This window comes from Scyliorhinus torazame, chromosome 14 (genome assembly GCF_047496885.1).
Source record: "Scyliorhinus torazame isolate Kashiwa2021f chromosome 14, sScyTor2.1, whole genome shotgun sequence".
Lineage (NCBI taxonomy): Eukaryota > Metazoa > Chordata > Chondrichthyes > Carcharhiniformes > Scyliorhinidae > Scyliorhinus > Scyliorhinus torazame.
In genome coordinates, this window is record NC_092720.1 from 180,348,422 (window position 1) to 180,636,779 (window position 288,358).

Here is a 288,358-nt window from a genome sequence, read left to right on the forward strand (position 1 = left end):
CCCGCCAGCTCAGAGCAGGTTAGAAAGACGCCGGCGGGACTCAATTTTTTCTAATGGCCGCTCGGCCAATTCGGACCGGAGAATCAGCAGGTGGCGGCATAGAGCGGTCCGAGACCAGTGCCGTGTCAACCACAACGGCGCCAATTGCGCCGATTCTCCACTCTGCAGAGAATCGCCTGCCGGCATCGGGGCAGTGTGGCATGGTCGCGGGGATTCTCCGGCCTGACCCAGGGCTGGGAGAATCCCGCCCTAAATGTTTGTGGCGGGGGTAGCAATGCACCTCGCTGCTTTATCCTTGATGGTGTCGAGCTTGTTGAGTTTTGTTGGAGCTGCACTCATCCAGGAAAGCGGAGAGCATTCCATTAAATCCTGATTTGTTTGTTGTAGATAGTGGACAGGGTTTGGGGTTCAGTCAGTGAGTTACTCGCCATCGGACTCCAAGCATTTGACTTGCTCTGATAGCCACAGTATCAATATGGCTAGTCCAGTTCAGTTTTTTAACAATGGTAGAGATGTTGATTGTGGGACTTTCAGCGATGGTAATTGAACGTCGAGGGGGCAATGGTTGGATGCTCCCTTAACGGAGATGTTCATTTCCTGTCACTTGTGTGGTGCAAATGAAATACTGACTTTATAAACAAAAGCCTAAAAGTTGTGGGACACCTGGTGGAGCGTGAGGCAATGGAAAGTAATTTAGAGCTGAAAAAGTAAGATACGAAAGGGAGCAGAAAGGGTTCTCAGAGAGAAGATAGAGCTGGTGACATACTGAAGAGAAGGAGCAGAGAAAGCAAATAGACAAAGATAGAGACAAGTGATCAGAATGGATCGCAGAAGAAACTGAAACAGAGGAAGAAAGCAGAAACATGAGAAGTAGTGTGGACATTACGACACAGACAAGAGATCAGGTAAAACATAAAAATCCAGTGAGAGATGAAAGGAGCAAGTGGGAGGGAGGAAAGTAGTGAGAGATAAAGGGAGTGATAGAGAAAGAGAGAGGGGGACAGAGATAGAGAAGAGAGAGAGACAGAGAGGGAGAGAGAGATAAAGAGAGAGAGAGAATACATTAATCAAACATTCCAGGAAATCGAATGTGGGTGATACTTGGGAAAGTACTGGAACTTGCACCAGGGTTCCAGGTACTCAGATTGACAAACAATATAAAGTCACAATTTAATTTAACAAGGTAATAAAAATTCAAGCAAGAAACAGGTTCAATTCAAAATGAAAGCATTAGAAAATCAGAGGAGTTTATTAAACATATGTAGAAAGATAATTGCAATGTGCGGCTTATTATTCCCATGTTAGAAAGCACAGATTTCCACAAATATAAAACGATGTGGAACCTTTTACTGGGACCGGAGAATTCCGTGGGCAGATATATTAGAGGCCTTTCAAATTGTGAATGACTTTTAAATGTTATATTAAACGGATATAGTAATCAGTTTTATCTTAATTAATGCATTGTGCACATTTCTGGTTCCGATGTTACACATAATATTTTACCTGGATCAATTTCAGGGCAGAAAAATTCTAACCAAATGGATAGAAGAAACTGGTTGAGATCTTTTCATGAGAAAAGGGATGGCTGAGGGCAGAACTACGGAAGGCTGTAGAGTAATGAGCGGGATTGATAGGATCGACATAGAGAAGATATTTCCAGCTGGTTCAGACTCCAACATTAGGGATTATCAGTAGAGAATCGTCATTAATAAATCCAAGAAGGCATTCAGGATAAATGTCTTCAATCAGAAAATTCGAAAGGACAACTTCAAGGAAATGGCACATACTTCATGAAGAGGAAGGTCGGTAAAGACATGAAGCAGAAAGTATAATAACTTTGTTGTGATCAGATTTCATTAAAAACGATGGAAGCCGTCTTGTGTGTAGCAGAATTGCAGGCACAAACCGAATAGATTGTTTCTGTCGTTCAGATTCACTGCTGTTCTTTGGGTGTTGAATATTAATAATTCACCAATTAACAATAAATTATTTTTTAGAAAACTGCATATATTCATGTGTATTATTAGATTGAAGGAGTGCAGTCTTCGCTTCATTGATGAACAGTTTGATAAGGTTAGTAGACTGATCTCTGTTTTATGAAAACAGATATCTATGTTCTTCATTAATATGTGTCTTCCATCAATGTGATTCACCTCACCGAGCTAACAGAGATTAATGTTAGTTGCAGAACTCGAGACTCTGAATCCTATATATTTCCTAATCTGTCAAATATTGATCACTTCTGGAAGTAGGGGTGGCGGCACGGTGGCTCAGTGCTGTTGGGGCACACGGTTGTCAGCACTACTTCCTCACAGCGCCACAGACCCGAGTTAAAATCCGACCTTGGGTGATTGTCCGCGTGGAGTTTGCACATTCTCCCGGTATTTTGCTTTTATCCGGGTGCTCCAGTTTCCTTTCACAGTCCAAAGATGTGCACGTGAGATGGACTGTCCGTACTTAATTGCCCCTTCGTATCCAAAAGATTAGATGAGTTTACTGGATTACCGGTGCAGACTAAGTGGGCCGAAGGGCTTCCACTGTTGCAATACTATGATTCCGTGATTGTATAACATTGGTTCAACATCCAGCCCCAATAACAGATAGATCAGAAAAAAGACAAATTTCACCAAAAGCTTGTCAGGATGGTGCTGAGGGAAGGGAGAATTGGTGGTTAAAATGTTTACAAAAACTACACTAAGAGTAAGGCAGTAGCCAAAGAATTTGAATACAGTAAGAGTGCTGTTCAGCTGTTCATCTGTCAGGAGATAACGTTGTCGCTGTTTAATGGGAAAAGGAGCAATATTAATCATTTATTGCCTCGGCCACGAACGCAAATTGCAGCAGTGCGATGCGCTATCCACAAGATGCACCGCAGCAACTCAACAATGCTCTTTCAATAGCATCATCAAAACCCCTGACCTCAGGTTGACACATATTTAATGGCCACAGTCACTTACCAGGAACACCGATGACTGCAAGAACTGTGTAATATATTTTCTGGACACTCAGAAAAGATTCCATACTTTTCTGCGCAAAGTGTTCTGTCTCTTTGTGCTGCAGATAACCGCTCCCAATTAAACGCTGAGGTGACACAGAACCTTTAATTTATACACTGTGGGATGTCAATGGGGACATTGAGGTTACAACATCGTTCAACTCTGTTTCTTTAGTTTAAGTATAGAATAAACATACAGATGACGTCATCAGAATTAACTCCCTGTTGTGACGTTTAGTCCCGAGATTACATTGGTAAGGAATTAACACTGAACAATTTTGCTCATATGAACGAACTAATGAAAATTGGGAGTTGCGTGTGTTGACCATTTAATCACCATGGGGTCCACCTCTATATCTCACGCTGTTTTAGTGAGTTCACTTTGCTGTGTCCATTCAGCAGTTACATTCCAGTTTTGATCAGTTTCCTTAGGGCTGCTCCATTGCACTTTGGGATGTGTCTGCCCTCTTAAACTCTGGGAGTTCAGTTAAATAATTCAAGTGGTGATCACGGGAGGACTCCCTCAGCCGCCGGACTCCGTTGCTCATCGAGAGCGAGCAGGCTGGGTTAAGCAATGGTTGCAATTAGGGTAACAGTGTTAGGAGGCGATTTAATGTTATTCGGGTCTTTCAAAAATCGGCGATGGATAGGTTCGTGATCTCCTTGTATGCAGAGAAAGATTTTGGCCCGGTGGAATTCTTTATCGAAATACTTTGAAGAGGATTGGTTTGGCATGGGGATGATGCAAATGGTTACAGCTGCGTCATCAACGTTCGCTGCCGGCAATGGATGTGAATGGCTGTAGGTCTGAGCATTATGATTTGTATTGAGGGATTAGACATGGTGCCTGTTATCCGCATTATTATTTGCAATAGCCATTGAATCCCTGGCAGAGGCAATCAGACCCTTTGGCTTTGGGCTTCCAGAGTTGAGAGAAGCAGCATACGGCCCTGCTGTACCCGGACGATGCGTTGCAGTCGTGTTTGACCCAGATGTTTCTGTCCCCACTGTTATTGACTTGGTGTATTGATTCAGCCTTTTCTCGGGCTACAAAACGTATTTTACAAAGCCACTGGGTGGACTCAAAGGGACACTTCATTGCTTACCTAATTTTCCATTCAAGGAGTCCCTTTCAGCTTTTACATATATGGGTAAAGTGGTGGCAGCCTCCTTTGAACATATGTGTAGGGGGGCCTTATTTTCGTTAATTGCATATATTAGGTGCGACCTGCTCCTTCGGTCACCCTGACCGACTTTGTGGCGAAGCAACGTCGCATTGATTCAGATGAATGTGTTGTCTAATGTATTGTATCATTTACAGATGCGGCCCATCTTGTTTTCTGCGATGGTCCTGAAGGAAATTATCTTAGTTCTTTTATATGGAAAAAGAGAAAACCTCGTTTAAAGCTAGCCAACCTGCAGCTTCCCACTTCAAATGTGGGATTAGGGCTTCCGAATATTAAATTCTATTCATTCGCCTCGAGTTTTAGATTCATCAGGGATGTGATCAGAGAGGGCCTCTCTTTCATTTGACTCGAAATTGAAGCAGACCAGTCTCTCTACTCCTTGCAATCTGTTGTTTTACAGGGATTTCAAAGGTGCGTCTGTCACATGTGAGAATCCTACAATTATTAACACTCTTCGAGTGTGGAGGATGGCCCGCCAGCTGGAAAGGGGATCAAAATTAACTTCTGCTCGCTGTCCTACTCAGGACAACCTTGATTCCCCGTCAGGTCTTATGGGTCATGGATTCGATATCTGGAGAGATAGAGAAAGCTGTAGACTTGGAGAATCGAAGAGGGCTCCTTCCTTCTCATCTCATGAGCAGCTAAGCCAACAGATTGAAATCCGAGGCACTCCTTTATTGAAAAACATCTGCAGCTTAGAGACTTTATTCTGGATAAGACAACTATGCATCTTGATGCGTTACTCTCCACAGTGGAAATTGACATCTTGATGTGTGCGGAACCGAAGCTGTTGAGCATCATGTTTTATGCGACATTGTTTTCTCGTGCCTGTGTGAGTATAACTGAAACATTGCAGTTTTGGGGAGAAAGAACGTTGCAGTCGCTGTTGATGAGGAGACCGGGGGTAATATACGGATAGATACCAATACATTTCATTCTGTAATAAAACGAAGGAGACTCAGTTCACAATATTACACCGTCTGCACATCACACCGGGTCTGAGACACATGTATGTTCCTGCTATGTCCTGGATGTGCCTAATGTGCCAAGGAGTAGAGGGTGGCTGCATAGACTGAATATGTGGTCCTGGGTCAACATTGGATCCTGCTCGTCGGATGTACGTAAAGAACATGAGACGAGATTCTGTATGGTCTTAGAATTTGATTATTTATTCATAATTTTGGAGCTTCCAGGTAGAATTACAAACATGAATGAAAAAAGGCTGTTCGTTATCCTAACCTTTACGGAACGGAATGCCCTTTGCTCCTGTATTGGGGATAAGTAGCAAATAATTCAAATTCAGTATAAAATTGTTATGCAATGTATCCCTATGGGTTTCCTAACTTGCATAATCCGTTCTACATGTCACGAATTCCGAAAAATAAGCGACCCCCCTTCTGAAATTTGCATGTTCCGCTTCGTCTGACTTGCTTCGGCAAGGTTGCCATAAGTTGTGCAGCACCATTTTTTTTCCAATTAAGGGACAAGTTAGCGAGGCCAAACCGCCCACCGTACACATTGTGTTGTGGGGGTGAGAGCCACGCAGAGAATGTACAAACTCCACGTGGACAGTGACGCAGGGCCGGGATGGAACCCGGGTCGTCAGCACGGCGAGGCAGCGGTGCTAACCACTACGCCACCGTGCCGTCCTACGTAGTATCGTTTTGACTTAGCTGGTGCGCATCACATTACCATGTTTACACGACCTTATCCTCTTCTCCTGTCTTCTCCAGTTTATTTGTTATTTTATAATATGGTTAGAGGTACTAAGTTTAAGTACAAACTGTGTTGGTGTTGGACTACCTTTTACTGTATCCATGTATGCAGAAGATTTATACTGCGCCAGTTTTGAAGGTTTGTTGCGTTACTTCCAAAAATGAAAAAAAAACCTCTCATAAAAAAAATATGCAAACAAAAACACGTGAGTGTCGCAGTTGTTGATAAAGAAATGATTATAGCTATGTAATGTTAGAGAGCGCATCAAGCAACATCTTGTGGCTTGAACTGAAGAATAGGAAATGTGAGACTCACACTGCTAGGAGAGAACGTTCAGAGTCCCTGAGGCAGGTTGAAGCACAAATCTGTACGTAATTGTGAGAATTGCAAAAGCAAAGGGACACTCACTGTGGTGGGTTCTGGGACCCTAATACTAGCTGGGATGGAGCTACAGTGCACATCGTATAATTGACACAATCGTTGAAATGTACGGAGGAGAATAATTTTCAGCTTGTACCGAACAAGCGCAACAGGAGATGGCAACTGTTCTGAGCTCAGTTTTCGTGAACAAAGCTGGGCATTTGCTGGGCTGACATTGGTGAGCGGATGGAATCCACGGCAAGTGGTCTCAAAATATGCGGAGGGGCAGAATGTAAAGTTTGATTTTCTTGGGTTGTTTATTGGACAGGAAACTGTTTCTCGTGGTTTTTCCACGGGGCTCAGTACTGCATCCATTGCCTTTGGTGATAATTTTTATTATTTCCTGGGATATGGAAGTCGGTGACCAGTTGAGCATTTATTTCCCATCCTTAATTCCCCTTCTGAGGTTCGTATTGAGCTGATTTCCTGACCCGCTGCAGCCTGTGTGATGTAGATACACCCACAATGCTGTTGTGCGGTGTGGGGTGGGGGGGGGGGGGGGAGGGGAGGGTGTTCCAGGATTTTGACCCAGATGCAGCGAAGGAACCATGATATATGTCCAAGTCAGGAAGGCGAGTGACTTGGAATGGAACTTGCAGGTGGTAGTGTTCGCATTCGACTGCAGTCCTGCTACCAGCTATGATGTGGAGATGCCTGCGTTGGTCTGGGGAGAGTACAGTAAGAAGTCTTACAACACCAGGTTAAAGTCCACCAGGTTTGTTTCAAATCACTAGCTTTCGGAGCACTGGTCCTTCCTCAGGTGAAACTGCTTCACCCGAGGAAGGAGCAGTGCTCCGAACGCCAGTAATTTGAATCAAACCTGTTGGACTTTAATCTGGTGTTGTAAGACTACTTACACTGCTTCTCGCTGTTAGAGGTCACGGGTTTGGAATATGCTGTCGGAGGAACCTTGGTGAGTTGCTAAAATGCATTTTGTGGATGCTGTTGAGCTTCAGTGGTGTGGGAGCGATATTCATCCAGACTGGTGGTGAGTATTCCATCAGAATCATGATTTATGCATTGTCGATAGGTTATGTCGAATCAGGAGGGGAGTTCGTCTCTGCAGAATTCCCAGATTCGAACCTGGTCTTGTAGCCACAGCAATTTTGTGATTGCTCCTGTTCAGGTTTTGATCAATGCCAATCCCTAGAATTTTAATAATGAGGGTTTCAGCCATAGTAATCTAATTGAATGTCAAGGAACGATGATTAGAATCTTTCTTGTTGGAGATGGTCATTGCCTGGCACTTGTGTGATGTACATATTAATTGCCACTTAGCAGCACAAATCGGAATGTTGACTAAGTCTTGCCTCACACGGGGGCAGACTGTTCCAATCATATATCAGTGAAAAGGACATGAGTTTGAGGTTTGTGGTCACAAAATGTGAAGATGATTCTCAAATTGGGCGGGTGAGTGACAGAGAAAAAGAGATATTTAGACTGCAGGTAGATAGCAATAGACTTGTCATGTGGATGGGACAGTGGTAAAGGGACTTAAATAGGCTTGTTCTTGTGCTGTACTTCTTTGTTCTTTGTAATATGTAAATTGATGAGGTGATCAATTTGGGGAGAGCTAAAACAAGCAATACATGTTTAGATGCTGTGTGCAATTTTGCTCATCCAAATATAGGACGGATATACCTGCCACGTGACGGTCGAAGAGAGATTGAAGAAGCTCTCCCTGGACTGGATGGTTTTAGTTCGGAGGAACGATTAAATAGGCTAGTCTTGTTTTTTTTGTCAACACAGTAGAATGAGTTAAGACACAATTGAAGTACACAAAATTAGTAGTTGAAAGTGCCTCAAAATTAGCGAGCATAGTTGTCGGGTAAAACGAGAGTTGTGGGCTAAATATATTCACAGCGAGTGCGGGATATTTGGACCCCACTGCCGGAAAACGTTGTCGAGGCAGAGACCCTCGTCACATTTCAAAATGTACTTGAATATGCACTTGAAGTCCCATAGGCTAAAAGGATATGGACGATGATCTGGAAAATGGGATTAGGTTGGATAGCTTTTAGAGAGATAGACCACAAGACATCAAGAACAGAAGAAATAGGAAAGGGAGTAATCCGTTCGGCCCTTAAGCCTGCTCTGCCATGGAATCATGGCTGAATCGACATTCCTCATGTCCAATTTCATGTCCTTTCCCCCTCACGCTTAATTCCCTTGACTGATCAATAATCAATATCAGCTTTAGATATACACCAGAGTTCTGCCCCCACTGTTCTCTGTGTCAAGGAGTACCAAAGGCTCACAGCCCTCTCAGAGAAGAAAATCCTCCTCATCTCATTCTTACATTGGCACCCCTTTATTCTGCGACTATGCCATCTGGTCCCAGTCACTCCCATAGGGGCAACATCCTCTCAGTATTTATCCTGTCAAGCCGCTTAAGAATCCTGTAATTTTCAATGAGATCACCTCTCATTCTTCTAAATGCGATTAAGTCCAGTCCCAACATGTTTAACGATTGCTTCTAAAATAATGCCGCCACACCGGGGATCATCCTTGTGAACCTTCTCTGAATGGCCTCTTGTGAAATGATATCTTTCCTTAAACAAGGGGATCGATACTTCTCACAATACTCCAGATAGTGTTCTCACCAGTACCTTGCACAGTTGCGGCAAAACCTCCAGACGATTATACCCTCTTGAAATAAAAGCCGACATTCCATTAGATTTCCTGATTAGATGCTGCACTTGTGTGCTAACTTTCTGTGTTTCGCACAGAAATATCCTCCCAATCCCTTTCTGTTGCAGATTTCTACATTTTTCTCTGTTTTAATATCGCCCGTTCTTTTGTTCTCCCATCCAAATTAACAACATCGCATTTTTTCACATTTATTCCATTTGCCAACGTTTTTCCCACTTACAAAAACTATCAATATATTTTTGGAAACTATTTGTATCCCTGTCCCAACTTGCCTTTCCACCCATCGTTGTGTAATCTACATGTTTGCCAGCAGTACATTCGCTTCCTTCCTCCAAGGCAGTAATATTGTAAGTAGTTGTGGTCCCAACTCTGATCCCTGTGGAACTCCACTTGTTACGCAAAGAACAGAGTACAGTACACAGAAACAGGCACTTCCGCTCGGAAAGTCTGCGCCGACCATGATGCCCGTCTAAGCTAAAACCTTCTGCACTTCCAGGGTCTGTATCCCTGTATTCCCCTTCTATTCATGTATTTGACAAGATGCCTCTTAAATGTGGCTCTCGTGTCTGCTTCCACCACCTCCCCTGGCAGCGCATTCCAGGCACTCACCAACCATAGTGTAAATAACATACATCGCATATCCCCTCTAAACTTGTCCCGCATCTTAAACCAAGTCCCCTCGTAATTGTATTTTCCACTCTGGGAAAACGCATCTGACCTTCCACTATGACCCTGCCACTCATAATGTTGTAAAACTCTCTCAGGTCGCTCCTCAACCCCTGTCGTTCCTGTGCAAACAATCCGGGTTTATCTAACCTCTCCTCACAGCTAAAACGTAGCCAATGGGGGGGGGGGGGGGGGGGGAGGTTAAAGGCCTTTTCCCCAGAATTCTGAAAATTAATATTTCGCTTCTTTAATCACTCAAAGGTCTATTCGTGAATATTTTAACCTACAATATGGCGCTGTGAGCAGGGTGTCATGGAACTGAGCAGTCGTTCGAGCCAGTGAACGGGGTGTGTAGTCAAACTTTGACCACCCAGAAATTAGAGACACTCGGCAAGACGATTGATCAGGGACATGGCACCGGAAGAATCACAATAATAGACAGACTGCGTGAGCAAGATAAGTGATCTAACTGATTTACCTTTAATGTGATACTGCCGCGTTAAGAATTAACGAATGCGATTGTTTACAGGTGCGAGAGGTGATTGATGGAGGTATGTTAAAGAACGATGTTATGAGGCCCTGATCAGGTAAACAGTCATCGGAGCGAAAAGGGGCATTTGTGGAACCCGTCCCCGGAGGCAAGAGTTACACGTCCCGACCTTCTCGGGAACGGAGGAGGGCGCTGCCGGAACTCTGAGAAACTGGCCCTGAGTACGTGAGTACTGTAAGAAGTCCGTGTATTCTCGGTGGGAAAGAATAGGGGGACTGTCCAGATATAAACATTCTCCAATCACACAGGAACGGTAGGTAAATTAATGGCGGCGAAAGAAGTTAAAAGGGCTCCCCGATAAACTCTTGTATGACAGACCGACAGTCGTTAATTAAAAAGATGCAGGAGGACGGCTGGGACGTATCACATACTTTGCAACTCCAGAGAGATTGGCTGACAAAACAAATTAAAGACAAGATCAAGAAAACAGGGGTACTTTGGGTACGTCAATTGGCGGGACTAATAGAACAAGTAAATGGAGTAACACAAAAGAAGACAGAACTAGAAACAAGAGTGAAATATCAAACAAAAATCATCAAGGAATTAGAGTATAAATTGCATGAGTAGGGAAGAATGGGGCCGTGTCCGGACACGACCTCCCTGCCCCATTATGATAGGATAGAAACAACTGCCCCTCTTAGTGAGGAGACTGAGGAGACGGCCCATGTGGCACCCGTGAGCCGAGGGGGTACCTTGGCAAACCCGACCGCCAGTGACAAACCATTCACCCCGGGGGAAAGACAACAGATAAGACCGGCCTGGGAAACCTTCAGCCCGGAAGCCATGATGTAAGCTTTTAGACGGAACTCAATGCCGTCTGGGTGGCCACCAACTGCACTTAAGAGACATTCACCAACTAGTCAGGGCAGCAAGGTGGAGAAACCATGTAGCTATGTAATAAAAGGGGCCATCTGGAAGCTGCCTGTTTCAGCAAACATGGCACGCCGCCTAGTGGCCAAAATACTTTATCCGCTGCAGAGTATAAGGAATGGACAGAATGGAAGGAAAGCCAGAGCTGATGCCCTGTGGCTCCCATTAAAAACAAAAGAAAAGGGAGGATTCATGTGTCCGCACTAATGGGGGGGGAGGGGGGGGAGGGGCGACATTGTGAAATGCTGGTGGACACAGGAGCATCGGTCTCCGTTACAAACCTCGCCCTCCCTATCACCAATAAATCAGTATTTTTACAGGGAATTGAAGGCACCAGCATGGCCACTTACTTGAGTACCACGCAGGTTGTAGAAATTGACAACATTTGCATACCTATGACATTTTATGTGTGTAGAAATAACGAAGGCACGATTTTGGGGGGCATCGATATCATGAGGGAGGATGAAACTATAATTGATTGTAAGAGAGGAAAATTGACCTGGCCAAAGCCGGATGGTAGTAAGGGAAGGTATTGACAGACGGCCAATAACAGTGGCACTGTCGGATTGTCCACCATCTCCACCAGGGAATGGAGCAAAGAACTGGGCGGATACGAGGCCGTTTGCGGGTCAGTAAGCAATGTTTGGGCAAAAAAACAAATTAGACACCGGAAAAGCCAGCATTGACCCTATTAAGATTCCCGGGCCAGAACATAAACCACACCGCCAATACCCGATCAAGACAGAAGCTAAAAAGGCGGTTGTGGATAGAGTAGAAGGATTAGTAGAAAGGGTTATCCTGAGGGAAACCACCAGCACTACTAGATAAGGCTGCTCTAGAACCAGTGGAGTGGGGCCCAGAACAGGAGGAAGCGTAAACCCAATTAAAGTGTGGGTTAATGTCGGCCCCAGGATTGGGTTTACCAGGCATGAGTAAAGACATCCACATACACTGCAACAATGAGGATTGATCCTATACAGCAGTGGTCACACAGGACCATGGAGATAGGAGAAGGCCCGTCGCCTATTACCCACTGGTAGTCACTGGACTCCACGCGGTGCATCACTGCACTGGGTGGCACCGCCAGAGCTGTGAGAGTTAGTGAACCAATAGTTATGACAGGAAACATTATACTACACACGAAACATACCCTGGTAGAAATGTTGAACACCGGAAAGCTGTGATCCGTCTTGAATATGAGGCGGGCCAAGTGGGAGGCGGTCCTCATCCCTCCAAGTAAGTCAGTAACCAGTGTTAGGGACACGGGGCAGAACCCAGCCGAGGGAATATTAGGAACAGGGGAACCCCACAATTGTGGGGATGTAGACATGAGTTTAGAGGAAGACAGAATTAAGGATACTTCTCTGGACACAGCGGAAGAAACGTTCTATGTAGATGGGTCACGTAAGTATGTCAATGGGCGGCCCAGAACGGGGTGGGCGATAGTGAATGGAGCATTGGAGACAGTGGAATCAGGACGAATTGATGGAGGCCTGTCGGCCCAAGTGGCAGAACTAGTGGCGCTCACCAAAGCGCTAGAGTTATCAGAGGCCAAGACAGTGAACATTTATACAGACAGTAGGTACGCTTTTGGAGTCGTACATGGCTACATGACTGCTTGGGGTAGGAGGGGATTTATTACAACAGGAGGTAATCGTTTAAAACACCTGTTGAGAATAGAAGCCCTCTTCATTTATCATAGAATTTACAGTGCAGAAGGAGGCCATTCGGCCCATCGAGTCTGCACCGGCTCTTGGAAAGAGCACCCTACCCAAGGTCAACACCGCCACCCTAACCCCATAACCCAGCAACCCCACCCAACACTAAGGGCAATTTTGGACACTAAGGGCAATTTATCACGGCCAATCCACCTAACCCGCACATCTTTGGACTGTGGGAGGAAACCGGAGCACCCGGAGGAAACCCACGCGCACACGGGGAGGATGTGCAGACTCCGCACAGACAGTGACCCAAGCCGGAATCGAACCTGGGACCCTGGAGCTGTGAAGCAGTTGTGCTATCCACAAGGCTACCGTGCTGCCCCTCTTAGACGCTAGTAACAAACCCCAACAGGTAGCAGTGATTAGAATTAAGGCATATCAGAGGGAACCAGACCAGAACTGCTTGGACTGGATAAATCACCAGGGGAATCAAGCCGCAGACCTAGCGGCGCAAAAGGTGTTAGAAAGAATGAGGTTGAGGAAGCACCGATAGCCTGTGTGGACCACATGGCGAAAGAGATCAGTACTAAAGAACACCATGAGGGCACCCCAATGGAGAAAGAGGTCTGTGGGAAAAGCAAGGCGCGAAGAAGGGTAGTGGTGGAGTTTGGCGAAAGGGTAATCGGGTAATGGCCCCCAAATGTATTCAACATACATTATTGGAGCTCCACCACGGGCTTGTCACTCAGGCAGGGAAGCCATGATAAGGAGCCTGGGAACGGTGTGGTGGTGGAAAGGAATGGGGCGAGATGTTGCACAATACTGTCATCGGTGCGTCACCTGTGCCCAACATAATCCGGGAAGACCCATGAAAGTCAGAATGGGACACCAACCCAGACCACGCGGACCGTGGGAACACTTGCAGATAGATTTTACAGGTCCCATGCCACCATCACATGGCAAAGCATACTGCCTAGTGATTATCGCTCAATTCACCCGATGGGTGGAGGCTTTCCCTCCGCAGAATTGTACCAACTTGAGAGTCTCCAGAGTCTTAGCTGAATAAGTAATTCCCCGATGGGGAGTGCCTATTCAAATAGACTCAGACCAGGGTACCCATTTTACTGGAAGTGTTATACGAATGGTGTGTCGATTAATGGGAATAAAGCAGAAATTCTACATTCCCTTCCATACCCAAAGCTCGGGAATGGTGGAGCGGATGAATCGAACTCTTAAAAATGCGCTATCAAAGGCACTACAGACGTCAGGAAAACGTGGACCGAAGTATTGCCTATTATCTTAATGAAACTACGGGCCACAGGAAAGCGAACCACAGGCTTAAGCCCTTGTGAACTAATGACAGGAAGAGCAATGCAATTAACAGAAGACATCATAACAGCGGGGCCGATATGGGCCCCCTAAAATGGGCAACACGGTAGCATTGTGGATAGCACAATTGCTTCACAGCTCCAGGGTCCCAGGTTCGATTCCGGCTTGGGTCGCTGTCTGTGCGGAGTTACCACATCCTCCCCGTGTGTGCGTGGGTTTCCTCCGGGTGCTCCGGTTTCCTCCCACAGCCCAAAGATGTGCAGGTTAGGTGGGTTGGCCATGATAAATTGCCCTCAATGTCCAAAATTACCTTTAGTGTTGGGGTTACTGGGTTATGGGGACAGGGTGGAGGTGTTGGCCTTGGGTAGGGTGCTCTTTCCAAGAGCCGGTGCAGACTCGATGGGCCGAATGGCCATTTTCTGCACTGTAAATTCTATGAAAAGACAGGTTAAAACGGGACTGGGGGCATTCTGGCTATGTTTGCCGATGATACAAAGATAGGTGGAGGGGCAGGTAGTATGGAGGAGGTGGGGAGGCTGCAGAAAGATTTAGACAGTTGAGGAGAGTGGTCCAAGAAATTGCTGATGAAATTCAACGTGGGCAAGTGCGAGGTCTTGCACTTTGGAAAAAAGAATAGAGGCATGGACTATTTTCTAAACGGTGACAAAATTCATAATGCTGAAGTGCAAAGAGACTTGGGAGTCCTAGTCCAGGATTCTCTAAAGGTAAACTTGCAGGTTGAGTCTGTAATTAAGAAAGCAAATGCAATGTTGTCATTCATCTCAAGAGGCTTGGAATATAAAAGCAGGGATGTACTTCTGAAGCTTTATAAAGCATTAGTTAGGCCCCATTTAGAATACTGTTAGGCCCCACACCTCAGGAAGGACATACTGGCACTGGAGCGGGTCCAGCGGAGATTCACACGGATGATCCCAGGAATGGTAGGCCTAACATACGATGAACGACTGAGGATCCTGGGATTATATTCATTGGAGTTTAGGAGGTTGAGGGGAGATCTAATAGAAACTTACAAGATAATGAATGGCTTAGATAGGGTGGATGTAGGGAAGTTGTGTCCATTAGCAGGGGAGACTAGGACCCGGGGCACAGCCTTAGAATAAAAGGGAGTCACTTTAGAACAGAGATGAGGAGAAATTTCTTCAGCCAGAGAGTGGTGGGTCTGTGGAATTCATTGCCACAGAGGGCGGTGGAGGCCAGGACGTTGAGTTGTTGATAAATTCTTGATTTCTCGAGGAATTAAGGGCTATGGAGAGAGAGCGGGTAAATGTAGTTGATATCAGCCATGATTGAATGGTGGAGTGGACTCGATGGGCCGAATGGCCTTACTTCCGGTCCTATGTCTTATGGTCTTATGGTACGTTCTGGACATGAGTACACAACTCAAAACGATGCGACAGAACGTTGGTGACAATCAGGAAAATGAGGACTGGGCACAAGAGCTTGCAATGGCGGCTTATTCGCGTTAATATGCATTGTCACGGGTGCAAGGGTGATGGGATTGGAAGACAATCTTTTTGATAAAACTAATATATGATTGTAAGGAAAGCAGTCTGTGTGTTACTCGTTGGCCAAGTCTGTACAGGCCTTGTTTGTGGCCACCCCGAGTTGGATCCCCCTCCAACTAAACACTGCAGTCACGAGAGATAGACTCTGCGTGGGACAGACAGGCAGCTATAGTAGGAGCATACAAGGAAGATGTGCGGAACTAGTAAACTCAACGCATCCCACTTGCCGGGGAATACAGGGCATTGGAGGGAAAAGATGTTCAGAGAAGACGGAGTATCCCCTATGTTTTACGGGGCAGGGATGGGGAACATGGATCATGCATCACTAATAATATTTGCTGTTATGCGTTTGGTTTTTGCTGTCTTATAATAATAGTAAAGCTATGTTGAGCTAAGCTAATGGGAGAGACTCTACCCGTCACACCCGAGCAGAACAGAACAGAACAGAACGGAGCGGTACGCAGTGACACAACTAACTAGGCACCGGAGAAAAGCACTGGGAAGGCTGATGTGGTAAAACAGGACAAGACAGTGGGGTTTATTAAAGTCGTAAAGGAAAGCCCAAGGGAAGCGAAGGAGGTGCTAACGATTGAACAACCTGTTCAAGAAGTAATTGCTAAGAAGGTGCCAGATGTCTTTAAAGAATTTACTTGTGTGGTAAAGTTTACTCATGTGCATCAGGAGGAGCAGGTAAAGAAGTCACAATTTTAGGAGATACATGGGCTAGTCAATCTTTAATGGTAAGAGATGAGGAATTATGTAGTTTGGGAAGAATGGTGCCAGAAAAGCTGGTGATATGTGGATTTCAGGATGAGAGGAGTAGCGTTCCATTATATAAGGTAAGGTTGGAAAATCCAGTGAAGAGTGGTGAAGTGGTAGTAGGAGTAATAGATAAACTGTATTCTTGGACAAGATAGTTTATCTTGGGTAATGATACAGCTGGATCGCAGGTGGGTGTGATGCCTATTGTGGTTGATAAGCGAGTGGAAAATCAGTCAACTGAATTGTTGAAGGACGAATATCCTGGGATGTTTCCGGATTGTGTAGTCACAAGATCGCAAAGTCACAGGTTAAGGCAAGACGAGAACTCAAAGAATGAAGATGAAGTTGAAGTGCAATTATCAGAATCGATTTTTAATCAGATGGTTGAAAAAGTACACGAACAGGTGGAGGATGAGGCAGATATTTTTAGTTCAGGAAAATTGGCGGAGTTACAGTAGAAAAATGTAGAAATAAAATGGATGTATCAGAAAGCATATACGGAAGAGCAATCTGAGAGTATACCAGAGTGTTATTACTGTAAAAGTGATGTCTTGATGAGAAAATGGAGACCTGTACATATGCAGGCGGATGAAAAGTGGTCAGAAGTTCATCAAGTCGTATTGCCGGTAGGGTACAGAAAGGAGGTGTTGCGAGTTGCACATGAGGTACCAGTGGGAGGTCATTTGGGAATAAGGAAAACTCATGCTAAAATCCAAAAACATTTTTATTGGCCTGGACTTAAATAAAGATGTAGTTAAATTTTGTCAAGCTTGTCACACATGCCAAGTGATAGGGAAACCTCAAGCAGTGATAAATCCAGCGCCTTTAATTCCCATTCCAGCATTTTTAAAACAAAATATATATTTTATTCAAATTTTTTGGCCAAACAAAACAATACAAAGGTTTTTCTTTTTACAACAGTAAAACAGTATAAATAACAGTGGCCGTTTTTAACAAATAAATAAATAATATATAAACTAAATGGCAACTGCCATATCAAAAATAATAACTCTCCAAAAATAAAATTCAACAATCCAATATGCATAGCCTATTACAAATATCTATACAAAAACACCCCTGAGGACCCACCCGGACCCTCCCCCCCCCTCCCCCCTTCCCCCCCTGGGTTGCTGCTGTTACCTTCCCATTTCCTTTATCGTTCTGCGATGTAGTCAATGAACGGTTGCCACCACCTGGTGAACCCTTGAGCCGAACCCCTTAGTGCGAACTTTAACCGTTCTAGTTTTATAAACCCTGCCATGTCATTTATCCAGGTCTCCACGCCCGGGAGTTTGGCTTCCTTCCACATAAGCACTATCCTTCGCCGGGCTACTAGGGACGCAAAGGCCAAGACATCAGCCTCTTTCGCCTCCTGCACTCCTGGCTCTTCTGCAATCCCGAATATAGCCAACCCCCAGCCTGGCTCGACCCGGACCCCCACCACCTTAGAAAGCACCTTTGCCACCCCCACCCAGAACCCCTGCAGTGCCGGGCATGACCAAAACATGTGGGTGTGGTTCGCTAGGCTTCTCGAGCATCTCCCACACCTATCCTCTACCCTGAAAAATTTACTGAGCCGTGCTCCGGTCATATGCGCCCTGTGTAAAACCTTGAATTGTATCAGGCTTAGCCTGGCGCACGAGGACGACGAGTTTACCCTACGTAGGGCATCAGCCCACAGCCCCCCCTCAATCTCTTCCCCTAGCTCTTCATCCCATTTCCCCTTCAGCTCATCCACCATGATATCCCCCTCGTCCCTCATTTCCCTGGAGAGATCCGACACCCTACCATCCCCCACCCATGTCCCTGAGATCACTCTATCCTGAACCTCCTGCGTCGGGAGCTGCGGGAATTCCCTCACCTGTTGCCTCGCAAAAGCCCTCAGTTGCATGTACCGAAATGCATTCCCTTGGGGCAACCCATATTTTTCCGTCAGTGCTCCCAGACTCGCAAACGTCCCGTCTACGAACAGATCTCTCAGTTGCACAATCCCAGCTCTCTGCCATGCTCCAAATCCCCCACCTATTTTCCCCGGGACAAACCTATGGTTATTTCTTATCGGGGACCGCACCGAGGCTCCCGTCCTTCCCCTATGTCGCCTCCACTGCCCCCAATTTTTTAGTGTTGCCACCACCACTGGACATGTGGTGTATTTCTTCGGGGAGAACGGCAACGGCGCCGTCACCATTGCTTGTAGGCTGGTTCCCTTGCAGGACGCCATCTCCAATCTCTTCCACGCCGCTCCCACCCCTTCTCCCATCCACTTACACACCATTGAGATATTGGCGGCCCAGTAGTATTCACTTAGGCTCGGTAGTGCCAGCCCTCCCTATCCCTGCTACGCTGCAAGAACCCCCTCCTCACTCTCGGGGTCTTCCCGGCCCACACAAAACTCATGACACTTTTCTCAATTCTCTTGACAAAAGCCTTCGTAACCATCACCGGAAGGCACTGAAACACAAAGAGGAATCTCGGGAGGACTACCATTTTGACCACCTGCACCCTACCCACCAGTGACAGGGGCACCATGTCCCATCTCTTAAAATCCTCCTCCATCTGTTCCACCAATCTTGTTAAATTAAGCCGGTGTAAAGTTCCCCAACTCCTGGCTATCTGAATCCCTAAGTACCGGAAATCTCTTGTTACCTTCCTCAGTGGTAAATCATCTACTCCCCTGCTCTTCTTACCCGGATGCACCACAAACAACTCACTCTTACCCATATTCAATTTGAACCCCGAAAATTCCCCAAACCCCCTGAGTGTCTGCATTATCTCAGGCATCCCCTCCACTGGGTCCGCAACATACAGCAATAAATCATCTGCATACAAGGGTACCCGTTGTTCTTCTCCTCCCCTGAGCTCTCCCCTCCACTTCCTGGAGCCCCTCAGTGCTATGGCCAGGGGCTCAATCGCCAATGCAAACAGTAACGGAGACAGGGGCCAATCCTGCCTCGTCCCTCTATGAAGACGGATGTAATCAGACCTCTGTCTGTTCGTGACCAAGCTCGCCACCGGGACCCAATACAGCCCCTGTACCCATCCGATATACCCTTCTCCAAAATCAAATCTCCTCAGCACCTCCCACAGATAATCCCACTCCACTCTGTCGAATGCTTTCTCGGCGTCCATCACCACCTCTATCTCCGCTTCCCCCTCTGGTGGGGGCATCATCATTACCCCTAGCAACCTCCGTATGTTCGTGTTCAGCTGTCTCCCCTTAACAAAACCAGTTTGATCCTCGTGGACCACCCCCGGGACACAGTCCTCTATCCTCGTCGCCATCACCTTAGCCAGGAGCTTAGCATCTACATTTAAAAGGGAAATGGGCCTGTAGGACCCACACTGCAGCGGGTCTTTTTCCTTCTTCAAAAGGAGCGATATCGTTGCCTCCAACATAGTCGGGGGCAGCTGCCCCCTTTCCTTAGCCTCATTAAAGGTTCTCGTCAAAAGCGGGGCCAGTAAGTCCATATACATCCTATAAAATTCCACCGGGAATCCGTCCGGTCCCGGGGCCTTCCCTGCCTGCATGCTCCGAATCCCTTTTACCAACTCCTCCATCTCAATCTGTGCTCCCAGTCCCGCCCTCTCCTGCTCCTCCACCTTAGGGAATTCCAGCTGATCCAGGAAACACATCATTCCCTCCTTCCCTTCCAGGGGCTGAGCCTTATATAACCTCTCATAAAATGCCTTGAACACCCCGTTCACTCTCTCCGCTCCCTGTTCCATCTCTCCCTCCTCATCTATCACCCCACCTATCTCCCTCGCCGCTCCCCTCTTCCTCAATTGGTGGGCCAGTAGCCGACTCGTCTTCTCTCCATACTCATACTGTACACACTGTGCCCTCCTCCACTGTGCCGCTGCCTTACCCGTGGTCAGTAGGTCAAATTCTACATGTAGCCTTTGTACATTCCCTCCTCCGGTGCCTCCGCATATTGCCTGTCCACCCTCAAAAGTTCTTTCAGCAATCGCTCCCTTTCTTTACCCTCTTGCTTCCCTTTATGTGCCCTTATGGATATCAGTTCCCCTCTAAGCACCGCCTTCAACCCCTCCCAGACCACTCCCACCTGAACCTCTCCATTGTCATTGAGCTCCAAGTACCTTTCGATGCACCCCCCACCCTTAAACATACCCCCTCATCCGCCAATAGGCCCATATCCATTCTCCAGAGTGGGTGCTGTTCTTTTTCCTCTCCTGCCTCCAGGTCTACCCAATGTGGAGCGTGGTCCGAAATAGCTATGGCCGTATATTCCGTCCCTGTCACCTTCGGGATCAGCGCCCTTCCCAAGACCAAAAAGTCCATCCGTGAGTATACTTTGTGGACATGGGAGAAAAATGAGAACTCCTTACTCCTAGGCCTACTAAATCTCCAGGGATCTACCCCTCCCATCTGCTCCATGAAGTCCTTGAGCACCCTAACCGCTGCCGGCCTCCTCCCGGTCCTGGACCTCGATCTGTCCAGCCCTGGATCAAGCACCGTATTGAATTCTCCCCCATTACCAACTTTCCTGCCTCCAGGTCCGGGATACGTCCCAACATACGCCTCATAAAATTTGCATCATCCCAGTTCGGGGTATATACGTCCACCAGAACCACCGCCTCCCCTTGCAATCTGCCACTCACCATCACATATCTACCCCCACTATCCGCCACTATGGTCTTTGCCTCAAACAGTACCTGTTTCCTCACTAAGATAGCCACCCCCCTGTTTTTCGCATCCAAACCCGAATGAAACACCTGCCCCACCCATCCTTTACGTAGTCTGACCTGGTCTATCAGTTTCAGATGCGTCTCCTGCAACATAACCACATCTACCTTTACTTTCTTTAGGTCTGCGAGTACCCGTGCCCTTTTAATCAGCCCGTTCAGCCCTCTCACGTTCCACGTGATCAGCTGGGTTGGGGGTGCTTTTTACCCCCCGCTTGTCGACTAGCCATCCCCTTTTTTAACCCAGCTCCTCACCCCGTTCCCATGTACCCGTGTATCTCCCCGACGGCGCCCTACCGCCTCGACCACCCCACCCCGTAACAGCTCCCCCTTCTCCTTAGCAGCAGCAACCCAGTTTACCCTCCCTCCCCCTCCTCCGCTAGATCCCTTTCTAGCGTAGGTGCACCCCCCATGTTGCTCCCAGAAGTCAGCGAACTCTTGCTGACCTCGGCTTCCCCCTTGTCCTCGGCCCCCACTGTGCGAGACCCCCTCCTTCCTGCGTCCCTGTTCCCGCCAGAATTACCATAGCACGGGAACAAAGCCCGCGTTTCCCACTCGGCCCACCCCTAATGACCTGCGCCCACAGTTCCTCATACTCCCCCCCCCCCAACATGGGGAAGAGAGAAAAGTTACACGATCACAGGATTAACAAATTGAAAAATCATCCCCCCCCCCCTTTTTTTTCCTCACCCCACATAATCACCCCACCACTTTGTCCCAAAAGTTCTTTCTCTTGCCAGACTATTCCAGCTTCTCGTCCACAATGAATGTCCACGCCTCTTCTGCCGTCTCAAAGTAGTGGCGCTTCCCTTGGTGTGTGACCCACAATCCCGCCAGTTGTAACATTCCAAACTGGATCTTCTTTTTGTGAAGCACTGCCTTAGCCCGATTAAAACTTGCCCTCCTTCTCGCCACCTCCGCACTCCAATCCTGGTATACGCGGATCACCGCGTTCTCCCACCTACAGCTCTGAGTTTTCTTCGCCCATCTGAGGACCGTCTCTCTGTCATTATAGCGGAGAAACCTCACCACTATAGCTGGAGGTATTTCTCCAGCCCTCGGTCTTCGCGCCAAAACTCGATAAGCTCCCTCCACCTCCAAAGGGCCCGTCGGGGCCTCCGATCCCATTAGCGAGTGAAGCATCGTGCTCACATATGTCCCGACGCCTGCCCCTTCTGCGCCTTCAGGAAGACCCAGAACCCTTAAATTCTTCCTCCTCGAATTATTAGAACATAGAACATAGAACAATACAGCACGGTACAGGCCCTTCGGCCCACGATGTTGCACCGAAACAAAAGCCATCTAACCTACACTATACCATTATCATCCATATGTTTATCCAATAAACTTTTAAATGCCCTCAATATTCTCCAGTACTTCCAGCCTTTCCACACACCTTTTGTGCTGTGCCTCGTGCATCTGTCTTCAACACCAGGCCCTGTATTTCGTCTTCATTTTCAGCAGCCTTTGCCTTCGTGACCCGAAGCGCCTGCTCTTGGATCTTCTGCTCCTCCTTTATCCCTTCAATCGCCTGTACTATCGGGGCCAATAGCTCCCTCTTCAACTCCTTTTTCAGTTCTTCCACACAGCGCCGCAGGAAACCTTGTTGGTCCGGGCCCCATAACAAACGGCCACCTTCCGACGCCATCTTCCTTTGAGCTTGCCTTCCTTGCCGCTGCTCCAGAGGATCCTCTGCAATCTGGCCGCTCTCCTCTCCCTTCTCCATGCGTGTCCGGGGAGGATTCCCTTCTGGATTACCGCACAGTGTTTTTGGCCGTTTAAATTGCCGTTGGGGCTCCTATTAAGAGCCCAAAAGTCAGTTCCACTGGGAGCTGCTGAAACGTGCGACTTAGCTGGTCATCGCCGCACCCGGATGTTCCCCATTCCAGCATTAGAGGAACCTTTTACTCGGGTCCTAATTGGACCTAGTAGGACCGCTTCCTAAAACCAAAAGTAGTAATCAATATCTTTTGACTATAATGGATGTGTCCACTAGGTTTCCAGAGGCCATTCCAGTGTGTAATATTACAGCTAAAAAGTGCTGTTCCGGTGGGTTTAAAGTAGAATGGCGGGGGTGAGAATGTAATCAGGGCGACAGAGAAGGGTGAAAAAAAGAGTAGAAACGAAAGATAGAAAGGTAAGAAACAAAAGTGGAAGGCAGAACAAACAAGGGTGACAAACAATTGGGGACTCAATGCAAAATAAATCTAAGATGACCAACAAGGTTAGAAAGTCAAGTCTTTGCGTCTTAATGTGCCGAGAATAAACAGTAAAGTCGAGGAATTAACCGCACGAATAGATGGAAACGACTATAATATAATTGCGATTACACAGACATGGCTGGAAGGTTCTCAATGATAGGAACTGAACATTCTTCATTTAGGAAAGGCAGACAACTAGGGTAAGGAAGTGGAGTAGCATTATTAATTAAGGTGCAATATCAATGCAATGGTGAGGAAGGATTTCAGCTCGGAAAGTTGTGATGAGAAATCTGTATGGGTGTAGATAAGTAAGATCAATTGGCGGAAAACATTGCTGTGTGTCAATAGACCCCGCACAGGTGGAGATATAAGGGGGACTGTTACACATGACAGCAGAGATGCATGCAATAACGGTGCATCTGTAATCATGGGTGACTTTAATTTCCATATAGGTTGGATAGACCAAACTAGTGATGCGATGGTGGCGGTGGTCTTTTTGAAACGAGCATGTGATTTCTTTTCGACCAATATGTGGATGCACCAACCCAGCAGCAGAGTATTCTAGACTGGGTACTGTGCAATAAGACATTGCTAATTAACATTCTTGTTACGCGGGGTCCCGTGGGAAAGAGCAACCTTACATCATAGAAATCTTCATTACGATGGTGTTACGATACCTGGGGCTAGTACACGGTTAATTCCAGCCCCCCTCGTCCTGGAGTGACAGTAAAAGTGAATTAAACAATAATTCTTTAAAAAGTACTCGAAGTCTTTGGCCCTTGCCTGCCCAATAATTGCAGTCACCAGGTTTGTAAGTTTAAAACAGAATGGCTGTTTATTTACAGGAATATGATGAAATACACAGCAGATACAATTGGTTAAATATTAGTAAGCACCTCACTCCTACTTGCCTCCCCAACCTCCACACACATAGACTCACACACCAGGCAACACAGATCTCAGTGGGTTGATAAGGTCGGGGGAGGAAGAGAAGTAGAGAAGAGTCTATGCTTCAGATGATTATTCCTAGCTTGCATTCTTCACAGTAAGATTGTAAATTGCAGTCATTGTGTTGCAGCCCATACTAATTTTCAAGCAGTTTATTTTTTAACGCACTGTACTGACAACTTTCCTGCAGAGGCAGGGACTTTGTTTCATCAGACCTTACTTTCAGTTCCTGATTTGACTTTAGGCCTCAGTAGAGTAGAAAGGATAGTACTCCCAGGCAGCAGCCTTCTGGAGAAAAATAGTCCATTCACATCAGCTATTCTGAGCTGAGTTAGCAGATTCTGCACTTTGCCTGCATATGTTTCTTCTGTAAACAGATTCATCCAGGCTTTCTGCCACCTCAGAACCACAGACCTTCTCGAGAAAAACTGAGAGATGATCGTGTGGATTTTCTCTCTAAGCCCCTAGGAGTCAAACTGAAACCAGATTGAAAATCTATGACTGTAAAAACATTCCAGTGGGATCAGATCCAATCACCACATGCTACAGGGCAGAGCACAGCCTTTTGGGCCAATTCATTGGGTATCAGTCAATTAAATGAATCCGAAACCCAGCAGTCTCTGCATTTGGTGCCAGTCTGTCTACAAAACTAATCCAAAGTAGCACAGGTTTCTGTTTGAATTAAAGCACAGACCACTGTTTTCTGCTGCTTGAACTAAAGATACAAGATGAAAGATACTAGCTGCGTTAAAGACACATGTGCATAAATTATTCATGGATCAAAAATGTACCGGCAAACATGAAAGGAAGAAGAAATAAGGGAATAAAAAAAGAATAAAGAGGAAGGACCCTTACATTGGAGAACGAAGTAGCTGCATCCGAAACTCGGGTCGTGAATCTGAATCAAGGGAACTAGGAAGGTAGAAGGTGTGAATTGGCAAGGATAGACTGGGCATCCTTAGTAACGGGACGGACGTGGGTAGGTATTGGTTCATATTTAAAGAAAGTGTGCATGAAGCCTTCAGGTTTTATAGATTGCAGAGAATCCCTACACTGCACAAAGAGGCCATTTGTCCCTTCGTGTCTGCAGCAACCCTCTGAAAGTCCAACTTGTCTAGGCTTACTACTCCACGCTATCTCTGCAGCCCCTATCCCCGCCTATCCTGCACATCTTTAGGCTCCAAGGAGCAATTGAGTATGACCAATCCACCTAACGTGCACATATTTGGACCACGGGAGGGAACCGGAGCACCTGGAGGTAACCGATGCAGACACAGGGAACACACACCGAACAGACTATCAGTGAAAGCATGAATCGAACTCGGTTCCCTGGTGCTGTGAGGCAGAAGTGGTAACCACATGTGCCACTTTTACACAAGTTAAGGGAGCAAGAAAACGTATCGAATATGCAGTCCAATGTGACTAAATGTGAAGTTATCCACTTCGGAGTGAAAAACTGGAGGTAAAATTATTATTTAAACGATTATTTAAACGAAAGATGTGCATGTTAGGTGGATTGGCCATGATAAATTGCCCTTTGTGTCCAGAATTGCCCTTAGTGTTGGGTGGAGTTACTGGGTTATGGGGATAGGGTGAAGGTGGTAACCTTGTGTGGGGTGCTCTTCCCAAGAGCCGGTACAGACTCGATGGCCCGAATGGCCTCTTTCTGCACTGAAAATTCTATGATCTATGATATGTTGAATGTTGATGTACAAAGGCATCTGGCAGTCCTTGTACATCTGCCAATGAAAGTGTACATGCAGGTGCAGCACCAAATTAGGAAAGTTAATAGCATGTTGGCCTTCATTGCAAGAGGATTTGAGTTCAGAATTAGGATGACTTACCAAAGATATGTAGGGCCATGGTGTGAAACACCTGGAGTATTGCATCCAATTTTGATTTCCTTCCTAAGAAAGGATATACTTGCAATAGAGGGAGTACAGCGAAGGATCTCTATGCTCATACCGGGACTATTCTAAGAGAAGCGATTGGAACAACTGGACCTGTATTTATTAGAATTTAGATGGGTGAAATGAGATCTGATTCAAATGTATAATTTTTTAAATCAGTCCCAGACAGGCTAAATGCAAGGAGGATGTTTTGTCTGGTTGGGAAATCGAGAACCAGGAGACAACGTCTCAGGTTACAGGGTAGACCATTCAGAACGAGGATGCAGAAACATTTTTTCACTCAGGGGGTGGTATACCTATGGAAAATGCTACCACAGAAGGCTGTGGGGGCAATGTTGGGTTTAACAGTGGCACTGCTGCCTCACGACGCTGAGGACCCAGGTATGATCACGACCCCCGGGTCTGTCTGTGTGGAGTTTCCACATTCTCCATGTGTCTGCATGGGACTCGCCTCCACAACCCAACGATGTTCTGGATTGACTGGATTGGCCACGCAAAAATGTCTGTTAATTGGAATTTTGGGGGGCAGAACCTACTCAGTTAAAGGTAGGGAGTTGGGGAGAGTTATATAACAAAGGGATCTGGGAATGCAGGTTCATAGCACCTTGAAGGTGGAATCGCAGGTGGCAGGCTGGTGAAAAAGGCATTCGGCATGCTAGGTTTCATTGGTCAGAACATTGAATACAGATGTTGGAGTGTCTTGTTGAAGTTGTACAAGACATTGGTAAGACAACATTTGGAATTATGTGTACATTTCTAATCACCCTATTATAGAAAGAATATTATTAAACTAGAAAGAGTGCAGGAAATATTTACTAGGATGCTATCGGGACTTGATGGTTTGTGTTATAAGGAGAGGCTGGATAGACTGGGGCTTTTCCCCTGGAGCTTAGGAAGCATAGAATTCTATAATATATTGAGGAGCATAGATTTTCTTTTTAATTCACAGTACCTAATTATATTTTTTCCAATTAAGGAGCAATTTAGCATGGGCAATCCACCTAACCTGCCCATCTTTGGATTGTGGAGCTGAAACCCACGCAGACATAGGGAGAATGTACAAACTCCACACGGACAGTGACCCAGGGCTGGGTTTGAACCTGTGAACTCGGTGCCGTGAGCCTGTAGTGCAAACCACAGCGCCACCGTACTGCCCTAGAGGTAATAGGTTTAAGGTGAGAGGAGAGATACAAAAGGGTCTAGAGGATCAATTCTTTTGCACACAGAGGTGAGTGTCTGCAACGAGCTGCCAGAGACTGTAGTAGAGGCGGGTATAATTCTGTCTCTTAAAAAGCATTTCGGCAGTTCTATGGATAAGGTGGGTAAAGGGGCATATGGGCCAAATGTGGAAAATTGAGACCAGCTTAGTGGTAAAAACAGGGCAGAATGGACAGGTTGGGTCAAAGGGCCTGTTTACATGCTGTAAACCGCTATGACTATGACTCTAAGTCGCTAAATGCATTCAATAAAGAGAGAGAAATTTTGTTTAAATTTTAATTACGACAATGAGTATGGGGAGAATGAGGGATTATAGAACTGAGATCGATGATCCGCCACGGTCATATTGAATGGCGGAGTTGGCTCGAATGGCCTGCTCCTGCTCCTAATTGCTACATCTCATTTGGCGGATAGTAACATAGTGGTTAGCACAGTTGCTTCACAGCGCCAGGGTCCCAGGTTCGATTCCCAGCTTGGTCACTTTCTGTACAGAGTCTGCACATTCTCCCCGTGAATGCCTGGATTTCCTCCGGGTGCTCCTGATTCCTACCACAAGTCCCGAAAGACATGCTGTGATGTAATTTGGACATTCTCAATTCTCCCTCTGTGTACCCGAACAGGCGCCGGAATGTGGCGACTAGGGACTTTGCACAGTAACTACATTGCTGTGTTAATGTAAGCCTACTTGTGACAATAAACATTATTATTATCAATGCCTATTTTTGGCACCCGAGTGATCGGTGGCACTCCTTTCAATTGCTCGGCTGGTGATCAATGAATTGGCCAAAAGGTATGTTCTACCCAGTAACAGGGGCTAATTATGTTCTTCTCGAGTGGGGTGACTTTCAGAGAACCAAGGGATGGGCAGTTGGCTCCCAGACGAACAGAGGAAATAAACTGCTCTCACTCTCGTGTGCCTTCTGTAGAAAATCTGCATAGTTGTGCAGAGAATCTGAATGAATCTGGAGGTGTAGATGGAGTCAATGGATGGGAGGCAGGTTCGTGTGATCAACTGGGCTGTGTTCACGACTCACTGAAGTTTCTTGCAGTCTTGGGCTGAGCACTTCCCATACCAGGCTGTGATGAAACCAGATAAGATGCTATGGTGCATCTGTAAAAGTTGGTAAGAGTTAATGTGGACATGCCAAATTTAGTTTCCTGAGCAAGTGGAGTGCCTAGAGTGAATCGAGAGTGAACAATGTAACAGAAACCCAGGTATTGCAGTCACAAGAAAAGAAGTTGAACAATTGGAAGGTGAGCACTCATTCAGGTAGTCTGTGTGCGAATGCCCTTTCCAGACTTTGTGAGACTTGAACTTTGAAACTGACTCATTGAAACCCCACCTGAGGGAGAAAGAGCTTCAACAAGATTTTATGATGTGCCGTAACCACTGACGTCTGGATGGATTGTTGAGGAACCGTCGCATTTTCTTCATCGCAACAGCCTTTGATTCTGCAATGTGATGTCTTCGACCACAGTTTCACAGTTTGCCAGTTAATTCCAAATGTTTTAGTTCAGAATGTTTATGTATAAGGTACATATTGCAAATTGCTTTATGTTTCAGACTATGCGTGGTCAAGTTTATTTTGTTTCTTTTAAGCACAGTATCTTGTTGCTCTGTTGTCTTGTTAGGTTACCACATTTGTTAGGTTACCAGGGACGTGATAGATTGATTGATTGATATTTATTGTCACATGCACGTGTCTGATGCCTCCTCCATCGTCTATTCTCTTCTATATTTGTTGTAATCAACCTCGAGAACCCCTCTATCCCTTTTTATCTCTGGTGTTTCATCCGCCTCCCTAAGTTAATCAATTTCTCCAACTACCATGCACCTTCCTATCTATGTAACATCCTCCAGGACCTGCACACCGTTGCCCACCTATGTGCCTCTTTCAGCTTTTTTCTTCTTCGTTAATTGAATAATCGTTGCAGCCGGATATTTCACTGCGTTCTTGAGCTGCTCCCTGAAATTGGACTGAGTCACCCCATAAATAAATGTATTTGTGCAGCAATTTAAACTCACCAGCATAAGTGCAACTTCGGAAAATATATAAAGAGCATCATTGTAATGTTCGGGGTGAATTCCTATTATATTGTAAAAGGTGAACTCAATAACATATGCAAGCCACAAAACAATGAATGTTCCCGAGATGGTGAAGAGCAAAATCATAGACTTCCTTCTGCTGTCCATCTCTGGGTCAGTGCGATTGCTCCCCTTGCTCTGACCCCTCAGTCCCTTCCTGACTTGACTGGTCACTAAAATATATCTCACTGTCAAAGTGTTGAGCAACAGAATTAGTGCATATGGCAGCAGTGGGGTTAAAACTTTATCAAACCAGTCAAATCCCACCCATGCAGGATCAGTACAATAGGTCGGTCTTTCATTACAGAACCAAGGGACATTGTTTCTTACCTCTGCAGGTTCAAATGTAAAGTAGAAGGGTATGTCCTTTAAACAAATCAAAATACCTGTTGTTACCAGAGCCACAGCCGCAGTGGTTTCGGTGCAATATTTAATTTTAAACTTCTGCCAACAAATGGCCACAAATCGATCAAAGGAGAAAATGACGGTGAACCAAACAGACCATTCCGTTGTTGCATAACACAGAACAATGATAACACTACAAACAGGGGTGATATCCAAGAAAGAGCCTTGGAAATGATATGATTTGATGCGCCACAATATTACCCCAAAGATAATGAACATTAGATCTGCTGTTGCCATTGCCAACAGGTAAAGCGTGGTGCATTTGGAGAGGCCGCATTTTCCTTGTGAAAGGATCACAATCGCCACGAGATTGACTGTTAGGAGAAAATGGAAAAAATGGCTTGAAATTTTTGTTCAAGCATGTCATCTGTCATCTGACAAGACACAGGATAAACTTCAAATCTCACATCACCAAATAAAACAATCCCAAAGGTGACCACATTCTTGGTTCAACCATTGATAGTGTGTAATTCTTTAAAACTTTATTATGAGAGACAGGAAGAGTAGCTTATTTCCTCTGAGCGTCCAGCGCCTATTTGTTTGTTCATTTACGGGATATGGGCGGTGCTAGTTAGGCCAACAATTATTTCCCATCCCTTGATTCACTCCTGAAGCGGTGGTGAGTTGCCTCTTTGAAGTGCTGCAGTCCCTGAGGTGTAAGTACACCCTGTGGTGTTAGGCAGGGAGTTTCAGAATTTTGACCCAGTGACAGTGAAGGAGCTGCAATTATTTCCAAGTCAGGTTGGTGAGTGACTTGGAGGGAACCTCCAGGTGGTGAGGTTCTCAGGTATCTGCTGCTCTTGCCCTTCCAAATGGGAGTGGTCGTGGGACTGGAGAGTGGAAGGTGCCCAAGGCTCCTTGACGAGTTCCTACGGTGCATTTTGTAACAGCACACATGGCTGCCAATCTTCTTCAGCGGTGGAGAGATTAAGCGCTGGATTGTCCCATCCTGGGCAGAGTGTCCACGCCGTCGTAAACGCCATCGCATTTTCCGACAGCATGAATGCGCAGCAGCCAGGAGTAATTCTGGCCACTACAGGAAGCTAGTGGGATCCTCGCATGTACAGTGGCACCGACGCAAACATGCGCATGTGCAGTGCCCGCATTCAACGCGCCGGCCCCGAAGCAACATGGCGCTGGGCTACAGTGGCCAGCACGTAGGAAAGGTGGCCCCCAGCCAGACAGGGTGGCCCGTTGATCGGTGGGCCCCAATGGCGGGCCAGGCCACATCAGAGGTCCCCCCTGGGGTCAGACCCCCCTTTCCCCCACAGGCCGCCACCCGACCCTTCAACGCCGAGGTCCCGCCAGCTCAGAGCAGGTTAGAAAGACGCCGGTGGGACTCAATTTTTTCTAATGGCCGCTCGGCCAATACGGACCGGAGAATCAGCGGGTGGCGGCATAGAGCGGTCCGAGACCGGTGCCGTGTCAACCACATTGGCGCCAATTGCGCCGATTCTCCACTCTGCAGAGAATCGCCTGCCGGCATCGGGGCGGCGTGGCATGGTCGCGGGGATTCTCCGGCCTGACCCAGGGCTGGGAGAATCCCGCCCTAAATGTTTCTGGCGGGGGTAGCAATGCACCTCGCTGCTTTATCCTGGACGGTGTTGCGCTTGTTGAGTGCTGTTGGAGCTGCACTCATCCAGGAAAGCGGAGAGCATTCCATTAAATCCTGATTTGTTTGTTGTAGATAGTGGACAGGGTTTGGGGTTCATTCAGTGAGTTACTCGCCGTCGGACTCCAAGCATTTGACTTCCTCTGATAGCCACAGTATCAATATGGCTAGTCCAGTTCAGTTTTTTAACAATGGTAGAGATGTTGATTGTGGGACTTTCAGCGATGGTAATGCCATTGAACGTCGAGGGGGCAATGGTTGGATGCTCCCTTATCGGAGATGTTCATTTCCTGTCACTTGTGTGGTGCAAATGAAATACTGACTTTATAAACAAAAGCCTAAAAGTTGTGGGACACCTGGTGGAGCGTGAGGCAATGGAAAGTAATTTAGAGCTGAAAAAGTAAGATACGAAAGGGAGCAGAAAGGGTTCTCAGAGAGAAGGTAGAGCTGGTGACATACTGAAGAGAAGGAGCAGAGAAAGCAAATAGACAAAGGTAGAGACAAGTGATCAGAATGGACGGCAGAAGAAACTGAAACAGAGGAAGAAAGCAGAAACATGAGAAGTAGTGTGGACATTACGGCACAGACAAGACATCATGGTAAAACATAAAAATCCAGTGAGAGATGAAAGGAGCAGATGAAAGGAGCAAGTGGGAGGGAGGAAAGTAGTGAGAGATAAAGGGAGTGTTAGAGAAAGAGAGGGGGGGGGCCGAGATAGAGAAGAGAGGGAGACAGAGAGAGAGATAAAGAGAGAGAGAGAATACATTAATCAAACATTCCAGGAAATCGAATGTGGGTGATACTTGGGAAAGTACTGGAACTTGCACCAGGGTTCCAGGTACTCATATTGACAAACAATATAAAGTCACAATGTAATTTAACAAGGTAATAAAAATTCAAGCAAGAAACAGATTCAATTCAAAATGAAAGCATTAGAAAATCAGAGGAGTTTATTAAACATATGTAGAAAGATAATTGCAATGTGCGGCTTATTATTCTCATGTTAGAAAGCACAGATTTCCACAAATATAAGATGATGTGGAACTTTTTACAGGGACCAGAGAATTCTGTGGGCAGATATAATAGAGGCCTTTCAAATTGTGAATGAGTTTTAAATGTTATATTAAACGGATATAGTAATCAGTTTTATCTTAATTAATGCATTGTGCACATTTCTGGTCCCGATGTTACACATAATATTTTACCTGGATCAATTTCAGGGCAGAAAAATTCTAACCAAATGGACAGAGAAACTGGTTGAGATCTTTTCATGAGAAAAGGGATGGCTGAGGGCAGGACAACAGAAGGCTGTAGAGAAATGAGCGGGACTGATAGGATCGACATAGAGAAGATATTTCCAGCTGGTTCAGACTCCAACATTAGGGATTATCAGTAGAGAATCGTCATTAATAAATCCAAGAAGGCATTCAGGATAAATGCCTTCAATCAGAAAATTCGAAAGGACAACTTCAAGGAAATGGCACATACTTCATGAAGAGGAAGTTCGGTAAAGACATGAAGCAGAAAGTATAATAACTTTATTGTGATCAGATTTCATTAAAAACGATGGAAGCCGGCTTGTGTGTAGCAGAATTGCAGGCACAAACCGAATAGATTGTTTCTGTCCTTCAGATTCACTGCTGTTCTTTGGGTGTTGAATATTAATAATTCACCAATTAACAATAAATTATTTTTTAGAAAACTGCATATGTTCATGTGCATTATTAGATTTAAGGAATGCAGTCTTCACTTCATTGATGAACAGTTTGATAAGGTTAGTAGACTGATCTCTGTTTTATGAAAACAGATATCTATGTTCTTCATTAATATGTGTCTTCCCTCAATGTGATTCACCTCACCGAGCTAACAGAGATTAATGTTAGTTGCAGAACTCGAGACTCTGAATCCGATATAATTCCGAATCTGTCAAATATTGATCACTTCTGGAAGCTGGGGTGGCGTCACGGTGGATCAGTGTTGTTGCGGCACACGGTTGTCAGCACTACTGCCTCACAGCGCCACAGACCCGAGTTAAAATCCGGCCTTGGGTGATTGTCCGCGTGGAGTTTGCACATTCTCCCGGTATTTTGCTTTTATCCGGGTGCTCCGGTTTCCTTTCACAGTCCAAAGATGTGCATGTGAGATGGACTGTCCGTACTAAATTGCCCCTTCGTATCCAAAAGATTAGATGAGGTTACTGGATTACCGGTGCAGACTAAGTGGGCCGAAGGGCTTCCACTGTTGCGATACTATGATTCCATGATTGTATAACATTGGTTCAACATCCAGCCCCAATAACAGATAGATCGCAAAAAAGACAAATTTCACCAAAAGCTTGTCAGGATGGTGCTGAGGGAAGGGAGAATTGGTGGTTAAAATGTTTACAAAAACTACACTAAGAGTAAGGCAGTAGCCAAAGAATTTGAATACAGTAAGAGTGCTGTTCAGCTGTTCATCTATCAGGAGATAACGTTGTCGCTGTTCAATGGGAAAAGGAGCAATATTAATCATTTCTTGCCTCGGACACGAACGCAAATTGCAGCAGTGCGATGCGCTATCCACAAGATGCACCGAGGCAACTCAACAATGCTCTTTCAATAGCATCATCAAAACCCCTGACCTCAGGTTGACACATATTTAATGGCCACAGTCACTTACCAGGAACACCGATGACTGCAAGAACTGTGTAATATATTTTCTGGACACTCCGAAAAGATTCCATACTTTTCTGCGCAAAGTGTTCTGTCTCTTTGTGCTGCAGATAACCGCTCCCAATTAAACGCTGAGGTGACACAGAACCTTTAATTTATACACTGTGGGATGTCAATGGGGACATTGAGGTTACAACATCGTTCAACTCTGTTTCTTTAGTTTAAGTATAGAATAAACATACAGATGACGTCATCAGAATTAACTCCCTGTTGTGACGTTTAGTCCCGAGATTACATTGGAAAGGAATTAACACTGAACAATTTTGCTCATATGATCGAACTAATGAAAATTGGGAGTTGCGTGTGTTGATCATTTAATCACCATGAGGTCCACCTCTATATCTCACGCTGTTTTAGTGAGTTCACTTTGCTGTGTCCATTCAGCAATTACATTCCAGTTTTGATCAGTTTCCTTAGGGCTGCTCCATTGCACTTTGGGATGTGTCTGCCCTCTTAAACTCTGGGAGTTCAGTTAAATAATTCAAGTGGTGATCACGGGAGGACTCCCTCAGCCGCCGGACTCCGTTGCTCATCGAGAGCGAGCAGGCTGGGTTAAGCAATGGTTGCAATTAGGGTAACAGTGTCAGGAGGCGATTTAATGTTATTCGGGTCTTTCAAAAATCGGCGATGGATAGGTTCGTGATCTCCTTGTATGCAGAGAAAGATTTTGGCCCGGTGGAATTCTTTATCGAAATACTTTGAAGAGGATTGGTTTGGAATGGGGATGATGCAAATGGTTACAGCTGCGTCATCAACGTTCGCTGCCGTCAATGGTTGTGAGTGGCTGTAGGTCTGAGCATTATGATTTGTATTGAGGGATTAGACATGGTGCCTGTTATCCGCATTATTATTTGCAATAGCCATTGAATCCCTGGCAGAGGCAATCAGACCCTTTGGCTTTTGGCTTCCAGAGTTGAGGGAAGCAGCATACGGCCCTGCTGTACCCGGACGATGCGTTGCAGTCGTGTTTGACCCAGATGTTTCTGTCCCCACTGTTATTGACTTGGTGTATTGATTCAGCCTTTTCTCGGGCTACAAAACGTATTTTACAAAGCCACTGGGTGGACTCAAAGGGACACTTCATTGCGTACCTAATTTTCCATTCAAGGAGTCCCTTTCAGCTTTTACATATATGGGTAAAGTGGTGGCAGCCTCCATTGAACATATGTGTAGGGGGGCCTTATTTTCGTTAATTGCACATATTAGTTGCGACCTGCTCCTTCGGTCACCCTGACCGACTTTGTGGCGAAGCAACGTCGCATTGATTCAGATGAATGTGTTGTCTAATGTATTGTATCATTTACAGATGCGGCCCATCTTGTTTTCTGCGATGGTCCTGAAGGAAATTATCTTAGTTCTTTTATATGGAAAAAGAGAAAACCTCGTTTAAAGCTAGCCAAACTGCAGCTTCCCACTTCAAATGTGGGATTAGGGCTTCCGAATATTAAAATCTATTCATTCGCCTCGAGTTTTAGATTCATCAGGGATGTGATCAGAGAGGGCCTCTCTTTCATTTGACTCGAAATTGAAGCAGACCAGTCTCTCTACTCCTTGCAATCTGTTGTTTTGCAGGGATTTCAAAGGTGCGACTGTCACATGTGAGAATCCGACAATTATTAACACTCTTCGAGTGTGGAGGATGGCCCGCCAGCTGGAAAGGGGATCAAAATTAACTTCTGCTCGCTGTCCTACTCAGGACAACCTGGATTCCCCGTCAGGTCTTATGGGTCATGGATTCGATATCTGGAGAGATAGAGAAAGCTGTAGACGTGGAGAATCGAAGAGGGCTCCTTCCTTCTCATCTTATGAGCAGCTAAGCCAACAGATTGAAATCCGAGGCACTCCTTTATTGAAAAACATCTGCAGCTTAGAGACTTTATTCTGGATAAGACAACTATGCATCTTGATGCGTTACTCTCCACAGTGGAAATTGACATCTTGATGTGTGCGGAACCGAAGCTGTTGAGCATCATGTTTTATGCGACATTGTTTTCTCGTGCCTGTGTGAGTATAACTGAAACATTGCAGTTTTGTGGAGAAAGAACGTTGCAGTCGCTGTTGATGAGGGGACCCGGGGTAATATACGGATAGATACCAATACATTTCATTCTGTAATAAAACGAAGGAGACTCAGTTCACAATATTACACCGTCTGCACATCACACCGGGTCTGAGACACATGTATGTTCCTGCTATGTCCTGGATGTGCCTAATGTGCCAAGGAGTAGAGGGTGGCTGCATAGACTGTATATGTGGTCCTGGGTCAACATTGGATCCTGCTCGTCGGATGTACGTAAAGAACATGAGACGAGATTCTGTATGGTCTTAGAATTTGATTATTTATTCCTAATTTTGGAGGTTCCAGGTAGAATTACTGACATGAATGAAAAAAGGCTGTTCGTTATCCTAACCTTTACGGAACGGAATGCCCTTTGCTCCTGTATTGGCGATAAGTAGCAAATAATTCAAATTCAGTAAAAAATTATTCTGCAATGTATCCCTATGGAGTTCCTAACTTGCATAATCCGTTCTACATGTCACGAATTCCGAAAAATAAGCGACCCCCCTTCTGAAATTTGCATGTTCCGCTTCGTCTGACTTGCTTCGGCAAGGTTGCCATAAGTTGTGCAGCACCGTTTTTTTCCAATTAAGGCACAAGTTAGCGAGGCCAAACCGCCCACCGTACACATTGTGTTGTGGGGGTGAGAGCCACGCAGAGAATGTACAAACTCCACGTGGACAGTGACGCAGGGCCGGGATGGAACCCGGGTCGTCAGCACGGCGAGGCAGCGGTGCTAACCACTACGCCACCGTGCCGTCCTACGTAGTATCGTTTTGACTTAGCTGGTGCGCATCACATTACCATGTTTACACGACCTTATCCTCTTCTCCTGTCTTCTCCAGTTTATTTGTTATTTTATAATATGGTTAGAGGTACTAAGTTTAAGTACAAACTGTGTTGGTGTTGGACTATCTTTTACTGTATCCATGTATGCAGAAGATTTATACTGCGCCAGTTTTGAAGGTTTGTTGCGTTACTTCCAAAAATGAAAAAAAAAACCTCTCATAAAAAAAATGCAAACAAAAACACGTGAGTGTCGCAGTTGTTGATAAAGAACTGATTATAGCTATGTAATGTTAGAGAGCGCATCAAGCAACATCTTGTGGCTTGAACTGAAGAATAGGAAATGTGAGACTCACACTGCTAGGAGAGAACGTTCAGAGTCCCTGAGGCAGATAGAAGCGCAAATCTGTACGTAATTGTGAGAATTGCAAAAGCAAAGGGACACTCACTGTGGTGGGTTCTGGGACCCTAATACTAGCTGGGATGGAGCTACAGTGCACATCGTATAATTGACACAATCGTTGAAATGTACGGAGGAGAATAATTTTCAGCTTGTACCGAACAAGCGCAACAGGAGATGGAAACTGTTCTGAGCTCAGTTTTCGTGAACAAAGCTGGCCATTTGCTGGGCTGACATTGGTGAGCGGATGGAATCCACGGCAAGTGGTCTCAAAATATGCGGAGGGGCAGAATGTAAAGTTTGATTTTCTTGGGTTGTTTATTGGACAGGAAACTGTTTCTCGTGGTTTTTGCACGGGGCTCAGTACTGCATCCATTGCTTTTGGTGATAATTTTTATTATTTCCTGGGATATGGAAGTCGGTGACCAGTTGAGCATTTATTTCCCATCCTAAATTCCCCTTCTGAGGTTCGTATTGAGCTGGTTTCCTGACCCGCTGCAGCCTGTGTGATGTAGATACACCCACAATGCTGTTGTGCGGAGTGGGGGGGAGGGGAGGGTGTTCCAGGATTTTGACCCAGATGCAGCGAAGGAACCATGATATATGTCCAAGTCAGGGTGGCGAGTGACTTGGAAGGGAACTTGCAGGTGGTAGTGTTTGCATTCGACTGCAGTCCTGCTACCAGCTATGATGTGGAGATGCCTGCGTTGGTCTGGGGAGAGTACAGTAAGAAGTCTTACAACACCAGGTTAAAGTCCACCAGGTTTGTTTCAAATCACTAGCTTTCGGAGCACTGGTCCTTCCTCAGGTGAAACTGCTTCACCCGAGGAAGGAGCAGTGCTCCGAACGCCAGTAATTTGAATCAAACCTGTTGGACTTTAATCTGGTGTTGTAAGACTACTTACACTGCTTCTCGCTGTTAGAGGTCACGGGTTTGGAATATGCTGTCGGAGGAACCTTGGTGAGTTGCTAAAATGCATTTTGTGGATATTGTTGAGCTTCAGTGGTGTGGGAGCGATATTCATCCAGACTGGTGGTGAGTATTCCATCAGAATCATGATTTATGCATTGTCGATAGGTTATGTCGAATCAGGAGGGGAGTTAGTCTCTGCAGAATTCCCAGATTCGAACCTGCTCTTGTAGCCACAGCAATTTTGTGATTGCTTCTGTTCAGTTTTTGATCAATGCCAATCCCTAGAATTTTAATAATGAAGGTTTCAGCCATAGTAATCTAATTGAATGTCAAGGAACGATGATTAGAACCTTTCTTGTTGGAGATGGTCATTGCCTGGCACTTGTGTGATGTACATATTAATTGCGACTTAGCAGCACAAATCGGAATGTTGACTAAGTCTTGCCTCACACGGGGGCAGACTGTTCCAATCATATATCAATGAAAAGGACATGAGTTTGAGGTTTGTGGTCACAAAATGTGAAGATGATTCTCAAATTGGGCGGGTGAGTGACAGAGAAAAAGAGATATTTAGACTGCAGGTAGATAGCAATAGACTTGTCATGTGGATGGGACAGTGGTAAAGGGACTTAAATAGGCTTGTTCTTGTGCTGTACTTCTTTGTTCTTTGTAATATGTAAATTGATGAGGTGATCAATTTGGGGAGAGCTAAAACAAGCAATACATGGTATTGCTCGGAAGGTCTGCGCCGACCATGATGCCCGTCTAAGCTAAAACCTTCTGCACTTCCAGGGACTGTATCCCTGTATTCCCCTTCTATTCATGTATTTGACAAGATGCCTCTTAAATGTGGCTCTCGTGTCTGCTTCCACCACCTTCCCTGGCAGCGCATTCCAGGCACTCACCAACCATAGTGTAAATAACATACATCGCATATCCCCTCTAAACTTGCTCCCGCACCTTAAACCAGGTCCCCTCGTAATTGTATTTTCCACTCTGGGAAAACGCATCTGACCTTCCACTATGACCCTGCCACTCATAATGTTGTAAAACTCTCTCAGGTCGCTCCTCAACCTCTGCCGTTCCTGTGCAAACAATCCGGGTTTATCTAACCTCTCCTCACAGCTAAAACGTAGCCAATGGGGGGGGGGGGGGGGGGGGGTTAAAGGCCTTTTCCCCAGAATTCTGAAAATTAATATTTCGCTTCTTTACTCACTCAAAGGTCTATCCGTGAATATTTTAACCTACAATATGGCGCTGTGAGCAGGGTGTCAGGGAACTGAGCAGTCGTTCGAGCCAGTGAACGGGGTGAGTTGTCAAACTTTGACCACCCAGAAATTAGAGACACTCGGCAAGATGAATTATCAGGGACGTGGCACCGGAAGAATCACAATAATAGACAGACTGCATGAGCAAGATAAGTGATCTAACTGGTTTATCTTTAATGTGATACTGCCGCGTTCAGAATTAACGAATGAGATTGTTTACAGGTGCGAGAGGTGATTGATGGAGGCATGTTAAAGAACGATGTTATGAGGCCCTGATCAGGTAAACAGGCATCGGAGCGAAAAGGGGCATTTGTGGAACCCGTCAGCGGAGGCAAGAGTTACATGTCCCGACCTTCTCGGGAACGGAGGAGGGCGCTGCCGGACCTCTGAGAAAACTGGCCCTGAGTACGTGACTACCGTAAGAAGTCCGTGTATTCTCGGTGGGAAAGAATAGGGGGACTGTCCAGATATAAACATTCTCCAATCACACAGGGACGGTAGGTAAATTAATGGCACCGAAAGAAGTTAAAAGGGGGTCCCCGGGCTCCCCGATAAACTCTTGTATGACAGACCGACAGTCGTTAATTAAAAAAGATGCAGGAGGACGGCTGGGACGTATCACATACTTTGCAACTCCAGAGAGATTGGCTGACAAAACAAATTAAAGACAAGATCAAGAAAACAGGGGTACTTTGGGTACGTCAATTGGCGGGACTAATAGAACAAGTAAATGGAGTAACACAAAATTAGACAGAACTAGAAACAAGAGTGAAATATCAAACAAAAATCATCAAGGAATTAGAGTATAAATTGCATGAGCAGGGAAGAATGGGGCCGTGTCCGGACACGACCTCCCTGCCCCATTATGATAGGATAGAAACAACTGTCCCTCTTAGTGAGGAGACTGAGGAGACGGTCCATGTGGCACCCGTGAGCCGAGGGGGTACCTTGGCAAACCCGACCGCCAGTGACAAACCATTCACTCCGGGGGAAAGACAACAGATAAGACCGGCCATGGAAACCTTCAGCCCCGAAGCCATGATGTAAGCTTTTGGACGGAACGCAATGCCGTCTGGGTGGCCACCAACTGCACTTAAGTGACATTCACCAACTAGTCAGGGCAACAAGGTGGAGAAACCATGTAGCTATGTAATAAAAGGGGCCATCTGGAAGCTGCCTGTTTCAGCAAACATGGCACGCCGCCTAGTGGCCAAAATACCTTATCCGCTGCAGAGTATAAGGAATGGACAGAATGGAAGGAAAGCCAGAGCTGATGCCCTGTGGCTCCCATTAAAAACAAAAGAAAAGGGAGGATTTATGTGTCTGCAATAATGGGGGGGCCGACAATGTGAAATGCTGGTGGACACAGGAGCACCGGTCTCCGTTACAAACCTCGCCCTCCCTATCACCAATAAATCAATATTTTTACAGGGAATTGAAGGCACCAGCATGGCCACTTACTTGAGTACCACGCAGGTTGTAGAAATTGACAACATTTGCATACCTATGACATTTTATATGTGTAGAAATAACGAAGGCACGATTTTGGGGGGCATCGATATCATGAGGGAGGATGAAACTATAATTGATTGTAAGAGAGGAAAATTGACCTGGCCAAAGGCGGATGGTAGTAAGGGAAGGTATTGACAGACGGCCAATAACACTGGCACTGTCGGGTAGTCCACCATCACCACCAGGGAATGGAGCAAAGAACTGGGCGGATACGAGGCCGTTTGCGGGTCAGTAAGCAATGTTTGGGCAAAAAAACAAATTAGACACCGGAAAAGCCAGCATTGACCCTATTAAGATTCCCGGGCCAGAACATAAACCACACCGCCAATACCCGATCAAGACAGAAGCTAAAAAGGCGGTTGTGGATAGAGTAGAAGGATTAGTAGAAAGGGTTATCCTGAGGGAAACCACCAGCACTACTAGATAAGGCTGCTCTAGAACCAGTTCCTCCAGAACAGGAGGAAGCGTAAACCCAATTAAAGTGTGAGTTAATGTCGGCCCCAGGATTGGGTTTACCAGACATGAGTAAAGACTTCCACATACACTGCAACAATGAGGATTGGTCCTATACAGCAGTGGTCACACAGGACCATGGATATAGGAGAAGGCCCGTCGCCTATTACCCACTGGTAGTCACTGGACTCCACGCGGTGCATTGCTGCACTGGATTGCACGGCCTGGACTGTGAGAGTTAGTGAACCAATAGTTATGACAGGAAACATTATACTACACACGAAACATACCCTGGTAGAAATGTTGAACACCGGAAAGCTGAGATCCGTCTCGAATATGAGGCGGGCCAAGTGGGAGGCGGTCCTCACCCCTCCAAGTAAGTCAGTAACCAGTGTTAGGGACACGGGGGAGAACCCAGCCGAGGGAATATTAGGAACAGGGGAACCCCACAATTGTGGGGATGTAGACATGAGTTTAGAGGAAGACAGAATTAAGGATACTTATCTGGCAACAGCGGAAGAAACGTTCTATGTAGATGGGTCACGTAAGTATGTCAATGGGCGGCCCCGAACGGGGTGGGCGATAGTGAATGGAGCATTGGAGACAGTGGAATCAGGACGAATTGATGGAGGCCTGTCGGCCCAAGTGGCAGAACTAGTGGCGCTCACCAAAGTGCTAGAGTTATCAGAGACCAAGACAGTGAACATTTATACAGACAGTAGGTACGCTTTTGGAGTCGTACATGGCTACATGACTGCTTGGGGTAGGAGGGGATTTATTACAACAGGAGGTAATCCTTTAAAACATCTGTTGAGAATAGAATCCCTCTTAGATGCTGGTAACAAACCCCAATAGGTAGCAGTGATTAGAATTAAGGCATATCAGAGGGAACCGGACCAGAACTGCTTGGACTGGATAAATCACCAGGGGAATCAAGCCGCAGACCTAGCGGCGCAAAAGGTGTTAGAAAGAATGAGGTTGAGGAAGCACCGATAGCCCGTGTGGACCACACTGAGAAAGAGATCAGTACTAAAGAACACCATGAGGGCACCCCAACGGAGAAAGAGGTATGTGGGAAAAGCAAGGCGCGAAGAAGGGTAATGATGGGGATTGGCGAAAGGGTAATCGGGTAATGGCCCCCAAATGTATTCAACATACATTATTGGAGCTCCACCACGGGCTTGGACACTCGGGCAGGGAAGCCATGATAAGGAGCCTGGGAACGGTGTGGTGGTGGAAAGGAATGGGGCGAGATGTTGCACAATACTGTCATCGGTGCGTCACCTGTGCCCAACATAATCCGGGAAGACCCATTAAAGTCAGAATGGGACACCAACCCAGACCACGTGGACCGTGGGAACACTTGCAGATAGATTTTACAGGTCCCATGCCACCATCACACGGCAAAGCACACTGCCTAGTGATTATCGCTCAATTCACCCGATGGGTGGAGGCTTTCCCTCCGCAGAATTGTACTGCCTTGAGAGTCTCCAGAGTCTTTGCTGAATAAGTAATTCCTCCGCTTCCCATTGAATGGGAGTGCCTATTCAAATAGACTCAGACCAGGGTACCCATTTTACTGGAAGTGTTATACGAATGGTGTGTCGATTAATGGGAATAAAGCAGAAATTCTACATTCCCTTCCATACCCAAAGCTCGGGAATGGTGGAGGGGATGAATTGAACTCTTAAAAATGCGCTATCAAAGGCACTACAGACGTCAGGAAAAACGTGGACCGAAGTATTGCCTATTATCTTAATGAAACTACGGACCACAGGAAAGCGAACCACAGGCTTAACCCCTTATGAACTAATGACAGGAAGAGCAATGCAATTAACAGAAGACATCATAACAGCGGGGCCGGTATGGGCCTCCCTAAAATGGGCAACACGGTAGCAGTGTGGTTAGCACAATTGCTTCACAGCTCCAGGGTCCCAGGTTCGATTCCGGCTTGGGTCACTGTCTGTGCGGAGTTTCCACATCCTCCCCGTGTGTGCGTGGGTTTCCTCCGGGTGCTCTGGTTTCCTCCCACAGTCCAAAGATGTGCAGGTTAGGTGGGTTGGCCATGATAAATTGCCCTTAATGTCCAAAATTGCCCTTAGTGTTGGGTTATGGGGACAGGGTGGAGGTGTTGACCTTGGGTAGGGTGCTCTTTCCAAGAGGCGGTGCAGACTCGATGGGCCGAAATGCCATTTTCTGCACTGTAAATTCTATGATTCTATGAAAAGACAGGTTAAAACGTGACTGGGGGCATTCTGGCTAAGTTTGCCGATGATACAAAGATAGGTGGAGGGGCAGGTAGCATGGAGGAGGTGGGGAGGCTGCAGAAAGATTTAGACAGTTTAGGAGAGTGGTCCAAGAAATGGCTGATAAAATTCAACGTGGGCAAGTGCGAGGTCTTGCACTTTGGAAAAAAGAATAGAGGCATGGACTATTTTCTAAACGGTGACAAAATTCATAATGCTGAAGTGCAAAGACACTTGGGAGTCCTAGTCCAGGATTCTCTACAGGTAAATTTGCAGGTTGAGTCCGTAATTAAGAAAGCAAATGCAATGTTGTCATTCATCTCAAGAGGCTTGCAATATAAAAGCAGGGATGTACTTCTGAAGCTTTATAAAGCATTAATTAGGCCCCATTTAGAATACTGTGAGCAATTCTGGGCCCCACACCTCAGGAAGGACATACTGGCACTGGAGCGGGTCCAGCGGAGATTCACACGGATGATCCCAGGAATAGTAGACCTAACATACGATGAACCTCTGAGGATCCTGGGATTATATTCATTGGAGTTTAGGACGTTGAGGGGAGATCTAATAGAAACTTACAAGATAATGAATGGCTTAGGTAGGGTGGATGTAGGGAAGTTGTTTCCATTAGCAGGGGAGACTAGGACCCGGGGGCACAGCCTTAGAATAAAAGGGAGTCACTTTAGAACAGAGATGAGGAGAAATTTCTTCAGCCAGAGAGTGGTGGGTCTGTGGAATTCATTGCCACAGAGGGCGGTGGAGGCCAGGACGTTGAGTGTCTTTAAGACAGAAGTTGATAAATTCTTGATTTCTCGAGGAATTAAGGGCTATGGAGAGAGAGCGGATAAATGGAGTTGAAATCAGCCATGATTGAATGGTGGAGTGGACTCGATGGGCCGAATGGCCTTACTTCCGCTCCTATGTCTTATGGTCTTATGGTACGTTCTGGAAATGAGTACACAACTCAAAACGATGCGACACAACGTTCGTGACAATCAGGAAAATGAGGACTGGGCACAAGAGCTTGCAATGGCGGCTTATTCGCGTTAATATGTATTGTCACGGGTACAAGGGTGATGGGATTGGAAGACAATCTTTTTGATAAAACTCATATATGATTGTAAGGAAAGCAGTCTGTGTGCTACCCGTTGGCCAAGTCTGTACAGGCCTTGTTTGTGGCCACCCCGAGTTGGATCCCCCTCCAACTAAACACTGCAGTCACGAGAGATAGACTCTGCGTGGGACAGACAGGCAGCTATAGTAGGAGCATACAAGGAAGATGTGCGGAACTAGTAAACTCAACGCATCCCACTTGCCGGGGAATACAGGGCATTGGAGGGACAAGATGTTCAGAGAAGACGGAGTATCCCCTATGTTTTACGGGGCAGGGATGGAGAACATGGATCATGCATCACTAATAATATTTGCTGTTATGCGTTTGGTTTTTGCTGTCTTATAATAATAGTAAAGCTATGTTGTGCTAAGCTAATGGGAGAGACTCTACCCGTCACACCCGAGCAGAACAAGGACTTTGACGATGAATTACCACAGCAATGAGACCCCTCCGACGTGCCTGACCCCCGTATCAACGACCATGATGTGCCAGACCGGGAAATCTCGAGATGGACGTGAAGAGCCCAACTGGAGATATGGTCAGCTTGGGACATCGGGATGTCCAAGGGCGAGCAGGGGGGTCAGAAGAGGTAGAATTTCGAATGGACTACAGAAGATGCCGCCTGATATAAAATGGACTCTGTCAATGTTCTTGACCCTATGTTATTATCAGTGTCTGCTGCTGAAGTAAAGCTTTGTGCAAAACAAGTGATCCACAAGCTGCATCCGGAGAGACAATTAGCCGTTGGCAATTTTGTCCAATATCGGTATTCATAGCGACTGCTAACTGACAAGGGCCCCAAATTAAGGAACTAGCAAGCAATGAGGATGGACTTGTTCAACGTGGCTGTATGTAACCGTTATCTATGTAATGAATCCATTGGGTAAGGCAAACTGCCAATAAGAGGCTATAGGAGATAACTTGTAGCCATTTATGGCATTGAAGATCCATGTTATGAATTTGTGACGAGAACAGAATTGATTGAGTATATGTAAATGTGAATGCAAACGAATTCCGCTCTCGTTCTGTATATTAACATAGTGCGACCTCAGCTCAGGCGAGAAAGGGTCCTGCAGACCATGGGGGTCAAAGGCCATTCTCCCAGAATCCTGAAAACGTAATAAATTGCTTCCTTACTCACTCAAAGGCCTATCGTGAATATTTTCACCTACAGTGGCCCCGTTTAGTACTGCGGACCCTGCCTCCACATGTCCCCTCCCCCCTACCCCATATCAGCTCCCTGGCCCCATTGGTGGCCTGGCGCCTGTCCCTGCTGCCAAGGATACCATCAAATGGCACTGCCCATGCAGCAGTGTGCTCCTCAACCCCGTCTGGCATCCCACTGTGGGGGCTGCTGTGGGCGATTGGGTGGGCCGCGTGCCGGCACGTGGCACCGGTTGGGATGGGAGAGGTTATGGTGGAGGGTGGGTTGCGGGGGTAGTGAGGTGTGGGCACCCATATGACCAGTGGCACCCTGCATAACCAGGGGCCAGGGGTCAGTAGGGTGCGCAGCAAGATATCTGCATTGCAGGCCGTGACAATGGCGATCTGTGCTTGGACACCATCCCAGTCCCCTGGGGGAGTCACTCCGACCACATGGCTTGCCTCCCCGTCACTCCTCCCCCCGGCCCTCACAGAGGGCCCCTCCCCCACCAGCCAGCCCGGCCAATGTCGGGACCGGCAGCCCCTGGTCGCACCTCTGCATGTCCTACCTCCTCTCTCTTCCTCATCCGCCAAGGCACCAATGTATCGATTTTTAATAGCGCAAGTGAACCTTACCGTTAGGAATTCCTCCCAGGGGAGGTGGGAAATCGAAGAGGCCCCGGAGAGTACCGGGTCAGGTTCGCTGGTGATATTCTAAAGGCATTTACAGTATGTGCGGAGCGGAACGCAGTGACGCAACTATCGAGGCACCGGAGAAAAGCACTGGGAAGACTGATGTGGTAAAACAGGACAAGACAGTGGGGTTTATTAAAGTCGTAAAGGAAAGCCCAAGGGAAGCGAAGGAGGTGCTAACGATTGAACAGCCTGTTCAAGAAGTAATTGCTAAGAAGGTGCCAGATGTCTTTAAAGAATTTACTTGTGTGGTAAAGTTTACTCATGTGCATCAGGAGGAGCAGGTAAAGAAGTCACAATTTTAGGAGATACATGGGCTAGTCAATCTTTAATGGTAAGAGATGAGGAATTATGTAGTTTGGGAAGAATGGTGCCAGAAAAGCTGGTGATATGTGGATTTCAGGATGAGAGGAGTAGCGTTCCATTATATTAGGTAAGGTTGGAAAATCCAGTGAAGAGTGGTGAAGTGGTAGGAGGAGTAATAGATAAACTGTATTCTTGGACAAGATAGTTTATCTTGGGTAATGATACAGCTGGATCGCAGGTGGGTGTGATGCCTATTGTGGTTGATAAGCGAGTGGAAAATCAGTCAACTGAATTGTTGAAGGACGAATATCCTGGGATGTTTCCGGATTGTGTAGTCACAAGATCGCAAAGTCACAGGTTAAGGCAAGACGAGAACTCAAAGAGTGAAGATGTAGTTGAAGTGCAATTATCAGAAACGATTTTTGATCAGATGGTTGAAAAAGAACACGAACAGGTGGAGGATGAGGCAGATATTTTTAGTTCAGGAAAATTGGCGGAGTTACAATAGAAAAATGTAGAAATAAAATGGATATATCAGAAAGCATATACGGAAGAGCAATCTGAGAGTATACCAGAGTGTTATCACTGTAAAAGTGATGTCTTGATGAGAAAATGGAGACCTGTACATATGCAGGCGGATGAAAAGTGGTCAGAAGTTCATCAAGTCGTATTGCCGGTAGGGTACAGAAAGGAGGTGTTGCGAGTTGCACATGAGGTATCAGTTGGAGGTCATTTGGGAATAAGGAAAACTCATGCTAAAATCCAGAAACAATTTTATTGGCCTGGACTTACATAAAGATGTAGTTAAATTTTGTCAATCATGTCACACATGCCAAGTGATAGGGAAACCTGAAGCAGTGATAAATCCGGCGCCTTTAATACCCATTCCAGCATTTAAAAAAACAAAATATATATTTTATTCAAATTTTTTGGCCTAACAAAACAATACAAAGGTTTTTCTTTTTACAACAGTAAAACAGTATAAATAACAGTGGCCGTTTTTAACAAATAAATAAATAATATATAAACTAAATGGCAACTGCCATATCAAAAATAATAACTCTCCAAAAATAAAATCCAACAATCCAATATGCATAGCCTATTACAAATATCTATACAAAAACACCCTTGAGGACCCACCCGGGCCCTCTCCCCCCCCTCCCCCCTGGGTTGCTGCTGTTACCTTCCCATTTCCTTTATCGTTCTGCGAGGTAGTCAATGAACGGTTGCCACCACCTGATGAACCCTTGAGCCGAACCCCTTAGTGCGAACTTTAACCGTTCTAGTTTTATAAACCCTGCCATGTCATTTATCCAGGTCTCCACGCCCGGGAGTTTGGCTTCCTTCCACATAAGCAATATCCTTCGCCGGGCTACTAGGGACGCAAAGGCCAAGACATCAGCCTCTTTCGCCTCCTGCACTCCTGGCTCTTCTGCAACCCCGAATATAGCCAACCCCCAGCCTGGTTCGACCCGGACCCCCACCACCTTCGGAAGCACCTTTGCCACCCCCACCCAGAACCCCTGCAGTGCCGGGCATGACCAAAACATGTGGGTGTGGTTCGCTGGGCTTCTCGAGCATCTCCCACACCTATCCTCTACCCTGAAAAATTTACTGAGCCGTGCCCCGGTCATATGCACCCTGTGTAAAACCTTGAATTGTATCAGGCTTAGCCTGGCGCACGGGGACGACGAGTTTACCCTACGTAGGGCATCAGCCCACAGCCCCTCCTCAATCTCTTCCCCCAGCTCTTCTTCCCATTTCCCCATCAGCTCATCCAGCATGATCTCCCCCTCGTCCCTCATTTCCCTGTATGTATCCGACACCCTACTATCCCCCACCCATGTCCCTGAGATCACTCTATCCTGAACCTCCTGCATCGGGAGCTGCGGGAATTCCCTCACCTGTTGCCTCGCAAAAGCCCTCAGTTGCATGTACCGAAATGCATTCCCTTGGGGCAACCCATATTTTTCCGTCGGCGCTCCCAGACTCGCAAACGTCCCGTCTATGAACAGAACTCTCAGTTGCACAATCCCAGCACTCTGCCATGCTCCAAATCCCCCATCTATTTTCCCCTGGACAAAGCTATGGTTATTTCTTATCGGGGACCGCACCGAGGCTCCCGTCCTTCCCCTATGTCGTCTCCACTGCCCCCAAATTTTTACTGTTGCCACCACCACTGGACTTGTGGTGTATTTCTTCGGGGAGAATGGCAACGGCGCTGCCCCCATTGCTTGTAGGCTGGTTCCCTTGCAGGACGCCATCTCCAATCTCTTCCACGCCGCTCCCTCCCCTTCTCCCATCCACTTACACACCATTGAGATATTGGCGGCCCAGTAGTATTCACTTAGGCTCGGTAGTGCCAGCTCCCCCTATCCCTGCTACGCTGCAAGAACCCCCTCCTCACTCTCGGGGTCTTCCCGGCCCACACAAAACTCATGACACTTTTCTCAATTCTCTTGAAAAAAGCCTTTGTAACCATCACCGGAAGGCACTGAAACACAAAGAGGAATCTCGGGAGGACTACCATTTTGACCGCCTGCACCCTACCCACCAGTGACAGGGGCACCATGTCCCATCTCTTAAAATCCTCCTCCATCTGTTCCACCAATCTTGTTAAATTAAGCCGGTGTAAAGTTCCCCAACTCCTGGCTATCTGAATCCCTAAGTACCGGAAATCGCTTGTTACCTTCCTCAGTGGTAAATCATCTATCCCCTGCTCTGCTCCCCCGGATGCACCACAAACAACTCACTCTTACCCATATTCAATTTGTACCCCGATAAATTCCCCAAACTCCCTGAGTGTCTGCATTATCTCAGGCATCCCCTCCACTGGGTCCGCAACATACAGCAATAAATCATCTGCATAAAAGGATACCCGGTGTTCTTCTCCTCCCCTGAGCTCTCCCCTCCACTTCCTGGAGCCCCTCAGTGCTATGGCCAGGGGCTCAATCGCCAAAGCAAACGGTAACGGAGACAGGGGACACCACTGCCTCGTTCCTCTATGAAGACGGAAGTAATCAGACCTCTGTCTGTTTGTGACCACGCTCGCCACCGGGGCCCAATACAGCAGCTGTACCCATCCGATATACCCTTCTCCAAAACCAAATCTCCTCAGCACCTCCCACAGATAATTCCACTCCACTCTGTCGAATGCTTTCTCGGCGTCCATCGCCACCACTATCTCCGCCTCCCCCTCTGGTGGGGGCATCAACATTACCCCTAGCAACCTCCGTATGTTCGTTTTCAGCTGTCTCCCCTTAACAAACCCAGTTTGATCCTCGTGGACCACCCCCGGGACACAGTCCTCTATCCTCGTCGCTATCACCTTGGCCAGGAGCTTAGCATCTACATTTAAAAGGGAAATGGGCCTGTAGGACCCACACTGCAGCGGGTCTTTTTCCTTCTTCAAAAGGAGCGATATCGTTGCCTCCGACATAGTCGGGGGCAGCTGCCCCCTTTCCCTAGCCTCATTAAAGGTTCTCGTCAAAAGCGGGGCCATATATAGGAAGTCCATATACTTCCTATAAAATTCCACCGGGAATCTGTCCGGTCCCGGGGCCTTCCCCGCCTGCATGCTCCCAATCCCTTTTACCAACTCCTCCATCTCAATCTGTGCTCCCAGTCCCGCCCTCTCCTGCTCCTCCACCTTAGGGAATTCCAGCTGATCCAAGAAACACATCATTCCCTCCTTCCCTTCCAGGGGCTGAGCCTTATATAACCTCTCATAAAATGCCTTGAACAACCCGTTCACTCTCTCCGCTTCCCGTTCCATTTCTCCCTCCTCATCTATCACCCCACCTATCTCCCTCGCCGCTCCCCTCCTCCTCCTTTGGTGGGCCAGTAGCCGACTCGCCTTCTCTCCATACTCATACTGTACACACTGTGCCCTCCTCCACTGTGCCGCTGCCTTACCCGTGGTCAGCAGGTCAAATTCTACATGTAGCCTTTGTCTTTCCCTGTACAATCCCTCCTCCGGTGCCTCTGCATATTGCCTGTCCACCCTCAAAAGTTCTTTCAGCAATCGCTCCCTTTCTTTACCCTCTTGCTTCCCTTTATGTGCCCTTATCCATGGGTACGGGAGCAATAGGTCAGAAGGTGAGAGCATTGAGGGAGAACTAGGGAATAGGGACAGTGTGGCTCTGAGGCAGAGCAGACGGGGAAAAGTTGCTGAACACAGCGGGTCTGGTGGCCTGAAGTGCATATGTTTTAATGCAAGGAGCATTACGGGTAAGGCAGATGAACTTAGAGCTTGGATTACTACTTGGAACTATGATGTTATTGCCATTACAGAGACCTGGTTGAGGGAAGGGCAGGATTGGCAGCTAAACGTTCCAGGATTTAGATGTTTCAGGCGGGATAGAGGGGGATGTAAAAGGGGAGGCGGAGTTGCGCTACTTGTTCGGGAGAATATCACAGCTATACTGCGAGAGGACACCTCAGAGGGCAGTGAGGCTATATGGGTAGAGATCAGGAATAAGAAGGGTGCAGTCACAATGTTGGGGGTATACTACAGGCCTCCCAACAGCCAGCGGGAGATAGAGGAGCAGATAGGTAGACAGATTTTGGAAAAGAGTAAAAACAACAGGGTTGTGGTGATGGGAGACTTCAACTTCCCCAATATTGACTGGGACTCACTTAGTGCCAGGGGCTTAGACGGGGCAGAGTTTGTAAGGAGCATCCAGGAGGGCTTCTTAAAACAATATGTAAACAGTCCAACTAGGGAAGGGGCGGTACTGGACCTGGTATTGGGGAATGAGCCCGGCCAGGTGGTAGATGTTTCAGTAGGGGAGCATTTCGGTAACAGTGACCACAATTCAGTAAGTTTTAAAGTACTGGTGGACAAGGATAAGAGTGGTCCGAGGATGAATGTGCTAAATTGGGGGAAGGCTAATTATGACAATATTAGGCGGGAACTGAAGAACATAGATTGGGGGCGGATGTTTGAGGGCAAATCAACATCTGACATGTGGGAGGCTTTCAAGTGGCAGTTGAAGGGAATACAGGACAGGCATGTTCCTGTGAGGAAGAAAGATAAATACGGCAATTTTCGGGAACATTGGATGACGAGTGATATTGTAGGCCTCGTCAAAAAGAAAAAGGAGGCATTTGTCAGGGCTAAAAGGCTGGGAACAGACGAAGCATGTGTGGCATATAAGGAAAGTAGGAAGGAACTTAATCAAGGAGTCAGGAGGGCTAGAAGGGGTCATGAAAAGTCATTGGCAAATAGGGTTAAGGAAAATCCCAAGGCTTTTTACACTTACATAAAAAGCAAGAGGGTAGCCAGGGAAAGGGTTGGCCCACTGAAGGATAGGCAAGGGAATCTATGTGTGGAGCCAGAGGAAATGGGCGAGGTACTAAATGAATACTTTGCATCAGTATTCACCAAAGAGAAGGAATTGGTAGATGTTGAGTCTGGAGAAGGGGGTGTAGATAGCCTGGGTCACATTGTGATCCAAAAAGACGAGGTGTTGGGTGTCTTAAAAAATATTAAGGTAGATAAGTCCCCAGGGCCTGATGGGATCTACCCCAGAATACTGAAGGAGGCTGGAGAGGAAATTGCTGAGGCCTTGACAGAAATCTTTGGATCCTCGCTGTCTTCAGGGGATGTCCCGGAGGACTGGAGAATAGCCAATGTTGTTCCTCTGTTTAAGAAGGGTAGCAAGGATAATCCCGGGAACTACAGGCCGGTGAGCCTTACTTCAGTGGTGGGGAAATTACTGGAGAGAATTCTTCGAGACAGGATCTACTCCCATTTGGAAGCAAATGGACGTATTAGTGAGAGGCAGCACGGTTTTGTGAAGGGGAGGTCGTGTCTCACTAACTTGATAGAGTTTTTCGAGGAGGTCACTAAGATGATTGATGCAGGTAGGGCAGTGGATGTTGTCTACATGGACTTCAGTAAGGCCTTTGACAAGGTCCCTCATGGTAGACTAGTACAAAAGGTGAAGTCACACGGGATCAGGGGTGAGCTGGCAAGGTGGATTCAGAACTGGCTAGGCCATAGAAGGCAGAGGGTAGCAATGGAGGGATGCTTTTCTAATTGGAGGGCTGTGACCAGTGGTGTTCCACAGGGATCAGTGCTGGGACCTTTGCTGTTTGTAGTATATATAAATGATTTGGAGGAAAATGTAACTGGTCTGATTAGTAAGTTTGCAGACGACACAAAGGTTGGTGGAATTGCGGATAGCGATGAGGACTGTCTGAGGATACAGCAGGATTTAGGTTGTCTGGAGACTTGGGCGGAGAGATGGCAGATGGAGTTTAATCCGGACAAATGTGAGGTAATGCATTTTGGAAGGGCTAATGCAGGTAGGGAATATACAGTGAATGGTAGAACCCTCAAGAGTATTGAAAGTCAAAGAGATCTAGGAGTACAGGTCCACAGGTCATTGAAAGGGGCAACACAGGTGGAGAAGGTAGTCAAGAAGGCATACGGCATGCTTGCCTTCATTGGACGGGGCATTGAGTATAAGAATTGGCAAGTCATGTTGCAGCTGTATAGAACCTTAGTTAGGCCACACTTGGAGTATAGTGTTCAATTCTGGTCGCCACACTACCAGAAGGATGTGGAGGCTTTAGAGAGGGTGCAGAAGAGATTTACCAGAATGTTGCCTGGTATGGAGGGCATAAGCTATGAGGAGCGATTGAATAAACTCGGTTTGTTCTCTCTGGAACGAAGGAGGTTGAGGGCCGACCTGATAGAGGTCTACAAAATTATGAGGGGCATAGACAGAGTGGATAGTCAGAGGCTTTTCCCCAGGGTAGAGGGGTCAATTACTAGGGGGCATAGGTTTAAGGTGAGAGGGGCAAGGTTTAGAGTAGATGTACGAGGCAAGTTTTTTACGCAGAGGGTAGTGGGTGCCTGGAACTCGCTACCGGAGGAGGTAGTGGAAGCAGGGACGATAGGGACATTTAAGGGGCATCTTGACAAATATATGAATAGGATGGGAATAGAAGGATACGGACCCAGGAAGTGTAGAAGATTGTAGTTTAGTCGGGCAGTATGGTCGGCGCGGGCTTGGAGGGCCGAAGGGCCTGTTCCTGTGCTGTACATTTCTTTGTTCTTTGTTCTTTGTTATGGATATCAGTTCCCCTCTAACCGCCGCCTTCAACGCCTCCCAGACCACTCCCACCTGAACCTCTCCATTGTCATTGAGCTCCAAATACCTTTCGATGCATCCCCTCACCCTTAAACATACCCCCTCATCCACCAATAGTCCCATATCCATTCTTCAGAGTGGGTGCTGTTCTTTTTCCTCTCCTGCCTCCAGGTCTACCCAATGTGGAGCGTGGTCCGAAATAGCTATGGCCGTATATTCCGTCCCTGCCACCTTCGGGATCAGCGCCCTTCCCAAGACAAAAAAGTCTATCCGTGAGTATACTTTGTGGACATGGGAGAAAAATGAGAACTCCTTACTCTTAGGCCTACTAAATCTCCAGGGATCTACCCCTCCCATCTGCTCCATGAAGTCCTTGAGCACCCTGGCCGCTGCCGGCCTCCTCCCGGTCCTGGACCTCAATCTGTCCAGCCCTGGATCAAGCACCGTATTGAATTCTCCCCCCATTACCAACTTTCCCGCCTCCAGGTCCGGGATACGTCCCAACATACGCCTCATTAAATGTGCATCATCCCAGTTCGGGGCATATACGTCCACCGCCTCCCTTGCAATCTGCCACTCACCATCACATATCTACCCCCGCTATCCGCCACTATGGTCTTTGTCTCAAACAGTACCCGTTTCCCCACTAAGATAGCCACCCCCCTGTTTTTCGCATCCAAACCCGAATGAAACACCTGCCCCACCCATCCTTTACGTAGTCTGACCTGGTCTATCAGTTTCAGATGCGTCTCCTGCAACATAACCACATCTACCTTTAGTTTCTTTAGGTGTGCGAGTACCCGTGCACTTTTAATCAGCCCGTTCAGCCCTCCCACGTTCCACGTGATCAGACGGGTTGGGGGGCTCTTTACACCCCCCCCCCCCCCCCTTATCGACTAGCCATCCCCTTTTTTAACCCAGCTCCTCACCCGGTTCCCACGTACCCGTGTATCCCCCCGACGGCGCCCTCCCGCCTCGACCACCCCACCCCGTAACAGCTCCCCCTTCTCCTTAGCAGCAGCAACCCAGTTAACCCCCCCCCCTCTCCCCCCCTCCGCTCGATCCCTTTCTAGCGTAGTTGCACCCCCCATGTTGCTCCCAGAAGTCAGCGAACTCTGGCTGACCTCGGCTTCCCCCCTTGTCCTCGGCCCCCACTGTGCGTGACCCCCTCCTTCCTGCGTCCCTGTTCCCACCAGAATTACCATAGCGCGGGAACAAAGCCTGTGTTTCCCACTCGGCCCCACCCCTAATGACCGGCGCCCACAGTTCCTCATACTCCCCCCCCCCCAAAATGGGGAAGAGAGAAAAGTTACAAGATCGCAGGATTAACAAATTGAAAAATCATCCCCCCCCCCCCCCCCCTTTTTTTCCTCACCCCACCTAATCACCCCACCACTTTGTCCCAAAAGTTCTTTCTCTGGCCAGGCTATTCCAGCTTCTCGTCCACAATGAATGTCCACGCCTCTTCTGCCGTCTCAAAGTAGTGGCGCTTCCCTTGGTGTGTGACCCACAATCCCTCCAGTTGTAACATTCCAAACTGGATCTTCTTTTTGTGAAGCACCGCCTTAGCCCGATTAAAACTTGCCCTCCTTCTCGCCACCTCCGCACTCCAATCCTGGTATACGCGGATCACCGCGTTCTCCCACCTACAGCTCTGAGTTTTCTTCGCCCATCTGAGGACCGTCTCTCTGTCATTATAGCGGAGAAACCTCACCACTATAGCTCGAGGTATTTCTCCAGCCCTTGGTCTTTGCGCCAAAACTCGATAAGCTCCCTCCACCTCCAAAGGGCCCGTCGGGGCCTCCGATCCCATTAGCGAGTGAAGCATCGTGCTCACATATGTCCCGACGCCTGCCCCTTCTGCGCCTTCGGGAAGACCCAGAACCCTTAAATTCTTCCTCCTCGAATTATTCTCCAGTACTTCCAACCTTTCCACACGCCTTTTGTGCTGTGCCTCGTGCATCTCTGTCTTCACAACCAGTCCTGTATTTCGTCTTCATTTTCAGCAGCCTTTGCCTTCACGACCCGAAGCTCCTGCTCTTGGGTCTTCTGCTCCTCCTTTAGCCCTTCAATTGCCTGTAATATCGGGGCCAATAGCTCCCTCTTCAACTCCTTTTTCAGTTCTTCCACACAGCGCCGCAGGAACTCTTGTTGGTCCGGGCCCCATAACAAACGGCCACCTTCCGACGCCATCTTGCTTTGAGCTTGCCTTCCTTGCCGCTGCTCCAGAGGATCCTCTGCAATCCGGCCGCTATCCTCTCCCTTATCCATGCGTCTCCGGGGGGATTCCCTTCTGGATTACCGCACAGTGTTTTTGGCCGTTTAAATTGCCGTTGGGGCTCCTATTAAGAGCCCAAAAGTCAGTTCCACTGGGAGCTGCTGAAACGTGCGACTTAGCTGGTCATCGCCGCACCCGGAAGTCCCCCATTCCAGCATTTGAGGAACCTTTTACTCGGGTCCTAATTGGACCTAGTAGGACCGCTTCCTAAAACCAAAAGTGGTAATCAATATCTTTTGACTATAATGGATGTGTCCACTAGGTTTCCAGAGGCCATTCCAGTATGTAATATTACAGCTAAAAAGTGCTGTTCTGGTGGGTTTAAAGAAGAATGGCGGGGGTGAGAATGTAATCAGGGCGACAGAGAAGGGTGAAAAAAAGAGTAGAAACGAAAGATAGAAAGGTAAGAAACAAAAGTGGAAGGCAGAACAAACAAGGGTGACAAACAATTGGGGACTCAATGCAAAATAAATCTAAGATGACCAACAAGGTTAGAAACTCAAGTCTTTGCGCCGAGAATAAACAGTAAAGTCGAGGAATTAACCGCACAAATAGATGGAAACGACTATAATATAATTGCGATTACACAGACATGGCTGGAAGGTTCTCAATGATAGGAACTGAACATTCTTCATTTAGGAAAGGCAGACAACTAGGGTAAGGAAGTGGAGTAGCATTATTAATTAAGGTGCAATATCAATGCAATGGTGAGGAAGGATTTCAGCTCGGAAAGTTGTGATGAGAAATCCGTATGGGTGTAGATAAGTAAGATCAATTGGCGGAAAATATTGCTGTGTGTCAATAGACCCCGCACAGGTGGAGATATAAGGGGGACTGTTACACATGACAGCAGAGATGCATGCAATAACGGTGCATCTGTAATCATGGGTGACTTTAATTTCCATATAGGTTGGATAGACCAAACTAGTGATGCGATGGTGGCGGTGGTCTTTTTGAAACGAGCATGTGATTTCTTTTTGACCAATATGTGGATGCACCAACCCAGCAGCAGAGTATTCTAGACTGGGTACTGTGCAATAAGACATTGCTAATTAACATTCTTGTTACGCGGGGTCCCGTGGGAAAGAGCAACCATTACATCATAGAAATCTTCATTACGATGGTGTTACGATACCTGGGGCTAGTACACGGTTAATTCCAGTCCCCCTCGTCCTGGAGTGACAATAAAAGTGAATTAAACAATAATTCTTTAAAAAGTTCTCGAAGTCTTTGGCCCTTGCCTGCCCAATAATTGCAATCACCAGGTTTGTAAGTTTAAAACAGAATGGCTGTTTATTTACAGGAATATGATGAAATACACAGCAGATACAATTGGTTAAATATTAGTAAGCACCTCACTCCTACTTGCCTCCCCAACCTCCACACACATAGACTCACACACCAGACAACACATCACAGTGGGGTGATAAGGTCGGGGGAGGAAGAGAAGTAGAGAAGAGTCCATGCTTCAGATGATTATTCCTAGCTTGCATTCTTCACAGTAAGATTGTAAATTGCAGTCATTGTGTTGCAGCCCATACTAATTTTCAAGCAGTTTATTTTTTAACGCACTGTACTGACAACTTTCCTGGAGAGGCAGGGACTTTGTTTCATCAGACCTTACTTTCAGTTCCTGATTTGACTTTAGGCCTCAGTAGAGTAGAAAGGATAGTACTCCCAGGCAGCAGCCTTCTGGAGAAAAATAGTCCATTCACATCAGCTATTCTGAGCAGAGTTAGCAGATTCTGCACTTTGCCTGCACATGTTTCTTCTGTAAACAGATTCACCCAGGCTTTCTGCCACCTCAGAACCACAGACCTTCTGGAGAAAAACTGAGAGATGATAGTGTGCATTTTCTCTCTCAGCTCCTAGGAGTCAAAGTGAAACCAGATTGAAAATCTATGAGTGTAAAAACATTCCAGTGGGATCAGATCCAATCACCACAAGCTACTGGGCAGAGCACAGCCTTTTGGGCCAATTCATTGGGCATCAGTCAAATAAATGAAACCGAGACCCACCAGTCTCTGTAATTGGTGCCAGTCTGTCTGCAAAACGAATCCAAAGTAGCACAGGTTTCTGCTTGAATTAAAGCACAGACCACTGTTTTCTGCTGCTTGAACTGAAGATACAAGCTGCGTTAAAGACACATGGGCATAAATTATTCATGGTCCAAAAATGTGCCGGCAAAGATGAAAGGAAGAAGAAATAAGGGAATTAACAGGGAATAAAGAAGAAGGACCCTTACATTGGAGAACGAAGTAGCTGCATCCGAAACTCGGGTCGTGAATCTGAATCAAGGGAACTAGAACGGTAAAAGGTGTGAATTGGCAAGGATAGACTGGGGATCCTTACTAACGGGACGGACGGGGTAGGTATTGGTTCATATTTAAAGAAAGTGTGCATAAAGCCTTCAGATTTTATCGATTGCAAAGAATCCCTACACTGCACAAAGAGGCCATTTGGCCCTTCGTGTCTGCAGCAACCATCTGAAAGTCCACCTTATCTATGCTTACTACTCCACGCTATCTCTGCAGCCCATATCCCCACCTATCCTACACATCTTTAGGCTCCAAGGAGCAATTGAGTATGACCAATCCACCTAACCTGCACATATTTGGACTGCGGGAGGAAACTGGAGCACCTGGGGGTAACCCACGCAGACACAGGGAACACACACCGAACAGACTATCAGTGAAAGCATGAATCGAACTCGGTTCCCTGGTGCAGTGAAGCAGAAGTGGTAACCACTGTGCCACTTTTAGACAAGTTAAGGGAGCAAGAAAACGTATCGAATATGCAGTCCAATGTGACTAAATGTGAAGTTATCCACTTCGGAGTGAAAAACTGGAAGTAAGATTATTATTTAAACGATGATATGTTGAATGTTGATGTACAAAGGCATCTGGCAGTCCTTGTACACCTGCCAATGAAAGTGTAGATGCAGGTGCAGCACCTAATTAGGAAGGTTAATAGCATGTTGGCCTTCATTGCAAGAGGATTTGAGTTCAGAATTAGGATGACTTACCAAAGATATGTAGGGCCTTGGTGTGAAACACCTGGAGTATTGCATGCAATTTTGATTTCCTTCCTAAGAAAGGATATACTTGCCATAGAGGGAGTACAGCGAAGGATCTCTAGGCTGATACCGGGACTACTCTAAGAGGAGCGATTGGAACAACTGGACTTGTATTTATTAGAGTTTAGATGGGTAAAATGAGATCTGATTGAAACGTATAAATTTTTTATCAGTGTTAGACAGACTAAATGCAAGGATGATGTTTTGTCTGGTTGGGGAATCTAGAACCAGGAGACAAAGTCTCAGGTTACAGGGTAGGCCATTCAGGACGAGGATGCAGAAACATTTCTTCACTCAGGGGGTGGTATACCTATGGAAAATGCTACCACAGAAGGCTGTGGGGGCCATGTTGGGTGGAACAGTGGTACTGCTGCCTCACGACGCTGAGGACCCAGGTGTGATCACGACCCCGGGGACTGTCTGTGTGGTGTTTCCACATTCTCCATGTGTCTGTATGGGACTCACCTCCACAACCCAACGAGGTTCTGGATTGACTGGATTGGCCACGCAAAATTGCCTCTTAATTGGAATTGTTTGGGGGGCAGGAACTACTCAGTTAAAGGTAGGGAGTTGGGGACAGTTATATAACAAAGAGATCTGGGAATGCAGGTTCATAGCACCTTGAAGGTGGAATCGCAGGTGGCAGGGTGGTGAAAAAGGCATTCGGCATGCTCGGTTTCATTGGTCAGAACATTGAATACAGAAGTTGGAGTGTCTTGTTGAAGTTGTACAAGACATTGGTAAGACAACATTTGGAATACTGTGGACATTTCTAATCACCCTATTATAGAAAGGATATTATGAAACTAGAAAGAGTGCAGGAAATATTTACTAGAATGCTATCGGGACTTGATGGTTTGTGTTATAAGGAGAGGCTGGATAGTCTGGGGCTTTTCCCCCTGGAGATTAGGAAGCTTAGATATCATGTTATGCAATTCTATAATATATTGAGGAGCATAGATTTTCTTTTTAATTCACAGTACCTAATTATATTTTTTCCAATTAAGGGGCAATTTAGCATGGCCAATCCACCTAGCAGGGACATCTTTGGGTTGTGGAGCTGAAACCCACGCAGAGATGGGGAGAATGTACAAACTCTATATGGACAGTGACCCAGGGCTGGGTTCGAACCTGTGACCTCGGTGCCGTGAGGCAGTAGTGCAAACCACAGCACCACCGTACTGCCCTAGAGGTAACAGGTTTAAGGTGAGAGGAGAGATACAAACGGTCTAGAGGATCAATTCTTTTGCACACAGAGGTGAGTGTCTGCAACGTGCTGCCAGAGACCGTAATAGAGGCGGGTATAATTATGTCTCTTAAAAAGCATTTAGGCAGTTCTATGGATAAGGTGGGTAAAGAGGCATATGGGCCAAATGTGGGAACTTAGGACCAGCTTAGTGGTAAAAACTGGACAGAATGGACAGGTTGGGCCAAAGGGCCTGTTTACATGCTGTAAACATCTATGACTATGTCTCTAAGTCGCAAAATGCATTCAACAAAGAGAGAGAAATTTTGTTTGAATTTTAATTACGACAATGAGTATGGGGAGAATGTGGGATTATAGAACTGGGATCGAGTATATGCCATGGTCATACTGAATGGCAGAGTAGGCTCGAATGGCCTGCTGCTGCTCATAATTTCTACGTGTCGTTTGGTGGAATGGTAACATAGTGGTTAGCACAGTTGCTTCACAGCGCCAGGATCCCAGTTTCGATTCCCCGCTTGGTCACTTTCTGTACGGAGTCTGCACATTCTACCCGTGTCTGCCTAGATTTCCTCGGGGTGCTCCTGATTCCTACCACAAGTCCCGAAAGACATGCTGTGATGTAATTTGGACATTCTGAATTCTCCCTCTGTGTACCCGAACAGGTGCCTGAATGTGGCGACTAGGGACTTTACACTGTAACTACATTGCTGTGTTAATGTAAGCCTACTTGTGACAATAAAGATTATTATTATCAATGCCTATTTTTGGCACCCGAGTGATCGGTGACACTCCTTTCAATTGCTCGGCTGGTGATCAATGAATTGACCAAAAGGTATGTTCTATCCAGTAACAGGGGCTAATTATGTTCCTCTCGAGTGGGGTGATTTTCAGAGAACCAAGGGATGGGCAGTTGGGTCCCAGACGAACAGAGGAACGACACTGCTCTCACTCTCGTGTGCCTTCTGTAGAAAATCTGCATAGTTGTGCAGAGAATCTGGATGAATCTGGAGGTGTAGATGGAGTCAATGGATGGGAGGCAGGTTCGTGTGATGGACTGGGCTGTGTTCACGACACACTGAAGTTTCTTGCAGTCTTGGGCTGAGCACTTCCCATACCAGGCTGTGATGAAACCAGATAAGATGCTATGGTGCATCTGTAAAAGTTGGTAAGAGTTCATGTGGACATGCCAAATTTCTTTCGTTTCCTGAGCAAGCGGAGTGCCGAGAGTAAATCAAGAGTGAATCTAGTGTAAACACCGTTACAGATTCCCAGGTATTGCAGTCACAAGAAAAGAATTTGAAACATTGGAAGGTGAGCACTCATTCCGGTAGTATGTGTGCGAATGACCTTTCCAGGCTTTCTGAGGCTTGAACTTTGAAACTGACTCATTGAAATCCCACCTGAGGGAGAAAGAGCTTCAACAAGATTTTATGACGTATCGTGGTCACTGACGTCTGGATGGATTGTTGAGGAACCGTCGCATTTTCCTCATTGCAACAGCCTTTGATTCTGCAATGTGATGTCTTCGACCACAGTTTCACAGTTTGCCAGTTAATTCCTAATGTTTTAGTTCAGAATGTTTATGTATAAGGTACATATTGCAAATTGCTTTATGTTTCAGGCTATCTTGTTGCTCTGTTGTCTTGTTAGGTTACCACATTTGTTAGGTTACCAGGGACGTGATAGATTGATTGATTGATTGATATTTATTGTCACATGCACGTGTCTGATGCCTCCTTCATCGTCTATTCTCTTCCATATTTTTTGTAATCAACCTCGAGAACCCCTCTATCCCTATTTATCTCTGGTGTTTCATCCGCCTCCCTAAGTTAATCAATTTCTCCAACTACCATGCCCCTTCCTATCTATGTAACGTCCTCCAGGACCTGCACACCGTTGCCCACCTATGGGCCTCTTTCAGTTTTTTTTTAGTTAATTGAATAATCGTTGCAGCCGGATATTTCACTGTGTTCTTGAGCTGCTCCCTGAAATTGGACTGAGTCACCCCATAAATAAATGCATTTGTGCAGCAATTTAAACTCACCAGCATACGTGCAACTTCGGAAAATATATAAAAAGCACCATTGTAATTTTCGGGGTGAATTCCTATTATATTGTAAAAGGTGAACTCTATAACATATGCAAGCCACAAAACAATGAATGTTCCCGAGATGGTGAAGAGCAAAATCATAGACTTCCTTCTGCTGACAATCTCTGGGTCAGTGCGATTGCCCCCCTTGCTCTGACCCCTCAGCCCCTTCCTGACTTCACTGGTCACTAAAATATATCTGACTGTCAAAGTGTTGAGCAACAGAACTAGTGCATATGGCAGCAGTGGGGTTAAAACTTTATCAAACCAGTCAAATCCCACCCATGCAGGATCAGTATAATAGATCGGTCTTTCATTACAGAACCAAGGGACATTGTTTCTTACCTCTGCAGGTTCAAATGTAAAGTAGAAGGGTATGTTCTTGAAACAAATCAAAATACCTGTTGTTACCAGAACCACAGCCGCAGTGGTTTCGGTGCAATATTTAATTCTAAGCTTCTGCCAACAAATGGCCACAAATCGATCAAAGGAAAAATGACGGTGAACCAAACAGACCAGTCCGTTGCTGCATAACACAGAACAATGATAACACTACAAACAGGGGTGATATCCAAGAAAGAGACTGGGAAATAATATGAATTGATGGGCCACAATATTACCCCAAAGATAATGAGCATTAGATCTGCTGTTGCCATTGCCAACAGGTAAAGCGTGGTGCATTTGGAGAGGCCGCATTTTCCTTGTGAAAGGATCACAATCGCCACGAGATTGACTGTTAGGAGAAAATGGAAAAAATGGCTTGACATTTTTGTTCAAGCATGTCATCTGTCAAGACACAGGATAAACTTCAAAGCTCACATCACCAAATAAAACAATCCAAAATGTGACCACTTTCTTGGTTCAACCATTGATAGTGTGTAATTCTTTAAAACTTCATTATGAGAGCCAGGAAGAGTAGCTTATTTCCTCTGAGCGTCCAGCGCCTATTTGTTTGTTCATTTACGGTGTTTGGGCGGCGCTAGTTAGGCCAACAAATATTTCCCATCCCTTGATTCTCTTCTGAAGCGGTGGTGAGTTGCCTTCTTGAAGTGCTGCAGTCCCTGAGGTGTAAGTACACCCAGTGGTGTTAGGCAGGGAGTTTCAGAATTTTGACCCAGAGACAGTGAAGGAGCTGCAATATATTTCCAAGTCAGGGTGGTGAGTGACTTGGAGGGGAACCTCCAGGTGGTGAGGTTCTCAGGTATCTGCTGCTCTTGCCCTTCCAAATGGGAGTGGTTGTGGGATTGGAGAGTGGAAGATGCCCAAGGATCCTTGACGAGTTCCCACGGTGCATTTTGTAATAGCACACATGGCTGCCAATCTTCTTCGGTGGTGGAGAGATTAAGGGCGGGGTTGTCCCATCCCGGGCAGAGAGTCCACGCCGTCGTAAACATCATCGCATTTTATGATGGCATGAATGCGCAGCAGCCAGGAGTAATTCTGGCCACCACAGGGGGCGAGTGGGATCCTTGCATGCGCAGTGGCACCGACGCAAACTTGCGCATGCGCAGTGCGCGCATTCAACACGCCGGCCCCGAAGCACATGGCGCTGGGCTACAGGGGCCGGCATGTAGGAAAGATGGCCCCCAGCCAGACAGGGCAGCCCGTTGATCGGTGGGCCCCAATGGCGGGCCAGGCCACATTGGAGGTCCCCCCTGGGGTCAGACCCCCCTTTCCCCCACAGGCCGTCTCCCGACCCTTCAACGCCGAGGTCCCGCCAGCTCAGAGCAGGTTAGAAAGACGCCGGCGGGACTCAATTTTTTCTAATGGCCGCTCGGCCAATTCGGACCGGAGAATCAGCAGGTGGCGGCATAGAGCGGTCCGAGACCAGTGCCGTGTCAACCACAACGGCGCCAATTGCGCCGATTCTCCACTCTGCAGAGAATCGCCTGCCGGCATCGGGGCAGTGTGGCATGGTCGCGGGGATTCTCCGGCCTGACCCAGGGCTGGGAGAATCCCGCCCTAAATGTTTGTGGCGGGGGTAGCAATGCACCTCGCTGCTTTATCCTTGATGGTGTCGAGCTTGTTGAGTTTTGTTGGAGCTGCACTCATCCAGGAAAGCGGAGAGCATTCCATTAAATCCTGATTTGTTTGTTGTAGATAGTGGACAGGGTTTGGGGTTCAGTCAGTGAGTTACTCGCCATCGGACTCCAAGCATTTGACTTGCTCTGATAGCCACAGTATCAATATGGCTAGTCCAGTTCAGTTTTTTAACAATGGTAGAGATGTTGATTGTGGGACTTTCAGCGATGGTAATTGAACGTCGAGGGGGCAATGGTTGGATGTTCATTTCCTGTCACTTGTGTGGTGCAAATGAAATACTGACTTTATAAACAAAAGCCTAAAAGTTGTGGGACACCTGGTGGAGCGTGAGGCAATGGAAAGTAATTTAGAGCTGAAAAAGTAAGATACGAAAGGGAGCAGAAAGGGTTCTCAGAGAGAAGATAGAGCTGGTGACATACTGAAGAGAAGGAGCAGAGAAAGCAAATAGACAAAGATAGAGACAAGTGATCAGAATGGATCGCAGAAGAAACTGAAACAGAGGAAGAAAGCAGAAACATGAGAAGTAGTGTGGACATTACGACACAGACAAGAGATCAGGTAAAACATAAAAATCCAGTGAGAGATGAAAGGAGCAAGTGGGAGGGAGGAAAGTAGTGAGAGATAAAGGGAGTGATAGAGAAAGAGAGAGGGGGACAGAGATAGAGAAGAGAGAGAGACAGAGAGGGAGAGAGAGATAAAGAGAGAGAGAGAATACATTAATCAAACATTCCAGGAAATCGAATGTGGGTGATACTTGGGAAAGTACTGGAACTTGCACCAGGGTTCCAGGTACTCAGATTGACAAACAATATAAAGTCACAATGTAATTTAACAAGGTAATAAAAATTCAAGCAAGAAACAGGTTCAATTCAAAATGAAAGCATTAGAAAATCAGAGGAGTTTATTAAACATATGTAGAAAGATAATTGCAATGTGCGGCTTATTATTCCCATGTTAGAAAGCACAGATTTCCACAAATATAAAACGATGTGGAACCTTTTACTGGGACCAGAGAATTCCGTGGGCAGATATATTAGAGGCCTTTGAAATTGTGAATGACTTTTAAATGTTATATTAAACGGATATAGTAATCAGTTTTATCTTAATTAATGCACTGTGCACATTTCTGGTTCCGATGTTACACATAATATTTTACCTGGATCAATTTCAGGGCAGAAAAATTCTAACCAAATGGATAGAAGAAACTGGTTGAGATCTTTTCATGAGAAAAGGGATGGCTGAGGGCAGAACTACGGAAGGCTGTAGAGTAATGAGCGGGATTGATAGGATCGACATAGAGAAGATATTTCCAGCTGGTTCAGACTCCAACATTAGGGATTATCAGTAGAGAATCGTCATTAATAAATCCAAGAAGGCATTCAGGATAAATTTCTTCAATCAGAAAATTCGAAAGGACAACTTCAAGGAAATGGCACATACTTCATGAAGAGGAAGGTCGGTAAAGACATGAAGCAGAAAGTATAATAACTTTGTTGTGATCAGATTTCATTAAAAACGATGGAAGCCGGCTTGTGTGTAGCAGAATTGCAGGCACAAACCGAATAGATTGTTTCTGTCGTTCAGATTCACTGCTGTTCTTTGGGTGTTGAATATTAATAATTCACCAATTAACAATAAATTATTTTTTAGAAAACTGCATATATTCATGTGTATTATTAGATTGAAGGAGTGCAGTCTTCGCTTCATTGATGAACAGTTTGATAAGGTTAGTAGACTGATCTCTGTTTTATGAAAACAGATATCTATGTTCTTCATTAATATGTGTCTTCCATCAATGTGATTCACCTCACCGAGCTAACAGAGATTAATGTTAGTTGCAGAACTCGAGACTCTGAATCCTATATATTTCCTAATCTGTCAAATATTGATCACTTCTGGAAGTAGGGGTGGCGGCACGGTGGCTCAGTGCTGTTGGGGCACACGGTTGTCAGCACTACTTCCTCACAGCGCCACATACCGGAGTTAAAATCCGACCTTGGGTGATTGTCCGCGTGGAGTTTGCACATTCTCCCGGTATTTTGCTTTTATCCGGGTGCTCCGGTTTCCTTTCACAGTCCAAAGATGTGCATGTGAGATGGACTGTCCGTACTTAATTGCCCCTTCGTATCCAAAAGATTAGATGAGTTTACTGGATTACCGGTGCAGACTAAGTGGGCCGAAGGGCTTCCACTGTTGCGATACTATGATTCCGTGATTGTATAACATTGGTTCAACATCCAGCCCCAATAACAGATAGATCGGAAAAAAGGACAAATTTCACCAAAAGCTTGTCAGGATGGTGCTGAGGGAAGGGAGAATTGGTGGTTAAAATGTTTACAAAAACTACACTAAGAGTAAGGCAGTAGCCAAAGAATTTGAATACAGTAAGAGTGCTGTTCAGCTGTTCATCTGTCAGGAGATAACGTTGTCGCTGTTTAATGGGAAAAGGAGCAATATTAATCATTTATTGCCTCGGCCACGAACGCAAATTGCAGCAGTGCGATGCGCTATCCACAAGATGCACCGCAGCAACTCAACAATGCTCTTTCAATAGCATCATCAAAACCCCTGACCTCAGGTTGACACATATTTAATGGCCACAGTCACTTACCAGGAACACCGATGACTGCAAGAACTGTGTAATATATTTTCTGGACACTCAGAAAAGATTCCATACTTTTCTGCGCAAAGTGTTCTGTCTCTTTGTGCTGCAGATAACCGCTCCCAATTAAACGCTGAGGTGACACAGAACCTTTAATTTATACACTGTGGGATGTCAATGGGGACATTGAGGTTACAACATCGTTCAACTCTGTTTCTTTAGTTTAAGTATAGAATAAACATACAGATGACGTCATCAGAATTAACTCCCTGTTGTGACGTTTAGTCCCGAGATTACATTGGTAAGGAATTAACACTGAACAATTTTGCTCATATGAACGAACTAATGAAAATTGGGAGTTGCGTGTGTTGACCATTTAATCACCATGGGGTCCACCTCTATATCTCACGCTGTTTTAGTGAGTTCACTTTGCTGTGTCCATTCAGCAGTTACATTCCAGTTTTGATCAGTTTCCTTAGGGCTGCTCCATTGCACTTTGGGATGTGTCTGCCCTCTTAAACTCTGGGAGTTCAGTTAAATAATTCAAGTGATGATCACGGGAGGACTCCCTCAGCCGCCGGACTCCGTTACTCATCGAGAGCGAGCAGGCTGGGTTAAGCAATGGTTGCAATTAGGGTAACAGTGTCAGGAGGCGATTTAATGTTATTCGGGTCTTTCAAAAATCGGCGATGGATAGGTTCGTGATCTCCTTGTATGCAGAGAAAGATTTTGGCCCGGTGGAATTCTTTATCGAAATACTTTGAAGAGGATTGGTTTGGCATGGGGATGATGCAAATGGTTACAGCTGCGTCATCAACGTTCGCTGCCGGCAATGGATGTGAGTGGCTGTAGGTCTGAGCATTATGATTTGTATTGAGGGATTAGACATGGTGCCTGTTATCCGCATTATTATTTGCAATAGCCATTGAATCCCTGGCAGAGGCAATCAGACCCTTTGGCTTTGGGCTTCCAGAGTTGAGGGAAGCAGCATACGGCCCTGCTGTACCCGGACGATGCGTTGCAGTCGTGTTTGACCCAGATGTTTCTGTCCCCACTGTTATTGACTTGGTGTATTGATTCAGCCTTTTCTCGGGCTACAAAACGTATTTTACAAAGCCACTGGGTGGACTCAAAGGGACACTTCATTGCTTACCTAATTTTCCATTCAAGGAGTCCCTTTCAGCTTTTACATATATGGGTAAAGTGGTGGCAGCCTCCTTTGAACATATGTGTAGGGGGGCCTTATTTTCGTTAATTGCACATATTAGGTGCGACCTGCTCCTTCGGTCACCCTGACCGACTTTGTGGCGAAGCAACGTCGCATTGATTCAGATGAATGTGTTGTCTAATGTATTGTATCATTTACAGATGCGGCCCATCTTGTTTTCTGCGATGGTCCTGAAGGAAATTATCTTAGTTCTTTTATATGGAAAAAGAGAAAACCTCGTTTAAAGCTAGCCAACCTGCAGCTTCCCACTTCAAATGTGGGATTAGGGCTTCCGAATATTAAAATCTATTCATTCGCCTCGAGTTTTAGATTCATCAGGGATGTGATCAGAGAGGGCCTCTCTTTCATTTGACTCGAAATTGAAGCAGACCAGTCTCTCTACTCCTTGCAATCTGTTGTTTTACAGGGATTTCAAAGGTGCGTCTGTCACATGTGAGAATCCTACAATTATTAACACTCTTCGAGTGTGGAGGATGGCCCGCCAGCTGGAAAGGGGATCAAAATTAACTTCTGCTCGCTGTCCTACTCAGGACAACCTTGATTCCCCGTCAGGTCTTATGGGTCATGGATTCGATATCTGGAGAGATAGAGAAAGCTGTAGACTTGGAGAATCGAAGAGGGCTCCTTCCTTCTCATCTCATGAGCAGCTAAGCCAACAGATTGGAATCCGAGGCACTCCTTTATTGAAAAACATCTGCAGTTTAGAGACTTTATTCTGGATAAGACAACTATGCATCTTGATGCGTTACTCTCCACAGTGGAAATTGACATCTTGATGTGTGCGGAACCGAAGCTGTTGAGCATCATGTTTTATGCGACATTGTTTTCTCGTGCCTGTGTGAGTATAACTGAAACATTGCAGTTTTGGGGAGAAAGAACGTTGCAGTCGCTGTTGATGAGGAGACCGGGGGTAATATACGGATAGATACCAATACATTTCATTCTGTAATAAAACGAAGGAGACTCAGTTCACAATATTACACCGTCTGCACATCACACCGGGTCTGAGACACATGTATGTTCCTGCTATGTCCTGGATGTGCCTAATGTGCCAAGGAGTAGAGGGTGGCTGCATAGACTGAATATGTGGTCCTGGGTCAACATTGGATCCTGCTCGTCGGATGTACGTAAAGAACATGAGACGAGATTCTGTATGGTCTTAGAATTTGATTATTTATTCATAATTTTGGAGCTTCCAGGTAGAATTACAAACATGAATGAAAAAAGGCTGTTCGTTATCCTAACCTTTACGGAACGGAATGCCCTTTGCTCCTGTATTGGGGATAAGTAGCAAATAATTCAAATTCAGTATAAAATTGTCATGCAATGTATCCCTATGGGTTTCCTAACTTGCATAATCCGTTCTACATGTCACGAATTCCGAAAAATAAGCGACCCCCCTTCTGAAATTTGCATGTTCCGCTTCGTCTGACTTGCTTCGGCAAGGTTGCCATAAGTTGTGCAGCACCATTTTTTTTCCAATTAAGGGACAAGTTAGCGAGGCCAAACCGCCCACCGTACACATTGTGTTGTGGGGGTGAGAGCCACGCAGAGAATGTACAAACTCCACGTGGACAGTGACGCAGGGCCGGGATGGAACCCGGGTCGTCAGCACGGCGAGGCAGCGGTGCTAACCACTACGCCACCGTGCCGTCCTACGTAGTATCGTTTTGACTTAGCTGGTGCGCATCACATTACCATGTTTACACGACCTTATCCTCTTCTCCTGTCTTCTCCAGTTTATTTGTTATTTTATAATATGGTTAGAGGTACTAAGTTTAAGTACAAACTGTGTTGGTGTTGGACTACCTTTTACTGTATCCATGTATGCAGAAGATTTATACTGCGCCAGTTTTGAAGGTTTGTTGCGTTACTTCCAAAAATGAAAAAAAAACCTCTCATAAAAAAAATATGCAAACAAAAACACGTGAGTGTCGCAGTTGTTGATAAAGAAATGATTATAGCTATGTAATGTCAGAGAGCGCATCAAGCAACATCTTGTGGCTTGAACTGAAGAATAGGAAATGTGAGACTCACACTGCTAGGAGAGAACGTTCAGAGTCCCTGAGGCAGGTTGAAGCACAAATCTGTACGTAATTGTGAGAATTGCAAAAGCAAAGGGACACTCACTGTGGTGGGTTCTGGGACCCTAATACTAGCTGGGATGGAGCTACAGTGCACATCGTATAATTGACACAATCGTTGAAATGTACGGAGGAGAATAATTTTCAGCTTGTACCGAACAAGCGCAACAGGAGATGGCAACTGTTCTGAGCTCAGTTTTCGTGAACAAAGCTGGGCATTTGCTGGGCTGACATTGGTGAGCGGATGGAATCCACGGCAAGTGGTCTCAAAATATGCGGAGGGGCAGAATGTAAAGTTTGATTTTCTTGGGTTGTTTATTGGACAGGAAACTGTTTCTCGTGGTTTTTCCACGGGGCTCAGTACTGCATCCATTGCTTTTGGTGATAATTTTTATTATTTCCTGGGATATGGAAGTCGGTGACCAGTTGAGCATTTATTTCCCATCCTTAATTCCCCTTCTGAGGTTCGTATTGAGCTGATTTCCTGACCCGCTGCAGCCTGTGTGATGTAGATACACCCACAATGCTGTTGTGCGGTGTGGGGGGGGGGGGGGGGGGGAGGGAGGGGAGGGTGTTCCAGGATTTTGACCCAGATGCAGCGAAGGAACCATGATATATGTCCAAGTCAGGAAGGCGAGTGACTTGGAAGGGAACTTGCAGGTGGTAGTGTTCGCATTCGACTGCAGTCCTGCTACCAGCTATGATGTGGAGATGCCTGCGTTGGTCTGGGGAGAGTACAGTAAGAAGTCTTACAACACCAGGTTAAAGTGCACCAGGTTTGTTTCAAATCACTAGCTTTCGGAGCACTGGTCCTTCCTCAGGTGAAACTGCTTCACCCGAGGAAGGAGCAGTGCTCCGAACGCCAGTAATTTGAATCAAACCAGTTGGACTTTAATCTGGTGTTGTAAGACTACTTACACTGCTTCTCGCTGTTAGAGGTCACGGGTTTGGAATATGCTGTCGGAGGAACCTTGGTGAGTTGCTAAAATGCATTTTGTGGATGTTGTTGAGCTTCAGTGGTGTGGGAGCGATATTCATCCAGACTGGTGGTGAGTATTCCATCAGAATCATGATTTATGCATTGTCGATAGGTTATGTCGAATCAGGAGGGAAGTTAGTCTCTGCAGAATTCCCAGATTCGAACCTGCTCTTGTAGCCACAGCAATTTTGTGATTGCTCCTGTTCAGTTTTTGATCAATGCCAATCCCTAGAATTTTAATAATGAGGGTTTCAGCCATAGTAATCTAATTGAATGTAAAGGAACGATGATTAGAACCTTTCTTGTTGGAGATGGTCATTGCCTGGCACTTGTGTGATGTACATATTAATTGCCACTTAGCAGCACAAATCGGAATGTTGACTAAGTCTTGCCTCACACGGGGGCAGACTGTTCCAATCATATATCAATGAAAAGGACATGAGTTTGAGGTTTGTGGTCACAAAATGTGAAGATGATTCTCAAATTGGGCGGGTGAGTGACAGAGAAAAAGAGATATTTAGACTGCAGGTAGATAGCAATAGACTTGTCATGTGGATGGGACAGTGGTAAAGGGACTTAAATAGGCTTGTTCTTGTGCTGTACTTCTTTGTTCTTTGTAATATGTAAATTGATGAGGTGATCAATTTGGGGAGAGCTAAAACAAGCAATACATGGTTAGATGCTGTGTGCAATTTTGCTCATCCAAATATAGGACGGATATACCTGCCCCGTGACGGTCGAAGAGAGATTGAAGAAGCTCTCCCTGGAGTGGATGGTTTTAGTTCGGAGGAAAGATTAAATAGGCTAGTGATATTTTTTTTGTCAACACAGTAGAATGAATTGAGACACAATTGAAGTACACAAAATTAGTAGTTGAAAGGGCCTCAAAATTAGCGAGCATAGTTGTCGGGTAAAACGAGAGCTGTGGGCTAAATATATTCACAGAGCGTGGGGGATATTTGCACCCCACTGCCGGAAAGCGTCGTAGAGGCAGAGACCCTCGTCACATTTCAAAATGTACTTGAATATGCACTTGAAGTCCCATAGGCTAAAAGGATATGGACGATGATCTGGAAAATGGGATTAGGTTGGATAGCTTTTAGAGAGATCGACCATAAGACATCAAGAACAGAAGAAATAGGAAAGGGAGTAATCCGTTCGGCCCCTTAAGCCTGCTCTGCCATGGAATCATGGCTGAATTGACATTCCTCATGTCCAATTTCCTGTCCTTTCCCCCTCACGCTTAATTCCCTTTACTGATCAATAATCAATATCAGCTTTAGATATACAGCAGAGTTCTGCCCCCACTATTCTCTGTGTCAAGGAGTACCAAAGGCTCACAGCCCTCTCAGAGAAGAAACTCCTCCTCATCTCAATCTTACATTGGCACCCTTTATTCTGCGACTATGCCATCTGGTCCCAGTCACTGCCATAGGGGTAACATCCTCTCAGTATTTATCCTGTCAAGCCGCTTAAGAATCCTGTAATTTTCAATGAGATCACCTCTCATTCTTCTAAATGCGATTAAGTCAAGTCCCAACATGTTTAACGTTTGCTTCTAAAATAATGCCGCCACACCGGGGATCATCCTTGTGAACCTTCTCTGAACGGCCTCTTGTGAAATGATATCTTTCCTTAAACAAGGGGATGGATACTACTCACAATACTCCAGATAGTGTTCTCACCAGTACCTTGCACAGTTGCAGCAAAACCTCCAGACGATTATACCCTCTTGAAATAAAGGCCGACATTCCATTAGATTTCCTGATTAGATGCTGCACTTGTGTGCTAACTTTCTGTGTTTCGCACAGAAATATCCTCCCAATCCCTTTCTGTTGCAGATTTCTACATTTTTTCTGTTTAAATATCGCCCGTTCTTTTGTTCTCCCATTCAAATTAACAACATCGCATTTTTTCACATTCATTCCATTTGCCAACGTTTTTCCCACTTACAAAAACTATCAATATATTTTTGGAAACTATTTGTATCCCTGTCCCAACTTGCCTTTCCACCCATCGTTGTGTAATCTACATGTTTGCCAGCAGTACATTCGCTTCCTTCCTCCAAGGCAGTAATATTGTAAGTAGTTGTGGTCCCAACTCTGAACCCTGTGGAACTCCACTTGTTACGCAAAGAACAGAGTACAGTACACAGAAACAGGCACTTCCGCTCGGAAGGTCTGCGCCGACCATGATGCCCGTCTAAGCTAAAACCTTCTGCACTTCCAGGGACTGTATCCCTGTATTCCCCTTCTATCCATGTATTTGACAAGATGCCTCTTAAATGTGGCTCTCGTGTCTGCTTCCACCACCTCCCCTGGCAGCGCATTCCAGGCACTCACCAACCATAGTGTAAATAACATACATCGCATATCCCCTCTAAACTTGCTCCCGCACCTTAAACCAAGCCCCCTCGTAATTGTATTTTCCACTCTGGGAAAACGCATCTGACCTTCCACTATGACCCTGCCACTCATAATGTTGTAAAACTCTCTCAGGTCGCTCCTCAACCTCTGCCGTTCCTGTGCAAACAATCCGGGTTTATCTAACCTCTCCTCACAGCTAAAACGTAGCCAATGGGGGGTTAAAGGCCTTTTCCCCAGAATTCTGAAAATTAATATTTCGCTTCATTACTCACTCAAAGGTCTATTCGTGAATATTTTAACCTACAATATGGCGCTGTGAGCAGGGTGTCAGGGAACTGAGCAGTCGTTCGAGCCAGTGAACGGGGTGAGTTGTCAAACTTTGACCACCCAGAAATTAGAGACACTCGGCAAGATGAATTACCAGGGACGTGGCACCGGAAGAATCACAATAGTAGAAAAACTGCGTGAGCAAGATAAGTGATCTAACTGGTTTACCTTTAATGTGATACTGCCGCGTTAAGAATTAACGAATGAGATTGTTTACAGGTGCGAGAGGGGATTGATGGAGGTATGTTAAAGAACGATGTTATGAGGCCCTGATCAGGTAAACAGGCATCGGAGCGAAAAGGGGCATTTGTGGAACCCGTCCGCGGAGGCAAGAGTTACACGTCCCGACCTGTTCGGGAACGGAGGAGGGCGCTGCCGGACCTCTGAGAAACTGGCCCTGAGTACGTGACTACCGTAAGAAGTCCGTGTATTCTCGGTGGGAAAGAATAGGGGGACTGTCCAGATATAAACATTCTCCAATCACACAGGGACGGTAGGTAAATTAATGGCACCGAAAGAAGTTATTAGGGGGTCCCCGTGCTCCCCGATAAACTCTTGTATGACAGACCGACAGTCGTTAATTAAAAAGATGCAGGAGGACGGCTGGGACGTATCACATACTTTGCAACTCCAGAGAGATTGGCTGACAAAACAAATTAAAGACAAGATCAAGAAAACAGGGGTACTTTGGGTACGTCAATTGGCGGGACTAATAGAACAAGTAAATGGAGTAACACAAAATTAGACAGAACTAGAAACAAGAGTGAAATATCAAACAAAAATCATCAAGGAATTAGAGTATAAATTGCATGAGTAGGGAAGAATGGGGCCGTGTCCGGACACGACCTCCCTGCCCCATTATGATAGGATAGAAACAACTGCCCCTCTTAGTGAGGAGACTGAGGAGACGGTCCATGTGGCACCCGTGAGCCGAGGGGGTACCTTGGCAAACCCGACCGCCAGTGACAAACCATTCACCCCGGGGGAAAGACAACAGATAAGACCGGCCAGGGAAACCTTCAGCCCCGAAGCCATGATGTAAGCTTTTGGACGGAACTCAATGCCGTCTGGGTGGCCACCAACTGCACTTAAGAGACATTCACCAACTAGTCAGGGCAGCAAGGTGGAGAAACCATGTAGCTATGTAATAAAAGGGGCCATCTGGAAGCTGCCTGTTTCAGCAAACATGGCACGCCGCCTAGTGGCCAAAATACCTTATCCGCTGCAGAGTATAAGGAATGGACAGAATGGAAGGAAAGCCAGAGCTGATGCCCTGTGGCTCCCATTAAAAACAAAAGAAAAGGGAGGATTTATGTGTCTGCAATAATGGGGGGGCCGACAATGTGAAATGCTGGTGGACACAGGAGCACCGGTCTCCGTTACAAACCTCGCCCTCCCTATCACCAATAAATCTATATTTTTACAGGGAATTGAAGGCACCAGCATGGCCACTTACTTGAGTACCACGCAGGTTGTAGAAATTGACAACATTTGCATACCTATGACATTTTATATGTGTAGAAATAACGAAGGCACGATTTTGGGGGGCATCGATATCATGAGGGAGGATGAAACTATAATTGATTGTAAGAGAGGAAAATTGACCTGGCCAAAGCCGGATGGTAGTAAGGGAAGGTATTGACAGACGGCCAATAACAGTGGCACTGTCGGGTAGTCCACCATCACCACCAGGGAATGGAGCAAAGAACTGGGCGGATACGAGGCCGTTTGCGGGTCAGTAAGCAATGTTTGGGCAAAAAAACAAATTAGACACCGGAAAAGCCAGCATTGACCCTATTAAGATTCCCGGGCCAGAACATAAACCACACCGCCAATACCCGATCAAGACAGAAGCTAAAAAGGCGGTTGTGGATAGAGTAGAAGGATTAGTAGAAAGGGTTATCCTGAGGGAAACCACCAGCACTACTAGATAAGGCTGCTCTAGAACCAGTTCCTCCAGAACAGGAGGAAGCGTAAACCCAATTAAAGTGTGAGTTAATGTCGGCCCCTGGATTGGGTTTACCAGACATGAGTAAAGACTTCCACATACACTGCAACAATGAGGATTGGTCCTATACAGCAGTGGTCACACAGGACCATGGAGATAGGAGAAGGCCCGTCGCCTATTACCCACTGGTAGTCACTGGACTCCACGCGGTGCATTGCTGCACTGGATTGCACGGCCTGGACTGTGAGAGTTAGTGAACCAATAGTTATGACAGGAAACATTATACTACACACGAAACATACCCTGGTAGAAATGTTGAACACCGGAAAGCTGAGATCCGTCTCGAATATGAGGCGGGCCAAGTGGGAGGCGGTCCCCACCCCTCCAAGTAAGTCAGTAACCAGTGTTAGGGACACGGGGGAGAACCCAGCCGAGGGAATATTAGGAACAGGGGAACCCCACAATTGTGGGGATGTAGACATGAGTTTAGAGGAAGACAGAATTAAGGATACTTCTCTGGCAACAGCGGAAAAAACGTTCTATGTAGATGGGTCACGTAAGTATGTCAATGGGCGGCCCCGAACGGGGTGGGCGATAGTGAATGGAGCATTGGAGACAGTGGAATCAGGATGAATTGATGGAAGCCTGTCGGCCCAAGTGGCGGAACTAGTGGCGCTCACCAAAGTGCTAGATTTATCAGAGACCAAGACAGTGAACATTTATACAGACAGTAGGTACGCTTTTGGAGTCGGACATGGCTACGTGACTGCTTGGGGTAGGAGGGGATTTATTACAACAGGAGGTAATCCTTTAAAACATCTGTTGAGAATAGAATCCCTCTTAGATGCTAGTAACAAACCCCAACAGGTAGCAGTGATTAGAATTAAGGCATATCAGAGGGAACCGGACCAGAACTGCTTGGACTGGATAAATCACCAGGGGAATCAAGCCGCAGACCTAGCGGCGCAAAAGGTGTTAGAAAGAATGAGGTTGAGGAAGCACCGATAGCCCGTGTGGACCACACTGAGAAAGAGATCAGTACTAAAGAAAACCATGAGGGCACCCCAACGGAGAAAGAGGTATGTGGGAAAAGCAAGGCGCGAAGAAGGGTAATGATGGAGTTTGGCGAAAGGGTAATCGGGTAATGGCCCCCAAATGTATTCAACATACATTATTGGAGCTCCACCACGGGCTTGGACACTCAGGCAGGGAAGCCATGATAAGGAGCCTGGGAACGGTGTGGTTGTGGAAAGGAATGGGGCGAGATGTTGCACAATACTGTCATCGGTGCGTCACCTGTGCCCAACATAATCCGGGAAGACCCAGTAAAGTCAGAATGGGACACCAACCCAGACCACGTGGACCGTGGGAACACTTGCAGATAGATTTTACAGGTCCCATGCCACCATCACACGGCAAAGCACACTGCCTAGTGATTATCGCTCAATTCACCCGATGGGTGGAGGCTTTCCCTCCGCAGAATTGTACTGCCTTGAGAGTCTCCAGAGTCTTAGCTGAATAAGTAATTCCCCGATGGGAGTGCCTATTCAAATAGACTCAGACCAGGGTACCCATTTTACTGGAAGTGTTATACGAATGGTGTGTCGATTAATGGGAATAAAGCAGAAATTGTACATTCCCTTCCATACCCAAAGCTCGGGAATGGTGGACGGGATGAATTGATCTCTTAAAAATGCGCTATCAAAGGCACTACAGACGTCAGGAAAAACGTGGACCGAAGTATTGCCTATTATCTTAATGAAACTACGGGCCACAGGAAAGCGAACCACAGGCTTAACCCCTTCTGAACTAATGACAGTAAGAGCAATGCAATTAACAGAAGACATCATAACAGCGGGGCCGGTATGGGCCCCCTAAAATGGTCAACACGGTAGCACTGTGGCTAGCACAATTGCTTCACAGCTCCAGGGTCCCAGGTTCGATTCCGGCTTGGGTCACTGTCTGTGCGGAGTTTCCACATCCTCCCCGTGTGTGCGTGGGTTTCCTCCGGGTGCTCCGGTTTCCTCCCACAGTCCAAAGATGTGCAGGTTAGGTGGGTTGGCCATGATAAATTGCCCTTAATGTCCAAAATTGCCCTTAGTGTTGGGTTATGGGGACAGGGTGGAGGTGTTGACCTTGGGTAGGGTGCGCTTTCCAAGAGCCGGTGCAGACTCGATGGGCCGAAATGCCATTTTCTGCACTGTAAATTCTATGATTCTTTGAAAAGACAGGTTAAAACGGGACTGGGGGCATTCTGGCTAAGTTTGCCGATGATACAAAGATAGGTGGAGGGGCAGGTAGCATGGAGGAGGTGGGGAGGCTGCAGAAAGATTTAGACAGTTTAGGAGAGTGGTCCAAGAAATGGCTGATGAAATTCAACGTGGGCAAGTGCGAGGTCTTGTACTTTGGAAAAATGAATAGAGGCATGGACTATTTTCTAAACGGTGACAAAATTCATAATGCTGAAGTGCAAAGAGACTTGGGAGTCCTAGTCCAGGATTCTCTACAGGTAAATTTGCAGGTTGAGTCCGTAATTAAGAAAGCAAATGCAATGTTGTCATTCATCTTAAGAGGCTTGCAATATAAAAGCAGGGATGTACTTCTGAAGCTTTATAAAGCATTAATTAGGCCCCATTTAGAATACTGTGAGCAATTTTGGGCCCCACACCTCAGGAAGGACATACTGGCACTGGAGCGGGCCCAGCGGAGATTCACACGGATGATCCCAGGAATAGTAGACCTAACATACGATGAACCTCTGAGGATCCTGGGATTATATTCATTGGAGTTTAGGAGGTTGAGGGGAGATCTAATAGAAACTTACAAGATAATGAATGGCTTAGATAGGGTGGATGTAGGGAAGTTGTTTCCATTAGCAGGGGAGACTAGGACCCGGGATCACAGCCTTAGAATAAAAGGGAGTCACTTTAGAACAGAGATGAGGAGAAATTTCTTCAGCCAGAGAGTGGTGGGTCTGTGGAATTCATTGCCACAGAGGGCGGTGGAGGGCAGGACGTTGAGTGTCTTTAAGACAGAAGTTGATAAATTCTTGATTTCTCGAGGAATTAAGGGCTATGGAGAGAGAGCGGATAAATGGAGTTGAAATCAGCCATGATTGAATGGTGGAGTGGACTCGATGGGCCGAATGGCCTTACTTCCGCTCCTATGTCTTATGGTCTTATGGTACGTTCTGGACATGAGTACACAACTCAAAACGATGCGACAGAACGTTGGTGACAATCAGGAAAATGAGGACTGGGCACAAGAGCTTGCAATGGCGGCTTATTCGCGTTAATATGTATTGTCACGGGTGCAAGGGTGATGGGATTGGAAGACAATCTTTTTGATAAAACTCATATATGATTGTAAGGAAAGCAGTCTGTGTGTTACCCGTTGGCCAAGTCTGTACAGGCCTTGTTTGTGGCCTGCGTCCGGAGAGACAATTAGCCGTTGGCAATTTTGTCCAATATCGGTATTCATAGCGACTGCTAACTGACAAGGGCCCCAAATTAAGGAACTAGCAAGCAATGAGGATGGACTTGTTCAACGTGGCTGTATGTAACCGTTATCTATGTAATGAATCCATTGGGTAAGGCAAACTGCCAATTAGAGGCTATAGGAGATAACTTGTAGCCATTTATGGCATTGAAGATCCATGTTATGAATTTGTGACGAGAACAGAATTGATTGAGTATATGTAAATGTGAATGCAAACGAATTCCGCTCTCCTTCTGTATATTAACATAGTGCGACCTCAGCTCAGGCGAGAAAGGGTCCTGCAGACCATGGGGGTCAAAGGCCATTCTCCCAGAATCCTGAAAACGTAATAAATTGCTTCCTTACTCACTCAAAGGCCTATCGTGAATATTTTCACCTACAGTGGCCCCGTTTAGTACTGCGGACCCTGTCTCCACATGTCCCCTCCCCCCTACCCCATATCAGCTCCCTGGCCCCATTGGTGGCCTGGCGCCTGTCCCTGCTGCCAAGGATACCATCAAATGGCACTGCCCATGCAGCAGTGTGCTCCTCAACCCCGTCTGGCATCCTACTGTGGGGGTGCTGTGGGCGATTGGGTGGGCCGCGTGCTGGCACGTGGCACCGGTTGGGATGGGAGAGGTTATGGTGGAGGGTGGGTTGCGGGCGTAGTGAGGTGTGGGCACCCATATGACCAGTGGCACCCTGCATAACCAGGGGCCAGGGGTCAGTAGGGTGCGCAGCAAGATATCTGCATTGCAGGCCGTGACAATGGCGATCTGTGCTTGGACACCATCACAGTCCCCTGGGGGAGTCACTCCGACCACATGGCTTGCCTCCCCGTCACTCCTCCCCCCGGCCCTCACAGAGGGCCCCTCCCCCACCAGCCAGCCCGGCCAATGTCGGGACCGGCAGCCCCTGGTCGCACCTCTGCATGTCCTACCTCCTCTCTCTTCCTCATCCGCCAAGGCACCAATGTATCGATTTTTAATAGCGCAAGTGAACCTTACCGTTAGGAATTCCTCCCGGGAGGTGGGAAATCGAAGAGGCCCCGGAGAGTACCGGGTCAGGTTCGCTGGTGATATTCTAAAGGCGTTTACAGTATGTGCGGAGCGGAACGCAGTGACGCAACTATCGAGGCACCGGAGAAAAGCACTGGGAAGACTGATGTGGTAAAACAGGACAAGACAGTGGGGTTTATTAAAGTCGTAAAGGAAAGCCCAAGGGAAGCGAAGGAGGTGCTAACGATTGAACAGCCTGTTCAAGAAGTAATTGCTAAGAAGGTGCCAGATGTCTTTAAAGAATTTACTTGTGTGGTAAAGTTTACTCATGTGCATCAGGAGGAGCAGGTAAAGAAGTCACAATTTTAGGAGATACATGGGCTAGTCAATCTTTAATGGTAAGAGATGAGGAATTATGTAGTTTGGGAAGAATGGTGCCAGAAAAGCTGGTGATATGTGGATTTCAGGATGAGAGGAGTAGCGTTCCATTATATAAGGTAAGGTTGGAAAATTCGGTGAAGAGTGGTGAAGTGGTAGTAGGAGTAATAGATAAACTGTATTCTTGGACAAGATAGTTTATCTTGGGTAATGATACAGCTGGATCGCAGGTGGGTGTGATGCCTATTGTGGTTGATAAGCGAGTGGAAAATCAGTCAACTGAATTGTTGAAGGACGAATATCCTGGGATGTTTCCGGATTGTGTAGTCGCAAGATCGCAAAGTCACAGGTTAAGGCAAGACGAGAACTCAAAGAGTGAAGATGTAGTTGAAGTGCAATTATCAGAAACGATTTTTGATCAGATGGTTGAAAAAGAACACGAACAGGTGGAGGATGAGGCAGATATTTTTAGTTCAGGAAAATTGGCGGAGTTACAATAGAAAAATGTAGAAATAAAATGGATATATCAGAAAGCATATACGGAAGAGCAATCTGAGAGTATACCAGAGTGTTATTACTGTAAAAGTGATGTCTTGATGAGAAAATGGAGACCTGTACATATGCAGGCGGATGAAAAGTGGTCAGAAGTTCATCAAGTCGTATTGCCGGTAGGGTACAGAAAGGAGGTGTTGCGAGTTGCACATGAGGTATCAGTTGGAGGTCATTTGGGAATAAGGAAAACTCATGCTAAAATCCAGAAACATTTTTATTGGCCTGGACTTACATAAAGATGTAGTTAAATTTTGTCAATCATGTCACACATGCCAAGTGATAGGGAAACCTGAAGCAGTGATAAATCCGGCGCCTTTAATACCCATTCCAGCATTTAAAAAAACAAAATATATATTTTATTCAAATTTTTTGGCCTAACAAAACAATACAAAGGTTTTTCTTTTTACAACAGTAAAACAGTATAAATAACAGTGGCCGTTTTTAACAAATAAATAAATAATATATAAACTAAATGGCAACTGCCATATCAAAAATAATAACTCTCCAAAAATAAAATCCAACAATCCAATATGCATAGCCTATTACAAATATCTATACAAAAACACCCCTGAGGACCCACCCGGACCCTCCCCCCCTCCCCCCTGGGTTGCTGCTGTTACCTTCCCATTTCCTTTATCGTTCTGCGAGGTAGTCAATGAACGGTTGCCACCACCTGATGAACCCTTGAGCCGAACCCCTTAGTGCGAACTTTAACCGTTCTAGTTTTATAAACCCTGCCATGTCATTTATCCAGGTCTCCACGCCCGGGAGTTTGGCTTCCTTCCACATAAGCAATATCCTTCGCCGGGCTACTAGGGATGCAAAGGCCAAGACATCAGCCTCTTTCGCCTCCTGCACTCCTGGCTCTTCTGCAACCCCGAATATAGCCAACCCCCAGCCTGGTTCGACCCGGACCCCCACCACCTTCGAAAGCACCTTTGCCACCCCCACCCAGAACCCCTGCAGTGCCGGGCATGACCAAAACATGTGGGTGTGGTTCGCTGGGCTTCTCGAGCATCTCCCACACCTCTCCTCCACCCTGAAAAATTTACTGAGCCGTGCTCCGGTCATATGCACCCTGTGTAAAACCTTGAATTGTATCAGGCTTAGCCTGGCGCACGGGGACGACGAGTTTACCCTACGTAGGGCATCAGCCCACAGCCCCTCCTCAATCTCTTCCCCCAGCTCTTCTTCCCATTTCCCCATCAGCTCATCCAGCATGATCTCCCCCTCGTCCCTCATTTCGCTGTATATATCCGACTCCCTACCATCCCCCACCCATGTCCCTGAGATCACTCTATCCTGAACCTCCTGCGTCGGGAGCTGCGGGAATTCCCTCACCTGTTGCCTCGCAAAAGCGCTCAGTTGCATGTACCGAAATGCATTCCCTTGGGGCAACCCATATTTTTCCGTCGGCGCTCCCAGACTCGCAAACGTCCCGTCTATGAACAGAACTCTCAGTTGCACAATCCCAGCACTCTGCCATGCTCCAAATCCCCCATCCATTTTCCCCTGGACAAAGCTATGGTTATTTCTTATCGGGGACCGCACCGAGGCTCCCGTCCTTCTCCTATGTCGTCTCCACTGCCCCCAAATTTTTAGTGTTGCCACCACCACTGGACTTGTGGTGTATTTCTTCGGGGAGAATGGCAACGGCGCCGCCCCCATTGCTTGTAGGCTGGTTCCCTTGCAGGACGCCATCTCCAATCTCTTCCACGCCGCTCCCTCCCCTTCTCCCATCCACTTACACACCATTGAGATATTGGCGGCCCAGTAGTATTCACTTAGGCTCGGTAGTGCCAGCTCCCCCTATCCCTGCTACGCTGCAAGAACCCCCTCCTCACTCTCGGGGTCTTCCCGGCCCACACAAAACTCATGACACTTTTCTCAATTCTCTTGAAAAAAGCCTTTGTAACCATCACCGGAAGGCACTGAAACACAAAGAGGAATCTCGGGAGGACTACCATTTTGACCGCCTGCACCCTACCCACCAGTGACAGGGGCACCATGTCCCATCTCTTAAAATCCTCCTCCACCTGTTCCACCAATCTTGTTAAATTAAGCCGGTGTAAAGTTCCCCAACTCCTGGCTATCTGAATCCCTAAGTACCGGAAATCTCTTGTTACCTTCCTCAGTGGTAAATCATCTATCCCCTGCTCTGCTCCCCCGGATGCTCCACAAACAACTCACTCTTACCCATATTCAATTTGTACCCCGATAAATTCCCCAAACTCCCTGAGTGTCTGCATTATCTCAGGCATCCCCTCCACTGGGTCCGCAACATACAGCAATAAATCATCTGCATAAAAGGATACCCGGTGTTCTTCTCCTCCCCTGAGCTCTCCCCTCCACTTCCTGGAGCCCCTCAGTGCTATGGCCAGGGGCTCAATCGCCAATGCAAACGGTAACGGAGACAGGGGACACCACTGCCTCGTTCCTCTATGAAGACGGAAGTAATCAGACCTCTGTCTGTTTGTGACCACGCTCGCCACCGGGGCCCAATACAGCAGCTGTACCCATCCGATATACCTTCTCCAAAACCAAATCTCCTCAGCACCTCCCACAGATAATTCCACTCCACTCTGTCGAATGCTTTCTCGGCGTCCATCGCCACCACTATCTCCGCCTCCCCCTCTGGTGGGGGCATCAACATTACCCCTAGCAACCTCCGTATGTTCGTTTTCAGCTGTCTCCCCTTAACAAACCCAGTTTGATCCTCGTGGACCACCCCCGGGACACAGTCCTCTATCCTCGTCGCTATCACCTTGGCCAGGAGCTTAGCATCTACATTTAAAATGGAAATGGGCCTGTAGGACCCACACTGCAGCGGGTCTTTTTCCTTCTTCAAAAGGAGCGATATCGTTGCCTCCGACACACTGCAGCTGCCCCCTTTCCCTAGCCTCATTAAAGGTTCTCGTCAAAAGCGGGGCCATATATAGGAAGTCCATATACTTCCTATAAAATTCCACCGGGAATCTGTCCGGTCCCGGGGCCTTCCCCGCCTGCATGCTCCCAATCCCTTTTACCAACTCCTCCATCTCAATCTGTGCTCCCAGTCCCGCCCTCTCCTGCTCCTCCACCTTGGGGAATTCCAGCTGATCCAAGAAACACATCATTCCCTCCTTCCCTTCCAGGGGCTGAGCCTTATATAACCTCTCATAAAATGCCTTTAAATGCCTTTAAATGCCTTCACTCTCTCAGCTTCCCGTTCCATTTCTCCCTCCTCATCTATCACCCCACCTATCTCCCTCGCCGCTCCCCTCCTCCTCAATTGGTGGGCCAGTAGCCGACTCGCCTTCTCTCCATACTCATACTGTACACACTGTGCCCTCCTCCACTGTGCCGCTGCCTTACCCGTGGTCAGCAGGTCAAATTCTACATGTAGCCTTTGTCTTTCCCTGTACAATCCCTCCTCCGGTGCCTTCGCATATTGCCTGTCCACCCTCAAAAGTTCTTTCAGCAATCGCTCCCTTTCTTTACCCTCTTGCTTCCCTTTATGTGCCCTTATGGATATCAGTTCCCCTCTAACCGCCGCCTTCAACGCCTCCCAGACCACTCCCACCTGAACCTCTCCATTGTCATTGAGCTCCAAGTACCTTTCGATGCATCCCCTCACCCTTAAACATACCCCCTCATCCACCAATAGGCCCATATCCATTCTCCAGAGTGGGTGCTGTTCTTTTTCCTCTCCTGCCTCCAGGCCTACCCAATGTGGAGCGTGGTCCGAAATAGCTATGGCCGTATATTCCGTCCCTGCCACCTTCGGGATCAGCGCCCTTCCCAAGACAAAAAAGTCTATCCGTGAGTATACTTTGTGGACATGGGAGAAAAATGAGAACTCCTTACTCTTAGGCCTACTAAATCTCCAGGGATCTACCCCTCCCATCTGCTCCATGAAGTCCTTGAGCACCCTGGCCGCTGCCGGCCTCCTCCCGGTCCTGGACCTCAATCTGTCCAGCCCTGGATCAAGCACCGTATTGAATTCTCCCCCCATTACCAACTTTCCCGCCTCCAGGTCCGGGATACGTCCCAACATACGCCTCATTAAATGTGCATCATCCCAGTTCGGGGCATATACGTCCACCGCCTCCCTTGCAATCTGCCACTCACCATCACATATCTACCCCCGCTATCCGCCACTATGGTCTTTGTCTCAAACAGTACCCGTTTCCCCACTAAGATAGCCACCCCCCTGTTTTTCGCATCCAAACTTGAATGAAACACCTGCCCCACCCATCCTTTACGTAGTCTGACCTGGTCTATCAGTTTCAGATGCGTCTCCTGCAACATAACCACATCTACCTTTAGTTTCTTTAGGTGTGCGAGTACCCGTGCACTTTTAATCAGCCCGTTGAGCCCTCCCACGTTCCACGTGATCAGCCGGGTTGGGGGGCTCTTTACCCCACCCCCCCTTATCGACTAGCCATCCCCTTTTTTAACCCAGCTCCTCACCCGGTTCCCACGTACCCGTGTATCCCCCCGACGGCGCCCTCCCGCCTCGACCACCCCACCCCGTAACAGCTCCCCCTTCTCCTTTGCAGCAGCAACCCAGTTAACCCCCCCCTCTCCCCCCCTCCGCTCGATCCCTTTCTAGCGTAGTTGCACCCCCCCATGTTGCTCCCAGAAGTCAGCGAACTCTGGTAGACCTCGGCTTCCCCCCTTGTCCTCGGCCCCCACTGTGCGTGACCCCCTCCTTCCTGCATCCCTGTTCCCACCAGAATTACCATAGCGCGGGAACAAAGCCTGCGTTTCCCACTCGGCCGCACCCCTAATGACCGGCGCCCACAGTTCCTCATACTCCCCCCCCCCCCAACGTGGGGAAGAGAGAAAAGTTACAAGATCGCAGGATTAACAAATTGAAAAATCATCCCCCCCCCCCCCCTTTTTTTCCTCACCCATCATAATCACCCCACCTCTTTGTCCCAAAAGTTCTTTCTCTCACCAGACTATTCCAGCTTCTCGTCCACAATGAATGTCCACGCCTCTTCTGCCGTCTCAAAGTAGTGGCGCTTCCCTTGGTGTGTGACCCACAATCTCGCCGGTTGTAACATTCCAAACTGGATCTTCTTTTTGTGAAGCACCGCCTTAGCCCGATTAAAACTTGCCCTCCTTCTCGCCACCTCCGCACTCCAATCCTGGTATATGCGGATCACCGCGTTCTCCCACCTACAGCTCCGAGTTTTCTTCGCCCATCTGAGGACCGTCTCTCTGTCATTATAGCGGAGAAACCTCACCACTATAGCTCGAGGTATTTCTCCAGCCCTTGGTCTTCGCGCCAAAACTCGATAAGCTCCCTCCACCTCCAAAGGGCCCGTCGGGGCCTCCGATCCCATTAGCGAGTGAAGCATCGTGCTCACATATGTCCCGACGCCTGCCCCTTCTGCGCCTTCGGGAAGACCCAGAACCCTTAAATTCTTCCTCCTCGAATTATTCTCCAGTACTTCCAACCTTTCCACACACCTTTTGTGCTGTGCCTCGTGCATCTCTGTCTTCACAACCAGGCCCTGTATTTCGTCTTCATTTTCAGCAGCCTTTGCCTTCACGACCCGAAGCTCCTGCTCTTGGGTCTTCTGCTCCTCCTTTAGCCCTTCAATTGCCTGTAATATCGGGGCCAATAGCTCCCTCTTCAACTCCTTTTTCAGTTCTTCCACACAGCGCCGCAGGAACTCTTGTTGGTCCGGGCCCCATAACAAACGGCCACCTTCCGACGCCATCTTGCTTTGAGCTTGCCTTCCTTGCCGCTGCTCCAGAGGATCCTCTGCAATCCGGCCGCTATCCTCTCCCTTATCCATGCGTCTCCGGGGGGATTCCCTTCTGGATTACCGCACAGTGTTTTTGGCCGTTTAAATTGCCGTTGGGGCTCCTATTAAGAGCCCAAAAGTCAGTTCCACTGGGAGCTGCTGAAACGTGCGACTTAGCTGGTCATCGCCGCACCCGGAAGTCCCCCATTCCAGCATTTGAGGAACCTTTTACTCGGGTCCTAATTGGACCTAGTAGGACCGCTTCCTAAAACCAAAAGTGGTAATCAATATCTTTTGACGAGAATGGATGTGTCCACCAGGTTTCCAGAGGCCATTCCAGTATGTAATATTACAGCTAAAAAGTGCTGTTCCGGTGGGTTTAAAGAAGAATGGCGGGGGTGAGAATGTAATCAGGGCGACAGAGAAGGGTGAAAAAAAGAGTAGACACGAAAGATAGAAAGGTAAGAAACAAAAGTGGAAGGCAGAACAAACAAGGGTGACAAACAATTGGGGACTCAATGCAAAATAAATCTAAGATGACCAACAAGGTTAGAAACTCAAGTCTTTGCGCCGAGAATAAACAGTAAAGTCGAGGAATTAACCGCACAAATAGATGGAAACGACTATAATATAATTGCGATTACACAGGCATGGCTGGAAGGTTCTCAATGATAGGAACTGAACATTCTTCATTAAGGAAAGGCAGACAACTAGGGTAAGGAAGTGGAGTAGCATTATTAATTAAGGTGCAATATCAATGCAATGGTGAGGAAGGATTTCAGCTCGGAAAGTTGTGATGAGAAATCCGTATGGGTGTAGATAAGTAAGATCAATTGGCGGAAAATATTGCTGTGTGTCAATAGACCCCGCACAGGTGGAGATATAAGGGGGACTGTTACACATGACAGCAGAGATGCATGCAATAACGGTGCATCTGTAATCATGGGTGACTTTAATTTCCATATAGGTTGGATAGACCAAACTAGTGATGCGATGGTGGCGGTGGTCTTTTTGAAACGAGCATGTGATTTCTTTTCGACCAATATGTGGATGCACCAACCCAGCAGCAGAGTATTCTAGACTGGGTACTGTGCAATAAGACATTGCTAATTAACATTCTTGTTACGCGGGGTCCCGTGGGAAAGAGCAACCATTACATCATAGAAATCTTCATTACGATGGTGTTACGATACCTGGGGCTAGTACACGGTTAATTCCAGCCCCCCTCGTCCTGGAGTGACAATAAAAGTGAATTAAACAATAATTCTTTAAAAAGTTCTCGAAGTCTTTGGCCCTTGCCTGCCCAATAATTGCAGTCACCAGGTTTGTAAGTTTAAAACAGAATGGCTGTTTATTTACAGGAATATGATGAAATACACAGCAGATACAATTGGTTAAATATTAGTAAGCACCTCACTCCTACTTGCCTCCCCAACCTCCACACACATAGACTCACACACCAGACAACACATCACAGTGGGGTGATAAGGTCGGGGGAGGAAGAGAAGTAGAGAAGAGTCTATGCTTCAGATGATTATTCCTAGCTTGCATTCTTCACAGTAAGATTGTAAATTGCAGTCATTGTGTTGCAGCCCATACTAATTTTCAAGCAGTTTATTTTTTAACGCACTGTACTGACAACTTTCCTGGAGAGGCAGGGACTTTGTTTCATCAGACCTTACTTTCAGTTCCTGATTTGACTTTAGGCCTCAGTAGAGTAGAAAGGATAGTACTCCCAGGCAGCAGCCTTCTGGAGAAAAATAGTCCATTCACATCAGCTATTCTGAGCAGAGTTAGCAGATTCTGCACTTTGCCTGCACATGTTTCTTCTGTAAACAGATTCACCCAGGCTTTCTGCCACCTCAGAACCACAGACCTTCTGGAGAAAAACTGAGAGATGATAGTGTGCATTTTCTCTCTCAGCTCCTAGGAGTCAAAGTGAAACCAGATTGAAAATCTATGAGTGTAAAAACATTCCAGTGGGATCAGATCCAATCACCACAAGCTACTGGGCAGAGCACAGCCTTTTGGGCCAATTCATTGGGCATCAGTCAAATAAATGAAACCGAGACCCACCAGTCTCTGTAATTGGTGCCAGTCTGTCTGCAAAACGAATCCAAAGTAGCACAGGTTTCTGCTTGAATTAAAGCACAGACCACTGTTTTCTGCTGCTTGAACTAAAGATACAAGCTGCGTTAAAGACACATGGGCATAAATTATTCATGGTCCAAAAATGTGCCGGCAAAGATGAAAGGAAGAAGAAATAAGGGAATAAACAGGGAATAAAGAAGAAGGACCCTTACATTGGAGAACGAAGTAGCTGCATCCGAAACTCGGGTCGTGAATCTGAATCAAGGGAACTAGAACGGTAAAAGGTGTGAATTGGCAAGGATAGACTGGGGATCCTTACTAACGGGACGGACGGGGTAGGTATTGGTTCATATTTAAAGAAAGTGTGCACAAAGCCTTCAGATTTTATCGATTGCAAAGAATCCCTACACTGCACAAAGAGGCCATTTGGCCCTTCGTGTCTGCAGCAACCCTCTGAAAGTCCACCTTATCTAGGCTTACTACTCCACGCTATCTCTGCAGCCCATATCCCCACCTATCCTACACATCTTTAGGCTCCAAGGAGCAATTGAGTATGACCAATCCACCTAACCTGCACATATTTCGACTGCGGGAGGAAACTGGAGCACCTGGGGGTAACCCACGCAGACACAGGGAACACACACCGAACAGACTATCAGTGAAAGCATGAATCGAACTCGGTTCCCTGGTGCAGTGAAGCAGAAGTGGTAACCACTCTGCCACTTTTAGACAAGTTAAGGGAGCAAGAAAACGTATCGAATATGCAGTCCAATGTGACTAAATGTGAAGTTATCCACTTCGGAGTGAAAAACTGGAAGTAAGATTATTATTTAAACGATGATATGTTGAATGTTGATGTACAAAGGCATCTGGCAGTCCTTGTACACCTGCCAATGAAAGTGTAGATGCAGGTGCAGCACCTAATTAGGAAGGTTAATAGCATGTTGGCCTTCATTGCAAGAGGATTTGAGTTCAGAATTAGGATGACTTACCAAAGATATGTAGGGCCTTGGTGTGAAACACCTGGAGTATTGCATGCAATTTTGATTTCCTTCCTAAGAAAGGATATACTTGCCATAGAGGGAGTACAGCGAAGGATCTCTAGGCTGATACCGGGACTACTCTAAGAGGAGCGATTGGAACAACTGGACCTGTATTTATTCGAGTTTAGTTGGGTAAAATGAAATCTGATTGAAACGTATAAATTTTTTATCAGTGTTAGACAGACTAAATGCAAGGAGGATGTTTTGTCTGGTTGGGGAATCTAGAACCAGGAGACAAAGTCTCAGGTTACAGGGTAGGCCATTCAGGACGAGGATGCAGAAACATTTCTTCACTCAGGGGGTGGTATACCTATGGAAAATGCTACCACAGAAGGCTGTGGGGGCCATGTTGGGTGGAACAGTGGTACTGCTGCCTCACGACGCTGAGGACCCAGGTGTGATCACGACCCCGGGGACTGTCTGTGTGGTGTTTCCACATTCTCCATGTGTCTGTATGGGACTCACCTCCACAACCCAACGAGGTTCTGGATTGACTGGAATGGCCACGCAAAATTGCCTCTTAATTGGAATTGTTTGGGGGGGCAGGAACTACTCAGTTAAAGGTAGGGAGTTGGGGACAGTTATATAACAAAGAGATCTGGGAATGCAGGTTCATAGCACCTTGAAGGTGGAATCGCAGGTGGCAGGGTGGTGAAAAAGGCATTCGGCATGCTCGGTTTCATTGGTCAGAACATTGAATACAGAAGTTGGAGTGTCTTGTTGAAGTTGTACAAGACATTGGTAAGACAACATTTGGAATACTGTGGACATTTCTAATCACCCTATTATAGAAAGGATATTATGAAACTAGAAAGAGTGCAGGAAATATTTACTAGAATGCTATCGGGACTTGATGGTTTGTGTTATAAGGAGAGGCTGGATAGTCTGGGGCTTTTCCCCCTGGAGATTAGGAAGCTTAGATATCATGTTATGGAATTCTATAATATATTGAGGAGCATAGATTTTCTTTTTAATTCACAGTACCTAATTATATTTTTTCCAATTAAGGGGCAATTTAGCATGGCCAATCCACCTAGCAGGGACATCTTTGGGTTGTGGAGCTGAAACCCACGCAGAGATGGGGAGAATGTACAAACTCTATACGGACAGTGACCCAGGGCTGGGTTCGAACCTGTGACCTCGGTGCCGTGAGGCAGTAGTGCAAACCACAGCACCACCGTGCTGCCCTAGAGGTAACAGGTTTAAGGTGAGAGGAGAGATACAAACGGTCTAGAGGATCAATTATTTTGCACACAGAGGTGAGTGTCTGCAACGTGCTGCCAGAGACCGTAGTAGAGGCGGGTATAATTATGTCTCTTAAAAAGCATTTAGGCAGTTCTATGGATAAGGTGGGTAAAGAGGCATATGGGCCAAATGTGGGAACTTAGGACCAGCTTAGTGGTAAAAACTGGACAGAATGGACAGGTTGGGCCAAAAGGCCTGTTTACATGCTGTACACATCTATGACTATGTCTCTAAGTCGCAAAATGCATTCAACAAAGAGAGAGAAATTTTGTTTGAATTTTAATTACGACAATGAGTATGGGGAGAATGTGGGATTATAGAACTGGGATCGAGTATATGCCACGGTCATACTGAATGGCAGAGTAGGCTCGAATGGCCTGCTGCTGCTCATAATTTCCTCGTGTCGTTTGGTGGAATGGTAACATAGTGGTTAGCACAGTTGCTTCACAGCGCCAGGGTCCCAGGTTCGATTCCCCGCTTGGTCACTTTCTGTACGGAGTCTGCACATTCTACCCGTGTCTGCCTAGATTTCCTCGGGGTGCTCCTGATTCCTACCACAAGTCCCGAAAGACATGCTGTGATGTAATTTGGACATTCTGAATTCTCCCTCTGTGTACCCGAACAGGTGCCTGAATGTGGCGACTAGGGACTTTACACTGTAACTACATTGCTGTGTTAATGTAAGCCTACTTGTGACAATAAAGATTATTATTATCAATGCCTATTTTTGGCACCCGAGTGATCGGTGACACTCCTTTCAATTGCTCGGCTGGTGATCAATGAATTGGCCAAAAGGTATGTTCTATCCAGTAACAGGGGCTAATTATGTTCCTCTCGAGTGGGGTGATTTTCAGAGAACCAAGGGATGGGCAGTTGGGTCCCAGACGAACAGAGGAACGACACTGCTCTCACTCTCGTGTGCCTTCTGTAGAAAATCTGCATAGTTGTGCAGAGAATCTGGATGCATCTGGAGGTGTAGATGGAGTCAATGGATGGGAGGCAGGTTCGTGCATTGGACTGGGCTGTGTTCACGACACACTGAAGTTTCTTGCAGTCTTGGGCTGAGCACTTCCCATACCAGGCTGTGATGAAACCAGATAAGATGCTATGGTGCATCTGTAAAAGTTGGTAAGAGTTCATGTGGACATGCCAAATTTCTTTAGTTTCCTGAGCAAGCGGAGTGCCGAGAGTAAATCAAGAGTGAATCTAGTGTAAACACCGTTACAGATTCCCAGGGATTGCAGTCACAAGAAAAGAATTTGAAACATTGGAAGGTGAGCACTCATTCCGGTAGTATGTGTGCGAATGACCTTTCCAGGCTTTCTGAGGCTTGAACTTTGAAACTGACTCATTGAAATCCCACCTGAGGGAGAAAGAGCTTCAACAAGATTTTATGACGTGTCGTGGTCACTGATGTCTGGATGGATTGTTGAGGAACCGTCGCATTTTCTTCATCGCAACAGCCTTTGATTCTGCAATGTGATGTCTTCGACCACAGTTTCACAGTTTGTCAATTAATTCCTAATGTTTTAGTTCAGAATGTTTATGTATAAGGTACATATTGCAAATTGCTTTATGTTTCAGACTATCTTGTTGCTCTGTTGTCCTGTAAGGTTACCACATTTGTTAGGTTACCAGGGACGTGATAGATTGATTGATTGATTGATTGATATTTATTGTCACATGCACGTGTCTGATGCCTCCTTCATCGTCTATTCTCTTCCATATTTTTTGTAATCAACCTCGAGAACCCCTCTATCCCTTTTTATCTCTGGTGTTTCATCCGCCTCCCTAAGTTAATCAATTTCTCCAACTACCATGCCCCTTCCTATCTATGTCACGTCCTCCAGGACCTGCACACCGTTGCCCACCTATGGGCCTCTTTCAGTTTTTTTTTAGTTAATTGAATAATCGTTGCAGCCGGATATTTCACTGTGTTCTTGAGCTGCTCCCTGAAATTGGACTGAGTCACCCCATAAATAAATGCATTTGTGCAGCAATTTAAACTCACCAGCATACGTGCAACTTCGGAAAATATATAAAAAGCATCATTGTAATGTTCGGGGTGAATTCCTATTATATTGTAAAAGGTGAACTCTATAACATATGCAAGCCACAAAACAATGAATGTTCCCGAGATGGTGAAGAGCAAAATCATAGACTTCCTTCTGCTGTCCATCTCTGGGTCAGTGCGATTGCCCCCCTTGCTCTGACCCCTCAGTCCCTTCCTGACTTGACTGGTCACTAAAATATATCTGACTGTCAAAGTGTTGAGCAACAGAACTAGTGCATATGGCAGCAGTGGGGTTAAAACTTTATCAAACCAGTCAAATCCCACCCATGCAGGATCAGTATAATAGATCGGTCTTTCATTACAGAACCAAGGGACATTGTTTCTTACCTCTGCAGGTTCAAATGTAAAGTAGAAGGGTATGTTCTTTAAACAAATCAAAATACCTGTTGTTACCAGAACCACAGCCGCAGTGGTTTCGGTGCAATATTTAATTCTAAGCTTCTGCCAACAAATGGCCACAAATCGATCAAAGGAGAAAATGACGGTGAACCAAACAGACCAATCCGTTGCTGCATAACACAGAACAATGATAACACTACAAACAGGGGTGATATCCAAGAAAGAGCCTGGGAAATAATATGACTTGATGGGCCACAATATTACACCAAAGATAATGAGCATTAGATCTGCTGTTGCCATTGCCAACAGGTAAAGCGTGGTGCATTTGGAGAGGCCGCATTTTCCTTGTGAAAGGATCACAATCGCCACGAGATTGACTGTGAGGAGAAAATGGAAAAAATGGCTTGAAATTTTTGTTCAAGCATGTCATCTGTCAAGACACAGGATAAACTTCAAATCTTACATCACCAAATAAAACAATCCAAAATGTGACCACTTTCTTGGTTCAACCATTGATAGTGTGTAATTCTTTAAAACTTCATTATGAGAGCCAGGAAGAGTAGCTTATTTCCTCTGAGCGTCCAGCGCCTATTTGTTTGTTCATTTACGGTGTTTGGGCGGCGCTAGTTAGGCCAACAAATATTTCCCATCCCTTGATTCCCTCCTGAAGCGGTGGTGAGTTGCCTTCTTGAAGTGCTGCAGTCCCTGAGGTGTAAGTACACCCAGTGGTGTTAGGCAGGGAGTTTCAGAATTTTGACCCAGTGACAGTGAAGGAGCTGCAATATATTTCCAAGTCAGGGTGGTGAGTGACTTGGAGGGGAACCTCCAGGTGGGGAGGTTCTCAGGTATCTGCTGCTCTTGCCCTTCCAAATGGGAGTGGTTGTGGGATTGGAGAGTGGAAGATGCCTAAGGATCCTTGACGAGTTCCCACGGTGCATTTTGTAACAGCACACATGGCTGCCAATCTTCTTCGGTGGTGGAGAGATTAAGGGCGGGATTGTCCCATCCCGGGCAGAGAGTCCACGCCGTCGTAAACACCATCGCATTTTATGACGGCATGAATGCGCAGCAGCCAGGAGTAATTCTGGCCACCACAGGGGGCGAGTGGGATACTCGCATGCGCAGTGGCACCGACGCAAACATGCGCATGTGCAGTGCCCGCATTCAACGCGCCGGCCCCGAAGCACATGGCGCTGGGCTACAGGGGCCGGCATGTAGGAAAGATGGCCCCCAGCCAGACAGGGCAGCACGTTGATCGGTGGGCCCCAATGGCGGGCCAGGCCACATTGGAGGCCCCCCCTGGGGTCAGACCCCCCTTTCCCCCACAGGCCGTCACCCGACCCTTCAACGCCGAGGTCCCGCCAGCTCAGAGCAGGTTGGAAAGACGCCGGTGGGACTCAATTTTTTCTAATGGCCGCTCGGCCAATTCGGACCGGAGAATCAGCGGGTGGCGGCATAGAGCGGTCCGAGACCAGCGCCGTGGCAACCACATCGGCGCCGATTCTCCACTCTGCAGAGAATCGCCTGCCAGCATTGGGGCGGCGTGGCATGGTCGCGGGGATTCTCCGGCCTGACCCAGGGCTGGGAGAATCCCGCCCTAAATGTTTGTGGCGGGGGTAGCAATGCACCTCGCTGCTTTATCCTGGACTGGTGTCGAGCTTGTTGAGTTTTGTTGGAGCTGCACTCATCCAGGAAAGCGGAGAGCATTCCATTAAATCCTGATTTGTTTGTTGTAGATAGTGGACAGGGTTTGGGGTTCAGTCAGTGAGTTACTCGCCGTCGGACTCCAAGCATTTGACTTGCTCTGATAGCCACAGTATCAATATGGCTAGTCCAGTTCAGTTTTTTAACAATGGTAGAGATGTTGATTGTGGGACTTTCAGCGATGGTAATGCCATTGAACGTCGAGGGGGCAATGGTTGGATGGTCCCTTAACGGAGATGTTCATTTCCTGTCACTTGTGTGGTGCAAATGAAATACTGACTTTATAAACAAAAGCCTAAAAGTTGTGGGACACCTGGTGGAGCGTGAGGCAATGGAAAGTAATTTAGTGCTGAAAAAGTAAGATACGAAAGGGAGCAGAAAGGGTTCTCAGAGAGAAGATAGAGCTGGTGACATACTGAAGAGAAGGAGCAGAGAAAGCAAATAGACAAAGGTAGAGACAAGTGATCAGAATGGACGGCAGAAGAAACTGAAACAGAGGAAGAAAGCAGAAACATGAGAAGTAGTGTGGACATTACGACACAGACAAGAGATCAGGTAAAACATAAAAATCCAGTGAGAGATGAATGGAGCAAGTGGGAGGGAGGAAAGTAGTGAGAGATAAAGGGAGTGATAGAGAAAGAGAGAGGGGGACAGAGATAGAGAAGAGAGAGAGTCAGAGAGGGAGAGAGAGATAAAGAGAGAGAGAGAATACATTAATCAAACATTCCAGGAAATCGAATGTGGGTGATACTTGGGAAAGTACTGGAACTTGCACCAGGGTTCCAGGTACACAGATTGAAAAACAATATAAAGTCACAATGTAATTTAACAAGGTAATAAAAATTCAAGCAAGAAAAAGGTTCAATTCAAAATGAAAGCATTAGAAAATCAGAGGAGTTTATTAAACATATGTAGAAAGATAATTGCAATGTGCGGCTTATTATTCCCATGTTAGAAAGCACAGATTTCCACAAATATAAGATGATGTGGAACGTTTTACAGGGACCAGAGAATTCTGTGGGCAGATATAATAGAGGCCTTTCAAATTGTGAATGAGTTTTAAATGTTATATTAAACGGATATAGTAATCAGTTTTATCTTAATTAATGCATTGTGCACATTTCTGGTCCCGATGTTACACATAATATTTTACCTGGATCAATTTCAGGGAAGAAAAATTCTAACCAAATGGATAGAGAAACTGGTTGAGATCTTTTCATGAGAAAAGGGATGGCTGAGGGCAGAACTACAGAAGGCTGTAGAGAAATGAGCGGGATTGATAGGATCGACATAGAGAAGATATTTCCAGCTGGTTCAGACTCCAACGTTCGGGATTAGCAGTGGAGAATCGTCATTAATAAATCCAAGAAGGCATTCAGGATAAATGTCTTCCATCAGAAAATTCGAAAGGACAACTTCAAGGAAATGGCACATACTTCATGAAGAGGAAGGTCGGTAAAGACATGAAGCAGAAAGTATAATAACTTTATTGTGATCAGATTTCATTAAAATGTATGCAAGCCGGCTTGTGTGTAGCAGAATTGCAGGCACAAACCGAATAGATTGTTTCTGTCCTTCAGATTCACTGCTGTTCTTTGGGTGTTGAATATTAATAATTCACCAATTAACAATAAATTATTTTTTAGAAAACTGCATATATTCATGTGTATTATTAGATTAAAGGAGTGCAGTCTGCGCTTCATTGATGAACAGTTTGATAACGTTAGTAGACTGATCTCTGTTTTATGAAAACAGATATCTATGTTCTTCATTAATATGTGTCTTCCCTCAATGTGATTCACCTCACCGAGCTCACAGAGATTAGTGTTAGTTGCAGAACTCGAGACTCTGAATCCGATATAATTCCAAATCTTTCAAATATTGATCACTTCTGGAAGTAGGGGTGGCGGCACGGTGGCTCAGTGCTGTTGGGGCACACTACTTCCTCACAGCGCCACAGACCCGAGTTAAAATCCGGCCTTGGGTGATTGTCCGCATGGAGTTTGCACATTCTTCCCGGTATTTTGCTTTTATCCGGGTGCTCCGGTTTCCTTTCACAGTCCAAAGATGTGCATGTGAGATGGACTGTCCGTACTAAATTGCCCCTTCGTATCCAAAAGATTAGATTAGGTTATTGGATTACCGGTGCAGACTAAGTGGGCCGAAGGGCTTCCACTGTTGCGATACTATGATTCGATGATTGTATAACATTGGTTCAACATCCAGCCCCAATAACAGATAGATCGCAAAAAAGACAAATTTCACCAAAAGCTTGTCATGATGGTGCTGAGGGAAGGGAGAATTGGTGGTTAAAATGTTTACAAAAACTACACTAAGTGTAAGGCAGTAGCCAAAGAATTTGAATACAGTAAGAGTGCTGTTCAGCTGTTCATCTATCAGGAGATAACGTTGTCGCTGTTCAATGGGAAAAGGAGCAATATTAATCATTTATTGCCTCGGCCACGAACGCAAATTGCAGCAGTGCGGTGCGCTATCCACAAGATGCACCGCAGCAACTCAACAATGCTCTTTCAATAGCATCATCAAAACCCCTGACCTCAGGTTGACACATATTTAATGGCCACAGTCACTTACCAGGAACACCGATGACTGCAAGAACTGTGTAATATATTTTCTGGACACTCCGAAAAGATTCCATACTTTTCTGCGCAAAGTGTTCTGTCTCTTTGTGCTGCAGATAACCGCTCCCAATTAAACGCTGAGGTGACACAGAACCTTTAATTTATACACTGTGGTATGTCAATGGGGACATTGAGGTTACAACATCGTTCAACTCTGTTTCTTTAGCTTAAGTATAGAATAAACATACAGATGACGTCATCAGAATTAACTCCCTGTTGTGTCGTTTAGTCCCGAGATTACATTGGAAAGGAATTAACACTGAACAATTTTGCTCATATGATCGAACTAATGAAAATTGGGAGTTGCGTATGTTGATCATTTAATCACCATGGGGTCCACCTCTATATCTCACGCTGTTTTAGTGAGTTCACCTTGCTGTGTCCATTCAGCAATTACATTCCAGTTTTGATCAGTTTCCTTAGGGCTGCTCCATTGCACTTTGGGATGTGTCTGCCCTCTTAAACTCTGGGAGTTCAGTTAAATAATTCAAGTGGTGATCACGGGAGGACTCCCTCAGCCGCCGGACTCCGTTGCTCATCGAGAGCGAGCAGGCTGGGTTAAGCAAGGGTTGCAATTAGGGTAACAGTGTCAGGAGGCGATTTAATGTTATTCGGGTCTTTCAAAAATCGGCGATGGATAGGTTCGTGATCTCCTTGTATGCAGAGAAAGATTTTGGCCCGGTGGAATTCTTTATCGAAATACTTTGAAGAGGATTGGTTTGGCATGGGGATGATGCAAATGGTTACAGCTGCGTCATCAACGTTCGCTGCCGGCAATGGTTGTGAGTGGCTGTAGGTCTGAGCATTATGATTTGTATTGAGGGATTAGACATGGTGCCTGTTATCCGCATTATTATTTGCAATAGCCATTGAATCCCTGGCAGAGGCAATCAGACCCTTTGGCTTTGGGCTTCCAGAGTTGAGGGAAGCAGCATACGGCCCTGCTGTACCCGGACGATGCGTTGCAGTCGTGTTTGACCCAGATGTTTCTGTCCCCACTGTGATTGACTTGGTGTATTCATTCAGCCTTTTCTCGGGCTACAAAACGTATTTTACAAAGCCACTGGGTGGACTCAAAGGGACACTTCATTGCTTACCTAATTTTCCATTCAAGGAGTCCCTTTCAGCTTTTACATATATGGGTAAAGTGGTGGCAGCCTCCTTTGAACATATGTGTAGGGGGGCCTTATTTTCGTTAATTGCACATATTAGGTGCGACCTGCTCCTTCGGTCACCCTGACCGACTTTGTGGCGAAGCAACGTCGCATTGATTCAGATGAATGTGTTGTCTAATGTATTGTATCATTTACAGATGCGGCCCATCTTGTTTTCTGCGATGGTCCTGAAGGAAATTATCTTAGTTCTTTTATATGGAAAAAGAGAAAACCTCGTTTAAAGCTAGCCAAACTGCAGCTTCCCACTTCAAATGTGGGATTAGGGCTTCCGAATATTAAAATCTATTCATTCGCCTCGAGTTTTAGATTTATCAGGGATGTGATCAGAGAGGGCCTCTCTTTCATTTGACTCGAAATTGAAGCAGACCAGTCTCTCTACTCCTTGCAATCTGTTGTTTTACAGGGATTTCAAAGGTGCGTCTGTCACATGTGAGAATCCTACAATTATTAACACTCTTCGAGTGTGGAGGATGGCCCGCCAGCTGGAAAGGGGATCAAAATTAACTTCTGCTCGCTGTCCTACTCAGGACAACCTGGATTCCCCGTCAGGTCTTATGGGTCATGGATTCGATATCTGGAGAGATAGAGAAAGCTGTAGACTTGGAGAATCGAAGAGGGCTCCTTCCTTCTCATCTTATGAGCAGCTAAGCCAACAGATTGAAATCCGAGGCACTCCTTTATTGAAAAACATCTGCAGCTTAGAGACTTTATTCTGGATAAGACAACTATGCATCTTGATGCGTTACTCTCCACAGTGGAAATTGACATCTTGATGTGTGCGGAACCGAAGCTGTTGAGCATCATGTTTTATGCGACATTGTTTTCTCGTGCCTGTGTGAGTATAACTGAAACATTGCAGTTTTGGGGAGGAAGAACGTTGCAGTCGCTGTTGATGAGGAGACCGGGGGTAATATACGGATAGATACCAATACATTTCATTCTGTAATAAAACGAAGGAGACTCAGTTCACAATATTACACCGTCTGCACATCACACCGGGTCGGAGACACATGTATGTTCCTGCTATGTCCTGGATGTGCCTAATGTGCCAAGGAGTAGAGGGTGGCTGCATAGACTGTTTATGTGGTCCTGGGTCAACATTGGATCCTGCTCGTCGGATGTACGTAAAGAACATGAGACGAGATTCTGTATGGTCTTAGAATTTGATTATTTATTCCTAATTTTGGAGCTTCCAGGTAGAATTACTGACATGAATGAAAAAAGGCTGTTCGTTATCCTAACCTTTACGGAACGGAATGCCCTTTGCTCCTGTATTGGCGATAAGTAGCAAATAATTCAAATTCAGTATAACATTGTTATGCAATGTATCCCTATGGGTTTCCTAACTTGCATAATCCGTTCTACATGTCACGAATTCCGAAAAATAAGCGACCCCCCTTCTGAAATGTGCATGTTCCGCTTCGTCTGACTTGCTTCGGCAAGGTTGCCATAAGTTGTGCAGCACCATTTCTTTTCCAATTAAGGGACAAGTTAGCGAGGCCAAACCGCCCACCGTACACATTGTGTTGTGGGGGTGAGAGCCACGCAGAGAATGTACAAACTCCACGTGGACAGTGACGCAGGGCCGGGATGGAACCCGGGTCGTCAGCACGGCGAGGCAGCGGTGCTAACCACTACGCCACCGTGCCGTCCTACGTAGTATCGTTTTGACTTAGCTGGTGAGCATCACATTACCATGTTTACACGACCTTATCCTCTTCTCCTGTCTTCTCCAGTTTATTTGTTATTTTATAATATGGTTAGAGGTACTAAGTTTAAGTACAAACTGTGTTGGTGTTGGACTACCTTTTACTGTATCCATGTATGCAGAAGATTTATACTGCGCCAGTTTTGAAGGTTTGTTGCGTTACTTCCAAAAATGAAAAAAAAACTCTCATAAAAAAAATATGCAAACAAAAACACGTGAGTGTCGCAGTTGTTGATAAAGAAATGATCATAGCTATGTAATGTTAGAGAGCGCATCAAGCAACATCTTGTGGCTTGAACTGAAGAATAGGAAATGTGAGACTCACACTGCTAGGAGTAGAACATTCAGAGTCCCTGAGGCAGATAGAAGCGCAAATCTGTACGTAATTGTGAGAATTGCAAAAGCAAAGGGACACTCACTGTGATGGGTACTGGGACCCTAATACTAGCTGGGATGGAGCTACAGTGCACATCGTATAATTGACACAATCGTTGAAATGTACGGAGGAGAATAATTTTCAGCTTGTACCGAACAATCGCAACAAGAGATGGAAACTGTTCTGAGCTCAGTCTTCGTGAACAAAGCTGGGCATGTCCTGGGCTGACATTGGTGAGCGGATGGAATCCACGGCAAGTGGTCTCAAAATATGCGGAGGGGCAGAATGTAAAGTTTGATTTTCTTGGGTTGTTTATTGGACAGGAAACTGTTTCTCGTGGTTTTTCCACGGGGCTCAGTACTGCATCCTTTGCTTTTGGTGATAATTTTTATTATTTCATGGGATATGGAAGTCGGTGACCAGTTGAGCATTTATTTCCCATCCTTAATTCCCCTTCTGAGGTTCGTATTGAGCTGAATTCCTGATCCGCTGCAGCCTGCGTGATGTACATACACCCACAATGCTGTTGTGCGGAGTGGGGGGGGGGGGGGGGAGGGGGGGGGGGGTGGAGGGTGTTCCAGGATTTTGACCCAGATGCAGCGAAGGAACCATGATATATGTCCAAGTCAGGATGGCGAGTGACTTGGAAGGGAACTTGCAGGTGGTAGTGTTTGCATTCGACTGCAGTCCTGCTACCAGCTATGATGTGGACATGCCTGCGTTGGTCTGGGGAGAGCACAGTAAGAAGTCTTACAACACCAGGTTAAAGTCCACCAGGTTTGTTTCAAATCACGAGCTTTCGGAGCACTGGTCCTTCCTCAGGTGAAACTGCTTCACCCGAGGAAGGAGCAGTGCTCCGAACGCCAGTAATTTGAATCAAACCTGTTGGACTTTAAACTGGTTTTGTAAGACTACTTACACTGCTTCTCGCTGTTAGAGGTCACGGGTTTGGAATATGCTGTCGGAGGAACCTTGGTGAGTTGCTAAAATGCATTTTGTGGATGTTGTTGAGCTTCAGTGGTGTGGGAGCGATATTCATCCAGACTGGTGGTGAGTATTCCATCACAATCATGATTTATGCATTGTCGATAGGTTATGTCGAATCAGGAGGGGAGTTAGTCTCTGCAGAATTCCCAGATTCGAACCTGCTCTTGTAGCCACAGCAATTTTGTGATTGCTCCTGTTCAGTTTTTGATCAATGCCAATCCCTAGAATTTTAATAATGAGGGTTTCAGCCGTAGTAATCTAATTGAATGTCAAGGAACGATGATTCGAATCTTTCTTGTTGGAGATGGTCATTGACTGGCACTTGTGTGATGTACATATTAATTGCCACTTAGCAGCACAAATCGGAATGTTGACTAAGTCTTGCCTCACACGGGGGCAGACTGTTCCAATCATATATCAATGAAAAGGACATGAGTTTGAGGTTTGCGGTCACAAAATGTGAAGATGATTCTCAAATTGGGCGGGTGAGTGACAGAGAAAAAGAGATATTTAGACTGTAGGTAGATAGCAATAGACTTGTCATGTGGATGGGACAGTGGTAAAGGGACTTAAATAGGCTTGTTCTTGTGCTGTACTTCTTTGTTCTTTGTAATATGTAAATTGATGAGGTGATCAATTTGGGGAGAGCTGAAACAAGCAATACATGGTTAGATGCTCGGAAGGTCTGCGCCGACCATGATGCCCGTCTAAGCTAAAACCTTCTGCACTGCAAGTCCCCTCGTAATTGTATTTTCCACTCTGGGAAAACGCATCTGACCTTCCACTATGACCCTGCCACTCATAATGTTGTAAAACTCTCTCAGGTCGCTCCTCAACCTCTGCCGTTCCTGTGCAAACAATCCGGGTTTATCTAACCTCTCCTCACAGCTCAAACGTAGCCAATGTGGTGGTGGGGGGGTTAAAGGCCTTTTCCCCAGAATTCTGAAAATTAATATTTCGCTTCTTTACTCACTCAAAGGTCTATTCGTGAATATTTTAACCTACAATATGGCGCTGTGAGCGGGGTGTCAGGGAACTGAGCAGTCGTTCGAGCCAGTGAACGGGGTGAGTTGTCAAACTTTGACCACCCAGAAATTAGAGACACTCGGCAAGATGAATTATCAGGGACGTGGCACCGGAAGAATCACAATAATAGACAGACTGCGTGAGCAAGATAAGTGATCTAACTGGTTTACCTTTAATGTGATACTGCCGCGTTAAGAATTAACGAATGAGATTGTTTACAGGTGCGAGAGGTGATTGATGGAGGTATGTTAAAGAACGATGTTATGAGGCCCTGATCAGGTAAACAGGCATCGGAACGAAAAGGGGCATTTGTGGAACCCGTCCGCGGAGGCAAGAGTTACACGTCCCGACCTTCTCTGGAACGGAGGAGGGCGCTGCCGGACCTCTGAGAAACTGGCCCTGAGTACGTGACTACCGTAAGAAGTCCGTGTATTCTCGGTGGGAAAGAATAGGGGGACTGTCCAGATATAAACATTCTCCAATCACACAGGGACGGTAGGTAAATTAATGGCACCGAAAGAAGTTAAACGGGGGTCCCCGGGCTCCCCGATAAACTCTTGTATGACAGACCGACAGTCGTTAATTAAAAAGATGCAGGAGGACGGCTGGGACGTATCACATACTTTGCAACTCCAGAGAGATTGGCTGACAAAACAAATTAAAGACAAGATCAAGAAAACAGGGGTACTTTGGGTACGTCAATTGGAGGGACTAATAGAACAAGTAAATGGAGTAACACAAAATTAGACAGAACTAGAAACAAGAGTGAAATATCAAACAAAAATAATCAAGGAATTAGAGTATAAATTGCATGAGTAGGGAAGAATGGGGCCGTGTCCGGACACGACCTCCCTGCCCCATTATGATAGGATAGAAACAACTGCCCCTCTTAGTGAGGAGACTGAGGAGACGGTCCATGTGGCACCCGTGAGCCGAGGGGGTACCTTGGCAAACCCGACCGCCAGTGACAAACCATTCACCCCGGGGGAAAGACAACAGATAGACCGGCCTGGGAAACCTTCAGCCCCGAAGCCATGATGTAAGCTTTTGGACGGAACTCAATGCCGTCTGGGTGGCCACCAACTGCACTTAAGAGACATTCACCAACTAGTCAGGGCAACAAGGTGGAGAAACCATGTAGCTATGTAATAAAAGGGGCCATCTGGAAGCTGCCTGTTTCAGCAAACATGGCACGCCGCCTAGTGGCCAAAATACCTTATACGCTGCAGAGTAGAAGGAATGGACAGAATGGAAGGAAAGCCAGAGCTGATGCCCTGTGGCTCCCATTAAAAACAAAAGAAAAGGGAGGATTTATGTGTCTGCAATAATGGGGGGGCCGACAATGTGAAATGCTGGTGGACACAGGAGCACCGGTCTCCATTACAAACCTCGCCCTCCCTATCACCAATAAATCAATATTTTTACAGGGAATTGAAGGCACCAGCATGGCCACTTACTTGAGTACCACGCAGGTTGTAGAAATTGACAACATTTGCATACCTATGACATTTTATGTGTGTAGAAATAACGAAGGCACGATTTTGGGGGGCATCGATATCATGAGGGAGGATGAAACTATAATTGATTGTAAAGAGAGGAAAATTGACCTGGCCAAAGCCGGATGGTAGTAAGGGAAGGTATTGACAGACGGCCAATAACACTGGCACTGTCGGGTAGTCCACCATCACCACCAGGGAATGGAGCAAAGAACTGGGCGGATACGGGGCCGTTTGCGGGTCAGTAAGCAATGTTTGGGCAAAAAAACAAATTAGACACCGGAAAAGCCAGCATTGACCCTATTAAGATTCCCGGGCCAGAACATAAACCACACCGCCAATACCCGATCAAGACAGAAGCTAAAAAGGCGGTTGTGGATAGAGTAGAAGGATTAGTAGAAAGGGTTATCCTGAGGGAAACCACCAGCACTACTAGATAAGGCTGCTCTAGAACCAGTGGAGTGGGGCCCAGAACAGGAGGAAGCGTAAATCCAATTAAAGTGTGAGTTAATGTCGGCCCCAGGATTGGGTTTACCAGACATGAGTAAAGACTTCCACATACACTGCAACAATGAGGATTGGTCCTATACAGCAGTGGTCACACAGGACCATGGAGATAGGAGAAGGCCCGTCGCCTATTACCCACTGGTAGTCACTGGACTCCACACGGTGCATTGCTGCACTGGATTGCACGGCCTGGGCTGTGAGAGTTAGTGAACCAATAGTTATGACAGGAAACATTATACTACACACGAAACATACCCTGGTAGAAATGTTGAACACCGGAAAGCTGAGATCCGTCTCGAATATGAGGCGGGCCAAGTGGGAGGCGGTCCTCATCCCTCCAAGTAAGTCAGTAACCAGTGTTAGGGACACGTGGAAGAACCCAGCCGAGGGAATATTAGGAACAGGGGAACCCCACAATTGTGGGGATGTCGACATGAGTTCAGAGGAAGACAGAATTTAGGATACTTCTCTGGCAACAGCGGAAGAAACGTTCTATGTAGATGGGTCACGTAAGTATGTCAATGGGCGGCCCCGAACGGGGTGGGCGATAGTGAATGGAGCATTGGAGACAGTGGAATCAGGACGAATTGATGGAGGCCTGTCGGACCAAGTGGCAGAACTAGTGGCGCTCACCAAAGTGCTAGAGTTATCAGAGACCAAGACAGTGAACATATATACAGACAGTAGGTACCCTTTTGGAGTCGTACATGGCTACATGACTGTTTGGGGTAGGAGGGGATTTATTACAACAGCAGGTAATCCTTTAAAACATCTGTTGAGAATAGACTCCCTCTTAGATGCTAGTAACAAACCCCAACAGGTAGCAGTGATTAGAATTAAGGCAGATCAGAGGGAACCGGACCAGAACTGCTTGGACTGGATAAACCACCAGGGGAATCAAGCCGCAGACCTAGCGGCGCAAAAGGTGTTAGAAAGAATGAGGTTGAGGAAGCACCGATAGCCCGTGTGGCCCACACTGAGAAAGCGATCAGTACTAAAGAGCACCATGAGGGCACCCCAACGGAGAAAGAGGTATGTGGGAAAAGCAAGGCGCGAAGAAGGGTAATGATGGGGATTGGCGAAAGGGTAATCGGGTAATGGCCCCCAAATGTATTCAACATACATTATTGGAGCTCCACCACGGGCTTGGACACTCAGGCAGGGAAGCCATGATAAGCAGCCTGGGAACGGTGTGGTGGTGGAAAGGAATGGGGCGAGATGTTGCACAATACTGTTATCGGTGCGTCACCTGTGCCCAACATAATCCGGGAAGACCCATTAAAGTCAGAATGGGACACCAACCCAGACCACGTGGACCGTGGGAACACTTGCAGATAGATTTTACAGGTCCCATGCCACCATCACACGGCAAAGCACACTGCCTAGTGATTATCGCTCAATTCACCCGATGGGTGGAGGCTTTCCCTCTGCAGAATTGTACTGCCTTGAGAGTCTCCAGAGTCTTAGCTGAATCAGTAATTCCCCGAAGGGAGTGCCTATTCAAATAGACTCAGACCAGGGTACCCATTTTACTGGAAGTGTTATACGAATGGTGTGTCGATTAATGGGAATAAAGCAGAAATTGTACATTCCCTTCCACACCCAAAGCTCGGGAATGGTGGAGGGGATGAATTTAACTCTTAAAAATGCGCTATCAAAGGCACTACAGACGTCAGGAAAAACGTGGACCGAAGTATTGCCTATTATCTTAATGAAACTACGGGCCACAGGAAAGCGAACCACAGGCTTAACCCCTTCTGAACTAATGACAGTAAGAGCAATGCAATTAACAGAAGACATCATAACAGCGGGGCCGGTATGGGCCCCCTAAAATGGGCAACACGGCAGCATTGTGGCTAGCACAATTGCTTCACAGCTCCAGGGTCCCAGGTTCGATTCCGGCTTGGGTCACTGTCTGTGCGGAGTTTCCACATCCTCCCCGTGTGTGCGTGGGTTTCCTCCGGGTGCTCCGGTTTCCTCCCACAGTCCAAAGATGTGCAGGTTAGGTGGGTTGGCCATGATAAATTGGCCTTAATGTCCAAAATTGCCCTTAGTGTTGGGTTATGGGGACAGGGTGGAGGTCTTGACCTTGGGTAGGGTGCACTTTCCAAGAGCCGGTGCAGACTCGATGGGCCGAAATGCCATTTTCTGCACTGTAAATTCTATGATTCTATGAAAAGACAGGTTAAAACGGGACTGGGGGCATTCTGGCTAAGTTTTCCGATGAAACAAAGATAGGTGGAGGGGCAGGTAGCATGGAGGAGGTGGGGAGGCTGCAGAAAGATTTAGACAGTTTAGGAGAGTGCTCCAAGAAATGGCTGATGAAATGCAACGTGGGCAAGTGCGAGGTCGTGCACTTTGGAAAAAAGAATAGAGGCATGGACTATTTTCTAAACGGTGACAAAATTCATAATGCTGAAGTGCAAAGAGACTTGGGAGTCCTAGTCCAGGATTCTCTACAGGTAAATTTGCAGGTTGAGTCCGTAATTAAGAAAGCAAATGCAATGTTGTCATTCATCTCAAGAGGCTTGCAATATAAAAGCAGGGATGTACTTCTGAAGCTTTATAAAGCATTAATTAGGCCCCATTTAGAATACTGTGAGCAATTTTGGGCCCCACACCTCAGGAAGGACATACTGGCACTGGAGTGGGTCCAGCGGAGATTCACACGGATGATCCCAGGAATAGTAGACCTAACATACGATGAACCTCTGAGGACCTGGGATTATATTCATTGGAGTTTAGGACGTTGAGGGGAGATCTAATAGAAACTTACAAGATAATGAATGGCTTAGATAGGGTGGATGTAGGGAAGTTGTTTCCATTAGCAGGGGAGACTAGGACCCGGGGGGCACAGCCTTAGAATAAAAGGGAGTCACTTTAGAACAGAGATGAGGAGAAATTTCTTCAGCCAGAGAGTGGTGGGTCTGTGGAATTCATTGCCACAGAGGGCGGTGGAGGCCAGGACGTTGAGTGTCTTTAAGACAGAAGTTGATAAATTCTTGATTTCTCGAGGAATTAAGGGCTATGGAGAGAGAGCGGATAAATGGAGTTGAAATCAGCCATGATTGAATGGTGGAGTGGAGTCGATGGGCCGAATGGCCTTACTTCCGGTCCTATGTCTTATGGTCTTATGGTACGTTCTGGACATGAGTACACAACTCAAAACGATGCGACAGAACGTTCGTGACAATCAGGAAAATGAGGACTGGGCACAAGAGCTTGCAATGGCGGCTTATTCGCGTTAATGTGTATTGTCACGGGTGCAAGGGTGATGGGATTGGAAGACAATCTTTTTGATAAAACTCATATATGATTGTAAGGAAAGCAGTCTGTGTGTTACCCGTTGGCCAAGTCTGTACAGGCCTTGTTTGTGGCCACCCCGAGTTGGATCCCCCTCCAACTAAACACTGCAGTCACGAGAGATAGACTCTGCGTGGGACAGACAGGCAGCTATAGTAGGAGCATACAAGGAAGATGTGCGGAACTAGTAAACTCAACGCATCCCACTTGCCGAGAAATACAGGGCATTGGAGGGACAAGATGTTCAGAGAAGACGGAGTATCCCCTATGTTTTACGGGGCAGGGATGGAGAACATGGATCATGCATCACTAATAATAGTTGTTATGCGTTTGCTTTTTGCTGTCTTATAATAATAGTAAAGCTATGTTGTGCTAAGCAAATGGGAGAGACTCTACCCGTCACACCCGAGCAGAACAAGGACTTTGACGATGAATTACCACTGCAAAGAGACCCCTCCGACGTGCCTGACCCCCGTATCAACGACCATGATGTGCCAGACCGGGAAATATCGAGATGGATGTGAAGAGCCCAACTGGAGATATGGTCAGCTTGGGACATCGGGATGTCCAAGGGCGAGCAGGGGGGTCAGAAGAGGTAGAATTTCGAATGGACTACAGAAAATGCCGCCTGATATAAAATGGACTCTGTCAATGTTCTTGACCCTATGTTATTATCAGTGTCTGCTGCTGAAGTAAAGCTTTGTGCAAAACAAGTGATCCACAAGCTGCGTCCGGAGAGACAATTCGCCGTTGGCAATCTTGCCCAATATCGGTATTCATAGCGACTGCTAACTGACTAGGGCCCCAAATTAAGGAACTAGCAAGCAATGAGGATGGACTTGTTCAACGTGGCTGTATGTAACCGTTATCTATGTAATGAATCCATTGGGTAAGGCAAACTGCCAATTAGAGGCTATAGGAGATAACTTGTAGCCATTTATGGCATTGAAGATCCATGTAATGAATTTGTGACGAGAACAGAATTGATTGAGTATATGGAAATGTGAATTCAAACGAATTCCGCTCTCCTTCTGTATATTAACATAGTGCGACCTCAGCTCAGGCGAGAAGGGGTCCTGCAGACCATGGGGGTCAAAGGCCATTCTCCCAGAATCCTGAAAACGTAATAAATTGCTTCCTTACTCACTCAAAGGCCTATCGTGAATATTTTCACCTACAGTGGCCCCGTTTAGTACTGCGGACCCTGCCTCCACATGTCCCCTCCCCCCTCCCCCATATCAGCTCCCTGGCCCCATTGGTGGCCTGGCGCCTGTCCCTGCTGCCAAGGATACCATCAACTGGCACTTCCCATGCAGCAGTGTGCTCCTCAACCCCGTCTGGCATCCCACTGTGGGGGCTGCTGTGGGCGATTGGGTGGGCCGTGTGCTGGCACGTGGCACCGGTTGGGATGGGAGAGGTTATGGTGGAGGGTGGGTTGCGGGGGTAGTGAGGTGTGGGCACCCATATGACCAGTGGCACCCTGCATAAACAGGGGCCAGGAGTCAGTAGGGTGCGCAGCAAGATATCTGCATTGCAGGCCGTGACAATGGCGATCTGTGCTTGGACACCATCCCAGTCCCCTGGGGGAGTCACTCCGACCACATGGCTTGCCTCCCCGTCACTCCTCCCCCCGGCCCTCACAGAGGGCCCCTCCCCCACCAGCCAGCCCGGCCAATGTCGGGACCGGCAGCCCCTGGTCGCACCTCTGCATGTCCTACCTCCTCTCTCTTCCTCATCCGCCAAGGCACCAATGTATCGATTTTTAATAGCGCAAGTGAACCTTACCGTTAGAAATTCCTCCCAGGGGAGCTGGGAAATCGAAGAGGCCCCGGAGAGTACCGGGTCAGGTTCGCTGGTGATATTCTAAAGGCGTTTACAGTATATGCGGAGCGGAACGCAGTGACGCAACTACCGAGGCATCGGAGAAAAGCACTGGGAAGGCTGATGTGGTAAAACAGGACAAGACAGTGGGGTTTATTAAAGTCGTAAAGGAAAGCCCAAGGGAAGCGAAGGAGGTGCTAACGATTGAACAGCCTGTTCAAGAAGTAATTGCTAAGAAGGTGCCAGATGTCTTTAAAGAATTTACTTGTGTGGTAAAGTTTACTCATGTGCATCAGGAGGAGCAGGTAAAGAAGTCACAATTTTAGGAGATACATGGGCTAGTCAATCTTTAATGGTAAGAGATGAGGAATTATGTAGCTTGGGAAGAATGGTGCCAGAAAAGCTGGTGATATGTGGATTTCAGGATGAGAGGAGTAGCGTTCCATTATATAAGGTAAGGTTGGAAAATCCAGTGAAGAGTGGTGAAGTGGTAGAAGGAGTAATAGATAAACTGTATTCTTGGACAAGATAGTTTATCTTGGGTAATGATACAGCTGGATCGCAGGTGGGTGTGATGCCTATTGTGGTTGATAAGCGAGTGGAAAATCAGTCAACTGAATTGTTGAAGGACGAATATCCTGGGATGTTTCCGGATTGTGTAGTCGCAAGATCGCAAAGTCACAGGTTAAGGCAAGACGAGAACTCAAAGAGTGAAGATGTAGTTGAAGTGCAATTATCAGAAACGATTTTTGATCAGATGGTTGAAAAAGAACACGAACAGGTGGAGGATGAGGCAGATATTTTTAGTTCAGGAAAATTGGCGGATTTACAATAGAAAAATGTAGAAATAAAATGGATATATCAGAAAGCATATACGGAAGAGCAATCTGAGAGTATACCAGAGTGTTATTACTGTAAAAGTGATGTCTTGATGAGAAAATGGAGACCTGTACATATGCAGGCGGATGAAAAGTGGTCAGAAGTTCATCAAGTCGTATTGCCGGTAGGGTACAGAAAGGAGGTGTTGCGAGTTGCACATGAGGTACCAGTTGGAGGTCATTTGGGAATCAGGAAAACTCATGCTAAAATCCAGAAACATTTTTATTGGCCTGGACTTACATAAAGATGTAGTTAAATTTTGTCAATCATGTCACACATGCCAAGTGATAGGGAAACCTCAAGCAGTGATAAATCCGGCGCCTTTACTACCCATTCCAGCATTTAAAAAAACAAAATATATATTTTATTCAAATTTTTTGGCCTAACAAAACAGTACAAAGGTTTTTCTTTTTACAACAGTAAAACAGTATAAATAACAGTGGCCGTTTTTAACAAATAAATAAATCATATATAAACTAAATGGCAACTGCCATATCAAAAATAATAACTCTCCAAAAATAAAATCCAACAATCCAATATGCATAGCCTATTACAAATATCTATACAAAAACACCCTTGAGGACCCACCCGGGCCCTCTCCCCCCTCCCCTCACCCCTGGGTTGCTGCTGTTACCTTCCCATTTCCTTTATCGTTCTGCGAGGTAGTCAATGAACGGTTGCCACCACCTGATGAACCCTTGAGCCGAACCCCTTAGCGCAAACTTTAACCGTCCTAGTTTTATAAACCCTGCCATGTCATTTATCCAGGTCTCCACGCCCGGGAGTTTGGCTTCCTTCCACATAAGCAATATCCTTCGCCGGGCTACTAGGGATGCAAAGGCCAAGACATCAGCCTCTTTCGCCTCCTGCACTCCTGGCTCTTCTGCAACCCCGAATATAGCCAACCCCCAGCCTGGTTCGACACGGACCCCCACCACCTTCGAAAGCACCTTTGCCACCCCCACCCAGAACCCCTGCAGTGCCGGGCATGACCAAAACATGTAGGTGTGGTTCGCTGGGCTTCTCGAGCATCTCCCACACCTATTCTCTACCCTGAAAAATTTACTGAGCCGTGCCCCGGTCATATGCACCCTGTGTAAAACCTTGAATTGTATCAGGCTTAGCCTGGCGCACGGGGACGACGAGTTTACCCTACGTAGGGCATCAGCCCACAGCCCCTCCTCAATCTCTTCCCCCAGCTCTTCTTCCCATTTCCCCATCAGCTCATCCAGCATGATCTCCCCCTCGTCCCTCATTTCCCTGTATATATCCGACACCCTACCATCCCCCACCCATGTCCCTGAGATCACTCTATCCTGAACCTCCTGCGTCGGGAGCTGCGGGAATTCCCTCACCTGTTGCCTCGCAAAAGCCCTCAGTTGCATGTACCGAAATGCATTCCCTTGGGGCAACCCATATTTTTCCGTCGGCGCTCCCAGACTCGCAAACGTCCCGTCTATGAACAGAACTCTCAGTTGCACAATCCCAGCACTCTGCCATGCTCCAAATCCACCATCTATTTTCCCCTGGACAAAGCTATGGTTATTTCTTATCGGGGACCGCACCGAGGCTCCCGTCCTTCCCCTATGTCGTCTCCACTGCCCCCAAATTTTTACTGTTGCCACCACCACTGGACTTGTGGTGTATTTCTTCGGGGAGAATGGCAACGGCGCCGCCCCCATTGCTTGTAGGCTGGTTCCCTTGCAGGACGCCATCTCCAATCTCTTCCACGCCGCTTCCTCCCCTTCTCCCATCCACTTTACACACCATTGAGATATTGGCGGCCCAGTAGTATTCACTTAGGCTCGGTAGTGCCAGCTCCCCCTATCCCTGCTACGCTGCAAGAACCCCCTCCTCACTCTCGGGGTCTTCCCGGCCCACACAAAACTCATGACACTTTTCTCAATTCTCTTGAAAAAAGCCTTTGTAACCATCACCGGAAGGCACTGAAACACAAAGAGGAATCTCGGGAGGACTACCATTTTGACCGCCTGTACCCTACCCACCAGTAACAGGGGCACCACGTCCCATCTCTTAAAATCCTCCTCCATCTGTTCCACCAATCTTGTTAAATGAAGCCGGTGTAAAGTTCCCCAACTCCTGGCTATTTGAATCCCTAAGTACCGGAAATCTCTTGTTACCTTCCTCAGTGGTAAATCATCTATTCCCCTGCTCTGCTCCCCCGGATGCACCACAAACAACTCACTCTTACCCATATTCAATTTGTACCCGATAAATTCCCCAAACTCCCTGAGTGTCTGCATTATCTCAGGCATCCCCTCCACTGGGTCCGCAACATACAGCAATAAATCATCTGCATAAAAGGATACCTGGTGTTCTTCTCCTCCCCTGAGCTCTCCCCTCCACTTCCTGGAGCCCCTCAGTGCTATGGCCAGGGGCTCAATCGCCAATGCAAACGGTAACGGAGACAGGGGACACCACTGCCTCGTTCCTCAATGAAGACGGAAGTAATCAGACCTCTGTCTGTTTGTGACCACGCTCGCCACCGGGGCCCAATACAGCAGCTGTACCCATCCGATATACCCTTCTCCAAAACCAAATCTCCTCAGCACCTCCCACAGATAATCCCACTCCACTCTGTCGAATGCTTTCTTGGCGTCCATCGCCACCACTATCTCCGCCTCCCCCTCTGGTGGGGGCATCAACATTACCCCTAGCAACCTCCGTATGTTCGTGTTCAGCTGTCTCCCCTTAACAAACCCAGTTTGATCCTCGTGGACCACCCCCGGGACACAATCCTCTATCCTCGTCGCTATCACCTTGGCCAGGAGCTTAGCATCTACATTTAAAAGGGAAATGGGCCTGTAGGACCCACACTGCAGCGGGTCTTTTTCCTTCTTCAAAAGGAGCGATATCGTTGCCTCCGACATAGTCGGGGGCAGCTGCCCCCTTTCCCTAGCCTCATTAAAGGTTCTCGTCAAAAGCGGGGCCATATATAGGAAGTCCATATACTTCCTATAAAATTCCACCGGGAATCTGTCCGGTCCCGGGGCCTTCCCCGCCTGCATACTCCCAATCCCTTTTACCAACTCCTCCATCTCAATCTGTGCTCCCAGTCCCGCCCTCTCCTGCTCCTCCACCTTAGGGAATTCCAGCTGATCCAAGAAACACATCATTCCCTCCTTCCCTTCCAGGGGCTGAGCCTTATATAACCTCTCATAAAATGCCTTGAACACCCCGTTCACTCTCTCCGCTTCCCGTTCCATTTCTCCCTCCTCATCTATCGCCCCACCTATCTCCCGCGCCGCTCCCCTCCTCCTCAATTGGTGGGCCAGTAGCCGACTCGCCTTCTCTCCATACTCATACTGTACACACTGTGCCCTCCTCCACTGTGCCGCGGCCTTACCCGTGGTCAGCAGGTCAAATTCTACATGTAGCCTTTGTCTTTCCCTGTACAGTCCCTCCTCCGGTGCCTCCGCATATTGCCTGTCCACCCTCAAAAGTTCTTTCAGCAATCGCTCCCTTTCTTTACCCTCTTGCTTCCCTTTATGTGCGCTTATGGATATCAGTTCCCCTCTAACCACCGCCTTCAACGCCTCCCAGACCACTCCCACCTGAACCTCTCCATTGTCATTGAGCTCCAAGTACCTTTCGATGCACCCCCTCACCCTTAAACATACCCCCTCATCCTCCAATAGGCCCATATCCATTCTCCAGAGTGGGTGCTGTTCTTTTTCCTCTCCTGCCTCCAGGTCTACCCAATGTGGAGCGTGGTCCGAAATAGCTATGGCCGTATATTCTGTCCCTGCCACCTTCGGGATCAGCGCCCTTCCCAAGACAAAAAAGTCTATCCGTGAGTATACTTTGTGGACATGGGAGAAAAATGAGAACTACTTACTCTTAGGCCTACTAAATCTCCAGGGATCTACCCCTCCCATCTGCTCCAAGAAGTCCTTGAGCACCCTGGCCGCTGCCGGCCTCCTCCCGGTCCTGGACCTCGATCTGTCCAGCCCTGGATCAAGCACCGTATTGAATTCTCCCCCCATTACCAACTTTCCCGCCTCCAGGTCCGGGATACGTCCCAACATACGCCTCATTAAATTTGCATCATCCCAGTTCGGGGCATATACGTCCACCGCCTCCCCTTGCAATCTGCCACTCACCATCACATATCTACCCCCACTATCCGCCACTATGGTCTTTGTCTCAAACAGTACCCGTTTCCCCACTAAGATAGCCACCCCCCTGTTTTTCGCATCCAAACCCGAATGAAACACCTGCCCCACCCATCCTTTACGTAGTCTGACCTGGTCTATCAGTTTCAGATGCGTCTCCTGCAACATAACCACATCTACCTTTAGTTTCTTTAGGTGTGCGAGTACCCGTGCCCTTTTAATCAGCCCGTTCAGCCCTCCCACGTTCCACGTGATCAGCCGGGTTGGGGGGCTCTTTACCCCACCCCCCCTTGTCGACTAGCCATCCCCTTTTTTAACCCAGCTCCTCACCCGGTTCCCACGTACCCGTGTATCCCCCGACGGCGCCCTCCCGCCTCGACCACCCCACCCCGTAACAGCTCCCCCTTCTCCTTAGCAGCAGCAACCCAGTTAACCCCCCCCTCTCCCCCCCCTCCGCTAGATCCCTTTCTAGCGTAGTTGCACCCCCTATGTTGCTCCCAGAAGTCAGCGAACTCTGGCTGACCTCGGCTTCCCCCCTTGTCCTCGGCCCCCACTGTGCGTGACCCCCTCCTTCCTGCGTCCCTGTTCCCACCAGAATTACCATAGCGCGGGAACAAAGCCTGCGTTTCCCACTCGGCCCCACCCATAATGACCGACGCCCACAGTTCCTCATACTGCCCCCCCCCCCAACATGGGGAAGAGAGAAAAGTTACAAGATCGCAGGATTAACAAATTGAAAAATCATCCCCCCCCCCCCCCCTTTTTTCCTCACCCATCATAATCACCCCACCACTTTGTCCCAAAAGTTCTTTCTCTCGCCAGACTATTCCAGCTTCTCGTCCACAATGAATGTCCACGCCTCTTCTGCCGTCTCAAAGGAGTGGCGCTTCCCTTGGTGTGTGACCCACAATCTCGCCGGTTGTAACATTCCAAACTGGATCTTCTTTTTGTGAAGCACCGCCTTATCCCGATTAAAACTTGCCCTCCTTCTCGCCACCTCCGCACTCCAATCCTGGTATATGCGGATCACCGCGTTCTCCCACTTACAGCTCCGAGTTTTCTTCGCCCATCTGAGGACTGTCTCTCTGTCATTATAGCGGAGAAACCTCACCACTATAGCTCGAGGTATTTCTCCAGCCCTTGGTCTTCGCGCCAAAACTCGATAAGCTCCCTCCACCTCCAAAGGGCCCGTCGGGGCCTCCTATCCCATTAGCGAGTGAAGCATCGTGCTCACATATGTCCCGATGCCTGCCCCTTCTGCGCCTTCGGGAAGACCCAGAACCCTTAAATTCTTCCTCCTCGAATTATTCTCCAGTACTTCCAAACTTTCCACACACCTTTTGTGCTGTGCCTCGTGCATCTCTGGCTTCACCACCAGGCCCTGTATTTCGTCTTCATTTTCAGCAGCCTTTGCCTTCACGACCCGAAGCTCCTGCTCTTGGGTCTTCTGCTCCTCCTTTAGCCCTTCAATTGCCTGTAATATCGGGGCCAATAGCTCCCTCTTCAACTCCTTTTTCAGTTCTTCCACACAGCGCCGCAGGAACTCTTGTTGGTCCGGGCCCCATAACAAACGGCCACCTTCCGACGCCATCTTGCTTTGAGCTTGCCTTCCTTGCCGCTGCTCCAGAGGATCCTCTGCAATCCGGCCGCTATCCTCTCCCTTATCCATGCGTCTCCGGGGGGATTCCCTTCTGGATTACCGCACAGTGTTTTTGGCCGTTTAAATTGCCGTTGGGGCTCCTATTAAGAGCCCAAAAGTCAGTTCCACTGGGAGCTGCTGAAACGTGCGACTTAGCTGGTCATCGCCGCACCCGGAAGTCCCCCATTCCAGCATTTGAGGAACCTTTTACTCGGGTCCTAATTGGACCTAGTAGGACCGCTTCCTAAAACCAAAAGTGGAAATCAATATCTTTTGACTATAATGGATGTGTCCACTAGGTTTACAGAGGCCATTCCAGTATGTAATATTACAGCTAAAAAGTGCTGTTCCGGTGGGTTTAAAGAAGAATGGCCGGGGTGAGAATGTAATCAGGGCGACAGAGAAGGGTGAAAAAAAGAGTAGACACGAAAGATAGAAAGGTAAGAAACAAAAGTGGAAGGCAGAACAAACAAGGGTGACAAACAATTGGGGACTCAATGCAAAATAAATCTAAGATGACCAACAAGGTTAGAAACTCAAGTCTTTGCGCCGAGAATAAACAGTAAAGTCGAGGAATTAACCGCACAAATAGATGGAAACGACTATAATATAATTGCGATTACACAGGCATGGCTGGAAGGTTCTCAATGATAGGAACTGAACATTCTTCATTTAGGAAAGGCAGACAACTAGGGTAAGGAAGTGGAGTAGCATTATTAATTAAGGTGCAATATCAATGCAATGGTGAGGAAGGATTTCAGCTCGGAAAGTTGTGATGAGAAATCCGTGTGGGTGTTATTAAGTAAGATCAATTGGCGGAAAATATTGCTGTGTGTCAATAGACCCCGCACAGGTGGAGATATAAGGGGGACTGTTACACATGACAGCAGAGATGCATGCAATAACGGTGCATCTGTAATCATGGGTGACTTTAATTTCCATATAGGTTGGATAGACCAAACTAGTGATGCGATGGTGGCGGTGGTCTTTTTGAAACGAGCATGTGATTTCTTTTCGACCAATATGTGGATGCACCAACCCAGCAGCAGAGTATTCTAGACTGGGTACTGTGCAATAAGACATTGCTAATTAACATTCTTGTTACGCGGGGTCCCGTGGGAAAGAGCAACCATTACATCATAGAAATCTTCATTACGATGGTGTTACGATACCTGGGGCTAGTACACGGTTAATTCCAGCCCCCCTCGTCCTGGAGTGACAATAAAAGTGAATTAAACAATAATTCTTTAAAAAGTTCTCGAAGTCTTTGGCCCTTGCCTGCCCAATAATTGCAGTCACCAGGTTTGTAAGTTTAAAACAGAATGGCTGTTTATTTACAGGAATATGATGAAATACGCAGCAGATACAATTGGTTAAATATTAGTAAGCACCTCACTCCTACTTGCCTCCCCAACCTCCACACACATAGACTCACACACCAGACAACACATCACAGTGGGGTGATAAGGTCGGGGGAGGAAGAGAAGTAGAGATGAGTCTATGCTTCAGATGATTATTCCTAGCTTGCATTCTTCACAGTAAGATTGTAAATTGCAGTCATTGTGTTGCAGCCCATACTAATTTTCAAGCAGTTTATTTTTTAACGCACTGTACTGACAACTTTCCTGGAGAGGCAGGGACTTTGTTTCATCAGACCTTACTTTCAGTTCCTGATTTGACTTTCGGCCTCAGTAGAGTAGAAAGGATAGTACTCCCAGGCAGCAGCCTTCTGGAGAAAAATGGTCCATTTACATCAGCTATTCTGAGCAGAGTTAGCAGATTCTGCACTTTGCCTGCACATGTTTCTTCTGTAAACAGATTCACCCAGGCTTTCTGCCACCTCAGAACCACAGACCCTCTGGAGAAAAACTGAGAGATGATAGTGTGCATTTTCTCTCGAAGCTCCTAGGAGTCAAAGTGAAACCAGATTGAAAATCTATGACTGTAAAAACATTCCAGTGGGATCAGATCCAATCACCACAAGCTACTGGGCAGAGCACAGCCTTTAGGGCCAATTCATTGGGCATCAGTCAAATAAATGAAACCGAGACCCACCAGTCTCTGTAATTGGTGCCAGTCTGTCTGCAAAACGAATCCAAAGTAGCACAGGTTTCTGCTTGAATTAAAGCACAGACCACTGTTTTCTGCTGCTTGAACTAAAGATACAAGCTGCGTTAAAGACACATGTGCATAAATTATTCATGGCTCAAAAATGTACCGGCAAAGATGAAAGGAAGAAGAAATAAGGGAATAAACAGGGAATAAAGAGGAAGGACCCTTACATTGGAGAACGAAGTAGCTGCATCCGAAACTCGGGTCGTTAATCTGAATCAAGGGAACTAGAACGGTAAAAGGTGTGAATTGGCAAGGATAGACTGGGGATCCTTACTAACGGGATGGACGGGGTAGGTATTGGTTCATATTTAAAGAAAGTGTGCATAAAGCCTTCAAGTTTTATCGATTGCAAAGAATCCCTACACTGCACAAAGAGGCCATTTGGCCCTTCGTGTCTGCAGCAACCCTCTGAAAGTCCACCTTATCTAGGCTTACTACTCCACGCTATCTCTGCAGCCCATATCCCCACCTATCCTGCACATCTTTAGGCTCCAAGGAGCAATTGACTATGACCAATCCACCTAACCTGCACATATTTGGACTGCGGGAGGAAACTGGAGCACCTGATGGTAACCCACGCAGACACAGGGAACACACACCGAACAGACTATCAGTGAAAGCATGAATCGAACTCGGTTCCCTGGTGCAGTGAAGCAGAAGTGGTAACCACTGTGCCACTTTTAGACAAGTTAAGGGAGCAAGAAAACGTATCGAATATGCAGTCCAATGTGACTAAATGTGAAGTTATCCACTTCGGAGTGAAAAACTGGAAGTAAGATTATTATTTAAACGATGATATGTTGAATGTTGATGTACAAAGGCATCTGGCAGTCCTTGTACACCTGCCAATGAAAGTGTAGATGCAGGTGCAGCACCTAATTAGGAAGGTTAATAGCATGTTGGCCTTCATTGCAAGAGGATTTGAGTTCAGAATTAGGGTGACTTACCAAAGATATGTAGGGCCTTGGTGTGAAACACCTGGAGTATTGCATGCAATTTTGATTTCCTTCCTAAGAAAGGATATACTTGCCATAGAGGGAGTACAGCGAAGGATCTCTAGGCTGATACCGGGACTACTCTAAGAGGAGCGATTGGAACAACTGGACCTGTATTTATTAGAGTTTAGATGGGTAAAATGAGATCTGATTGAAACGTATAAATTTTTTATCAGTGTTAGACAGACTAAATGCAAGGATGATGTTTTGTCTGGTTGGGGAATCTAGAACCAGGAGACAAAGTCTCAGGTTACAGGGTAGGCCATTCAGGACGAGGATGCAGAAACATTTCTTCACTCAGGGGGTGGTATACCTATGGAAAATGCTACCACAGAAGGCTGTGGGGGCCATGTTGGGTGGAACAGTGGTACTGCTGCCTCACGACGCTGAGGACCCAGGTGTGATCACGACCCCCGGGGACTGTTTGTGTGGTGTTTCCACATTCTCCATGTGTCTGTATGGGACTCACCTCCACAACCCAACGAGGTTCTGGATTGACTGGATTGGCCACGCAAAATTGCCTCTTAATTGGAATTGTTTGGGGGGCAGGAACTACTCAGTTAAAGGTAGGGAGTTGGGGACAGTTATATAACAAAGAGATCTGGGAATGCAGGTTCATAGCACCTTGAAGGTGGAATCGCAGGTGGCAGGGTGGTGAAAAAGGCATTCGGCATGCTCGGTTTCATTGGTCAGAACATTGACTACAGAAGTTGGAGTGCCTTGTTGAAGTTGTACAAGACATTGGTAAGACAACATTTGGAATACTGTGGACATTTCTAATCACCCTATTATAGAAAGGATATTATGAAACTAGAAAGAGTGCAGGAAATATTTACTAGAATGCTATCGGGAATTGATGGTTTGTGTTATAAGGAGAGGCTGGATAGTCTGGGGCTTTTCCCCCTGGAGATTAGGAACCTTAGATATCATGTTCTGGAATTCTATAATATATTGAGGAGCATAGATTTTGTTTTTATTTCACAGTACCTAATTATATTTTTTCCAATTAAGGGGCAATTTAGCATGGCCAATCCACCGAGCAGGCACATCTTTTTGTTGTGGAGCTGAAACCCACGCAGACATGGGGAGAATGTACAAACTCTATACGGACAGTGACCCAGGGCTGGGTTCGAACCTGTGACCTCGGTGCCGTGAGGCAGTAGTGCAAACCACAGCACCACCGTGCTGCCCTAGAGGTAATAGGTTTAAGGTGAGAGGAGAGATACAAACGGTCTAGAGGATCAATTCTTTTGCACACAGAGGTGAGTGTCTGCAACGTGCTGCCAGAGACCGTAGTAGAGGCGGGTATAATTATGTCTCTTAAAAAGCATTTCGGCAGTTCTATGGATAAGGTGGGTAAAGAGGCATATGGGCCAAATGTGGGAATTTAGGACCAGATTAGTGGTAAAAACTGGACAGAATGGACAGGTTGGGCCAAAGGGCCTGTTTACATGCTGTACACATCTATGACTATGTCTCTAAGTCGCAAAATGCATTCAACAAAGAGAGAGAAATTTTGTTTGAATTTTAATTACGACAATGAGTATGGGGAGAATGTGGGATTATAGAACTGGGATCGAGTATATGCCACGGTCATACTGAATGGCAGAGTAGGCTCGAATGGCCTGCTGCTGCTCATAATTTCTACGTGTCGTTTGGTGGAATGGTACCATAGTGGTTAGCACAGTTGCTTCACAGCGCCAGGGTCCCAGGTTCGATTCCCCGCTTGGTCACTTTCTGTACGGAGTCTGCACATTCTACCCGTGTCTGCCTAGATTTCCTCGGGGTGCTCCTGATTCCTACCACAAGTCCCGAAAGACATGCTGTGATGTAATTTGGACATTCTGAATTCTCCCTCTGTGTACCCGAACAGGTGCCTGAATGTGGCGACTAGGGACTTTACACTGTAACTACATTGCTGTGTTAATGTAAGCCTACTTGTGACAATAAAGATTATTATTATCAATGCCTATTTTTGGCACCCGAGTGATCGGTGACACTCCTTTCAATTGCTCGGCTGGTGATCAATGAATTGGCCAAAAGGTATGTTCTATCCAGTAACAGGGGCTAATTATGTTCCTCTCGAGTGGGGTGATTTTCAAAGAACCAAGGGATGGGCAGTTGGGTCCCAGACGAACAGAGGAACGACACTGCTCTCACTCTCGTGTGCCTTCTGTAGAAAATCTGCATAGTTGTGCAGAGAATCTGGATGAATCTGGAGGTGTAGATGGAGTCAATGGATGGGAGGCAGGTTCGTGCGATGGACTGGGCTGTGTTCACGACACACTGAAGTTTCTTGCAGTCTTGGGCTGAGCACTTCCCATACCAGGCTGTGATGAAACCAGATAAGATGCTATGGTGCATCTGTAAAAGTTGGTAAGAGTTCATGTGGACATGCCAAATTTCTTTCGTTTCCTGAGCAAGCGGAGTGCCGAGAGTAAATCAAGAGTGAATCTAGTGTAAACACCGTTACAGATTCCCAGGTATTGCAGTCACAAGAAAAGAATTTGAAACATTGGAAGGTGAGCACTCATTCCGGTAGTATGTGTGCGAATGACCTTTCCAGGCTTTCTGAGGCTTGAACTTTGAAACTGACTCATTGAAATCCCACCTGAGGGAGAAAGAGCTTCAACAAGATTTTATGACGTATCGTGGTCACTGACGTCTGGATGGATTGTTGAGGAACCGTCGCATTTTCCTCATCGCAACAGCCTTTGATTCTGCAATGTGATGTCTTCGACCACAGTTTCACAGTTTGCCAGTTAATTCAGAATGTTTTAGTTCAGAATGTTTATGTATAAGGTACATATTGCAAATTGCTTTATGTTTCAGGCTATCTTGTTGCTCTGTTGTCTTGTTAGGTTACCACATTTGTTAGGTTACCAGGGACGTGATAGATTGATTGATTGATTGATATTTATTGTCACATGCACGTGTCTGATGCCTCCTTCATCGTCTATTCTCTTCCATATTTTTTGTAATCAACCTCGAGAACCACTCTATCCCTATTTATCTCTGGTGTTTCATCCGCCTCCCTAAGTTAATCAATTTCTCCAACTACCATGCCCCTTCCTATCTATGTCACGTCCTCCAGGACCTGCACACCGTTGCCCACCTATGGGCCTCTTTCAGTTTTTTTTTAGTTAATTGAATAATCGTTGCAGCCGGATATTTCACTGTGTTCTTGAGCTGCTCCCTGAAATTGGACTGAGTCACCCCATAAATAAATGCATTTGTGCAGCAATTTAAACTCACCAGCATACGTGCAACTTCGGAAAATATATAAAAAGCATCATTGTAATGTTCGGGGTGAATTCCTATTATATTGTAAAAGGTGAAAGTATAACATATGCAAGCCACAAAACAATGAATGTTCCCGAGATGGTGAAGAGCAAAATCATAGACTTCCTTCTGCTGTCCATCTCTGGGTCAGTGCGATTGCCCCCCTTGCTCTGACCCCTCAGTCCCTTCCTGACTTGACTGGTCACTAAAATATATCTGACTGTCAAAGTGTTGAGCAACAGAACTAGTGCATATGGCAGCAGTGGGGTTAAAACTTTATCAAACCAGTCAAATCCCACCCATGCGGGATCAGTATAATAGATCGGTCTTTCATTACAGAACCAAGGGACATTGTTTCTTACCTCTGCAGGTTCAAATGTAAAGTAGAAGGGTATGTTCTTTAAACAAATCAAAATACCTGTTGTTACCAGAACCACAGCCGCAGTGGTTTCGGTGCAATATTTAATTCTAAGCTTCTGCCAACAAATGGCCACAAATCGATCAAAGGAGAAAATGACGGTGAACCAAACAGACCAGTCCGTTGCTGCATAACACAGAACAATGATAACACTACAAACAGGGGTGATATCCAAGAAAGAGACTGGGAAATAATATGAATTGATGGGCCACAATATTACCCCAAAGATAATGAGCATTAGATCTGCTGTTGCCATTGCCAACAGGTAAAGCGTGGTGCATTTGGAGAGGCCGCATTTTCCTTGTGAAAGGATCACAATCGCCACGAGATTGACTGTTAGGAGAAAATGGAAAAAATGGCTTGACATTTTTGTTCAAGCATGTCATCTGTCAAGACACAGGATAAACTTCAAATCTCACATCACCAAATAAAACAATCCAAAATGTGACCACATTCTTGGTTCAACCATTGATAGTGTATAATTCTTTAAAACTTCATTATGAGAGCCAGGAAGAGTAGCTTATTTCCTCTGAGCGTCCAGCGCCTATTTGTTTGTTCATTTACGGTGTTTGGGCGGCGCTAGTTAGGCCAACAAATATTTCCCATCCCTTGATTGTCTTCTGAAGCGGTGGTGAGTTGCCTTCTTGAAGTGCTGCAGTCCCTGAGGTGTAAGTACACCCAGTGGTGTTAGGCAGGGAGTTTCAGAATTTTGACCCAGAGACAGTGAAGGAGCTGCAATATATTTCCAAGTCAGGGTGGTGAGTGACTTGGAGGGGAACCTCCAGGTGGTGAGGTTCTCAGGTATCTGCTGCTCTTGCCCTTCCAAATGGGAGTGGTTGTGGGATTGGAGAGTGGAAGATGCCCAAGGATCCTTGACGAGTTCCCACGGTGCATTTTGTAATAGCACACATGGCTGCCAATCTTCTTCGGTGGTGGAGAGATTAAGGGCGGGATTGTCCCATCCCGGGCAGAGAGTCCACGCCGTCGTAAACACCATCGCATTTTATGACGGCATGAATGCGCAGCAGCCAGGAGTAATTCTGGCCACCACAGGGGGCGAGTGGGATCCTTGCATGCGCAGTGGCACCGACGCAAACTTGCGCATGCGCAGTGCGCGCATTCAACGCGCCGGCCCCGAAGCACATGGCGCTGGGCTACAGGGGCCGGCATGTAGGAAAGGTGGCCCCCAGCCAGACAGGGCAGCCCGTTGATCGGTGGGCCCCAATGGCGGGCCAGGCCACATTGGAGGTCCCCCCTGGGGTCAGACCCCCCTTTCCCCCACAGGCCGTCACCCGACCCTTCAACGCCGAGGTCCCGCCAGCTCACAGCAGGTTAGAAAGACGCCGGTGGGACTCAATTTTTTCTAATGGCTGCTCGGCCAATTCGGACCGGAGAATCAGCGGGTGGCGGAATAGAGCGGCCCGAGACCAGCGCCGTGTCAACCACAACGGCGCCAATTGCGCCGATTCTCCACTCTGCAGAGAATCGCCTGCCGGCATCGGGGCAGCGTGGCATGGTCGCGGGGATTCTCCGGCCTGACCCAGGGCTGGGAGAATCCCGCCCTAAATGTTTGTGGCGGGGGTAGCAATGCACCTCGCTGCTTTATCCTTGATGGTGTCGAGCTTGTTGAGTTTTGTTGGAGCTGCACTCATCCAGGAAAGCGGAGAGCATTCCATTAAATCCTGATTTGTTTGTTGTAGATAGTGGACAGGGTTTGGGGTTCAGTCAGTGAGTTACTCGCCGTCGGATTCCAAGCATTTGACTTGCTCTGATAGCCACAGTATCAATATGGCTAGTCCAGTTCAGTTTTTTAACAATGGTAGAGATGTTGATTGTGGGACTTTCAGCGATGGTAATTGAACGTCGAGGGGGCAATGGTTGGGTGCTCCCTTATCGGAGATGTTCATTTCCTGTCACTTGTGTGGTGCAAATGAAATACTGACTTTATAAACAAAAGCCTAAAAGTTGTGGGACACCTGGTGGAGCGTGAGGTAATGGAAAGTAATTTAGAGCTGAAAAAGTAAGATACGAAAGGGAGCAGAAAGAGTTCTCAGAGAGAAGATAGAGCTGGTGACATACTGAAGAGAAGGAGCAGAGAAAGCAAATAGACAAAGATAGAGACAAGTGATCAGAATGGATGGCAGAAGAAACTGAAACAGAGGAAGAAAGCAGAAACATGAGAAGTAGTGTGGACATTACGACACAGACAAGAGATCAGGTAAAACATAAAAATCCAGTGAGAGATGAAAGGAGCAAGTGGGAGGGAGGAAAGTAGTGAGAGATAAAGGGAGTGATAGAGAAAGAGAGAGGGGGACAGAGATAGAGAAGAGAGAGAGACAGAGAGGGAGAGAGAGATAAAGAGAGAGAGAGAATACATTAATCAAACATTCCAGGAAATCGAATGTGGGTGATACTTGGGAAAGTACTGGAACTTGCACCAGGGTTCCAGGTACACAGATTGAAAAACAAAATAAAGTCACAATGTAATTTAACAAGGTAATAAAAATTCAAGCAAGAAACAGGTTCAATTCAAAATGAAAGCATTAGAAAATCAGAGGAGTTTATTAAACATATGTAGAAAGATAATTGCAATGTGCGGCTTATTATTCCCATGTTAGAAAGCACAGATTTCCACAAATATAAAACGATGTGGAACCTTTTACTGGGACCAGAGAATTCTGTGGGCAGATATATTAGAGGCCTTTCAAATTGTGAATGACTTTTAAATGTTATATTAAACGGATATAGTAATCAGTTTTATCTTAATTAATGCATTGTGCACATTTCTGGTTCCGATGTTACACATAATATTTTACCTGGATCAATTTCAGGGCAGAAAAATTCGAACCAAATGGATAGAAGAAACTGGTTGAGATCTTTTCATGAGAAAAGGGAAGGCTGAGGGCAGAACTACGGAAGGCTGTAGAGTGATGAGCGGGATTGATAGGATCGACAGAGAGAAGATATTTCCAGCTGGTTCAGACTCCAACATTAGGGATTATCAGTAGAGAATCGTCATTAATAAATCCAAGAAGGCATTCAGGATAAATGTCTTCAATCAGAAAATTCGAAAGGACAACTTCAAGGAAATGGCACATACTTCATGAAGAGGAAGGTCGGTAAAGACATGAAGCAGAAAGTATAATAACTTTGTTGTGATCAGATTTCATTAAAAAGGATGGAAGCCGGCTTGTGTGTAGCAGAATTGCAGGCACAAACCGAATAGATTGTTTCTGTCGTTCAGATTCACTGCTGTTCTTTGGGTGTTGAATATTAATAATTCACCAATTAACAATAAATTATTTTTTTAGAAAACTGCATATATTCATGTGTATTATTAGATTGAAGGAGTGCAGTCTTCACTTCATTGATGAACAGTTTGATAAGGTTAGTAGACTGATCTCTGTTTTATGAAAACAGATATCTATGTTCTTCATTAATATGTGTCTTCCATCAATGTGATTCACCTCACCGAGCTAACAGAGATTAATGTTAGTTGCAGAACTCGAGACTCTGAATCCTATATAATTCCTAATCTGTCAAATATTGATCACTTCTGGAAGTAGGGGTGGCGGCACGGTGGCTCAGTGCTGTTGGGGCACACGGTTGTCAGCACTACTTCCTCACAGCGCCACAGACCCGAGTTAAAATCCGACCTTGGGTGATTGTCCGCGTGGAGTTTGCACATTCTCCCGGTATTTTGCTTTTATCCGGGTGCTCCAGTTTCCTTTCACAGTCCAAAGATGTGCACGTGAGATGGACTGTCCGTACGTAATTGCCCCTTCGTATCCAAAAGATTAGATGAGTTTACTGGATTACCGGTGCAGACTAAGTGGGCAGAAGGGCTTCCACTGTTGCGATACTATGATTCCGTGATTGTATAACATTGGTTCAACATCCAGCCCCAATAACAGATAGATCGGAAAAAAGACAAATTTCACGAAAAGCTTGTCAGGATGGTGCTGAGGGAAGGGAGAATTGGTGGTTAAAATGTTTACAAAAACTACACTAAGAGTAAGGCAGTAGCCAAAGAATTTGAATACAGTAAGAGTGCTGTTCAGCTGTTCATCTGTCAGGAGATAACGTTGTCGCTGTTTAATGGGAAAAGGAGCAATATTAATCATTTATTGCCTCGGCCACGAACGCAAATTGCAGCAGTGCGATGCGCTATCCACAAGATGCACCGCAGCAACTCAACAATGCTCTTTCAATAGCATCATCAAAACCCCTGACCTCAGGTTGACACATATTTAATGGCCACAGTCACTTACCAGGAACACCGATGACTGCAAGAACTGTGTAATATATTTTCTGGACACTCAGAAAAGATTCCATACTTTTCTGCGCAAAGTGTTCTGTCTCTTTGTGCTGCAGATAACCGCTCCCAATTAAACGCTGAGGTGACACAGAACCTTTAATTTATACACTGTGGGACGTCAATGGGGACATTGAGGTTACAACATCGTTCAACTCTGTTTCTTTAGTTTAAGTATAGAATAAACATACAGATGACGTCATCAGAATTAACTCCCTGTTGTGACGTTTAGTCCCGAGATTACATTGGAAAGGAATTAACACTGAACAATTTTGCTCATATGAACGAACTAATGAAAATTGGGAGTTGCGTGTGTTGACCATTTAATCAACATGGGGTCCACCTCTATATCTCACGCTGTTTTAGTGAGTTCACTTTGCTGTGTCCATTCAGCAATTACATTCCAGTTTTGATCAGTTTCCTTAGGGCTGCTCCATTGCACTTTGGGATGTGTCTGCCCTCTTAAACTCTGGGAGTTCAGTTAAATAATTCAAGTGGTGATCACGGGAGGACTCCCTCAGCCGCCGGACTCCGTTGCTCATCGAGAGCGAGCAGGCTGGGTTAAGCAATGGTTGCAATTAGGGTAACAGTGTCAGGAGGCGATTTAATGTTATTCGGGTCTTTCAAAAATCGGCGATGGATAGGTTCGCGATCTCCTTGTCGGCAGAGAAAGATTTTGGCCCGGTGGAATTCTTTATCGAAATACTTTGAAGAGGATTGGTTTGGCATGGGGATGATGCAAATGGTTAAAGCTGCGTCATCAACGTTCGCTGCCGGCAATGGATGTGAGTGGCTGTAGGTCTGAGCATTATGATTTGTATTGAGGGATTAGACATGGTGCCTGTTATCCGCATTATTATTTGCAATAGCCATTGAATCCCTGGCAGAGGCAATCAGACCCTTTGGCTTTGGGCTTCCAGAGTTGAGGGAAGCAGCATACGGCCCTGCTGTACCCGGACGATGCGTTGCAGTCGTGTTTGACCCAGATGTTTCTGTCCCCACTTTTATTGACTTGGTGTATTGATTCAGCCTTTTCTCGGGCTACAAAACGTATTTTACAAAGCAACTGGGTGGACTCAAAGGGACACTTCATTGCTTACCTAATTTTCCATTCAAGGAGTCCCTTTCAGCTTTTACATATATGGGTAAAGTGGTGGCAGCCTCCTTTGAACATATGTGTGGGGGGGCTTATTTTCGTTAACTGCACATATTAGGTGCGACCTGCTCCTTCGGTCACCCTGACCGACTTTGTGGTGAAGCAACGTCGCATTGATTCAGATGAATGTGTTGTCTAATGTATTGTATCATTTACAGATGCGGCCCATCTTGTTTTCTGCGATGGTCCTGAAGGAAATTATCTTAGTTCTTTTATATGGAAAAAGAGAAAACCTCGTTTAAAGCGAGCCAAACTGCAGCTTCCCACTTCAAATGTGGGATTAGGGCTTCCGAATATTAAAATCTGTTCATTCGCCTCGAGTTTTAGATTCATCAGGGATGTGATCAGAGAGGGCCTCTCTTTCATTTGACTCGAAATTGAAGCAGGCCAGTCTCTCTACTCCTTGCAATCTGTTGTTTTACAGGGATTTCAAAGGTGCGTCTGTCACATGTGAGAATCCTACAATTATTAGCACTCTTCGAGTGTGGAGGATGGCCCGCCAGCTGGAAAGGGGATCAAAATTAACTTCTGCTCGCTGTCCTACTCAGGACAACCTGGATTCCCCGTCAGGTCTTATGGGCCATGGATTCGATATCTGGAGAGATAGAGAAAGCTGTAGACTTGGAGAATCGAAGAGGGCCCCTTCCTTCTCATCTTATGAGCAGCTAAGCCAACAGATTGAAATCCGAGGCACTCCTTTATTGAAAAACATCTGCAGCTTAGAGACTTTATTCTGGATAAGACAACTATGCATCTTGATGCGTTACTCTCCACAGTGGAAATTGACATCTTGATGTGTGCGGAACCGAAGCTGTTGAGCATCATGTTTTATGCGACATTGTTTTCTCGTGCCTGTGTGAGTATAACTGAAACATTGCAGTTTTGGGGAGAAAGAACGTTGCAGTCGCTGTTGATGAGGAGACCGGGGGTAATATACGGATAGATACCAATACATTTCATTCTGTAATAAAACGAAGGAGACTCAGTTCACAATATTACACCGTCTGCACATCACACCGGGTCTGAGACACATGTATGTTCCTGCTATGTCCTGGATGTGCCTCATGTGCCAAGGAGTAGAGGGTGGCTGCATAGACTGAATATGTGGTCCTGGGTCAACATTGGATCCTGCTCGTCCGATGTACGTAAAGAACATGAGACGAGATTCTGTATGGTCTTAGAATTTGATTATTTATTCATAATTTTGGAGCTTCCAGGTAGAATTACTGACATGAATGAAAAAAGGCTGTTTGTTATCCTAACCTTTACGGAACGGAATGCCCTTTGCTCCTGTATTGGCGATAAGTAGCAAATAATTCAAATTCAGTATAAAATTGTTATGCAATGTATCCCTATGGGTTTCCTAACTTGCATAATCCGTTCTACATGTCACGAATTCCGAAAAATAAGCGACCCCCCTTCTGAAATTTGCATGTTCCGCTTCGTCTGACTTGCTTCGGCAATGTTGCCATAAGTTGTGCAGCACCATTTTTTTTCCAATTAAGGGACAAGTTAGCGAGGCCAAACCGCCCACCGTACACATTGTGTTGTGGGGGTGAGAGCCACGCAGAGAATGTACAAACTCCACGTGGACAGTGACGCAGGGCCGGGATGGAACCCGGGTCGTCTGCACGGCGAGGCAGCGGTGCGAACCACTACGCCACCGTGCCGTCCTACGTAGTATCGTTTTGACTTAGCTAGTGCGCATCACATTACCATGTTTACACGACCTTATCCTCTTCTCCTGTCTTCTCCAGTTTATTTGTTATTTTATAATATGGTTAGAGGTACTAAGTTTAAGTACAAACTGTGTTGGTGTTGGACTATGTTTTACCGTATCCATGTATGCAGAAGATTTATACTGCGCCAGTTTTGAAGGTTTGTTGCGTTACTTCCAAAAATGAAAAAAAAACCTCTCATGAAGAAAAATGCAAACAAAAACACGTGAGTGTCGCAGTTGTTGATAAAGAAATGATTATAGCTATGTAATGTTAGAGAGCGCATCAAGCAACATCTTGTGGCTTGAACTGAAGAATAGGAAATGTGAGACTCACACTGCTAGGAGAGAACGTTCAGAGTCCCTGAGGCAGATAGAAGCGCAAATCTGTACGTAATTGTGAGAATTGCAAAAGCAAAGGGACATTCACTGTGATGGGTTCTGGGACCCTAATACTAGCTGGGATGGAGCTACAGTGCACATCGTATAATTGACACAATCGTTGAAATGTACGGAGGAGAATAATTTTCAGCTTGTACCGAACAAGCGCAACAGGAGATGGAAACTGTTCTCAGCTCAGTCTTCGTGAACAAAGCTGGGCATTTGCTGGGCTGACATTGGTGAGCGGATGGAATCCACGGCAAGTGGTCTCAAAATATGCGGAGGGGCAGAATGTAAAGTTTGATTGTCTTGGGTTGTTTATTGGACAGGAAACTGTTTCTCGTGGTTTTTCCACGGGGCTCAGTACTGCATCCATTGCTTTTGGTGATAATTTTTATTATTTCATGGGATATGGAAGTCGGTGACCAGTTGAGCATTTATTTCCCATCCTTAATTCCCCTTCTGAGGTTCGCATTGAGCTGGTTTCCTGACCCGCTGCAGCCTGTGTGATGTACATACACCCACAATGCTGTTGTGCGGAGTGTGGGGTGGGGGGGGGGGAGGGGAGAGGGGGTGTTCCAGGATTTTGACCCAGATGCAGCGAAGGAACCATGATATATGTCCAAGTCAGGATGGCGAGTGACTTGGTAGGGAACTTGCAGGTGGTAGTGTTCGCATTCGACTGCAGTCCTGCTTCCAGCTATGATGTGGAGATGCCTGCGTTGGTCTGGGGAGAGCACAGTAAGACGTCTTACAACACCAGGTTAAAGTCCACCAGGTTTATTTCAAATCACTAGCTTACGGAGCACTGGTCCTTCCTCAGGTGAAACTGCTTCACCCGAGGAAGGAGCAGTGCTCCGACCGCTAGTAATTTGAATCAAACCTGTTGGACTTTAATCTGGCGTTGTAAGACTACTTACACTGCTTCTCGCTGTTAGAGGTCACGGGTTTGGAATATGCTGTCGGAGGAACCTTGGTGAGTTGCTAAAATGCATTTTGTGGATGTTGTTGAGCTTCAGTGGTGTGGGAGCGATATTCATCCAGACTGGTGGTGAGTATTCCATCACAATCGTGATATATGCCTTTTCGATAGGTTATGTCGAGTGAGGAGGGGAGTTAGTCTCTGCAGAATTCCTTGATTCGAACCTGGTCTTGTAGCCACAGCAATTTTGTGATTGCTCCTGTTCAGGTTTTGATCAATGCCAATCCCTAGAATTTTAATAATGAGGGTTTCAGCCATAGTAATCTAATTGAATGTCAAGGAACGATGATTAGAATCTTTCTTGTTGGAGATGGTCATTGCCTGGCACTTGTGTGATGTACATATTAATTGCCACTTAGCAGCACAAATCGGAATGTTGACTAAGTCTTGCCTCACCCGGGGGCAGACTGTTCCAATCATATATCAGTGAAAAGGCCATGAGTTTGAGGTTTGTGGTCACAAAATGTGAAGATGATTCTCAAATTGGGCGGGTGAGTGACAGAGAAAAAGAGATATTTAGACTGCAGGTAGATAGCAATAGACTTGTCATGTGGATGGGACAGTGGTAAAGGGACTTAAATAGGCTTGTTCTTGTGCTGTACTTCTTTGTTCTTTGTAATATGTAAATTGATGAGGTGATCAATTTGGGGAGAGCTAAAACAAGCAATACAAGGTTAGATGCTGTGTGCAATTTTGCTCATCCAAATATAGGACGGATATACCTGCCACGTGACGGTCGAAGAGAGATTGAAGAAGCTCTCCCTGGAGTGGATGGTTTTAGTTCGGAGGAACGATTAAATAGGCTAGTCTTGTTTTTTTTGTCAACACAGTAGAATGAGTTAAGACACAATTGAAGTACACAAAATTAGTAGTTGAAAGTGCCTCAAAATTAGCGAGCATAGTTGTCGGGTAAAACGAGAGTTGCGGGCTAAATATATTTACAGCGAGTGCGGGATATTTGGACCCCACTGCCGGAAAACGTTGTCGAGGCAGAGACCCTCGTCACATTTCAAAATGTACTTGAATATGCACTTGAAGTCCCATAGGCTAAAAGGATATGGACGATGATCTGGAAAATGGGATTAGGTTGGATAGCTTTTAGAGAGATAGACCACAAGACATCAAGAACAGAAGAAATAGGAATGGGAGTAATCCGTTCGGCCCCTGAAGCCTGCTCTGCCATGGAATCATGGCTGAATCGACATTCCTCATGTCCAATTTCCTGTCCTTTCCCCCTCACGCTTAATTCCCTTGACTGATCAATAATCAATATCAGCTTTAGATATACACCAGAGTTCTGCCCCCACTGTTCTCTGTGTCAAGGAGTACCAAAGGCTCACAGCCCTCTCAGAGAAGAAACTCCTCCTCATCTCATTCTTACATTGGCACCCCTTTATTCTGCGACTATGCCATCTGGTCCCAGTCACTCCCATAGGGGCAACATCCTCTCAGTATTTATCCTGTCAAGCCGCTTAAGAATCCTGTAATTTTCAATGAGATCGCCTCTCATTCTTCTAAATGCGATTAAGTCCAGTCCCAACATGTTTAACGATTGCTTCTAAAATAATGCCGCCACACCGGGGATCATCCTTGTGAACCTTCTCTGAACGGCCTCTTGTGAAATGATATCTTTCCTTAAACAAGGGGATCGATACTTCTCACAATACTCCAGATAGTGTTCTCACCAGTACCTTGCACAGTTGCAGCAAAACCTCCAGACGATTATACCCTCTTGAAATAACAGCCGACATTCCATTAGATTTCCTGATTAGATGCTGCACTTGTGTGCTAACTTTCTGTGTTTCGCACAGAAATATCCTCCCAATCCCTTTCTGTTGCAGATTTCTACATTTTTTCTCTGTTTAAATATCGCCCGTTCTTTTGTTCTCCCATTCAAATTAACAACATCGCATTTTTTCACATTCATTCCATTTGCCAACGTTTATCCCACTTACAAAAACTATCAATATATTTTTGGAAACTATTTGTATCCCTGTCCCAACTTGCCTTTCCACCCATCGTTCTGTAATCTACATGTTTGCCAGCAGTACATTCGCTTCCTTCCTCCAAGGCAGTAATATTGTAAGTAGTTGTGGTCCCAACTCTGATCCCTGTGGAACTCCACTTGTTACGCAAAGAACAGAGTACAGTACACAGAAACAGGCTCTTCCGCTCGGAAAGTCTGCGCCGACCATGATGCCCGTCTAAGCTAAAACCTTCTGCACTTCCAGGGTCTGTATCCCTGTATTCCCCTTCTATTCATGTATTTGACAAGATGCCTCTTAAATGTGGCTCTCGTGTCTGCTTCCACCACCTCCCCTGGCAGCGCATTCCAGGCACTCACCAACCATAGTGTAAATAACATACATCGCATATCCCCTCTAAACTTGCTCCCGCACCTTAAACCAAGTCCCCTCGTAATTGTATTTTCCACTCTGGGAAAACGCATCTGACCTTCCACTATGACCCTGCCACTCATAATGTTGTAAAACTCTCTCAGGTCGCTCCTCAACCCCTGTCGTTCCTGTGCAAACAATCCGGGTTTATCTAACCTCTCCTCACAGCTAAAACGTAGCCAATGGCGGGGGTGGGGGGGGGGGGAGGTTAAAGGCCTTTTCCCCAGAATTCTGAAAATTAGTATTTCGCTTCTTTAATCACTCAAAGGTCTATTCGTGAATATTTTAACCTACAATATGGCGCTGTGAGCAGGGTGTCATGGAACTGAGCAGTCGTTCGAGCCAGTGAACGGGGTGTGTAGTCAAACTTTGACCACCCAGAAATTAGAGACACTCGGCAAGATGAATTATCAGGGACGTGGCACCGGAAGAATCACAATAATAGACAGACTGCGTGAGCAAGATAAGTGATCTAACTGATTTACCTTTAATGTGATACTGTCGCGTTAAGAATTAACGAATGCGATTGTTTACAGGTGCGAGAGGTGATTGATGGAGGTATGTTAAAGAACGATGTTATGAGGCCCTGATCAGGGAAACAGGCATCGGAGCGAAAAGGGGCATTTGTAGAACCCGTCCGCGGAGGCAAGAGTTACACGTCCCGACCTTCTCGGGAACGGAGGAGGGCGCTGCCGGAACTCTGAGAAACTGGCCCTGAGTACGTGAGTACTGTAAGAAGTCCGTGTATTCTCGGTGGGAAAGAATAGGGGGACTGTCCAGATATAAACATTCTCCAATCACACAGGAACGGTAGGTAAATTAATGGCGGCGAAAGAAGTTAAAAGGGCTCCCCGATAAACTCTTGTATGACAGACCGACAGTCGTTAATTAAAAAGATGCAGGAGGACGGCTGGGACGTATCACATACTTTGCAACTCCAGAGAGATTGGCTGACAAAACAAATTAAAGACAAGATCAAGAAAACAGGGGTACTTTGGGTACGTCAATTGGCGGGACTAATAGAACAAGTAAATGGAGTAACACAAAAGAAGACAGAACTAGAAACGAGAGTGAAATATCAAACAAACATACTCATGGAATTAGAGTATAAATTGCATGAGGGGGGAAGAATGGGGCCGTGTCCGGACACGACCTCCCTGCCCCATTATGATAGGATAGAAACAACTGCCCCTCTTAGTGAGGAGACTGAGGAGACGGTCCATGTGGCACCCGTCAGCCGAGGGGGTACCTTGGCAAACTCGACCGCCAGTGACAAACCATTCACCCCGGGGGAAAGACAACAGATAAGACCGGCCTGGGAAACCTTCAGCCCCGAAGCCATGATGTAAGCTTTTAGACGGTACTCAATGCCGTCTGGGTGGCCACCAACTGCACTTAAGAGTCATTCACCAACTAGTCAGGGCAGCAAGGTGGAGAAACCATGTAGCTATGTAATAAAAGGGGCCATCTGGAAGCTGCCTGTTTCAGCAAACATGGCACGCCGCCTAGTGGCTAAAATACTTTATCCGCTGCAGAGTATAAGGAATGGACAGAATGGAAGGAAAGCCAGAGCTGATGCCCTGTGGCTCCCATTAAAAACAAAAGAAAAGGGTGGATTTATGTGTCCGCACTAATGGGGGGGGGGGGGGGGGGGGAGGGGCGACATTGTGAAATGCTGGTGGACACAGGAGCATCGGTCTCCGTTACAAACCTCGCCCTCCCTATCACCAATAAATCAGTATTTTTACAGGGAATTGAAGGCACCAGCATGGCCACTTACTTGAGTACCACGCAGGTTGTAGAAATTGACAACATTTGCAAACCTATGACATTTTATGTGTGTAGAAATAACGAAGGCACGATTTTGGGGGGCATCGATATCATGAGGGAGGATGAAACTATAATTGATTGTAAGAGAGGAAAATTGACCTGGCCAAAGCCGGATGGTAGTAATGGAAGGTATTGACAGACGGCCAATAACAGTGGCACTGTCGGATTGTCCACCATCTCCACCAGGGAATGGAGCAAAGAACTGGGCGGATACGAGGCCGTTTGCGGGTCAGTAAGCAATGTTTGGGCAAAAAAACAAATTAGACACCGGAAAAGCCAGCATTGACCCTATTAAGATTCCCGGGCCAGAACATAAACCACACCGCCAATACCCGATCAAGACAGAAGCTAAAAAGGCGGTTGTGGATAGAGTAGAAGGATTAGCAGAAAGGGTTATCCTGAGGGAAACCACCAGCACTACTAGATAAGGCTGCTCTAGAACCAGTGGAGTGGGGCCCAGAACAGGAGGAAGCGTAAACCCAATTAAAGTGTGAGTTAATGTCGGCCCCAGGATTGGGTTTACCAGACATGAGTAAAGACTTCCACATACACTGCAACAATGAGGATTGGTTCTATACAGCAGTGGTCACACAGGACCATGGAGATAGGAGAAGGCCCGTCGCCTATTACCCACTGGTAGTCACTGGACTCCACGCGGTGCATCACTGCACTGGATTGTACTGCCAGGGCTGTGAGAGTTAGTGAACCAATAGTTATGACAGGAAACATTATACTACACACGAAACATACCCTGGTAGAAATGTTGAACACCGGAAAGCTGAGATCCGTCTTGAATATGAGGCGGGCCAAGTGGGAGGCAGTCCTCATCCCTCCAAGTAAGTCAGTAACCAGTGTTAGGGACACGGGGCAGAACCCAGCCGAGGGAATATTAGGAACAGGGGAACCCCACAATTGTGGGGATGTAGACATGAGTTTAAAGGAAGACAGAATTAAGGATACTTCTCTGGACACAGCGGAAGAAACGTTCTATGTAGATGGGTCACATAAGTATGTCAATGGGCGGCCCCGAACGGGGTGGGCGATAGTGAATGGAGCATTGGAGACAGTGGAATCAGGACGAATTGATGGAGGCCTGTCGGCCCAAGTGGCAGAACTAGTGGCGCTCACCAAAGCGCTAGAGTTATCAGAGACCAAGACAGTGAACATTTATACAGACAGTAGGTACGCTTTTGGAGTCGTACATGGCTATATGACTGCTTGGGGTAGGAGGGGATTTATTACAACAGGAGGTAATCCTTTAAAACATCTGTTGAGAATAGAAACCCTCTTAGATGCTAGTAACAAACCCCAACAGGTAGCAGTGATTAGAATTAAGGCATATCAGAGGGAACCGGACCAGAACTGCTTGGACTGGATAAATCACCAGGTGAATCAAGCCGCAGACCGAGCGGCGCAAAAGGTGTTAGAAAGAATGAGGTTGAGGAAGCACCGATAGCCCGTGTGGACCACATGGCGAAAGAGATCAGTACTAAAGAACACCATGAGGGCACCCCAATGGAGAAAGAGGACTGTGGGAAAAGCAAGGCGCGAAGAAGGGTAGTGGTGGAGTTTGGCGAAAGGGTAATCGGGTAATGGCCCCCAAATGTATTCAACATACATTATTGGAGCTCCACCATGGGCTTCTCACTCAGGCAGGGAAGCCATGATAAGGAGCCTGGGAACGGTGTGGTGGTGGAAAGGAATGGGGCGAGATGTTGCACAATACTGTCATCGGTGCGTCACCTGTGCCCAACATAATCCGGGAAGACCCATTAAAGTCAGAATGGGACACCAACCCAGACCACGTGGACCGTGGGAACACTTGCAGATAGATTTTACAGGTCCCATGCCACCATCACACGGCAAAGCACACTGCCTAGTGAATATCGCTCAATTCACCCGATGGGTGGAGGCTTTCCCTCCGCAGAATTGTACTGCCTTGAGAGTCTCCAGAGTCTTAGCTGAATAAGTAATTCCCCGATGGGAGTGCATTTTCAAATAGACTCAGACCAGGGTACCCATTTTACTGGAAGTGTTATACGAATGGTGTGTCGATTAATGGGAATAATGCAGAAATTCTACATTCCCTTCCATACCCAAAGCTCGGGAATGGTGGAGCGGATGACTCGAACTCTTAAAAATGCGCTATCAATGGCACTACAGACGTCAGGAAAAACGTGGACCGAAGTATTGCCTATTATCTTAATGAAACTACGGGCCACAGGAAAGCGAACCACAGGCTTAACCCCTTATGAACTAATGACAGGAAGAGCAATGCAATTAACAGAAGACATCATAACAGCGGGGCCGATATGGGCCCCCTAAAATGGGCAACACGGTAGCATTGTGGATAGCACAATTGCTTCACAGCTCCAGGGTCCCAGGTTCGATTCCGGCTTGGGTCGCTGTCTGTGCGGAGTTTCCACATCCTCCCCGTGTGTGCGTGGGTTTCCTCCGGGTGCTCCGGTTTCCTCCCACAGTCCAAAGATGTGCAGGTTAGGTGGGTTGGCCATGATAAATTGCCCTTAATATCCAAAATTACCTTTAGTGTTGGGGTTACTGGGTTATGGGGACAGGGTGGAGGTGTTGGCCTTGGGTAGGGTGCTCTTTCCAAGAGCCGGTGCAGACTCGATGGGCCGAATGGCCATTTTCTGCACTGTAAATTCTATGAAAAGACAGGTTAAAACGGGACTGGGGGCATTCTGGCTATGTTTGCCGATGATACAAAGATAGGTGGAGGGGCAGGTAGTATGGAGGAGGTGGGGAGGCTGCAGAAAGATTTAGACAGTTTAGGAGAGTGGTCCAAAAAATTGCTGATGAAATTCAACGTGGGCAAGTGCGAGGTCTTGCACTTTGGAAAAAAGAATAGAGGCATGGACTATTTTCTAAACGGTGACAAAATTCATAATGCTGAAGTGCAAAGGGACTTGGGAGTCCTAGTCCAGGATTCTCTAAAGGTAAACTTGCAGGTTGAGTCTGTAACTAAGAAAGCAAATGCAATGTTGTCATTCATCTCAAGAGGCTTGGAATATAAAAGCAGGGATGTACTTCTGAAGCTTTATAAAGCATTAGTTTGGCCCCATTTAGAATACTGTTAGGCCCCACACCTCAGGAAGGACATACTGGCACTGGAGCGGGTCCAGCGGAGATTCACACGGATGATCCCAGGAATGGTAGGCCTAACATACGATGAACGACTGAGGATCCTGGGATTATATTCATTGGAGTTTAGGAGGTTGATGGGAGATCTAATAGAAACTTACAAGATAATGAATGGCTTAGATAGGGTGGATGTAGGGAAGTTGTGTCCATTAGCAGGGGAGACTAGTACCCGGGGCACAGCCTTAGAATAAAAGGGAGTCACTTTAGAACAGAGATGAGGAGAAATTTCTTCAGCCAGAGAGTGGTGGGTCTGTGGAATTCATTGCCACAGAGGGCGGTGGAGGCCAGGACGTTGAGTGTCTTTAAGACAGAAGTTGATAAATTCTTGATTTATCGAGGAATTAAGGGCTATGGAGAGAGAGCGGGTAAATGGAGTTGAAATCAGCCATGATTGAATGGTGGAGTGGACTCGATGGGCCGAATGGCCTTACTTCCGGTCCTATGTCTCATGGTCTTGTGGTACGTTCTGGACATGAGTACACAACTCAAAACGATGCGACAGAACGTTGGTGACAATCAGGAAAATGAGGACTGGGCACAAGAGCTTGCAATGGCGGCTTATTCGCGTTAATATGTATTGTCACGGGTGCAAGGGTGATGGGATTGGAAGACAATCTTTTTGATAAAACTAATATATGATTGTAAGGAAAGCAGTCTGTGTGTTACTCGTTGGCCAAGTCTGTACAGGCCTTGTTTGTGGCCACCCCGAGTTGGATCCCCCTCCAACTAAACACTGCAGTCACGAGAGATAGACTCTGCGTGGGACAGACAGGCAGCTCTCGTAGGAGCATACAAGGAAGATGTGTGGAACTAATAAATTCAACGCATCCCACTTGCCGGGGAATACAGGGCATTGGAGGGAAAAGATGTTCAGAGAAGACGGAGTATCCCCTATGTTTTACGGGGCAGGGATGGGGAACATGGATCATGCATCACTAATAATATTTGCTGTTATGCGTTTGGTTTTTGCTGTCTTATAATAATAGTAAAGCTATGTTGTGCTAAGCTAATGGGAGAGACTCTACCCGTCACACCCGAGCAGAACAGAACAGAACAGAACGGAGCGGAACGCAGTGACGCAACTAACTAGGCACCGGAGAAAAGCACTGGGAAGGCTGATGTGGTAAAACAGGACAAGACAGTGGGGTTTATTAAAGTCGTAAAGGAAAGCCCAAGGGAAGCGAAGGAGGTGCTAACGATTGAACAACCTGTTCAAGAAGTAATTGCTAAGAAGGTGCCAGATGTCTTTAAAGAATTTACTTGTGTGGTAAAGTTTACTCATGTGCATCAGGAGGAGCAGCTAAAGAAGTCACAATTTTTGGAGATACATGGGCTAGTCAATCTTTAATGGTAAGAGATGAGGAATTATGTAGTTTGGGAAGAATGGTGCCAGAAAAGCTGGTGATATGTGGATTTCAGGATGAGAGGAGTAGCGTTCCATTATATAAGGTAAGGTTGGAAAATCCAGTGAAGAGTGGTGAAGTGGTAGTAGGAGTAATAGATAAACTGTATTCTTGGACAAGATAGTTTATCTTGGGTAATGATACAGCAGGTGGGTGTGATGCCTATTGTGGTTGATAAGCGAGTGGAAAATCAGTCAACTGAATTGTTGAAGGACGAATATCCTGGGATGTTTCCGGATTGTGTAGTCACAAGATCGCAAAGTCACAGGTTAAGGCAAGACGAGAACTCAAAGAATGAAGATGAAGTTGAAGTGCAATTATCAGAATCGATTTTTAATCAGATGGTTGAAAAAGTACACGAACAGGTGGAGGATGAGGCAGAAATTTTTAGTTCAGGAAAATTGGCGGAGTTACAATAGAAAAATGTAGAAATAAAATGGATGTATCAGAAAGCATATACGGAAGAGCAATCTGAGAGTATACCAGAGTGTTATTACTGTAAAAGTGATGTCTTGATGAGAAAATGGAGACCTGTACATATGCAGGCGGATGAAAAGTGGTCAGAAGTTCATCAAGTCGTATTGCCGGTAGGGTACAGAAAGGAGGTGTTGCGAGTTGCACATGAGGTACCAGTGGGAGGTCATTTGGGAATAAGGAAAACTAAAATCCAAATACATTTTTATTGGCCTGGACTTAAATAAAGATGTAGTTAAATTTTGTCAAGCTTGTCACACATGCTAAGTGATAGGGAAACCTCAAGCAGTGATAAATCCAGCGCCTTTAATTCCCATTCCAGCATTTTTAAAACAATATATATATTTTATTCAAATTTTTTGGCCAAACAAAACAATACAAAGGTTTTTCTTTTTACAACAGTAAAACAGTATAAATAACAGTGGCCGTTTTTAACAAATAAATAAATAATATATAAACTAAATGGCAACTGCCATATCAAAAATAATAACTCTCCAAAAATAAAATTCAACAATCCAATATGCATAGCCTATTACAAATATCTATAGAAAAACACCCCTGAGGACCCACCCGGACCCTCCCCCCTCCCCCTCCCCCCCCTGGGTTGCTGCTATTACCTTCCCATTTCATTTATCGTTCTGCGATGTCGTCAATGAACGGTTGCCACCACCTGGTGAACCCTCGAGCCGGACCCCTTAGTGCGAACTTTAACCGTTCTAGTTTTATAAATCCTGCCATGTCATTTATCCAGGTCTCCACGCACGGGGGTTTGGCTTCCTTCCACATAAGCAATATCCTTCGCCGGGCTACTAGGGACGCAAAGGCCAAGACATCAGCCTCTTTTGCCTCCTGCACTCCTGGCTCTTCTGCAACCCCGAATATAGCCAACCCCCAGCCTGGCTCGACCCGGACCCCCACCACCTTCGAAAGCACATTTGCCACCCCCACCCAGAACCCCTGCAGTGCCGGGCATGACCAAAACATGTGGGTGTGGTTCGCTGGGCTTCTCTAGCATCTCCCACACCTATTCTCTACCCTGAAAAATTTACTGAGCCGTGCTCCGGTCATATGCGCCCTGTGTAAAACCTTGAATTGTATCAGGCTTAGCCTGGCGCACGAGGACGATGGGTTTACCCTATGTAGGGCATCAGCCCACAGCCCCTCCTCAATCTCTTCCCCCAGCTCTTCTTCCCATTTCCCCTTCAGCTCATCCACCATGATATCCCCCTCGTCTCTCATTTCCCTGTATAGATCCGACACCCTACCATCCCCCACCCATGTCCCTGAGATCACTCTATCCTGAACCTCCTGCGTCGGGAGCTGCGGGAATTCCCTCACCTGTTGCCTCGCAAAAGCCCTCAGTTGCATGTACCGAAATGCATTCCCTTGGGGCAACCCATATTTTTCCGTCAGTGCTCCCAGACTCGCAAACGTCCCGTCTACGAACAGATCTCTCAGTTGCACAATCCCAGCTCTCTGCCATGCTCCAAATCCCCCATCTATTTTCCCCGGGACAAACCTATGGTTATTTCTTATCGGGGACCGCACCGAGGCTCCTGTCCTTCCCCTATGTCGCCTCCACTGCCCCCAAATTTTTAGTGTTGCCACCACCACTGGACTTGTGGTGTATTTCTTCGGGGAGAACGGCAACGGCGCCGTCACCATTGCTTGTAGGCTGGTTCCCTTGCAGGACGCCATCTCCAATCTCTTCCACGCCGCTCCCACCCCTTCTCCCATCCACTTACACACCATTGAGATATTGGCGGCCCAGTAGTATTCACTTCGGCTCGGTAGTGCCAGCCCTCCCTATCCCTGCTACGCTGCAAGAACCCCCTCCTCACTCTCGGGGTCTTCCCGGCCCACACAAAACTCATGACACTTTTCACAATTCTCTTGACAAAAGCCTTCGTAACCATCACTGGAAGGCACTGAAACACAAAGAGGAATCTCGGGAGGACTACCATTTTGTCCGCCTGCACCCTACCCACCAGTGACAGGGGCACCATGTCCCATCTCTTAAAATCCTCCTCCATCTGTTCCACCAATCTTGTTAAATTAAGCCGGTGTAAAGTTCCCCAACTCCTGGCTATCTGAATCCCTAAGTACCGGAAATCTCTTGTTACCTTCCTCAGTGGTAAATCATCTACTCCCCTGCTCTTCTTACCCGGATGCACCACAAACAACTCACTCTTACCCATATTCAATTTGAACCCCGAAAATTCCCCAAACCCCCTGAGTGTCTGCATTATCTCAGGCATCCCCTCCACTGGGTCCGCAACATACAGCAATAAATCATCTGCATAAAAGGATACCCGTTGTTCTTCTCCTCCCCTGAGCTCTCCCCTCCACTTCCTGGGGCCCCTCAGTGCTATGGCCAGGGGCTCAATCGCCAATGCAAACAATAACGGAGACAGGGGTCAATCCTGCCTCGTCCCTCTATGAAGACGGATGTAATCAGACCTCTGTCTGTTCGTGACCACGCTCGCCACCGGGACCCAATACAGCCCCTGTACCCATCCGATATACCCTTCTCCAAAATCAAATCTCCTCAGCACCTCCCACAGATAATCCCACTCCACTCTGTCGAATGCTTTCTCGGCGTCCATCACCACCTCTATCTCCGCTTCCCCCTCTGGTGGGGGCATCATCATTACCCCGAGCAACCTCCGTATGTTCGTGTTCAGCTGTCTCCCCTGAACAAAACCAGTTTGATCCTCGTGGACCACCCCCGGGACACAGTCCTCTATCCTCGTCGCCATCACCTTGGCCAGGAGCTTAACATCTACATTTAAAAGGGAAATGGGCCTGGAGGACCCACACTGCAGCGGGTCTTTTTCCTTCTTCAAAAGGAGCGATATCGTTGCCTCCAACATAGTCGGGGACAGCTGCCCCCTTTCCTTAGCCTCATTAAAGGTTCTCGTCAAAAGCGGGGCTAGTAAGTCCATATACATACTATAAAATTCCACCGGGAATCTGTCCGGTCCCGGGGCCTTCCCTGCCTGCATGCTCCGAATCCCTTTTACCAACTCCTCCATCTCAATCTGTGCTCCCAGTCCCGCCCTCTCCTGCTCCTCCACCTGAGGGAATTCCAGCTGATCCAGGAAACACATCATTCCCTCCTTCCCTTCCGGGGGCTGAGCCTTATATAACCTCTCATAAAATGCCTTGAACACCCCGTTCACTCTCTCCGCTCCCTGTTCCATCTCTCCCTCCTCATCTATCACCCCACCTATCTCCCTCGCCGCTCCCCTCTTCCTCAATTGGTGGGCCAGTAGCCGACTCGCCTTCTCTCCATACTCATACTGTACACCCTGTGCCCTCCTCCACTGTGCCGCTGCCTTAACCGTGGTCAGTAGGTCAAATTCTACATGTAGCCTTTGTCTTTCCCTGTACATTCCCTCCTCCGGTGCCTCCGCATATTGCCTGTCCACCCTCAAAAGTTCTTTCAGCAATCGCTCCCTTTCTTTACCCTCTTGCTTCCCTTTATGTGCCCTTATGGATATCAGTTCCCCTCTAAGCACCGCCTTCAACCCCTCCCAGACCACTTCCACCTGAACCTCTCCATTGTCATTGAGCTCCAAGTACCTTTCGATGCACCCCCTCACCCTTAAACATACCCCCTCATCCGCCAATAGGCCCATATCCATTCTCCAGAGTGGGTGCTGTTCTTTTTCCTCTCCTGCCTCCAGGTCTACCCAATGTGGAGCGTGGTCCGAAATAGCTATGGCCGTATATTCCGTCCCTGTCACCTTCGGGATCAGCGCCCTTCCCAAGACAAAAAAGTCCATCCGTGAGTATACTTTGTGGACATGGGAGAAAAATGAGAACTCCTTACTCCTAGGCCTACTAAATCTCCAGGGATCTACCCCTCCCATCTGCTCCATGAAGTCCTTGAGCACCCTGACCGCTGCCGGCCTCCTCCCGGTCCTGGACCTCGATCTGTCCAGCCCTGGATCAAGCACCGTATTGAATTCTCCCCCCATTACCAACTTTCCTGCCTCCAGGTCCGGGATACGTCCCAACATACGCCTCATAAAACTTGCATCATCCCAGTTCGGGGTATATACGTCCACCAGAACCATCGCCTCCCCTTGCAATCTGCCACTCACCATCACATATCTACCCCCACTATCCGCCACTATGGTCTTTGCCTCAAACAGTACCCGTTTCCCCACTAAGATAGCCACCCCCCTGTTTTTCGCATCCAAACCCGAATGAAACACCTGCCCCACCCATCCTTTACGTAGTCTGACCTGGTCTATCAGTTTCAGATGCGTCTCCTGCAACATAACCACATCTACCTTTACTTTCTTTAGGTCTGCGAGTACCCGTGCCCTTTTAATCAGCCCGTTCAGCCCTCTCACGTTCCACGTGATCAGCTGGGTTGGGGGTGCTCTTTACCCCCCGCTTGTCGACTAGCCATCCCTTTTTTTAACCCAGCTCCTCACCCCGTTCCCATGTACCCGTGTATCTCCCCGACGGCGCCCTACCGCCTCGACCACCCCACCCCGTAACAGCTCCCCCTTCTCCTTAGCAGCAGCAACCCAGTTAACCCCCCCTCCCCCTCCTCCGCTAGATCCCTTTCTAGCGTAGGTGCACCCATGTTGCTCCCAGAAGTCAGCGAACTCTGGCTGACCTCGGCTTCCCCCTTGTCCTCGGCCCCCACTGTGCGAGACCCCCTCCTTCCTGCGTCCCTGTTCCCACCAGAATTACCATAGCGCGGGAACAAAGCCCGCGTTTCCCACTCCGCCCCACCCCTAATGACCTGCGCCCACAGTTCCTCATACTCCCCCCCCCCCAACATGGGGAAGAGAGAAAAGTTACACGATCGCAGGATTAACAAATTGAAAAATCATCCCCCCCTCCCCCCTTTTTTTCCTCACCCCACATAATCACCCCACCACTTTGTCCCAAAAGTTCTTTCTCTCGCCAGACTATTCCAGCTTCTCGTCCACAATGAATGCCCACGCCTCTTCTGCCGTCTCAAAGTAGTGGCGCTTCCCTTGGTGTGTGACCCACAATCCCGCCGGTTCTAACATTCCAAACTGGATCTTCTTTTTTTGAAGCACCGCCTTAGCCCGATTAAAACTTGCCCTCCTTCTCGCCACCTCCGCACTCCAATCCTGGTATACGCGGATCACCGCGTTCTCCCACCTACAGCTCTGAGTTTTCTTCGCCCATCTGAGGACCGTCTCTCTGTCATTATAGCGGAGAAACATCACCACTATAGCTCGAGGTATTTCTCCAGCCCTCGGTCTTCGCGCCAAAACTCGATAAGCTCCCTCCACCTCCAAAGGGCCCGTCGGGGCCTCCGATCCCATTAGCGAGTGAAGCATCGTGCTCACATATGTCCCGACGCCTGCCCCTTCTGCGCCTTCAGGAAGACCCAGAACCCTTAAATTCTTCCTCCTCGAATTATTAGAACATAGAACAATACAGCACAGTACAGGCCCTTCGGCCCACGATGTTGCACCGAAACAAAAGCCATCTAACCTACACTATACCATTATCATCCATATGTTTATCCAATAAACTTTTAAATGCCCTCAATATTCTCCAGTACTTCCAGCCTTTCCACACACCTTTTGTGCTGTGCCTCGTGCATCTGTCTTCAACACCAGGCCCTGTATTTCGTCTTCATTTTCAGCAGCCTTTGCCTTCGCGACCCGAAGCGCCTGCTCTTGGATCTTCTGCTCCTCCTTTAGCCCTTCAATCGCCTGTGCTATCGGGGCCAATAGCTCCCTCTTCAACTCCTTTTTCAGTTCTTCCACACAGCGCCGCAGGAAACCTTGTTGGTCCGGGCCCCATAACAAACGGCCACCTTCCGACGCCATCTTCCTTTGAGCTTGCCTTCCTTGCCGCTGCTCCAGAGGATCCTCTGCAATCCGGCCGCTCTCCTCTCCCTTCTCCATGCGTGTCCGGGGGGATTCCCTTCTGGATTACCTAGTAGGACCGCTTCCTAAAACCAAAAGTGGTAATCAATATCTTTTGACTATAATGGATGTGTCCACTAGGTTTCCAGAGGCCATTCCAGTGTGTAATATTACAGCTAAAAAGTGCTGTTCCGGTGGGTTTAAAGTAGAATGGCGGGGGTGAGAATATAATCAGGGCGACAGAGAAAGGTGAAGAAAAGAGTAGAAACGAAAGATAGAAAGGTAAGAAACAAAAGTGGAAGGCAGAACAAACAAGGGTGACAAACAATTGGGGACTCCATGCAAAATAAATCTAAGATGACCAACAAGGTTAGAAAGTCAAGTCTTTGCGTCTTAATGTGCCGAGAATAAACAGTAAAGTCGAGGAATTAACCGCACAAATAGATGGAAACGACTATAATATAATTGCGATTACACAGACATGGCTGGAAGGTTCTCAATGATAGGAACTGAACATTCTTCATTTAGGAAAGGCAGACAACTAGGGTAAGGAAGTGGAGTAGCATTATTAATTAAGGTGCAATATCAATGCAATGGTGAGGAAGGATTTCAGCTCGGAAAGTTGTGATGAGAAATCTGTATGGGTTTAGATAAGTAAGATCAATTGGCGGAAAACATTGCTGTGTGTCAATAGACCCCGCACAGGTGGAGATATAAGGGGGACTGTTACACATGACAGCAGAGATGCATGCAATAACGGTGCATCTGTAATCATGGGTGACTTTAATTTCCATATAGGTTGGATAGACCAAACTAATGATGCGATGGTGGCGGTGGTCTTTTTGAAACGAGCATGTGATTTCTTTTCGACCAATATGTGGATGCACCAACCCAGCAGCAGAGTATTCTAGACTGGGTACTGTGCAATAAGACATTGCTAATTAACATTCTTGTTACGCGGGGTCCCGTGGGAAAGAGCAACCTTACATCATAGAAATCATCATTACGATGGTGTTACGATACCTGGGGCTAGTACACGGTTAATTCCAGCCCCCCTCGTCCTGGAGTGACAATAAAAGTGAATTAAACAATAATTCTTTAAAAAGTACTCGAAGTCTTTGGCCCTTGCCTGCCCAATAATTGCAGTCACCAGGTTTGTAAGTTTAAAACAGAATGGCTGTTTATTTACAGGAATATGATGAAATACACAGCAGATACAATTGGTTAAATATTAGTAAGCACCTCACTCCTACTTGCCTCCCCAACCTCCACACACATAGACTCACACACCAGACAACACATCACAGTGGGGTGATAAGGTCGGGGAGGAAGAGAAGTAGAGAAGAGTCTATGCTTCAGATGATTATTCCTAGCTTGCATTCTTCACAGTAAGATTGTAAATTGCAGTCATTGTGTTGCAGCCCATACTAATTTTCAAGCAGTTTATTTTTTAACGCACTGTACTGACAACTTTCCTGCAGAGGCAGGGACTTTGTTTCATCAGACTTTACTTTCAGTTCCTGATTTGACTTTAGGCCTCAGTAGAGTAGAAAGGATAGTACTCCCAGGCAGCAGCCTTCTGGAGAAAAATAGTCCATTCACATCAGCTATTCTGAGCTGAGTTAGCAGATTCTGCACTTTGCCTGCATATGTTTCTTCTGTAAACAGATTCATCCAGGCTTTCTGCCACCTCAGAACCACAGACCTTCTGGAGAAAAACTGAGAGATGATCGTGTGGATTTTCTCTCTAAGCCCCTAGGAGTCAAACTGAAACCAGATTGAAAATCTATGACTGTAAAAACATTCCAGTGGGATCAGATCCAATCGCCACATGCTACAGGGCAGAGCACAGCCTTTTGGGCCAATTCATTGGGTATCAGTCAATTAAATGAATCCGAAACCCAGCAGTCTCTGCATTTGGTGCCAGTCTGTCTACAAAACTAATCCAAAGTAGCACAGGTTTCTGCTTGAATTAAAGCACAGACCACTGTTTTCTGCTGCTTGAACTAAAGATACAAGATGAAAGATACTAGCTGCGTTAAAGACACATGTGCATAAATTATTCATGGATCAAAAATGTACCGGCAAACATGAAAGGAAGAAGAAATAAGGGAATAAACAAAGAATAAAGAGGAAGGACCCTTACATTGGAGAACGAAGTAGCTGCATCCGAAACTCGGGTCGTGAATCTGAATCAAGGGGACTAGGAAGGTAGAAGGTGTGAATTGGCAAGGATAGACTGGGCATCCTTAGTAACGGGACGGACGTGGGTAGGTATTGGTTCATATTTAAAGAAAGTGTGCATGAAGCCTTCAGGTTTTATAGATTGCACAGAATCCCTACACTGCACAAAGAGGCCATTTGTCCCTTCGTGTCTGCAGCAACCCTCTGAAAGTCCAACTTGTCTAGGCTTACTACTCCACGCTATCTCTGCAGCCCCTATCCCCACCTATCCTGCACATCTTTAGGCTCCAAGGAGCAATTGAGTATGACCAATCCACCTAACTTGCACATATTTGGACCACGGGAGGGAACCGGAGCACCTGGAGGTAACCGATGCAGACACAGGGAACACACACCGAACAGACTATCAGTGAAAGCATGAATCGAACTCGGTTCCCTGGTGCTGTGAGGCAGAAGTGGTAACCACATGTGCCACTTTTACACAAGTTAAGGGAGCAAGAAAACGTATCGAATATGCAGTCCAATGTGACTAAATGTGAAGTTATCCACTTCGGAGTGAAAAACTGGAGGTAAAATTATTATTTAAACGATTATTTAAATGAAAGATGTGCAGGTTAGGTGGATTGGCCATGATAAATTGCCCTTTGTGTCCAAAATTGCCCTTAGTGTTGGGTGGGGTTACTGGGTTATGGGGATAGGGTGGAGGTGGTAACCTTGGGTGGGGTGCTCTTTCCAAGAGCCGGTACAGACTCGATGGGCCGACTGGCCTCTTTCTGCACTGAAAATTCTATGATCTATGATATGTTGAATGTGGACGTACAAAGGCATCTGGCAGTCCTTGTACATCTGCCAATGAAAGTGTAGATGCAGGTGCAGCACCAAATTAGGAAAGTTAATAGCATGTTGGCCTTCATTGCAAGAGGATTTGAGTTCAGAATTAGGATGACTTACCAAAGATATGTAGGGCCTTGGTGTGAAACACCTGGAGTATTGCATCCAATTTTGATTTCCTTCCTAAGAAAGGATATACTTGCAATAGAGGGAGTACAGCGAAGGATCTCTCGGCTCCTACCGGGACTATTCTAAGAGAAGCGATTGGAACAACTGGACCTGTATTTATTAGAATTTAGATGGGTGAAATGAGATCTGATTCAAATGTATAATTTTTTTAATCAGTCCCAGACAGACTAAATGCAAGGAGGATGTTTTGTCTGGTTGGGAAATCGAGAACCAGGAGACAAAGTCTCAGGTTACAGGGTAGACCATTCAGAACGAGGATGCAGAAACATTTCTTCACTCAGGGGGTGGTATACCGATGGAAAATGCTACCACAGAAGGCTGTGGGGGCAATGTTGGGTTTAACAGTGGCACTGCTGCCTCACGACGCTGAGGACCCAGGTATGATCACGACCCCCGGGTCTGTCTGTGTGGAGTTTCCACATTCTCCATGTGTCTGCATGGGACTCGCCTCCACAACCCAACGATGTTCTGGATTGACTGGATTGGCCACGCAAAAATGTCTGTTAATTGGAATTTTGGGGGGCAGAACCTACTCAGTTAAAGGTAGGGAGTTGGGGAGAGTTATATAACAAAGGGATCTGGGAATGCAGGTTCATAGCACCTTGAAGGTGGAATCGCAGGTGGCAGGGTGGTGAAAAAGGCATTTGGCATGCTAGGTTTCATTGGTCAGAACATTGAATACAGAAGTTGGAGTGTCTTGTTGAAGTTGTACAAGACATTGGTAAGACAACATTTGGAATTCTGTGTACATTTCTAATCACCCTATTATAGAAAGGATATTATTAAACTAGAAAGAGTGCAGGAAATATTTACTGGGATGCTATCGGGACTTGATGGTTTGTGTTATAAGGAGAGGCTGGATAGACTGGGGCTTTTCCCCTGGAGCTTAGGAAGCATAGAATTCTATAATATATTGAGGAGCATAGATTTTCTTTTTAATTCACAGTACCTAATTATATTTTTTCCAATTAAGGAGCAATTTAGCATGGGCAATCCACCTAACCTGCCCATCTTTGGATTGTGGAGCTGAAACCCACGCAGACATAGGGAGAATGTACAAACTCCACACGGACAGTGACCCAGGGCTGGGTTTGAACCTGTGAACTCGGTGCCGTGAGGCAGTAGTGCAAACCACAGCGCCACCGTACTGCCCTAGAGGTAATAGGTTTAAGGTGAGAGGAGAGATACAAAAGGGTCTAGAGGATCAATTCTTTTGCACACAGAGGTGAGTGTCTGCAACGAGCTGCCAGAGACTGTAGTAGAGGCGGGTATAATTCTGTCTCTTAAAAAGCATTTCGGCAGTTCTATGGATAAGGTGGGTAAAGGGGCATATGGGCCAAATGTGGAAAATTGAGACCAGCTTAGTGGTAAAAACTGGGCAGAATGGTCAGGTTGGGTCAAAGGGCCTGTTTACATGCTGTAAACCGCTATGACTATGACTCTAAGTCGCTAAATGCATTCAATAAAGAGAGAGAAATTTTGTTTACATTTTAATTACGACAATGAGTATGGGGAGAATGAGGGATTATAGAACCGAGATCGATGATCCGCCACGGTCATATTGAATGGTGGAGGTGGCTCGAATGGCCTGCTCCTGCTCCTAATTGCTACATCTCATTTGGCGGATAGTAACATAGTGGTTAGCACAGTTGCTTCACAGCGCCAGGGTCCCAGGTTCGATTCCCAGCTTGGTCACTTTCTGTACGGAGTCTGCACATTCTCCCCGTGAATGCCTGGATTTCTTCCGGGTGCTCCTGATTCCTACCACAAGTCCCGAAAGACATGCTGTGATGTAATTTGGACATTCTCAATTCTCCCTCTGTGTACCCGAACAGGCGCCGGAATGTGGCGACTAGGGACTTTACACAGTAACTGCATTGCTGTGTTAATGTAAGCCTACTTGTGACAATAAACATTATTATTATCAATGCCAATTTTTGGCACCCGAGTGATCGGTGGCACTCCTTTCAATTGCTCGGCTGGTGATCAATGAATTGGCCAAAAGGTATGTTCTACCCAGTAACAGGGGCTAATTATGTTCTTCTCGAGTGGGGTGATTTTCAGAGAATCAAGGGATGGGCAGTTGGCTCCCAGACGAACAGAGGAAAGAAACTGCTCTCACTCTCGTGTGCCTTCTGTAGAAAATCTGCATAGTTGTGCAGAGAATCTGAATGAATCTGGAGGTGGAGATGGAGTCAATGGATGGGAGGCAGGTTCGTGTGATCAACTGGGCTGTGTTCACGACTCACTGAAGTTTCTTGCAGTCTTGGGCTGAGCACTTCCCATACCAGGCTGTGATGAAACCAGATAAGATGCTATGGTGCATCTGTAAAAGTTGGTAAGAGTTAATGTGGACATGCCAAATTTAGTTTCCTGAGCAAGTGGAGTGCCTAGAGTGAATCGAGAGTGAACAATGTAACAGAAACCCAGGTATTGCAGTCACAAGAAAAGAAGTTGAAACATTGGAAGGTGAGCACTCATTCAGGTAGTCTGTGTGCGAATGCCCTTTCCAGACTTTGGGAGACTTGAACTTTGAAACTGACTCATTGAAATCCCACCTGAGGGAGAAAGAGCTTCAACAAGATTTTATGATGTGCCGTAACCACTGACGTCTGGATGGATTGTTGAGGAACCGTCGCATTTTCTTCACCGCAACAGCCTTTGATTCTGCAACGTGATGTCTTCGAACACAGTTTCAGAGTTTGCCAGTTAATTCCAAATGTTTTAGTTCAGAATGTTTATGTTTCAGGTACATATTGCAAATTGCTTTATGTTTCAGACTATGCGTGGTCAAGTTTATTTTGTTTCTTTTAAGCACAGTATCTTGTTGCTCTGTTGTCTTGTTAGGTTACCACATTTGTTAGGTTACCAGGGACGTGATAGATTGATTGATTGATATTTATTGTCACATGCACGTGTCTGATGCCTCCTCCATCGTCTATTCTCTTCCATATTTGTTGTAATCAACCTCGAGAACCCATCTATCCCTTTTTATCTCTGGTGTTTCATCCGCCTCCCTAAGTTAATCAATTTCTCCAACTACCATGCTCCTTCCTATCTATGTAACATCCTCCAGGACCTGCACACCGTTGCCCACCTATGTGCCTCTTTCAGCTTTTTTCTTCTTCGTTAATTGAATAATCGTTGCAGCCGGATATTTCACCGCGTTCTTGAGCTGCTCCCTGAAATTGGACTGAGTCACCCCATAAATAAATGCATTTGTGCAGCAATTTAAACTCACCAGCATAAGTGCAACTTCGGAAAATCTATAAAGAGCATCATTGTAATGTTCGGGGTGAATTCCTATTATATTGTAAAAGGTGAAATCTATAACATATGCAAGCCACAAAACAATGAATGTTCCCGAGATGGTGAAGAGCAAAATCATAGACTTCCTTCTGCTGTCCATCTCTGGGTCAGTGCGATTGCTCCCCTTGCTCTGACCCCTCAGTCCCTTCCTGACTTGACTGGTCACTAAAATATATCTCACTGTCAAAGTGTTGAGCAACAGAATTAGTGCATATGGCAGCAGTGGGGTTAAAGCTTTATCAAACCAGTCAAATCCCACCCATGCAGGATCAGTATAATAGGTCGGTCTTTCATTACAGAACCAAGGGACATTGTTTCTTACCTCTGCAGGTTCAAATGTAAAGTAGAAGGGTATGTCCTTTAAACAAATCAAAATACCTGTTGTTACCAGAGCCACAGCCGCAGTGGTTTCGGTGCAATATTTAATTTTAAACTTCTGCCAACAAATGGCCACAAATCGATCAAAGGAGAAAATGACGGTGAACCAAACAGACCAGTCCGTTGTTGCATAACACAGAACATTGATAACACTACAAACAGGGGTGATATCCAAGAAAGAGCCTAGGAAATAATATGATTTGATGCGCCACAATATTACCCCAAAGATAATGAACATTAGATCTGCTGTTGCCATTGCCAACAGGTAAAGCGTGGTGCATTTGGAGAGGCCGCATTTTCCTTGTGAAAGGATCACAATCGCTACGAGATTGACTGTTAGGAGAAAATGGAAAAAATGGCTTGAAATTTTTGTTCAAGCATGTCATCTGTCATCTGACAAGACACAGGATAAACTTCAAATCTCACATCACCAAATAAAACAATCCCAAAGGTGACCACATTCTTGGTTCAACCATTGATAGTGTGTAATTCTTTAAAACTTTATTATGAGAGACAGGAAGAGCAGCTTATTTCCTCTGAGCGTCCAGCGCCTATTTGTTTGTTCATTTACGGGATATGGTCGGTGCTTGTTAGGCCAACAAATATTTCCCATCCCTTGATTCACTCCTGAAGCGGTGGTGAGTTGCCTCTTTGAAGTGCTGCAGTCCCTGAGGTGTAAGTACACCCTGTGGTGTTAGGCAGGGAGTTTCAGAATTTTGACCCAGTGACAGTGAAGGAGCTGCAATTATTTCCAAGTCAGGGTGGTGAATGACTTGGAGGGGAACCTCCAGGTGGTGAGGTTCTCAGGTATCTGCTGCTCTTGCCCTTCCAAATGGGAGTGGTCGTGGGATTGGAGAGTGGAAGGTGCCCAAGGCTCCTTGACGAGTTACTACGGTGCATTTTGTAACAGCACACATGGCTGCCAATCTTCTTCGGCGGTGGTGAGATTAAGCGCTGGATTGTCCCATCCTGGGCAGAGTGTCCACGCCGTCGTAAACGCCATCGCATTTTCCGACAGCATGAATGCGCAGCAGCCAGGAGTAATTCTGGCCACTACAGGAAGCTAGTGGGATCCTCGCATGTACAGTGGCACCGATGCAAACATGCGCATGCGCAGTGCCCGCATTCAACGCGCCGGCCCCGAAGCAACATGGCGCTGGGCTACAGTGGCCAGCACGTAGGAAAGGTGGCCCCCAGCCAGACATGGTGGCCCGTTGATCGGTGGGCCCCAATGGCAGGCCAGGCCACATCAGAGGTCCCCCCTGGGGTCAGACCCCCCTTTCCCCCACAGGCCGCCACCCGACCCTTCAACGCCGAGGTCCCGCCAGCACAGAGCAGGTTAGAAAGACGCCGGTGGGACTCAATTTTTTCGAATGGCCGCTCGGCCAATACGGACCGGAGAATCAGCGGGTGGCGGCATAGAGCGGTCAGAGACCGGCGCCGTGTCAACCACATCGGCGCCAATTGCGCCGATTCTCCACTCTGCAGAGAATCGCCTGCCGGCATCGGGGCGGCGTGGCATGGTCGCGGGGATTCTCCGGCCTGACCCAGGGCTGGGAGAATCCCGCCCTAAATGTTTCTGGCGGGGGTAGCAATGCACCTCGCTGCTTTATCCTGGACGGTGTCGAGCTTGTTGAGTGCTGTTGGAGCTGCACTCATCCAGGAAAGCGGAGAGCATTCCATTAAATCCTGATTTGTTTGTTGTAGATAGTGGACAGGGTTTGGGGTTCATTCAGTGAGTTACTCGCCGTCGGACTCCAAGCATTTGACTTCCTCTGATAGCCACAGTATCAATATGGCTAGTCCAGTTCAGTTTTTTAACAATGGTAGAGATGTTGATTGTGGGACTTTCAGCGATGGTAATGCCATTGAACGTCGAGGGGGCAATGGTTGGATGCTCCCTTATCGGAGATGTTCATTTCCTGTCACTTGTGTGGTGCAAATGAAATACTGACTTTATAAACAAAAGCCTAAAAGATGTGGGACACCTGGTGGAGCGTGAGGCAATGGAAAGTAATTTAGAGCTGGAAAAGTAAGATACGAAAGGGAGCAGAAAGGGTTCTCAGAGAGAAGATAGAGCTGGTGACAGACTGAAGAGAAGGAGCAGAGAAAGCAAATAGACAAAGGTAGAGACAAGTGATCAGAATGGACGGCAGAAGAAACTGAAACAGAGGAAGAAAGCAGAAACATGAGAAGTAGTGTGGACATTACGGCACAGACAAGACATCAAGGTAAAACATAAAAATCCAGTGAGAGATGAAAGGAGCAGATGAAAGGAGCAAGTGGGAGGGGGGAAAGTAGTGAGAGATAAAGGGAGTGTTAGAGAAAGAGAGGGGGGGCAGAGATAGAGAAGAGAGGGAGACAGAGAGAGAGATAAAGAGAGAGAGAGAATACATTAATCAAACATTCCAGGAAATCGAATGTGGGTGATACTTGGGAAAGTACTGGAACTTGCACCAGGGTTCCAGGTACTCAGATTGACAAACAATATAAAGTCACAATGTAATTTAACAAGGTAATAAAAATTCAAGCAAGAAACAGATTCAATTCAAAATGAAAGCATTAGAAAATCAGAGGAGTTTATTAAACATATGTAGAAAGATAATTGCAATGTGCGGCTTATTATTCTCATGTTAGAAAGCACAGATTTCCACAAATATAAGATGATGTGGAACTTTTTACAGGGACCAGAGAATTCTGTGGGCAGATATAATAGAGGCCTTTCAAATTGTGAATGAGTTTTAAATGTTATATTAAACGGATATAGTAATCAGTTTTATCTTAATTAATGCATTGTGCACATTTCTGGTTCCGATGTTACACGTAATATTTTACCTGGATCAATTTCAGGGCAGAAAAATTCTAACCCAATGGATAGAGAAACTGGTTGAGATGTTTTCATGAGAAAAGGGATGGCTGAGGGCAGAACTACAGAAGGCTGTAGAGAAATGAGCGGGATTGATAGGATCGACATAGAGAAGATATTTCCAGCTGGTTCAGACTCCAACATTAGGGATTATCAGTGGAGAATCGTCATTAATAAATCCAAGAAGGCATTCAGGATAAATGCCTTCAATCAGAAAATTCGAAAGGACAACTTCAAGGAAATGGCACATACTTCATGAAGAGGGAGTTCGGTAAAGACATGAAGCAGAAAGTATAATAACTTTATTGTGATCAGATTTCATTAAAAACGATGGAGGCCGGCTTGTGTGTAGCAGAATTGCAGGGACAAACCGAATGGATTGTTTCTGTCCTTCAGATTCACTGCTGTTCTTTGGGTGTTGAATATTAATAATTCACCAATTAACAATAAATTATTTTTTAGAAAACTGCATATATTCATGTGCATTATTAGATTGAAGGAATGCAGTCTTCACTTCATTGATGAACAGTTTGATAAGGTTAGTAGACTGATCTCTGTTTTATGAAAACAGATATCTATGTTCTTCATTAATATGTGTCTTCCCTTAATGTGATTCACCTCACCGAGCTAACAGAGATTAATGTTAGTTGCAGAACTCGAGACACTGAATCCGATATAATTCCGAATCTGTCAAATATTGATCACTTCTGGAAGCTGGGGTGGCGTCACGGTGGCTCAGTGTTGTTGCGGCACACGGTTGTCAGCACTACTGCCTCACAGCGCCACAGACCCGAGTTAAAATCCGGCCTTGGGTGATTGTCCGCGTGGAGTTTGCACATTCTCCCGGTATTTTGCTTTTATCCGGGTGCTCCGGTTTCCTTTCACAGTCCAAAGATATGCATGTGAGATGGACTGTCCGTACTAAATTGCCCCTTCGTATCCAAAAGATTAGATGAGTTTACTGGATTACCGGTGCAGACTAAGTGGGCCGAAGGGCTTCCAATGTTGCGATACTATGATTCCATGATTGTATAACATTGGTTCAACATCCAGCCCCAATAACAGATAGATCGCAAAAAAGACAAATTTCACCAAAAGCTTGTCAGGATGGTGCTGAGGGAAGGGAGAATTGGTGGTTAAAATGTTTACAAAAACTACACTAAGAGTAAGGCAGTAGCCAAAGAATTTGAATACAGTAAGAGTGCTGTTCAGCTGTTCATCTATCAGGAGATAACGTTGTCGCTGTTCAATGGGAAAAGGAGCAATATTAATCATTTATTGCCTCGGCCACGAACGCAAATTGCAGCAGTGCGATGCGCTATCCACAAGATGCACCGCAGCAACTCAACAATGCTCTTTGAATAGCATCATCAAAACCCCTGACCTCAGGTTGACACATATTTAATGGCCACAGTCACTTACCAGGAACACCGATGACTGCAAGAACTGTGTAATATATTTTCTGGATACTCCGAAAAGATTCCATACTTTTCTGCGCAAAGTGTTCTGTCTCTTTGTACTGCAGATAACCGCTCCCAATTAAACGCTGAGGTGACACAGAACATTTAATTTATACACTGTGGGATGTCAATGGGGACATTGAGGTTACAACATCGTTCAACTCTGTTTCTTTAGTTTAAGTATAGAAGAAACATACAGATGACGTCATCAGAATTAACTCCCTGTTGTGACGTTTGGTCCCGAGATTACATTGGAAAGGAATTAACACTGAACAATTTTGCTCATATGATCGAACTAATGAAAATTGGGAGTTGCGTGTGTTGATTATTTAATCACCATGGGGTCCACCTCAAAATCTCACGCTGTTTTAGTGAGTTCACTTTACTGTGTCCATTCAGCAATTACATTCCAGTTTTGATCAGTTTCCTTAGGGCTGCTCCATTGCACTTTGGGATGTGTCTGCCCTCTTAAACTCTGGGACTTCAGTTAAATAATTCAAGTGGTGATCACGGAATGACTCCCTCAGCCGCCGGACTCCGTTGCTCATCGAGAGCGAGCAGGCTGGGTTAAGCAAGGGTTGCAATTAGGGTAACAGTGTCAGGAGGCGAATTAATGTTATTCGGGTCTTTCAAAAATCGGCGATGGATAGGTTCGTGATCTCCTTGTATGCAGAGAAAGATTTTGGCCCGGTGGAATTTTTTATCGAAATACTTTGAAGAGGATTGGTTTGGCATGGGGATGATGCAAATGGTTACAGCTGCGTCATCAACGTTCGCTGCCGGCAATGGTTGTGAGTGGCTGTAGGTCTGAGCATTATGATTTGTATTGAGTGATTAGACATGGTGCCTGTTATCCGCATTATTATTTGCAATAGCCATTGAATCCCTGGCAGAGGCAATCAGACCCTTTGGGTTTTGGCTTCCAGAGTTGAGGGAAGCAGCATACGGCCCTGCTGTACCCGGACGATGCGTTGCAGTCGTGTTTGACCCAGATGTTTCTGTCCCCACTGTTATTGACTTGGTGTATTGATTCAGCCTTTCCCCGGGCTACAAAACGTATTTTACAAAGCCACTGGGTGGACTCAAAGGGACACTTCATTGCTTACCTAATTTTCCATTCAAGGAGTCCCTTTCAGCTTTTACATATATGGGTAAAGTGGTGGCAGCCTCCATTGAACATATGTGTAGGGGGGCCTTATTTTCGTTAATTGCACATATTAGGTGCGACCTGCTCCTTCGGTCACCCTGACCGACTTTGTGGCGAAGCAACGTCGCATTGATTCAGATGAATGTGTTGTCTAATGTATTGTATCATTTACAGATGCGGCCCATCTTGTTTTCTGCGATGGTCCTGAAGGAAATTATCTTAGTTCTTTTATATGGAAAAAGAGAAAACCTCGTTTAAAGCTCGCCAACCTGCAGCTTCCCACTTCAAATGTGGGATTAGGGGTTCCGAATATTAAAATCTATTCATTCGCCTCGAGTTTTAGATTTATCAGGGATGTGATCAGAGAGGGCCTCTCTTTCATTTGACTCGAAATTGAAGCAGACCAGTCTCTCTACTCCTTGCAATCTGTTGTTTTACAGGGATTTCAAAGGTGCGTCTGTCACATGTGAGAATCCTACAATTATTAACACTCTTCGAGTGTGGAGGATGGCCCGCCAGCTGGAAAGGGGATCAAAATTAACTTCTGCTCGCTGTCCTACTCAGGACAACCTTGATTCCCCGTCAGGTCTTATGGGTCATGGATTCGATATCTGGAGAGATAGAGAAAGCTGTAGACTTGGAGAATCGAAGAGGGCTCCTTCCTTCTCATCTTATGAGCAGCTAAGCCAACAGATTGAAATCCGAGGCACTCCTTTATTGAAAAACATCTGCAGCTTAGAGACTTTATTCTGGATAAGACAACTATGCATCTTGATGCGTTACTCTCCACAGTGGAAATTGACATCTTGATGTGTGCGGAACCGAAGCTGTTGAGCATCATGTTTTATGCGACATTGTTTTCTCGTGCCTGTGTGAGTATAACTGAAACATTGCAGTTTTGGGGAGAAAGAACGTTGCAGTCGCTGTGGATGAGGAGACCGGGGGTAATATACGGATAGATACCAATACATTTCATTCTGTAATAAAACGAAGGAGACTCAGTTCACAATATTACACCGTCTGCACATCACACCGGGTCGGAGACACATGTATGTTCCTGCTATGTCCTGGATGTGCCTAATGTGCCAAGGAGTAGAGGATGGCTGCATAGACTGTTTATGTGGTCCTGGGTCAACATTGGATCCTGCTCGTCGGATGTACGTAAAGAACATGAGACGAGATTCTGTATGGTCTTAGAATTTGATTATTTATTCCTAATTTTGGAGATTCCAGGTAGAATTACTGACATGAATGAAAAAAGGCTGTTCGTTATCCTAACCTTTACGGAACGGAATGCCCTTTGCTCCTGTCTTGGCCATAAGTAGCAAATAATTCAAATTCAGTATAAAATTGTTATGCAATGTATCCCTATGGGTTTCCTAACTTGCATAATCCGTTCTACATGTCACGAATTCCGAAAAATAAGCGACCCCCCTTCTGAAATTTGCATGTTCCGCTTCGTCTGACTTGCTTCGGCAAGGTTGCCATAAGTTGTGCAGCACCCTTTTTTTTCCAATTAAGGCACAGGTTAGCGAGGCCAAACCGCCCACCGTACGCATTGTGTTGTGGGGGTGAGAGCCACGCAGAGAATGTACAAACTCCACGTGGACAGTGACGCAGGGCCGGGATGGAACCCGGGTCGTCAGCGCGGGGAGGCAGCGGTGCTAACCACTACGCCACCGTGCCGTCCTACGTAGTATCGTTTTGACTTAGCTGGTGCGCATCACATTACCATGTTTACACGACCTTATCCTCTTCTCCTGTCTTCTCCAGTTTATTTGTTATTTTATAATATGGTTAGAGGTACTAAGTTTAAGTACAAACTGTGTTGGTGTTGGACTATCTTTTACTGTATTCATGTATGCAGAAGATTTATACTGCGCCAGTTTTGAAGGTTTGTTGCGTTACTTCCAAAAATGAAGAAAAAACCTCTCATTAAAAAAAATGCAAACAAAAACACGTGAGTGTCGCAGTTGTTGATAAAGAAATGATCATAGCTATGTAATGTTAGAGAGCGCATCAAGCAACATCTTGTGGCTTGAACTGAAGAATAGGAAATGTGAGACTCACACTGCTAGGAGAGAACGTTCAGAGTCCCTGAGGCAGATAGAAGCGCAAATCTGTACGTAATTGTGAGAATTGCAAAAGCAAAGGGACACTCACTGTGGTGGGTTCTGGGACCCTAATACTAGCTGGGATGGAGCTACAGTGCACATCGTATAATTGACACAATCGTTGAAATGTACGGAGGAGAATAATTTTCAGCTTGTACCGAACAAGCGCAACAAGAGATGGAAACTGTTCTGAGCTCAGATTTCGTGAACAAAGCTGGGCATTTGCTGGGCTGACATTGGTGAGCGGATGGAATCCACGGCAAGTGGTCTCAAAATATGCGGAGGGGCAGAATGTAAAGTTTGATTTTCTTGGGTTGTTTATTGGACAGGAAACTGTTTCTCGTGGTTTTTCCACGGGGCTCAGTACTGCATCCATTGCTTTTGGTGATAATTTTTATTATTTCCTGGGATATGGAAGTCGGTGACCAGTTGAGCATTTATTTCCCATCCTTAATTCCCCTTCTGAGGTTCGTATTGAGCTGATTTCCTGATCCGCTGCAGCCTGTGTGATGTACATACACCCACAATGCTGTTGTGCGGAGTGGGGGTGGGGGGGGGGTGGGAAGGGTGTTCCAGGATTTTGACCCAGATGCAGCGAAGGAACCATGATATATGTCCAAGTCAGGATGGCGAGTGACTAGTAAGGGAACTTGCAGGTGGTAGTGTTCGCATTCGACTGCAGTCCTGCTTCCAGCTATGATGTGGAGATGCCTGCGTTGGTCTGGGGAGAGCACAGTAAGAAGTCTTACAACACCAGGTTAAAGTCCACCAGGTTTGTTTCAAATCACTAGCTTACGGAGCACTGGTCGTTCCTCAGGTGAAACTGCTTCACCCGAGGAAGGAGCAGTGCTCCGACCGCTAGTAATTTGAATCAAACCTGTTGGACTTTAATCTGGCGTTGTAAGACTACTTACACTGCTTCTCGCTGTTAGAGGTCACAAGTTTGGAATATGCTGTCGGAGGAACCTTGGTGAGTTGCTAAAATGCATTTTGTGGATGTTGTTGAGCTTCAGTGGTGTGGGAGCGATATTCATCCAGACTGGTGGTGAGTATTCCATCACAATCGTGATATATGCCTTTTCGATAGGTTATGTCGAGTGAGGAGGGGAGTTAGTCTCTGCAGAATTCCTTGATTCGAACCTGGTCTTGTAGCCACAGCAATTTTGTGATTGCTCCTGTTCAGGTTTTGATCAATGCCAATCCCTAGAATTTTAATAATGACGGTTTCAGACATAGTAATCTAATTGAATGTCAAGGAACGATGATTAGAATCTTTCTTGTTGGAGATGGTCATTGCCTGGCACTTGTGTGATGTACATATTAATTGCCACTTAGCAGCACAAATCGGAATGTTGACTAAGTCTTGCCTCACACGGGGGCAGACTGTTCCAATCATATATCAGTGAAAAGGACATGAGTTTGAGGTTTGTGGTCACAAAATGTGAAGATGATTCTCAAATTGGGCGGGTGAGTGACAGAGAAAAAGAGATATTTAGACTGCAGGTAGATAGCAATAGACTTGTCATGTGGATGGGACAGTGGTAAAGGGACTTAAATAGGCTTGTTCTTGTGCTGTACTTCTTTGTTCTTTGTAATATGTAAATTGATGAGGTGATCAATTTGGGGAGAGCTAAAACAAGCAATACATGGTTAGCTGCTGTGTGCAATTTTGCTCATCCAAATATAGGACGGATATACCTGCCACGTGACGGTCGAAGAGAGATTGAAGAAGCTCTCCCTGGAGTGGATGGTTTTAGTTCGGAGGAACGATTAAATAGGCTAGTCTTGTTTTTTTTGTCAACACAGTAGAATGAGTTAAGACACAATTGAAGTACACAAAATTAGTAGTTGAAAGTTCCTCAACATTATCGAGCATAGTTGTCGGGTAAAACGAGAGTTGTGGGCTAAATATATTCACAGCGAGTGCGGGATATTTGGACCCCACTGCCGGAAAACGTTGTCGAGGCAGAGACCCTCGTCACATTTCAAAATGTACTTGAATATGCACTTGAAGTCCCATAGGCTAAAAGGATATGGACGATGATCTGGAAAATGGGATTAGGTTGGATAGCTTTTAGAGAGATAGACCACAAGACATCAAGAACAGAAGAAATAGGAAAGGGAGTAATCCGTTCGGCCCTTAAGCCTGCTCTGCCATGGAATCATGGCTGAATCGACATTCCTCATGTCCAATTTCCTGTCCTTTCCCCCTCACGCTTAATTCCCTTGACTGATCAATAATCAATATCAGCTTTAGATATACACCAGAATTCTGCCCCCACTGTTCTCTGTGTCAAGGAGTACCAAAGGCTCACAGCCCTCTCAGAGAAGAAAATCCTCCTCATCTCATTCTTACATTGGCACCCCTTTATTCTGCGACTATGCCATCTGGTCCCAGTCACTCCCATAGGGGCAACATCCTCTCAGTATTTATCCTGTCAAGCCGCTTAAGAATCCTGTAATTTTCAATGAGATCACCTCTCATTCTTCTAAATGCGATTAAGTCCAGTCCCAACATGTTTAACGATTGCTTCTAAAATAATGCCGCCACACCGGGGATCATCCTTGTGAACCTTCTCTGAACGGCCTCTTGTGAAATGATATCTTTCCTTAAACAAGGGGATCGATACGTCTCACAATACTCCAGATAGTGTTCTCACCAGTACCTTGCACAGTTGCGGCAAAACCTCCAGACGATTATACCCTCTTGAAATAAAAGCCGACATTCCATTAGATTTCCTGATTAGATGCTGCACTTGTGTGCTAACTTTCTGTGTTTCGCACAGAAATATCCTCCCAATCCCTTTCTGTTGCAGATTTCTACATTTTTCTCTGTTTAAATATCGCCTGTTCTTTTGTTCTCCCATCCAAATTAACAACATCGCATTTTTTCACATTTATTCCATTTGCCAACGTTTTTCCCACTTACAAAAACTATCAATATATTTTTGGAAACTATTTGTATCCCTGTCCCAACTTGCCTTTCCACCCATCGTTGTGTAATCTACATGTTTGCCAGCAGTACATTCGCTTCCTTCCTCCAAGGCAGTAATATTGTAAGTAGTTGTGGTCCAAACTCTGATCCCTGTGGAACTCCACTTGTTACGCAAAGAACAGAGTACAGTACACAGAAACAGGCACTTCCGCTCGGAAAGTCTGCGCCGACCATGATGCCCGTCTAAGCTAAAACCTTCTGCACTTCCAGGGACTGTATCCCTGTATTCCCCTTCTATTCATGTATTTGACAAGATGCCTCTTAAATGTGGCTCTCGTGTCTGCTTCCACCACCTCCCCTGGCAGCGCATTCCAGGCACTCACCAACCATAGTGTAAATAACATACATCGCATATCCCCTCTAAACTTGTCCCGCATCTTAAACCAAGTCCCCTCGTAATTGTATTTTCCACTCTGGGAAAACGCATCTGACCTTCCACTATGACCCTGCCACTCATAATGTTGTAAAACTCTCTCAGGTCGCTCCTCAACCCCTGTCGTTCCTGTGCAAACAATCCGGGTTTATCTAACCTCTCCTCACAGCTAAAACGTAGCCAATTGGGGGGGGGGGGGGGGGGGGAGGTTAAAGGCCTTTTCCCCAGAATTCTGAAAATTAATATTTCGCTTCTTTAATCACTCAAAGGTCTATTCGTGAATATTTTAACCTACAATATGGCGCTGTGAGCAGGGTGTCATGGAACTGAGCAGTCGTTCGAGCCAGTGAACGGGGTGTGTAGTCAAACTTTGACCACCCAGAAATTAGAGACACTCGGCAAGACGATTGATCAGGGACATGGCACCGGAAGAATCACAATAATAGACAGACTGCGTGAGCAAGATAAGTGATCTAACTGATTTACCTTTAATGTGATACTGCCGCGTTAAGAATTAACGAATGCGATTGTTTACAGGTGCGAGAGGTGATTGATGGAGGTATGTTAAAGAACGATGTTATGAGGCCCTGATCAGGTAAACAGTCATCGGAGCGAAAAGGGGCATTTGTGGAACCCGTCCCCGGAGGCAAGAGTTACACGTCCCGACCTTCTCGGGAACGGAGGAGGGCGCTGCCGGAACTCTGAGAAACTGGCCCTGAGTACGTGAGTACTGTAAGAAGTCCGTGTATTCTCGGTGGGAAAGAATAGGGGGACTGTCCAGATATAAACATTCTCCAATCACACAGGAACGGTAGGTAAATTAATGGCGGCGAAAGAAGTTAAAAGGGCTCCCCGATAAACTCTTGTATGACAGACCGACAGTCGTTAATTAAAAAGATGCAGGAGGACGGCTGGGACGTATCACATACTTTGCAACTCCAGAGAGATTGGCTGACAAAACAAATTAAAGACAAGATCAAGAAAACAGGGGTACTTTGGGTACGTCAATTGGCGGGACTAATAGAACAAGTAAATGGAGTAACACAAAAGAAGACAGAACTAGAAACAAGAGTGAAATATCAAACAAAAATCATCAAGGAATTAGAGTATAAATTGCATGAGTAGGGAAGAATGGGGCCGTGTCCGGACACGACCTCCCTGCCCCATTATGATAGGATAGAAACAACTGCCCCTCTTAGTGAGGAGACTGAGGAGACGGCCCATGTGGCACCCGTGAGCCGAGGGGGTACCTTGGCAAACCCGACCGCCAGTGACAAACCATTCACCCCGGGGGAAAGACAACAGATAAGACCGGCCTGGGAAACCTTCAGCCCGGAAGCCATGATGTAAGCTTTTAGACGGAACTCAATGCCGTCTGGGTGGCCACCAACTGCACTTAAGAGACATTCACCAACTAGTCAGGGCAGCAAGGTGGAGAAACCATGTAGCTATGTAATAAAAGCGGCCATCTGGAAGCTGCCTGTTTCAGCAAACATGGCACGCCGCCTAGTGGCCAAAATACTTTATCCGCTGCAGAGTATAAGGAATGGACAGAATGGAAGGAAAGCCAGAGCTGATGCCCTGTGGCTCCCATTAAAAACAAAAGAAAAGGGAGAATTCATGTGTCCGCACTAATGGGGGGGGGGGGGGGGGGGGGAGGGATGACATTGTGAAATGCTGGTGGACACAGGAGCATCGGTCTCCGTTACAAACCTCGCCCTCCCTATCACCAATAAATCAGTATTTTTACAGGGAATTGAAGGCACCAGCATGGCCACTTACTTGAGTACCACGCAGGTTGTAGAAATTGACAACATTTGCATACCTATGACATTTTATGTGTGTAGAAATAACGAAGGCACGATTTTGGGGGGCATCGATATCATGAGGGAGGATGAAACTATAATTGATTGTAAGAGAGGAAAATTGACCTGGCCAAAGCCGGATGGTAGTAAGGGAAGGTATTGACAGACGGCCAATAACAGTGGCACTGTCGGTTTGTCCACCATCTCCACCAGGGAATGGAGCAAAGAACTGGGCGGATACGAGGCCGTTTGCGGGTCAGTAAGCAATGTTTGGGTAAAAAAACAAATTAGACACCGGAAAAGCCAGCATTGACCCTATTAAGATTCCCGGGCCAGAACATAAACCACACCGCCAATACCCGATCAAGACAGAAGCTAAAAAGGCGGTTGTGGATAGAGTAGAAGGATTAGTAGAAAGGGTTATCCTGAGGGAAACCACCAGCACTACTAGATAAGGCTGCTCTAGAACCAGTGGAGTGGGGCCCAGAACAGGAGGAAGCGTAAACCCAATTAAAGTGTGGGTTAATGTCGGCCCCAGGATTGGGTTTACCAGGCATGAGTAAAGACTTCCACATACACTGCAACAATGAGGATTGATCCTATACAGCAGTGGTCACACAGGACCATGGAGATAGGAGAAGGCCCGTCGCCTATTACCCACTGGTAGTCACTGGACTCCACGCGGTGCATCACTGCACTGGGTGGCACCGCCAGAGCTGTGAGAGTTAGTGAACCAATAGTTATGACAGGAAACATTATACTACACACGAAACATACCCTGGTAGAAATGTTGAACACCGGAAAGCTGAGATCCGTCTTGAATATGAGGCGGGCCAAGTGGGAGGCGGTCCTCATCCCTCCAGTGTTAGGGACACGGGGCAGAACCCAGCCGAGGGAATATTAGGAGCAGGGGAACCCCACAATTGTGGGGATGTAGACATGAGTTTAGAGGAAGACAGAATTAAGGATACTTCTCTGGACACAGCGGAAGAAACGTTCTATGTAGATGGGTCACGTAAGTATGTCAATGGGCGGCCCAGAACGGGGTGGGCGATAGTGAATGGAGCATTGGAGACAGTGGAATCAGGACGAATTGATGGAGGCCTGTCGGCCCAAGTGGCAGAACTAGTGGCGCTCACCAAAGCGCTAGAGTTATCAGAGGCCAAGACAGTGAACATTTATACAGACAGTAGGTACGCTTTTGGAGTCGTACATGGCTACATGACTGCTTGGGGTAGGAGGGGATTTATTACAACAGGAGGTAATCGTTTAAAACACCTGTTGAGAATAGAAGCCCTCTTCATTTATCATAGAATTTACAGTGCAGAAGGAGGCCATTCGGCCCATCGAGTCTGCACCGGCTCTTGGAAAGAGCACCCTACCCAAGGTCAACACCGCCACCCTAACCCCATAACCCAGCAACCCCACCCAACACTAAGGGCAATTTTGGACACTAAGGGCAATTTATCACGGCCAATCCACCTAACCCGCACATCTTTGGACTGTGGGAGGAAACCGACGCGCACACAGGGAGGATGTGCAGACTCCGCACAGACAGTGACCCAAGCCGGAATCGAACCTGGGACCCTGGAGCTGTGAAGCAGTTGTGCTATCCACAAGGCTACCGTGCTGCCCCTCTTAGACGCTAGTAACAAACCCCAACAGGTAGCAGTGATTAGAATTAAGGCATATCAGAGGGAACCGGACCAGAACTGCTTGGACTGGATAAATCACCAGGGGAATCAAGCCGCAGACCTAGCGGCGCAAAAGGTGTTAGAAAGAATGAGTTTGGCGAAAGGGTAATCGGGTAATGGCCCCCAAATGTATTCAACATACATTATTGGAGCTCCACCACGGGCTTGTCACTCAGGCAGGGAAGCCATGATAAGGAGCCTGGGAACGGTGTGGTGGTGGAAAGGAATGGGGCGAGATGTTGCACAATACTGTCATCGGTGCATCACCTGTGCCCAACATAATCCGGGAAGACCCATGAAAGTCAGAATGGGACACCAACCCAGACCACGCGGACCGTGGGAACACTTGCAGATAGATTTTACAGGTCCCATGCCACCATCACATGGCAAAGCATACTGCCTAGTGATTATCGCTCAATTCACCCGATGGGTGGAGGCTTTCCCTCCGCAGAATTGTACTGCCTTGAGAGTCTCCAGAGTCTTAGCTGAATAAGTAATTCCCCGATGGGGAGTGCCTATTCAAATAGACTCAGACCAGGGTACCCATTTTACTGGAAGTGTTATACGAATGGTGTGTCGATTAATGGGAATAAAGCAGAAATTCTACATTCCCTTCCATACCCAAAGCTCGGGAATGGTGGAGCGGATGAATCGAACTCTTAAAAATGCGCTATCAAAGGCACTACAGACGTCAGGAAAACGTGGACCGAAGTATTGCCTATTATCTTAATGAAACTACGGGCCACAGGAAAGCGAACCACAGGCTTAAGCCCTTGTGAACTAATGACAGGAAGAGCAATGCAATTAACAGAAGACATCATAACAGCGGGGCCGATATGGGCCCCCTAAAATGGGCAACACGGTAGCATTGTGGATAGCACAATTGCTTCACAGCTCCAGGGTCCCAGGTTCGATTCCGGCTTGGGTCGCTGTCTGTGCGGAGTTACCACATCCTCCCCGTGTGTGCGTGGGTTTCCTCCGGGTGCTCCGGTTTCCTCCCACAGTCCAAAGATGTGCAGGTTAGGTTAGTTGGCCATGATAAATTGCCCTTAATGTACAAAATTACCTTTAGTGTTGGGGTTACTGGGTTATGGGGACAGGGTGGAGGTGTTGGCCTTGGGTAGGGTGCTCTTTCCAAGAGCCGGTGCAGACTCGATGGGCCGAATGGCCATTTTCTGCACTGTAAATTCTGTGAAAAGACAGGTTAAAACGGGACTGGGGGCATTCTGGCTATGTTTGCCGATGATACAAAGATAGGTGGAGGGGCAGGTAGTATGGAGGCTGCAGAAAGATTTAGACAGTTTAGGAGAGTGGTCCAAGAAATTGCTGATGAAATTCATCGTGGGCAAGTGCGAGGTCTTGCACTTTGGAAAAAAGAATAGAGGCATGGACTATTTTCTAAACGGTGACAAAATTCATAATGCTGAAGTGCAAAGAGACTTGGGAGTCCTAGTCCAGGATTCTCTAAAGGTAAACTTGCAGGTTGAGTCTGTAATTGAGAAAGCAAATGCAATGTTGTCATTCATCTCAAGAGGCTTGGAATATAAAAGCAGGGATGTACTTCTGAAGCTTTATAAAGCATTAGTTTGGCCCCATTTAGAATACTGTTAGGCCCCACACCTCAGGAAGGACATACTGGCACTGGAGCGGGTCCAGCGGAGATTCACACGGATGATCCCAGGAATGGTAGGCCTAACATACGATGAACGACTGAGGATCCTGGGATTATATTCATTGGAGTTTAGGAGGTTGAGGGGAGATCTAATAGAAACTTACAAGATAATGAATGGCTTAGATAGGGTGGATGTAGGGAAGTTGTGTCCATTAGCAGGGGAGACTAGGACCCGGGGCACAGCCTTAGAATAAAAGGGAGTCACTTTAGAACAGAGATTAGGAGAAATTTCTTCAGCCAGAGAGTGGTGGGTCTGTGGAATTCATTGCCACAGAGGGCAGTGGAGGCCAGGACGTTGAGTGTCTTTAAGACAGAAGTTGATAAATTCATGATTTCTCGAGGAATTAAGGGCTATGGAGAGAGAGCGGGTAAATGGAGTTGAAATCAGCCATGATTGAATGGTGGAGTGGACTCGATGGGCCGAATGGCCTTACTTCCGGTCCTATGTCTTATGGTCTTATGGTACGTTCTGGACATGAGTACACAACTCAAAACGATGCGACAGAACGTTGGTGACAATCAGAAAAATGAGGACTGGGCACAAGAGCTTGCAATGGCGGCTTATTCGCGTTAATATGTATTGTCACGGGTGCAAGGGTGATGGGATTGGAAGACAATCTTTTTGATAAAACTAATATATGATTGTAAGGAAAGCAGTCTGTGTGTTACTCGTTGGCCAAGTCTGTACAGGCCTTGTTTGTGGCCACCCCGAGTTGGATCCCCCTCCAACTAAACACTGCAGTCACGAGAGATAGACTCTGCGTGGGACAGACAGGCAGCTATAGTAGGAGCATACAAGGAAGATGTGCGGAACTAGTAAACTCAACGCATCCCACTTGCCGGGGAATACAGGGCAATGGAGGGAAAAGATGTTCAGAGAAGACGGAGTATCCCCTATGTTTTACGGGGCAGGGATGGGGAACATGGATCATGCATCACTAATAATATTTGCTGTTATGTGTTTGGTTTTTGCTGTCTTATAATAATAGTAAAGCTATGTTGTGCTAAGCTAATGGGAGAGACTCTACCCGTCACACCCGAGCAGAACAGAACAGAACAGAACGGAGCGGAACGCAGTGACGCAACTAACTAGGCACCGGAGAAAAGCACTGGGAACGCTGATGTGGTAAAACAGGACAAGACAGTGGGGTTTATTAAAGTCGTAAAGGAAAGCCCAAGGGAAGCGAAGGAGGTGCTAACGATTGAACAACCTGTTCAAGAAGTAATTGCTAAGAAGGTGCCAGATGTCTTTAAAGAATTTACTTGTGTGGTAAAGTTTACTCATGTGCATCAGGAGGAGCAGGTAAAGAAGTCACAATTTTAGGAGATACATGGGCTAGTCAATCTTTAATGGTAAGAGATGAGGAATTATGTAGTTTGGGAAGAATGGTGCCAGAAAAGCTGGTGATATGTGGATTTCAGGATGAGAGGAGTAGCGTTCCATTATATAAGGTAAGGTTGGAAAATCCAGTGAAGAGTGGTGAAGTGGTAGTAGGAGTAATAGATAAACTGTATTCTTGGACAAGATAGTTTATCTTGGGTAATGATACAGCTGGATCGCAGGTGGGTGTGATGCCTATTGTGGTTGATAAGCGAGTGGAAAATCAGTCAACTGAATTGTTGAAGGACGAATATCCTGGGATGTTTCCGGATTGTGTAGTCACAAGATCGCAAAGTCACAGGTTAAGGCAAGACGAGAACTCAAAGAATGAAGATGAAGTTGAAGCGCAATTATCAGAATCGATTTTTAATCAGATGGTTGAAAAAGTACACGAACAGGTGGAGGATGAGGCAGATATTTTTAGTTCAGGAAAATTGGCGGAGTTACAGTAGAAAAATGTAGAAATAAAATGGATGTATCAGAAAGCATATACGGAAGAGCAATCTGAGAGTATACCAGAGTGTTATTACTGTAAAAGTGATGTCTTGATGAGAAAATGGAGACCTGTACATATGCAGGCGGATGAAAAGTGGTCAGAAGTTCATCAAGTCGTATTGCCGGTAGGGTACAGAAAGGAGGTGTTGCGAGTTGCACATGAGGTACCAGTGGGAGGTCATTTGGGAATAAGGAAAACTCATGCTAAAATCCAAAAACATTTTTATTGGCCTGGACTTAAATAAAGATGTAGTTAAATTTTGTCAAGCTTGTCACACATGCCAAGTGATAGGGAAACCTCAAGCAGTGATAAATCCAGCGCCTTTAATTCCCATTCCAGCATTTTTAAAACAAAATATTTATTTTATTCAAATTTTTTGGCCAAACAAAACAATACAAAGGTTTTTCTTTTTACAACAGTAAAACAGTATAAATAACAGTGGCCGTTTTTAACAAATAAATAAATAATATATAAACTAAATGGCAACTGCCATATCAAAAATAATAACTCTCCAAAAATAAAATTCAACAATCCAATATGCATAGCCTATTACTAATATCTATACAAAAACACCCCTGAGGACCCACCCGGACCCTCCCCCCCCTCCCCCCTTCCCCCCCTGGGTTGCTGCTGTTACCTTCCCATTTCCTTTATCGTTCTGCGATGTAGTCAATGAACGGTTGCCACCACCTGGTGAACCCTTGAGCCGAACCCCTTAGTGCGAACTTTAACCGTTCTAGTTTTATAAACCCTGCCATGTCATTTATCCAGGTCTCCACGCCCGGGAGTTTGGCTTCCTTCCACATAAGCAATATCCTTCGCCGGGCTATTAGGGACGCAAAGGCCAAGACATCAGCCTCTTTCGCCTCCTGCACTCCTGGCTCTTCTGCAATCCCGAATATAGCCAACCCCCAGCCTGGCTCGACCCGGACCCCCACCACCTTAGAAAGCACCTTTGCCACCCCCACCCAGAACCCCTGCAGTGCCGGGCATGACCAAAACATGTGGGTGTGGTTCGCTAGGCTTCTCGAGCATCTCCCACACCTATCCTCTACCCTGAAAAATTTACTGAGCCGTGCTCCGGTCATATGCGCCCTGTGTAAAACCTTGAATTGTATCAGGCTTAGCCTGGCGCACGAGGACGACGAGTTTACCCGACGTAGGGCATCAGCCCACAGCCCCTCCTCAATCTCTTCCCCTAGCTCTTCATCCCATTTCCCCTTCAGCTCATCCACCATGATATCCCCCTCGTCCCTCATTTCCCTGGAGAGATCCGACACCCTACCATCCCCCACCCATGTCCCTGAGATCACTCTATCCTGAACCTCCTGCGTCGGGAGCTGCGGGAATTCCCTCGCCTGTTGCCTCGCAAAAGCCCTCAGTTGCATGTACCGAAATGCATTCCCTTGGGGCAACCCATATTTTTCCGTCAGTGCTCCCAGACTCGCAAACGTCCCGTCTACGAACAGATCTCTCAGTTGCACAATCCCAGCTCTCTGCCATGCTCCAAATCCCCCATCTATTTTCCCCGGGACAAACCTATGGTTATTTCTTATCGGGGACCGCACCGAGGCTCCCGTCCTTCCCCTATGTCGCCTCCACTGCCCCCAATTTTTTAGTGTTGCCACCACCACTGGACTTGTGGTGTATTTCTTCGGGGAGAACGGCAACGGCGCCGTCACCATTGCTTGTAGGCTGGTTCCCTTGCAGGACGCCATCTCCAATCTCTTCCACGCCGCTCCCACCCCTTCTCCCATCCACTTACACACCACTGAGATATTGGCGGCCCAGTAGTATTCACTTAGGCTCGGTAGTGCCAGCCCTCCCTATCCCTGCTACGCTGCAAGAACCCCCTCCTCACTCTCGGGGTCTTCCCGGCCCACACAAAACTCATGACACTTTTCTCAATTCTCTTGACAAAAGCCTTCGTAACCATCACCGGAAGGCACTGAAACAGAAAGAGGAATCTCGGGAGGACTACCATTTTGACCGCCTGCACCCTACCCACCAGTGACAGGGGCACCATGTCCCATCTCTTAAAATCCTCCTCCATCTGTTCCACCAATCTTGTTAAATTAAGCCGGTGTAAAGTTCCCCAACTCCTGGCTATCTGAATCCCTAAGTACCGGAAATCTCTTGTTACCTTCCTCAGTGGTAAATCATCTACTCCCCTGCTCTTCTTACCCGGATGCACCACAAACAACTCACTCTTACCCATATTCAATTTGAACCCCGAAAATTCCCCAAACCCCCTGAGTGTCTGCATTATCTCAGGCATCCCCTCCACTGGGTCCGCAACATACAGCAATAAATCATCTGCATACAAGGATACCCGTTGTTCTTCTCCTCCCCTGAGCTCTCCCCTCCACTTCCTGGAGCCCCTCAGTGCTATGGCCAGGGGCTCAATCGCCAATGCAAACAGTAACGGAGACAGGGGCCAATCCTGCCTCGTCCCTCTATGAAGACGGATGTAATCCGACCTCTGTCTGTTCGTGACCAAGCTCGCCACCGGGACCCAATACAGCCCCTGTACCCATCCGATATACCCTTCTCCAAAATCAAATCTCCTCAGCACCTCCCACAGATAATCCCACTCCACTCTGTCGAATGCTTTCTCGGCGTCCATCACCACCTCTATCTCCGCTTCCCCCTCTGGTGGGGGCATCATCATTACCCCTAGCAACCTCCGTATGTTCGTGTTCAGCTGTCTCCCCTTAACAAAACCAGTTTGATCCTCGTGGACCACCCCCGGGACACAGTCCTCTATCCTCGTCGCCATCACCTTGGCCAGGAGCTTAGCATCTACATTTAAAAGGGAAATGGGCCTGTAGGACCCACACTGCAGCGGGTCTTTTTCCTTCTTCAAAAGGAGCGATATCGTTGCCTCCAACATAGTCGGGGGCAGCTGCCCCCTTTCCTTAGCCTCATTAAAGGTTCTCGTCAAAAGCGGGGCCAGTACGTCCATATACATCCTATAAAATTCCACCGGGAATCCGTCCGGTCCCGGGGCCTTCCCTGCCTGCATGCTCCGAATCCCTTTTACCAACTCCTCCATCTCAATCTGTGCTCCCAGTCCCGCCCTCTCCTGCTCCTCCACCTGAGGGAATTCCAGCTGATCCAGGAAACACATCATTCCCTCCTTCCCTTCCGGGGGCTGAGCCTTATATAACCTCTCATAAAATGCCTTGAACACCCCGTTCACTCTCTCCGCTCCCTGTTCCATCTCTCCCTCCTCATCTATCACCCCACCTATCTCCCTCGCCGCTCCCCTCTTCCTCAATTGGTGGGCCAGTAGCCGACTCGCCTTCTCTCCATACTCATACTGTACACACTGTGCCCTCCTCCACTGTGCCGCTGCCTTACCCGTGGTCAGTAGGTCAAATTCTACATGTAGCCTTTGTACATTCCCTCCTCCGGTGCCTCCGCATATTGCCTGTCCACCCTCAAAAGTTCTTTCAGCAATCGCTCCCTTTCTTTACCCTCTTGCTTCCCTTTATGTGCCCTTATGGATATCAGTTCCCCTCTAAGCACCGCCTTCAACCCCTCCCAGACCACTCCCACCTGAACCTCTCCATTGTCATTGAGCTCCAAGTACCTTTCGATGCACCCCCCACCCTTAAACATACCCCCTCATCCGCCAATAGGCCCATATCCATTCTCCAGAGTGGGTGCTGTTCTTTTTCCTCTCCTGCCTCCAGGTCTACCCAATGTGGAGCGTGGTCCGAAATAGCTATGGCCGTATATTCCGTCCATGTCACCTTCGGGATCAGCGCCCTTCCCAAGACAAAAAAGTCCATCCGTGAGTATACTTTGTGGACATGGGAGAAAAATGAGAACTCCTTACTCCTAGGCCTACTAAATCTCCAGGGATCTACCCCTCCCATCTGCTCCATGAAGTCCTTGAGCACCCTAACCGCTGCCGGCCTCCTCCCGGTCCTGGACCTCGATCTGTCCAGCCCTGGATCAAGCACCGTATTGAATTCTCCCCCATTACCAACTTTCCTGCCTCCAGGTCCGGGATACGTCCCAACATACGCCTCATAAAATTAGCATCATCCCAGTTCGTTGTATATACGTCCACCAGAACCACCGCCTCCCCTTGCAATCTGCCACTCACCATCACATATCTACCCCCACTATCCGCCACTATGGTCTTTGCCTCAAACAGTACCCGTTTCCCCACTAAGATAGCCACCCCCCTGTTTTTCGCATCCAAACCCGAATGAAACACCTGCCCCACCCATCCTTTACGTAGTCTGACCTGGTCTATCAGTTTCAGATGCGTCTCCTGCAACATAACCACATCTACCTTTACTTTCTTTAGGTCTGCGAGAACCCGTGCCCTTTTAATCAGCCCGTTCAGCCCTCTCACGTTCCACGTGATCAGCTGGGTTGGGGGTGCTTTTTACCCCCCGCTTGTCGACTAGCCATCCCCTTTTTTAACCCAGCTCCTCACCCCGTTCCCATGTACCCGTGTATCTCCCCGACGGCGCCCTACCGCCTCGACCACCCCACCCCGTAACAGCTCCCCCTTCTCCTTAGCAGCAGCAACCCAGTTTACCCTCCCTCCCCCTCCTCCGCTAGATCCCTTTCTAGCGTAGGTGCACCCCCCATGTTGCTCCCAGAAGTCAGCGAACTCTTGCTGACCTCGGCTTCCCCCTTGTCCTCGGCCCCCCACTGTGCGAGACCCCCTCCTTCCTGCGTCCCTGTTCCCGCCAGAATTACCATAGCACGGGAACAAAGCCCGCGTTTCCCACTCGGCCCACCCCTAATGACCTGCGCCCACAGTTCCTCATACTCCCCCCCCCCAACATGGGAAAGAGAGAAAAGTTACACGATCACAGGATTAACAAATTGAAAAATCATCCCCCCCCCTTTTTTTTCCTCACCCCACATAATCACCCCACCACTTTGTCCCAAAAGTTCTTTCTCTTGCCAGACTATTCCAGCTTCTCGTCCACAATGAATGTCCACGCCTCTTCTGCCGTCTCAAAGTAGTGGCGCTTCCCTTGGTGTGTGACCCACAATCCCGCCAGTTGTAACATTCCAAACTGGATCTTCTTTTTGTGAAGCACTGCCTTAGCCCGATTAAAACTTGCCCTCCTTCTCGCCACCTCCGCACTCCAATCCTGGTATACGCGGATCACCGCGTTCTCCCACCTACAGCTCTGAGTTTTCTTCGCCCATCTGAGGACCGTCTCTCTGTCATTATAGCGGAGAAACCTCACCACTATAGCTGGAGGTATTTCTCCAGCCCTCGGTCTTCGCGCCAAAACTCGATAAGCTCCCTCCACCTCCAAAGGGCCCGTCGGGGCCTCCGATCCCATTAGCGAGTGAAGCATCGTGCTCACATATGTCCCGACGCCTGCCCCTTCTGCGCCTTCAGGAAGACCCAGAACCCTTAAATTCTTCCTCCTCGAATTATTAGAACATAGAACATAGAACAATACAGCACGGTACAGGCCCTTCGGCCCACGATGTTGCACCGAAACAAAAGCCATCTAACCTACACTATACCATTATCATCCATATGTTTATCCAATAAACTTTTAAATGCCCTCAATATTCTCCAGTACTTCCAGCCTTTCCACACACCTTTTGTGCTGTGCCTCGTGCATCTGTCTTCAACACCAGGCCCTGTATTTCGTCTTCATTTTCAGCAGCCTTTGCCTTCGCGACCCGAAGCGCCTGCTCTTGGGTCTTCTGCTCCTCCTTTAGCCCTTCAATCGCCTGTACTATCGGGGCCAATAGCTCCCTCTTCAACTCCTTTTTCAGTTCTTCCACACAGCGCCGCAGGAAACCTTGTTGGTCCGGGCCCCATAACAAACGGCCACCTTCCGACGCCATCTTCCTTTGAGCTAGCCTTCCTTGCCGCTGCTCCAGAGGATCCTCTGCAATCCGGCCGCTCTCCTCTCCCTTCTCCATGCGTGTCCGGGGAGGATTCCCTTCTGGATTACCGCACAGTGTTTTTGGCCGTTTAAATTGCCGTTGGGGCTCCTATTAAGAGCCCAAAAGTCAGTTCCACTGGGAGCTGCTGAAACGTGCGACTTAGCTGGTCATCGCCGCACCCAGAAGTTCCCCATTCCAGCATTTGAGGAACCTTTTACTCGGTTCCTAATTGGACCTAGTAGGACCGCTTCCTAAAACCAAAAGTGGTAATCAATATCTTTTGACTATAATGGATGTGTCCACTAGGTTTCCAGAGGCCATTCCAGTGTGTAATATTACAGCTAAAAAGTGCTGTTCCGGTGGGTTTAAAGTAGAATGGTGGGGGTGAGAATGTAATCGACAGAGAAGGGTGAAGAAAAGAGTAGAAACGAAAGATAGAAAAGTAAGAAACAAAAGTGGAAGGCAGAACAAACAAGGGTGACAAACAATTGGGGACTCAATGCAAAATAAATCTAAGATGACCAACAAGGTTAGAAAGTCAAGTCTTTGCGTCTTAATGTGCCGAGAATAAACAGTAAAGTCGAGGAATTAACCGCACGAATAGTTGGAAACGACTATAATATAATTGCGATTACACAGATATGGCTGGAAGGTTCTCAATGATAGGAACTGAACATTCTTCATTTAGGAAAGGCAGACAACTAGGGTAAGGAAGTGGAGTAGCATTATTAATTAAGGTGCAATATCAATGCAATGGTGAGGAAGGATTTCAGCTCGGAAAGTTGTGATGAGAAATCTGTATGGGTGTAGATAAGTAAGATCAATTGGCGGAAAACATTGCTGTGTGTCAATAGACCCCGCACAGGTGGAGATATAAGGGGGACTGTTACACATGACAGCAGAGATGCATGCAATAACGGTGCATCTGTAATCATGGGTGACTTTAATTTCCATATAGGTTGGATAGACCAAACTAGTGATGCGATGGTGGCGGTGGTCTTTTTGAAACGAGCATGTGATTTCTTTTCGACCAATATGTGGATGCACCAACCCAGCAGCAGAGTATTCTAGACTGGGTACTGTGCAATAAGACATTGCTAATTAACATTCTTGTTACGCGGGGTCCCGTGGGAAAGAGCAACCTTACATCATAGAAATCTTCATTACGATGGTGTTACGATACCTGGGGCTAGTACACGGTTAATTCCAGCCCCCCTCGTCCTGGAGTGACAGTAAAAGTGAATTAAACAATAATTCTTTAAAAAGTACTCGAAGTCTTTGGCCCTTGCCTGCCCAATAATTGCAGTCACCAGGTTTGTAAGTTTAAAACAGAATGGCTGTTTATTTACAGGAATATGATGAAATACACAGCAGATACAATTGGTTAAATATTAGTAAGCACCTCACTCCTACTTGCCTCCCCAACCTCCACACACATAGACTCACACACCAGGCAACACAGATCTCAGTGGGTTGATAAGGTCGGGGGAGGAAGAGAAGTAGAGAAGAGTCTATGCTTCAGATGATTATTCCTAGCTTGCATTCTTCACAGTAAGATTGTAAATTGCAGTCATTGTGTTGCAGCCCATACTAATTTTCAAGCAGTTTATTTTTTAACGCACTGTACTGACAACTTTCCTGCAGAGGCAGGGACTTTGTTTCATCAGACCTTACTTTCAGTTCCTGATTTGACTTTAGGCCTCAGTAGAGTAGAAAGGATAGTACTCCCAGGCAGCAGCCTTCTGGAGAAAAATAGTCCATTCACATCAGCTATTCTGAGCTGAGTTAGCAGATTCTGCACTTTGCCTGCATATGTTTCTTCTGTAAACAGATTCATCCAGGCTTTCTGCCACCTCAGAACCACAGACCTTCTGGAGAAAAACTGAGAGATGATCGTGTGGATTTTCTCTCTAAGCCCCTAGGAGTCAAACTGAAACCAGATTGAAAATCTATGACTGTAAAAACATTCCAGTGGGATCAGATCCAATCACCACATGCTACAGGGCAGAGCACAGCCTTTTGGGCCAATTCATTGGGTATCAGTCAATTAAATGAATCCGAAACCCAGCAGTCTCTGCATTTGGTGCCAGTCTGTCTACAAAACTAATCCAAAGTAGCACAGGTTTCTGTTTGAATTAAAGCACAGACCACTGTTTTCTGCTGCTTGAACTAAAGATACAAGATGAAAGATACTAGCTGCGTTAAAGACACATGTGCATAAATTATTCATGGATCAAAAATGTACCGGCAAACATGAAAGGAAGAAGAAATAAGGGAATAAACAAAGAATAAAGAGGAAGGACCCTTACATTGGAGAACGAAGTAGCTGCATCCGAAACTCGGGTCGTGAATCTGAATCAAGGGAACTAGGAAGGTAGAAGGTGTGAATTGGCAAGGATAGACTGGGCATCCTTAGTAACGGGACGGACGTGGGTAGGTATTGGTTCATATTTAAAGAAAGTGTGCATGAAGCCTTCAGGTTTTATAGATTGCACAGAATCCCTACACTGCACAAAGAGGCCATTTGTCCCTTCGTGTCTGCAGCAACCCTCTGAAAGTCCAACATGTCTAGGCTTACTACTCCACGCTATCTCTGCAGCCCCTATCCCCGCCTATCCTGCACATCTTTAGGCTCCAAGGAGCAATTGAGTATGACCAATCCACCTAACGTGCACATATTTGGACCACGGGAGGGAACCGGAGCACCTGGAGGTAACCGATGCAGACACAGGAAACACACACCGAACAGACTATCAGTGAAAGCATGAATCGAACTCGGTTCCCTGGTGCTGTGAGGCAGAAGTGGTAACCACATGTGCCACTTTTACACAAGTTAAGGGAGCAAGAAAATGTATCGAATATGCAGTCCAATGTGACTAAATGTGAAGTTATCCACTTCGGAGTGAAAAACTGGAGGTAAAATTATTATTTAAACGATTATTTAAACGAAAGATGTGCATGTTAGGTGGATTGGCCATGATAAATTGCCCTTTGTGTCCAAAATTGCCCTTAGTGTTGGGTGGAGTTACTGGGTTATGGGGATAGGGTGAAGGTGGTAACCTTGTGTGGGGTGCTCTTCCCAAGAGCCGGTACAGACTCGATGGGCCGACTGGCCTCTTTCTGCACTGAAAATTCTATGATCTATGATATGTTGAATGTTGATGTACAAAGGCATCTGGCAGTCCTTGTACATCTGCCAATGAAAGTGTACATGCAGGTGCAGCACCAAATTAGGAAAGTTAATAGCATGTTGGCCCTCATTGCAAGAGGATTTGAGTTCAGAATTAGGATGACTTACCAAAGATATGTAGGGCCATGGTGTGAAACACCTGGAGTATTGCATCCAATTTTGATTTCCTTCCTAAGAAAGGATATACTTGCAATAGAGGGAGTACAGCGAAGGATCTCTAGGCTCATACCGGGACTATTCTAAGAGAAGCGATTGGAACAACTGGACCTGTATTTATTAGAATTTAGATGGGTGAAATGAGATCTGATTCAAATGTATAATTTTTAAAATCAGTCCCAGACAGGCTAAATGCAAGGAGGATGTTTTGTCTGGTTGGGAAATCGAGAACCAGGAGACAACGTCTCAGGTTACAGGGTAGACCATTCAGAACGAGGATGCAGAAACATTTCTTCACTCAGGGGGTGGTATACCTATGGAAAATGCTACCACAGAAGGCTGTGGGGGCAATGTTGGGTTTAACAGTGGCACTGCTGCCTCACGACGCTGAGGACCCAGGTATGATCACGACCCCCGGGTCTGTCTGTGTGGAGTTTCCACATTCTCCATGTGTCTGCATGGGACTCGCCTCCACAACCCAACGATGTTCTGGATTGACTGGATTGGCCACGCAAAAATGTCTGTTAATTGGAATTTTGGGGGGCAGAACCTACTCAGTTAAAGGTAGGGAGTTGGGGAGAGTTATATAACAAAGGGATCTGGGAATGCAGGTTCATAGCACCTTGAAGGTGGAATCGCAGGTGGCAGGCTGGTGAAAAAGGCATTCGGCATGCTAGGTTTCATTGGTCAGAACATTGAATACAGAAGTTGGAGTGTCTTGTTGAAGTTGTACAAGACATTGGTAAGACAACATTTGGAATTATGTGTACATTTCTAATCACCCTATTATAGAAAGAATATTATTAAACTAGAAAGAGTGCAGGAAATATTTACTAGGATGCTATCGGGACTTGATGGTTTGTGTTATAAGGAGAGGCTGGATAGACTGGGGCTTTTCCCCTGGAGCTTAGGAAGCATAGAATTCTATAATATATTGAGGAGCATAGATTTTCTTTTTAATTCACAGTACCTAATTATATTTTTTCCAATTAAGGAGCAATTTAGCATGGGCAATCCACCTAACCTGCCCATCTTTGGATTGTGGAGCTGAAACCCACGCAGACATAGGGAGAATGTACAAACTCCACACGGACAGTGACCCAGGGCTGGGTTTGAACCTGTGAACTCGGTGCCGTGAGCCTGTAGTGCAAACCACAGCGCCACCGTACTGCCCTAGAGGTAATAGGTTTAAGGTGAGAGGAGAGATACAAAAGGGTCTAGAGGATCAATTCTTTTGCACACAGAGGTGAGTGTCTGCAACGAGCTGCCAGAGACTGTAGTAGAGGCGGGTATAATTCTGTCTCTTAAAAAGCATTTCGGCAGTTCTATGGATAAGGTGGGTAAAGGGGCATATGGGCCAAATGTGGAAAATTGAGACCAGCTTAGTGGTAAAAACAGGGCAGAATGGACAGGTTGGGTCAAAGGGCCTGTTTACATGCTGTAAACCGCTATGACTATGACTCTAAGTCGCTAAATGCATTCAATAAAGAGAGAGAAATTTTGTTTAAATTTTAATTACGACAATGAGTATGGGGAGAATGAGGGATTATAGAACTGAGATCGATGATCCGCCACGGTCATATTGAATGGCGGAGTTGGCTCGAATGGCCTGCTCCTGCTCCTAATTGCTACATCTCATTTGGCGGATAGTAACATAGTGGTTAGCACAGTTGCTTCACAGCGCCAGGGTCCCAGGTTCGATTCCCAGCTTGGTCACTTTCTGTACAGAGTCTGCACATTCTCCCCGTGAATGCCTGGATTTCCTCCGGGTGCTCCTGATTCCTACCACAAGTCCCGAAAGACATGCTGTGATGTAATTTGGACATTCTCAATTCTCCCTCTGTGTACCCGAACAGGCGCCGGAATGTGGCGACTAGGGACTTTGCACAGTAACTACATTGCTGTGTTAATGTAAGCCTACTTGTGACAATAAACATTATTATTATCAATGCCTATTTTTGGCATCCGAGTGATCGGTGGCACTCCTTTCAATTGCTCGGCTGGTGATCAATGAATTGGCCAAAAGGTATGTTCTACCCAGTAACAGGGGCTAATTATGTTCTTCTCGAGTGGGGTGATTTTCAGAGAACCAAGGGATGGGCAGTTGGCTCCCAGACGAACAGAGGAAAGAAACTGCTCTCACTCTCGTGTGCCTTCTGTAGAAAATCTGCATAGTTGTGCAGAGAATCTGAATGAATCTGGAGGTGTAGATGGAGTCAATGGATGGGAGGCAGGTTCGTGTGATCAACTGGGCTGTGTTCACGACTCACTGAAGTTTCTTGCAGTCTTGGGCTGAGCACTTCCCATACCAGGCTGTGATGAAACCAGATAAGATGCTATGGTGCATCTGTAAAAGTTGGTAAGAGTTAATGTGGACATGCCAAATTTAGTTTCCTGAGCAAGTGGAGTGCCTAGAGTGAATCGAGAGTGAACAATGTAACAGAAACCCAGGTATTGCAGTCACAAGAAAAGAAGTTGAACAATTGGAAGGTGAGCACTCATTCAGGTAGTCTGTGTGCGAATGCCCTTTCCAGACTTTGTGAGACTTGAACTTTGAAACTGACTCATTGAAACCCCACCTGAGGGAGAAAGAGCTTCAACAAGATTTTATGATGTGCCGTAACCACTGACGTCTGGATGGATTGTTGAGGAACCGTCGCATTTTCTTCATCGCAACAGCCTTTGATTCTGCAACGTGATGTCTTCGACCACAGTTTCACAGTTTGCCAGTTAATTCCAAATGTTTTAGTTCAGAATGTTTATGTATAAGGTACATATTGCAAATTGCTTTATGTTTCAGACTATGCGTGGTCAAGTTTATTTTGTTTCTTTTAAGCACAGTATCTTGTTGCTCTGTTGTCTTGTTAGGTTACCACATTTGTTAGGTTACCAGGGACGTGATAGATTGATTGATTGATATTTATTGTCACATGCACGTGTCTGATGCCTCCTCCATCGTCTATTCTCTTCCATATTTGTTGTAATCAACCTCGAGAACCCCTCTATCCCTTTTTATCTCTGGTGTTTCATCCGCCTCCCTAAGTTAATCAATTTCTCCAACTACCATGCACCTTCCTATCTATGTAACATCCTCCAGGACCTGCACACCGTTGCCCACCTATGTGCCTCTTTCAGCTTTTTTCTTCTTCGTTAATTGAATAATCGTTGCAGCCGGATATTTCACTGCGTTCTTGAGCTGCTCCCTGAAATTGGACTGAGTCACCCCATAAATAAATGTATTTGTGCAGCAATTTAAACTCACCAGCATAAGTGCAACTTCGGAAAATATATAAAGAGCATCATTGTAATGTTCGGGGTGAATTCCTATTATATTGTAAAAGGTGAACTCAATAACATATGCAAGCCACAAAACAATGAATGTTCCCGAGATGGTGAAGAGCAAAATCATAGACTTCCTTCTGCTGTCCATCTCTGGGTCAGTGCGATCGCTCCCCTTGCTCTGACCCCTCAGTCCCTTCCTGACTTGACTGGTCACTAAAATATATCTCACTGTCAAAGTGTTGAGCAACAGAATTAGTGCATATGGCAGCAGTGGGGTTAAAACTTTATCAAACCAGTCAAATTCCACCCATGCAGGATCAGTATAATAGGTCGGTCTTTCATTACAGAACCAAGGGACATTGTTTCTTACCTCTGCAGGTTCAAATGTAAAGTAGAAGGGTATGTCCTTTAAACAAATCAAAATACCTGTTGTTACCAGAGCCACAGCCGCAGTGGTTTCGGTGCAATATTTAATTTTAAACTTCTGCCAACAAATGGCCACAAATCGATCAAAGGAGAAAATGACGGTGAACCAAACAGACCATTCCGTTGTTGCATAACACAGAACAATGATAACACTACAAACAGGGGTGATATCCAAGAAAGAGCCTTGGAAATGATATGGTTTGATGCGCCACAATATTACCCCAAAGATAATGAACATTAGATCTGCTGTTGCCATTGCCAACAGGTAAAGCGTGGTGCATTTGGAGAGGCCGCATTTTCCTTGTGAAAGGATCACAATCGCCACGAGATTGACTGTTAGGAGAAAATGGAAAAAATGGCTTGAAATTTTTGTTCAAGCATGTCATCTGTCATCTGACAAGACACAGGATAAACTTCAAATCTCACATCACCAAATAAAACAATCCCAAAGGTGACCACATTCTTGGTTCAACCATTGATAGTGTGTAATTCTTTAAAACTTTATTATGAGAGACAGGAAGAGTAGCTTATTTCCTCTGAGCGTCCAGCGCCTATTTGTTTGTTCATTTACGGGATATGGGCGGTGCTAGTTAGGCCAACAATTATTTCCCATCCCTTGATTCACTCCTGAAGCGGTGGTGAGTTGCCTCTTTGAAGTGCTGCAGTCCCTGAGGTGTAAGTACACCCTGTGGTGTTAGGCAGGGAGTTTCAGAATTTTGACCCAGTGACAGTGAAGGAGCTGCAATTATTTCCAAGTCAGGTTGGTGAGTGACTTGGAGGGGAACCTCCAGGTGGTGAGGTTCTCAGGTATCTGCTGCTCTTGCCCTTCCAAATGGGAGTGGTCGTGGGATTGGAGAGTGGAAGGTGCCCAAGGCTCCTTGACGAGTTCCTATGGTGCATTTTGTAACAGCACACATGGCTGCCAATCTTCTTCAGCGGTGGAGAGATTAAGCGCTGGATTGTCCCATCCTGGGCAGAGTGTCCACGCCGTCGTAAACGCCATTGCATTTTCCGACAGCATGAATGCGCAGCAGCCAGGAGTAATTCTGGCCACTACAGGAAGCTAGTGGGATCCTCGCATGTACAGTGGCACCGACGCAAACATGCGCATGTGCAGTGCCCGCATTCAACGCGCCGGCCCCGAAGCAACATGGCGCTGGGCTACAGTGGCCAGCACGTAGGAAAGGTGGCCCCCAGCCAGACAGGGTGGCCCGTTGATCGGTGGGCCCCAATGGCGGGCCAGGCCACATCAGAGGTCCCCCCTGGGGTCAGACCCCCCTTTCCCCCACAGGCCGCCACCCGACCCTTCAACGCCGAGGTCCCGCCAGCTCAGAGCAGGTTAGAAAGACGCCGGTGGGACTCAATTTTTTCTAATGGCCGCTCGGCCAATACGGACCGGAGAATCAGCGGGTGGCGGCATAGAGCGGTCCGAGACCGGTGCCGTGTCAACCACATTGGCGCCAATTGCGCCGATTCTCCACTCTGCAGAGAATCGCCTGCCGGCATCGGGGCGGCGTGGCATGGTCGCGGGGATTCTCCGGCCTGACCCAGGGCTGGGAGAATCCCGCCCTAAATGTTTCTGGCGGGGGTAGCAATGCACCTCGCTGCTTTATCCTGGACGGTGTTGAGCTTGTTGAGTGCTGTTGGAGCTGCACTCATCCAGGAAAGCGGAGAGCATTCCATTAAATCCTGATTTGTTTGTTGTAGATAGTGGACAGGGTTTGGGGTTCATTCAGTGAGTTACTCGCCGTCGGACTCCAAGCATTTGACTTCCTCTGATAGCCACAGTATCAATATGGCTAGTCCAGTTCAGTTTTTTAACAATGGTAGAGATGTTGATTGTGGGACTTTCAGCGATGGTAATGCCATTGAACGTCGAGGGGGCAATGGTTGGATGCTCCCTTATCGGAGATGTTCATTTCCTGTCACTTGTGTGGTGCAAATGAAATACTGACTTTATAAACAAAAGCCTAAAAGTTGTGGGACACCTGGTGGAGCGTGAGGCAATGGAAAGTAATTTAGAGCTGAAAAAGTAAGATACGAAAGGGAGCAGAAAGGGTTCTCAGAGAGAAGGTAGAGCTGGTGACATACTGAAGAGAAGGAGCAGAGAAAGCAAATAGACAAAGGTAGAGACAAGTGATCAGAATGGACGGCAGAAGAAACTGAAACAGAGGAAGAAAGCAGAAACATGAGAAGTAGTGTGGACATTACGGCACAGACAAGACATCATGGTAAAACATAAAAATCCAGTGAGAGATGAAAGGAGCAGATGAAAGGAGCAAGTGGGAGGGAGGAAAGTAGTGAGAGATAAAGGGAGTGTTAGAGAAAGAGAGGGGGGGCAGAGATAGAGAAGAGAGGGAGACAGAGAGAGAGATAAAGAGAGAGAGAGAATACATTAATCAAACATTCCAGGAAATCGAATGTGGGTGATACTTGGGAAAGTACTGGAACTTGCACCAGGGTTCCAGGTACTCAGATTGACAAACAATATAAAGTCACAATGTAATTTAACAAGGTAATAAAAATTCAAGCAAGAAACAGATTCAATTCAAAATGAAAGCATTAGAAAATCAGAGGAGTTTATTAAACATATGTAGAAAGATAATTGCAATGTGCGGCTTATTATTCTCATGTTAGAAAGCACAGATTTCCACAAATATAAGATGATGTGGAACTTTTTACAGGGACCAGAGAATTCTGTGGGCAGATATAATAGAGGCCTTTCAAATTGTGAATGAGTTTTAAATGTTATATTAAACGGATATAGTAATCAGTTTTATCTTAATTAATGCATTGTGCACATTTCTGGTCCCGATGTTACACATAATATTTTACCTGGATCAATTTCAGGGCAGAAAAATTCTAACCAAATGGATAGAGAAACTGGTTGAGATCTTTTCATGAGAAAAGGGATGGCTGAGGGCAGGACAACAGAAGGCTGTAGAGAAATGAGCGGGACTGATAGGATCGACATAGAGAAGATATTTCCAGCTGGTTCAGACTCCAACATTAGGGATTATCAGTAGAGAATCGTCATTAATAAATCCAAGAAGGCATTCAGGATAAATGCCTTCAATCAGAAAATTCGAAAGGACAACTTCAAGGAAATGGCACATACTTCATGAAGAGGAAGTTCGGTAAAGACATGAAGCAGAAAGTATAATAACTTTATTGTGATCAGATTTCATTAAAAACGATGGAAGCCGGCTTGTGTGTAGCAGAATTGCAGGCACAAACCGAATAGATTGTTTCTGTCCTTCAGATTCACTGCTGTTCTTTGGGTGTTGAATATTAATAATTCACCAATTAACAATAAATTATTTTTTAGAAAACTGCATATATTCAGGTGCATTATTAGATTTAAGGAATGCAGTCTTCACTTCATTGATGAACAGTTTGATAAGGTTAGTAGACTGATCTCTGTTTTATGAAAACAGATATCTATGTTCTTCATTAATATGTGTCTTCCCTCAATGTGATTCACCTCACCGAGCTAACAGAGATTAATGTTAGTTGCAGAACTCGAGACTCTGAATCCGATATAATTCCGAATCTGTCAAATATTGATCACTTCTGGAAGCTGGGGTGGCGTCACGGTGGATCAGTGTTGTTGCGGCACACGGTTGTCAGCACTACTGCCTCACAGCGCCACAGACCCGAGTTAAAATCCGGCCTTGGGTGATTGTCCGCGTGGAGTTTGCACATTCTCCCGGTATTTTGCTTTTATCCGGGTGCTCCGGTTTCCTTTCACAGTCCAAAGATGTGCATGTGAGATGGACTGTCCGTACTAAATTGCCCCTTCGTATCCAAAAGATTAGATGAGGTTACTGGATTACCGGTGCAGACTAAGTGGGCCGAAGGGCTTCCACTGTTGCGATACTATGATTCCATGATTGTATAACATTGGTTCAACATCCAGCCCCAATAACAGATAGATCGCAAAAAAGACAAATTTCACCAAAAGCTTGTCAGGATGGTGCTGAGGGAAGGGAGAATTGGTGGTTAAAATGTTTACAAAAACTACACTAAGAGTAAGGCAGTAGCCAAAGAATTTGAATACAGTAAGAGTGCTGTTCAGCTGTTCATCTATCAGGAGATAACGTTGTCGCTGTTCAATGGGAAAAGGAGCAATATTAATCATTTCTTGCCTCGGCCACGAACGCAAATTGCAGCAGTGCGATGCGCTATCCACAAGATGCACCGCAGCAACTCAACAATGCTCTTTCAATAGCATCATAAAAACCCCTGACCTCAGGTTGACACATATTTAATGGCCACAGTCACTTACCAGGAACACCGATGACTGCAAGAACTGTGTAATATATTTTCTGGATACTCCGAAAAGATTCCATACTTTTCTGCGCAAAGTGTTCTGTCTCTTTGTGCTGCAGATAACCGCTCCCAATTAAACGCTGAGGTGACACAGAACCTTTAATTTATACACTGTGGGATGTCAATGGGGACATTGAGGTTACAACATCGTTCAACTCTGTTTCTTTAGTTTAAGTATAGAATAAACATACAGATGACGTCATCAGAATTAACTCCCTGTTGTGACGTTGAGTCCCGAGATTACATTGGAAAGGAATTAACACTGAACAATTTTGCTCATATGATCGAACTAATGAAAATTGGGAGTTGCGTGTGTTGATCATTTAATCACCATGAGGTCCACCTCTATATCTCACGCTGTTTTAGTGAGTTCACTTTGCTGTGTCCATTCAGCAATTACATTCCAGTTTTGATCAGTTTCCTTAGGGGTGCTCCATTGCACTTTGGGATGTGTCTGCCCTCTTAAACTCTGGGAGTTCAGTTAAATAATTCAAGTGGTGATCACGGGAGGACTCCCTCAGCCGCCGGACTCCGTTGCTCATCGAGAGCGAGCAGGCTGGGTTAAGCAAGGGTTGCAATTAGGGTAACAGTGTCAGGAGGCGAATTAATGTTAGTCGGGTCTTTCAAAAATCGGCGATGGATAGGTTCGTGATCTCCTTGTATGCAGAGAAAGATTTTGGCCCGGTGGAATTCTTTATCGAAATACTTTGAAGAGGATTGGTTTGGAATGGGGATGATGCAAATGGTTACAGCTGCGTCATCAACGTTCGCTGCCGGCAATGGTTGTGAGTGGCTGTAGGTCTGAGCATTATGATTTGTATTGAGGGATTAGACATGGTGCCTGTTATCCGCATTATTATTTGCAATAGCCATTGAATCCCTGGCAGAGGCAATCAGACCCTTTGGCTTTTGGCTTCCAGAGTTGAGGGAAGCAGCATACGGCCCTGCTGTACCCGGACGATGCGTTGCAGTCGTGTTTGACCCAGATGTTTCTGTCCCCACTGTTATTGACTTGGTGTATTGATTCAGCCTTTTCTCGGGCTACAAAACGTATTTTACAAAGCCACTGGGTGGACTCAAAGGGACACTTCATTGCTTACCTAATTTTCCATTCAAGGAGTCCCTTTCAGCTTTTACATATATGGGTAAAGTGGTGGCAGCCTCCATTGAACATATGTGGAGGGTGGCCTTATTTTCGTTAATTGCACATATTAGTTGCGACCTGCTCCTTCGGTCACCCTGACCGACTTTGTGGCGAAGCAACGTCGCATTGATTCAGATGAATGTGTTGTCTAATGTATTGTATCATTTACAGATGCGGCCCATCTTGTTTTCTGCGATGGTCCTGAAGGAAATTATCTTAGTTCTTTTATATGGAAAAAGAGAAAACCTCGTTTAAAGCTAGCCAAACCGCAGCTTCCCACTTCAAATGTGGAATTAGGGCTTCCGAATATTAAAATCTATTCATTCGCCTCGAGTTTTAGATTTATCAGGGATGTGATCAGAGAGGGCCTCTCTTTCATTTGACTCGAAATTGAAGCAGGCCAGTCTCTCGACTCCTTGCAATCTGTTGTTTTGCAGGGATTTCAAAGGTGCGTCTGTCACATGTGAGAATCCAACAATTATTAACACTCTTCGAGTGTGGAGGATGGCCCGCCAGCTGGAAAGGGGATCAAAATTAACTTCTGCTCGCTGTCCTACTCAGGACAACCTGGATTCCCCGTCAGGTCTTATGGGTCATGGATTCGATATCTGGAGAGATAGAGAAAGCTGTAGACTTGGAGAATCGAAGAGGGCTCCTTCCTTCTCATCTTATGAGCAGCTAAGCCAACAGATTGAAATCCGAGGCACTCCTTTATTGAAAGACATCTGCAGCTTAGAGACTTTATTCTGGATAAGACAACTATGCATCTTGATGCGTTACTCTCCACAGTGGAAATTGACATCTTGATGTGTGCGGAACCGAAGCTGTTGAGCATCATGTTTTATGCGACATTGTTTTCTCGTGCCTGTGTGAGTATAACTGAAACATTGCAGTTTTGTGGAGAAAGAACGTTGCAGTCGCTGTTGATGAGGAGACCCGGGGTAATATACGGATAGATACCAATACATTTCATTCTGTAATAAAACGAAGGAGACTCAGTTCACAATATTACACCGTCTGCACATCACACCGGGTCTGAGACACATGTATGTTCCTGCTATGTCCTGGATGTGCCTAATGTGCCAAGGAGTAGAGGGTGGCTGCATAGACTGTATATGTGGTCCTGGGTCAACATTGGATCCTGCTCGTCGGATGTACGTAAAGAACATGAGACGAGATTCTGTATGGTCTTAGAATTTGATTATTTATTCCTAATTTTGGAGCTTCCAGGTAGAATTACTGACATGAATGAAAAAAGGCTGTTCGTTATCCTAACCTTTACGGAACGGAATGCCCTTTGCTCCTGTTATGGCGATAAGTAGCAAATAATTCAAATTCAGTAAAAAATTATTCTGCAATGTATCCCTATGGAGTTCCTAACTTGCATAATCCGTTCTACATGTCACGAATTCCGAAAAATAAGCGACCCCCCTTCTGAAATTTGCATGTTCCGCTTCGTCTGACTTGCTTCGGCAAGGTTGCCATAAGTTGTGCAGCACCGTTTTTTTTCCAATTAAGGGACAAGTTAGCGAGGCCAAACCCCCCACCGTACACATTGTGTTGTCGGGGTGAGAGCCACGCAGAGAATGTACAAACTCCACGTGGACAGTGACGCAGGGCCGGGATGGAACCCGGGTCGTCAGCACGGCGAGGCAGCGGTGCTAACCACTACGCCACCGTGCCGTCCTACGTAGTATCGTTTTGACTTAGCTGGTGCGCATCACATTACCATGTTTACACGACCTTATCCTCTTCTCCTGTCTTCTCCAGTTTATTTGTTATTTTATAATATGGTTAGAGGTACTAAGTTTAAGTACAAACTGTGTTGGTGTTGGACTATCTTTTACTGTATCCATGTATGCAGAAGATTTATACTGCGCCAGTTTTGAAGGTTTGTTGCGTTACTTCCAAAAATGAAAAAAAACCTCTCATAAAAAAAAATGCAAACAAAAACACGTGAGTGTCGCAGTTGTTGATAAAGAAATGATTATAGCTATGTAATGTTAGAGAGCGCATCAAGCAACATCTTGTGGCTTGAACTGAAGAATAGGAAATGTGAGACTCACACTGCTAGGAGAGAACGTTCAGAGTCCCTGAGGCAGATAGAAGCGCAAATCTGTACGTAATTGTGAGAATTGCAAAAGCAAAGGGACACTCACTGTGGTGGGTTCTGGGACCCTAATACTAGCTGGGATGGAGCTACAGTGCACATCGTATAATTGACACAATCGTTGAAATGTACGGAGGAGAATAATTTTCAGCTTGTACCGAACAAGCGCAACAAGAGATGGAAACTGTTCTGAGCTCAGTTTTCGTGAACAAAGCTGGCCATTTGCTGGGCTGACATTGGTGAGCGGATGGAATCCACGGCAAGTGGTCTCAAAATATGCGGAGGGGCAGAATGTAAAGTTTGATTTTCTTGGGTTGTTTATTGGACAGGAAACTGTTTCTCGTGGTTTTTGCACGGGGCTCAGTACTGCATCCATTGCTTTTGGTGATAATTTTTATTATTTCCTGGGATATGGAAGTCGGTGACCAGTTGAGCATTTATTTCCCATCCTTAATTCCCCTTCTGAGGTTCGTATTGAGCTGGTTTCCTGACCCGCTGCAGCCTGTGTGATGTAGATACACCCACAATGCTGTTGTGCGGAGTGGGGGGGAGGGGAGGGTGTTCCAGGATTTTGACCCAGATGCAGCGAAGGAACCATGATATATGTCCAAGTCAGGGTGGCGAGTGACTTGGAAGGGAACTTGCAGGTGATAGTGTTTGCATTCGACTGCAGTCCTGCTACCAGCTATGATGTGGAGATGCCTGCGTTGGTCTGGGGAGAGTACAGTAAGAAGTCTTACAACACCAGGTTAAAGTCCACCAGGTTTGTTTCAAATCACTAGCTTTCGGAGCACTGGTCCTTCCTCAGGTGAAACTGCTTCACCCGAGGAAGGAGCAGTGCTCCGAACGCCAGTAATTTGAATCAAACCTGTTGGACTTTAATCTGGTGTTGTAAGACTACTTACACTGCTTCTCGCTGTTAGAGGTCACGGGTTTGGAATATGCTGTCGGAGGAACCTTGGTGAGTTGCTAAAATGCATTTTGTGGATGTTGTTGAGCTTCAGTGGTGTGGGAGCGATATTCATCCAGACTGGTGGTGAGTATTCCATCAGAATCATGATTTATGCATTGTCGATAGGTTATGTCGAATCAGGAGGGGAGTTAGTCTCTGCAGAATTCCCAGATTCGAACCTGCTCTTGTAGCCACAGCAATTTTGTGATTGCTCCTGTTCAGTTTTTGATCAATGCCAATCCCTAGAATTTTAATAATGAGGGTTTCAGCCATAGTAATCTAATTGAATGTCAAGGAACGATGATTAGAACCTTTCTTGTTGGAGATGGTCGTTGCCTGGCACTTGTGTGATGTACATATTAATTGCGACTTAGCAGCACAAATCGGAATGTTGACTAAGTCTTGCCTCACACGGGGGTAGACTGTTCCAATCATATATCAATGAAAAGTACATGAGTTTGAGGTTTGTGGTCACAAAATGTGGAGATGATTCTCAAATTGGGCGGGTGAGTGACAGAGAAAAAGAGATATTTAGACTGCAGGTAGATAGCAATAGACTTGTCATGTGGATGGGACAGTGGTAAAGGGACTTAAATAGGCTTGTTCTTGTGCTGTACTTCTTTGTTCTTTGTAATATGTAAATTGATGAGGTGATCAATTTGGGGAGAGCTAAAACAAGCAATACATGGTATTGCTCGGAAGGTCTGCGCCGACCATGATGCCCGTCTAAGCTAAAACCTTCTGCACTTCCAGGGACTGTATCCCTGTATTCCCCTTCGATTCATGTATTTGACAAGATGCCTCTTAAATGTGGCTCTCGTGTCAGCTTCCACCACCTTACCTGGCAGCGCATTCCAGGCACTCACCAACCATAGTGTAAATAACATACATCGCATATCCCCTCTAAACTTGCTCCCGCACCTTAAAACAAGTCCCCTCGTAATTGTAATTTCCACTCTGGGAAAACGCATCTGACCTTCCACTATGACCCTGCCACTCATAATGTTGTAAAACTCTCTCAGGTCGCTCCTCAACCTCCGCCGTTCCTGTGCAAACAATCCGGGTTTATCTAACCTCTCCTCACAGCTAAAACGTAGCCAAAAGGTTCAAGGCCTTTTCCCCAGAATTCTGAAAATTAATATTTCGCTTCTTTAATCACTCAAAGGTCTATTCGTGAATATTTTAACCTACAATATGGCGCTGTGAGCAGGGTGTCAGGGAACCGAGCAGTCGTTCGAGCCAGTGAACGGGGTGAGTTGTCAAACTTTGACCACCCAGAAATTAGAGACACTCGGCAAGATGAATTATCAGGGATGTGGCACCGGAAGAATCACAATAATAGACAGACAGCGTGAGCAAGATAAGTGATCTAACTGGTTTACCTTTAATGTGATACTGCCGCGTTAAGAATTAACGAATGAGATTGTTTACAGGTGCGAGAGGTGATTGATGGAGGTATGTTAAAGAACGATGTTATGAGGCCCTGATCAGGTAAACAGGCATCGGAGCGAAAAGGGGCATTTGTGGAACCCGTCCGCGGAGGCAAGAGTTACACGTCCCGACCTTCTCAGGAACGGAGGAGGGCGCTGCCGGACCTCTGAGAAACTGGCCCCGAGTACGTGACTACCGTAAAAGTCCGTGTATTCTCGATGGGAAAGAATAGGGGGACTGTCCAGATATAAACATTCTCCAAGCACACAGGGACGGTAGGTAAATTAATGGCACCGAAAGAAGTTAAAAGGGGGTCCCCGGGCTCCCCGATAAACTCTTGTATGACAGACCGACAGTCGTTAATTAAAAAGATGCAGGAGGACGGCTGGGACGTATCACATACTTTGCAACTCCAGAGAGATTGGCTGACAAAACAAATTAAAGACAAGATCAAGAAAACAGGGGTACTTTGGGTACGTCAATTGGCGGGACTAATAGAACAAGTAAATGGAGTAACACAAAAGAAGACAGAACTAGAAACAAGAGTGAAATATCAAACAAAAATCATCAAGGAATTAGAGTATAAATTGCATGAGTAGGGAAGAATGGGGCCGTGTCCGGACACGACCTCCCTGTCCCATTATGATAGGATAGAAACAACTGTCCCTCTTAGTGAGGAGACTGAGGAGACGGTCCATGTGGCACCCGTGAGCCGAGGGGGTACCTTGGCAAACTCGACCGCCAGTGACAAACCATTCACCCCGGGGAAAAGACAACAGATAAGACCGGCCTGGGAAACCTTCAGCCCCGAAGCCATGATGTAAGCTTTTGGACGGAACTCTGTGCCGTCTGGGTGGCCACCAACTGCACTTAAGAGACATTCACCAACTAGTCAGGGCAACAAGGTGGAGAAACCATGTAGCTATGTAATAAAAGGGGCCATCTGGAAGCTGCCTGTTTCAGCAAACATGGCACGCCGCCTAGTGGCCAAAATACCTTATCCGCTGCAGAGTATAAGGAATGGACAGAATGGAAGGAAAGCCAGAGCTGATGCCCTGTGGCTCCCATTAAAAACAAAAGAAAAGGGAGGATTTATGTGTCTGCAATAATGGGGGGGCCGACAATGTGAAATGCTGGTGGACACAGGAGCACCGGTCTCCGTTACAAACCTCGCCCTCCCTATCACCAATAAATCAATATTTTTACAGGGAATTGAAGGCACCAGCATGGCCACTTACTTGAGTACCACGCAGGTTGTAGAAATTGACAACATTTGCATACCTATGACATTTTATGTGTGTAGAAATAACGAAGGCACGATTTTGGGGGGCATCGATATCATGAGGGAGGATGAAACTATAATTGATTGTAAGAGAGGAAAATTGACCTGGCCAAAGGCGGATGGTAGTAAGGGAAGGTATTGACAGACGGCCAATAACACTGGCACTGTCGGGTAGTCCACCATCACCACCAGGGAATGGAGCAAAGAACTGGGCGGATACGGGGCCGTTTGCGGGTCAGTAAGCAATGTTTGGGCAAAAAAACAAATTAGACACCGGAAAAGCCAGCATTGACCCTATTAAGATTCCCGGGCCAGAACATAAACCACACCGCCAATACCCGATCAAGACAGAAGCTAAAAAGGCGGTTGTGGATAGAGTAGAAGGATTAGTAGAAAGGGTTATCCTGAGGGAAACCACCAGCACTACTAGATAAGGCTGCTCTAGAACAAGTTCCTCCAGAACAGGAGGAAGCGTAAACCCAATTAAAGTGTGAGTTAATGTCGGCCCCAGGATTGGGTTTACCAGACATGAGTAAAGACTTCCACATACACTGCAACAATGAGGATTGGTCCTATACAGCAGTGGTCACACAGGACCATGGATATAGGAGAAGGCCCGTCGCCTATTACCCACTGGAAGTCACTGGACTCCACGCGGTGCATTGCTGCACTGGATTGCACGGCCTGGACTGTGAGAGTTAGTGAACCAATAGTTATGACAGGAAACATTATACTACACACGAAACATACCCTGGTAGAAATGTTGAACACCGGAAAGCTGAGATCCGTCTCGAATATGAGGCGGGCCAAGTGGGAGGCGGTCCTCACCCCTCCAAGTAAGTCAGTAACCAGTGTTAGGGACACGGGGGAGAACCCAGCCGAGGGAATATTAGGAACAGGGGAACCCCACAATTGTGGGGATGTAGACATGAGTTTAGAGGAAGACAGAATTAAGGATACTTCTCTGGCAACAGCGGAAGAAACGTTCTATGTAGATGGGTCACGTAAGTATGTCAATGGGCGGCCCCGAACGGGGTGGGCGATAGTGAATGGAGCATTGGAGACAGTGGAATCAGGACGAATTGATGGAGGCCTGTCGGCCCAAGTGGCAGAACTAGTGGCGCTCACCAAAGTGCTAGAGTTATCAGAGACCAAGACAGTGAACATTTATACAGACAGTAGGTACGCTTTTGGAGTCGTACATGGCTACATGACTGCTTGGGGTAGGAGGGGATTTATTACAACAGCAGGTAATCCTTTAAAACATCTGTTGAGAATAGAATCCCTCTTAGATGCTAGTAACAAACCCCAACAGGTAGCAGTGATTAGAATTAAGGCATATCAGAGGGAACCGGACCAGAACTGCTTGGACTGGATAAATCACCAGGGGAATCAAGCCGCAGACCTAGCGGAGCAAAAGGTGTTAGAAAGAATGAGGTTGAGGAAGCACCGATAGCCCGTGTGGACCACACTGAGAAAGAGATCAGTACTAAAGAACACCATGAGGGCACCCCAACGGAGAAAGAGGTATGTGGGAAAAGCAAGGCGCGAAGAAGGGTAATGATGGGGATTGGCGAAAGGGTAATCGGGTAATGGCCCCCAAATGTATTCAACATACATTATTGGAGCTCCACCACGGGCTTGGACACTCGGGCAGGGAAGCCATGATAAGGAGCCTGGGAACGGTGTGGTGGTGGAAAGGAATGGGGCGAGATGTTGCACAATACTGTCATCGGTGCGTCACCTGTGCCCAACATAATCCGGGAAGACCCATTAAAGTCAGAATGGGACACCAACCCAGACCACGTGGACCGTGGGAACACTTGCAGATAGATTTTACAGGTCCCATGCCACCATCACACGGCAAAGCACACTGCCTAGTGATTATCGCTCAATTCACCCGATGGGTGGAGGCTTTCCCTCCGCAGAATTGTACTGCCTTGAGAGTCTCCAGAGTCTTAGCTGAATAAGTAATTCCCCGATGGGAGTGCCTATTCAAATAGACTCAGACCAGGGTACCCATTTTACTGGAAGTGTTATACGAATGGTGTGTCGATTAATGGGAATAAAGCAGAAATTCTACATTCCCTTCCATACCCAAAGCTCGGGAATGGTGGAGGGGATGAATTGAACTCTTAAAAATGCGCTATCAAAGGCACTACAGACGTCAGGAAAAACGTGGACCGAAGTATTGCCTATTATCTTAATGAAACTACGGACCACAGGAAAGCGAACCACAGGCTTAACCCCTTATGAACCAATGACAGGAAGAGCAATGCAATTAACAGAAGACATCATAACAGCGGGGCCGGTATGGGCCCCCCTAAAATGGGCAACACGGTAACATTGTGGCTAGCACAATTGCTTCACAGCTCCAGGGTCCCAGGTTCGATTCCGGCTTGGGTCACTGTCTGTGCGGAGTTTCCACATCCTCCCCGTGTGTGCGTGGGTTTCCTCCGGGTGCTCTGGTTTCCTCCCACAGTCCAAAGATGTGCAGGTTAGGTGGGTTGGCCATGATAAATTGCCCTTAATGTCCAAAATTGCCCTTAGTGTTGGGTTATGGGGACAGGGTGGAGGTGTTGACCTTGGGTAGGGTGCTCTTTCCAAGAGGCGGTGCAGACTCGATGGGCCGAAATGCCATTTTCTGCACTGTAAATTCTATGATTCTATGAAAAGACAGGTTAAAACGTGACTGGGGCCATTCTGGCTAAGTTTGCCGATGATACAAAGATAGGTGGAGGGGCAGGTAGCATGGAGGAGGTGGGGAGGCTGCAGAAAGATTTAGACAGTTTAGGAGAGTGGTCCAAGAAATGGCTGATAAAATTCAACGTGGGCAAGTGCGAGGTCTTGCACTTTGGAAAAAAGAATAGAGGCATGGACTATTTTCTAAACGGTGACAAAATTCATAATGCTGAAGTGCAAAGACACTTGGGAGTCCTAGTCCAGGATTCTCTACAGGTAAATGTGCAGGTTGAGTCCGTAATTAAGAAAGCAAATGCAATGTTGTCATTCATCTCAAGAGGCTTGCAATATAAAAGCAGGGATGTACTTCTGAAGCTTTATAAAGCATTAATTAGGCCCCATTTAGAATACTGTGAGCAATTCTGGGCCCCACACCTCAGGAAGGACATACTGGCACTGGAGCGGGTCCAGCGGAGATTCACACGGATGATCCCAGGAATAGTAGACCTAACATACGATGAACCTCTGAGGATCCTGGGATTATATTCATTGGAGTTTAGGACGTTGAGGGGAGATCTAATAGAAACTTACAAGATAATGAATGGCTTAGGTAGGGTGGATGTAGGGAAGTTGTTTCCATTAGCAGGGGAGACTAGGACCCGGGGGCACAGCCTTAGAATAAAAGGGAGTCACTTTAGAACAGAGATGAGGAGAAATTTCTTCAGCCAGAGAGTGGTGGGTCTGTGGAATTCATTGCCACAGAGGGCGGTGGAGGCCAGGACGTTGAGTGCCTTTAAGACAGAAGTTGATAAATTCTTGATTTCTCGAGGAATTAAGGGCTATGGAGAGAGAGCGGATAAATGGAGTTGAAATCAGCCATGATTGAATGGTGGAGTGGACTCGATGGGCCGAATGGCCTTACTTCCGCTCCTATGTCTTATGGTCTTATGGTACGTTCTGGAAATGAGTACACAACTCAAAACGATGCGACAGAACGTTCGTGACAATCAGGAAAATGAGGACTGGGCACAAGAGCTTGCAATGGCGGCTTATTCGCGTTAATATGTATTGTCACGGGTGCAAGGGTGATGGGATTGGAAGACAATCTTTTTGATAAAACTCATATATGATTGTAAGGAAAGCAGTCTGTGTGTTACCCGTTGGCCAAGTCTGTACAGGCCTTGTTTGTGGCCACCCCGAGTTGGATCCCCCTCCAACTAAACACTGCAGTCACGAGAGATAGACTCTGCGTGGGACAGACAGGCAGCTATAGTAGGAGCATACAAGGAAGATGTGCGGAACTAGTAAACTCAACGCATCCCACTTGCCGGGGAATACAGGGCATTGGAGGGACAAGATGTTCAGAGAAGACGGAGTATCCCCTATGTTTTACGGGGCAGGGATGGAGAACATGGATCATGCATCACTAATAATATTTGCTGTTATGCGTTTGGTTTTTGCTGTCTTATAATAATAGTAAAGCTATGTTGTGCTAAGCTAATGGGAGAGACTCTACCCGTCACACCCGAGCAGAACAAGGACTTTGACGATGAATTACCACAGCAATGAGACCCCTCCGACGTGCCTGACCCCCGTATCAACGACCATGATGTGCCAGACCGGGAAATCTCGAGATGGACGTGAAGAGCCCAACTGGAGATATGGTCAGCTTGGGACATCGGGATGTCCAAGGGCGAGCAGGGGGGTCAGAAGAGGTAGAATTTCGAATGGACTACAGAAGATGCCGCCTGATATAAAATGGACTCTGTCAATGTTCTTGACCCTATGTTATTATCAGTGTCTGCTGCTGAAGTAAAGCTTTGTGCAAAACAAGTGATCCACAAGCTGCATCCGGAGAGACAATTAGCCGTTGGCAATTTTGTCCAATATCGATATTCATAGCGACTGCTAACTGACAAGGGCCCCAAATTAAGGAACTAGCAAGCAATGAGGATGGACTTGTTCAACGTGGCTGTATGTAACCGTTATCTATGTAATGAATCCATTGGGTCAGGCAAACTGCCAATTAGAGGCTATAGGAGATAACTTGTAGCCATTTATGGCATTGAAGATCCATGTTATGAATTTGTGACGAGAACAGAATTGATTGAGTATATGTAAATGTGAATGCAAACGAATTCCGCTCTCCTTCTGTATATTAACATAGTGCGACCTCAGCTCAGGCGAGAAAGGGTCCTGCAGACCATGGGGGTCAAAGGCCATTCTCCCAGAATCCTGAAAACGTAATAAATTGCTTCCTTACTCACTCAAAGGCCTATCGTGAATATTTTCACCTACAGTGGCCCCGTTTAGTACTGCGGACCCTGCCTCCACATGTCCCCTCCCCCTTACCCCATATCAGCTCCCTGGCCCCATTGGTGGCCTGGCGCCTGTCCCTGCTGCCAAGGATACCATCAAATGGCACTGCCCATGCAGCAGTGTGCTCCTCAACCCCGTCTGGCATCCCACTGTGGGGGCTGCTGTGGGCGATTGGGTGGGCCGCGTGCCGGCACGTGGCACCGGTTGGGATGGGAGAGGTTATGGTGGAGGGTGGGTTGCGGGGGTAGTGAGGTGTGGGCACCCATATGACCAGTGGCACCCTGCATAACCAGGGGCCAGGGGTCTGTAGGGTGCGCAGCAAGATATCTGCATTGCAGGCCGTGACAATGGCGATCTGTGCTTGGACACCATCCCAGTCCCCTGGGGGAGTCACTCCGACCACATGGCTTGCCTCCCCGTCACTCCTCCCCCCGGCCCTCACAGAGGGCCCCTCCCCCACCAGCCAGCCCGGCCAATGTCGGGACCGGCAGCCCCTGGTCGCACCTCTGCATGTCCTACCTCCTCTCTCTTCCTCATCCGCCAAGGCACCAATGTATCGATTTTTAATAGCGCAAGTGAACCTTACCGTTAGGAATTCCTCCCAGGGGAGGTGGGAAATCGAAGAGGCCCCGGAGAGTACCGGGTCAGGTTCGCTGGTGATATTCTAAAGGCGTTTACAGTATGTGCGGAGCGGAACGCAGTGACGCAACTATCGAGGCACCGGAGAAAAGCACTGGGAAGACTGATGTGGTAAAACAGGACAAGACAGTGGGGTTTATTAAAGTCGTAAAGGAAAGCCCAAGGGAAGCGAAGGAGGTGCTAACGATTGAACAGCCTGTTCAAGAAGTAATTGCTAAGAAGGTGCCAGATGTCTTTAAAGAATTTACTTGTGTGGTAAAGTTTATTCATGTGCATCAGGAGGAGCAGGTAAAGAAGTCACAATTTTAGGAGATACATGGGCTAGTCAATCTTTAATGGTAAGAGATGAGGAATTATGTAGTTTGGGAAGAATGGTGCCAGAAAAGCTGGTGATATGTGGATTTCAGGATGAGAGGAGTAGCGTTCCATTATATAAGGTAAGGTTGGAAAATCCAGTGAAGAGTGGTGAAGTGGTAGGAGGAGTAATAGATAAACTGTATTCTTGGACAAGATAGTTTATCTTGGGTAATGATACAGCTGGATCGCAGGTGGGTGTGATGCCTATTGTGGTTGATAAGCGAGTGGAAAATCAGTCAACTGAATTGTTGAAGGACGAATATCCTGGGATGTTTCCGTATTGTGTAGTCGCAAGATCGCAAAGTCACAGGTTAAGGCAAGACGAGAACTCAAAGAGTGAAGATGTAGTTGAAGTGCAATTATCAGAAACGATTTTTGATCAGATGGTTGAAAAAGAACACGAACAGGTGGAGGATGAGGCAGATATTTTTAGTTCAGGAAAATTGGCGGAGTTACAATAGAAAAATGTAGAAATAAAATGGATATATCAGAAAGCATATACGGAAGAGCAATCTGAGAGTATACCAGAGTGTTATTACTGTAAAAGTGATGTCTTGATGAGAAAATGGAGACCTGTACATATGCAGGCGGATGAAAAGTGGTCAGAAGTTCATCAAGTCGTATTGCCGGTAGGGTACAGAAAGGAGGTGTTGCGAGTTGCACATGAGGTATCAGTTGGAGGTCATTTGGGAATAAGGAAAACTCATGCTAAAATCCAGAAACATTTTTATTGGCCTGGACTTACATAAAGATGTAGTTAAATTTTGTCAATCATGTCACACATGCCAAGTGATAGGGAAACCTGAAGCAGTGATAAATCCGGCGCCTTTAATACCCATTCCAGCATTTAAAAAAACAAAATATATATTTTATTCAAACTTTTTGGCCTAACAAAACAATACAAAGGTTTTTCTTTTTACAACAGTAAAACAGTATAAATAACAGTGGCCGTTTTTAACAAATAAATAAATAATATATAAACTAAATGGCAACTGCCATATCAAAAATAATAACTCTCCAAAAATAAAATCCAACAATCCAATATGCATAGCCTATTACAAATATCTATACAAAAACACCCTTGAGGACCCACCCGGGCCCTCCCCCCCCCCTCCCCCCTGGGTTGCTGCTGTTACCTTCCCATTTCCTTTATCGTTCTGCGAGGTAGTCAATGAACGGTTGCCACCACCTGATGAACCCTTGAGCCGAACCCCTTAGTGCGAACTTTAACCGTTCTAGTTTTATAAACCCTGCCATGTCATTTATCCAGGTCTCCACGCCCGGGAGTTTGGCTTCCTTCCACATAAGCAATATCCTTCGCCGGGCTACTAGGGACGCAAAGGCCAAGACATCAGCCTCTTTCGCCTCCTGCACTCCTGGCTCTTCTGTAACCCCGAATATAGCCAACCCCCAGGCTGGTTCGACCCGGACCCCCACCACCTTCGAAAGCACCTTTGCCACCCCCACCCAGAACCCCTGCAGTGCCGGGCATGGCCAAAACATGTAGGTGTGGTTCGCTGGGCTTCTCGAGCATCTCCCACACCTATTCTCTACCCTGAAAAATTTACTGAGCCGTGCCACGGTCATATGCACCCTGTGTAAAACCTTGAATTGTATCAGGCTTAGCCTGGCGCACGGGGACGACGAGTTTACCCTACGTAGGGCATCAGCCCACAGCCCCTCCTCAATCTCTTCCCCCAGCTCTTCTTCCCATTTCCCCATCAGCTCATCCAGCATGATCTCCCCCTCGTCCCTCATTTCCCTGTATATATCCGACACCCTACCATCCCCCACCCATGTCCCTGAGATCACTCTATCCTGAACCTCCTGCGTCGGGAGCTGCGGGAATTCCCTCACCTGTTGCCTCGCAAAAGCCCTCAGTTGCATGTACCGAAATGCATTCCCTTGGGGCAACCCATATTTTTCCGTCGGCGCTCCCAGACTCGCAAACGTCCCGTCTATGAACAGAACTCTCAGTTGCACAATCCCAGCACTCTGCCATGCTCCAAATCCCCCATCTATTTTCCCCTGGACAAAGCTATGGTTATTTCTTATCGGGGACCGCACCGAGGCTCCCGTCCTTCCCCTATGTCGTCTCCACTGCCCCCAAATTTTTAGTGTTGCCACCACCACTGGACTTGTGGTGTATTTCTTCGGGGAGAATGGCAACGGCGCCGCCCCCATTGCTTGTAGGCTGGTTCCCTTGCAGGACGCCATCTCCAATCTCTTCCACGCCGCTTCCTCCCCTTCTCCCATCCACTTACACACCATTGAGATATTGGCGGCCCAGTAGTATTCACTTAGGCTCGGTAGTGCCAGCTCCCCCTATCCCTGCTACGCGGCAAGAACCCCCTCCTCACTCTCGGGGTCTTCCCGGCCCACACAAAACTCATGACACTTTTCTCAATTCTCTTGAAAAAAGCCTTTGTAACCATCACCGGAAGGCACTGAAACACAAAGAGGAATCTCGGGAGGACTACCATTTTGACCGCCTGCACCCTACCCACCAGTGACAGGGGCACCATGTCCCATCTCTTAAAATCCTCCTCCATCTGTTCCACCAATCTTGTTAAATTAAGCCGGTGTAAAGTTCCCCAACTCCTGGCTATCTGAATCCCTAAGTACCGGAAATCTCTTGTTACCTTCCTCAGTGGTAAATCATCTATCCCCTGCTCTGCTCCCCCGGATGCACCACAAACAACTCACTCTTACCCATATTCAATTTGTACCCCGATAAATCCCCCAAACTCCCTGAGTGTCTGCATTATCTCAGGCATCCCCTCCACTGGGTCCGCAACATACAGCAATAAATCATCTGCATAAAAGGATACCCGGTGTTCTTCTCCTCCCCTGAGCTCTCCCCTCCACTTCCTGGAGCCCCTCAGTGCTATGGCCAGGGGCTCAATCGCCAATGCAAACGGTAACGGAGACAGGGGACACCACTGCCTCGTTCCTCTATGAAGACGGAAGTAATCAGACCTCTGTCTGTTTGTGACCACGCTCGCCACCGGGGCCCAATACAGCAGCTGTACCCATCCGATATACCCTTCTCCAAAACCAAATCTCCTCAGCACCTCCCACAGATAATTCCAATCCACTCTGTCGAATGCTTTCTCGGCGTCCATCGCCACCACTATCTCCGCCTCCCCCTCTGGTGGGGGCATCAACATTACCCCTAGCAACCTCCGTATGTTCGTTTTCAGCTGTCTCCCCTTAACAAACCCAGTTTGATCCTCGTGGACCACCCCCGGGACACAGTCCTCTATCCTCGTCGCTATCACCTTGGCCAGGAGCTTAGCATCTACATTTAAAAGGGAAATGGGCCTGTAGGACCCACACTGCAGCGGGTCTTTTTCCTTCTTCAAAAGGAGCGATATCGTTGCCTCCGACATAGTCGGGGGCAGCTGCCCCCTTTCCCTAGCCTCATTAAAGGTTCTCGTCAAAAGCGGGGCCATATATAGGAAGTCCATATACTTCCTATAAAATTCCACCGGGAATCTGTCCGGTCCCGGGGCCTTCCCCGCCTGCATGCTCCCAATCCCTTTTACCAACTCCTCCATCTCAATCTGTGCTCCCAGTCCCGCCCTCTCCTGCTCCTCCACCTTAGGGAATTCCAGCTGATCCAAGAAACACATCATTCCCTCCTTCCCTTCCAGGGGCTGAGCCTTATATAACCTCTCATAAAATGCCTTGAACACCCCGTTCACTCTCTCCGCTTCCCGTTCCATTTCTCCCTCCTCATCTATCACCCCACCTATCTCCCTCGCCGCTCCCCTCCTCCTCAATTGGTGGGCCAGTAGCCGACTCGCCTTCTCTCCATACTCATACTGTACACACTGTGCCCTCCTCCACTGTGCCGCTGCCTTACCCGTGGTCAGCAGGTCAAATTCTACATGTAGCCTTTGTCTTTCCCTGTACAATCCCTCCTCCGGTGCCTCCGCATATTGCCTGTCCACCCTCAAAAGTTCTTTCAGCAATCGCTCCCTTTCTTTACCCTCTTGCTTCCCTTTATGTGCCCTTATGGATATCAGTTCCCCTCTAACCGCCGCCTTCAACGCCTCCCAGACCACTCCCACCTGAACCTCTCCATTGTCATTGAGCTCCAAGTACCTTTCGATGCATCCCCTCACCCTTAAACATACCCCCTCATCCACCAATAGGCCCATATCCATTCTCCAGAGTGGGTGCTGTTCTTTTTCCTCTCCTGCCTCCAGGTCTACCCAATGTGGAGCGTGGTCCGAAATAGCTATGGCCGTATATTCCGTCCCTGCCACCTTCGGGATCAGCGCCCTTCCCAAGACAAAAAAGTCTATCCGTGAGTATACTTTGTGGACATGGGAGAAAAATGAGAACTCCTTACTCTTAGGCCTACTAAATCTCCAGGGATCTACCCCTCCCATCTGCTCCATAAAGTCCTTGAGCACCCTGGCCGCTGCCGGCCTCCTCCCGGTCCTGGACCTCAATCTGTCCAGCCCTGGATCAAGCACCGTATTGAATTCTCCCCCCATTACCAACTTTCCCGCCTCCAGGTCCGGGATACGTCCCAACATACGCCTCATTAAATGTGCATCATCCCAGTTCGGGGCATATACGTCCACCGCCTCCCTTGCAATCTGCCACTCACCATCACATATCTACCCCCGCTATCCGCCACTATGGTCTTTGTCTCAAACAGTACCCGTTTCCCCACTAAGATAGCCACCCCCCTGTTTTTCGCATCCAAACCCGAATGAAACACCTGCCCCACCCATCCTTTACGTAGTCTGACCTGGTCTATCAGTTTCAGATGCGTCTCCTGCAACATAACCACATCTACCTTTAGTTTCTTTAGGTGTGCGAGTACCCGTGCACTTTTAATCAGCCCGTTCAGCCCTCCCACGTTCCACGTGATCAGCCGGGTTGGGGGGCTCTTTACACCCCCCCCCCTTATCGACTAGCCATCCCCTTTTTTAACCCAGCTCCTCACCCGGTTCCCACGTACCCGTGTATCCCCCCGACGGCGCCCTCCCGCCTCGACCACCCCACCCCGTAACAGCTCCCCCTTCTCCTTAGCAGCAGCAACCCAGTTAACCCCCCCCTCTCCCCCCCTCCGCTCGATCCCTTTCTAGCGTAGTTGCACCCCCCATGTTGCTCCCAGAAGTCAGCGAACTCTGGCTGACCTCGGCTTCCCCCCTTGTCCTCGGCCCCCACTGTGCGTGACCCCCTCCTTCCTGCGTCCCTGTTCCCACCAGAATTACCATAGCGCGGGAACAAAGCCTGCGTTTCCCACTCGGCCCCACCCCTAATGACCGGCGCCCACAGTTCCTCATACTCCCCCCACCCCCCCAACATGGGGAAGAGAGAAAAGTTACAAGATCGCAGGATTAACAAATTGAAAAATCATCCCCCCCCCCCCCCCTTTTTTTCCTCACCCATCATAATCACCCCACCTCTTTGTCCCAAAAGTTCTTTCTCTCACCAGACTATTCCAGCTTCTCGTCCACAATGAATGTCCACGCCTCTTCTGCCGTCTCAAAGTAGTGGCGCTTCCCTTGGTGTGTGACCCACAATCTCGCCGGTTGTAACATTCCAAACTGGATCTTCTTTTTGTGAAGCACCGCCTTAGCCCGATTAAAACTTGCCCTCCTTCTCGCCACCTCCGCACTCCAATCCTGGTATATGCGGATCACCGCGTTCTCCCACCTACAGCTCCGAGTTTTCTTCGCCCATCTGAGGACCGTCTCTCTGTCATTATAGCGGAGAAACCTCACCACTATAGCTCGAGGTATTTCTCCAGCCCTTGGTCTTCGCGCCAAAACTCGATAAGCTCCCTCCACCTCCAAAGGGCCCGTCGGGGCCTCCGATCCCATTAGCGAGTGAAGCATCGTGCTCACATATGTCCCGACGCCTGCCCCTTCTGCGCCTTCGGGAAGACCCAGAACCCTTAAATTCTTCCTCCTCGAATTATTCTCCAGTACTTCCAACCTTTCCACACACCTTTTGTGCTGTGCCTCGTGCATCTCTGTCTTCACAACCAGGCCTGTATTTCGTCTTCATTTTCAGCAGCCTTTGCCTTCACGACCCGAAGCTCCTGCTCTTGGGTCTTCTGCTCCTCCTTTAGCCCTTCAATTGCCTGTAATATCGGGGCCAATAGCTCCCTCTTCAACTCCTTTTTCAGTTCTTCCACACAGCGCCGCAGGAACTCTTGTTGGTCCGGGCCCCATAACAAACGGCCACCTTCCGACGCCATCTTGCTTTGAGCTTGCCTTCCTTGCCGCTGCTCCAGAGGATCCTCTGCAATCTGGCCGCTATCCTCTCCCTTATCCATGCGTCTCCGGGGGGATTCCCTTCTGGATTACCGCACAGTGTTTTTGGCCGTTTAAATTGCCGTTGGGGCTCCTATTAAGAGCCCAAAAGTCAGTTCCACTGGGAGCTGCTGAAACGTGCGACTTAGCTGGTCATCGCCGCACCCGGAAGTCCCCCATTCCAGCATTTGAGGAACCTTTTACTCGGGTCCTAATTGGACCTAGTAGGACCGCTTCCTAAAACCAAAAGTGGTAATCAATATCTTTTGACTATAATGGATGTGTCCACTAGGTTTCCAGAGGCCATTCCAGTATGTAATATTACAGCTAAAAAGTGCTGTTCCGGTGGGTTTAAAGAAGAATGGCGGGGGTGAGAATGTAATCAGGGCGACAGAGAAGGGTGAAAAAAAGAGTAGAAACGAAAGATAGAAAGGTAAGAAACAAAAGTGGAAGGCAGAACAAACAAGGGTGACAAACAATTGGGGACTCAATGCAAAATAAATCTAAGATGACCAACAAGGTTAGAAACTCAAGTCTTTGCGCCGAGAATAAACAGTAAAGTCGAGGAATTAACCGCACAAATAGATGGAAACGACTATAATATAATTGCGATTACACAGACATGGCTGGAAGGTTCTCAATGATAGGAACTGAACATTCTTCATTTAGGAAAGGCAGACAACTAGGGTAAGGAAGTGGAGTAGCATTATTAATTAAGGTGCAATATCAATGCAATGGTGAGGAAGGATTTCAGCTCGGAAAGTTGTGATGAGAAATCCGTATGGGTGTAGATAAGTAAGATCAATTGGCGGAAAATATTGCTGTGTGTCAATAGACCCCGCACAGGTGGAGATGTAAGGGGGACTGTTACACATGACAGCAGAGATGCATGCAATAACGGTGCATCTGTAATCATGGGTGACTTTAAATTCCATATAGGTTGGATAGACCAAACTAGTGATGCGATGGTGGCGGTGGTCTTTTTGAAACGAGCATGTGATTTCTTTTCGACCAATATGTGGATGCACCAACCCAGCAGCAGAGTATTCTAGACTGGGTACTGTGCAATAAGACATTGCTAATTAACATTCTTGTTACGCGGGGTCCCGTGGGAAAGAGCAACCATTACATCATAGAAATCTTCATTACGATGGTGTTACGATACCTGGGGCTAGTACACGGTTAATTCCAGCCCCCCTCGTCCTGGAGTGACAATAAAAGTGAATTAAACAATAATTCTTTAAAAAGTTCTCGAAGTCTTTGGCCCTTGCCTGCCCAATAATTGCAGTCACCAGGTTTGTAAGTTTAAAACAGAATGGCTGTTTATTTACAGGAATATGATGAAATACACAGCAGATGCAATTGGTTAAATATTAGTAAGCACCTCACTCCTACTTGCCTCCCCAACCTCCACACACATAGACTCACACACCAGACAACACATCACAGTGGGGTGATAAGGTCGGGGGAGGAAGAGAAGTAGAGAAGAGTCCATGCTTCAGATGATTATTCCTAGCTTGCATTCTTCACAGTAAGATTGTAAATTGCAGTCATTGTGTTGCAGCCCATACTAATTTTCAAGCAGTTTATTTTTTAACGCACTGTACTGACAACTTTCCTGGAGAGGCAGGGACTTTGTTTCATCAGACCTTACTTTCAGTTCCTGATTTGACTTTAGGCCTCAGTAGAGTAGAAAGGATAGTACTCCCAGGCAGCAGCCTTCTGGAGAAAAATAGTCCATTCACATCAGCAATTCTGAGCAGAGTTAGCAGATTCTGCACTTTGCCTGCACATGTTTCTTCTGTAAACAGATTCACCCAGGCTTTCTGCCACCTCAGAACCACAGACCTTCTGGAGAAAAACTGAGAGATGATAGTGTGCATTTTCTCTCTAAGCTCCTAGGAGTCAAAGTGAAACCAGATTGAAAATCTATGACTGTAAAAACATTCCAGTGGGATCAGATCCAATCACCACAAGCTACTGGGCAGAGCACAGCCTTTTGGGCCAATTCATTGGGCATCAGTCAAATAAATGAAACCGAGACCCACCAATCTCTGTAATTGGTGCCAGTCTGTCTGCAAAACGAATCCAAAGTAGCACAGGTTTCTGCTTGAATTAAAGCACAGACCACTGTTTTCTGCTGCTTGAACTAAAGATACAAGCTGCGTTAAAGACACATGGGCATAAATTATTCATGGTCCAAAAATGTGCCGGCAAAGATGAAAGGAAGAAGAAATAAGGGAATTAACAGGGAATAAAGAAGAAGGACCCTTACATTGGAGAACGAAGTAGCTGCATCCGAAACTCGGGTCGTGAATCTGAATCAAGGGAACTAGAACGGTAAAAGGTGTGAATTGGCAAGGATAGACTGGGGATCCTTACTAACGGGACGGACGGGGTAGGTATTGGTTCATATTTAAAGAAAGTGTGCATAAAGCCTTCAGATTTTATCGATTGCAAAGAATCCCTACATTGCACAAAGAGGCCATTTGGCCCTTCGTGTCTGCAGCAACCCTCTGAAAGTCCACCTTATCTAGGCTTACTACTCCACGCTATCTCTGCAGCCCATATCCCCACCTATCCTACACATCTTTAGGCTCCAAGGAGCAATTGAGTATGACCAATCCACCTAACCTGCACATATTTGGACTGCGGGAGGAAACTGGAGCACCTGGGGGTAACCCACGCAGACACAGGGAACACACACCGAACAGACTATCAGTGAAAGCATGAATCGAACTCGGTTCCCTGGTGCAGTGAAGCAGAAGTGGTAACCACTGTGCCACTTTTAGACAAGTTAAGGGAGCAAGAAAACGTATCGAATATGCAGTCCAATGTGACTAAATGTGAAGTTATCCACTTCGGAGTGAAAAACTGGAAGTAAGATTATTATTTAAACGATGATATGTTGAATGTTGATGTACAAAGGCATCTGGCAGTCCTTGTACACCTGCCAATGAAAGTGTAGATGCAGGTGCAGCACCTAATTAGGAAGGTTAATAGCATGTTGGCCTTCATTGCAAGGGGATTTGAGTTCAGAATTAGGATGACTTACCAAAGATATGTAGGGCCTTGGTGTGAAACACCTGGAGTATTGCATGCAATTTTGATTTCCTTCCTAAGAAAGGATATACTTGCCATAGAGGGAGTACAGCGAAGGATCTCTAGGCTGATACCGGGACTACTCTAAGAGGAGCGATTGGAACAACTGGACCTGTATTTATTAGAGTTTAGATGGGTAAAATGAGATCTGATTGAAACGTATAAATTTTTTATCAGTGTTAGACAGACTAAATGCAAGGATGATGTTTTGTCTGGTTGGGGAATCTAGAACCAGGAGACAAAGTCTCAGGTTACAGGGTAGGCCATTCAGGACGAGGATGCAGAAACATTTCTTCACTCAGGGGGTGGTATACCTATGGAAAATGCTACCACAGAAGGCTGTGGGGGCCATGTTGGGTGGAACAGTGGTACTGCTGCCTCACGACGCTGAGGACCCAGGTGTGATCACGACCCTGGGGACTGTCTGTGTGGTGTTTCCACATTCTCCATGTGTCTGTATGGGACTCACCTCCACAACCCAACGAGGTTCTGGATTGACTGGATTGGCCACGCAAAATTGCCTCTTAATTGGAATTGTTTGGGGGGCAGGAACTACTGAGTTAAAGGTAGGGAGTTGGGGACAGTTATATAACAAAGAGATCTGGGAATGCAGGTTCATAGCACCTTGAAGGTGGAATCGCAGGTGGCAGGGTGGTGAAAAAGGCATTCGGCATGCTCGGTTTCATTGGTCAGAACATTGAATACAGAAGTTGGAGTGTCTTGTTGAAGTTGTACAAGACATTGGTAAGACAACATTTGGAATACTGTGGACATTTCTAATCACCCTATTATAGAAAGGATATTATGAAACTAGAAAGAGTGCAGGAAATATTTACTAGAATGCTATCGGGACTTGATGGTTTGTGTTATAAGGAGAGGCTGGATAGTCTGGGGCTTTTCCCCCTGGAGATTAGGAAGCTTAGATATCATGTTATGGAATTCTATAATATATTGAGGAGCATAGATTTTCTTTTTAATTCGCAGTACCTAATTATATTTTTTCCAATTAAGGGGCAATTTAGCATGGCCAATCCACCTAGCAGGGACATCTTTGGGTTGTGGAGCTGAAACCCACGCAGAGATGGGGAGAATGTACAAACTCTATACGGACAGTGACCCAGGGCTGGGTTCGAACCTGTGACCTCGGTGCCGTGAGGCAGTAGTGCAAACCACAGCACCACCGTGCTGCCCTAGAGGTAACAGGTTTAAGGTGAGAGGAGAGATACAAACGGTCTAGAGGATCAATTCTTTTGCACACAGAGGTGAGTGTCTGCAACGTGCTGCCAGAGACCGTAGTAGAGGCGGGTATAATTATGTCTCTTAAAAAGCATTTAGGCAGTTCTATGGATAAGGTGGGTAAAGAGGCATATGGGCCAAATGTGGGAACTTAGGACCAGCTTAGTGGTAAAAACTGGACAGAATGGACAGGTTGGGCCAAAGGGCCTGTTTACATGCTGTAAACATCTATGACTATGTCTCTAAGTCGCAAAATGCATTCAACAAAGAGAGAGAAATTTTGTTTGAATTTTAATTACGACAATGAGTATGGGGAGAATGTGGGATTATAGAACTGGGATCGAGTATATGCCACGGTCATACTGAATGGCAGAGTAGGCTCGAATGGCCTGCTGCTGCTCATAATTTCTACGTGTCGTTTGGTGGAATGTTAACATAGTGGTTAGCACAGTTGCTTCACAGCGCCAGGGTCCCAGGTTCGATTCCCCGCTTGGTCACTTTCTGTACGGAGTCTGCACATTCTACCCGTGTCTGCCTAGATTTCCTCGGGGTGCTCCTGATTCCTACCACAAGTCCCGAAAGACATGCTGTGATGTAATTTGGACATTCTGAATTCTCCCTCTGTGTACCCGAACAGGTGCCTGAATGTGGCGACTAGGGACTTTACACTGTAACTACATTGCTGTGTTAATGTAAGCCTACTTGTGACAATAAAGATTATTATTATCAATGCCTATTTTTGGCACCCGAGTGATCGGTGACACTCCTTTCAATTGCTCGGCTGGTGATCAATGAATTGACCAAAAGGTATGTTCTATCCAGTAACAGGGGCTAATTATGTTCCTCTCGAGTGGGGTGATTTTCAGAGAACCAAGGGATGGGCAGTTGGGTCCCAGACGAACAGAGGAACGACACTGCTCTCACTCTCGTGTGCCTTCTGTAGAAAATCTGCATAGTTGTGCAGAGAATCTGGATGAATCTGGAGGTGTAGATGGAGTCAATGGATGGGAGGCAGGTTCGTGTGATGGACTGGGCTGTGTTCACGACACACTGAAGTTTCTTGCAGTCTTGGGCTGAGCACTTCCCATACCAGGCTGTGATGAAACCAGATAAGATGCTATGGTGCATCTGTAAAAGTTGGTAAGAGTTCATGTGGACATGCCAAATTACTTTCGTTTCCTGAGCAAGCGGAGTGCCGAGAGTAAATCAAGAGTGAATCTAGTGTAAACACCGTTACAGATTCCCAGGTATTGCAGTCACAAGAAAAGAATTTGAAACATTGGAAGGTGAGCACTCATTCCGGTAGTATGTGTGCGAATGACCTTTCCAGGCTTTCTGAGGCTTGAACTTTGAAACTGACTCATTGAAATCCCACCTGAGGGAGAAAGAGCTTCAACAAGATTTTATGACGTATCGTGGTCACTGACGTCTGGATGGATTGTTGAGGAACCGTCGCATTTTCCTCATTGCAACAGCCTTTGATTCTGCAATGTGATGTCTTCGACCACAGTTTCACAGTTTGCCAGTTAATTCCTAATGTTTTAGTTCAGAATGTTTATGTATAAGGTACATATTGCAAATTGCTTTATGTTTCAGGCTATCTTGTTGCTCTGTTGTCTTGTTAGGTTACCACATTTGTTAGGTTACCAGGGACGTGATAGATTGATTGATTGATTGATATTTATTGTCACATGCACGTGTCTGATGCCTCCTTCATCGTCTATTCTCTTCCATATTTTTTGTAAGCAACCTCGAGAACTCCTCTATCCCTATTTATCTCTGGTATTTCATCCGCCTCCCTAAGTTAATCAATTTCTCCAACTACCATGCCCCTTCCTATCTATGTAACGTCCTCCAGGACCTGCACACCGTTGCCCACCTATGGGCCTCTTTCAGTTTTTTTTTAGTTAATTGAATAATCGTTGCAGCCGGATATTTCACTGTGTTCTTGAGCTGCTCCCTGAAATTGGACTGAGTCACCCCATAAATAAATGCATTTGTGCAGCAATTTAAACTCACCAGCATACGTGCAACTTCGGAAAATATATAAAAAGCACCATTGTAATTTTCGGGGTGAATTCCTATTATATTGTAAAAGGTGAACTCTATAACATATGCAAGCCACAAAACAATGAATGTTCCCGAGATGGTGAAGAGCAAAATCATAGACTTCCTTCTGCTGTCCATCTCTGGGTCAGTGCGATTGCCCCCCTTGCTCTGACCCCTCAGCCCCTTCCTGACTTGACTGGTCACTAAAATATATCTGACTGTCAAAGTGTTGAGCAACAGAACTAGTGCATATGGCAGCAGTGGGGTTAAAACTTTATCAAACCAGTCAAATCCCACCCATGCATGATCAGTATAATAGATCGGTCTTTCATTACAGAACCAAGGGACATTGTTTCTTACCTCTGCAGGTTCAAATGTAAAGTAGAAGGGTATGTTCTTGAAACAAATCAAAATACCTGTTGTTACCAGAACCACAGCCGCAGTGGTTTCGGTGCAATATTTAATTCTAAGCTTCTGCCAACAAATGGCCACAAATCGATCAAAGGAGAAAATGACGGTGAACCAAACAGACCAGTCCGTTGCTGCATAACACAGAACAATGATAACACTACAAACAGGGGTGATATCCAAGAAAGAGACTGGGAAATAATATGAATTGATGGGCCACAATATTACCCCAAAGATAATGAGCATTAGATCTGCTGTTGCCATTGCCAACAGGTAAAGCGTGGTGCATTTGGAGAGGCCGCATTTTCCTTGTGAAAGGATCACAATCGCCACGAGATTGACTGTTAGGAGAAAATGGAAAAAATGGCTTGACATTTTTGTTCAAGCATGTCATCTGTCAAGACACAGGATAAACTTCAAAGCTCACATCACCAAATAAAACAATCCAAAATGTGACCACTTTCTTGGTTCAACCATTGATAGTGTGTAATTCTTTAAAACTTCATTTTGAGAGCCAGGAAGAGTAGCTTATTTCCTCTGAGCGTCCAGCGCCTATTTGTTTGTTCATTTACGGTGTTTGGGCGGCGCTAGTTAGGCCAACAAATATTTCCCATCCCTTGATTCTCTTCTGAAGCGGTGGTGAGTTGCCTTCTTGAAGTGCTGCAGTCCCTGAGGTGTAAGTACACCCAGTGGTGTTAGGCAGGGAGTTTCAGAATTTTGACCCAGAGACAGTGAAGGAGCTGCAATATATTTCCAAGTCAGGGTGGTGAGTGACTTGGAGGGGAACCTCCAGGTGGTGAGGTTCTCAGGTATCTGCTGCTCTTGCCCTTCCAAATGGGAGTGGTTGTGGGATTGGAGAGTGGAAGATGCCCAAGGATCCTTGACGAGTTCCCACGGTGCATTTTGTAATAGCACACATGGCTGCCAATCTTCTTCGGTGGTGGAGAGATTAAGGGCGGGATTGTCCCATCCCGGGCAGAGAGTCCACGCCGTCGTAAACACCATCGCATTTTATGACGGCATGAATGCGCAGCAGCCAGGAGTAATTCTGGCCACCACAGGGGGCGAGTGGGATCCTTGCATGCGCAGTGGCACCGACGCAAACTTGCGCATGCGCAGTGCGCGCATTCAACGCGCCGGCCCCGAAGCACATGGCGCTGGGCTACAGGGGCCGGCATGTAGGAAAGGTGGCCCCTAGCCAGACAGGGCAGCCCGTTGATCGGTGGGCCCCAATGGCGGGCCAGGCCACATTGGAGGTCCCCCCTGGGGTCAGACCCCCCTTTCCCCCACAGGCCGTCACCCGACCCTTCAACGCCGAGGTCCCGCCAGCTCAGAGCAGGTTAGAAAGACGCCGGTGGGACTCAATTTTTTCTAATGGCCGCTCGGCCAATTCGGACCGGAGAATCAGCGGGTGGCGGCATAGAGCGGTCCGAGACCAGTTCCGTGTCAACCACAACGGCGCCAATTGCGCCGATTCTCCACTCTGCAGAGAATCGCCTGCCGGCATCGGGGCAGTGTGGCATGGTCGCGGGGATTCTCCGGCCTGACCCAGGGCTGGGAGAATCCCGCCCTAAATGTTTGTGGCGGGGGTAGCAATGCACCTCGCTGCTTTATCCTTGATGGTGTCGAGCTTGTTGAGTTTTGTTGGAGCTGCACTCATCCAGGAAAGCATCCAGAAAACAAACAATTTGTTTGTTGTAGATAGTGGACAGGGTTTGGGGTTCAGTCAGTGAGTTACTCGCCGTCGGACTCCAAGCATTTGACTTGCTCTGATAGCCACAGTATCAATATGGCTAGTCCAGTTCAGTTTTTTAACAATGGTAGAGATGTTGATTGTGGGACTTTCAGCGATGGTAATTGAACGTCGAGGGGGCAATGGTTGGATGCTCCCTTATCGGAGATGTTCGTTTCCTGTCACTTGTGTGGTGCAAATGAAATACTGACTTTATAAACAAAAGCCTAAAAGTTGTGGGACACGTGGTGGAGCGTGAGGCAATGGAAAGTAATTTAGAGCTGAAAAAGTAAGATACGAAAGGGAGCAGAAAGGGTTCTCAGAGAGAAGATAGAGCTGGTGACATACTGAAGAGAAGGAGCAGAGAAAGCAAATAGACAAAGATAGAGACAAGTGATCAGAATGGATCGCAGAAGAAACTGAAACAGAGGAAGAAAGCAGAAACATGAGAAGTAGTGTGGACATTACGACACAGACAAGAGATCAGGTAAAACATAAAAATCCAGTGAGAGATGAAAGGAGCAAGTGGGAGGGAGGAAAGTAGTGAGAGATAAAGGGAGTGATAGAGAAAGAGAGAGGGGGACAGAGATAGAGAAGAGAGAGAGACAGAGAGGGAGAGAGAGATAAAGAGAGAGAGAGAATACATTAATCAAACATTCCAGGAAATCGAATGTGGGTGATACTTGGGAAAGTACTGGAACTTGCACCAGGGTTCCAGGTACACAGATTGAAAAACAATATAAAGTCACAATGTAATTTAACAAGGTAATAAAAATTCAAGCAAGAAACAGGTTCAATTCAAAATGAAAGCATTAGAAAATCAGAGGAGTTTATTAAACATATGTAGAAAGATAATTGCAATGTGCGGCTTATTATTCCCATGTTAGAAAGCACAGATTTCCACAAATATAAAACGATGTGGAACCTTTTACTGGGACCAGAGAATTCTGTGGGCAGATATATTAGAGGCCTTTCAAATTGTGAATGACTTTTAAATGTTATATTAAACGGATATAGTAATCAGTTTTATCTTAATTAATGCATTGTGCACATTTCTGGTTCCGATGTTACACATAATATTTTACCTGGATCAATTTCAGGGCAGAAAAATTCTAACCAAATGGATAGAAGAAACTGGTTGAGATCTTTTCATGAGAAAAGGGATGGCTGAGGGCAGAACTACGGAAGGCTGTAGAGTAATGAGCGGGATTGATAGGATCGACATAGAGAAGATATTTCCAGCTGGTTCAGACTCCAACATTAGAGATTATCAGTAGAGAATCGTCATTAATAAATCCAAGAAGGCATTCAGGATAAATGTCTTCAATCAGAAAATTCGAAAGGACAACTTCAAGGAAATGGCACATACTTCATGAAGAGGAAGGTCGGTAAAGACATGAAGCAGAAAGTATAATAACTTTGTTGTGATCAGATTTCATTAAAAACGATGGAAGCCGGCTTGTGTGTAGCAGAATTGCAGGCACAAACCGAATAGATTGTTTCTGTCGTTCAGATTCACTGCTGTTCTTTGGGTGTTGAATATTAATAATTCACCAATTAACAATAAATTATTTTTTAGAAAACTGCATATATTCATGTGTATTATTAGATTGAAGGAGTGCAGTCTTCGCTTCATTGATGAGCAGTTTGATAAGGTTAGTAGACTGATCTCTGTTTTATGAAAACAGATATCTATGTTCTTCATTAATATGTGTCTTCCATCAATGTGATTCACCTCACCGAGCTAACAGAGATTAATGTTAGTTGCAGAACTCGAGACTCTGAATCCTATATATTTCCTAATCTGTCAAATATTGATCACTTCTGGAAGTAGGGGTGGCGGCACGGTGGCTCAGTGCTGTTGGGGCACACGGTTGTCAGCACTACTTCCTCACAGCGCCACAGACCCGAGTTAAAATCCGACCTTGGGTGATTGTCCGCGTGGAGTTTGCACATTCTCCCGGTATTTTGCTTTTATCCGGGTGCTCCAGTTTCCTTTCACAGTCCAAAGATGTGCACGTGAGATGGACTGTCCGTATTTAATTGCCCCTTCGTATCCAAAAGATTAGATGAGTTTACTGGATTACCCGTGCAGACTAAGTGGGCCGAAGGGCTTCCACTGTTGCGATACTATGATTCCGTGATTGTATAACATTGGTTCAACATCCAGCCCCAATAACAGATAGATCGGAAAAAAGACAAATTTCACCAAAAGCTTGTCAGGATGGTGCTGAGGGAAGGGAGAATTGGTGGTTAAAATGTTTACAAAAACTACACTAAGAGTAAGGCAGTAGCCAAAGAATTTGAATACAGTAAGAGTGCTGTTCAGCTGTTCATCTGTCAGGTGATAACGTTGTCGCTGTTTAATGGGAAAAGGAGCAATATGAATCATTTCTTGCCTCGGCCACGAACGCAAATTGCAGCAGTGCGATGCGCTATCCACAAGATGCACCGCAGCAACTCAACAATGCTCTTTCAATAGCATCATCAAAACCCCTGACCTCAGGTTGACACATATTTAATGGCCACAGTCACTTACCAGGAACACCGATGACTGCAAGAACTGTGTAATATATTTTCTGGACACTCAGAAAAGATTCCATACTTTTCTGCGCAAAGTGTTCTGTCTCTTTGTGCTGCAGATAACCGCTCCCAATTAAACGCTGAGGTGACACAGAACCTTTAATTTATACACTGTGGGACGTCAATGGGGACATTGAGGTTACAACATCGTTCAACTCTGTTTCTTTAGTTTAAGTATAGAATAAACATACAGATGACGTCATCAGAATTAACTCCCTGTTGTGACGTTTAGTCCCGAGATTACATTGGAAAGGAATTAACACTGAACAATTTTGCTCATATGAACGAACTAATGAAAATTGGGAGTTGCGTGTGTTGACCATTTAATCACCATGGGGTCCACCTCTATATCTCACGCTGTTTTAGTGAGTTCACTTTGCTGTGTCCATTCAGCAATTACATTCCAGTTTTGATCAGTTTCCTTCGGGCTGCTCCATTGCACTTTGGGATGTGTCTGCCCTCTTAAACTCTGGGAGTTCAGTTAAATAATTCAAGTGGTGATCACGGGAGGACTCCCTCAGCCGCCGGACTCCGTTGCTCATCGAGAGCGAGCAGGCTGGGTTAAGCAATGGTTGCAATTTGGGTAACAGTGTCAGGAGGCGATTTAATGTTATTCGGGTCTTTCAAAAATCGGCGATGGATAGGTTCGTGATCTCCTTGTATGCAGAGAAAGATTTTGGCCCGGTGGAATTCTTTATCGAAATACTTTGAAGAGGATTGGTTTGGCATGGGGATGATGCAAATGGTTACAGCTGCGTCATCAACGTTCGCTGCCGGCAATGGATGTGAGTGGCTGTAGGTCTGAGCATTATGATTTGTATTGAGGGATTAGACATGGTGCCTGTTATCCGCATTATTATTTGCAATAGCCATTGAATCCCTGGCAGAGGCAATCAGACCCTTTGGCTTTGGGCTTCCAGAGTTGAGGGAAGCAGCATACGGCCCTGCTGTACCCGGACGATGCGTTGCAGTCGTGTTTGACCCAGATGTTTCTGTCCCCACTGTTATTGACTTGGTGTATTGATTCAGCCTTTTCTCGGGCTACAAAACGTATTTTACAAAGCCACTGGGTGGACTCAAAGGGACACTTCATTGCTTACCTAATTTTCCATTCAAGGAGTCCCTTTCAGCTTTTACATATATGGGTAAAGTGGTGGCAGCCTCCTTTGAACATATGTGTAGGGGGGGCCTTTTTTTCGTTAATTGCACATATTAGGTGCGACCTGCTCCTTCGGTCACCCTGACCGACTTTGTGGCGAAGCAACGTCGCATTGATTCAGATGAATGTGTTGTCTAATGTATTGTATCATTTACAGATGCGGCCCATCTTGTTTTCTGCGATGGTCCTGAAGGAAATTATCTTAGTTCTTTTATATGGAAAAAGAGAAAACCTCGTTTAAAGCTAGCCAACCTGCAGCTTCCCACTTCAAATGTGGATTTGGGCTTCCGAATATTAAAATCTATTCATTCGCCTCGAGTTTTAGATTCATCAGGGATGTGATCAGAGAGGGCCTCTCTTTCATTTGACTCGAAATTGAAGCAGACCAGTCTCTCTACTCCTTGCAATCTGTTGTTTTACAGGGATTTCAAAGGTGCGTCTGTCACATGTGAGAATCCTACAATTATTAACACTCTTCGAGTGTGGAGGATGGCCCGCCAGCTGGAAAGGGGATCAAAATTAACTCCTGCTCGCTGTCCTACTCAGGACAACCTTGATTCCCCGTCAGGTCTTATGGGTCATGGATTCGATATCTGGAGAGATAGAGAAAGCTGTAGACTTGGAGAATCGAAGAGGGCTCCTTCCTTCTCATCTTATGAGCAGCTAAGCCAACAGATTGAAATCCGAGACACTCCTTTATTGAAAAACATCTGCAGCTTAGAGACTTTATTCTGGATAAGACAACTATGCATCTTGATGCGTTACTCTCCACAGTGGAAATTGACATCTTGATGTGTGCGGAACCGAAGTTGTTGAGCATCATGTTTTATGCGACATTGTTTTCTCGTGCCTGTGTGAGTATAACTGAAACATTGCAGTTTTGGGGAGAAAGAACGTTGCAGTCGCTGTTGATGAGGAGACCGGGGGTAATATACGGATAGATACCAATACATTTCATTCTGTAATAAAACGAAGGAGACTCAGTTCACAATATTACACCGTCTGCACATCACACCGGATCTGAGACACATGTATGTTCCTGCTCTGTCCTGGATGTGCCTAATGTGCCAAGGAGTAGAGGGTGGCTGCATAGACTGTATATGTGGTCCTGGGTCAACATTGGATCCTGCTCGTCGGATGTACGTAAAGAACATGAGACGAGATTCTGTATGGTCTTAGAATTTGATTATTTATTCCTAATTTTGGAGCTTCCAGGTAGAATTACTGACATGAATGAAAAAAGGCTGTTCGTTATCCTAACCTTTACGGAACGGAATGCCCTTTGCTCCTGTATTGGCGATAAGTAGCAAATAATTCAAATTCAGTAAAAAATTATTCTGCAATGTATCCCTATGGAGTTCCTAACTTGCATAATCCGTTCTACATGTCACGAATTCCGAAAAATAAGTGACCCCCCTTCTGAAATTTGCATGTTCCGCTTCGTCTGACTTGCTTCGGCAAGGTTGCCATAAGTTGTGCAGCACCGTTTTTTTTCCAATTAAGGGACAAGTTAGCGAGGCCAAACCGCCCACCGTACACATTGTGTTGTGGGGGTGAGAGCCACGCAGAGAATGTACAAACTCCACGTGGACAGTGACGCAGGGCCGGGATGGAACCCGGATCGTCAGCACGGCGAGGCAGCGGTGCTAACCACTACGCCACCGTGCCGTCCTACGTAGTATCGTTTTGACTTAGCTGGTGCGCATCACATTACCATGTTTACACGACCTTATCCTCTTCTCCTGTCTTCTCCAGTTTATTTGTTATTTTATAATATGGTTAGAGGTACTAAGTTTAAGTACAAACTGTGTTGGTGTTGGACTATCTTTTACTGTATCCATGTATGCAGACGGTTTATACTGCGCCAGTTTTGAAGGTTTGTTGCGTTACTTCCAAAAATGAAAAAAAAACTCTCATAAAAAAAAATGCAAACAAAAACACGTGAGTGTCGCAGTTGTTGATAAAGAAATGATCATAGCTATGTAATGTTAGAGAGCGCATCAAGCAACATCTTGTGGCTTGAACTGAAGAATAGGAAATGTGAGACTCACACTGCTAGGAGAGAACGTTCAGAGTCCCTGAGGCAGATAGAAGCGCAAATGTGTACGTAATTGTGAGAATTGCAAAAGCAAAGGGACACTCACTGTGGTGGGTTCTGGGACCCTAATACTAGCTGGGATGGAGCGACAGTGCACATCGTATAATTGACACAATCGTTGAAATGTACGGAGGAGAATAATTTTCAGCTTGTACCGAACAAGCGCAACAGGAGATGGAAACTGTTCTGAGCTCAGTTTTCGTGAACAAAGCTGGGCATTTGCTGGGCTGACATTGGTGAGCGGATGGAATCCACGGCAAGTGGTCTCAAAATATGCGGTGGGGCAGAATGTAAAGTTTGATTTTCTTGGGTTGTTTATTGGACAGGAAACTGTTTCTCGTGGTTTTTCCACGGGGCTCAGTACTGCATCCATTGCTTTTGGTGATAATTTTTATTATTTCCTGGGATATGGAAGTCGGTGACCAGTTGAGCATTTATTTCCCATCCTTAATTCCCCTTCTGAGGTTCGTATTGAGCTGATTTCCTGACCCGCTGCAGCCTGTGTGATGCACATACACCCACAATGCTGTTGTGCGGAGTGGGGGCGGGGGGGGGGGGGGGGGGGGGGGAGAGGGTGTTCCAGGATTTTGACCCAGATGCAGCGAAGGAACCATGATATATGTCCAAGTCAGGATGGCGAGTGACTTGGAAGGGAACTTGCAGGTGGTAGTGTTCGCATTCGACTGCAGTCCTGCTACCAGCTATGATGTGGAGATGCCTGCGTTGGTCTGGGGAGAGCACAGTAAGAAGTCTTACAACACCAGGTTAAAGTCCACCAGGTTTGTTTCAAATCACTAGCTTTCGGAGCACTGGTCCTTCCTCAGGTGAAACTGCTTCACCCGAGGAAGGAGCAGTGCTCCGAACGCCAGTAATTTGAATCAAACCTGTTGGACTTTAATCTGGTGTTGTAAGACTACTTACACTGCTTCTCGCTGTTAGAGGTCACGGGTTTGGAATATGCTGTCGGAGGAACCTTGGTGAGTTGCTAAAATGCATTTTGTGGATGTTGTTGAGCTTCAGTGGTGTGGGAGCGATATTCATCCAGACTGGTGGTGAGTATTCCATCAGAATCATGATTTATGCATTGTCGATAGGTTATGTCGAATCAGGAGGGGAGTTAGTCTCTGCAGAATTTCCAGATTCGAACCTGCTCTTGTAGCCACAGCAATTTTGTGATTGCTCCTGTTCAGTTTTTGATCAATGCCATCCCTAGAATTTTCATAATGAGGGTTTCAGCCACAGTAATCTAATTGAATGTCAAGGAACGATGATTAGAACCTTTCTTGTTGGAGATGGTCATTGACTGGCACTTGTGTGATGTACATATTAATTGCCACTTAGCAGCACAAATCGGAATGTTGACTAAGTCTTGCCTCACACGGGGGCAGACTGTTCCAATCATATATCAATGAAAAGGACATGAGTTTGAGGTTTGTGGTCACAAAATGTGAAGATGATTCTCAAATTGGGCGGGTGAGTGACAGAGAAAAAGAGATATTTAGACTGCAGGTAGATAGCAATAGACTTGTCATGTGGATGGGACAGTGGTAAAGGGACTTAAATAGGCTTGTTCTTGTGCTGTACTTCTTTGTTCTTTGTAATATGTAAATTGATGAGGTGATCAATTTGGGGAGAGCTAAAACAAGCAATACATGGTTAGATGCTCGGAATGTCTGCGCCGACCATGATGCCCGTCTAAGCTAAAACCTTCTGCACTTCCAGGGACTGTATCCCTGTATTCCCCTTCTATTCATGTATTTGACAAGATGCCTCTTAAATGTGGCTCTCGTGTCTGCTTCCACCAGCTCCCCTGGCAGCGCATTCCAGGCACTCACCAGCCACAGTGTAAATAACATACATCGCATATCCCCTCTAAACTTGCTCCCGCACCTTAAACCAAGTCCCCTCGTAATTGTATTTTCCACTGTGGGAAAACGCATCTGACCTTCCACTGTGACCCTGCCACTCATAATGTTGTAAAACTCTCTCAGGTCGCTCCTCAACCTCTGCCGTTCCTGTACAAACAATCCGGGATTATCTAACCTCTCCTCACAGCTAAAACGTAGCCAATGGAGGGGGGGTTAAAGGCCTTTTCCCCAGAATTCTGAAAATTAATATTTCGCTTCTTTACTCACTCAAAGGTCTATTCGTGAATATTTTAACCTACAATATGGCGCTGTGAGCAGGGTGTCAGGGAACTGAGCAGTCGTTCGAGCCAGTGAACGGGGTGAGTTGTCAAACTTTGACCACCCAGAAATTAGAGACACTCGGCAAGATGAATTATCAGGGACGTGGCACCGGAAGAATCACAATAATAGACAGACTGCGTGAGCAAGATAAGTGATCTAACTGGTTTACCTTTAATGTGATACTGCCGCGTTAAGAATTAACGAATGAGATTGTTTACAGGTGCGAGAGGTGATTGATGGAGGTATGTTAAAGAACGATGTTATGAGGCCCTGATCAGGTAAACAGGCATCGGAGCGAAAAGGGGCATTTGTGGAACCCGTCCGCGGAGGCAAGAGTTACACGTCCCGACCTTCTCGGGAACGGAGGAGGGCGCTGCCGGACCTCTGAGAAACTGGCCCTGAGTACGTGACTACCGTAAGAAGTCCGTGTATTCTCGGTGGGAAAGAATAGGGGGACTGTCCAGATATAAACATTCTCCAATCACACAGGGACGGTAGGTAAATTAATGACACCGAACGAAGTTAAAAGGGGGTCCCCGGGCTCCCCGATAAACTCTTGTATGACAGACCGACAGTCGTTAATTAAAACGATGCAGGAGGACGGCTGGGACGTATCACATACTTTGCAACTCCAGAGAGATTGGCTGACAAAACAAATTAAAGACAAGATCAAGAAAACAGGGGTACTTTGGGTACGTCAATTGGCGGGACTAATAGAACAAGTAAATGGAGTAACACAAAAGAAGACAGAACTAGAAACAAGAGTGAAATATCAAACAAAAATCATCAAGGAATTAGAGTATAAATTGCATGAGTAGGGAAGAATGGGGCCGTGTCCGGACACGACCTCCCTGCCCCATTATGATAGGATAGAAACAACTGCCCCTCTTAGTGAGGAGACTGAGGAGATGGTCCATGTGGCACCCGTGAGCCGAGGGGGTACCTTGGCAAACCCGACCGCCAGTGACAAACCATTCACCCCGGGGGAAAGACAACAGATAGACCGGCCTGGGAAACCTTCAGCCCCGAAGCCATGATGTAAGCTTTTGGACGGAACTCAATGCCGTCTGGGTGGCCACCAACTGCACTTAAGAGACATTCACCAACTAGTCAGGGCAACAAGGTGGAGAAACCATGTAGCTATATAATAAAAGGGGCCATCTGGAAGCTGCCTGTTTCAGCAAACATGGCACGCCGCCTAGTGGCCAAAATACCTTATCCGCTGCAGAGTATAAGGAATGGACAGAATGGAAGAAAAGCCAGAGCTGATGCCCTGTGGCTCCCATTAAAAACAAAAGAAAAGGGAGGATTTATGTGTCTGCAATAATGGGGGGGCCGACAATGTGAAATGCTGGTGGACACAGGAGCACCGGTCTCCGTTACAAACCTCGCCCTCCCTATCACCAATAAATCTATATTTTTACAGGGAATTGAAGGCACCAGCATGGCCACTTACTTGAGTACCACGCAGGTTGTAGAAATTGACAACATTTGCATACCTATGACATTTTATGTGTGTAGAAATAACGAAGGCACGATTTTGGGGGGCATCGATATCATGAGGGAGGATGAAACTATAATTGATTGTAAGAGAGGAAAATTGACCTGGCCAAAGCCGGATGGTAGTAAGGGAAGGTATTGACAGACGGCCAATAACACTGGCACTGTCGGGTAGTCCACCATCACCACCAGGGAATGGAGCAAAGAACTGGGCGGATACGAGGCCGTTTGCGGGTCAGTAAGCAATGTTTGGGCAAAAAAACAAATTAGACACCGGAAAAGCCAGCATTGACCCTATTAAGATTCCCGGGCCAGAACATAAACCACACCGCCAATACCCGATCAAGACAGAAGCTAAAAAGGCGGTTGTGGATAGAGTAGAAGGATTAGTAGAAAGGGTTATCCTGAGGGAAACCACCAGCACTACTAGATAAGGCTGCTCTAGAACCAGTTCCTCCAGAACAGGAGGAAGCGTAAACCCAATTAAAGTGTGAGTTAATGTCGGCCCCAGGATTGGGTTTACCAGACATGAGTAAAGACTTCCACATACACTGCAACAATGAGGATTGGTCCTATACAGCAGTGGTCACACAGGACCATGGAGATAGGAGAAGGCCCGTCGCCTATTACCCACTGGTAGTCACTGGACTCCACGCGGTGCATTGCTGCACTGGATTGCACGGCCTGGACTGTGAGAGTTAGTGAACCAATAGTTATGACAGGAAACATTATACTACACACGAAACATACCCTGGTAGAAATGTTGAACACCGGAAAGCTGAGATCCGTCTCGAATATGAGGCGGGCCAAGTGGGAGGCGGTCCTCACCCCTCCAAGTAAGTCAGTAACCAGTGTTAGGGACACGGGGGAGAACCCAGCCGAGGGAATATTAGGAACAGGGGAACCCCACAATTGTGGGGATGTAGACATGAGTTTAGAGGAAGACAGAATTAAGGATACTTCTCTGGCAACAGCGGAAAAAACGTTCTATGTAGATGGGTCACGTAAGTATGTCAATGGGCGGCCCCGAACGGGGTGGGTTGGGCGATAGTGAATGGAGCATTGGAGACAGTGGAATCAGGACGAATTGATGGAAGCCTGTCGGCCCAAGTGGCGGAACTAGTGGCGCTCACCAAAGTGCTAGAGTTATCAGAGACCAAGACAGTGAACATTTATACAGACAGTAGGTACGCTTTTGGAGTCGGACATGGCTACATGACTGCTTGGGGTAGGAGGGGATTTATTACAACAGGAGGTAATCCTTTAAAACATCTGTTGAGAATAGAATCCCTCTTAGATGCTAGTAACAAACCCCAACAGGTAGCAGTGATTAGAATTAAGGCATATCAGAGGGAACCGGACCAGAACTGCTTGGACTGGATAAACCACCAGGGGAATCAAGCCGCAGACCTAGCGGCGCAAAAGGTGTTAGAAAGAATGAGGTTGAGGAAGCACCGATAGCCCGTGTGGACCACACTGAGAAAGAGATCAGTACTAAAGAACACCATGAGGGCACCCCAACGGAGAAAGAGGTATGTGGGAAAAGCAAGGCGCGAAGAAGGGTAATGATGGGGATTGGCGGAAGGGTAATCGGGTAATGGCCCCCAAATGTATTCAACATACATTATTGGAGCTCCACCACGGGCTTGGACACTCGGGCAGGGAAGCCATGATAAGGAGCCTGGGAACGGTGTGGTGGTGGAAAGGAATGGGGCGAGATGTTGCACAATACTGTCATCGGTGCGTCACCTGTGCCCAACATAATCCGGGAAGACCCATTAAAGTCAGAATGGGACACCAACCCAGACCACGTGGACCGTGGGAACACTTGCAGATAGATTTTACAGGTCCCATGCCACCATCACACGGCAAAGCACACTGCCTAGTGATTATCGCTCAATTCACCCGATGGGTGGAGGCTTTCCCTCCGCAGAATTGTACTGCCTTGAGAGTCTCCAGAGTCTTAGCTGAATAAGTAATTCCCCGATGGGAGTGCCTATTCAAATAGACTCAGACCAGGGTACCCATTTTACTGGAAGTGTTATACGAATGGTGTGTCGATTGATGGGAAAAAAGCAGAAATTCTACATTCCCTTCCATACCCAAAGCTCGGGAATGGTGGAGGGGATGAATTGAACTCTTAAAAATGCGCTATCAAAGGCACTACAGACGTCAGGAAAAACGTGGACCGAAGTATTGCCTATTATCTTAATGAAACTACGGGCCACAGGAAAGCGAACCACAGGCTTAACCCCTTATGAACTAATGACAGGAAGAGCAATGCAATTAACAGAAGACATCATAACAGCGGGGCCGGTATGGGCCCCCCTAAAATGGGCAACACGGTAGCATTGTGGCTAGGGGCATTCTGGCTAAGTTTGCCGATCATGCAAAGATAGGTGGAGGGGTAGGTAGCATGGAGGAGGTGGGGAGGCTGCAGAAAGATTTAGACAGTTTAGGAGAGTGGTCCAAGAAATGGCTGATAAAATTCAACGTGGGCAAGTGCGAGGTCTTGCACTTTGGAAAAAAGAATAGAGGCATGGACTATTTTCTAAACGGTGACAAAATTCATAATGCTGAAGTGCAAAGACACTTGGGAGTCCTAGTCCAGGATTCTCTACAGGTAAATTTGCAGGTTGAGTCCGTAATTAAGAAAGCAAATGCAATGTTGTCATTCATCTCAAGAGGCTTGCAATATAAAAGCAGGGATGTACTTCTGAAGCTTTATAAAACATTAATTAGGCCCCATTTAGAATACTGTGAGCAATTCTGGGCCCCACACCTCAGGAAGGACATACTGGCACTGGAGCGGGTCCAGCGGAGATTCACACGGATGATCCCAGGAATAGTAGACCTAACATACGATGAACCTCTGAGGATCCTGGGATTATATTCATTGGAGTTTAGGACGTTGAGGGGAGATCTAATAGAAACTTACAAGATAATGAATGGCTTCGGTAGGGTGGATGTAGGGAAGTTGTTTCCATTAGCAGGGTGACTAGGACCCGGGGGCACAGCCTTAGAATAAAAGGGAGTCACTTTAGAACAGAGATGAGGAGAAATTTCTTCAGCCAGAGAGTGGTGGGTCTGTGGAATTCATTGCCACAGAGGGCGGTGGAGGCCAGGACGTTGAGTGTCTTTAAGACAGAAGTTGATAAATTCTTGATTTCTCGAGGAATTAAGGGCTATGGAGAGAGAGCGGATATGGAGTTGAAATCAGCCATGATTGAATGGTGGAGTGGACTCGATGGGCCGAATGGCCTTACTTTCGCTCCTATGTCTTATGGTCTTATGGTCTTATGGTACGTTCTGGAAATGAGTACACAACTCAAAACGATGCGACAGAACGTTCGTGACAATCAGGAAAATGAGGACTGGGCACAAGAGCTTGCAATGGCGGCTTATTCGCGTTAATATGTATTGTCACGGGTGCAAGGGTGATGGGATTGGAAGACAATCTTTTTGATAAAACTCATATATGATTGTAAGGAAAGCAGTCTGTGTGTTACCCGTTGGCCAAGTCTGTACAGGCCTTGTTTGTGGCCACCCCGAGTTGGATCCCCCTCCAACTAAACACTGCAGTCACGAGAGATAGACTCTGCGTGGGACAGACAGGCAGCTATAGTAGGAGCATACAAGGAAGATGTGCGGAACTAGTAAACTCAACGCATCCCACTTGCCGGGGAATACAGGGCATTGGAGGGACAAGATGTTCAGAGAAGACGGAGTATCCCCTATGTTTTACGGGGCAGGGATGGAGAACATGGATCATGCATCACTAATAATATTTGCTGTTATGCGTTTGGTTTTTGCTGTCTTATAATAATAGTAAAGCTATGTTGTGCTAAGCTAATGGGAGAGACTCTACCCGTCACACCCGAGCAGAACAAGGACTTTGACGATGAATTACCACAGCAATGAGACCCCTCCGACGTGCCTGACCCTCGTATCAACGACCATGATGTGCCAGACCGGGAAATCTCGAGATGGAAGTGAAGAGCCCATCTGGAGATATGGTCAGCTTGGGACATCGGGATGTCCAAGGGCGAGCAGGGGGGTCAGAAGAGGTAGAATTTCGAATGGACTACAGAAGATGCCGCCTGATATAAAATGGACTCTGTCAATGTTCTTGACCCTATGTTATTATCAGTGTCTGCTGCTGAAGTAAAGCTTTGTGCAAAACAAGTGATCCACAAGCTGCATCCGGAGAGACAATTAGCCGTTGGCAATTTTGTCCAATATCGGTATTCATAGCGACTGCTAACTGACAAGGGCCCCAAATTAAGGAACTAGCAAGCAATGAGGATGGACTTGTTCAACGTGGCTGTATGTAACCGTTATCTATGTAATGAATCCATTGGGTAAGGCAAACTGCCAATTAGAGGCTATAGGAGATAACTTGTAGCCATTTATGGCATTGAAGATCCATGTTATGAATTTGTGACGAGAACAGAATTGATTGAGTATATGTAAATGTGAATGCAAACGAATTCCGCTCTCCTTCTGTATATTAACATAGTGCGACCTCAGCTCAGGCGAGAAAGGGTCCTGCAGACCATGGGGGTCAAAGGCCATTCTCCCAGAATCCTGAAAACGTAATAAATTGCTTCCTTACTCACTCAAAGGCCTATCGTGAATATTTTCACCTACAGTGGCCCCGTTTAGTACTGCGGACCCTGCCTCCACATGTCCCCTCCCCCCTACCCCATATCAGCTCCCTGGCCCCATTGGTGGCCTGGCGCCTGTCCCTGCTGCCAAGGATACCATCAAATGGCACTGCCCATGCAGCAGTGTGCTCCTCAACCCCGTCTGGCATCCCACTGTGGGGGCTGCTGTGGGCGATTGGGTGGGCCGCGTGCCGGCACGTGGCACCGGTTGGGATGGGAGAGGTTATGGTGGAGGGTGGGTTGCGGGGGTAGTGAGGTGTGGGCACCCATATGACCAGTGGCACCCTGCATAACCAGGGGCCAGGGGTCAGTAGGGTGCGCAGCAAGATATCTGCATTGCAGGCCGTGACAATGGCGATCTGTGCTTGGACACCATCCCAGTCCCCTGGGGGAGTCACTCCGACCACATGGCTTGCCTCCCCGTCACTCCTCCCCCCGGCCCTCACAGAGGGCCCCTCCCCCACCAGCCAGCCCGGCCAATGTCGGGACCGGCAGCCCCTGGTCGCACCTCTGCATGTCCTACCTCCTCTCTCTTCCTCATCCGCCAAGGCACCAATGTATCGATTTTTAATAGCGCAAGTGAACCTTACCGTTAGGAATTCCTCCCAGGGGAGGTGGGAAATCGAAGAGGCCCCGGAGAGTACCGGGTCAGGTTCGCTGGTGATATTCTAAAGGCGTTTACAGTATGTGCGGAGCGGAACGCAGTGACGCAACTATCGAGGCACCGGAGAAAAGCACTGTGAAGACTGATGTGGTAAAACAGGACAAGACAGTGGGGTTTATTAAAGTCGTAAAGGAAAGCCCAAGGGAAGCGAAGGAGGTGCTAACGATTGAACAGCCTGTTCAAGAAGTAATTGCTAAGAAGGTGCCAGATGTCTTTAAAGAATTTACTTGTGTGGTAAAGTTTACTCATGTGCATCAGGAGGAGCAGGTAAAGAAGTCACAATTTTAGGAGATACATGGGCTAGTCAATCTTTAATGGTAAGAGATGAGGAATTATGTAGTTTGGGAAGAATGGTGCCAGAAAAGCTGGTGATATGTGGATTTCACGATGAGAGGAGTAGCGTTCCATTATATAAGGTAAGGTTGGAAAATCCAGTGAAGAGTGGTGAAGTGGTAGGAGGAGTAATAGATAAACTGTATTCTTGGACAAGATAGTTTATCTTGGGTAATGATACAGCTGGATCGCAGGTGGGTGTGATGCCTATTGTGGTTGATAAGCGAGTGGAAAATCAGTCAACTGAATTGTTGAAGGACGAATATCCTGGGATGTTTCCGGATTGTGTAGTTGCAAGATCGCAAAGTCACAGGTTAAGGCAAGACGAGAACTCAAAGAGTGAAGATGTAGTTGAAGTGCAATTATCAGAAACGATTTTTGATCAGATGGTTGAAAAAGAACACGAACAGGTGGAGGATGAGGCAGATATTTTTAGTTCAGGAAAATTGGCGGAGTTACAATAGAAAAATGTAGAAATAAAATGGATATATCAGAAAGCATATACGGAAGAGCAATCTGAGAGTATACCAGAGTGTTATTACTGTAAAAGTGATGTCTTGATGAGAAAATGGAGACCTGTACATATGCAGGCGGATGAAAAGTGGTCAGAAGTTCATCAAGTCGTATTGCCGGTAGGGTACAGAAAGGAGGTGTTGCGAGTTGCACATGAGGTATCAGTTGGAGGTCATTTGGGAATAAGGAAAACTCATGCTAAAATCCAGAAACATTTTTATTGGCCTGGACTTACATAAAGATGTAGTTAAATTTTGTCAATCATGTCACACATGCCAAGTGATAGGGAAACCTGAAGCAGTGATAAATCCGGCGCCTTTAATACCCATTCCAGCATTTAAAAAAACAAAATATATATTTTATTCAAATATTTTGGCCTAACAAAACAATACAAAGGTTTTTCTTTTTACAACAGTAAAACAGTATAAATAACAGTGGCCGTTTTTAACAAATAAATAAATAATATATAAACTAAATGGCAACTGCCATATCAAAAATAATAACTCTCCAAAAATAAAATCCAACAATCCAATATGCATAGCCTATTACAAATATCTATACAAAAACACCCTTGAGGACCCACCCGGGCCCTCTCCCCCCCCTCCCCCCTGGGTTGCTGCTGTTACCTTCCCATTTCCTTTATCGTTCTGCGAGGTAGTCAATGAACGGTTGCCACCACCTGATGAACCCTTGAGCCGAACCCCTTAGTGCGAACTTTAACCGTTCTAGTTTTATAAACCCTGCCATGTCATTTATCCAGGTCTCCACGCCCGGGAGTTTGGCTTCCTTCCACATAAGCAATATCCTTCGCCGGGCTACTAGGGACGCAAAGGCCAAGACAACTGCCTCTTTCGCCTCCTGCACTCCTGGCTCTTCTGCAACCCCGAATATAGCCAACCCCCAGCCTGGTTCGACCCGGACCCCCACCACCTTCGAAAGCACCTTTGCCACCCCCACCCAGAACCCCTGCAGTGCCGGGCATGACCAAAACATGTGGGTGTGGTTCGCTGGGCTTCTCGAGCATCTCCCACACCTATCCTCTATCCTGAAAAATTTACTGAGCCGTGCCCCGGTCATATGCACCCTGTGTAAAACCTTGAATTGTATCAGGCTTAGCCTGGCGCACGGGGACGACGAGTTTACCCTATGTAGGGCTTCAGCCCACAGCCCCTCCTCAATCTCCCCCCAGCTCTTCTTCCCATTTCCCCATCAGCTCATCCAGCATGATCTCCCCCTCGTCCCTCATTTCCCTGTATATATCCGACACCCTACCATCCCCCACCCATGTCCCTGAGATCACTCTATCCTGAACCTCCTGCGTCGGGAGCTGCGGGAATTCCCTCACCTGTTGCCTCGCAAAAGCCCTCAGTTGCATGTACCGAAATGCATTCCCTTGGGGCAACCCATATTTTTCCGTCGGCGCTCCCAGACTCGCAAACGTCCCGTCTATGAACAGAACTCTCAGTTGCACAATCCCAGCACTCTGCCATGCTCCAAATCCCCCATCTATTTTCCCCGGGACAAAGCTATGGTTATTTCTTATCGAGGACCGCACCGAGGCTCCCGTCCTTCCCCTATGTCGTCTCCACTGCCCTCAAATTTTTAGTGTTGCCACCACCACAGGACTTGTGGTGTATTTCTTCGGGGAGAATGGCAACGGCGCCGCCCCCATTGCTTGTAGGCTGGTTCCCTTGCAGGACGCCATCTCCAATCTCTTCCACGCCGCTCCCTCCCCTTCTCCCATCCACTTACACACCATTGAGATATTGGCGGCCCAGTAGTATTCACTTAGGCTCGGTAGTGCCAGCTCCCCCTATCCCTGCTACGCTGCAAGAACCCCCTCCTCACTCTCGGGGTCTTCCCGGCCCACACAAAACTCATGACACTTTTCTCAATTCTCTTGAAAAAAGCCTTTGTAACCATCACCGGAAGGCACTGAAACACAAAGAGGAATCTCGGGAGGACTACCATTTTGACCGCCTGTACCCTACCCACCAGTGACAGGGGCACCACGTCCCATCTCTTAAAATCCTCCTCCATCTGTTCCACCAATCTTGTTAAATGAAGCCGGTGTAAAGTTCCCCAACTCCTGGCTATTTGAATCCCTAAGTACCGGAAATCTCTTGTTACCTTCCTCAGTGGTAAATCATCTATTCCCCTGCTCTGCTCCCCCGGATGCACCACAAACAACTCACTCTTACCCATATTCAATTTGTACCCGATAAATTCCCCAAACTCCCTGAGTGTCTGCATTATCTCAGGCATCCCCTCCACTGGGTCCGCAACATACAGCAATAAATCATCTGCATAAAAGGATACCCGGTGTTCTTCTCCTCCCCTGAGCTCTCCCCTCCACTTCCTGGAGCCCCTCAGTGCTATGGCCAGGGGCCCAATCGCCAATGCAAACGGTAACGGAGACAGGGGACACCACTGCCTCGTTCCTCAATGAAGACGGAAGTAATCAGACCTCTGTCTGTTTGTGACCACGCTCGCCACCGGGGCCCAATACAGCAGCTGTACCCATCCGATATACCCTTCTCCAAAACCAAATCTCCTCAGCACCTCCCACAGATAATCCCACTCCACTCTGTCGAATGCTTTCTTGGCGTCCATCGCCACCACTATCTCCGCCTCCCCCTCTGGTGGGGGCATCAACATTACCCCTAGCAACCTCCGTATGTTCGTGTTCAGCTGTCTCCCCTTAACAAACCCAGTTTGATCCTCGTGGACCACCCCCGGGACACAATCCTCTATCCTCGTCGCTATCACCTTGGCCAGGAGCTTAGCATCTACATTTAAAAGGGAAATGGGCCTGTAGGATCCACACTGCAGCGGGTCTTTTTCCTTCTTCAAAAGGAGCGATATCGTTGCCTCCGACATAGTCGGGGGCAGCTGCCCCCTTTCCCTAGCCTCATTAAAGGTTCTCGTCAAAAGCGGGGCCATATATAGGAAGTCCATATACTTCCTATAAAATTCCACCGGGAATCTGTCCGGTCCCGGGGCCTTCCCCGCCTGCATGCTCCCAATCCCTTTTACCAACTCCTCCATCTCAATCTGTGCTCCCAGTCCCGCCCTCTCCTGCTCCTCCACCTTAGGGAATTCCAGCTGATCCAAGAAACACATCATTCCCTCCTTCCCTTCCAGGGGCTGAGCCTTATATAACCTCTCATAAAATGCCTTGAACACCCCGTTCACTCTCTCCGCTTCCCGTTCCATTTCTCCCTCCTCATCTATCGCCCCACCTATCTCCCGCGCCGCTCCCCTCCTCCACAATTGGTGGGCCAGTAGCCGACTCGCCTTCTCTCCATACTCATACTGTACACACTGTGCCCTCCTCCACTGTGCCGCTGCCTTACCCGTGGTCAGCAGGTCAAATTCTACATGTAGCCTTTGTCTTTCCCTGTACAGTCCCTCCTCCGGTGCCTCCGCATATTGCCTGTCCACCCTCAAAAGTTCTTTCAGCAATCGCTCCCTTTCTTTACCCTCTTGCTTCCCTTTATGTGCCCTTATGGATATCAGTTCCCCTCTAACCGCCGCCTTCAACGCCTCCCAGACCACTCCCACCTGAACCTCTCCATTGTCATTGAGCTCCAAGTACCTTTCGATGCACCCCCTCACCCTTAAACATACCCCCTCATCCTCCAATAGGCCCATATCCATTCTCCAGAGTGGGTGCTGTTATTTTTCCTCTCCTGCCTCCAGGTCTACCCAATGTGGAGCGTGGTCCGAAATAGCTATGGCCGTATATTCCGTCCCTGCCACCTTCGGGATCAGCGCCCTTCCCAAGACAAAAAAGTCTATCCGTGAGTATACTTTGTGGACATGGGAGAAAAATGAGAAGTCCTTACTCTTAGGCCTACTAAATCTCCAGGGATCTACCCCTCCCATCTGCTCCATGAAGTCCTTGAGCACCCTGGCCGCTGCCGGCCTCCTCCCGGTCCTGGACCTCGATCTCTCCAGCCCTGGATCAAGCACCGTATTGAATTCTCCCCCCATTACCAACTTTCCCGCCTCCAGGTCCGGGATACGTCCCAACATACGCCTCATTAAATTTGCATCATCCCAGTTCGGGGCATATACGTCCACCGCCTCCCCTTGCAATCTGCCACTCACCATCACATATCTACCCCCACTATCCGCCACTATGGTCTTTGTCTCAAACAGTACCCGTTTCCCCACTAAGATAGCCACCCCCCTGTTTTTCGCATCCAAACCCGAATGAAACACCTGCCCCACCCATCCTTTACGTAGTCTGACCTGGTCTATCAGTTTCAGATGCGTCTCCTGCAACATAACCACATCTACCTTTAGTTTCTTTAGGTGTGCGAGTACCCGTGCCCTTTTAATCAGCCCGTTCAGCCCTCCCACGTTCCACGTGATCAGCCGGGTTGGGGGGCTCTTTACCCCCCCCCCTTGTCGACTAGCCATCCCCTTTTTTAACCCAGCTCCTCACCCGGTTCCCACGTACCCGTGTATCCCCCCGACGGCGCCCTCCCGCCTCGACCACCCCACCCCGTAACAGCTCCCCCTTCTCCTTAGGAGCAGCAACCCAGTTAACCCCCCCTCTCCCCCCCTCCGCTAGATCCCTTTCTAGCGTAGTTGCACCCCCCATGTTGCTCCCAGAAGTCAGCGAACTCTGGCTGACCTCGGCTTCCCCCCTTGTCCTCGGCCCCCACTGTGCGTGACCCCCTCCTTCCTGCGTCCCTGTTCCCACCAGAATTACCATAGCGCGGGAACAAAGCCTGCGTTTCCCACTCGGCCCCACCCCTAATGACCGACGCCCACAGTTCCTCATACTGCCCCCCCCCCAACATGGGGAAGAGAGAAAAGTTACAAGATCGCAGGATTAACAAATTGAAAAATCATCCCCCCCCCCCTTTTTTCCTCACCCACCATAATCACCCCACCACTTTGTCCCAAAAGTTCTTTCTCTCGCCAGACTATTCCAGCTTCTCGTCCACAATGAATGTCCACGCCTCTTCTGCCGTCTCAAAGGAGTGGCGCTTCCCTTGGTGTGTGACCCACAATCTCGCCGGTTGTAACATTCCAAACTGGATCTTCTTTTTGTGAAGCACCGCCTTAGCCCGATTAAAACTTGCCCTCCTTCTCGCCACCTCCGCACTCCAATCCTGGTATATGCGGATCACCGCGTTCTCCCACCTACAGCTCCGAGTTTTCTTCGCCCATCTGAGGACCGTCTCTCTGTCATTATAGCGGAGAAACCTCACCACTATAGCTCGAGGTATTTCTCCAGCCCTTGGTCTTCGCGCCAAAACTCGATAAGCTCCCTCCACCTCCAAAGGGCCCGTCGGGGCCTCCTATCCCATTAGCGAGTGAAGCATCGTGCTCACATATGTCCCGATGCCTGCCCCTTCTGCGCCTTCGGGAAGACCCAGAACCCTTAAATTCTTCCTCCTCGAATTATTCTCCAGTACTTCCAAACTTTCCACACACCTTTTGTGCTGTGCCTCGTGCATCTCTGGCTTCACCACCAGGCCCTGTATTTCGTCTTCATTTTCAGCAGCCTTTGCCTTCACGACCCGAAGCTCCTGCTCTTGGGTCTTCTGCTCCTCCTTTAGCCCTTCAATTGCCTGTAATATCGGGGCCAATAGCTCCCTCTTCAACTCCTTTTTCAGTTCTTCCACACAGCGCCGCAGGAACTCTTGTTGGTCCGGGCCCCATAACAAACGGCCACCTTCCGACGCCATCTTGCTTTGAGCTTGCCTTCGTTGCCGCTGCTCCAGAGGATCCTCTGCAATCCGGCCGCTATCCTCTCCCTTATCCATGCGTCTCCGGGGGGATTCCCTTCTGGATGACCGCACAGTGTTTTTGGCCGTTTAAATTGCCGTTGGGGCTCCTATTAAGAGCCCAAAAGTCAGTTCCACTGGGAGCTGCTGAAACGTGCGACTTAGCTGGTCATCGCCGCACCCGGAAGTCCCCCATTCCAGCATTTGAGGAACCTTTTACTCGGGTCCTAATTGGACCTAGTAGGACCGCTTCCTAAAACCAAAAGTGGTAATCAATATCTTTTGACTATAATGGATGTGTCCACTAGGTTTCCAGAGGCCATTCCAGTATGTAATATTACAGCTAAAAAGTGCTGTTCCGGTGGGTTTAAAGAAGAATGGCGGGGGTGAGAATGTAATCAGGGCGACAGAGAAGGGTGAAAAAAAGAGTAGACACGAAAGATAGAAAGGTAAGAAACAAAAGTGGAAGGCAGAACAAACAAGGGTGACAAACAATTGGGGACTCAATGCAAAATAAATCTAAGATGACCAACAAGGTTAGAAACTCAAGTCTTTGTGCCGAGAATAAACAGTAAAGTCGAGGAATTAACCGCACAAATAGATGGAAACGACTATAATATAATTGCGATTACACAGACATGGCTGGAAGGTTCTCAATGATAGGAACTGAACATTCTTCATTTAGGAAAGGCAGACAACTAGGGTAAGGAAGTGGAGTAGCATTATTAATTAAGGTGCAATATCAATGCAATGGTGAGGAAGGATTTCAGCTCGGAAAGTTGTGATGAGAAATCTGTATGGGTGTAGATAAGTAAGATCAATTGGCGGAAAATATTGCTGTGTGTCAATAGACCCCGCACAGGTGGAGATATAAGGGGGACTGTTACACTTGACAGCAGAGATGCATGCAATAACGGTGCATCTGTAATCATGGGTGACGTTAATTTCCATATAGGTTGGATAGACCAAAGGTTGCAATGGTGGCGGTGGTCTTTTTGAAACGAACATGTGATTTCTTTTCGACCAATATGTGGATGCACCAACCCAGCAGCAGAGTATTCTAGACTGGGTACTGTGCAATAAGACATTGCTAATTAACATTCTTGTTACGCGGGGTCCCGTGGGAAAGAGCAACCATTACATCATAGAAATCTTCATTACGATGGTGTTACGATACCTGGGGCTAGTACACGGTTAATTCCAGCCCCCCTCGTCCTGGAGTGACAATAAAAGTGAATTAAACAATAATTCTTTAAAAAGTTCTCGAAGTCTTTGGCCCTTGCCTGCCCAATAATTGCAGTCACCAGGTTTGTAAGTTTAAAACAGAATGGCTGTTTATTTACAGGAATATGATGAAATACACAGCAGATACAATTGGTTAAATATTAGTAAGCACCTCACTCCTACTTGCCTCCCCAACCTCCACACACATAGACTCACACACCAGACAACACATCACAGTGGGGTGATAAGGTCGGGGGAGGAAGAGAAGTAGAGAAGAGTCCATGCTTCAGATGATTATTCCTCGCTTGCATTCTTCACAGTAAGATTGTAAATTGCAGTCGTTGTGTTGCAGCCCATACTAATTTTCAAGCAGTTTATTTTTTAACGCACTGTACTGACAACTTTCCTGGAGAGGCAGGGACTTTGTTTCATCAGACCTTACTTTCAGTTCCTGATTTGACTTTAGGCCTCAGTAGAGTAGAAAGGATAGTACTCCCAGGCAGCAGCCTTCTGGAGAAAAATAGTCCATTCACATCAGCTATTCTGAGCAGAGTTAGCAGATTCTGCACTTTGCCTGCACATGTTTCTTCTGTAAACAGATTCACCCAGGCTTTCTGCCACCTCAGAACCACAGACCTTCTGGAGAAAAACTGAGAGATGATAGTGTGCATTTTCTCTCTAAGCTCCTAGGAGTCAAAGTGAAACCAGATTCAAAATCTATGACTGTAAAAACATTCCAGTGGGATCAGATCCAATCACCACAAGCTACTGGGCAGAGCACAGCCTTTTGGCCCAATTCATTGGGCATCAGTCAAATAAATGAAACCGAGACCCACCAGTCTCTGTAATTGGTGCCAGTCTGTCTGCAAAACGAATCCAAAGTAGCACAGGTTTCTGCTTGAATTAAAGCACAGACCACTGTTTTCTGCTGCTTGAACTAAAGATACAAGCTGCGTTAAAGACACATGGGCATAAATTATTCATGGTCCAAAAATGTGCCGGCAAAGATGAAAGGAAGAAGAAATAAGGGAATAAACAGGGAATAAAGAAGAAGGACCCTTACATTGGAGAACGAAGTAGCTGCATCCGAAACTCGGGTCGTGAATCTGAATCAAGGGAACTAGAACGGTAAAAGGTGTGAATTGGCAAGGATAGACTGGGGATCCTTACTAACGGGACGGACGGGGTAGGTATTGGTTCATATTTAAAGAAAGTGTGCATAAAGCCTTCAGATTTTATCGATTGCAAAGAATCCCTACACTGCACAAAGAGGCCATTTGGCCCTTCGTGTCTGCAGCAACCCTCTGAAAGTCCACCTTATCTAGACTTACTACTCCACGCTATCTCTGCAGCCCATATCCCCACCTATCCTACACATCTTTAGGCTCCAAGGAGCAATTGAGTATGACCAATCCACCTAACCTGCACATATTTGGACTGCGGGAGGAAACTGGAGCACCTGGGGGTAACCCACGCAGACACAGGGAACACACACCGGACAGACTATCAGTGAAAGCATGAATCGAACTCGGTTCCCTGGTGCAGTGAAGCAGAAGTGGTAACCACTGTGCCACTTTTAGACAAGTTAAGGGAGCAAGAAAACGTATCGAATATGCAGTCCAATGTGACTAAATGTGAAGTTATCCACTTCGGAGTGAAAAACTGGAAGTAAGATTATTATTTAAACGATGATATGTTGAATGTTGATGTACAAAGGCATCTGGCAGTCCTTGTACACCTGCCAATGAAAGTGTAGATGCAGGTGCAGCACCTAATTAGGAAGGTTAATAGCATGTTGGCCTTCATTGCAAGAGGATTTGAGTTCAGAATTAGGATGACTTACCAAAGATATGTAGGGCCTTGGTGTGAAACACCTGGAGTATTGCATGCAATTTTGATTTCCTTCCTAAGAAAGGATATACTTGCCATAGAGGGAGTACAGCGAAGGATCTCTAGGCTGATACCGGGACTACTCTAAGAGGAGCGATTGGAACAACTGGACCTGTATTTATTAGAGTTTAGATGGGTAAAATGAGATCTGATTGAAACGTATAAATTTTTTATCAGTGTTAGACAGACTAAATGCAAGGATGATGTTTTGTCTGGTTGGGGAATCTAGAACCAGGAGACAAAGTCTCAGGTTACAGGGTAGGCCATTCAGGACGAGGATGCAGAAACATTTCTTCACTCAGGGGGTGGTATACCTATGGAAAATGCTACCACAGAAGGCTGTGGGGGCCATGTTGGGTGGAACAGTGGTACTGCTGCCTCACGACGCTGAGGACCCAGGTGTGATCACGACCCCGGGGACTGTCTGTGTGGTGTTTCCACATTCTCCATGTGTCTGTATGGGACTCACCTCCACAACCCAACGAGGTTCTGGATTGACTGGATTGGCCACGCAAAATTGCCTCTTAATTGGAATTGTTTGGGGGGCAGGAACTACTCAGTTAAAGGTAGGGAGTTGGGGACAGTTATATAACAAAGAGATCTGGGAATGCAGGTTCATAGCACCTTGAAGGTGGAATCGCAGGTGGCAGGGTGGTGAAAAAGGCATTCGGCATGCTCGGTTTCATTGGTCAGAACATTGAATACAGAAGTTGGAGTGTCTTGTTGAAGTTGTACAAGACATTGGTAAGACAACATTTGGAATACTGTGGACATTTCTAATCACCCTATTATAGAAAGGATATTATGAAACTAGAAAGAGTGCAGGAAATATTTACTAGAATGCTATCGGGACTTGATGGTTTGTGTTATAAGGAGAGGCTGGATAGTCTGGGGCTTTTCCCCCTGGAGATTAGGAAGCTTAGATATCATGTTATGGAATTCTATAATATATTGAGGAGCATAGATTTTCTTTTTAATTCACAGTACCTAATTATATTTTTTCCAATTAAGGGGCAATTTAGTATGGCCAATCCACCTAGCAGGGACATCTTTGGGTTGTGGAGCTGAAACCCACGCAGAGATGGGGAGAATGTACAAACTCTATACGGACAGTGACCCAGGGCTGGGTTCGAACCTGTGACCTCGGTGCCGTGAGGCAGTAGTGCAAACCACAGCACCACCGTGCTGCCCTAGAGGTAACAGGTTTAAGGTGAGAGGAGAGATACAAACGGTCTAGAGGATCAATTCTTTTGCACACAGAGGTGAGTGTCTGCAACGTGCTGCCAGAGACCGTAGTAGAGGCGGGTATAATTATGTCTCTTAAAAAGCATTTAGGCAGTTCTATGGATAAGGTGGGTAAAGAGGCATATGGGCCAAATGTGGGAACTTAGGACCAGCTTAGTGGTAAAAACTGGACAGAATGGACAGGTTGGGCCAAAGGGCCTGTTTACATGCTGTAAACATCTATGACTATGTCTCTAAGTCGCAAAATGCATTCAACAAAGAGAGAGAAATTTTGTTTGAATTTTAATTACGACAATGAGTATGGGGAGAATGTGGGATTATAGAACTGGGATCGAGTATATGCCACGGTCATACTGAATGGCAGAGTAGGCTCGAATGGCCTGCTGCTGCTCATAATTTCTACGTGTCGTTTGGTGGAATGGTAACATAGTGGTTAGCACAGTTGCTTCACAGCGCCAGGGTCCCAGGTTCGATTCCCCGCTTGGTCACTTTCTGTACGGAGTCTGCACATTCTACCCGTGTCTGGCTAGATTTCCTCGGGGTGCTCCTGATTCCTACCACAAGTCCCGAAAGACATGCTGTGATGTAATTTGGACATTCTGAATTCTCCCTCTGTGTACCCGAACAGGTGCCTGAATGTGGCGACTAGGGACTTTACACTGTAACTACATTGCTGTGTTAATGTAAGCCTACTTGTGACAATAAAGATTATTATTATCAATGCCTATTTTTGGCACCCGAGTGATCGGTGACACTCCTTTCAATTGCTCGGCTGGTGATCAATGAATTGACCAAAAGGTATGTTCTATCCAGTAACAGGGGCTAATTATGTTCCTCTCGAGTGGGGTGATTTTCAGAGAACCAAGGGATGGGCAGTTGGGTCCCAGACGAACAGAGGAACGACACTGCTCTCACTCTCGTGTGCCTTCTGTAGAAAATCTGCATAGTTGTGCAGAGAATCTGGATGAATCTGGAGGTGTAGATGGAGTCAATGGATGGGAGGCAGGTTCGTGTGATGGACTGGGCTGTGTTCACGACACACTGAAGTTTCTTGCAGTCTTGGGCTGAGCACTTCCCATACCAGGCTGTGATGAAACCAGATAAGATGCTATGGTGCATCTGTAAAAGTTGGTAAGAGTTCATGTGGACATGCCAAATTTCTTTCGTTTCCTGAGCAAGCGGAGTGCCGAGAGTAAATCAAGAGTGAATCTAGTGTAAACACCGTTACAGATTCCCAGGTATTGCAGTCACAAGAAAAGAATTTGAAACATTGGAAGGTGAGCACTCATTCCGGTAGTATGTGTGCGAATGACCTTTCCAGGCTTTCTGAGGCTTGAACTTTGAAACTGACTCATTGAAATCCCACCTGAGGGAGAAAGAGCTTCAACAAGATTTTATGGCGTATCGTGGTCACTGACGTCTGGATGGATTGTTGAGGAACCGTCGCACTTTCCTCATTGCAACAGCCTTTGATTCTGCAATGTGATGTCTTCGACCACAGTTTCACAGTTTGCCAGTTAATTCCTAATGTTTTAGTTCAGAATGTTTATGTATAAGGTACATATTGCAAATTGCTTTATGTTTCAGGCTATCTTGTTGCTCTGTTGTCTTGTTAGGTTACCACATTTGTTAGGTTACCAGGGATGTGATAGATTGATTGATTGATTGATATTTATTGTCACATGCACGTGTCTGATGCCTCCTTCATCGTCTATTCTCTTCCATATTTTTTGTAATCAACCTCGAGAACCCCTCTATCCCTATTTATCTCTGGTGTTTCATCCGCCTCCCTAAGTTAATCAACTACCATGCCCCTTCCTATCTATGTAACGTCCTCCAGGACCTGCACACCGTGCCCACCTATGGGCCTCTTTCAGTTTTTTTTTAGTTAATTGAATAATCGTTGCAGCCGGATATTTCACTGTGTTCTTGAGCTGCTCCCTGAAATTGGACTGAGTCACCCCATAAATAAATGCATTTGTGCAGCAATTTAAACTCACCAGCATACGTGCAACTTCGGAAAATATATAAAAAGCACCATTGTAATTTTCGGGGTGAATTCCTATTATATTGTAAAAGGTGAACTCTATAACATATGCAAGCCACAAAACAATGAATGTTCCCGAGATGGTGAAGAGCAAAATCATAGACTTCCTTCTGCTGTCCATCTCTGGGTCAGTGCGATTGCCCCCCTTGCTCTGACCCCTCAGCCCCTTCCTGACTTGACTGGTCACTAAAATATATCTGACTGTCAAAGTGTTGAGCAACAGAACTAGTGCATATGGCAGCAGTGGGGTTAAAACTTTATCAAACCAGTCAAATCCCACCCATGCAGGATCAGTATAATAGATCGGTCTTTCATTACAGAACCAAGGGACATTGTTTCTTACCTCTGCAGGTTCAAATGTAAAGTAGAAGGGTATGTTCTTGAAACAAATCAAAATACCTGTTGTTACCAGAACCACAGCCGCAGTGGTTTCGGTGCAATATTTACTTCTAAGCTTCTGCCAACAAATGGCCACAAATCGATCAAAGGAGAAAATGACGGTGAACCAAACAGACCAGTCCGTTGCTGCATAACACAGAACAATGATAACACTACAAACAGGGGTGATATCCAAGAAAGAGACTGGGAAATAATATGAATTGATGGGCCACAATATTACCCCAAAGATAATGAGCATTAGATCTGCTGTTGCCATTGCCAACAAGTAAAGCGTGGTGCATTTGGAGAGGCCGCATTTTCCTTGTGAAAGGATCACAATCGCCACGAGATTGACTGTTAGGAGAAAATGGAAAAAATGGCTTGACATTTTTGTTCAAGCATGTCATCTGTCAAGACACAGGATAAACTTCAAAGCTCACATCACCAAATAAAACAATCCAAAATGTGACCACTTTCTTGGTTCATCCATTGATAGTGTGTAATTCTTTAAAACTTCATTATGAGAGCCAGGAAGAGTAGCTTATTTCCTCTGAGCGTCCAGCGCCTATTTGTTTGTTCATTTACGGTGTTTGGGCGGCGCTAGTTAGGCCAACAAATATTTCCCATCCCTTGATTCTCTTCTGAAGCGGTGGTGAGTTGCCTTCTTGAAGTGCTGCAGTCCCTGAGGTGTAAGTACACCCAGTGGTGTTAGGCAGGGAGTTTCAGAATTTTGACCCAGAGACAGTGAAGGAGCTGCAATATATTTCCAAGTCAGGGTGGTGAGTGACTTGGAGGGGAACCTCCAGGTGGTGAGGTTCTCAGGTATCTGCTGCTCTTGCCCTTCCAAATGGGAGTGGTTGTGGGATTGGAGAGTGGAAGATGCCCAAGGATCCTTGACGAGTTCCCACGGTGCATTTTGTAATAGCACACATGGCTGCCAATCTTCTTCGGTGGTGGAGAGATTAAGGGCGGGATTGTCCCATCCCGGGCAGAGAGTCCACGCCGTCGTAAACACCATCGCATTTTATGATGGCATGAATGCGCAGCAGCCAGGAGTAATTCTGGCCACCACAGGGGGCGAGTGGGATCCTTGCATGCGCAGTGGCACCGACGCAAACTTGCGCATGCGCAGTGTGCGCATTCAACGCGCCGGCCCCGAAGCACATGGCGCTGGGCTACAGGGGCCGGCATGTAGGAAAGGTGGCCCCCAGCCAGACAGGGCAGCCCGTTGATCGGTGGGCCCCAATGGCGGGCCAGGCCACATTGGAGGTCCCCCCTGGGGTCAGACCCCCCTTTCCCCCACAGGCCGTCACCCGACCCTTCAACGTCGAGGTCCCGCCAGCTCAGAGCAGGTTAGAAAGACGCCGGCGGGACTCAATTTTTTCTAATGGCCGCTCGGCCAATTCGGACCGGAGAATCAGCGGGTGGCGGCATAGAGCGGTCCGAGACCAGTGCCGTGTCAACCACAACGGCGCCAATTGCGCCGATTCTCCACTCTGCAGAGAATCGCCTGCCGGCATCGGGGCAGTGTGGCATGGTCGCGGGGATTCTCCGGCCTGACCCAGGGCTGGGAGAATCCCGCCCTAAATGTTTGTGGCGGGGGTAGCAATGCACCTCGCTGCTTTATCCTTGATGGTGTCGAGCTTGTTGAGTTTTGTTGGAGCTGCACTCATCCAGGAAAGCGGAGAGCATTCCGTTAAATCCTGATTTGTTTGTTGTAGATAGTGGACAGGGTTTGGGGTTCAGTCAGTGAGTTACTCGCCGTCGGACTCCAAGCATTTGACTTGCTCTGATAGCCACAGTATCAATATGGCTAGTCCAGTTCAGTTTTTTAACAATGGTAGAGATGTTGATTGTGGGACTTTCAGCGATGGTAATTGAACGTCGAGGGGGCAATGGTTGGATGCTCCCTTATCGGAGATGTTCATTTCCTGTCACTTGTGTGGTGCAAATGAAATACTGACTTTATAAACAAAAGCCTAAAAGTTGTGGGACACCTGGTGGAGCGTGAGGCAATGGAAAGTAATTTAGAGCTGAAAAAGTAAGATACGAAAGGGAGCAGAAAGGGTTCTCAGAGAGAAGATAGAGCTGGTGACATACTGAAGAGAAGGAGCAGAGAAAGCAAATAGACAAAGATAGAGACAAGTGATCAGAATGGATCGCAGAAGAAACTGAAACAGAGGAAGAAAGCAGAAACATGAGAAGTAGTGTGGACATTACGACACAGACAAGAGATCAGGTAAAACATAAAAATCCAGTGAGAGATGAAAGGAGCAAGTGGGAGGGAGGAAAGTAGTGAGAGATAAAGGGAGTGATAGAGAAAGAGAGAGGGGGACAGAGATAGAGAAGAGAGAGAGACAGAGAGGGAGAGAGAGATAAAGAGAGAGAGAGAATACATTAATCAAACATTCCAGGAAATCGAATGTGGGTGATACTTGGGAAAGTACTGGAACTTGCACCAGGGTTCCAGGTACACAGATTGAAAAACAATATAAAGTCACAATGTAATTTAACAAGGTAATAAAAATTCAAGCAAGAAACAGGTTCAATTCAAAATGAAAGCATTAGAAAATCAGAGGAGTTTATTAAACATATGTAGAAAGATAATTGCAATGTGCGGCTTATTATTCCCATGTTAGAAAGCACAGATTTCCACAAATATAAAACGATGTGGAACCTTTTACTGGGACCAGAGAATTTTGTGGGCAGATATATTAGAGGCCTTTCAAATTGTGAATGACTTTTAAATGTTATATTAAACGGATATAGTAATCAGTTTTATCTTAATTAATGCATTGTGCACATTTCTGGTTCCGATGTTACACATAATATTTTACCTGGATCAATTTCAGGGCAGAAAAATTCTAACCAAATGGATAGAAGAAATTGGTTGAGATCTTTTCATGAGAAAAGGGATGGCTGAGGGCAGAACTACGGAAGGCTGTAGAGTAATGAGCGGGATTGATAGGATCGACATAGCGAAGATATTTCCAGCTGGTTCAGACTCCAACATTAGGGATTATCAGTAGAGAATCGTCATTAATAAATCCAAGAAGGCATTCAGGATAAATTTCTTCAATCAGAAAATTCGAAAGGACAACTTCAAGGAAATGGCACATACTTCATGAAGAGGAAGTTCGGTAAAGACATGAAGCAGAAAGTATAATAACTTTATTGTGATCAGATTTCATTAAAAACGATGGAAGCCGGCTTGTGTGTAGCAGAATTGCAGGCACAAACCGAATAGATTGTTTCTGTCCTTCAGATTCACTGCTGTTCTTTGGGTGTTGAATATTAATAATTCACCAATTAACAATAAATTATTTTTTAGAAAACTGCATATATTCATGTGTATTATTAGATTGAAGGAGTGCAGTCTTCGCTTCATTGATGAACAGTTTGATAAGGTTAGTAGACTGATCTCTGTTTTATGAAAACAGATATCTATGTTCTTCATTAATATGTGTCTTCCATCAATGTGATTCACCTCACCGAGCTAACAGAGATTAATGTTAGTTGCAGAACTCGAGACTCTGAATCCTATATATTTCCTAATCTGTCAAATATTGATCACTTCTGGAAGTAGGGGTGGCGGCACGGTGGCTCAGTGCTGTTGGGGCACACGGTTGTCAGCACTACTTCCTCACAGCGCCACAGACCCGAGTTAAAATCCGACCTTGGGTGATTGTCCGCGTGGAGTTTGCACATTCTCCCGGTATTTTGCTTTTATCCGGGTGCTCCGGTTTCCTTTCACAGTCCAAAGATGTGCACGTGAGATGGACTGTCCGTACTTAATTGCCCCTTCGTATCCAAAAGATTAGATGAGGTTACTGGATTACCGGTGCAGACTAAGTGGGCAGAAGGGCTTCCACTGTTGCGATACTATGATTCGATGATTGTATAACATTGGTTCAACATCCAGCCCCAATAACAGATAGATCGGAAAAAAGACAAATTTCACCAAAAGCTTGTCAGGATGGTGCTGAGGGAAGGGAGAATTGGTGGTTAAAATGTTTACAAAAACTACACTAAGAGTAAGGCAGTAGCCAAAGAATTTGAATACAGTAAGAGTGCTGTTCAGCTGTTCATCTGTCAGGAGATAACGTTGTCGCTGTTTAATGGGAAAAGGAGCAATATTAATCATTTATTGCCTCGGCCACGAACGCAAATTGCAGCAGTGCGATGCGCTATCCACAAGATGCACCGCAGCAACTCAACAATGCTCTTTCAATAGCATCATCAAAACCCCTGACCTCAGGTTGACACATATTTAATGGCCACAGTCACTTACCAGGAACACCGATGACTGCAAGAACTGTGTAATATATTTTCTGGACACTCAGAAAAGATTCCATACTTTTCTGCGCAAAGTGTTCTGTCTCTTTGTGCTGCAGATAACCGCTCCCAATTAAACGCTGAGGTGACACAGAACCTTTAATTTATACACTGTGGGATGTCAATGGGGACATTGAGGTTACAACATCGTTCAACTCTGTTTCTTTAGTTTAAGTATAGAATAAACATACAGATGACGTCATCAGAATTAACTCCCTGTTGTGACGTTTAGTCCCGAGATTACATTGGAAAGGAATTAACACTGAACAATTTTGCTCATATGAACGAACTAATGAAAATTGGGAGTTGCGTGTGTTGACCATTTAATCAACATGGGGTCCACCTCTATATCTCACGCTGTTTTAGTGAGTTCACTTTGCTGTGTCCATTCAGCAATTACATTCCAGTTTTGATCAGTTTCCTTAGGGCTGCTCCATTGCACTTTGGGATGTGTCTGCCCTCTTAAACTCTGGGAGTTCAGTTAAATAATTCAAGTGGTGATCACGGGAGGACTCCCTCAGCCGCCGGACTCCGTTGCTCATCGAGAGCGAGCAGGCTGGGTTAAGCAATGGTTGCAATTAGGGTAACAGTGTCAGGAGGCGATTTAATGTTATTCGGGTCTTTCAAAAATCGGCGATGGATAGGTTCGCGATCTCCTTGTCGGCAGAGAAAGATTTTGGCCCGGTGGAATTCTTTATCGAAATACTTTGAAGAGGATTGGTTTGGCATGGGGATGATGCAAATGGTTACAGCTGCGTCATCAACGTTCGCTGCCGGCAATGGATGTGAGTGGCTGTAGGTCTGAGCATTATGATTTGTATTGAGGGATTAGACATGGTGCCTGTTATCCGCATTATTATTTGCAATAGCCATTGAATCCCTGGCAGAGGCAATCAGACCCTTTGGCTTTGGGCTTCCAGAGTTGAGGGAAGCAGCATACGGCCCTGCTGTACCCGGACGATGCGTTGCAGTCGTGTTTGACCCAGATGTTTCTGTCCCCACTGTTATTGACTTGGTGTATTGATTCAGCCTTTTCTCGGGCTACAAAACATATTTTACAAAGCCACTGGGTGGACTCAAAGGGACACTTCATTGCTTACCTAATTTTCCATTCAAGGAGTCCCTTTCAGCTTTTACATATATGGGTAAAGTGGTGGCAGCCTCCTTTGAACATATGTGTAGGGGGGGCCTTTTTTTCGTTAATTGCACATATTAGGTGCGACCTGCTCCTTCGGTCACCCTGACCGACTTTGTGGCGAAGCAACGTCGCATTGATTCAGATGAATGTGTTGTCTAATGTATTGTATCATTTACAGATGCGGCCCATCTTGTTTTCTGCGATGGTCCTGAAGGAAATTATCTTAGTTCTTTTATATGGAAAAAGAGAAAACCTCGTTTAAAGCTAGCCAACCTGCAGCTTCCCACTTCAAATGTGGATTTGGGCTTCCGAATATTAAAATCTATTCATTCGCCTCGAGTTTTAGATTCATCAGGGATGTGATCAGAGAGGGCCTCTCTTTCATTTGACTCGAAATTGAAGCAGACCAGTCTCTCTACTCCTTGCAATCTGTTGTTTTACAGGGATTTCAAAGGTGCGTCTGTCACATGTGAGAATCCTACAATTATTAACACTCTTCGAGTGTGGAGGATGGCCCGCCAGCTGGAAAGGGGATCAAAATTAACTCCTGCTCGCTGTCCTACTCAGGACAACCTTGATTCCCCGTCAGGTCTTATGGGTCATGGATTCGATATCTGGAGAGATAGAGAAAGCTGTAAACTTGGAGAATCGAAGAGGGCTCCTTCCTTCTCATCTTATGAGCAGCTAAGCCAACAGATTGAAATCCGAGACACTCCTTTATTGAAAAACATCTGCAGCTTAGAGACTTTATTCTGGATAAGACAACTATGCATCTTGATGCGTTACTCTCCACAGTGGAAATTGACATCTTGATGTGTGCGGAACCGAAGTTGTTGAGCATCATGTTTTATGCGACATTGTTTTCTCGTGCCTGTGTGAGTATAACTGAAACATTGCAGTTTTGGGGAGAAAGAACGTTGCAGTCGCTGTTGATGAGGAGACCGGGGGTAATATACGGATAGATACCAATACATTTCATTCTGTAATAAAACGAAGGAGACTCAGTTCACAATATTACACCGTCTGCACATCACACCGGGTCTGAGACACATGTATGTTCCTGCTCTGTCCTGGATGTGCCTAATGTGCCAAGGAGTAGAGGGTGGCTGCATAGACTGTATATGTGGTCCTGGGTCAACATTGGATCCTGCTCGTCGGATGTACGTGAAGAACATGAGACGAGATTCTGTATGGTCTTAGAATTTGATTATTTATTCCTAATTTTGGAGCTTCCAGGTAGAATTACTGACATGAATGAAAAAAGGCTGTTCGTTATCCTAACCTTTACGGAACGGAATGCCCTTTGCTCCTGTATTGGCGATAAGTAGCAAATAATTCAAATTCAGTAAAAAATTATTCTGCAATGTATCCCTATGGAGTTCCTAACTTGCATAATCCGTTCTACATGTCACGAATTCCGAAAAATAAGCGACCCCCCTTCTGAAATTTGCATGTTCCGCTTCGTCTGACTTGCTTCGGCAAGGTTGCCATAAGTTGTGCAGCACCGTTTTTTTTCCAATTAAGGGACAAGTTAGCGAGGCCAAACCGCCCACCGTACACATTGTGTTGTGGGGTGAGAGCCACGCAGAGAATGTACAAACTCCACGTGGACAGTGACGCAGGGCCGGGATGGAACCCGGATCGTCAGCACGGCGAGGCAGCGGTGCTAACCACTACGCCACCGTGCCGTCCTACGTAGTATCGTTTTGACTTAGCTGGTGCGCATCACATTACCATGTTTACACGACCTTATCCTCTTCTCCTGTCTTCTCCAGTTTATTTGTTATTTTATAATATGGTTAGAGGTACTAAGTTTAAGTACAAACTGTGTTGGTGTTGGACTATCTTTTACTGTATCCATGTATGCAGACGGTTTATACTGCGCCAGTTTTGAAGGTTTGTTGCGTTACTTCCAAAAATGAAAAAATAAACTCTCATAAAAAAAAATGCAAACAAAAACACGTGAGTGTCGCAGTTGTTGATAAAGAAATGATCATAGCGATGTAATGTTAGAGAGCGCATCAAGCAACATCTTGTGGCTTGAACTGAAGAATAGGAAATGTGAGACTCACACTGCTAGGAGAGAACGTTCAGAGTCCCTGAGGCAGATAGAAGCGCAAATGTGTACGTAATTGTGAGAATTGCAAAAGCAAAGGGACACTCACTGTGGTGGGTTCTGGGACCCTAATACTAGCTGGGATGGAGCGACAGTGCACATCGTATAATTGACACAATCGTTGAAATGTACGGAGGAGAATAATTTTCAGCTTGTACCGAACAAGCGCAACAGGAGATGGAAACTGTTCTGAGCTCAGTTTTCGTGAACAAAGCTGGGCATTTGCTGGGCTGACATTGGTGAGCGGATGGAATCCACGGCAAGTGATCTCAAAATATGCGGAGGGGCAGAATGTAAAGTTTGATTGTCTTGGGTTGTTTATTGGACAGGAAACTGTTTCTCGTGGTTTTTCCACGGGGCTCAGTACTGCATCCATTGCTTTTGGTGATAATTTTTATTATTTCATGGGATATGGAAGTCGGTGACCAGTTGAGCATTTATTTCCCATCCTTAATTCCCCTTCTGAGGTTCGTATTGAGCTGGTTTCCTGACCCGCTGCAGCCTGTGTGATGTACATACACCCACAATGCTGTTGTGCGGAGTGGGGGGGGGGGGGGGGGAGGGGAGAGGGGGTGTTCCAGGATTTTGACCCAGATGCAGCGAAGGAACCATGATATATGTCCAAGTCAGGATGGCGAGTGACTTGGTAGGGAACTTGCAGGTGGTAGTGTTCGCATTCGACTGCAGTCCTGCTTCCAGCTATGATGTGGAGATGCCGGCGTTGGTCTGGGGAGAGCACAGTAAGACGTCTTACAACACCAGGTTAAAGTCCACCAGGTTTATTTCAAATCACTAGCTTACGGAGCACTGGTCCTTCCTCAGGTGAAACTGCTTCACCCGAGGAAGGAGCAGTGCTCCGACCGCTAGTAATTTGAATCAAACCTGTTGGACTTTAATCTGGCGTTGTAAGACTACTTACACTGCTTCTCGCTGTTAGAGGTCACGGGTTTGGAATATGCTGTCGGAGGAACCTTGGTGAGTTGCTAAAATGCATTTTGTGGATGTTGTTGAGCTTCAGTGGTGTGGGAGCGATATTCATCCAGACTGGTGGTGAGTATTCCATCACAATCGTGATATATGCCTTTTCGATAGGTTAGGTCGAGTGAGGAGGGGAGTTAGTCTCTGCAGAATTCCTTGATTCGAACCTGGTCTTGTAGCCACAGCAATTTTGTGATTGCTCCTGTTCAGGTTTTGATCAATGCCAATCCCTAGAATTTTAATAATGAGGGTTTCAGCCATAGTAATCTAATTGAATGTCAAGGAACGATGATTAGAATCTTTCTTGTTGGAGATGGTCATTGCCTGGCACTTGTGTGATGTACATATTAATTGCCACTTAGCAGCACAAATCGGAATGTTGACTAAGTCTTGCCTCACACGGGGGCAGACTGTTCCAATCATATATCAGTGAAAAGGCCATGAGTTTGAGGTTTGTGGTCACAAAATGTGAAGATGATTCTCAAATTGGGCGGGTGAGTGACAGAGAAAAAGAGATATTTAGACTGCAGGTAGATAGCAATAGACTTGTCATGTGGATGGGACAGTGGTAAAGGGACTTAAATAGGCTTGTTCTTGTGCTGTACTTCTTTGTTCTTTGTAATATGTAAATTGATGAGGTGATCAATTTGGGGAGAGCTAAAACAAGCAATACAAGGTTAGATGCTGTGTGCAATTTTGCTCATCCAAATATAGGACGGATATACCTGCCACGTGACGGTCGAAGAGAGATTGAAGAAGCTCTCCCTGGAGTGGATGGTTTTAGTTCGGAGGAACGATTAAATAGGCTAGTCTTGTTTTTTTTGTCAACACAGTAGAATGAGTTAAGACACAATTGAAGTACACAAAATTAGTAGTTGAAAGTGCCTCAAAATTAGCGAGCATAGTTGTCGGGTAAAACGAGAGTTGTGGGCTAAATATATTTACAGCGAGTGCGGGATATTTGGACCCCACTGCCGGAAAACGTTGTCGAGGCAGAGACCCTCGTCACATTTCAAAATGTACTTGAATATGCACTTGAAGTCCCATAGGCTAAAAGGATATGGACGATGATCTGGGAAATGGGATTAGGTTGGATAGCTTTTCGAGAGATAGACCACAAGACATCAAGAACAGAAGAAATAGGAATGGGAGTAATCCGTTCGGCCCCTGAAGCCTGCTCTGCCATGGAATCATGGCTGAATCGACATTCCTCATGTCCAATTTCCTGTCCTTTCCCCCTCACGCTTAATTCCCTTGACTGATCAATAATCAATATCAGCTTTAGATATACACCAGAGTTCTGCCCCCACTGTTCTCTGTGTCAAGGAGTACCAAAGGCTCACAGCCCACTCAGAGAAGAAACTCCTCCTCATCTCAATCTTACATTGGCACCCCTTTATTCTGCGACTATGCCATCTGGTCCCAGTCACTCCCATAGGGGCAACATCCTCTCAGTATTTATCCTGTCAAGCCGCTTAAGAATCCTGTAATTTTCAATGAGATCACCTCTCATTCTTCTAAATGCGATTAAGTCCAGTCCCAACATGTTTAACGATTGCTTCTAAAATAATGCCGCCACACCGGGGATCATCCTTGTGAACCTTCTCTGAACGGCCTCTTGTGAAATGATATCTTTCCTTAAACAAGGGGATCGATACTTCTCACAATACTCCAGATAGTGTTCTCACCAGTACCTTGCACAGTTGCAGCAAAACCTCCAGACGATTATACCCTCTTGAAATAAAAGCCGACATTCCATTAGATTTCCTGATTAGATGCTGCACTTGTGTGCTAACTTTCTGTGTTTCGCACAGAAATATCCTCCCAATCCCTTTCTGTTGCAGATTTCTACATTTTTCTCTGTTTAAATATCGCCTGTTCTTTTGTTCTCCCATTCAAATTAACAACATCGCATTTTTTCACATTTATTCCATTTGCCAACGTTTTTCCCACTTACAAAAACTATCAATATACTTTTGGAAACTATTTGTATCCCTGTCCCAACTTGCCTTTCCACCCATCGTTGTGTAATCTACATGTTTGCCAGCAGTACATTCGCTTCCTTCCTCCAAGGCAGTAATATTGTAAGTAGTTGTGGTCCCAACTCTGATCCCTGTGGAACTCCACTTGTTACGCAAAGAACAGAGTACAGTACACAGAAACAGGCACTTCCGCTCGGAAAGTCTGCGCCGACCATGATGCCCGTCTAAGCTAAAACCTTCTGCACTTCCAGGGACTGTATCCCTGTATTCCCCTTCTATTCATGTATTTGACAAGATGCCTCTTAAATGTGGCTCTCGTGTCTGCTTCCACCACCTCCCCTGGCAGCGCATTCCAGGCACTCACCAACCATAGTGTAAATAACATACATCGCATATCCCCTCTAAACTTGTCCCGCATCTTAAACCAAGTCCCCTCGTAATTGTATTTTCCACTCTGGGAAAACGCATCTGACCTTCCACTATGACCCTGCCACTCATAATGTTGTAAAACTCTCTCAGGTCGCTCCTCAACCCCTGTCGTTCCTGTGCAAACAATCCGGGTTTATCTAACCTCTCCTCACAGCTAAAACGTAGCCAATGGGGGGGGGGGGGGGGGGGGAGGTTAAAGGCCTTTTCCCCAGAATTCTGAAAATTAATATTTCGCTTCTTTAATCACTCAAAGGTCTATTCGTGAATATTTTAACCTACAATATGGCGCTGTGAGCAGGGTGTCATGGAACTGAGCAGTCGTTCGAGCCAGTGAACGGGGTGTGTAGTCAAACTTTGACCACCCAGAAATTAGAGACACTCGGCAAGACGATTGATCAGGGACATGGCACCGGAAGAATCACAATAATAGACAGACTGCGTGAGCAAGATAAGTGATCTAACTGATTTACCTTTAATGTGATACTGCCGCGTTAAGAATTAACGAATGCGATTGTTTACAGGTGCGAGAGGTGATTGATGGAGGTATGTTAAAGAACGATGTTATGAGGCCCTGATCAGGTAAACAGTCATCGGAGCGAAAAGGGGCATTTGTGGAACCCGTCCCCGGAGGCAAGAGTTACACGTCCCGACCTTCTCGGGAACGGAGGAGGGCGCTGCCGGACCTCTGAGAAACTGGCCCTGAGTACGTGAGTACTGTAAGAAGTCCGTGTATTCTCGGTGGGAAAGAATAGGGGGACTGTCCAGATATAAACATTCTCCAATCACACAGGAACGGTAGGTAAATTAATGGCGGCGAAAGAAGTTAAAAGGGCTCCCCGATAAACTCTTGTATGACAGACCGACAGTCGTTAATTAAAAAGATGCAGGAGGACGGCTGGGACGTATCACATACTTTGCAACTCCAGAGAGATTGGCTGACAAAACAAATTAAAGACAAGATCAAGAAAACAGGGGTACTTTGGGTACGTCAATTGGCGGGACTAATAGAACAAGTAAATGGAGTAACACAAAAGAAGACAGAACTAGAAACAAGAGTGAAATATCAAACAAAAATCATCAAGGAATTAGAGTATAAATTGCATGAGGAGGGAAGAATGGGGCCGTGTCCGGACACGACCTCCCTGCCCCATTATGATAGGATAGAAACAACTGCCCCTCTTAGTGAGGAGACTGAGGAGACGGTCCATGTGGCACCCGTGAGCCGAGGGGGTACCTTGGCAAACCCGACCGCCAGTGACAAACCATTCACCCCGGGGGAAAGACAACAGATAAGACCGGCCTGGGAAACCTTCAGCCCCGAAGCCATGATGTAAGCTTTTGGACGGAACTCAATGCCGTCTGGGTGGCCACCAACTGCACTTGAGAGACATTCACCAACTAGTCAGGGCAGCAAGGTGGAGAAACCATGTAGCTATGTAATAAAAGGGGCCATCTGGAAGCTGCCTGTTTCAGCAAACATGGCACGCCGCCTAGTGGCCAAAATACTTTATCCGCTGCAGAGTATAAGGAATGGACAGAATGGAAGGAAAGCCAGAGCTGATGCCCTGTGGCTCCCATTAAAAACAAAAGAAAAGGGAGGATTTATGTGTCCGCACTAATGGGGGGGGGGGGGGGGGGGGGGGGAGGGGCGACATTGTGAAATGCTGGTGGACACAGGAGCATCGGTCTCCGTTACAAACCTCGCCCTCCCTATCACCAATAAATCAGTATTTTTACAGGGAATTGAAGGCACCAGCATGGCCACTTACTTGAGTACCACGCAGGTTGTAGAAATTGACAACATTTGCATACCTATGACATTTTATGTGTGTAGAAATAACGAAGGCACGATTTTGGGGGGCATCGATATCATGAGGGAGGATGAAACTATAATTGATTGTAAGAGAGGAAAATTGACCTGGCCAAAGCCGGATGGTAGTAAGGGAAGGTATTGACAGACGGCCAATAACACTGGCACTGTCGGGTAGTCCACCATCACCACCAGGGAATGGAGCAAAGAACTGGGCGGATACGGGGCCGTTTGCGGGTCAGTAAGCAATGTTTGGGCAAAAAAACAAATTAGACACCGGAAAAGCCAGCATTGACCCTATTAAGATTCCCGGGCCAGAACATAAACCACACCGCCAATACCCGATCAAGACAGAAGCTAATAAGGCGGTTGTGGATAGAGTAGAAGGATTAGTAGAAAGGGTTATCCTGAGGGAAACCACCAGCACTACTAGATAAGGCTGCTCTAGAACCAGTGGAGTGGGGCCCAGAACAGGAGGAAGCGTAAACCCAATTAAAGTGTGGGTTAATGTCGGCCCCAGGATTGGGTTTACCAGGCATGAGTAAAGACTTCCACATACACTGCAACAATGAGGATTGGTCCTATACAGCAGTGGTCACACAGGACCATGGAGATAGGAGAAGGCCCGTCGCCTATTACCCACTGGTAGTCACTGGACTCCACGCGGTGCATCACTGCACTGGGTGGCACCGCCAGAGCTGTGAGAGTTAGTGAACCAATAGTTATGACAGGAAACATTATACTACACACGAAACATACCCTGGTAGAAATGTTGAACACCGGAAAGCTGAGATCCGTCTTGAATATGAGGCGGGCCAAGTGGGAGGCGGTCCTCATCCCTCCAAGTAAGTCAGTAACCAGTGTTAGGGACACGGGGCAGAACCCAGCCGAGGGAATATTAGGAACAGGGGAACCCCACAATTGTGGGGATGTAGACATGAGTTTAGAGGAAGACAGAATTAAGGATACTTCTCTGGACACAGCGGAAGAAACGTTCTATGGAGATGGGTCACGTAAGTATGTCAATGGGCGGCCCAAACGGGGTGGGCGATAGTGAATGGAGCATTGGAGACAGTGGAATCAGGACGAATTGATGGAGGCCTGTCGGCCCAAGTGGCAGAACTAGTGGCGCTCACCAAAGCGCTAGAGTTATCAGAGACCAAGACAGTGAACATTTATACAGACAGTAGGTACGCTTTTGGAGTCGTACATGGCTACATGACTGCTTGGGGTAGGAGGGGATTTATTACAACAGGAGGTAATCGTTTAAAACATCTGTTGAGAATAGAAGCCCTCTTCATTTATCATAGAATTTACAGTGCAGAAGGAGGCCATTCGGCCCATCGAGTCTGCACCGGCTCTTGGAAAGAGCACCCTACCCAAGGTCAACACCGCCACCCTATCCCCATAACCCAGCAACCCCACCCAACACTAAGGGCAATTTTGGACACTAAGGGCAATTTATCACGGCCAATCCACCTAACCCGCACATCTTTGGACTGTGGGAGGAAACCGGAGCACCCGGAGGAAACCCACGCGCACACGGGGAGGATGTGCAGACTCCGCACAGACAGTGACCCAAGCCGGAATCGAACCTGGGACCCTGGAGCTGTGAAGCAGTTGTGCTATCCACAAGGCTACCGTGCTGCCCCTCTTAGATGCTAGTAACAAACCCCAACAGGTAGCAGTGATTAGAATTAAGGCATATCAGAGGGAACCAGACCAGAACTGCTTGGACTGGATAAATCACCAGGGGAATCAAGCCGCAGACCTAGCGGCGCAAAAGGTGTTAGAAAGAATGAGGTTGAGGAAGCACCGATAGCCTGTGTGGACCACATGGCGAAAGAGATCAGTACTAAAGAACACCATGAGGGCACCCCAATGGAGAAAGAGGTCTGTGGGAAAAGCAAGGCGCGAAGAAGGGTAGTGGTGGAGTTTGGCGAAAGGGTAATCGGGTAATGGCCCCCAAATGTATTCAACATACATTATTGGAGCTCCACCACGGGCTTGTCACTCAGGCAGGGAAGCCATGATAAGGAGCCTGGGAACGGTGTGGTGGTGGAAAGGAATGGGGCGAGATGTTGCACAATACTGTCATCGGTGCGTCACCTGTGCCCAACATAATCCGGGAAGACCCATAAAAGTCAGAATGGGACACCAACCCAGACCACGCGGACCGTGGGAACACTTGCAGATAGATTTTACAGGTCCCATGCCACCATCACATGGCAAAGCATACTGCCTAGTGATTATCGCTCAATTCACCCGATGGGTGGAGGCTTTCCCTCCGCAGAATTGTACCAACTTGAGAGTCTCCAGAGTCTTAGCTGAATAAGTAATTCCCCGATGGGGAGTGCCTATTCAAATAGACTCAGACCAGGGTACCCATTTTACTGGAAGTGTTATACGAATGGTGTGTCGATTAATGGGAATAAAGCAGAAATTCTACATTCCCTTCCATACCCAAAGCTCGGGAATGGTGGAGCGGATGAATCGAACTCTTAAAAATGCGCTATCAAAGGCACTACAGACGTCAGGAAAACGTGGACCGAAGTATTGCCTATTATCTTAATGAAACTACGGGCCACAGGAAAGCGAACCACAGGCTTAAGCCCTTGTGAACTAATGACAGGAAGAGCAATGCAATTAACAGAAGACATCATAACAGCGGGGCCGATATGGGCCCCCTAAAATGGGCAACACGGTAGCATTGTGGATAGCACAATTGCTTCACAGCTCCAGGGTCCCAGGTTCGATTCCGGCTTGGGTCGCTGTCTGTGCGGAGTTACCACATCCTCCCCGTGTGTGCGTGGGTTTCCTCCGGGTGCTCCGGTTTCCTCCCACAGTCCAAAGATGTGCAGGTTAGGTGGGTTGGCCATGATAAATTGCCCTTAATGTCCAAAATTACCTTTAGTGTTGGGGTTACTGGGTTATGGGGACAGGGTGGAGGTGTTGGCCTTGGGTAGGGTGCTCTTTCCAAGAGCCGGTGCAGACTCGATGGGCCGAATGGCCATTTTCTGCACTGTAAATTCTATGAAAAGACAGGTTAAAACGGGACTGGGGGCATTCTGGCTATGTTTGCCGATGATACAAAGATAGGTGGAGGGGCAGGTAGTATGGAGGAGGTGGGGAAGCTGCAGAAAGATTTAGACAGTTTAGGAGAGTGGTCCAAGAAATTGCTGATGAAATTCAACGTGGGCAAGTGCGAGGTCTTGCACTTTGGAAAAAAGAATAGAGGCATGGACTATTTTCTAAACGGTGACAAAATTCATAATGCTGAAGTGCAAAGAGACTTGGGAGTCCTTGTCCAGGATTCTCTAAAGGTAAACTTGCAGGTTGAGTCTGTAATTAAGAAAGCAAATGCAATGTTGTCATTCATCTCAAGAGGCTTGGAATATAAAAGCAGGGATGTACTTCTGAAGCTTTATAAAGCATTAGTTAGGCCCCATTTAGAATACTGTTAGGCCCCACACCTCAGGAAGGACATACTGGCACTGGAGCGGGTCCAGCGGAGATTCACACGGATGATCCCAGGAATGGTAGGCCTAACATACGATGAACGACTGAGGATCCTGGGATTATATTCATTGGAGTTTAGGAGGTTGAGGGGAGATCTAATAGAAACTCACAAGATAATGAATGGCTTAGATAGGGTGGATGTAGGGAAGTTGTGTCCATTAGCAGGGGAGACTAGGACCCGGGGCACAGCCTTAGAATAAAAGGGAGTCACTTTAGAACAGAGATTAGGAGAAATTTCTTCAGCCAGAGAGTGGTGGGTCTGTGGAATTCATTGCCACAGAGGGCGGTGGAGGCCAGGACGTTGAGTGTCTTTAAGACAGAAGTTGATAAATTCTTGATTTCTCGAGGAATTAAGGGCTATGGAGAGAGAGCGGGTAAATGGAGTTGAAATCAGCCATGATTGAATGGTGGAGTGGACTCGATGGGCCGAATGGCCTTACTTCCGGTCCTATGTCTTATGGTCTTATGGTACGTTCTGGACATGAGTACACAACTCAAAACGATGCGACAGAACGTTGGTGACAATCAGGAAAATGAGGACTGGGCACAAGAGCTTGCAATGGCGGCTTATTCGCGTTAATATGTATTGTCACGGGTGCAAGGGTGATGGGATTGGAAGGCAATCTTTTTGATAAAACTAATATATGATTGTAAGGAAAGCAGTCTGTGTGTTACTCGTTGGCCAAGTCTGTACAGGCCTTGTTTGTGGCCACCCCGAGTTGGATCCCCCTCCAACTAAACACTGCAGTCACGAGAGATAGACTCTGCGTGGGACAGACAGGCAGCTATAGTAGGAGCATACAAGGAAGATGTGCGGAACTAGTAAACTCAACGCATCCCACTTGCCGGGGAATACAGGGCATTGGAGGGAAAAGATGTTCAGAGAAGACGGAGTATCCCCTATGTTTTACGGGGCAGGGATGGGGAACATGGATCATGCATCACTAATAATATTTGCTGTTATGCGTTTGGTTTTTGCTGTCTTATAATAATAGTAAAGCTATGTTGAGCTAAGCTAATGGGAGAGACTCTACCCGTCACACCCGAGCAGAACAGAACAGAACAGAACGGAGCGGTACGCAGTGACGCAACTAACTAGGCACCGGAGAAAAGCACTGGGAAGGCTGATGTGGTAAAACAGGACAAGACAGTGGGGTTTATTAAAGTCGTAAAGGAAAGCCCAAGGGAAGCGAAGGAGGTGCTAACGATTGAACAACCTGTTCAAGAAGTAATTGCTAAGAAGGTGCCAGATGTCTTTAAAGAATTTACTTGTGTGGTAAAGTTTACTCATGTGCATCAGGAGGAGCAGGTAAAGAAGTCACAATTTTAGGAGATACATGGGCTAGTCAATCTTTAATGGTAAGAGATGAGGAATTATGTAGTTTGGGAAGAATGGTGCCAGAAAAGCTGGTGATATGTGGATTTCAGGATGAGAGGAGTAGCGTTCCATTATATAAGGTAAGGTTGGAAAATCCAGTGAAGAGTGGTGAAGTGGTAGTAGGAGTAATAGATAAACTGTATTCTTGGACAAGATAGTTTATCTTGGGTAATGATACAGCTGGATCGCAGGTGGGTGTGATGCCTATTGTGGTTGATAAGCGAGTGGAAAATCAGTCAACTGAATTGTTGAAGGACGAATATCCTGGGATGTTTCCGGATTGTGTAGTCACAAGATCGCAAAGTCACAGGTTAAGGCAAGACGAGAACTCAAAGAATGAAGATGAAGTTGAAGTGCAATTATCAGAATCGATTTTTAATCAGATGGTTGAAAAAGTACACGAACAGGTGGAGGATGAGGCAGATATTTTTAGTTCAGGAAAATTGGCGGAGTTACAGTAGAAAAATGTAGAAATAAAATGGATGTATCAGAAAGCATATACGGAAGAGCAATCTGAGAGTATACCAGAGTGTTATTACTGTAAAAGTGATGTCTTGATGAGAAAATGGAGACCTGTACATATGCAGGCGGATGAAAAGTGGCCAGAAGTTCATCAAGTCGTATTGCCGGTAGGGTACAGAAAGGAGGTGTTGCGAGTTGCACATGAGGTACCAGTGGGAGGTCATTTGGGAATAAGGAAAACTCATGCTAAAATCCAAAAACATTTTTATTGGCCTGGACTTAATAAAGATGTAGTTAAATTTTGTCAAGCTTGTCACACATGCCAAGTGATAGGGAAACCTCAAGCAGTGATAAATCCAGCGCCTTTAATTCCCATTCCAGCATTTTTAAAACAAAATATATATTTTATTCAAATTTTTTGGCCAAACAAAACAATACAAAGGTTTTTCTTTTTACAACAGTAAAACAGTATAAATAACAGTGGCCGTTTTTAACAAATAAATAAATAATATATAAACTAAATGGCAACTGCCATATCAAAAATAATAACTCTCCAAAAATAAAATTCAACAATCCAATATGCATAGACTATTACAAATATCTATACAAAAACACCCCTGAGGACCCACCCGGACCCTCCCCCCCCCTCCCCCCTTCCCCCCCTGGGTTGCTGCTGTTACCTTCCCATTTCCTTTATCGTTCTGCGATGTAGTCAATGAACGGTTGCCACCACCTGGTGAACCCTTGAGCCGAATCCCTTAGTGCGAACTTTAACCGTTCTAGTTTTATAAACCCTGCCATGTCATTTATCCAGGTCTCCACGCCCGGGAGTTTGGCTTCCTTCCACATAAGCAATATCCTTCGCCGGGCTACTAGGGACGCAAAGGCCAAGACATCAGCCTCTTTCGCCTCCTGCACTCCTGGCTCTTCTGCAACCCCGAATATAGCCAACCCCCAGCCTGGCTCGACCCGGACCCCCACCACCTTAGAAAGCACCTTTGCCACCCCCACCCAGAACCCCTGCAGTGCCGGGCATGACCAAAACATGTGGGTGTGGTTCGCTAGGCTTCTCGAGCATCTCCCACACCTATCCTCTACCCTGAAAAATTTACTGAGCCGTGCTCCGGTCATATGCGCCCTGTGTAAAACCTTGAATTGTATCAGGCTTAGCCTGGCGCACGAGGACGACGGGTTTACCCTACGTAGGGCAACAGCCCACAGCCCCTCCTCAATCTCTTCCCCTAGCTCTTCATCCCATTTCCCCTTCAGCTCATCCACCATGATATCCCCCTCGTCCCTCATTTCCCTGGAGAGATCCGACACCCTACCATCCCCCACCCATGTCCCTGAGATCACTCTATCCTGAACCTCCTGCGTCGGGAGCTGCGGGAATTCCCTCACCTGTTGCCTCGCAAAAGCCCTCAGTTGCATGTACCGAAATGCATTCCCTTGGGGCAACCCATATTTTTCCGTCAGTGCTCCCAGACTCGCAAACGTCCCGTCTACGAACAGATCTCTCAGTTGCACAATCCCAGCTCTCTGCCATGCTCCAAATCCCCCATCTATTTTCCCCGGGACAAACCTATGGTTATTTCTTATCGGGGACCGCACCGAGGCTCCCGTCCTTCCCCTATGTCGCCTCCACTGCCCCCAAATTTTTAGTGTTGCCACCACCACTGGACTTGTGGTGTATTTCTTCGGGGAGAACGGCAACGGCGCCGTCACTATTGCTTGTAGGCTGGTTCCCTTGCAGGACGCCATCTCCAATCTCTTCCACGCCGCTCCCACCCCTTCTCCCATCCACTTACACACCATTGAGATATTGGCGGCCCAGTAGTATTCACTTAGGCTCGGTAGTGCCAGCCCTCCCTATCCCTGCTACGCTGCAAGAACCCCCTCCTCACTCTCGGGGTCTTCCCGGCCCACACAAAACTCATGACACTTTTCTCAATTCTCTTGACAAAAGCCTTCGTAACCATCACCGGAAGGCACTGAAACACAAAGAGGAATCTCGGGAGGACTACCATTTTGACCGCCTGCACCCTCCCCACCAGTGACAGGGGCACCATGTCCCATCTCTTAAAATCCTCCTCCATCTGTTCCACCAATCTTGTTAAATTAAGCCGGTGTAAAGTTCCCCAACTCCTGGCTATCTGAATCCCTAAGTACCGGAAATCTCTTGTTACCTTCCTCAGTGGTAAATCATCTACTCCCCTGCTCTTCTTACCCGGATGCACCACAAACAACTCACTCTTACCCATATTCAATTTGAACCCCGAAAATTCCCCAAACCCCCTGAGTGTCTGCATTATCTCAGGCATCCCCTCCACTGGGTCCGCAACATACAGCAATAAATCATCTGCATACAAGGATACCCGTTGTTCTTCTCCTCCCCTGAGCTCTCCCCTCCACTTCCTGGAGCCCCTCAGTGCTATGGCCAGGGGCTCAATCGCCAATGCAAACAGTAACGGAGACAGGGGCCAATCCTGCCTCGTCCCTCTATGAAGACGGATGTAATCAGACCTCTGTCTGTTCGTGACCAAGCTCGCCACCGGGACCCAATACAGCCCCTGTACCCATCCGATATACCCTTCTCCAAAATCAAATCTCCTCAGCACCTCCCACAGATAATCCCACTCCACTCTGTCGAATGCTTTCTCGGCGTCCATCACCACCTCTATCTCCGCTTCCCCCTCTGGTGGGGGCATCATCATTACCCCTAGCAACCTCCGTATGTTCGTGTTCAGCTGTCTCCCCTTAACAAAACCAGTTTGATCCTCGTGGACCACCCCCGGGACACAGTCCTCTATCCTCGTCGCCATCACCTTGGCCAGGAGCTTAGCATCTACATTTAAAAGGGAAATGGGCCTGTAGGACCCACACTGCAGCGGGTCTTTTTCCTTCTTCAAAAGGAGCGATATCGTTGCCTCCAACATAGTCGGGGGCAGCTGCCCCCTTTCCTTAGCCTCATTAAAGGTTCTCGTCAAAAGCGGGGCCAGTAAGTCCATATACATCCTATAAAATTCCACCGGGAATCCGTCCGGTCCCGGGGCCTTCCCTGCCTGCATGCTCCGAATCCCTTTTACCAACTCCTCCATCTCAATCTGTGCTCCCAGTCCCGCCCTCTCCTGCTCCTCAACCTTAGGGAATTCCAGCTGATCCAGGAAACACATCATTCCCTCCTTCCCTTCCGGGGGCTGAGCCTTATATAACCTCTCATAAAATGCCTTGAACACCCCGTTCACTCTCTCCGCTCCCTGTTCCATCTCTCCCTCCTCATCTATCACCCCACCTATCTCCCTCGCCGCTCCCCTCTTCCTCAATTGGTGGGCCAGTAGCCGACTCGCCTTCTCTCCATACTCATACTGTACACACTGTGCCCTCCTCCACTGTGCCGCTGCCTTACCCGTGGTCAGTAGGTCAAATTCTACATGTAGCCTTTGTACATTCCCTCCTCCGGTGCCTCCGGATATTGCCTGTCCACCCTCAAAAGTTCTTTCAGCAATCGCTCCCTTTCTTTACCCTCTTGCTTCCCTTTATGTGCCCTTATGGATATCAGTTCCCCTCTAAGCACCGCCTTCAACCCCTCCCAGACCACTCCCACCTGAACCTCTCCATTGTCATTGAGCTCCAAGTACCTTTCGATGCACCCCCTCACCCTTAAACATACCCCCTCATCCGCCAATAGGCCCATATCCATTCTCCAGAGTGGGTGCTGTTCTTTTTCCTCTCCTGCCTCCAGGTCTACCCAATGTGGAGCGTGGTCCGAAATAGCTATGGCCGTATATTCCGTCCCTGTCACCTTCGGGATCAGCGCCCTTCCCAAGACAAAAAAGTCCATCCGTGAGTATACTTTGTGGACATGGGAGAAAAATGAGAACTCCTTACTCCTAGGCCTACTAAATCTCCAGGGATCTACCCCTCCCATCTGCTCCATGAAGTCCTTGAGCACCCTAACCGTTGCCGGCCTCCTCCCGGTCCTGGACCTCGATCTGTCCAGCCCTGGATCAAGCACCTTATTGAATTCTCCCCCATTACCAACTTTCCTGCCTCCAGGTCCGGGATACGTCCCAACATACGCCTCATAAAATTTGCATCATCCCAGTTCGGGGTATATACGTCCACCAGAACCACCGCCTCCCCTTGCAATCTGCCACTCACCATCACATATCTACCCCCACTATCCGCCACTATGGTCTTTGCCTCAAACAGTACCCGTTTCCCCACTAAGATAGCCACCCCCCTGTTTTTCGCATCCAAACCCGAATGAAACACCTGCCCCACCCATCCTTTACGTAGTCTGACCTGGTCTATCAGTTTCAGATGCGTCTCCTGCAACATAACCACACCTACCTTTACTTTCTTTAGGTCTGCGAGTACCCGTGCCCTTTTAATCAGCCCGTTCAGCCCTCTCACGTTCCACGTGATCAGCTGGGTTGGGGGTGCTCTTTACCCCCCGCTTGTCGACTAGCCATCCCCTTTTTTAACCCAGCTCCTCACCCCGTTCCCATGTACCCGTGTATCTCCCCGACGGCGCCCTACCGCCTCGACCACCCCACCCCGTAACAGCTCCCCCTTCTCCTTAGCAGCAGCAACCCAGTTTACCCCCCCTCCCCCTCCTCCGCTAGATCCCTTTCTAGCGTAGGTGCACCCCCCATGTTGCTCCCAGAAGTCAGCGAACTCTTGCTGACCTCGGCTTCCCCCTTGTCCTCGGCCCCCACTGTGCGAGACCCCCTCCTTCCTGCGTCCCTGTTCCCGCCAGAATTACCATAGCACGGGAACAAAGCCCGCGTTTCCCACTCGGCCCACCCCTAATGACCTGCGCCCACAGTTCCTCATACTCCCCCCCCCCCAACATGGGGAAGAGAGAAAAGTTACACGATCGCAGGATTAACAAATTGAAAAATCATCCCCCCCCCCTTTTTTTTCCTCACCCCACCTAATCACCCCACCACTTTGTCCCAAAAGTTCTTTCTCTTGCCAGACTATTCCAGCTTCTCGTCCACAATGAATGTCCACGCCTCTTCTGCCGTCTCAAAGTAGTGGCGCTTCCCTTGGTGTGTGACCCACAATCCCGCCAGTTGTAACATTCCAAACTGGATCTTCTTTTTGTGAAGCACCGCCTTAGCCCGATTAAAACTTGCCCTCCTTCTCGCCACCTCCGCACTCCAATCCTGGTATACGCGGATCACCGCGTTCTCCCACCTACAGCTCTGAGTTTTCTTCGCCCATCTGAGGACCGTCTCTCAGTCATTATAGCGGAGAAACCTCACCACTATAGCTGGAGGTATTTCTCCAGCCCTCGGTCTTCGCGCCAAAACTCGATAAGCTCCCTCCACCTCCAAAGGGCTCGTCGGGGCCTCCGATCCTATTAGCGAGTGAAGCATCGCGCTCACATATGTCCCGACGCCTGCCCCTTCTGCGCCTTCAGGAAGACCCAGAACCCTTAAATTCTTCCTCCTCGAATTATTAGAACATAGAACATAGAACAATACAGCACGGTACAGGCCCTTCGGCACGATGTTGCACCGAAACAAAAGCCATCTAACCTACACTATACCATTATCATCCATATGTTTATCTAATAAACTTTTAAATGCCCTCAATATTCTCCAGTACTTCCAGCCTTTCCACACACCTTTTGTGCTGTGCCTCGTGCATCTGTCTTCAACACCAGGCCCTGTATTTCGTCTTCATTTTCAGCAGCCTTTGCCTTCGCGACCCGAAGCGCCTGCTCTTGGATCTTCTGCTCCTCCTTTAGCCCTTCAATCGCCTGTACTATCGGGGCCAATAGCTCCCTCTTCAACTCCTTTTTCAGTTCTTCCACACAGCGCCGCAGGAAACCTTGTTGGTCCGGGCCCCATAACAAACGGCCACCTTCCGACGCCATCTTCCTTTGAGCTTGCCTTCCTTGCTGCTGCTCCAGAGGATCCTCTGCAATCCGGCCGCTCTCCTCTCCCTTCTCCATGCGTGTCCGGGGAGGATTCCCTTCTGGATTACCGCACAGTGTTTTTGGCCGTTTAAATTGCCGTTGGGGCTCCTATTAAGAGCCCAAAAATCAGTTCCACTGGGAGCTGCTGAAACGTGCGACTTAGCTGGTCATCGCCGCACCCGGAAGTTCCCCATTCCAGCATTTGAGGAACCTTTTACTCGGGTCCTAATTGGACCTAGTAGGACCGCTTCCTAAAACCAAAAGTGGTAATCAATATCTTTTGACTATAATGGATGTGTCCACTAGGTTTCCAGAGGCCATTCCAGTGTGTAATATTACAGCTAAAAAGTGCTGTTCCGGTGGGTTTAAAGTAGAATGGCGGGGGTGAGAATGTAATCAGGGCGACAGAGAAGGGTGAAGAAAAGAGTAGAAACGAAAGATAGAAAGGTAAGAAACAAAAGTGGAAGGCAGAACAAACAAGGGTGACAAACAATTGGGGACTCAATGCAAAATAAATCTAAGATGACCAACAAGGTTAGAAAGTCAAGTCTTTGCGTCTTAATGTGCCGAGAATAAACAGTAAAGTCGAGGAATTAACCGCACGAATAGATGGAAACGACTATAATATAATTGCGATTACACAGACATGGCTGGAAGGTTCTCAATGATAGGAACTGAACATTCTTCATTTAGGAAAGGCAGACAACTAGGGTAAGGAAGTGGAGTAGCATTATTAATTAAGGTGCAATATCAATGCAATGGTGAGGAAGGATTTCAGCTCGGAAAGTTGTGATGAGAAATCTGTATGGGTGTAGATAAGTAAGATCAATTGGCGGAAAACATTGCTGTGTGTCAATAGACCCCGCACAGGTGGAGATATAAGGGGGACTGTTACACATGACAGCAGAGATGCATGCAATAACGGTGCATCTGTAATCATGGGTGACTTTAATTTCCATATAGGTTGGATAGACCAAACTAGTGATGCGATGGTGGCGGTGGTCTTTTTGAAACGAGCATGTGATTTCTTTTCGACCAATATGTGGATGCACCAACCCAGCAGCAGAGTATTCTAGACTGGGTGCTGTGCAATAAGACATTGCTAATTAACATTCTTGTTACGCGGGGTCCCGTGGGAAAGAGCAACCATTACATCATAGAAATCTTCATTACGATGGTGTTACGATACCTGGGGCTAGTACACGGTTAATTCCAGCCCCCCTCGTCCTGGAGTGACAATAAAAGTGAATTAAACAATAATTCTTTAAAAAGTACTCGAAGTCTTTGGCCCTTGCCTGCCCAATAATTGCAGTCACCAGGTTTGTAAGTTTAAAACAGAATGGCTGTTTATTTACAGGAATATGATGAAATAGACAGCAGATACAATTGGTTAAATATTAGTAAGCACCTCACTCCTACTTGCCTCCCCAACCTCCACACACATAGACTCACACACCAGGCAACACATCACAGTGGGGTGATAAGGTCGGGGGAGGAAGAGAAGTAGAGAAGAGTCTATGCTTCAGATGATTATTCCTAGCTTGCATTCTTCACAGTAAGATTGTAAATTGCAGTCATTGTGTTGCAGCCCATACTAATTTTCAAGCAGTTTATTTTTTAACGCACTGTACTGACAACTTTCCTGCAGAGGCAGGGACTTTGTTTCATCAGACCTTACTTTCAGTTCCTGATTTGACTTTAGGCCTCAGTAGAGTAGAAAGGATAGTACTCCCAGGCAGCAGCCTTCTGGAGAAAAATAGTCCATTCACATCAGCTATTCTGTGCTGAGTTAGCAGATTCTGCACTTTGCCTGCATATGTTTCTTCTGTAAACAGATTCATCCAGGCTTTCTGCCACCTCAGAACCACAGACCTTCTGGAGAAAAACTGAGAGATGATCGTGTGGATTTTCTCTCTAAGCCCCTAGGAGTCAAACTGAAACCAGATTGAAAATCTATGACTGTAAAAACATTCCAGTGGGATCAGATCCAATCACCACATGCTACAGGGCAGAGCACAGCCTTTTGGGCCAATTCATTGGGTATCAGTCAATTAAATGAATCCGAAACCCAGCAGTCTCTGCATTTGGTGCCAGTCTGTCTACAAAACTAATCCAAAGTAGCACAGGTTTCTGTTTGAATTAAAGCACAGACCACTGTTTTCTGCTGCTTGAACTAAAGATACAAGATGAAAGATACTAGCTGCGTTAAAGACACATGTGCATAAATTATTCATGGATCAAAAATGTACCGGCAAACATGAAAGGAAGAAGAAATAAGGGAATAAACAAAGAATAAAGAGGAAGGACCCTTACATTGGAGAACGAAGTAGCTGCATCCGAAACTCGGGTCGTGAATCTGAATCAAGGGAACTAGGAAGGTAGAAGGTGTGAATTGGCAAGGATAGACTGGGCATCCTTAGTAACGGGACGGACGTGGGTAGGTATTGGTTCATATTTAAAGAAAGTGTGCATGAAGCCTTCAGGTTTTATAGATTGCACAGAATCCCTACACTGCACAAAGAGGCCATTTGTCCCTTCGTGTCTGCAGCAACCCTCTGAAAGTCCAACTTGTCTAGGCTTACTACTCCACGCTATCTCTGCAGCCCCTATCCCCGCCTATCCTGCACATCTTTAGGCTCCAAGGAGCAATTGAGTATGACCAATCCACCTAACGTGCACATATTTGGACCACGGGAGGGAACCGGAGCACCTGGAGGTAACCGATGCAGACACAGGGAACACACACCGAACAGACTATCAGTGAAAGCATGAATCGAACTCGGTTCCCTGGTGCTGTGAGGCAGAAGTGGTAACCACATGTGCCACTTTTACACAAGTTAAGGGAGCAAGAAAACGTATCGAATATGCAGTCCAATGTGACTAAATGTGAAGTTATCCACTTCGGAGTGAAAAACTGGAGGTAAAATTATTATTTAAACGAAAGATGTGCATGTTAGGTGGATTGGCCATGATAAATTGCCCTTTGTGTCCAAAATTGCCCTTAGTGTTGGGTGGAGTTACTGGGTTATGGGGATAGGGTGAAGGTGGTAACCTTGGGTGGGGTGCTCTTCCCAAGAGCCGGTACAGACTCGATGGCCCGAATGGCCTCTTTCTGCACTGAAAATTCTATGATCTATGATATGTTGAATGTTGATGTACAAAGGCATCTGGCAGTCCTTGTACATCTGCCAATGAAAGTGTACATGCAGGTGCAGCACCAAATTAGGAAAGTTAATAGCATGTTGGCCTTCATTGCAAGAGGATTTGAGTTCAGAATTAGGATGACTTACCAAAGATATGTAGGGCCATGGTGTGAAACACCTGGAGTATTGCATCCAATTTTGATTTCCTTCCTAAGAAAGGATATACTTGCAATAGAGGGAGTACAGCGAAGGATCTCTAGGCTCATACCGGGACTATTCTAAGAGAAGCGATTGGAACAACTGGACCAATCACTGAGTGCTGAATTTGGTGCTTTTTGAGTGCTATAGTGAGAGTTTGGTGACCGAGGGAGTGCTGAATTTGGTGCTTTTTGAGTGCTATAGTGAGAGTTTGGTGACCGAGGGAGTTAGGTGAGGAGGGAGTAAGGTGCTCCTTTCATTTTGTTTCCGACGTTTCCGCAAAGAGTGCGAAGAGAGCCAGGAGTTTACAAGAAGTATAGCAGAGTCGGAGGGCGGAGATCTAGTTAGTCCACACAGCAGCTATATTCTGTAAGGTAAGAGGGGATGGAGGCTAGGCCAGTTACATGCTCCTCCTGTAGGATGTGGGTGGTGAGGGATACCACCGGTGTCCCCACTGACTATACCTGCGGGAAGTGCACCCAACTTCAGCTCCTCAAAGACCGTGTTAGGGAACTGGAGCTGAAGCTGGATGAACTTCGGATCATCCGGGAGGCAGAGGGGGTGATTGAGACGAGTTGCAGGGAGGTAACCACACCCAAGGTACAGGACAAGAATAGCTGGGTTACAGTCAGGGGGAAAAAAACAAACAGGCAGATAGTGCAGGGATCCCTCGTGGCCGTTCCCCTTCAAAACAAGTATACCGTTTTGGATGCTGTTGGGGGGGATGACCTACCGGGGGAAGGCCCTAGCGGCCAGGTCTCTGGCACTGAGTCTGGCTCTGGGGCTCAGAAGGGAAGGGGGGAGAAGAGAAAAGCAATAGTTGTAGGAGATTCAATGGTTAGGGGAATAGATAGGAGATTCTGTGGTCGCGAGCGAGACTCCCGGAAGGTATGTTGCCTCCCGGGTGCCAGGGCCAGGGATGTCTCGGATCGTGTCTTCAGGATCCTTAAGGGGGAGGGGGAGCAGCCAGAAGTCGTGGTGCACATTGGTACCAACGACATAGGTAGGAAAAGGGGCGTGGAGGTAATAAACAAGTTTAGGGAGTTAGGCTGGAAGTTGAAAGCCAGGACAGACAGAGTTGTCATCTCTGGTTTGTTGCCGGTGCCACGTGATAGCGAGGCTAGGAATAGGGAGAGAGTGCAGTTGAACACGTGGCTGCAGGAATGGTGTAGGAGGGAGGGCTTCAGGTATTTGGATAATTGGAGCGCATTCTGGGGAAGGTGGGACCTGTACAAGCAGGACGGGTTGCATCTGAATCAGAGGGGCACCAATATCCTGGGAGGGAGGTTTGCTAGTACTCTTCGGGAGGGTTTAAACTAATTTGGCAGGGGAATGGGAACCGGATTTGTAGTCCAGCAACTAAGGTAGCCAATATTCAGGACGCCAAAGCATGTAATGAGGCAGTGGGGAAGGGAACACTGACAAAGGAGAGTATTTGCAGGCACGGAGATGGGTTGAAGTGTGTATACTTCAACGCAAGAAGCATCAGGAATAAGGTGGGTGAACTTAAGGCATGGATCGGTACTTGGGACTACGATGTGGTGGCCATCACGGAAACTTGGATAGAAGAGGGGCAGAAATGGTTGTTGGAGGTCCCTGCGTATAGATGTTTCAATAAGATTAGGGAGGGTGGTAAAAGAGGTGGGGGGGTAGCATTATTAATTAGAGATAGTATAACAGCTGCAGAAAGGCAGTTCGAGGAGTATCACCCTATTGAGGTAGTATGGGTTGAAGTCAGAAATAGGAAAGGAGCAGTCACCTTGTTAGGAGTTTTCTATAGGCCCCCCAATAGTAGCAGAGATGTGGAGGAACAGATTGGGAAACAGATTTTGGAAAGGTGCAGAAGTCATAGGGTAGTAGTCATGGGCGACTTTAACTTCCCAAATATTGAGTGGAAACTCTTTAGATCAAATAGTTTGGATGGGGTGGTGTTTGTGCAGTGTGTCCAGGAAGCTTTTCTAACACAGTATGTAGATTGTCCAACCAGAGGAGGGGCAATATTAGATTTAGTACTGGGTAATGAACCAGGGCAAGTGATAGATTTGTTAGTGGGGGAGCATTTTGGAGATAGTGACCACAATTCTGTGACTTTCACTTTAGTAATGGAGAGGGATAGGTACGTGCAACAGGGCAAGGTTTACAATTGGGGGAAGGGTAAATACGATGTTGTCAGACAAGAATTGAAGTGCATAAGTTGGGAACATAGGCTGGCAGGGAAGGACACAAGTGAAATGTGGAACTTGTTCAAGGAACAGGTGCTACGTGTCCTTGATATGTATGTCCCTGTCAGGCAGGGAAGAGATGGTCGAGTGAGGGAACCATGGTTGACAAGAGAGGTTGAATGTCTTGTTAAGAGGAAAAAGGAGACTTATGTAAGGCTGAGGAAACAAGGTTCAGACAGGGCATTGGAGGGATACAAGATAGCCAGGAGGGAACTGAAGAAAGGGATTAGGAGAGCTAAGAGAGGGCATGAACAATCTTTGGCGGGTAGGATCAAGGAAAACCCCAAGGCCTTTTACACATATGTGAGAAATATGAGAATAACGAGAGCGAGGGTAGGTCCGATCAAGGAGAGTAGCGGGAGATTGTGTATTGAGTCTGAAGAGATAGTAGAGGTCTTGAATGAGTACTTTTCTTCTGTATTTACAAATGAGAGGGGCGATATTGTTGGAGAGGACAGTGTGAAACAGATTGGTAAGCTCGAGGAAATACTTGTTAGGAAGGAAGATGTGTTGGGCATTTTGAAAAACTTGAGGATAGACAAGTCCCCCGGGCCTGACGGGATATATCCAATGATTCTATGGGAAGCAAGAGATGAAATTGCAGAGCCGTTGGCAATTATCTTTTCGTCCTCACTGTCAACAGGGGTGGTACCAGGGGATTGGAGAGTGGCGAATGTCGTGCCCCTGTTCAAAAAAGGAACTAGGGATAACCCTGGGAATTACAGGCCAGTTAGTCTTACTTCGGTGGTAGGCAAAGTAATGGAAAGGGTACTGAAGGATAGGATTTCTGAGCATCTGGAAAGACACTGCTTGATTAGGGATAGTCAGCACGGATTTGTGAGGGGTAGGTCTTGCCTTACAAATCTTATTGAATTCTTTGAGGAGGTGACCAAGCATGTGGATGAAGGTAAAGCAGTGGATGTAGTGTACATGGATTTTAGTAAGGCATTTGATAAAGTTCCCCATGGTAGGCTTCTGCACAAAGTAAGGAGGCATGGGATAGTGGGAAATTTGGCCAGTTGGATAACGAACTGGCTAACCGATAGAAGTCAGAGAGTGGTGGTGGATGGCAAATATTCAGCCTGGATCCCAGTTACCAGTGGTGTACCGCAGGGATCAGTTCTGGGTCCTCTGCTGTTTGTGATTTTCATTAATGACTTGGATGAGGGAGTTGAAGGGTGGGTCAGTAAATTTGCAGACGATACGAAGATTGGTGGAGTTGTGGATAGTAAGGAGGGCTGTTGTCGGCTGCAAAGAGACATAGATAGGATGCAGAGCTGGGCTGAGAAGTGGCAGATGGAGTTTAACCCTGAAAAGTGTGAGGTTGTCCATTTTGGAAGGACAAATATGAATGCGGAATACAGGGTTAACGGTAGAGTTCTTGGCATTGTGGAGGAGCAGAGAGACCTTGGGGTCTATGTTCATACATCTTTGAAAGTTGCCACTCAAGTGGATAGAGCTGTGAAGAAGGCCTATGGTGTGCTCGCGTTCATTAACAGAGGGATTGAATTTAAGAGCCGTGAGGTGTTGATGCAGCTGTACAAAACTTTGGTAAGGCCACATTTGGAGTACTGTGTACAGTTCTGGTCGCCTCATTTTAGGAAGGATGTGGAAGCTCTGGAAAAGGTGCAAAGAAGATTTACCAGGATGTTGCCTGGAATGGAGAGTAGGTCTTACGAGGAAAGGTTGAGGGTGCTAGGCCTTTTCTCATTAGAGCGGAGAAGGATGAGGGGCGACTTGATAGAGGTTTATAAGATGATCAGGGGAATAGATAGAGTAGACAGTCAGAGACTTTTTCCCCAGGTGGAACACACCATTACAAGGGGACATAAATTTAAGGTGAAAGGTGGAAGATATAGGAGGGATATCAGAGGTAGGTTCTTTACCCAGAGAGTAGTGGGGGCATGGAATGCACTGCCTGTGGAAGTAGTTGAGTCGGAAACATTAGGGGCCTTCAAGCAGCTGTTGGATAGGTACATGGATTACGGGAAAATGATATAGTGTAGATTTATTTGTTCTTAAGGGCAGCACGGTAGCATTGTGGATAGCACAATTGCTTCACAGATCCATGGTCCAAGGTTCGATTCCGGCTTGGGTCATTGTCTGTGCGGAGTCTGCACGTCCTCCCCGTGTCTGCGTGGGTTTCCTCCGGGTGCTCCGGTTTCCTCCCACAGTCCAAAGATGTGCGGGTTAGGTGAATTGGCCAATGATAAATTGCCCTTAATGTCCAAATTGCCCTTGGTGTTGGGTGGAGGTGTTGAGTTTGGGTAGGGTGCTCTTTCCAAGAGCTGGTGCAGACTCGGGGGGCCGAATGGCCTCCTTCTGCACTGTAAATTCAATGATAATCTATGATTAATCTAGGACAAAGGTTCGGCACAACATCGTGGGCCGAAGGGCCTGTTCTGTGCTGTATTTTCTATGTTCAATGTTCTATGTACCTGTATTTATTAGAATTTAGATGGGTGAAATGAGATCTGATTCAAATGTATAATTTTTTTAATCAGTCCCAGACAGGCTAAATGCAAGGAGGATGTTTTGTCTGGTTGGGAAATCGAGAACCAGGAGACAACGTCTCAGGTTACAGGGTAGACCATTCAGAACGAGGATGCAGAAACATTTCTTCACTCAGGGGGTGGTATACCTATGGAAAATGCTACCACAGAAGGCTGTGGGGGCAATGTTGGGTTTAACAGTGGCACTGCTGCCTCACGACGCTGAGGACCCAGGTATGATCACGACCCCCGGGTCTGTCTGTGTGGAGTTTCCACATTCGCCATGTGTCTGCATGGGACTCGCCTCCACAACCCAACGATGTTCTGGATTGACTGGATTGGCCACGCAAAAATGTCTGTTAATTGGAATTTTGGGGGGCAGAACCTACTCAGTTAAAGGTAGGGAGTTGGGGAGAGTTATATAACAAAGGGATCTGGGAATGCAGGTTCATAGCACCTTGAAGGTGGAATCGCAGGTGGCAGGCTGGTGAAAAAGGCATTCGGCATGCTAGGTTTCATTGGTCAGAACATTGAATACAGAAGTTGGAGTGTCTTGTTGAAGTTGTACGAGACATTGGTAAGACAACATTTGGAATTATGTGTACATTTCTAATCACCCTATTATAGAAAGAATATTATTAAACTAGAAAGAGTGCAGGAAATATTTACTAGGATGCTATCGGGACTTGATGGTTTGTGTTATAAGGAGAGGCTGGATAGACTGGGGCTTTTCCCCTGGAGCTTAGGAAGCATAGAATTCTATAATATATTGAGGAGCATAGATTTTCTTTTTAATTCACAGTACCTAATTATATTTTTTCCAATTAAGGAGCAATTTAGCATGGGCAATCCACCTAACCTGCCCATCTTTGGATTGTGGAGCTGAAACCCACGCAGACATAGGGAGAATGTACAAACTCCACACGGACAGTGACCCAGGGCTGGGTTTGAACCTGTGAACTCGGTGCCGTGAGCCTGTAGTGCAAACCACAGCGCCACCGTACTGCCCTAGAGGTAATAGGTTTAAGGTGAGAGGAGAGATACAAAAGGGTCTAGAGGATCAATTCTTTTGCACACAGAGGTGAGTGTCTGCAACGAGCTGCCAGAGACTGTAGTAGAGGCGGGTATAATTCTGTCTCTTAAAAAGCATTTCGGCAGTTCTATGGATAAGGTGGGTAAAGGGGCATATGGGCCAAATGTGGAAAATTGAGACCAGCTTAGTGGTAAAAACAGGGCAGAATGGACAGGTTGGGTCAAAGGGCCTGTTTACATGCTGTAAACCGCTATGACTATGACTCTAAGTCGCTAAATGCATTCAATAAAGAGAGAGAAATTTTGTTTAAATTTTAATTACGACAATGAGTATGGGGAGAATGAGGGATTATAGAACTGAGATCGATGATCCGCCACGGTCATATTGAATGGCGGAGTTGGCTCGAATGGCCTGCTCCTGCTCCTAATTGCTACATCTCATTTGGCGGATAGCAACATAGTGGTTAGCACAGTTGCTTCACAGCGCCAGGGTCCCAGGTTCGATTCCCAGCTTGGTCACTTTCTGTACAGAGTCTGCACATTCTCCCCGTGAATGCCTGGATTTCCTCCGGGTGCTCCTGATTCCTACCACAAGTCCCGAAAGACATGCTGTGATGTAATTTGGACATTCTCAATTCTCCCTCTGTGTACCCGAACAGGCGCCGGAATGTGGCGACTAGGGACTTTGCACAGTAACTACATTGCTGTGTTAATGTAAGCCTACTTGTGACAATAAACATTATTATTATCAATGCCTATTTTTGGCACCCGAGTGATCGGTGGCACTCCTTTCAATTGCTCGGCTGGTGATCAATGAATTGGCCAAAAGGTATGTTCTACCCAGTAACAGGGGCTAATTATGTTCTTCTCGAGTGGGGTGATTTTCAGAGAACGAAGGGATGGGCAGTTGGCTCCCAGACGAACAGAGGAAAGAAACTGCTCTCACTCTCGTGTGCCTTCTGTAGAAAATCTGCATAGTTGTGCAGAGAATCTGAATGAATCTGGAGGTTTAGATGGAGTCAATGGATGGGAGGCAGGTTCGTGTGATCAACTGGGCTGTGTTCACGACTCACTGAAGTTTCTTGCAGTCTTGGGCTGAGCACTTGCCATACCAGGCTGTGATGAAACCAGATAAGATGCTATGGTGCATCTGTAAAAGTTGGTAAGAGTTAATGTGGACATGCCAAATTTAGTTTCCTGAGCAAGTGGAGTGCCTAGAGTGAATCGAGAGTGAACAATGTAACAGAAACCCAGGTATTGCAGTCACAAGAAAAGAAGTTGAACAATTGGAAGGTGAGCACTCATTCAGGTAGTCTGTGTGCGAATGCCCTTTCCAGACTTTGTGAGACTTGAACTTTGAAACTGACTCATTGAAACCCCACCTGAGGGAGAAAGAGCTTCAACAAGATTTTATGATGTGCCGTAACCACTGACGTCTGGATGGATTGTTGAGGAACCGTCGCATTTTCTTCATCGCAACAGCCTTTGATTCTGCAACGTGATGTCTTCGACCACAGTTTCACAGTTTGCCAGTTAATTCCAAATGTTTTAGTTCAGAATGTTTATGTATAAGGTACATATTGCAAATTGCTTTATGTTTCAGACTATGCGTGGTCAAGTTTATTTTGTTTCTTTTAAGCACAGTATCTTGTTGCTCTGTTGTCTTGTTAGGTTACCACATTTGTTAGGTTACCAGGGACGTGATAGATTGATTGATTGATATTTATTGTCACATGCACGTGTCTGATGCCTCCTTCATCGTCTATTCTCTTCCATATTTGTTGTAATCAACCTCGAGAACCCCTCTATCCCTTTTTATCTCTGGTGTTTCATCCGCCTCCCTAAGTTAATCAATTTCTCCAACTACCATGCACCTTCCTATCTATGTAACATCCTCCAGGACCTGCACACCGTTGCCCACCTATGTGCCTCTTTCAGCTTTTTTCTTCTTCGTTAATTGAATAATCGTTGCAGCCGGATATTTCACTGCGTTCTTGAGCTGCTCCCTGAAATTGGACTGAGTCACCCCATAAATAAATGTATTTGTGCAGCAATTTAAACTCACCAGCATAAGTGCAACTTCGGAAAATAGAAAGAGCATCATTGTAATGTTCGGGGTGAATTCCTATTATATTGTAAAAGGTGAACTCTATAACATATGCAAGCCACAAAACAATGAATGTTCCCGAGATGGTGAAGAGCAAAATCATAGACTTCCTTCTGCTGTCCATCTCTGGGTCAGTGCGATTGCTCCCCTTGCTCTGACCCCTCAGTCCCTTCCTGACTTGACTGGTCACTAAAATATATCTCACTGTCAAAGTGTTGAGCAACAGAATTAGTGCATATGGCAGCAGTGGGGTTAAAACTTTATCAAACCAGTCAAATCCCACCCATGCAGGATCAGTATAATAGGTCGGTCTTTCATTACAGAACCAAGGGACATTGTTTCTTACCTCTGCAGGTTCAAATGTAAAGTAGAAGGGTATGTCCTTTAAACAAATCAAAATACCTGTTGTTACCAGAGCCACAGCCGCAGTGGTTTCGGTGCAATATTTAATTTTAAACTTCTGCCAACAAATGGCCACAAATCGATCAAAGGAGAAAATGACGGTGAACCAAACAGACCATTCCGTTGTTGCATAACACAGAACAATGATAACACTACAAACAGGGGTGATATCCAAGAAAGAGCCTTGGAAATGATATGGTTTGATGCGCCACAATATTACCCCAAAGATAATGAACATTAGATCTGCTGTTGCCATTGCCAACAGGTAAAGCGTGGTGCATTTGGAGAGGCCGCATTTTCCTTGTGAAAGGATCACAATCGCCACGAGATTGACTGTTAGGAGAAAATGGAAAAAATGGCTTGAAATTTTTGTTCAAGCATGTCATCTGTCATCTGACAAGACACAGGATAAACTTCAAATCTCACATCACCAAATAAAACAATCCCAAAGGTGACCACATTCTTGGTTCAACCATTGATAGTGTGTAATTCTTTAAAACTTTATTATGAGAGACAGGAAGAGTAGCTTATTTCCTCTGAGCGTCCAGCGCCTATTTGTTTGTTCATTTACGGGATATGGGCGGTGCTAGTTAGGCCAACAATTATTTCCCATCCCTTGATTCACTCCTGAAGCGGTGGTGAGTTGCCTCTTTGAAGTGCTGCAGTCCCTGAGGTGTAAGTACACCCTGTGGTGTTAGGCAGGGAGTTTCAGAATTTTGACCCAGTGACAGTGAAGGAGCTGCAATTATTTCCAAGTCAGGTTGGTGAGTGACTTGGAGGGGAACCTCCAGGTGGTGAGGTTCTCAGGTATCTGCTGCTCTTGCCCTTCCAAATGGGAGTGGTCGTGGGATTGGAGAGTGGAAGGTGCCCAAGGCTCCTTGACGAGTTCCTACGGTGCATTTTGTAACAGCACACATGGCTGCCAATCTTCTTCAGCGGTGGAGAGATTAAGCGCTGGATTGTCCCATCCTGGGCAGAGTGTCCACGCCGTCGTAAACGCCATCGCATTTTCCGACAGCATGAATGCGCAGCAGCCAGGAGTAATTCTGGCCACTACAGGAAGCTAGTGGGATCCTCGCATGTACAGTGGCACCGACGCAAACATGCGCATGTGCAGTGCCCGCATTCAACGCGCCGGCCCCGAAGCAACATGGCGCTGGGCTACAGTGGCCAGCACGTAGGAAAGGTGGCCCCCAGCCAGACAGGGTGGCCCGTTGATCGGTGGGCCCCAATGGCGGGCCAGGCCACATCAGAGGTCCCCCCTGGGGTCAGACCCCCCTTTCCCCCACAGGCCGCCACCCGACCCTTCAAAACCGAGGTCCCGCCAGCTCAGAGCAGGTTAGAAAGACGCCGGTGGGACTCAATTTTTTCTAATGGCCGCTCGGCCAATACGGACCGGAGAATCAGCGGGTGGCGGCATAGAGCGGTCCGAGACCGGTGCCGTGTCAACCACATTGGCGCCAATTGCGCCGATTCTCCACTCTGCAGAGAATCGCCTGCCGGCATCGGGGCGGCGTGGCATGGTCGCGGGGATTCTCCGGCCTGACCCAGGGCTGGGAGAATCCCGCCCTAAATGTTTCTGGCGGGGGTAGCAATGCACCTCGCTGCTTTATCCTGGACGATGTTGAGCTTGTTGAGTGCTGTTGGAGCTGCACTCATCCAGGAAAGCGGAGAGCATTCCATTAAATCCTGATTTGTTTGTTGTAGATAGTGGACAGGGTTTGGGGTTCATTCAGTGAGTTACTCGCCGTCGGACTCCAAGCATTTGACTTCCTCTGATAGCCACAGTATCAATATGGCTAGTCCAGTTCAGTTTTTTAACAATGGTAGAGATGTTGATAGTGGGACTTTCAGCGATGGTAATGCCATTGAACGTCGAGGGGGCAATGGTTGGATGCTCCCTTATCGGAGATGTTCATTTCCTGTCACTTGTGTGGTGCAAATGAAATACTGACTTTATAAACAAAAGCCTAAAAGTTGTGGGACACCTGGTGGAGCGTGAGGCAATGGAAAGTAATTTAGAGCTGAAAAAGTAAGATACGAAAGGGAGCAGAAAGGGTTCTCAGAGAGAAGGTAGAGCTGGTGACATACTGAAGAGAAGGAGCAGAGAAAGCAAATAGACAAAGGTAGAGACAAGTGATCAGAATGGACGGCAGAAGAAACTGAAACAGAGGAAGAAAGCAGAAACATGAGAAGTAGTGTGGACATTACGGCACAGACAAGACATCATGGTAAAACATAAAAATCCAGTGAGAGATGAAAGGAGCAGATGAAAGGAGCAAGTGGGAGGGAGGAAAGTAGTGAGAGATAAAGGGAGTGTTAGAGAAAGAGAGGGGGTGGGGGCAGAGATAGAGAAGAGAGGGAGACAGAGAGAGAGATAAAGAGAGAGAGAGAATACATTAATCAAACATTCCAGGAAATCGAATGTGGGTGATACTTGGGAAAGTACTGGAACTTGCACCAGGGTTCCAGGTACTCAGATTGACAAACAATATAAAGTCACAATGTAATTTAACAAGGTAATAAAAATTCAAGCAAGAAACAGATTCAATTCAAAATGAAAGCATTAGAAAATCAGAGGAGTTTATTAAACATATGTAGAAAGATAATTGCAATGTGCGGCTTATTATTCTCATGTTAGAAAGCACAGATTTCCACAAATATAAGATGATGTGGAACTTTTTACAGGGACCAGAGAATTCTGTGGGCAGATATAATAGAGGCCTTTCAAATTGTGAATGAGTTTTAAATGTTATATTAAACGGATATAGTAATCAGTTTTATCTTAATTAATGCATTGTGCACATTTCTGGTCCCGATGTTACACATAATATTTTACCTGGATCAATTTCAGGGCAGAAAAATTCTAACCAAATGGATAGAGAAACTGGTTGAGATCTTTTCATGAGAAAAGGGATGGCTGAGGGCAGGACAACAGAAGGCTGTAGAGAAATGAGCGGGACTGATAGGATCGACATAGAGAAGATATTTCCAGCTGGTTCAGACTCCAACATTAGGGATTATCAGTAGAGAATCGTCATTAATAAATCCAAGAAGGCATTCAGGATAAATGCCTTCAATCAGAAAATTCGAAAGGACAACTTCAATGAAATGGCACATACTTCATGAAGAGGAAGTTAGGTAAAGACATGAAGCAGAAAGTATAATAACTTTATTGTGATCAGATTTCATTAAAAACGATGGAAGCCGGCTTGTGTGTAGCAGAATTGCAGGCACAAACCGAATAGATTGTTTCTGTCCTTCAGATTCACTGCTGTTCTTTGGGTGTTGAATATTAATAATTCACCAATTAACAATAAATTATTTTTTAGAAAACTGCATATATTCATGTGCATTATTAGATTTAAGGAATGCAGTCTTCACTTCATTGATGAACAGTTTGATAAGGTTAGTAGACTGATCTCTGTTTTATGAAAACAGATATCTATGTTCTTCATTAATATGTGTCTTCCCTCAATGTGATTCACCTCACCGAGCTAACAGAGATTAATGTTAGTTGCAGAACTCGAGACTCTGAATCCGATATAATTCCGAATCTGTCAAATATTGATCACTTCTGGAAGCTGGGGTGGCGTCACGGTGGATCAGTGTTGTTGCGGCACACGGTTGTCAGCACTACTGCCTCACAGCGCCACAGACCCGAGTTAAAATCCGGCCTTGGGTGATTGTCCGCGTGGAGTTTGCACATTCTCCCGGTATTTTGCTTTTATCCGGGTGCTCCGGTTTCCTTTCACAGTCCAAAGATGTGCATGTGAGATGGACTGTCCGTACTAAATTGCCCCTTCGTATCCAAAAGATTAGATGAGGTTACTGGATTACCGGTGCAGACTAAGTGGGCCGAAGGGCTTCCACTGTTGCGATACTATGATTCCGTGATTGTATAACATTGGTTCAACATCCAGCCCCAATAACAGATAGATCGCAAAAAAGACAAATTTCACCGAAAGCTTGTCAGGATGGTGCTGAGGGAAGGGAGAATTGGTGGTTAAAATGTTTACAAAAACTACACTAAGAGTAAGGCAGTAGCCAAAGAATTTGAATACAGTAAGAGTGCTGTTCAGCTGTTCATCTATCAGGAGATAACGTTGTCGCTGTTCAATGGGAAAAGGAGCAATATTAATCATTTCTTGCCTCGGCCACGAACGCAAATTGCAGCAGTGCGATGCGCTATCCACAAGATGCACCGCAGCAACTCAACAATGCTCTTTCAATAGCATCATCAAAACCCCTGACCTCAGGTTGACACATATTTAATGGCCACAGTCACTTACCAGGAACACCGATGACTGCAAGAACTGTGTAATATATTTTCTGGACACTCCGAAAAGATTCCATACTTTTCTGCGCAAAGTGTTCTGTCTCTTTGTACTGCAGATAACCGCTCCCAATTAAACGCTGAGGTGACACAGAACCTTTAATTTATACACTGTGGGATGTCAATGGGGACATTGAGGTTACAACATCGTTCAACTCTGTTTCTTTAGTTTAAGTATAGAATAAACATACAGATGACGTCATCAGAATTAACTCCCTGTTGTGACGTTTAGTCCCGAGATTACATTGGTAAGGAATTAACACTGAACAATTTTGCTCATATGATCGAACTAATGAAAATTGGGAGTTGCGTGTGTTGATCATTTAATCACCATGGGGTCCACCTCTATATCTCACGCTGTTTTAGTGAGTTCACTTTGCTGTGTCCATTCAGCAATTACATTCCAGTTTTGATCAGTTTCCTTAGGGCTGCTCCATTGCACTTTGGAATGTGTCTGCCCTCTTAAACTCTGGGAGTTCAGTTAAATAATTCAAGTGGTGATCACGGGAGGACTCCCTCAGCCGCCGGACTCCGTTGCTCATCGAGAGCGAGCAGGCTGGGTTAAGCAAGGGTTGCAATTAGGGTAACAGTGTCAGGAGGCGATTTAATGTTATTCAGGTCTTTCAAAAATCGGCGATGGATAGGTTCGTGATCTCCTTGTATGCAGAGAAAGATTTTGGCCCGGTGGAATTCTTTATCGAAATACTTTGAAGAGGATTGGTTTGGCATGGGGATGATGCAAATGGTTACAGCTGCGTCATCAACGTTCGCTGCCGGCAATGTTTGTGAGTGGCTGTAGGTCTGAGCATTATGATTTGTATTGAGGGATTAGACATGGTGCCTGTTATCCGCATTATTATTTGCAATAGCCATTGAATCCCTGGCAGAGGCAATCAGACCCTTTGGCTTTGGGCTTCCAGAGTTGAGGGAAGCAGCATACGGCCCTGCTGTACCCGGACGATGCGTTGCAGTCGTGTTTGACCCAGATGTTTCTGTCCCCACTGTTATTGACTTGGTGTATTGAATCAGCCTTTTCTCGGGCTACAAAACGTATTTTACAAAGCCACTGGGTGGACTCAAAGGGACACTTCATTGCTTACCTAATTTTCCATTCAAGGAGTCCCTTTCAGCTTTTACATATATGGGTAAAGTGGTGGCAGCCTCCTTTGAACATATGTGTAGGGGGGCCTTATTTTCGTTAATTGCACATATTAGGTGCGACCTGCTCCTTCGGTCACCCTGACCGACTTTGTGGCGAAGCAACGTCGCATTGATTCAGATGAATGTGTTGTCTAATGTATTGTATCATTTACAGATGCGGCCCATCTTGTTTTCTGCGATGGTCCTGAAGGAAATTATCTTAGTTCTTTTATATGGAAAAAGAGAAAACCTCGTTTAAAGCTAGCCAACCTGCAGCTTCCCACTTCAAATGTGGGATTAGGGCTTCCGAATATTAAAATCTATTCAGTCGCCTCGAGTTTTAGATTTATCAGGGATGTGATCAGAGAGGGCCTCTCTTTCATTTGACTCGAAATTGAAGCAGACCAGTCTCTCTACTCCTTGCAATCTGTTGTTTTACAGGGATTTCAAAGGTGCGTCTGTCACATGTGAAAATCCTACAATTATTAACACTCTTCGAGTGTGGAGGATGGCCCGCCAGCTGGAAAGGGGATCAAAATTAACTTCTGCTCGCTGTCCTACTCAGGACAACCTGGATTCCCCGTCAGGTCTTATGGGTCATGGATTCGATATCTGGAGAGATAGAGAAAGCTGTAGACTTGGAGAATCGAAGAGGGCTCCTTCCTTCTCATCTTATGAGCAGCTAAGCCAACAGATTGAAATCCGAGGCACTCCTTTATTGAAAAACATCTGCAGCTTAGAGACTTTATTCTGGATAAGACAACTATGCATCTTGATGCGTTACTCTCCACAGTGGAAATTGACATCTTGATGTGTGCGGAACCGAAGCTGTTGAGCATCATGTTTTATGCGACATTGTTTTCTCGTGCCTGTGTGAGTATAACTG